This window comes from Tenrec ecaudatus, chromosome 2, assembly GCF_050624435.1.
Source record: "Tenrec ecaudatus isolate mTenEca1 chromosome 2, mTenEca1.hap1, whole genome shotgun sequence".
In the NCBI taxonomy this organism is placed as follows: domain Eukaryota; kingdom Metazoa; phylum Chordata; class Mammalia; order Afrosoricida; family Tenrecidae; genus Tenrec; species Tenrec ecaudatus.
This window is the reverse complement of record NC_134531.1, coordinates 208,712,363-208,989,168: the sequence shown is the minus strand read 5'-3', so window position 1 is coordinate 208,989,168 and position 276,806 is coordinate 208,712,363. Positions and strand designations below refer to the sequence as shown.

The window sequence follows — 276,806 nt, the reverse complement described above, 5'->3', positions numbered from 1 at the left end:
AGTTGTATGAGTCCCTAATAAAATGTAAAAAAAGAAAAGAGGAGAAAAAAATGATTAGGGCAAAGACTGTACAGATGTGCTTTATATAATTGATGTATGTATATGTATGAACTGTGATAAGAATTGTATGAGCCCCTAATAAATTGTTAAAATTTAAAAAAAACGGGGGGGGAAAGCAAGAGCAAAAAAAAGAATATATGTATGCGTATGTATATATATATGTGTGTGTGTGTATATATATATATATATATATATATATATATATATATATATACATACCATATTGAATGAAGGGAGAAGTGCAGAGTGGAGACCCAAGGCCCAAGTGTCGGCCACTAGAGACTCATAGAGGGGTTTAGGAGAGGAGATGGGTCAGTCAGGGTGCGAGGTAGTACTGATGAAGAACACAGCTTTCCCCCAGATCCTGGATGCTTCCTCCCCGCAACTACCATGATCCGAATTCTACCTTGCAGGGCTAGATAGGGCAGAGGTTGCACACTGGTACATATGAGGGCTAGAGGCACAGGGAATCCAGGGTGGATGATACCTTCAGGACCAAGGGTGTGAGGGGCGATACTGGGAGAGTATAGGGTGAGAGGGTTGGAAAGGGGGAACTGATTACAAGGATCCACATGTGACCTCCTCCCTGGGAGAGGGACAGCAGAGAAGGGGGGGAAAGGAGACTCCGGATAGGGCAAGATATGACAAAATAGCAATGTATAAATTACCAAGGGCACATGAGGAAGGGGGGAGCGGGGAGGGAGGGGAAAAAAGAGGACCTGATGCAAAGGGCTTAAGTGGAGAGCAAATGCTTTGAGAATGATTGGGGCAGGGAATGTATGGATGTGCTTTATACAATCGATGTATGTATATGTATGGATTGTGATAAGAGTTGTATGAGTCCCTAATAAAATGTAAAAAAAGAAAAGGAAAAAAAAAACAAAAGAAAATGATTAGGGCAAAGAATGTACAGATGTGTTTTATACAATTGATGTATGTATATGTATGGACTGTGATAAGAGTTGTATGAGCCCCTAATAAAATGTTTTAAAAAAAAATAGCTGTCACAGACTTGTCCTGCTCTGACAGCATCCAACATCAGTCCAAATTGGTCCCGTCACAGGTGAGCAAAGCGAACAGGCTGCTCCGTGGACTTGGTTTCGCATACACAGAAGTGGGTGCCCCTTCTAGGAGATGAACAATGTCCATCCTGCTTGAAGAAATTTTACCTACTTCTCCCAGGCCCATGTAGGCAAAGGATACTACGTTTGTGGCATATTCTGAACACCACATATGTCACTGCATCTCACCAAGCACCAGTCTCAGGCTTGTGTGGAGGTTACACTGTTGTTAGGCACCGTGGACTCGGTTCCGACTCAGTAGCCATGGGTACAACAGGATGAAACACTGGCCCACAGCCAACTTTGCATTTGGCCTGTTTGCATTCATGGCTGCACTGTTGTGTCGATCCATCTCACCAAGGGTCTTCTCTTTGGCTGACCCAAGATAGTGCCTTCCTCCAAGGATTGGTCCCTTGTGGTAGCACAGCCAGAGTACCTGAGACAACAATCTTGCCATTCTTGCTTCTAAGAGGCACGTTGCACTGAGTACAGCAGGGATCGGTTTGTCCTCTGGGAAGTCTATGGCACAGTTAATATCCTTCATCAGTGCCGCAATTCCAAGGCACCGATTCTTCTTCGGTCTTCTTTATTCATTCACGCAGCTTTAGAGGGTACACGAAGCCATTGAAAACACTATGGCTTGGGGAAGATACATTTTAGTTACCTAAGTGACATTTTTGCTTTAGCAAGCATCTACATATTGCGGATGGTTGAAGTCTTCTTCCAATCTGGACGCCACATTTTTTAGTGGGGACCATTTTCGGAAGTGGATCACCAATCAGATCCTTCTTTCTAGTCTGTCTGGGTCTGGAAGCTCCACTGACATCAGCCCACCATTGAGCTGTAGAACAAAATGTTTATGAAAGTGGGTGCTCTTACTTTAAAAAATGTACGGTGGTCAAAAATACATTTACGTATATAACGAAACACTTGCCAGCTCAATTTTTACATATACAATTCAGTGACATTGATTATGCTCACCATGTTGTATAACCATAGCCACTCTGTCTCCAAGTGATCCATCACTCTGTTGACAGAGACTTGGTGTTGCCTAAGCAATGATTCCTCTGTGCCACCAGTAGACTTTGGTCTCCACGCATGTCTCCTCGATGTTTCATACAGAAATATGGGGTCAGACAAGATGACCCTTCTGTGACTTGTTTCACTCAACATGATCTCAAGGCCCATCCATACCAGGACCTCACTTCTCCTCATGGTCCATGATTTCAAGGGTCCTCCACACCAGGACCTCTCTTCTCCTTGTGGCGGAATGCTATACCACTGGGCACGCCATATTCTGTTGGTCTATCCATGTGTTGAACACTTGGGTTCTGGTTACTTTCTGTTTACTGTATTGCTTTCATGAACATGGGACACAAATTCCTTTATTTTTTTTAAAAAACCCTTGGTCTTCTTTTTCATATTGACTTGAAAGGCCCCTTCATGTATGATTAAAGAGTCTATTTCTTCTACAATCCTCATGTGTGTGAGCAAATGCTTTCTACAGCTGGTTCACACACTTTAATTGATGGCCATTGATAAAAGCACTTAAAATTACTCCATCCTATCTACTGGTCATTTCATTTGGGGTGTGCAACGCAGAGTCACACTTTAAAAATTCTTCTCCTGCCCAAGATAATATCAACATTCACCTCTAACTTCTTCTCGTATCTTTATTTCGTTACTTCTGCTCTGTTTACATCAGCCGGAACTTTATTGGGTGTAGGGATGATGCTTGCCAAGCAGGAGCTAGTATCTCAAGCCATTGGTTGGAAACTCCTTCCATACCCCATGAATTCAGAATGCCGCCTTATCACACCCGGGAGTCTTAGGGGATCCACTGGCTTGCATGCTATGCTTTGTATTTCTTCCTTTAAAACAAGTGTTTTACACATAAGCACTGCAGCTTCCTTGTGATCTTTATTCTTAATGATCTGATGTTTGGGTTGGAATTACGAATGGCATTCCCCATTATACATTACTTCCTATTTTAGCATAAAATAAATAAATGTATAGGATTAATTCTCAGACCACTTGAAAGTGGGCGGATCAAATAGGTACTCCCCAGTCCCATCCCACCCCACCCCAGCCCAGGCCCTGGGCTCACACCTGCTAGGGATCCTTCCAGATGGAGGGATTCCTGTCTCTTCTTTTCGAAACCGGGCCTGGTGTCAGCGTTAAGAGGCTAAAGGAAGAAAAGCGGGCTGCAGTGAATGGCCCTGTAGGCATGTCATTGCCACTTGCTGTTCTCCCTGGGCAACCGAGCTAGACACCAGGCCCACGGGTACACGGCTACCTCACCTTTCTCCTGGGGCCCATCCATGTAGGTGCTTTCTAACCTCCATCTGTCAGTGGACATTTGGGGTGTTTCCCTGCGGTCACCTGCCTCCCCCACAAGCCACCCTTCCTTCCATCTCTGCACTCACAGCAGGAGGGAAGCACGTGGAGATGAGCTGCCCCTGGCGCTGCATCTAGAAGGCATTGTCCCCAGAGAACTCTGGCCTGGGGCACATTGCCCATGAACCTCAGGCTCCCAGTCCACCAGAGACACCCAGGGCTCATGAGTGCTCAGAGCAGCCCACCCACCTTGGGGTCACAGGGTGCTAAGGACTACTGGAGTAGGGGTGCTCAGGTGCTCTTTGACCTGGAGGCTGGCTGCATGTTTTCTGCAGCGTGCTCCTATGTATCATGCCCTCCAGCCCTCCTGCGCTTCTTCCCAGCCCTTCTCCCTGTGCCCACAGCAGAGGCAGGTGGCTGAGGGAGCCCGGGAAACTCAGTGGTCCATCCAGTCAGCACCTGGGCAGGACTAAAGTCTGTGGTCCAGCAGGTGGGTGGACTTATTCAAGGTCTGGACTGGAGCAGTAGACCCCTCCCAAGACCTCAGAGGGAGGCCCAAGTGAGTGTATGCTGGGAAGAGTTCAGATTCTACCATGGAGAGAAGAGAAGCCGGCCTCCAGGACAAAGGCCCAGCAGGGTTGGGGTGTAAGGTAGGGGTAGGAAGAAAGGCAGGTAGACCAAGGAGACTATGAGCTACAAGGGTGGATGCCCCTCAGAACCCCCAGCACAGGCTCCCCGTCTGTGTCATTCTTTCTATGAGGGGTGTGTGGGTCTCTAGAAACTGGCACTACCTCCGGAGCCTGGCTTGGCTGGGCCCAGGATCAGCTGTCAGACGGTCTCCTGTCCCCACTGCTTGCTTCTCACCTCAGCCCAGTGGGGGCTGGGGCAACCATTTCCCCCAGGTCTGACCCTCATTCCTGACAGCAGTGGGCCGGTCGCTCAAGCTCAAGCTCCGTTGGGTAAGGACCCTGCTCTGGTTGTCTCCTCCACTCTGTGCCAGCACCGAGCCTCTTCTGTGGGCAAGCTCCCTCGCCAGCACCCACAGGCGCCTGGCAGTGCTCTCTCCTCTTCAGCCAGTGCCCAGGCTCCCCTCTCCTTCACATTCCCAACTCTCAAGGGGCCTGCTTTCTTTGTGGATGGGTTGTAATTCCTTTGGCAATGGAATTCCCACTACAAAGCCTGGTGCTGGCCGGGCCGACGTCCAGAGGGGCCACAGCCGACTCCTGTCCCTACACGGACTCAATATGTAAAAGCGAACTTAATAAAAACCCAGGTCCAGGAACTGAGTACTGTGGCTGCTGTTACATGCAGTCACATCTCTTCTGACCCATAGCAACCAATGGCCATCCCGGGCGGCTTAGCTGCTGCCGTGGGAGCTTAAACAGGAACAGCAGGCATTCGATTGGGAAAGAAGAAATCACACTGCCTTTGCTCATAGAGGACATGATTCTCGATAGAAAATTGCAAAGAATTCACAAAATCAAACCAAACCCAGAAGACTCAAATCCAATAAGTGATTGCAAGATTGCATGACATCCGGCTAAATAGAAAAAAAAAATCAATGGATTTCCCATATAACAACAACAAACAGTTGTGTTGCCATTTAAAAGCACAGCATCATTTAACATGGACAAAAAATAGAAAGCGCTCTTCAGTATACATCTAACAAGTACAAGAGGTAAGGAAACCCAGGAGGCTCTCATGCAGGAAATGGCAAAGTTCTAAGTGAATGGAGCGATCACTGTGCTCATGGATGTGGTGAGGTCATTCGGAACCACCGCCACCCTATGCACAAGGGACCAAAGCGCCACTCGGTCCTATTCCACCCTCACAATCAATTGTTGTTCTGTTTGGGCCCATTCTGGGTGCATCTTGTCGAGAGCCGGCCGCTTTCCCTCTGCCCCTCTTTACCACACGTAATGTCCTTCTCCAGGGACTGGTCTCTCCTGACATGTCTCATGAAGTACGTGAGACCAGGTCTCGTCATTCTTGCTCCTAAGGAGCACTCTGGTTATACTTCTCCCAGCAACGATTGCTGTTTTCCTTTTGGCACACCACTTTTTCTCGGCAAAGTGTAGTGTTGGCCAAAGACAGATCAATGGGGGCTGAGTAGGGAGCCCGGACATAGATGCACCCAGGTAAGATCAACTGCACTTTGACCAAGGAGAAAGCAGTTCAGAGGAAAGAGGGTAGATTTTCAAAAAGCACGGGAATCATGGAACATGCGCATGCAAAATAGAGGAAGTCAAGCACAAACTTTACACTGTTCACAAACACTAGTGGATTAAATGGATTGTAGACCGGTTACGAAATGCAAATTATATAACTTCTAGAAGAGGACATAGGAGAAAATCCAGGTGGCCCTGGTTTGGGTGGTGAGTTTTTAGATGCAACATCAAAAGCACAAAGAACGAGCAAACAATTTAATCCTAATCCTCATACATGGATTTTTGACGTGTACAGATGAAATCCTTACGTGACTGGACATTGTTTACACAACAATGGGAGCTGGTGATCAGGCAAAACTTATAATCATATTCCCTGGCGATGTCAGACCCAGGTCTGCCAGAATAATGCCCCTCTTAATAAAGCAAGTAGGGGGCTGAAATGGTCAGTAAATGGTAGTCTGCCTGCCAGCAGTTCATTACTCTGAGTATAAGTTGTCTTCTGCCTCTTCACACGCCACGTAGTGTCAGCCTTCAGTCCTTGGGCAACAGGTGTGTATGGGGTAGAGACCAGCTCAGGAACATGCTTGGCCTTTGGAGTGTGTTGTGTGCCCCAAGGACCTAGGGTCCAATGCCCCAGTATTGCAAGGGAACGGGATGGTGAAGTGATTTCATTGATAGCAGCTTATTGTGAAGTCTTTTACACATGTTCTTGGACTTGAAAATGTATCATGATCCTTTTGAACAGTTTTTGGCAGAAACTAACCAGCTCTGTGTGGCTGGCAGTCAAACATTAATGTAAAAAAGCAAGGTTCTGGCAATGATGTCATCCTTAGCAACAGCGTGGGCAGTAATGCTAACTACCAGTAACTGTGGACATTGTCCTGATGACTCTATATGTCATACTGAGCAGATGTCATACTGAGCCAGAGAGGCCAGGCTCCCCAGCCGGCCCATGAGCCAGACACCTGGCCTGGACCTCCCTCCTCCTGGTCTCCTCAAGAAAGCAAGGTTCCTGAGTAACTGGGTGAGATGTAACACAGCATATCTATGTTTGTAAGGTGCAGCTGGAAGGGGCCCGGCATAGAAATGATAGCAGCGAATGCTCACTGCAAACAAGAGGATGAGTCTCAACTGAAGAAGGTAAACTTTCACTGAAAGAAGGGAGGTGTAAAAGAGCACAGTAAAGCCAGGGCCCGGGGAAGAAAGAGAATGCTAAAGATCAGAAAAATCACTCACCTGCTCTCAGCAAGTTCATTCAGACTCATGGAGTCAGTGTCCTAGAGTACAGGGTAGAACTGCCCTTGTGAGTCACCGAGGTTGTGAATGGTCACAGGAGTAGAAAGCCCATGTTTCTCTTGCAGTGTGGTGGTTTCGAACTGCTGACCCTGGGGTTAGCAGCCCAACGAGCAATGGACTACGCGACTCTAAGAGCAGGCACTAATTTGCAAATGGAAATGGAGTAGAGCAAATACATGAAGCAATATTACTGTATTAAGTACAGGATAACGAATACTTTGGTTTGGGTCTTCATTCTACCAGGCTTTGAGATGTTCGCCTGATTGAGTTCTGTGTCAGATGATCGGCAATACCTCACATTTACCCAACCGGAGTTGAGCTGAAAGCTCCAACAGGGAGACCTTCTGGTCTTTATTAGGAAGAGCAAGACGTAAACTTACTCCATCATAGGGAACTGATTACAAGGATCTACGAGTGACCTTCTCCCTGGACAACAGAAAAGGGGGTGAAGGGAGACGTGGGATAGGACAAGATGTCAAAATAATAATTTATAAATTATCAAGGGCTCATGAGGGAGGGGGGAGCGGGGAGGGACGGGGAAAAATGAGGACCTGATGCAAAGGGCTTACGTGGAGAGCAAAGGCTTTGAAATTGATGAGGGCAAAGAATGTACAGATGTGTTTTACACAATTGATGTATGTACGGATTGTGATCAGAGTTGTATGAGTCCCTAATAGAATGTTTTAAAAAGAAAGAAAAAATGATGAGGGCAAAGAATGTACAGATGTGCTTTACACAATTGATTTACGTATGGATTGTGATGAAAGTTGTATGAGCTGCTAATAAAATGTTTTTTAAAAAAACTTACTCCATCGCGTCAACGATCGAGGCAGGACAAGAGCAGTATCGCTGAGCCTCGTTGGTGAGTGGGACTAGTGCACACGTAAGACAACTGCTTTGCCTGTGACATGAAAAATGGCCCGGACTTTCCATTCAGACTGGTTTCATTGGATGGATACTTAATCCTGTGAGATTTGATCAGATTATCATAATATTGGTGGATTTCTTAAATATTTTTTGTCTTACTATTCCTCTTTGTGGTAGAGGCCTTGTTTTCTCTCCCATTTAAAAAAAATCATTTTCTTGGGGATTCGTACCATTCTTCTCACCATCCATCCATCCATCCATCCATCCATTGTGTCAAGCACATTTATTTGTACATTCGTTGCCAGCATCATTCTCAAAACATTTGCTTTCTACTTGAGCCCTTGGTATCAGCTCCTCATTTTTCCCCCTCCCTCCCTGCCCCCCTGTCCTCACGAACCTTTCATAATTTATAAATTATTATTTGTCATGTCTTACTCTGTCTGTCGTCTCCCTTCACCCACTTTTCTGTTGTCCATCCCCCAGGGAGGAGGTTATATGTAGATTCTTATAATCGGTTCCCCCTTTCCACCCCACCTTCTCTCCACCCTCCCAGTATCGCCACTCTCACCACTGGTCCTGAGGGGATCATCTGTCCTGGATTCCCTATGTTTCCAGCTCTGATCTGTACCAGTGTACATCCTGTGGTCTAGCCACATTTGTAAGGTAGAATTTGAATCATGGTAGTGAGGGACGGAAGCATTTAGGAACTAGAGGCAAGTTGTATTTTTCATCATTGTTACACTGCACCCTAACTGGCTCGTCTCCTCCCCAGGACCCTTCTGTGAGGGGATGTCCAGTTGCCTACAGATGGGCTTTGGGTCTCCACTCCGCACTCCCCCTCATTCACAATATGATTTTTTTCCTTTGATGCCTGATACCTAATCCCATCGACACCTCGTGCTGACACTTCTTTCCCATTTTTTTAGTTCACCAACTCTGGCTTTTTGGTTGAACTGAACTGAATCTGAAAAAAAATCCAGAGACCATGCTATGAGACAGTACTGGCCGATGGAGCTGGGAAGGATCTGCTGTACTGACAAAGCATCTCTTTGACTACTGGAAGCTTGGACTTTGAATTCTAGGATCGTCCACAGCTTTGTCTGGAAAGAATAAAATGTCATGGCCATAACCCAAAGGGTGCTGCTTAGAATTTGCATTGAAGGACGAGCAGCCAAATAACTGCCCAGGACCCTGCTGGTTGGGAAGCCTGTTTCCAATGGTGGGGTCTTTGCAGGCTTCAGTGGGCCTTCGTTTCCAAGGTCAGAATCAGTATTTCTTTCCCTTAGCCTGGCAGCTCAGAGGAGAAATCTCGAAATTGCTGCACACATTTCAGTCATTTCTTTCCCAAGAATAAGCACTCAAGGGGGAGCAAACATGGATGGAGTGACCCCTTGAGAGTCATTTCCATGACCCGTTCTCAGAATCCCGACTGAGTCCAGGCATTCTTCCTTCACCATTTCCATGTGCACTTTCACCTCATCGTAGTTTGCCCCTCCCCACCCCACCCTTTTGCAGCCAGCTCATTGCCCCTCCCCACCCTGACTTTTGCAGTGCTAAGGAGAACTCATCTAAGTGATTTCCAAACTCCCCAGGGAGCTGCCCCCAGAGCCCAGGTGCAGTGCATAGAATGAGACTAGGTTAAACATTCCTCATTGAAACCACTGGGAGGAGGCTCTTTCCTCTTGCTAGACTAAAAGTGTGCTTTGTACCCACCCCTTGTTTGTTCCATTGATCTATGAAAATAAACTTTCAAACTTGTTCGGCATTTAAATAAATTGATCACGAAAACAAGAAACAACACACTAGATGATGACTAACCTTGACAAAGGTCTAGCAAGACTGACAAAGAAAAGAGAAACACAAACTGCCAATTTCAAACATGACACGGGGAATGAATATCACTCCAGACCTAAAGAAAGCCTACAAACAACTCTGCAAACATACCCTGGGCAACTCGGGAGACAGGAACCTTGGAAAACAGACACTAATACAACCCACCCAATACAAAATATTTGAATTGCCTACAATTGCTAAGAAAACTAAATTTACAATGTAAAAGCTTCCATAAAAGAAATCTCCAGCTTGATACAATCATCGTATGGAATGTTATAAGAGCTGTAAGAGCCCCCAATAAAATGATTTTTTTAAAAAAAATCTCCAGACCCAATGGCTTCATTAGGGAATTCTACGGACATTTAAAGAGCACCACTAGCTCCCAGGAAACTCTTCCTGATTCACTTTATGACGCTAGTATTAACCTGGTACTAAAACCAAAGGCAGAACAAAAGAGAAGACTTTAGACCAAATTCTTGATAACTACAGCAATAAAAGTCCATAAGAAAATCTCTCTCCGTGATTCCTTTCTACCCAAAGTGATCAGGACAAGGGCAGAATTTCCCCTTGGCTTCTGAGACTCAAACTCCAGGACGAAAAAGTCCTATCAGGTATAGAAAGCCTCATCTTTCTCCTGACAAACCGCAGGCAGTTTCAGACTGCAGCACTAGCAGTTAGCAGCCCTGGAAGCAGAAGTCAGCAATAGGATAAGAACTACAGCATGCCCAGATAGAGCTCATGCCGGGAATGTAAGAATTGTTCAATATTTGGAAACCAAGTAATATAATCTACACTACTGACAGACTAAAGAATACCAAGTCACATAATCATAGAAATCAGGCAGAGAAAGCATTTGGCAAAATCAATTACCTGCTCATGATAAAAACTCTCAAAAAAAATAGAAAGAGGGGAATTTCCTGATTTTGACATTAACAAGAAATGAGTGACAACTATTTTCTAGAGTATGAATCTCTAATAAATGTGAAGACTGAATTACAATGAATGATTTATAATTAATGTGGAAAAATGAATCTCCTCCCAGCTCCCTACATTAAGATCAGGAGCAAAGTGAAAATGCTGTCACCAATCTTATCCAAGATAGCGGTGGTCGTCTTAGTCAGTGTAATCAATTGCGCAATAAGAAAAAATAAATTGCACATGGAATATAAAGAAGAAATAAAACTGTGCCTATTTTCAGGTGACATGATGTCTACCTAGAAAATCCTGAGGCATCTAAGGCAAAAGCAATAAAACCCTCCTCTAAAAAATGAGTTTAGCAACGTCATTGGAAACAAGATAAAAATGCTAAAACCATTAGTATTTCTACATACAAGCAATAAGGATGGAGACACAGAAATTAGAAATACAATAGTCTATAATTTATAAACACTCACAAGCAAACAGGTGTCATTCTAACAAAACACACTTATGGCCTGTATAAAAAAACTACACAACATTGATTGTGGGGGACCAGCCTCCCCACCACCAAATGGTACCAAGGGGTGGGTGTGTAATTGAGGGGTAAATTAAAGAGACATCAGCAAGATAAAGCATGCAGGGGCCTACCTCTCAGGTCAGGACTTCAGGGGCCAGGTCCAAGCAGAAAGCCCGAGTGACGTACTCTCACGAATTTATACAATTTGGGGCTCACAGGCCAAGCTAGGCACGTACGTCACAGGAAGGGGCTGTACAATAGGCGTATCCTCAACAGGAGGGTGACTAGCTAGGGGTGTACCCACCATAGGAAGGGGAGGCACTAGGGACACACACGTGACAGGAAGGCACATACATAACAAGATGGGCGGGCTCTTGAGTCAAGATGGCCACCTAACCTTGGTCATCCCTGAACTGGCTTGACCTTGGGTGTCTTTGAGCTCTTCTCCAGGAGAACAATTCAGGATCCTTATCAGAAGGGAGTGGGCCCTACTCAGGGTGGGACAGACAATAGGGTTTGATTGCCTCAGATGGTTGACAACATTCCACCAGATAACCTTCAAGCAGTTGACCTCCAAGTGGGTAGTATCATCAGTGACCATGTTTGCAAACAGCACTTTGTGTTTGGCATTATCATGGGGGGACATCGTGGGGAGTAACTTTTACGTAGGAGCATGTGAGCGGGACACATCTCCAACCCCCAATGTGAAGGTTCCCTCCACGGGAGGCTTGGAGTGCAGCGTATGAATTCATCCTTCACGTACCAACGTTGAGAGTTTGTCCTCTTACACTCTCTTCCCACAATTGACAAAAATCAAGGAAAATCTAGATAAATGGAGAGAGAAATACCATGTTCATGGATTGGAACACTAAAAATATAGGAATAGTGATTACTTCAAATTGATATATAGGCTTCATGTACTTCCTTTCAAAAATTTAACAAAGTTTTTCATAGGTATATTTAATATTATTTTAAAATGTACATAGGAAGTCCAAGGAACTAGAATAGCTAAACAATTTTTTTTGAAAAAGATCAAGTGGGACGAATCAGCCCACCTGGTTTCAATACTCATTATATATTAGCTCCGGTAATCGAGGTTGCGTTATGTTAGTATATGATAGACATTGATCAATGGACCAGAATGGAGAATCCATCATTAGGCCCACACAAATAAGCATAACTGATATTTGAGAAAGATGCAAAAACAAGCCAATGGAGAAAAAATGGCCCTCTCAACCAACGGTGCTGGACTGAAAGGCCTGAACAGAAGCATGAGCAGTGCGTCAGTCTCACATCTCATAGGAAGAGTGACTCAGACTCGGCCGCAGACTTGAATGTAAGACAAAATGATAAAATGTCTAGGAACGAGCCTGGCAGAAAATCTTCAGGATCTAAGGCTATACGATGCATTCTTAGACTTAATCTCAAAAGCACTATCTGTAAAAGGAAATATGGAACTATCAATTAGAGTTCGTCAAAATGGATTTTTTGTCTTTCTGTGTGAAAAATCCTGTGAAATTACGAAATCTGGGCTTTGGACTGAGAGACAATGCTGACAGTGACTTATCGGACAAAGGACTTGTATCCAGGTGATATAAAGCACGCTCAAAACCCCACAGAGAGAAAACTCTCAATTAGAACATGGCAAAACCCAGGAAGAGACATCTTAGTAAAGGAAATAGACAGATGGCAAATCAGCTCCCAGACGGATGCTGGAATCATCAGACACGAAAGGGACACCCCAAAAAGCAGCCCTGCTGCTGTGGAGCAGGTTCCATTTCATAGTGGTCCCAGGGGACCGCTTACAGGACGGCTCCAGGGATTTCTAGGCTGTAATCTATAGGGTTCTGTAACCTTTTCCTTTCCTCTTTACAGCACAGCGATAGACCTCTCTTCTGTGCCTTCCCAGGGTGTATTCAAACTACTGACATTCAGCTTAGTAGTTGAACTCCAATGGCGTGAGCCATCCAGAGACTTTGTTGTTTTTTAAGTGTTTTTAAGTCGAGTTGGGTCGTAGCAATCTTATCCGTGGACAACAACGTTGCTGGAAACCAATTCAACAGCGCGTACCAGGCGAGGCTTTCCATTCCCCAAAAACCTTCGAAAACCCAGGTGCAGTTCTACGCTGTCCTGTGGGGTGCTGTGAACTGGAATCAACTCCAAGGCAAGGCAGTGGGTTTGGTTTGGGTTTTATGTCCCCAGTACAAAACTCTGCCTGGCCCTGTGCCACCTCACAATCAGGCCTCTGTTGGAGCGCATTGTGGCAGCCACTGTGCCAGTCCATCTTGTTGAGGGCCTTAGAGGTATGCAAATTAAACCCTGACGAGATAACATGATGTCTCTATCAGAATGACTAAAATAAGACAGTGACACCGTCAGCGGCTGGTCAAGATGTTGAGAAACTGGGTGACTCGTGTACTTTTGTTGGTGGCGGTAGTGGGGGCGGGGGTGGAGGACGTGAAATGACGCAGCCACGCTAGAAAAGGGTTTGGATGTTTCTTTAAAAACTAAGCATGCAGCCATCACATAACCCAGCACTTCCATTCTTGGGCATTTATCCCAGCTGAGTGGCAACCTGTGTTTACATGAAAAGCCTGTGTTTACATGACTGCTAAATGTTGATAGCAGTCACACACTGGAAACAACCTAGAGGTCCTTCAGGAGGTGGAGGATAAGCAAACTGTGGCACAGCCACACGGTGGGACACTAAAGCAAAACCACAGAACTAACAGCAAATTGACGCCAACTCCTGGCCACCCCCTATGCTCCCTGTAGAACTGTGTTCCACAGGATTGTCAGTGGCACCGTTTGGGGAAGGTGATGGCCAGGCCTTTCTTCTGAGATATCTCTAAGTGGATTCAAACCCACAACCTTCCACTTAGCATGGGCACATTAACTGCTTGCATCCCTCAGGAATAAGTCAAGCCAAACTCACTGCTATGGAGTCAACGCCATTGACTCAAAGCAACTCTATAGGCGAAGACAGAACTGCCCTTGTGGGTTTCTGAGAGGGAAGCTCTTTATAGGAGTAGACAGCCTTATCTTGCTCATCAGGAGCACTTGGTGGTCTCTAACTGCTGACCTGGAGGTGAGCAGCCCAATAGCCCAATGCATAACCACTACACTCCCTTGGGATTCTCTCTCTCTCTCTCTCTCTCTCTCTCTCTCTCTCTCTCTCTCTCTCTCTCTCTCTTGTTTGCTTTGTGGCTTAACAGGTGATCTATTTATAGGAATGTTCATATGCACTAAAGAAGAATGCATATTGTATTACTATTCAATTTGCTGTAGGTCATGTCCATGAGATCACATTGGCTGATTGTGCTGTTTAATTTGCCTTCAGTGGGATTTGTTCTAGTTGTTTTAGCTTTCATTGAAAATGCTGCATTAGACCTTGAAGTCCTCTTGCCATTAGTTGGCCTGGAGCAGATTCCGATTCACAGCATCCCCCTGAGCTTCCAATGGAGCTACCACCAGATGGCTGTCAAGGCTGTGACCTTTCAGAAGCAGACCTGGGCCTCTTCTGGGGTGGGGGATGGGTTTCGCAGTGGCTAGCCACAGGTACTTCACTCTGTTCCACCACCAGCTCCTATCACTACTCAGTGATGCAAATGAGCAACCCTGTGTAGGCTGGCTGGGTTTCCAGACAAGCATGCTGAGTGAAAAAAAAACAAACAATCTCAAAAGGTTATATATGACATAACTCCGTTTATATTATATTCTGGGAATGATCTAATATAGAATGGAGAACGGACTAGTGGTTGGCAGAGGTGACAGGTTGGGGTGGGAGCGAGCGTGGCCATAAACGGGTAATGGGGTGGGGGTCAGGGACCCCGGACCTACATACTGCCAATGCCAGTATCCTGGTTGTGCTGTTGGGCTGGGTAAAGGACAGGGGGTCTCGTACACATGTATGTGAGCCTACCAGTCTCCCCAAACAAACAATTGAAGTTTTAAAAACCCAGCTCTCTCCCACCTGGCTAATGAACACAGACTTTCCTGGTAGATTAAAACCTGCCACAAGCACAGACTATGACTCATTAACTCATTAACCAGTAGAAAAAATCCTAGGCTGTCTAGCGCAGTGGTTCTCCACCTTCCTCAGGCCGCGTCCCTTTCACACAGTTCCTCATGTGTGGTAACCCCCAACCATAACATTATTTTTGTTGCTACTTCATCACTGTCATTTTGCTACTATTATGAATCAGGTGACCCCTGTAAAAGGGTCTTTCGACCCCCAGGTTGAGAACTGCTGACTTAGATGCTGCACTCTAGAATGATTTTAAATGTTCTCATCATTGCATGAAGGCGCCCTTGGTGGTCCCATGGGTTAGGCGCTGGGCTGCTAACTGCAAGTTCACAAGCTCAAATCCACAAGGCACTCCTTGGGAGAACGATGAGGCTGTCTGCTCCCATAATGATTTACAGTCTCAGACGCCCTTGACAGGGTCACTATGAGTCAGAGCTCACTCGATGGCTGTTGCGGTTGGGTATCATCGTGTCGGCTCCAACCCATAGCGACTGCGCAACCCATTTCCTTGTGTGCACAAGAGAAGGAAACACTGCCCGGTCCTGCCCCATCCTCCCATTGGTCCCCATGCGTGAGCCCATTGGTGCAGCCACTGTGTCATCCATGTTCTTGAGAGCTTCCTTCGCTTCACTGCCCCTCTGCTTTACCAAGCATGGTAGTCCTCTCCAGGGACTGGCCCCTCCCGGCAACACATCCAAAGTATCTGAGCAGGTCGCGCCATCCTTGCCTCCACAGAGCGCTCTGGCCTTTCTTCCTCCAAGACAGATCCGTTTGTCCTGTAAGCAGTCCATGGTCCTTTCAACGTTCTTGAAAACGGGTCTCCTTGTCATGCTACAGCCTGTCCTCCAGGCCTTGTCCTGCACCATAATTCAAATGCATCGATGCTTCTTCGGTCTTCTTTATTCAACTTCCAACGGTCACATGCCTGTCGGTGATTGAAAAACTCACATCTTGGGTCAGGTGTATATGAGTCTTCAAAGTAGCATCAAGGGCAGAGGTGTTGTTTACTTGTTGTTTGTTTGTCTGATTGCTTAATAGTTACATTAGAAAAGGGGGAAAGAAAGAGCTGAAAGGAATGTTTAAAATGTTTGTTTAATCCAAGTCAACATAATATCCTCTCAACATCCAATCAATATAAAACATGATCACTGTGAATGCTATTTTGTAGTCGTCTTCTTTTGTACTGTCTTTGGAATCATGAGTGAGGCCCTGAGGGGTGCCCTGTGAGCTGAGAGCTCAGACCAGGATGACCGAATGGTCCAGATTGGGGTCTAGCCACTGACTGTCACAGGACCTTGGACAGGATCCTTAATCTCTCTGTGCCTCAGTCTCCTGCTCTATGAAATGGGGACCGTCACTGTGCAGGCCTGGCAGGCAGTTCTGCAGGTGCTGTGAGAGGGGCTGCGATGGGAGGAGAACAGAGCCTGGAGCGGGCTGTATGTGGCCTGTCCAACTCGGATAGTGCTGCTCACCCAACAGGATGCTGAGGTTGAGGGCTGCAGCCTCTGGCCCGCGGGGAGCTCCTAAAGTAGGGCCAGCCAGACTACACCACTGCATGGGGGTCTCACATCGACCCAGATGGGGAAGGCAGGCAGGACCAGGCCCACCATACCTTGTATGTAGGTCCTCAGCCATTCCAGGCACCGGCTGGTGATATACGTGGTTTCCATGGAAACCCCCACAGGGTGTGGAAAGTCCAGAATTCTACAGGAGTCACTGGAATCAGGCCCCGGCCTCCTGTGGTGAGAGGACACAGTGCACCTGCAGAGACTCCAGGGCCTTTAGGAAAGGTGAAGCATAGACTTAGGTCTTGCTCTGCACTTTTTAATTCCCTTTCATTGCTGCCCGGAGGCTACCAAGTTGCTGGATAAATGCTTCACCAAATAAGGAGAAAACTCACGAGGCTGCATAGAGCAAAGGTTGATGGGAACTTTTTTCCAAGTCCTTCCTTCAGAGGGAAGCTCTTCCAGGTCTTTCTGGAGCCGTGTACTCTACTGCCCCAGCCCCCAAGTCTCCAGAAGGATCTGGCTAACAAGCCCTGACTATTCATGTCCCCTGACCATGCAAGTCCTCCTTTGTCCCTGTGGCCTGTGGTCCAGGTCCTCCTCACTGACTGAATGTCCTCTGCCAGACTGATGGGTCTCCCTGTCAGGTGGCATCCTACCCTTCAGGCCCTGCCCTGCAGCTGGCCACCGGTTGGCTCAGCCCCTCTGCCCACACAAGCTGGGCCTGGGGGTGGGGGGTGGTCCTTTTTCATCTGCTCCCCTCCAGGAAGCCTACCCACTTCTCCTGGGAAATTTCTCATCAGCCCAGCTCTGTCGCCCCATTCCCATCACCCAGGTCCACACAATGGCAGCGCCTGCATGAGGGCCAGCTGCTGTCCTTTGGACTGGTACACCAGAAGGGAGGAGGGTGAGGGCTGGGGTCTTCCAGATGAAGGTGTCAGAGGAGCAGAGAAAGGCACAGGTGGAGAGACAGGCAAGGTTCTGAATCCAGGCCACCAAGGTGGTGCCCGCTCAATGATTGCTCCAACCACTCAGGTTCCCAGACAGGTGGGAAGGCAATAATGACTCCACGAGGACAGAGGCAGCTCACCATTGGGCTGTCATGTACCCCCATGTCCCCGCCGTCTGCAGCACTAACAGTGCCCCCACCCCTCGCCAGTGCCCCTGCAGAAACCCCACACTTAGACGCACCCATCTGGTGCTCTGCATCTGAGCCTGGAGCCAGGCAGAGGGCACTGTCTTTCTGGCTCCTCCATCTGCACAGGACCCTCTGGGTGCAGAATGGTCCCTGGCTAGGGCCAAGTGAGGGGCAGGAAGAGGGTCTGCCCTCCCTTTGACCAAGATGGGGCCTGGGCCCCAGAACAGCAACCCCTGTGGGCAAGTCAGCCAGACCTGAAGCTTGGAAGGGTTGTTCACAATAGAAAGAATAGCCACAGTCAGGAAGAGGGACTTGGGGTGGGTGGAGATGGGCTCATTAACTTAGGGGAAGTGAATCTCCCCATGCCCCACCTCCAGCCACACCCCCATCCCACTGGGCCGACCTGGTTGGCTCCTGCGCGCTCAGCGGGGATGGTGGGGGTGGGGGCGCCAGCCTGGTATGGCAGGGACCCTGGCTCAGCCCTCTACTCCGGAGGTGCACACAGCCGGCTCCCCATCCCCGCCTGGACGGCTCTCGAGCAAGGGCAGCAGGAGGACAGGGTCTGTCCAGAAGTCAAGAAATTCACCACACCTGGGTGGCCGGGGACCCACTAGGTCGGAGCAAAGGACGGAAAGGAATTGGCGGGATCCCTTGGTGGCCCTGCCACGCGCTGAGTTCAGGTCTCTTCCAGCATCCTGTGACGCCTAGGAACCTGAGACCCGACTGCCTTCAGGTCCCCACACGCCACATCCGCCTGGACGCTGAGACTGGAGGGCCCAGGACGGACACATGGCCGGTGAGTCGCGGTCGGGAGGGGACACGGTGCTTCGCCGCCTTCTGAGACTGCATCGCACTGAGATCGCTGTGGCCGTGGACAGCGCCTTCCCGCTGCTGCACGCGCTGGCCGACCACGACGTGGTCCCCGAGGACAAGTTCCAGGTGGGCTCCCTGCCTTCAGCGTGCCCACAGCACCCCCCACACCCCGCTCCCCCGATCAGGGTCCTCATCCTCTAGGCCCATGCTGGGGGGACCAGGGGCCCAAGCACTCCTCTGGTCTTGCTTCAGGAGACGCTGAGTCTGAAGGACAGAGAGGGCTGTCCTCAGGCCTTCCACGCCCTCCTCTCCTGGCTCCTGACCCAGGACACGGCAGCCATCCTGGATTTCTGGAGAGTTCTCTTCAAGGACTACAACCTGGAGAGATACACCCGACTGCAGCCCATCCGAGACAGCTTCCCCAGAGGTGGGGCCAGGCCGGTGGGGTCTGGGTTGGCCTTTGAGTCCTGGCCAGCTCAACCTCCTGGGGGTTGGGGGAACCCTGGTGTCCTGTTAGACTGTGAGCTGGAAGATAGGGGTGGAATAGGAGTCTGGGATTCTTTTTAAAATTTAAAAAATCATTTTATTGGGGGCTCTTACAGCTCTTACCACAACCAATCCATTTATCCATTGTGCTCAGCACATGTGTACCTCTGTTGCCATCATCATTTCCAAAACATTTTCTTTCTACTTGAGTCCCATCCTTTTTAAAAATTTTTAATCTTTTTTAAAAAGAGGGTTTGGATTCTAAGATGCCTTGTTGGAGAGACCCAGCCCTTGAGCTAACTCCTGAGGGTTGGCCCCTGCTCTTGCCCCCACCTGCAGATGTGGACCTCAGCCAGCCCCGAAAGGGGAGGAAGCCCCCCACGGCGCCGCCCAAGGCCTCCATACTTCCACCCAAACCCCCTGCCAAGAGAAAGGTCCAGGAGGAGCCCCGGGCTACCCCGACAGCCACCCTTTCCCCGAGGGGCAGTTCCAGTCCAGGTACCTGAACATCTCCCCTGGGAGCTTGACACCCTCAGTGCTGCTGGCTTCCCTTCACCAGACTGGGCTGGAGCTGCAGAGGGCCTGCCTCCTTCTGCCTGTTTCCCCTCTGTGTAATTGGTTGGGCTCACTGGGCGAGCCTCAGGCTCCTTCCTGCGCCCCCCCCACATTCCCTTAACACCCTCACATCTCCAGCCCACTGCCTCCGCTCCCACCCCCTTCTAGCGTGGTCCCCCTTCTGGGCTGCCTCTAGCCCCCTCTTCAGGTTCCCAATCCAAGGTGAAGTCCTCCAAGAAGCAGGAGAACAGCATGGAACCGCCACATCCGTCCCTGAGCAGTGGTGAGTGAAGTCCCTGTGGAGCTGGGGCAGGGCTGTCCATTCCCTAAGGGATCTCCTGGGCACTGGATTGAGCTAATTGGGTGCCTGTGCCACACAGCCAGCCCAGTGCTTAGAGCCCCAATAGGAGCTTGTGGGTCACCATTACCCAGCTGGCCCACATCTCAGCACCTGGTTCTGACACTCTCTGCCCAATATCTCAAAGCTGGCCTCTCTCCTGGCTCCTCAGCCCACAGTCCACAGTCTTTCAGCAATTCACTCTCTCACCCTCTGCTTCCAGAACCTTCTTCTCCTTCTCCCCTCCTGTCATCCCTCCGGGTCCTGCAGTTGCCTGCCAGGGTCTTTGGTCTTCCCAGCAGCCTTCACGGTGGGGGCTGCTTGTGCTCCTGGGTGACCAAGTAAGGTCCTCACTTCACTCCCAGCCTTGAGAGCCCAGCTGGGACTGAGTCTTCTGGGCCCACCCAGACATTGGGCTGGGACCTCCAGAGTGGGCCTGAGAATCAATATATCTTATACGACTTCCTGCCTCCCTCAACCCTGTTCTGGAAACTTTACGTATGGGGTGACTGCAAGGTGCCTGCCCCCCAGACTATTGCTGCACTTTACTGGTGCAGAGTCCCAGCCTCCCAGGGGCCCCCTGCCCCTCCTGGGCCCTGCACTCCACTCCACTCCCTGTTTACCCCTACTGCTGTGGACTCTGTCCCCACCCCCAAGGTAGAAATCTCTCAGTGTGTTCCCTGTCACGGTGTCCAGTCCCTGTGTGTGAGGCCCTGCTCCCTCCTGCCCCGTGTGCCATGTCTTGGGTGCTCTGGATCGTCCCTGTGATCAACAGACCCCTACTCCACGGCCCCTTCCTTCTGCAGGAATCCAGACCATGTCTGCGTCCGTGCAGCGCGCCGTAACGATGTCCTCGGGGGAGGTCCCTGGAGCCCGTGGGGCTGTGGAGGGCATCCTCATCCAGCAGGTGTTTGAGTCCGGTACACCCAGGGTGCTGGGGGTGTGGGAGGGGAGAGGGCTGCCAGGGAGACATGCCCGCTTTGTGGCACTGCTTGCTGTGGAGCAGAGGAGCAGGCCAAGGGGACCTTCTTGGAGGCTGGTAGTGTAGGAAAGGAGCATTCGGGTTGGGAGGGAGGGGATGTGGGACCAATGTGCCTGGATTGCCTGCACCCATGCAGCAGTCCCTCCACGACCCCTGAAGTCTGCGCATAGGCCTCTGACCCTGTGTCACCCTCCACCCCACCCTTTCTCTCCCTTCACCTGCACTTCTTTCCTCACGCCTCCCCACATCACCTCCTCTTGGGTTCCCACATGAGGGGGGGGGGGGTCTGGTCCTCTCTTACCTGCCTGGCTCCTCCCCTAAGCCTCAGGAGGAGGACGACCTGCTTTCAGGGCAGGCCAGCAGCTGTCCACCAGCGTCTTCCAGGGTCACCTGCTCAGGATACTGTCGTGCCTACTGGGGTCATGGCCACTGTGAGGCCCAGTCATTCCCTTGCAGCCCCTGCCTCCAGCTTTCTGTGTAGGTCACAGACCAGAACCCTGAGGGCAGAGGGCCTAGTGGCCACCAAGGAATGTCCCTAGGGTGCCCCACCAGGGACCTCTCCTGTGCCAGGCACCTGGCTGTGGACTCAGCTGGGCCAAGAGCCAGGTGCGGGAGGAGGACAAGCAAGGTGGCAGATGTCTGTAGCAAACCCACCTGTTCTTGTCCGGGGTCAGGGCAAGGGAGGGCCAGACCCTGTCACCTCTCCCTGCCCAGGTGGCTCCAAGAAGTGCATCCAGGTGGGGGGAGAGTTTTACACTCCTAGCAAGTTCCAAGACCCTGGCGGCAGTGGCAGCAAGAACAAAGCCCGCAGTGGTGGAAGCTCGAAGCCTCTGGTCCGAGCCAAAGGAGCCCAGGCCATTGCAGTAAGCATGGCCTGTCCCTACTGGTCCCCACGAAGGCCTGCCGCTGGGAAGCCCACTCTCACAGCCGCTAGGGGCTGCCTGAAGGTGCTGCTGAGGGGTCACGTGGCCTCCTGCCCAAGCGGCTGCCCCTGCAGGTGATTCTCTTCTTCCCCCTGCAGAGTGGAGGTGACCCGCGGCTGGGGCAGCAAGGCAGAGTCCCCGCCCCTGTTGCCCTCCCGAGTGAGCCCCAGCTCCACCAGGTAACACCCCAGACCATGAGGGGGAGTCCCTATGACCCCCACCATTCCCTCAGGCGGGCTCTTCTGCAGGACATGTCCCCGTCCTGGGCACTTGGGGCCTGGAGCACTTGGGTCACAAGCAGGGCTTTGTCTTTCTCAGGCAGTGTTTATTATTCTTTTTCTGAGCACACACTCTTGTTGTGAAAACTAAGAGAAAGTGAAGTCCTTCGGCCTTGAGAGCCCTGGACAGCTCAGTGACGTGGGCCCAGGGGTCAGGAGTCCGAGGATCTGTTGAGGCATTGAGCGTGTCCTTGGGCTCTCGGCTCCCCAGTGTCACAGCGGTTACCTGTCGGCCTGATCACAGCAAGGTCAGCCGTTTAGAATCACTCCTCGGGGGAAAGAAAGACGGGCTTTCTACTCTGGTAAAGGGTTACCATCTTGGAAACTCCCATGGGCTAGTTCTAGCCTGTCAGATAAGCTCGCTGCGAGTCTAAATTGATTCAAGAGCAGTGAGTTTGGTTTTGGGGTCCTGGCACTGTTCCAGGAAGAAGTGGGACCTTCCCAACACCCCCGGAGAGCAGGACCCAGGCTGCCACAGGGCTCTCAGCTGGTGGACATGGTACAGGGAAAAGCCTGTCGTGGTAGGGGTGGGGCTGGGGCTGCTTCTGGAAGGCACCCTGAGGGGGACAGAAGGCACCAGGCCTGCCAGGAAGTTGAGAGTCCCAGGCTGAGGAACTGTGGGGGGCCAGGGCTGACACACTCAGCGGGCCAGTCTGCCTATTGCCTTTGTGAGGAAGGGTCCAGAAAAGAAATCACCCACCAAAGCCAGGCTTTCTGAAGGCAGTTTCCCATAGGGGATGGACCCTGGGGGAGCGGGGTGTGTGTGTGTGTGTGTGTGTGTGTGTTGGCGGATGGGGGGAATCTCTCACCTTAGAGAGGGCAGGCTGTAAGGGAACCCGGGGACAGGGGCTGGGGGTGGAATTTCAGGTGGCCCGAAGAGTGGGGATCAGGGTGGAGCTCTGGGTGCCTCGGAGAGTCCAGGGGTCCATGAGCTGTGATGGAGGGGCGGCTGGCCACCCCTGGAGTCTGGATGGTATCTGTGTCCTGTGTCAGAAGAACGAGGACGAGTGTGCTGTCTGCCGGGATGGCGGGGAGCTAATCTGCTGTGACGGCTGCCCCCGGGCCTTCCACCTGGCCTGCCTGTGTCCTCCGCTGCGGGAGATCCCCAGGTGAGCCTAGCACGCTGGTCACCTGCACCACTCACCAGGCCACCCCACCCTGCTTCTGAGTCGCTTGCACCGTCAGCCTACATGGGAAGCCCCCTAGAATCCCTCTAGTGCACAGGTGGGAACGGGACTTCCTGAGGTGGGGGTGGGGGTGGGGGACCAACCCTGGCTTAGGCCCCTGGGCAGTAGGCTGGGATCAGGGTTTTCCCACCAAATGTCCTCACCCAAAAGGAACCCTAGGCTGTGTGTTGAGTAACTCATAGGGAGGTCAGCAGTCCACACCTACTCACCTTGGGGGAAAGGTAAGGTTTTCTCCTCCCGTAAAAATGTACAGTCTCAGGAAGTCGCAGGGGTTCTACTCTGTCCGTAGGGTCGCTATGAGTTGGAATCGACTCGACAGCAGTGAGTTTTCCTTGGACTGTCCCCACCCACTCACACTGGCCAGTCAAAGTCCTGAGCCCAGACCCCTGTTTGTATGCCCACGGTCAGCTGGCCTCTTCCCAAGAAAAGTCCCACCCACAGTGAAGAGCATGGAGGTCCAGAGCTGTACCCTGCAAAGCTGATGATGCCTGTCCACCCATGCACAGAACTCCATCCACATCTGAGGGGCCCTGTACCCCCACATACCCAGCCCTGACCTCTACCACTTGCTCCCATAGGTCAGGGTGGACTTGGGGAAGAGCATCTGGTGGGAGTCCACAGACCCCAGCTCTCGCATTGCCCCCGCCCTAGCTTCCAGTTCCATCCCTCTGAGCCCCCACGGATCCATCTCTAAAAGGAGGGTCCGCTCTCAGCTCCTCTTTGATGCTTGTCTTTCTCCCATCCATTCTGAGCCCCGCTGGGCACTGACCCCTATGGAAACCTGGTCGGTCCTGATGATATAAATCTTCCCTGCTTACGGGCAAGGGTGTAGCTCCCGGCGATGAGCAGGGGTTGGGGGTCCTCAGGGAGACACTCACCCACCAGGGGGAAGGCCCCTCTTGCCTGGCTCTCCTGAAGGTGGCCCCTGTGGCCCTGTCATCCACATGCCTGGGCCTCAGTTCCCCCTCCGTCAACAGAGTTGCCTCCCTTATTGTGTGCTTCTCCCTTGTCCTCCCACACCTGTGACCGGCCACCACATGGGCAGCGGCACCTGGAGGTGCTCCGGCTGTCTGCAGGGGAAAGCCTTGCAGGGCACACCCGCAGCACACGCAGAGCAGCCTCGGCTTCAGGAGCCTACCGCGGATACCCCGGTACGCACAGGCCCCCTCCCAGGGGGGGCTGCCCTCTGGTCACTTTGCCTCCCTGGAGTCCTACTTCCTGGCCACTGCTGGTCCAGGTGGTCCCAGCTCTCTCAGCTCACACCCACTCAGCTTTTCTGGAGTTCAGTCCCAGGAGCGCTGACCATTGGGAAGCTGACCACACCACAGCCGGCTCCTCAGGGCTCCCAGTGGCGGGGTTGGAGGCTTGGCTTCATTGGACCACGATTAATTTCCTGAAAACCTACTTTTGAGATTTCTGTTGAAGTCCAGAGACCTAAGGGGTAGTTTCCATGTCCTGGGATCAACTGAGAATGGAGCCCCAGGGGGGAGGGGGGAGTCATGGGGATAGCCCTATTCTGGAAGCAGTGAGAGAAAGGACTTTGCTGAAGGCCACAGAGCCAAGAGGGGAACCCAGGGCCCTCCGGGTAGTCTGGCTGCCACACCAATTCCCTGGGCACTCTGGGGACCCCGCTGTCACTGGCTGCCTGGGTGGTGTTGGGCATGCCCCTGCCGGCCCCTCTGCTTCCAGGTTCTCCTGGGACTGAGGCTCACGGGGGAGGAGATGAGGGGCCTGCCCAAGGGGCCACCAGGTGGAATAGATACTGCTCTCACCTTGAAGCACCTGCTACCCCCGCCCTCCGCACCTCCCTTGCCTGTACTGGACCCCTCTGCCCTGCGCCCCTTGCTGTGTGCGAACGCTGAAGGACAGCAGGTGAGAGCCCGTGCAGGGCCCTGGGGGTCTGCCAGGGTGGGAGGGGGCAGTGGTTTGGGCATCGACAATGGAAAGCAGAAGAGAAAGAGACGAGGGCTAGAGGACCGGCGAGGTGTATGTGGAGAAGCTGGGAGTATCGGGGGGACAAATTCCATGGGAGGGGGGTGCTATGAGGAAGCAGTTAGTCTAGCCTCGGAGCAGCCTGGAAAAGAGGGGGTGCCCTTGGTGTCCAGAGAAAGCACTTAGGAGGGAAGGGTGGGAGGGGAGGCCACTCGAGGGCTGTCTTGGAGAAGGTAGCACATTCTACTTTGGCCCTGCAAACCCAGCCCTAGCTTGGGCCTGAGCTAGCCATCTCACCCCCCACTCCCTCTGCATCCCAGGTGGGACACAAGGGAGGGTGGCCCAGCATGCTGGGAGCACCCTTCCCTCAAGTTTCTGCACTGCCCTGACTCATTCTTTGCCCCTTGCTGCTGCTTCCTTGGGGGTGGCCCTATTCTGGGGACCCCTGGCCAAGGCCTGAAGAGGAGGGGTGGGGTGGGGACAGTGCAGTTTGGGTACCTGACACCAAAGGGCTGCACCCTGTCAGGTGCTGGGCACTCCCTGGACAGTCACAGTCACCAAGGGTCCCACTGCCCATATCTAACTTTCCGGGACTGGGTTCTCCACGCTGAGACCTGTGGTCCAGCCCGCGTGCGGAAGCTGCCTGGGGAGGAGCGGGCTCTGGACTGCGCCGCTCGCTGTTTCCAGGGCGCAGCGGCTGGCGCGCGGTGCAGCGTGTGCGGGGACGGCAGGGACGCCCTCAGATGCGCGCACTGCGCTGCCGCCTTTCACCTGCGCTGCCACTTCCCCTCGGGTGCGGCCCGGCCCGGGTGAGTGCAGGGGCGCGTGGGCTCGGGGCTGGAGGGACTGGGGAGCCTCTACAGGGCAATGAAGAGGGGAGGCAGGCAACGGCCCGGCGACCCCCACCCCTACCGCACCCCTAGGGCAGGTATATCAACACCCCTAATATCTACCCTATTGGCCAGCTCCGAGTTGCGGGAGGAGGTGGTGGTACTGTAGAGGCCCTGTGGTGGCTTGGTGGGGGGCAGGGGGAGGCGGGGCAAACGCAGCCCTCCCCCTTCCGTTGCAGGCCGGTCCTGCGCTGCAAATCCTGCTTTGGAGACCTGGCTCCTGTCCCAGGGGAGGGAGCGCCAGCGCCGAGCCCCGCCCGGCCAGCAGCACCGCCAGTACCAGCATCAGCACCAGCGCCTGGAACAGCCAAGGTCCGTGTGTGGGGTGGGGTTTGGGATGGGAGTTGAGCGGGGAGAGTGTTCACGTTCTGCAGGAGGGTGACGCCAGGGGCCAGTCCCATGGTCTGTAGACTATCCTCTCACTGCACCGCTCTGCTCCCAGGAAGACGTGCAGGCTCAGAAACCCACAGGGCAGATGTACTCTGCTTGCAGGTTCGCTCTGAGCCCATGCCCACTTGGCCTGGCGGCAGCTAGCTTGCTCATTCATTTGTTCTTTCTTTCGTGTGTGTTCATGGTTTTCAACATGGGGTCCTTTGGGTACCTTTTCTTTATCTCATGCTGCTGTGACAGAACACCGCATGTGGATGGCTTTAGCAAACAGACGTTTATTCTTTAGCAAACAGAAGTTTATTCTTTCCCAGTTCAGGAGTACAAATCCAAATTCAGGGCTCTTGCCCTAGGGGAAAACTTGCTTGCTCTGTGTTGTCAGCTTTCAATCTCTGGACCTGGAGCTCCTGGGGACCTGCACTTGTCTTGGCATCTCTCTTTCCCTGAGTCTAGGACAGTGGTCCTCAACCTGTGGGTCATGACCCCCTTAGGGGTCGAAAGACCCTTTCACAGGGATCACCTGATTCATAACAGTAGCAAAATTCCAGTGGTGAAGTAGCAACGAAAATAATTTTATGGTTGTGGGGGTCACCACAACATTAGGAACTGTCTTAAAAGGTCATGGCATTAGGAAGGTTGAGAACCATTGGTCTAGGAGGTTCTCAACACAGGGATCACAGGTTTAAAGGCCGGGATCTGATCTTGGCTTGTTTCTCCTGGTGGTAGTAAGGTCTCTCTCCTCTGCTTGCTTCTCTTTCAAGAGAAGTAAAAGTGTGACTTGGATTGGGGTGTGACTTGATTGGCACCCTCTTATAAGACTGGGACTCAAGACATACCCTACTTTCATCCTGCTGCGTTAACATAGGGTGGTTAGGATTGACAACACACCATAAAACAGAGGAGAATTACATCAGATCACATTGGGAATCATGACCTAGCCCAGTTGACACATAGTTTAGGATAACTTCATTTAAGCCACAACAGTAACAAATCTATTTTAAGAGGAAACTTACCATGATGCCCACTCGCTGGGCATTTCTGGCATGGTTATGAGTCTCTTTCACAAGCAGTGTGGGCCCAAGGCTCTCCAAAGTCTCCACCTGGAGCCCCTGAAGAGCTGGGAGCCTGCTCGCTGAGTGGGGTTCAGGAAGGAGGTGCCACACCCGGAAGAGTGAGCAGTCACTGCCCCTGTCTCCTTCTGAGCTCGCTTACTCCCCTCCCCCCACTCTCTCATCCTTCCACTTGTATTTCTCACCTCCCCCAGGTTTCAGTTGAGATCTGTCCAGAGGCAAAAGGTTAGCTGAGGCCCTAGACCATAGCACTTTCTGCCTTGAAAATACCACTTACCATATTGGGGGTGAGATTCAGACAGTTTTCTCTGGTGTGTGCATGGGGAAGGGGAGGGAGGCATGTTCCAGCAATAGGCTGAGATCTGATCGGCAGCAGAGTGCCCTTGAGCTGAGTGCTACATCCTCACGTCTGGTGCTGCACCGCTGGGGCACTACAGGGGACAGGAAGTGTCCTCAAGTCCCCCAGATAAGAAGGAGCCTCTTGTCATCATCCGGTGACTTCAGAAACTCTCTGGGGCCCCAGGGGTGGTTCCTCCCTAAAGTCCATCCTCACACTCCTCTGGGTGGGCACTGGGGCAAGCATGAAGCAGGGCGTGTGTGGACCTTGATGGCCTACACCTGTCTTTGCCTTGAACCCATCTGTCTCAGTGCCTCTCTCATCTTCCTACCCATCTGTGTTTGAAGCTTCCAGATCCAACTGCTTCTGTCACTGACATTGGGGTTCTTTACTCTCAACAGTAAAGACCCGTCCTTTGTGTTATAGCGCAGAGTATAAAGCAGTTTTAAAATTCATAGTCCAAGCCCTTCTTTTGCCCCCACACCCATCTCCTAACCCCCCTCTTCCAGGGCCAGTCACATCCAGCCCTCATCCCGAGGGCTCGGCCCCAGCTGCAGCAGGCAGGTGTAGTGGGCATGATCCTACTGCCCAAGCCCTGTTTCCATACAGAGGTCAGTCTGGTGGTGGGAGTTGTGTTAACCTCTCCCCTCTCCTGGGTTCCAGGCAAGGGACGACTCTGCTGGCCAGGAGGCTGTTCTGCACAGAGATGATCTGGAGTCTCTCCTCAGTGAGGTACTGCAGCCCCCACCCACTCCCTCGAGCCAGCACCAAGGTTCAGGGATTGGGCCACAGGGTTGGGGCCTGGCAGGCGGCTGCCCCTGCTTCTTTGGGGGCGTCCACACCTTCGAGGTACAGGGACACATCACCATGCACAGGGCCCGTCGTCAGCTGCTACAGCTCCTCCTCTTCTGCCCAGATGCTCTGGGTCCCTGGGGGCTCAGCACTGGCACCAGGGGTGAACTGGGCTGGCTCAAGCCTGACTCCAAGGTCACGACTTTCATGAAGGTGACTGTGGCCCCAGAACCCCTGCTCTTCCCAAGATCTCTCTGCTTCTGAGTCACATTCCACCCTGGGGAGAAACGGGGGCTTTTTGGAGTCTTCCTTTGCAGAAGGTACAGGTCCAGCCATTCCCAGGACCTAGATGTCCACAATGGGTCTACTGCAGAGTCAGACACTACTAGTCACAGTATCAGATAATATCAGGGGGAGGCTGCCCCTCTGCTGCAGGTGGTCTGGGCAGATCAGGCCCATACCAGTATCTTCAGACAAGCACCCCAGGGGTCTTGGGAGTGGGGTGGGGGCGGAGTGACCAGAGAAGCTGGCCAAAGATGCTGTAGCCCTGTAGAGGGCGTGGGTCCTGACAGAGTATGGAGAAATAGAGGTGCAGGCCACTCCTATTCAGCTGTGACATGGGGCCTTACCACATGCCCCCAGTCCTAGGAGTGGCAGGCCTCTGTGGGAAATTTGGGAGTGAGCTCGCTGACCTCACTCCAGGGAGGACACCTCCAGGTGTTGGCTTGGCTTAAACTCTGAGAATGCAAGGCAGTACCCTGGATGTAGGGTCTTCCTCCTGCCAGATGGGCACTGCCTTTGTGCCGTGCTGCCCACACGCTTGCATGCCCATGAGGCCAGGCCTGTGGGCCGTGGGCAGCACACTGCATTCCAGGGTTTCTCCGGTGGTGTTGAGCCCCTCGTCCCCATCCTGTCCTGCAGCACTCCTTCGACGGCATCCTGCAGTGGGCCATCCAGAGCATGTCCCGCCCACTGGCCGAGGCACCCACCTTCCCGTCCTGAGTCCAGTGGCGCAGGGCACTGTGGGACAGCAAGGGAGACCACACCCTCTGAAAGCCACAGACTCCACACCCCCCTGAAAGCCACAGACTCCACACACCCCTGAAAGCCACAGACTCCACACCCCCCTGAAAGCCACAGACTCCCCGACCTCCACTGGGAGGTCGGGGAACAGTAAGCCCCCATCCACTGCGCTGAGATCTTGGCAATTCTGCTCCCAGCAGACCCTGCGAACACCCTCCCATCCTCTTCTCTCCCAGAGCAATGCCCTTTAAAGACAGAATAATTGAGAAAGGGCTAGAATTGTCACTACTCGGCTTGCCTGGTATGTGTGAGGCCCGGAGCCATCATGCCTGCCGGAATGAAGTCCCTGCTGTGGACTTGGGAGCCGGGGGCCATGCATAGACTGGGACATGTGCATCTCGACCATCAGTCATGCACTCTGACCCAGTCTTCTTGGAGTTTAGAAATCAATACCTACGATGACTTGACCAAAGTGTACCCTGCCTGCACCCCTGAAAAGCAGGCCCTGCCCCTGCAGCCCTCACCTGCCTTACTTTGCTCATCACAACCTGACACCCCCTGACAGTCCTTGTCTGACACCCCGGAGGGCAGGGAGACATATGGCTGGCTCACCCAGCCCTCATAGCAGATGTTGACCAGCGCCCAGATAGGGCAGCCCCTCCTCCGTGGCAGGCAGCAGAAGCAGCATCTGTCTGCAAAGCATGCCCTCCTGCATCAGTACTGGCTGTGAAGCAGCTCACAGACCATGAAGGTGCGGCTCAGAGATGTAGCATGGTCCCCTCAGGCCGTGTCCCCAGTGAAAACAGGACAGCTGCATCCACGTGGTGTAAGAGGACCAGGACTTCACTGTCTATGTTGCCCCAGCCTTCTTGTTCCGGCCACCGTAAGATGCTGCTGGAAGAGCGCTGCTTGCTCCCATCAGACGGAATGCCGGGCATCTCAGTGGACTCCGCTGCACTGAACAAGAACTGACACCAAACAGCGACAACTCTTCCCGCCAGCTCTTGCCCAGGAAGATCAAGCTGCAGGAGCTTACTGTCTGTGTCCAGGGTTCCCTGCAAATCCATTTGTCCTAACGCCTCCACTAGCCCCCTTTCCAGAACAAGAACTCTCCTGACTGTGCAAGGGCCCCCCTTATCCAGTGGCTTTGCTTCAGACCTCCTTCAGCAGCCTCATCCTCCCAGGCCCCGCTCCTGGGAGACCTGTCTTAACGGAGACACCAGACCTTGCACATGTCCAGCCCTTGACACTCGTTTCTGAAACTCCACACGTGCCCTATGGGTGGTGCTGTCCTCCCTGCTTTGGGGTGGGGGTAACCAACAGGGTCCTTGGGGGAACTTCCAGGTGTCTGAGTGGGCAGATGCCCACTCTGTGCCATCTTCGTACAGTTGGTCCATTTGAGCCCATTGTTAGGGCTGCTGTGTTGGTCTTTCTTATGGACAGTGTCCTTGGGTCTCACTGATGTTTTCTAGTGATTGGTCCCTCGTAATGACCATGAGTGAGCCGAAGTCTCACCGCCCTTGTTTCTAAGGACATGCTGGCGATAGTCCACCAATATATTCAAACCATATCCAAATGTGCCCAAAGTCAGCGCTTCCCTCCCCCTGCAGAGCTACTCCTGCCATCAGCTTGTGCTGCTCTGAGGCGTCTCCCAGACAGACAGACAGTCCTCCTGCCTCCTGTGTGTGCACCGTGGATGCGGGGTTCCTTGCTCAGCATTCTCTGAGCGCCTCTGCACAGCACAGACAGGGCAGCTGTGCCTCGCCGCCTGTGCACCGCTGGGCAACTCTGATTGTGGATCAATACAGAGTATTTCCTATCTGCAGACAGGCATCTTTCTCCGGTGGAGGGTCCATGTTTACTTCCCACCGTGGAAGGATCCAGTTGGGAGTCCCTTCACATACCCTGTTCAATGTTCTATAAAGGCTTTCTGATTCTCCTCTGAACTTCCCAGACGTCTTACTGCTTCCTGGGTCATACAGTGAAACAACATTCTTAATATGCTCACTTCATAGCTCTAGGAGAGTCCCGGTTTCACCATGTAAACAATTAGCCTTTCACAGTGGTGAGATGCACCGTGATTCTTTGTCTTGGAGTTGTTTTTTATGATTGGTAAGCTTGGGTGTGCAATTACATACAGGCAAATACTGAATCATACATGCGGAAATAGGTGAGGTGTTATAACTTCACTATGTGTGTTTTCACCACAGTAAAATGTAGAAAGAAAGGGACAGCAAAACATTGAAAGCATCCACTGATGGTCAAAGGAGTCAGCTTGGTTTGTGGTGATGGAGGAGGAGGAGGAGGTGGCGGTGGTGGCAGTGGTGGTGGTAGTAACAGTGGGCTGGGAAGGAGATGGTGGGGATGGTGATGATATGGGTAGGGATGGTGGGGATGGTGATGATATGGGTGGTGATGGTGGGGATGGTGATGATATGGGTGGTGGGGATGGTGATGGTGTGGGGGAAACAATGAGACTGATGGTTCAGGGTGGTGGTGGGGGGACACAGCAGAGGGGAAAGGAAGTGGGTGTTAACAAACCCAGGGACAAGGGAACCACAAGTGAGCTAAATCTAAAAATCGATGGCAAGGAGGGCATAGGTTGCCTGGTAGGGCTTGATCAGGGTAATGTAGCTGAGAGGAATTACTGAAACCTGAATGAAGGCCTAACATGATAGTGGGAAAAGAGGAAAGGAAATAGAGGAAAGAACTAGGAGGCAAAGGGCATGTATTTAAAAATGGGGGGGGGGGTTATTGAGGTCTAAATACAGGTGTGTACATATATAAGTATATTGATATGTAATGATAGGGAAATAGACCTGTGTACATATGTCAAGTATCAAGGTAGCAGACAGAAATTGGGCCTCTACTCAAGCACTCCCTCAATGCAAGAACACTTTGTTCTAATAACCTGGCATTCCGTGATGCTCACCTTCCTGACAAGATCACTGAAGACAAAATGGGTACATAGCAAATGCGGTGAAGAAAGCTGATGATGTCTGGCTATCAAAAGATATAGCATCTGGGGTCTTAAAAGCTTGAAGACAAACAAGCAGCCATCTAGCTGAGAAGCAACAAAATTCACATGGAAGAAGCACACCAGCCTGTGTGATCACGAGGTGTCAGGTATCAAAGACTCAGAACAAAAAATCATATCGATGTGAAGGAGGGGGAATGAAGAGTGGAGACCCAAAACCCATCTGCAGACAATTGTACACCCTCTTACAGAAGGGTCACAAGGAAGAGACAAGTCAGTCAGGATGCAGTATAGCACCGATAAAACATACAACTTTCCTCTAGTTCTTATTTCTTATTGCTCCCCCCCCACAATCATGATGCCAATTCTACCTTACAAATTCGGCAAGACCAGACCATGTACAAGGGTATAGATAAGAGCTGGAAACACAGGGAGTCCAGGATAGATAAACCCCTCACTACCAATAATGAGAGTAGCGATACCAGGAGAGGAAGGGGAAGGGGAAGGTGGGAGGATAAAGGGGGAACTGATCACAATGATCTACATATAACCCCTGCCCTGGGAGATGGCTACAGAAAAATGGGTGAAGGGAGACATCGGTCAGTGTAAGACATGGAAAAATATTTTATAAATGATCAAGGGTTCAGGAGGGAGGGTGGAAGAGGAAGGGGGAAAAAAGAGGAGCTGATGCCAAGGGCTGAAGTAGAAAGAAAATGTTTTGAGAATGATGATGGCAACAAGTGTACAAATGTGCTTGACACAATGGATGTATGTATGGATTGTGATAAGAACTGTATGAGCCCCAATAAAATGTTTTTCTTTCAAAATAAGTTTTCCTCTAATCCCGAGGCTGTACCCTACTTCATATAGACCAGCTTCTCAGATTTTTTGCTCAGCAGACAGATTGAGTAAGTGTGGTGAGCGGATACAACTTGCCTGTTTTAAACCTGGCAGCATTCCCTTGTTCTGCTTGCCCAAGTGCCTCTTGATCAGTTTCATCGTGAGCCCAGTGAAGTGTTCTGGAATTCCCGTTCTTCTCAAGGTTACCCATGGCTTGCTATAGTCCACACAGTCAAATGCCATGGCATAGTCAATAAAACAGAAGTAAACATTTTTTCCTGGTATTGAATGTGTAGACTTCTTTGGGGTTGCGTCTCTAGAAAACCAGCCTTGGACAGTAGGAGCACCCCACTTGGCCCAGCTTGAGATCCTGCTACCACCGGTAAAACGAACGCCTTTTGGGACTAGGACAAAGAGCAGCAGCCTGCTTTCAAAAACGTGAGGGTGTTGCTTGTGCAAGGGAAAGCTCTGGGCACAGCCAGGAAGGGCTGTCCTTCAGATTAGACACCGGCAGCCCCAAGACGGCGGAGGCTGGGCTTTGTATGAAGGCCAGGATAACGGAGTCCCCCCAGGACTTGGGTCCCAGCTTTAGAGGGAGGCCGAGAATTGGTACAGTCCCACACAGAGACAACTGTTTCAGGCAGCCTGAGACACTCTCTGGCAAGTGGATCTGCTAACGGAGAGAGCTGTCTCCCTTCACACAGCTTTGCTCATGAATGGGTGGATTAAGGGCTATTTTCTAAGCTGTATCAGCCATCACCCAGACAGCTACACTGACCAAATGGCACACATGCGGGCAACACAGTGCCCTGTCTACCAGCCCATTCTCTAAAATTACAAGCTGTACTTGGCCTGCTGACATATCAAGAAGCCCCCACCCTGTCCCCCCACCTCCCTTAGCACAGGAGGTGCCTCCACTCTTTGCCAGGGGAGGGAAGGAGCTGATGCCAGCAGATGCCTGGTCTGTGATGGCACTGGTCAAGATATGCCACCACTGTGGGTGGGTGGGTGCTGTACAAGCCTCCATTGACAGCATCTGACTCAGGACAAGGGTGTTCATGAGGTGTGTGAATGCTCATCGCCCACACATGATCCCAGGCCCATACTCCTTTGTATGGCTGGTTGGGCAACAACCTGTGAGCTAACTGTGAACTGGACAATGGCATAAGGAGCAGTGGGTGTGAGAGGGCAAGGTCTTGTGGGAGATGCGCGAGAGCAGGAGCTCTGGAATCTCACTTAGCGTTTTCCATGTAACAGCCCATGCACCTCCCTCCCTGCTGGGAACCAAGCAGCAGATGCTATAGCACAAGTGAGAACAGAGCATCTAGAGGGGGAAACTGCCTACTGGACTCGAAAAGTGGGCATCCCAGTGCCCGGGCTGGTTAGGAAGCAGCCTAAGAGGCTAGCATAGCAGATAAGTATAGTGATTTGGTGGCTGCTGGACAAAGTTGCCCACGTGTTTATGGTGCCCCACGAGATCCCGGACACCTTCCTAAGGAAACACAGTCAGTGAGGGACAGGCAGGTGGGTCATTAGGTCAAGCTTCTCAGGTGGGGTGGAATAAGCTGCTACCTAACACTGATGTTGATAAATCCAGTTCCCACTGTGGGCTTTAGCCCCAGATGCCAGTCTGGGAGCCCCAGGAGACCCTCCAACCACTATAGGCGTGATATCACAGGTTTGGGGAGCGAACCTGTCCAGCGTGCTGCCAAAGCTAAGCAGCACAACCCACCAAACACCTCAGGGACCTCCTGTTGGAAAGAGTGGCCTGTCTCTCTAGAGGCAGAGGACCTGACCAGCGTAAGATCACCCAAGGGCAGTGTGCCCCCCCTCCTGCTACACAGAGGGCCTCAACAGTAGCACTCCACTAGGACAACAGCTAGAGAAGGAATGACAGATGAAGGTGGGTCTCTTTTTCTGGTGTGCAGCTAAGTGGGTGACTGACTTTGCATCCTCAAGTGACCGCCCCAGGGGAACATGGATGATCCACTCCAAAGCATAAACTCACTGCCACTGAGTCATGCCAACCCTATAGGGAGCCTATAAGACAGAGAAGAACTGCCGCTGTAGGTTTCCGGATGTAACTCTATGGAAGTAGAAAACCTCATCTTTCTCCGGAGGAGCAATGGGTGGTTTTAAGCTGCTGACCTTGTAGTAAGCAGTCTAACATGCAACCCCCTGCCACCAGGGCTCGGCAGGGGGAAAATAGCCAAGCCCAAGGCAGCTGCTGTTTGACCCCCACAAAAAGAAGCCACAAGCATGACCCTACTAGAAGAGGAAGAGTTACACCACTTGGTATGCATGAAACACCTCTTTCCAACCATAACCTCACCTCACTACCAACAAGTCCATTCCGACTCACAGGGACCCCGTGGGTTTCCAAGACTGTCCATGTTTGTGGGGGTAGAAAGCCTTATCTTGCTCCCGCAGAGTGCCTCGTGGTTTCAAACTGCTGACTTTGCAGGTAGCAGCCCAGTGAGTAGTCTACGACTCCACCAGGGCTTCAACAGCTAGGTCGAAGCCCACTGCCAACCAGCTGGGCTCTGTGGACAGCCCTCCTCTTCAGCACTGAAAGCGTGCTGTGAAATGTGGACCCTCTGGTGCCAGCTGGGCAGCCATGGGAGAGACACTGGGGGGGGGGCGCGGTGCAAGGCACAATGAATGTGGGGGAGTGGGGGTGTGCAAAATGACTAGGAGTAAGTTTTCTGAAGAAGGGAAACGAGAGGTGTTGTGTCTGGTTATGCCAGAACATGAAAGACAGTAAAAGCTAAACCCAAGGATGTGTAGGAAGTTGTACAAGGTTTGAAGTGCAGGGAGCCTCGTTTGCCTTAGTTTATATAATAGCTGCATATATTAGTTTATATAATTCGTTGATTTTTCAGAACTGTAATTTTGCTACTGTTATGAAGCGCAGTGTAAATATCTGATATGCAGGGTGTATTTTCATTGTTACGAATTGAACATAATTAAAGTGTAGTGATACATCACAAAACTGTATGTAATTATATATGGTGAAATGTTTATTTCTAATTACAAATAAACGAAATTTTGTCTTGAAGCATGGTGTAGCATGGGTAACAGTCTTCACACAGAGTACTTGTATGTGAGCATATCTGCATGTGGGCAGACCCACCTGGAGACAGATAGAGGAGCCGTGTCTGGGTTCCTAAGACCATCTGAAATATGTGTTTTCTGATGATCTTAGGTGACCCCTGTGAAAGAGTCGTTTGTCCCCCAAAAGGGTCGTGACCCACAGGTTGAGAACTGCTGCTCTAGAGGCCCCAGGGACAGCCAGCCAGGAAACTTGCAGCTATGAACTGCAGGAACTACCCCGCGGAGGACTGTGGTCCCAGAACAGAAGGCTCTACACTTTGTGACAGCCGCTTAACGGCTGTGTGCAGAAGGGCCTTTCCTCTCACCAGCCTGCCACCAGAACACCCGAGGGCTGGTCTGCCTTGGCCGCCTGGCTGTCCTTCCTTCTGCTAGCTGCTGAAGGTTTTGCTGGGGGCTGGCCTTTCCATGGGAATAGAGTTGTTTGACATGCTTACTTCTCTCGTTTCTGGAGCCTGTGCCTCCAGCTGCAGCCTGACTGCCTGCCCGTGCCTATATCTGCCTATATTGTTGTACCGCCTCCCCTTGGGGACCTCCGGGCCTTTGCAGAGGAGGAGAGCAGCGGGATGATCAGAGGCAGACTTGAGGGGTGGATTGTAGGAGAACAGCCTGCACGGTTATGTTCCTGCTTGCTGCTAGCTTACTTCTGCTTCTAAGTAACTCTGCCCCCGCTTTTCAAATTAAAAGATCATTTTATTAGGGGCTCTTACAAATCTTATAACAATCCAAACATCAATTGTATCAAGCATATTTGTACATATGTTACCAGCATTCTTTTCTAGACATTTTCTTTCTTTCTTTTTTTTTTTAGAGATTTACTTTCTATTGAGCCCTTGGTATCAATCAGCTCTCAGATTCCCCTCCCATCCCAAGCAACTCTTATGTAACACTTGCTAGGACGATGACCTTGGAGTTCCGGGGCCCTGGCAACATGCCACCCTTGTTCACCAGAACTATAAAAGTCCTGCCATCGCTCCAACTCCTTATCCCGAGTCCAGAGGCTGCGGAGTGGCCCAGATTCCTATCTGTGTTTCTTGGCTTAACCAGTGACTGGGGAGCCTCCTCTTTCCTACTTCTCCCTCTTGTACAAGAGGACAGGGATCCCTGCCCAAAGGCCCGCTTTGGTCTTCTCCTGCCGAGTGGTCCACTGTGTGCCAGACACCCAGGCCCTGTCCATGCCATAGCCCTGCCAAGAGCCTTGACTAGGATGTTTTCTAGAACTCAGGCAGCCACTGTCCACACCTTACCCCCAAGGGACTCGTGGGAGGTTCTGAGATGTGTTCATTTGTAAATTCTCTTCTCTTTCAAAGGCAGAGCTTAATTCTTCCAGCCTTAAGCTCAATCAGGCATTCATAAGAGAATTAGGATGAAAATGATGATATAGGATTATGTCATGGAAAGCCCCCCTCCCTTTCTCCATATCCTGTTCTGCCCTCCGCCCCCCTCCCTCACTCTGAGGGCTGCTCTCTGCCATGTTGTGGGGACACTCCATAGCTCTGTGGAGAGGACACATGGGGAGGAACTGAGTGACAAACAGGCTCCGGAGCACAGACAGTGAGGAACCGAGGCCTGTGTCCGCAGTCACGTGAGCGTGCCATCTTGCTGTTGGATTTTCCTGCCCCAGAGAAGCCTTCCCACGACTGGAAGCTTGCCGAGGTGTCGCGAATGGGAGCAAGGCCAATGGTGGCCCACAGCAACGCTCTTCTTGAACAAGGTTCAACTAGACACGAACCTATCACTAAAATTGTGCACGAGTCACTTTCAGTACGTGTGGAGAAGTAGGGTGGGCAGGGTGCAACACAGTACTGACTCCAGTGGGGTCAGATCTCCCTGCTCTTCCTGGCTGTGGTCTGGCTATCCTATGGCTGAATAGTTTTTCGTTATTTTTTTTTAATGTCTTAGAATATGGGGTAAAGGTTTTGTTTAATAGCACCTGGAAAGTTATGTAATGTAATTTCTGTTACATTGAGTGAGTTTAGAGACTTAATAAAGATCCACAGTCCCGCAGGCCAGGGTCATCCAAGTCCCCAACTGGGGAGTGGGGGATGCTGGCCACTGCTATTGTCAGGGTTGCTTAGACTCTTAAGTGGGTGCTGGGGGGGCCCTGGGATTCCTGGAGGGGGTGGGTGGGGAGGGACGGGATGGCCCTGTGGGCATTTCTAATGAGGGTTGTCCTTGGTCCAGCCTGCCCCCATGTGCCACCAAGCCTGAGTCCCAGAGCTACCTTCAGCTTCCCACCTGAGGCCATGGGGAGGATCCTCTAGGTCCCTCTGCTTGGAGGTGACCAGGCTATCAGCCGTAGACTTGCTACTGGGCAGCAGGGTGATCTCTGGAGTCTGTACTTGCTGTCAGGGCCCTAGCGACACCTTAGGTCAAAAGTGGCGCTTGGGGCACCAGAGGAATGCTGGGCGGGGTCGAAGAGGGAGGTGGGGCCGGCGCGGTGGCGCAGACGGCGCGGGGCGGGGCCGGCGACAAGCTGCCGAGGCGCGCGTCCTGGTAGCGGAAGACCTAACGCAGACCCTCGGTCTGGGCCGCCGCCATGGCCACCGTAGACCTGGAGAAGCTGCGAATGTCGGCGGCAGGCAAGGCCATCGGTGTGCTGACCAGCGGCGGCGACGCTCAAGGTGGGCCTGGGGCTCTGCCGCCGGAGGGGGCGGGACAGCCGATCTACCTGTCGCGGGGACCCTCGGGGTCGCCATTCCCGGGCTGGAGCCCTGGGGGCGCGGGACTGGCCCGCGCCCCGTCCCCGCGCGCCGCGCCTCCCTCCCCGGGACCCGGACTCCGCCCCGCGCGCCGGTGGCCGTGTACGTGCGGCGGGACACGGCGGGTTCCCCGCGCTCCAGCGCCTCCGCCGCCCGGGCGCCCAGCGCTCCGGCCCCAGCGACACGTGTCGGGCGCGAGCCGCGAGGCCGCGTCCTGGTCCTGCCGCCGAGAGCCCTGCCCTTCCTGGTTCTGGGGCGCCCGGGGCCCGCCTTCCCTCCGAAACCGTGGCCAGTATGGCCACCTCTGAACAGACACCCCTCGTCTCCTCCCCCTCCTGTCTCTGGGACCCTGTGTGGAGCTGGGTCAAACGGGTCCCCGCCCTGGGCTGCCCCGGGGCGTGGCGTGGAGGGAGCAGGTATGCGGTACCTGGTTTTAGGATCTCTTTAGCGAAGTCCTGCTTCTTCTCTTGGGCCTGGCAGAGCTGGATGAAAGTGGTCTGGGTCTGACCCTTGCTCTGGGGCCCTGACTTCTGGCCTCCAGTGCCTGTGCCCAGGGATGACCAGGGTGGCACCGCCTTTGAGCCTGGTTCTGGCTCTTTAAAAAAAAAAAATCATTTTATTGGGGGCTCTTACAGCACCTATCACAATCCATACATACCCGTTTCTGGCTCTTAGCATATCTTAACTTGAGGGTTAGGGGGACCCTTTCTTAACTGGCATCAGACTGGCATCAGGAGTCTGGAGTCAGGCTGCAGAGTGCCCATCGCTTGGGGCACTTTGTCAGGATCTCCTAGCTTCCCTTTTAGAAAAGGTTTCAGAAAAAAATACAGACCTGCCTCCCTGCCCTTGACTCCTACCCTGTATTTAGAAATGCAGGAGGGAGAAGGTAGGTGGCATTTTTGAGAAAGGAAGCTGAGCCACTCAGCCTAGGAAGACATCCCCCCTCAGCAGGGCCACCCACCCTCCTGCCCTGGGTAAGCCCCAGGGCCTGGGCAGTGCCGGGCAGCTGTGCAAGCCTGCACGTCCGCAGTAGCGCTGGGCAGTGGCATCTTGTGGGTGGGGAGGAGGAATTGGAAGTGGTCACTCTGAAGCGTCATCAAATGAACCCACGGGAAAGGGTGGTGGTGGCAGGCGGGCACTCAGGATTCAGCAGGCATCACAGGAGGGCCAGACCACTTGACAGGGAAGTCACAGCTCCCAGCCTTGGGCTCTAGGGCACAAGCAAGCTCAGGAGCTCTCTGCTCCAGCTGCCTTTTACTAGACAGAGACATAGCTGAGGGTGTGGCAGGGTGTGTGTAGAGACTCCCCCACGCCCTTCATAGTAGGGGGAGGTACCCAGGGAGACAGTTTGGGCTGTTGGTGGAGTGAGGCAATGGGAACGACCCCTGGTTCTGGCAAGGGTCGGTCTATCTAGCGATCTATCTATCTAGCTATCTATTATTTATTTATTTACTTACCAATCATTTTATTGGGAGCTCTTACAGATATTATAATAATCCATAATTATGTTAGATCAGGCATAACTTTACAATAGCTACCACCATCAGTTTCAAAGCAGTTTCTTTCTTAAATTCTTTGATATCAGCTCCCCTTTATCCCCTCCCTTCTTCCACCCTACCCCCAGGAACCCGTATTATATTACATATTATTATTGTTATTATTATTGCCACCATTCACCTGCCATTCTGCTATTTGTTCCCCTTGAGTGGGGTTGTGTAGTCATCACTGCTGTCAGCTCCCCCTTCCCTCTCTCCAACCCCCATCCTGTAGCCTCAGGGGATCGATACCCCCGTTACTGTTTCTGAAGGTTTATCTATCTTGGCTTTCATCCATGTGTTTATTATACAAATAAGCATGTGCAGGTGTCACGATTAATGAGGATGAGGTGAACTAAGACCATGATTGTGAGGGATGGACATATTCAAGACCTGAGGGTGGTGATGCGCTTCCTTGGTGCTAGACCGTACCCTGGACGTCATCAGCCCTTCTGCGTGGCCCTTCTGTGAGGGACTGTCCAATTATCTTACAGGTGGGTTTGGGGTCTCCACTTTGTCCACACTCATTCGCGTCTGGTGAGGGTCTTTGGAGTGTGGCGGCCCTGCTGGCTATGGGATGAGCAGTGCGTCTGGAAGCAGCGGGGAGTGTGGAGCCAGTGACTGGGCTGTCTGGCTTCTGCCTTTCCTGCAGGTGTCCTCACTGTCCCTGCTCCCGGCAGCCTGGCTCTCCCTGTGCTCTCTCACTGCACACAGTGAGAGAGCCCATACTGGATCCGCACTGGTTTTCTGCTCGGGGTTTTGAGAGAGGACGATTCAAGGGTTTCACTCTCCCTCTTTTACACACACACACACACACACACACACACACACACACACACACACACTCCACCCCACCCCACCCCCTGTCCAGGGCTGATGTGATGGAGATGCTGTAGGTGCTGACTATCCCTGGACCTGGGGGGCTTGTATTCTAGGAGACCCGGAGCCTTTGCTTGGGAAGGTGTGAAGACTGCCCTTGATGGGCCCCCCAGACTTCCCAACTGCAGGCTTGATGCTCCCTTTGCCTTTGAGTGGGGCAGGGAGGGGCGGGCCCCTCCATGTACTGGCTGCCCTCAGGGATCCCCTTGTGAAATGGAGCCCAGAAACCATGCCTGCGCCCCTGTGTCCTCAAACCCAGGATCTCTCACGGGGGGAGGTGCCTCACCCTTGTCAGTGTGTGCCCCAACCCCACCCCAGGTGGTCCCACATGCGCTTCAGGCTGACCACAGTGGGCGGGGAGGGCTCCAATGCACAGCTCCCTGAGGGTTGGACGATGCCAACCAACCAGCCTCAGGGAGCCTCAGTCCCCACCCAGCTGCTGTGTGACCTGGTCCATGGCCCTCCTCTCTAGCCCGAGTCAAAAGTGCTGAGGACGGGGCCAGACAGGCCTCTCAGGCACAGCCTGCTCCTTGTTGGCTGGTGTGAGAGTGGCGGGTGTATGGAAAGGGCTACGCTTTTTTTTTTCACGTCAACTTGACCCTGTTCTTAATCACCATGCTACAGCAGGTTTTTGTTTTTTTTAATCACTTTATTGGGGGCTCCTACAACTCTTATCACAATCCATCCATACATCCATCGTTGCTCTCATTATTCTCAAAACATTTGCACTCCACCCAAGCTCCTGGAATCAGCTCCTCATTTTTCCCCCTGTTCCTCTCCCACATGAACCCTCGATGATTTATAGATTATTATTCGGTCATATCTTACACTCTGAGATGTCGCCCGGGATATGGATTTTAGCAGAGGAATTGATACAAAGGTGTCCAGGGGGCTGATGACAACTGCCCTGATCTTTCTCAGGAGCAGTCACTTCCAAGCCTTTTCGTCTGCACCCATCTCTTCTCACCCCCACCCTGCCTCGCCCCTGAATAACCAATGCTGCCCTTGCCCGGCTAATTGGTATTTCCAGTCATTAGACCCTGCCCCACGCCAGCCATGCTAGTACAATTAAGTAAGCCGAACCAGCTAGAGGGGTGGCCTAGTGATGAGAAGTCAGCCTGCAGGTCTGTTCCCAGAGCTGGGTTCCAGTGCCGCGAATTCCTCGCGGTGGCATTGCGGCCCCTCTGGGAGCTCTGGTGTCTGAGGCACTGCCCCTTCGCCTTCCACAGCGGCCGTACCATTTTGCAACAGATAAGGGTTCCAGTTTTCCCACCTCCTCCTTATCAGCAATGATTATTTTCCACATTAAAGGCAAAAAACCAAAAGCCATCCTAGTCACCATGCAGTGGTATCTCAATGTGGTTTGGGGGCTATGCCCTTGGCTGCCAAGCCCAAGGTCAGCAGTTGGAAACCACCTGGTGCTCTGCGGGAAAAAAAAGAGGCTTTCTACTCCACACCTCCCGACAGTCTCGGGAACCCACAGCACCGTGAGGTTCTACTCGGTGTTCCAAGGCGATCCGTCTTGGATTTGTAATGGCTAATTCCTGTGAGCTTCGTCCCGTGTGTGTTGTGGCTAAATGCTGACTTTGGTGGGATCTGTGTGGTGAAGCCTCTCCGAGTCCTCTGTCTGTCCGTTTCCGGACGGGGCTCTTTGTGCTTTTGTTAAGCTGTGGGCACGTGGGAATGCCTTTGGTGTGTTACACGGTTGTGAGGACTGTCTGCTTGGCAGACGCATGGTTTCTGAAGATACTCTCCTTATCAGCAGCTCGTCTTCTCCCCTCTGGACACGAGGTCCCACTCCTAGATGCTGTCTTTGCGGTTGGTGGCTTTGGTAGGATATTCAGGGATTTAATTTTCAAAGGAGCCCCCAAGGTGGGTTTAGTAAGCGTTGGGTTGCTAATCCGAAAGTTTGGGGTGCTATTTCCTGGGGAAAGAGAAGGCAGTCTTCCGGTCAAGGTTTCCAGCCCTGTGGAGCCACGTTGCGGTGTCCTGCACAGGCTTTAGCGGCCACCATGACTCCGCACGCATAGTGGATTTGGTGTAGTGGGGAATGTATTGTGAAAGGCAGGCCCGTGCTATTTTTATTTTTTAAATAGGCATTATTCCTACTCTGTCTTCGTCAGGCCACTCCCCTGAAACCTGCCTCCCCTGAGTGACTGCTGGCATTTGAAATCCATCCGGTCCGAATCACAGCGACACACAGACCGTCACAGTGTGACACATGGACAGATGGGGGTGGGAGTCATGGGAGACCCTGTTCTCAAATTCAAGAGCATTTGACTCCTCTGTTGAGGATTGAATGCAGAGCCTGCTCTTGGCTGCTCTCTGCTCTGGGGCCAAGTAGGTTTTATTGGGCAGAGTGCCTAGAATCATCTGGAAGTCTGGGTGGGGTTCAAACACTCCTTAACCATCCTGAGGGCACTGGGACTGCCCACCTGGCTGGCAAGAGACATGGCCATGACTCCAGGGCCTGGGCCTGTGGCTTCCAGAGACCTCCAGGTTTGATAATGAGTCTGTGTTTCTGATCATTCCTCCCTCCTCTGCCTGCCCCCAGCTGCTGCCTCCCTACTTCCTGCCAGCCCAGGCCTGGACCTCAAGCCTGCCTGTGTGTGGTTCCCAGGCTTGGCACCTGCCACAGGGGCAGGGCTGGTGGCCCAGGGAGCAGGTCTCCCTGTCGGAGTGTGAAGGCTGCAGTGTGCATAGTCCTCTGTGCCCCACAACCATGGGGTGGTGAGAGAAGGGGGCTCTGCTGTTGGTTTGGCTAATCCTCCTCGAGGCAGGACCAGAGACGGCTGCCCCTCTCCGGACCGGGTGGTGTAATTTCCCTGGGTCAGGTGTTGTCACACCCAGACTCTGCCTTCTGAGCTGCAGATGGTCAGGGTCAGACTTGTGTAACCAGGCCAAAGGTCTGGGTCCTCCGTTGTGAACCCTCGGGGGACCTGGCGAAGTGTCGGCTTTCTTCCTGGAGGCCCTGTCAACAAGCACAGCCAAGCCATCCATGCCCCTCAGGGAAGACTCTAGGCTGGGGGCAGCTCACCATGCCCTGGGTTGGGGGCAGCTCACCATGGTGGGCTAGCCATGCAGCTCTGGGCTCCCAGGTGGCAGGTTGCCCCAAGTCCCAGCTGGTGTGTGAGGATGAGGTAGAGTCTGGGGCAGGTCTGGCCCCTGGTGTAGTGATCCTGGCCTGGCTTCTTTCTATCTGATGACACAGGGCCCTCACCTCTCCCTTTCTGAACTAGGTCCTTGGTGCCTTCGCGATGGGCGTTTTCCAGGGAGGACTTGGGGGGCAAACCACTGGCACCCCTCTCTCACTCCTGGGCCCACCCCACCTGGCCACTCACTGTGCCCATGGTCAGCATGCACTAGACCCACTAACATGCTGGGCATTGCACTGCCAACCAGGATGTACGGGTCCAAATCTTCCTGGCGGGTTATACAGGTCCAAATCTTCCTGGCTACTTCTGCCCTACACACACACACACACACACACACACACACACACACACACACACACGCACCCTCCAGCCTCTCAAGGATCCTGGCGGATATACAGGTCCAAATCTTCCTGGCGGATATACAGGTCCAAATCTTCCTGGCTACTGCTGCCCTACACACACACACACACACACACACACACACACACACACACACACTCCAGCCTCTCAAGGATCCCTTCTCCTGGCCGTGAGGGAGGCAGAGAGCAACCATGCTTGGTCTGCAGCACGCGTGCCTCCCCCAAAGCCACTGGGGTCTTCCTTCAGGACAGGTTTCAGGAGCACCTGTGGGTTTCACACCTGGGTACCCTGCGGTTGAGCTCAGTCCAATCATCCAACCTGGCCAGAGTGCTCCCCAGCCTCAGGGACTGCCCTCTCCCTGGTTAGGTTGTGAATTGTCTCCCCAACCCCAAATATGCTGAATCTGGTCTGGAGGAGGGCTTTCTTCAGTTCCGTTCATGAGACCATCCCAGAGCAGCATGGTTCTAAACCCAACACTTCAAAAAAACAAAACAACCAAACGTTTTATTGTGAACGAGGTGAAGGTTTCCAGAGTGGATCATAGTTTTACACTGGACAATTCACCCGCTGTCACTCCCTCTGCGGGTGGCAGCTTAGCCCGCCCCCTCCCTGCCTACCCGTTTCCATCCCGCCACCTTTTCTCTGGGCTGGGGTAAATGCTGCTGTTCGGGTCTTAGATGGTTGCTTATTGTAACTTGGGGGAAAGTTCAGTTCCAGATCTGGAGGGTGACTCTGGGCCACAGTCTGGGGGCGTACCAGCCCCTATGCGACAAGGAAGTGATCTGGAACTTTCCTTGGTGGCTGAGTAAGCGTTCCGGGCTTCTTCCAAGCTCTCCGTCCTGCTCAGAGTCACAGAGCCCAGGACTGCGTGGTCCTTGGCGTGAGGAATTCCAGGGTCTTTGCCTCACCTCGGCATACGCCTGACCTTCCTTCTCGGCAGCGCAGTGCCCTCACGGGGGCGGGGAGGGCGCGTCTAGCTTCTCTCCTTAGCACCTTGCTCCTCGGTGTTCATGGCATCTGGTGGAGGCCAAATCCCCTTGCTGAGGTCTGACAGCCAGTGTGGGCTGGGTGGGGGCTTGGCCCTGTGGCCCAGGCAGCAGCCCTTTGGTGGCAGATGAGGGCAGGCACCTGTGGGCGTGAACTGGTCCCCTCCGTCCCTTTGCAGGAATGAATGCAGCTGTCAGAGCTGTGACCCGTATGGGCATCTACGTGGGAGCCAAGGTCTTCCTTGTCTGTGAGGTAAGGTTCCCTGGGGTCTGGGCTCAGTGGGGGCTGGGAAGGGAACCAAACCTGCCGGGGCAGGGGACGGGTAGTCTGGGTGGTCTGGTTCCCAATTGGCCAGTGTATCATTAGCCCCCAGAGTGGGAAGGGGTGTTATCAGTCCAGCCAAGGTCTCTGCTGGCCCAGGGGGGAATGTGGGTGCAGGTGCAGAGGTCTATGGGCTTGTGGCCACCTGCTCTGGACACTTTTCTGCTCATCCTTGTATGGGTGGGTACTGGTGTGGCCCTGGCAGCGAGTCCTGGGCCAGTGAGAGAGAGGCTTGGGTTTTCCTGAGCCCGGGGAGGTGGCTCTCAGGGAGCTGCAGGCCTCCCTCCGTGAGAAGTTAATCTTGCCCACCTACTGCACTCCCTCAAATAACCAGATAGGAGTGCTCAGAAGATTCATAGCCCCTCAGAGAACCCCCCAGATTCCCCCTGCTTCCAGGGACCAGGGAGAGAGCACAGAAAAAGCCGAGCTGCCCTAGCAGTGTGGCTCCCCATTACAGACAGGCTCTGAGCAGAAGCCAGATACAAAGAATGTAGGCCCATGACCTGCCTCTGTCCACTTCACAGAGGGACACAGTTGCTCAGGGACATGGGAAGACAAGAACCCTCCCTTGTGGGGAGGGGCCTGGAAGGCACCAGTCTTATTCAGGTTCCCACCTGCGGAGTATGGAGACTCACCTAGCAAGATTGTTCCAACCCGTGCACCTGGTCACCTCCATGTCCCTGCTCAGGGATGAGGCTGCCAGCCTGGCAGAGGTGGGTGGGGCCCAGGGGTCCATAGGCCTGGCCACTTTCCTGGGCAGCTCTGTGACCACTGGCCGGCCTAGGCCCTCATCTCCCAAGGCCCTGGGTCTGGCGGTCAGCCAGTCCTAAAGGGCCAGCCAGGCAGCACTTGTCCGGTTGTCCCGGGCCGCCCGCCATGCTGTTGCCCCTCTGGTTTCAGGGCTATGAGGGCCTTGTGGAAGGAGGTGAGCACATCAAGCAGGCCAACTGGCTCAGTGTCTCCAACATCATCCAGCTGGTGAGTCCGCGGGGTGGCGTGGCCACGGCTCTTCCTGCTCTGTGACCACGCAGGCTGTCCATGGCGTGTGGTGGGGGTGGGCCCGGGACCTCAGCCTGCAGTCTCACTCAGTCCCAGCTACGGGACGGGCATGTGAGTGTGTATGTGTGTGCAAGTGAATCTGAATGTGTCTGGCATGTGAGTTGATCTCAGTGAGTGTATGTGTGTGTGTGAGGCCGGCTTGTCCAGAGGAACTAAGTCAGTGACGTACGTCTGTGTATGTGAAGGAAAGAGCTCTGTGGAAGTGACCATCTCATATCATAAAGGTATCCCACCCAGTCCAATGCAAGGCCATGGGTCCGAGGCTAGCTGGGCCCTCCTCAGACTCATCACTGTGGGCTGGGGGCACAGAACAGGGAGCGGGATGCAGGAAGGAAGATCCTAGAGCCGGGTGGCTCCAAAATTGGTGGAAACGTGGCAGAGACGCTGACAGCTCTCAGGGTCTGGTGACCCCTTTGGGGCTACTCCTGGAGGCAGGCACAGAGCCCCAGCAAGCAGAAAGGTGGAGGCAGAGAGGGAGGGAGACGTTCCACCCCCACAGTGGCAGCACCACACTGTGACCTACTGACAGGTTGAACTCGGCCCCTAGCCAGGAGCGTCTCATTGACAGTCTAACCACCACGGCGAGCGTGTTCCTATGGGTGAGTGACCGTGTGCTAGTGGGCGTGTGTGACTGTGACTGGGGCCGGGGCCCTGGAGGCCTCGTGGTTACCCCTTGGGCTGTGGTCTGAAAGTCCCACAGTTTGGGACCACCAGCTGCTCCAGGGGAGATGAGCTTTCTACTCCCAGACATGGGCACAGTCTCTGTAAGTTGACATAAACTCGATGGAAGTGTGTGTTGATGCCCCTCTGTGACTGTGTGGTGTGTCTGCATGTGCGTGTCTCTTTAATTGTGTCAGTGTGAGTATGTGTCCCTATGGGTGTGCATGTGTGTGTGTGTCCCTCAGCGACTATGTGTCTGTGAGTGTGTCTATGTGTGTCAGTGTGAGTGTGCCACTCTAAGTGTGTCAGAGTGCATGTGTTCCTCGGTGACTGTATGTGTCTTAGTGTGTCAGAGTGTGAGTGTGTCTCCCTATGTGTGTGTGTGGCGTGTGATTGTGTATTTTTGTCCCTCAGTGACTGTGTGTGTCTATGTGTGTTGTAGTGTGAGTGTCTAAGTGTGTCAGAGTGCATGTGCCCCTGTGTGCTTGTGTCCCTCAGTGACTGCATGTGTCTAAGTGTGTCAGAGAGTGGGTGCGTCTCCCTATGTGTTTGGGAGGGGTGTGATTGTGTATTTGTGTCTCTCAGTGACTGTGTGTTTGTGAGTGTGACTCTTTAAGTGTGTCAGTGCATGTGTGCTGTGTGCGGCACTTTGCATATGCCCAACCCTCCTCCCTCCCTCCCCTCTGCCCCTCAGCACCCTCACCTCCCTTGTGGGGGTGGAGACAGCCCTGGGCTTCTCTGATCTGCAGGGTCTGCCCAGCTTCTGCCTGCTTGGGGGCCTCCCCATCCTTTGCCACCCATGAACTGTCCCCATGCAGGGCGGCACAGTCATTGGCAGTGCACGATGCAAGGCCTTCACCACTCGGGAGGGGCGCCGGGCCGCAGCCTACAACCTGGTGCAGCGGGGCATCACCAACCTGTGTGTGATCGGCGGCGACGGCAGCCTCACCGGTGCCAACATCTTCCGCAGCGAGTGGGGGAGCCTGCTGGCCGAACTGGTGAAGGAAGGTGGGTTTGTGAATTAGCATGGCCCTGGCCCAGACCACATGCTGTGGGCCCGCATTAGGGTGTCCTTGGTCCTGGCCCCTGATGGTGGCCCTTGGTCCTCCACCTTGAGCTGGTGTCCACTCCCCGGCCCCTGTCTGCCCCTCTGGCTTCGGGAAACACTCAGGCCACTGCTGCACTTCTGGGTTTGTGTCACTCATGTTACATACTTCGTTTGCTAGAAAGACATCTGTCCAGTGTTACTGGGTGTGGAGTGAACACTGGGAAAGAACCGAGTTTGTAAAAATGTAGCAAAACTACTCTGTGATACTGGGTGTGGAGTGAGCACTCGGAAAGAACTGAGTTTGTAAAAATGTAGCAAATCTACTCCCAACGACACACTGTTAAATTAAAACACAGACAACCCTGGGAAGATGTATAGTGAGCTGAACCTGGGGATGGGAGAGTCAGCTACGCCTCACCGGGTCCCCCAAAGCAGAGGATGCCCGTGGAAGACTAACATGGGCGAGGCTGTGCCTCAATGTCCTTTCCAGGAGCCTGTGACGTAGGTCACGTCCTCTGAGACCCCACCAACTGCCTGACTAAGAGCTGAGGACCCAGGGGACAGAGTGCTAGGACATCTCTGGACCAGTCTCCCAAAGTACTGCCAGTGGTGGCTGCCAGCCACAGACATTGCCTTTCCTGGCTCTGCAGGCCGTGGCTCCAAATTCAGTTTTGACGGGCTGCCCTCTCTCCGGAGTCTCCAAGTCTCTAGGACAAGAGCCCAGGATGGGGGTGGGAGCGCTCAGAATTCTGGTAGCTATGGGTGGTCCTTGACTTGTGGATGCACCATCATGTGGCTGTCCTTCCTGTGTGTGACTGTCTCTCGGTCCCATCTCTTTGGTGAGGACCCCATTCATGGAGGGTTGGGTACCACCATGCTCCCGTGTGACTTCGTGTTAACCTAACATTCTCAAAGACCCCATTTCCCAACAAGACCACAGTCACAGGGACAGGGAGGAGGAGCCCAACATGTCTTTGTGGGGGACACATTCAACCCACAATGGCCTCCTATGCTGATGCTGACAAGACTTCTTTATTATGGCTCCAGAGAGCATTTTGCAGAAGTTAAAAAGTGACCTCTTGGGTGGACCCCTTTGGGGTAGGGCACACGGCACCGCTCCCCTGGGGTTGTCCCATCAGGGTGACTGGTCCCATCTGCCGTGGGGAAAGAGGAGGCTGAGCCTGGGGCTTTGGGCCCCTGCTGGGCTACCCACCGGGTGGGCTATGACTGAGGGCCCCAGGCGGTCCCGCGGGGCCTCTGCTCCCCCCACGTAGTGGCTGCAGGGGCTGGGCCTCAGCCATCCCTCCATGCCCCTCTTGGCCAGGTAAGATCTCTGAGAACACAGCACAGACCTACTCCCACCTCAACATTGCCGGGCTGGTGGGCTCTATCGACAACGACTTCTGTGGCACCGACATGACCATCGGCACCGACTCGGCCCTGCACCGCATCATGGAGGTCATCGACGCCATCACCACCACTGCCCAGAGGTCAGCAAGGCCACGGCCCCTCCTACCTGAGCAATGGGGCTGGCCGGCCGGGGCTGGCAGCACTGTCCTGTCATCCAGTCTAGTGGACGGACGGTTGTAGGGGGAAGGCAGAGTTTTGTGCTTTGTCCTGATCTCTGACTAGGGTTCCTTGGGGCCTTGGTCATGTGGCCCGCCCATCCCTGGTGGTGATGTGGGCCTGCATGGGACCTCCGGTTTACTGGCCAGGCTGACCAGACCCAGACCCGGGCGGGTGACGGGCTTTCCACCACCAGAATAGATGCTCGGTCCACACTGGCCTTAGGGATAGTCAGGGACTGAGGTGTATTTTAGCCCCAAGACAAGCCCCTCAGTGTAGGGGATGGGGTGTCTGTTTCAAGCCTGTACTTCATGACACCTGGAGTGTCACTCAGTCCCCATCCCATGGTCACCCCCTGATGCCTCCACTCTGTTCTGCCTTAACAGCCACCAGAGGACATTCGTACTAGAGGTGATGGGACGTCACTGCGGGTAAGGGGGATGCCCTGGTCATTGAGGGTAGGAGGGGGAGGGAGGGTGTGTCCTGCTCAGCTCAAGGCCAGGGGGAGTCGGGACATCATCCGGGAGCGGCAGCAGGGGCTGTCTATGCTGTGGCCTGCTGTCCCGCCCACGGCTCTGTCCTGCCCCACACTGTCTGCAGGCAGCAGGCGCTACCCTAGTTACGCAGAGGAGGGGTGAGGGACCTTGCAGGCAGAACTCAGGGGTGCAGAGCCCTGTGTCTGGGGCAGAGTGTAGGCAACAAGGACTAAGGGGCAGCTCAGAGGCGCCTGCTTTGCGGGGGGGTGAGGAAGGCCAGTGCCTGGGTCCTGGTGCTGGTCCAGGCCTGAAGGCCCTGCGTCCGCTGGGGCAACCTCTGGCCCAGGCGGCTGTGTGGCGGCTCAGCTTCTCTCTGCCCCCAGGTACCTGGCCCTGGTGTCTGCGCTGGCCTCCGGGGCCGACTGGCTGTTCATCCCAGAGGCGCCCCCGGAAGACGGCTGGGAGAACCTAATGTGTGAGCGCCTGGGTGTGGTGAGTGCCCGTGGGCTGGCCCCTCAGTCTGCCCACCACGTTGAGGAGCTGTGGGCGGCTTGGCTGTTCACTCGCTCACTCAAGGGCCCTGCCTTGTGGTGCCCCAGGGTGGGGAGGAAGCAGAGAGCAGCGAGGTCCCGTGACTTGGGCACCTCCAGCAGCATGGCGCCCACTGAGCTGAGGAGGTGGAAATGGCAGAGTACAGATGAGTAGACAGGGACGTGACTGGTCCCAACTTCTGAGGGCAGATAGGACAGCCAGTGTTGAGCTTGGCCCCACCTGCGGAAAGGTTTAGTGGTTAAGGCACACAGCAGCTCTGGGAGGTGGTCCAAGGCATAACACCCTTGCCGACGAGGGCTGGGCCCTGAGGACAGGTGTGGGCCCTGTGGACAGCCTCTCTAGCCTGAGGGCTGGACGAAGTGTCCACGTCAGTTAGGTCTTCCATTGGGGACATGGTGACAGGCAGGTGACAGGTCAGGAAGAGCAGAAAGGGAGTTTGCAGAGCTGCTGTGAGGACGTAGGACGAAAAGGTACTGCCAGTGCAAAGGCCCTGGGGCAGTGAGTGTGGGTACGTAGAGGCCAGGGTCACACACCGCAGGGCCAGGAGGGTAGGTTGGCTATTAAAGGGCATGCTGGAGTCTCTTCAGGATGCAGAGGGCTGTCTCTGCTCCCTCCCACAGTATCCCTCTTACAGGGTGGGGTGGGGGTGGGGTGGTGTGTGTGTGTGTGTGTGTGTGTTTTCTGAAGTCCCAGGGTCAGAGCCTGGGGCCCTTCAGTCTTCTGAGTGGAGAGTGCAGACCCCACCCAGGAGGAGCCTGGGTCCGTGGGCTGGTTCTCTGACTGACCTCAGCCTCCCTGTGACTGTGCAGCTCTGCCTAGTCGCCGGGCAGGATCATGGGCCAGCCCCGGAACCTTCCAGGGCAGTGAAGGGGCAGGGTGGAGAAGGGGCCCAGTGGGTGAGGCCCACCACAGGCTGTTCTCTCTTGGCCACTATCTGGGCGGGGCCCTGTCACAGCGGGCCCACAGGGTGTGGTTTTCCCTGTTGGGTTGGGTTCTGGTGGTCAGGGCCCCCTGAGTAACTGAGACCATCTGGGACGCTGCCCTTGGCGTCCTCTCTATGGAAATTGGACGGGGCCTTCCAGGCACAGAGGGCCTTCTGCAGGGCCTGGACCTGGGCCAGCGCCCTGGGCTGTGCCCAGCGCGGTGTAGGGCACCCAGCCCAGGACCCTGCGGGGGGTGGGGGTCTGGGAGTGGGTGCCATGGTGGAGCATCTGTCGGCATGATGGGGGCAGGGTGCTGAGCCCTGGGCCTATGTCTTTGGCGTAGACGCGGAGCCGGGGGTCCCGGCTGAACATCATCATCATCGCGGAGGGCGCCATCGACCGCCACGGGAAGCCCATCACGTCCAAATACGTGAAGGATGTGAGCGCGCTGGGTGGGGCGAGGGGGCTGGCGCGCGTGGTGGGGGAGGGGTGCGGGGCCCTGGGCTGGAGGTGGCGCTCTTGGTCCCCCACCTGCTCCGCCTCCTGCACCCCACGGAGAGGTGCTTTGCCAGGGCAGATTCAGAGGTCAGCCCTGCGGGGGGGCTGGGACACAGCACCGTGTGCCCTCCCCTTAATAAATCAGCACTTGCTGGGCCTGGGCTCCCTGGCCCTGTGGGGACCCTCCCTCAGGACACGCCCCTGCAGGGCAGCCCCACCCCCACCCAAAGCAGTCAAACCAACCGTCTGCTGGGTCCAGCCTGACTCTCTCTGTCTTTGGCCACCCAGCCCTGAGTCTGTCCCCAGCCAGGAACCTCCCCCCTTGTGGCTTTCTATGTGCGCTGTGACCGAGAGCCACGGTCTGATGGCGCTTGACCCCACGCTCACAGCCTATGGGCACGGGCCTCAGGCCAGCTCAGGGAAGACCTTTAGTCCTGGTGGTGGGTGGGGCTGTGGGGGCCAGTTGGAGGCCCAGGAGCGCTGACCTTCCTTTCCTGTGAGAAGCTGGTGGTCCAGCGACTGGGCTTTGACACCCGCGTGACGGTGCTGGGCCACGTGCAGAGGGGAGGAACCCCTTCGGCGTTTGACCGCGTCTTGGTAGGTGGGCTGTTGTTCCAGGTGGGGTGGCAGGTGTGCTGGGGTTGGGTTGGGGGCTGAATTCCTGGTGTCCACCCACCCTCTTCTCTCTCACAGAGCAGCAAGATGGGCGTGGAGGCGGTGATGGCCCTGCTGGAAGCCACGCCTGACACACCGGCCTGCGTGGTCAGCCTCTCTGGGAACCAGTCCGTGCGTCTGCCCCTCATGGAGTGTGTGCAGATGGTGAGCACTGGGTCCCCACCGCCCCATCCCCGCTGCGCCCCCACCGGTCTGCCTGCCCTGCCCTCTCTCCCACCCACCACTCTTTCTCACTCTGCCTATGTTGCTGGCTTGCTGTCAGACCAATAATCCTTGCAAGGCCAACCGATACCACCTTCCTGTGACTGGGTGGGTGGCTTCTTCCTGGCTGTCCCTTTCCAGGACCCTGGTGTTCGGCAGTGTGAGTCCCTGTGGGTGGGTGGACACTAGGCCTCTTGCTTGTATTGTGGCTGTAGGTGCCTGATGCCTCCTGCCCCACCCTGTGCCCTGCAGGACAAAGGCTTACATCCTGGGTGCATCCAGTTGGTCGGATGGTGGGGCACAGGGCAAGCCCTTAGATTCTGTAACTGCAGGAGCCAGGGGAGAGCTGGGGCATGGGGTGTCACCAGGGGAACCCAGGGTGATCTGAGAGGTACCGGAGGTCCCTGACAAGCCAAGGTGCTGTGGGGCACTGCTGAGTTCCAAGGGGCCTGGAGGAAGCCAAGGAGTGCTGGGTGAGCTGAGAGGTGCTGTAGGGTGACGGGTGCTGAGGGAGAGCCAGCAAGTCCTACTCAGAAGGCCACCCTCCTGAGAGCTGGGTGTGCACTGGCCAGCAGGCCTGGGGCTGTCCTCCTCGGCAGGGGTGGCAGTGAGTGCCAGGCCTGGCCCCAGCAGTCTGCTCTTTCTCTACTCTAAGACCAAGGAGGTACAGAAGGCCATGGATGAGAAGCGCTTTGAGGAGGCCATCCAGCTGCGGGGCAGGTGAGGCTCCCCCTGAAACTCTCTCCAGAGTTCTGCTGTGCAGCCCAGTGTGGACGGGGCCAAGGAGGCAGTGGGAAGCTGCTTCTTGTGGGAGGGAGAGGCAGGGACAGACCAAGGGGCCGGAAGGGGCTGGCTGGACACCACAGAAGGGTGTGGGTGTACATGGGTGGACCAGGGAGCTGTTGTGGGCTTGTATGCCCTGGGGGTCTTATACCTTTTACCTGAGGCAAGAGTGGGACTCCATTGTTCCAGCTCCTTCATGGTGGGCTGTGTGGGTCTTGGGCCATGTGACCACAGGCAGCGTGACTGGTTTCTTCAGAGACCGAGGTGCAGGCCCAGTGACCCTACTGCCTTGTGCTATGCGGCTTCGTGCTGCATTACTGTCTGTCCTGCATTACCCGCTCAGCTGTAGACTGTGTACCAGGAGGCCGTGTGCTATTGTCAGCTGTGGGTCGTGTACCATGGGACCGTGTGCTGGTGTCAGCTGTGGCCGTGTGTGGAGAGACTGTGCTGTGTGCTGGGTCCTCTGACCGTGTTGTGGCATGTGCTGAGCTGCAGCATGGCTGGCTTCCTTTCTAGGAGCTTCGAGAACAACTGGAACATTTACAAGCTCCTTGCACATCAGAAGGTCTCCAAGGAGAAGGTAGGGTGTGTGCAGCCTCCCCTTGGGTCCTGCTGCCTGTCTTCCCTGAGCCCAGCCAGACGATGGCAGCTTTAGGGTACCTGGGAGAAAGCTGGTGTCCCGCGCTGAGCAAGGGGCCTTCTTGCCATGATCTCACCTGTGTGCCCAGCCCTGTCCACTGCAGCTCCCGAACTGCTCACCCGTGGGTCCCCATGGTCCATGTTCAGAGAGGCGGGGGCACTGAGACATTGTTGCTTGGGGACATCTAGATCAGGTTAAGAGCTGGGGGCTCAGGGGTAAGAGCTCCATTTATGAAACTTCCCATTGCCACTGAGTCAGTGCCAACCCATAGCAACCCCATAGGACAGGGTAGAACTTCCCCCGTGAGTTTCTAAGACTAACGCTATACAGGAGCAGAAAGCCCGTCTTTCTCCCCGGAGCTGCTGGTGGTTTCAAACTGCTGACGCTGCAGTTAGCAGCCCAATACATAACCACTGTCACCAGAACTCAATCTCCCTACTCCCATCTCCCCAAACCAAACCAACCAACCAAACACCCTGGGGAGGAAATGGGTGTTCTTCCTGAAGGCTCATAGAAGACTCACGTTTCAGTGACTGTGGACAAAGAAAGGGTATTATCAGTGTGTGGGGATGGCAGGTGGAGGCTGCAGAAGCCAGGCCACCCAGAGGAGGGGTCTGGGGGGTAGGGTGGGTATGTGGGAGGGGAGCTGAGCACCGGAGGCCATGAGTGTGCCAGGGAGCTGCTCCTCATTCAGTTGACTGGGTGACTTGCCCTCATGGCCAGAACGTGGTCCTTTGCCCCAGCTCTGGTACCCTTTGAGACCGGCCCTTCCCTGGCCAGGGCTTGTTCCTGGGCCTGCACACTCACTCCCACTGCCTCCCTGGGCTGTCCTGCTGCCCACGTGGTGAAGCGGCTGCCCAAGCAGAGGGCTGGCTCTTGGTGCTCAGCGCCTGTGTTGGCGGAGGGAATTTGCTTCCTTCAGCAGTGAGTCCGGGCAGGCATAGTGGCCACTGTGAGGGTTAGTGTCTGCCATAGATTAGCTGAGCACCCTGCGTTGCCCTGTGAGAGCTCCTTCCCAAGTGTCCTGTTTTCTCAGCCTCTTTTCTCCCAAATGCTGTCAGCACCAGAGTGCAGGGGAGGCGGAGGGGTCTCATCTCCATCCCAGGATGGTCCTGGGGCAGGATTGCCTCAGGTGCAGTGAGGCAGGCAGGCTTCTGTTTGGGGCGTCCTGGGGCCCCCTGCCCCACACAGAGCTATCTATACCTGTAGATGCCACAGAGCACTTGAAATGCCGCTGGTCCGAGCGAAATGTACTCGCCTGCGTCGCTCTAAAGATGCAGGGTGGTGGGGTGGTTGCCTGTTGGGTAGCTAACGGCAAGGTCAGCAGTTCGAAACCACCAGGCTCTCCTCGAAAGACAGGCTTTTTACTCTTGTAAGCAGTTACCATCTTGGGCCCCACGGGGGCACTTCTCCCCTGGCTTGACGTCAGTACCTGAGTTGGTATTTGCTCCATGGCAGTGAGTTTGGCTTGGGTGGTGAGTGTATGCACCCCCATCAGTGGCTTAGCATGACTGATCTCAGGTCACGCAGGTCAGAGGTGCCCTGTTTTGGATGTAGTGGGTGAAATGCATGATGGAATGCATATTCAACACACACGCACATTTTGGGACTCTTGGGTGGTGCCAACAGTGAGATGCTCAGCTGCTCACCCAAAGGTTGGAGGTTTGCGGCCACTCCGAGGTGCCTCAGAAGCAAGGCCGGGTGATCTGTTTCCACAAACTCAGCCACTGCACACTGACAGGGCGGGCTTCTGCTCTCACCTCCAGGGGGTTGCCGGGAACCAGAGTCGGCTCTGAAGCAGACTGTTTGAATTTTGGTGCTTTTTGAGTTTCTTCTGGGGGTGGGCTCCCCAATAAGCAGGAGCAGCACAGGCGCCCTGTGCTTGCTTACCCGTCTGCAGTGGACCATTCCGCACGTGCTCTCTGGCCGCTCCGTTCTGTCAGGGATTGTAGGAAGGGGCTGTGGGATTGGGGAGAGAGTACGCAGTGCCGGCCATGCCTGGAAGCAGTCTCTGGCAGGAGTGAAGAACTACCCCCCTCCCCCGTGCTTATTGTGTGCACCCACACACGCTGTAGCTGCTGGCACATTTACAGCAGCCGGGCTGGCCACCTCTGGGGAAGGGTTCTGGGGCTGCCTGCCCCGAGGGCCAAGGCTGGTATAGGTTTCAGGAGGCCCCATAGCCTGGCCATCGTGGTGACAGCTAGACTGGCCACCCTGTGCTCAGCGGGGCATGTACAGCGCTTCCCCTGGCCATGACAAGAATCTGCCAACGGTGGAAACCACCCAGGGGATTCCGGCTCATGGAAGCCCTGTTCAGGGTTCCCGAGACTGGCGAGCTTGACAGGGCAGAGAGCCTTGTCTTTCTCGCTTGGAGAGGCTGTTAGGTTTGAACCATCACACTTGTAGTTAACACAAGGCCTAACCCACAGCTCCACCCGGGCTGCTTGCTCAGACGAGCAGGCCAGGTATATCTGTTCCAGGGTGGGGAGTTTGCCTTACAATGTCTGTGGGGATACCTGGACCCCCTTCCCCTGACGTGGGGCAGGTGCCTCCCCCGCCCATGGTGCCTCATGCTCTTCTCCCCGCCCTCTGCTCTCCCAAGACCAGCTTCTCCCTGGCCATCCTGAATGTGGGCGCCCCGGCAGCTGGCATGAATGCGGCTGTGCGCTCGGCTGTGCGCTGCGGCATCTGCCAGGGCCACACGGTCTACGTCGTGCACGACGGCTTTGAGGGCCTGGCCAAGGGACAGGTAGGTGGTGGCCAGGGTCCGAGGGCTAAGGCTGCTTCCTTGTGGGGGCTGGAGCTGGAGGTGGTGGTCGTGTGGCTTGTGGGCTCGCTTATACGATGAAGCCACATGTAACAGCCCGGAATGAAATGAGATGAATGATGCCATGCAGAGACTCGTGTGTGTGTGTCTGTCTGTCTCGGGGGGGGTAACATCCGGGTGGTGCAGGTGGGGGTGCTGGTGGCCATTCCACCTATGCCCATCCCAGGCATCCAGGGTCCCGGACTATGTCTGCAGCCCTGGTTTCCAGTGCAGCGAGCCTCCCTAACCCGAGTCTCTCTGACAGGTACAGGAGGTGGGCTGGCACGATGTGGCTGGCTGGCTGGGGCGTGGTGGCTCCATGCTGGGGACCAAGAGGTGAGGCCCAGGCTCTCTGGCTGTGTGGCATGGCGGGTGGGCGGGGGATCCCAGCATGGTTTCCAGGTATGTGGCTGCCAGGGGAAGGCAGCCTGAGGCCTTGGGGAAGGAGGGCCCCCCTCCCCCCCTTTCTGGGGAGCAGGTGTTCTGTCCTCGTATGGGGCAACCTTCCTGAGGGGAGCTCACCTGACTAGGGGTCCTGGGGGGGGGTGCTGCTCAGGGAACCCCAGGCCTACAGTGTCACTGGGCCTACTCCCCTGGGGACAGGAGGGAGTGGAGTGTCCACGCATGTCATTGCAGGGCCCGGTGGGCTCTGTCGTCCAGCTCGGGGATGGTGGGGTGCAGGCAGCCATGTGGCCTGAGAACCACTCTGCAGTGAACCAGGCAGACACTGTTGGCCTGTGCAGCTCTGGAGCTGGCTGCCTCCCGCCCCTCCATCTGATTGACTAGAAAGGCTGAGGAGGCATCCCACCCCCACCCCCCCACCCCCCTTCGAACTCCACGGAGAAGCCAAGACCTCAGAAACAAGAGCGGCAGCTTCAGTGGCTGACCCAGATTCTGGGCCCCTGAGCACAAAGCCTGGCATGGCAGGGGGAGCAGGGAGGTCCTGACTGCCCTTTCCACCCAGCCTAGGAGGGACCTGGGGGTTATACTCCACCCCCTGCCCCGCCCAGGGGCTGAGCCTCCAGCTTTTCTCTGAAGTGGCCATCGCTGCACCCTGGGGTTCCTGAGAATTCCCGGTGTTGGCATGCCAGGCACGGTCTGTGCTGCGCTTGTGGGGAATGTGAGGTGCATCCTTCCAGCCTGGGCTCACAGCTGGGACCTGGGTCCCTGAGTGCTCACTCTGTGAGTGTGCCTGCCTGCAGGACCCTTCCCAAGTCCTACTTGGAGAAGATTGTCGAGAACATCCGCACCTACAACATCCACGCCCTGTTGGTCATCGGCGGCTTTGAGGTGAGCCGGCTGCCCCAGGGAAGAGTGGCGGGACCAGGAGACCCCAGGAGCAGCCCCCTCCCTCTGCCTGGGGCCCCTGAGGTGGTCCTTCCAGAACACCTGTGTGTGGGGAGTGTTTCCCGAGTCTGCAGGGCCGAGTAGGGGCCCCGCAAAGTAGCAGGGGGCGGGGTGCAAAGTCTCACCTTCTCAGAAGGGTTATCAAGTCCCGATGAGTACTGGCAGCTGGCGCTGGGGAGGGAGGCCCAGGGAAAGGAGCAGGAGCACCTGCTTCTCAGTTCTGAGCCTGCTTCTGTTGTGGATTGTGGCATGGGCGACAGCCCGGGGCAGGAGAGGCCAGAGCATCTGAGCCCAGCCTGTGTCTGTACAATTTAGGATGGTCCAGGTGCTGGCTGGGTCGGGTTGGCAAGCCCCTGAAAACCACGAGTAACCCATGGCTCTTAGCTCTTCCCTGCCAAGCCCATTGAGACCGTGGGAGTAAGGCTAAGGGAGAGGAGCCCTGTCCAGTGTCCTGGGCAGGAAGGAGTCCACAGAGTACCCCACCCTAGGGGAGGGAGGCTGCCGAGTTCCCTGAGTTCCTGAGTGTGATGCCTGCTGCCCGCCCAGCCCAGGGTCAGGGTGATAGGCCTGGGGCCCCGTCTGAGCCTGTGCCCCCTTGGGTGCCCTCCCAGGCCTACGAGGGCGTGCTACAGCTGGTGGAGGCGCGTGGGCACTACGAAGAGCTTTGCATTGTCATGTGCGTCATCCCGGCCACCATCAGCAACAACGTGCCTGGCACCGACTTCAGCCTGGGCTCCGACACGGCTGTCAACGCCGCCATGGAGGTTCGGTGCAGGGCACCCACTCGCTGTTGCCCCATATACACACCCCCCACTGCCACCCTGGAGCCCCCTCCCCGCAGGCTTTGCCTGCCTGCACCCTGCTATTGAGTCCATCACACCTTGATTGCTGGGACACCCTCACATGGCCACCTTGGGGACATTCAGAGCCAACTCATAAAGTCTGAGCCTTACACCCCCCCCTGGAATGCCCTAAGGGGATGTTTGTACCCCAACCTCCCTTGCTCGTGCTTCCGGGCATGGTGCTCCCCCTTTGTGGGACCCCCTACTGATGGGCACAGCTCCAATAACTAGAACATTCCTCCCGGTCCTAAACCTCCTGCAGAGAGAATGGTTCTTCTCACGGCCCGCGGCCCTGCCTTCTCCAGCCCTGCCTGCCTCCTCTCCAGCTCAGGGGGCTGCATTACTACATGGGGAGACTGGGCCCCCGCCATCTCTTGTTGGAGGGGGGTGACGAGGGTCGCTGACGGCCCTGTGGTCCCTCAGAGCTGTGACCGCATCAAGCAGTCAGCGTCAGGGACCAAGCGCCGTGTGTTCGTGGTGGAGACCATGGGAGGCTACTGCGGCTACCTGGCCACCGTGACGGGCATTGCTGTGGGTGCCGACGCAGCTTACGTCTTCGAGGACCCATTCAATATTCAAGACCTAAAGGTGCCCCCGGCCCCCAGCCCATGCAGAACACCTCCATGGCCCACCCCACTGGCTAGACCTTAAGGAATGCTCAGGTCTGCCTTCACTGGGCCGGGCATGGTCCCTCTGTCAAAGCCTCCCTCTGCAGAGACCCCAGGCTGCCCCCGCCCCCCGCCTCTCCACTGTGGCCCTGCCCACCCTGCATGGCCTCATGTCCAGTCACCACCCTCAGCTGAGCAGACTCTTCCCAAAGTGCCGGTGCTCAAGCCCTGTAAACACACTCCCCCCACCCCGCCCCACCCCTCATGCTCCCATGCTCATTGCCTCTCCCCAGGTGCCCCTGTGCCACACTGCTGCCCTGTCCATTTGTCTATACCTCCTCCCCAGACAGCTCTGTCCCTTCCTGACCCCAGGCCCTCCTCCCGTGTGGCCCCTCCTTTCCTTCAGGCCAACGTGGAACACATGACGGAGAAGATGAAGACTGAGATCCAGAGGGGCCTGGTGCTTCGGTGCGGCTGCTGGTGCTGGGGGGCTGGGGGGACAAGCTTTCTAGACCCAGGGGGCTGTGTGGGGGGCAGCAGGGTAGAAGGAGGACTATGGCAGGGGTCCGGGTCTGACGTTCCCCAAAGCAGCCTGCCGTCAGGTCTGGCAGGGGTGCTTCTTTAGGGACAAGCCCCGCCCCCAGCTCGGCTGCACTTAGCCCCGCCCGCCGCTTCCTCCTGCAGAAACGAGAAGTGCCATGACTACTACACCACGGAGTTTCTGTATAACCTCTACTCCTCAGAAGGAAAGGGTGTCTTCGACTGCAGGACGAATGTCCTGGGCCACCTGCAGCAGGTACGGAAGGGGGCCTGGGGCCTGAAAGGGGTCGAGGGACCCTGCTCCCAGCCAGGGCTTTCCATGTGTCCTGTCTCCTTCCTGTGCTTGAGGCCGCAGGCGGCCAGCAGGGCATCTGTTTATAGGCATGGAGACAGAGGCCTCAAGAGGTAGTGGGGGGACCCCGCTCCCTGCTCCCAGCCCTTTGCTAGTGTATCCGAAGTCTCAGTGTCTTCCTCTGGACAGGCCGCCCTCCCCCCACCCCAGTCACCTGACTGTCTAAGCCATAGCTTCCTACCAACCCCCTTTCAGAACAAAACAAAAACACACTCCCCTGGAAATTGAAACCATTTGCTGTATAGCCCACAATGCAGGACAAAGGTTGGTGTCCATCTTTGTGGCCCCCAGTGGCCCCCAGGGGGTGGTATTGCCCATGTTGGAAGCACTAAGCCGGAGCCTGGTGTTTGGCTCACTTCAGTGCCTGCAGGATCCCAGGGAAGCGTGACGTGAGGCCCGGAGTTGTGGGTGACTGATGGGAGCCTTGGCCTGGGGTGGAGAAATGGAGGCAGCCCTCTTCCTTCCTGGCAGGGGCCGCACGGGGACGCCCGTGGGAAGCTTCCTGGGAGGTCATGATGTGGCCTCCTGGAACACGACCTCACCCCCTCTCCTTGCAGGGTGGCGCACCCACCCCCTTTGACCGTAACTATGGTACCAAGCTGGGGATGAAGGCTCTGCTGTGGATGTCAGAGAAGCTGCAGACGGTCTACCGCAAGGGTGCGTGTGTGGGGCGGGGCCAGTGGTCAAGACCCCCCCACCTGCCCGGTGCTGGGCCTGGCCCCTCACAGATGCCTGTGTCCGCAGGGCGGGTGTTCGCCAATACCCCTGACTCGGCCTGTGTGATTGGCCTGAAGAAGAAGGCAGTGGCCTTCAGCCCTGTCACTGAGCTCAAGAAGGACACCGATTTTGAGTAAGCCCCACTCAGGCTCTGTCCCCAGCCCCAGGCTCTAGCCTGGAGCCCAGCCTTAGCTCTCCCTGCAGACCCTGGCCACTCGCAGCCTTTGAAGGGCATATGGGGGTGGGGAGGGTGCCAGAGGGAGGCCTGGGATGGGTGTGGCCACCCTCCTCACCTATCCCGTGCTCAGCCTACAGGGCTATGAGCTTGTTGCGTATAGGGGGAGGAGCTTGTGCTAAGGGGTGGGGTGTGCAGGGAGTAGTGTGCGGGTCTGAGGGGGTATGGCAGGCCAGGGGCGTGGGCACTGGGCCCCTGTGGGGAGCCTGTCCTGAGCCACTGCCTGCCCACAGGCACCGCATGCCACGGGAGCAGTGGTGGCTGAACCTTCGGCTCATGCTGAAGATGCTGGCACACTACCGTATCAGCATGGCCGACTATGTGTCTGGGGAGCTGGAGCACGTCACCCGCAGCACCCTGAGCATCGAAACGGGCTTCTGAGCTGTGTCTGGCCCCCCTCCTCGACCTATGCAGTGCCAAGCTTGGAGGTGGAAGGGCCTGGAGGCTGGGGGCCAGCTGGCGGGGGCTGGCAGGTGCCTGCTTCTGCCCTGCTGCAGCCAGCCTTCCTTGGCAGGCAGGTCTGACACCAGCCCTGGCCTCCCTCTTCTCCTGCGCACGGACAAAACGCCTCGGCCCAGCCCTCCCTCCCTGGTCTGCTCACAAGCCTGACATGAACCTGCCACTTCTGAGAGGGGCTGTTACTTGTGGACCTCAGTGTGACCTTGCTATAGCCACTCCGGATGAGCAGTCCTTGCCACCTTTTCTATAAATAAAATCATCTCCACTATGGATGGTCTGGTTTTTAGACCCTTCTAGGGCAAGCAGGTAGAACTACATGTGGCCGCCCTGGTAGACAGTAGCATTCTCCCCACCCTATCCCCAGCCCCGCCTTTGCCCACTTGGGGCAGTAGGCCCTTCCTTTGTTCTACCAGGGTCTCCAAGGGCCAGCAGCCCTGCCTGAGTCCTTTGGGGGTGATCTGAGTTCCCCCAGTGCTTGCCTTGGTCTGGAGTGTATGATCTGAGGGGCAGAGGGACTTCAGCCTCCTGGTCCCCTGGCACTGCTCTGTCTTAGGAGTTTCTGAGCCTGGCCCCAGCCCCTGAAAGGCCCCAGTCTCAGCAGTAGACCATGCACAAGGCCCCTGGGCTCGTTTAAACTGAAACCATGACATTGGGGGCGCGGGTGAGAGGAGGGAAAGGTCAGCTGGTCAGCTGAAACCTGGGTCCCTGTTGGATAAATTTTGGACAGTGGTGGTACACGCTCAGTCCGAGGCATGGCTCAGGGTCAACAGCAGAGCCCCTGGACTGGGTTGGGAAAATGAAGCCCCTGTCTGTTGACATGGGGTCTGAGTGTGGAGGGCCCCATTCACATTCAAGCTGAAGTTCAAGGTGCTCCACCTGCAGAGTGGGGACTTGTAGAAGTCTGAGGCCCTGCAGGTTTCTCAGTGGCGGCCCTGGTTGAGTCCCAGTAGGGACTAAGGGCCCCAGGAATGAGTGACCTTCCCTCTGCAAACCTGGGCAGGTGTGGTCACCAGGCACTGTCCCTGACAGGAGCCCACCTTCCTCGCCCAGCAGCCATCCAATGCCAGCAGCTCCCTCAGTCTTGAGTTCAGCAGCACGGAGCTGTAAACTTGACCCTCCCTGCTCTTGGCCCCCATGGCTGAGTGGAGGAGTGGGGGGCTGTCCTCTGTGGTTCCCTTTCCCGTGACAAGCTGTGGGGTTCTGGTGCTGTCTGACCAGCGCAATGACTAGGGGCCAGCACTTCCTGAGGCAGTGGGCCAAGTTTCTGGCTGTGTGGATGGCAGTCTGGAGGTCTGGGGCACCCAGAGCAGGGCAAAGCAGGGCAGGGCTGTGGGTGGCTTCCTGCCCGAGGGACTGAACTCTCATGGTTGGCACGGCAGTCACTTGCTCCCTTACCTCATCCTCATGAGCTGCTGAGGTGGGACTGCTCCCTGCTGCCCAGCTGCAGGGGGAAGGGCTGGGAGGGGAACCATCTTAGCCAAGGTTGCCCCGCCTGCAGGCGAGGCTGGGCCCAGCTTTACCCTGAGGCCCAGGAGGAAGAAAGGGTGTGAATAAGGCCCTGACAGACCCCAGGTCCCACCAGCATGGAGGGAAGCCGGAGAGGCTCAGCAGGGGTACACTAGGCCCCAAAGGAGGGTGAGTGGAGCTGAAAGAGGAGGGGTCAGGGTGGGTAGGGAGCTGTAGGCAGTGCCTACCTGCCCATCCTGCGAAGGCTAAAGGAAACTTCCCTGGAGAAAGATGGTGCTCCTCTAACAAAGCAGCTTCTTAGCACCCACTTGGACCAGCCACCCTACCCTCCCCCTGCCCAGCACCCGCCAGCTCGTGTCTGCAGCCGCCCCTGCCCTCTTGGATCTGTGACCTCACCCTGCAGGCCCGCAGGCAACCACAGTGAGTGTTCAAGCCATGGAAACTGGCAAATGCACCTGAGCCCCTTCCTCCCAGCAGGCAGGTAAAACTGCCCAGCACCCGCTGATGGGGGTGGGGGGGTAGAGTAGACCCCACTTCATCCTCCCCAGCCAAGGGTGCCAACTGAGCCCAGAGCGGGTGGACTTGGTGGGAGGGGGTGTGTGTGGAGAAGTTGAGGGGAGCCGGTGATGGGTGGGGGCTGAGATCTGATGGGCCCAAACAACAGCCCCAATAAGTTGTGCCTGAGGGGCAGGGGTCAGCAGAGAAGGCTGTGTGCTGCCCCCCTTGGGCCGTGGCTGGCAGTTCAGGCAGGGTGAGTTGGGCGGGAAAGTGGTCTTCCTACTATGTCACACCATTGACTCCCTCAGATCAAGTGCTTGATGGAGAGCACCCATCAGTCACAAGAAGACCCAGACGCAGGCCTGTGACAGCCTGCCTCCATGTCCACAGAAAGCCACGCGCCTCCTTCACACAGCTCAGACCAAGCCAGGGTCGCTGCAGGTACACAGGCAGTGCACACAGAGACACTGCCAGGTGGCTCACTGGCGTGACCTCCCCATGAGGCCTGGGCCTTGTGCTGATCTGTAGTTCTGCCTCCCTCAGGCTAGCTATCCTGTCCGTATAACCCGTGCCCTCCATTTGCCTGACCCTGAGACGGCTGAGGGAGGGCTGGAGCCCAGCCCAGTAGGAAGGAAGGGCAGAGGGCAGCCTGCTCTCTCCCCCCTGGCCTAGTGACTTGCCACCACGAGTTGATCATTCTTGGTCATGGCTCAGACACGCTTACAACCTCACTTCCTGGGGTGTCCCCTGGGCTTTTTTTGCTGGGCCCTAGATTCTGGCTGTGCTGCCCAGCTGCAGGGCATCAAGACCAGTTCTGCCTGCCCCTCTTCACCAGGGAAACATCTTAGACCAGTGGTTCTCAACCTTCCTAATGCCGCGACCCTTTAATACAGTCCCTCGTGTTGTGGTGACTCCAACCATAAAATTATTTTCGTTCATAACTATAATTTTGCTACTGTGGTGAATTGGGAGGCCCTTGTGAAAGGTCTTTTGACCCCCCCCACACAAAGGGGTTGTGACCCACAGGTTGAGAACCCCTCCTCTCCCACAGTTGCACTGGGGGCTTCCACCTGGCTGAGCCAGCAAACACCTCACACAGCAGCAGAGGGAGGGCAAGGACGGACTGCACTCCTCCTCCAGGAAGACATGTCCTTCCTTTCATGGAGGCAGATGCGCGTGGCAGGCCCAGGCGGCCAGCATGCTGGAAGATTCCCTTGGCCGACCAGTCAGAAGATAAAGTGGGCTGAACTTCCAGCAGCGTCTCCCCCATGCAGCTAAGTGAAGTGACCTGGGCAGGGCCTGTTTTTGGGCATGTCTACATACAGATGGGATTTTGGAAAAATACTTTATTGGGGAAATCGCCTTCCGATCCTTCCACTGTAGGATGTGCCCAGTCCAGCCGGGACCCTCACAGGCTCAGGGAAATAGGCTCAGGCCTGGCAGCGGTTTGGCCAGGAAGGCACCAGAGTCTGCTGGCCTGGCCAGTCCTCACTGGCCCAGCTGTCCCCAGGAGCAGTCAGTGCAGAAGGCTCAGGTCCGCCCCATGGTTGCACTTGTCTCCTGCCAGAGAGGCTGTCTGGAGCCTTTTCAGGGCGGGGAGCTGGGAGACTGGTGAGGAGGTTCCCACAGACACGGATCTGGTGCTGGCTCCTGGCCTGAAGCAACCTCCTAGCTTGGGGCAGGCAGAGGCTGTGGGCAGTAGCAGTGCTGGGGACACACTGGGACTTCCGGTGGGGAGGTGATGGTGTCGCATAGTCCAGCAGTCTGGTGGGCTCACTCCACGTCCTCCTGCAGCTCCCCCCGCCGGTGCAGGGCCTGGAGACGGCTGCCCACTGTCTGGCGGACCACCTCCAGGCCCTCAGCATCCAGCTCCCGCAGCAGCAGCAGGATGGCAGTCAGCACATTGTTCTGGGGACAGAAGTGCCCCTGAGTGCCCGACGCGGGCCACTCCCACTCTCTGGATGCAGCCATACCCATGTCACAGGGAGCAGGGGACCCGGGGGCTGGGGAGGAGTGACCGGCCAAATGTAGGCACACAGACATCAATGCAGCCATCACTTCCACGGGGCACACACCTGCCTGCTGGAACGCCACGTGTACACCTACCGTAGGGCCCTCACAGCCACCCACTTCCACAGACAAGGAGACTGGACAGGGAGGGGGCGGGGATGGGCCAACCAGCTGCAGGGTAGCTCTCTGACACACACACACGTGCATGCTTGCTCTGTGTGCATCAGGTATGTGTGCTGCCGGACACATGTTCCTGGCGTCTACACATGCACTTCGTTTGCTGGAGGCACCGGGGAGAATGCAGGTTTCACTCTCAGAGCCTCCCCCCCCCCCCCATTTGGGAGCTCCATGGGGCCTCAGGGATGGGGAGAAAGGAGACAGGCAGGGAAGGAGGGGGTTCTGGGCACCCCAAACTGCAGAGAAGCAGCCTTCCTGGAGACTGCATAAGTTAGAAAACTGCCCTTTTAAGTCACGAGGGAGGCTCAACCCTGTCACCGCATTAAACAGGGAGGTGACTGGAGGGAGGGGCTCTGGACCCTGTGGCTGGCTGGGTGCTCCCACCATCCTCAAGGCAGCGCAGGCCGAGAGAATACATGTCAGCCTAATGGCTGCCTCCTCTCTCTGCTGCCCACCTGGGTGGCCACCTTGCAGAGCCACGCTCCCTATGAGCTTAGAGCCAGGCAGGGGCCCCAGGACCCATTTCCCATCCTCAGGGCCTGGGCTTGGTGTGGATTCCTGGAGGGTCTCAACGCCTCCCCACCCACAGTACCACAGTCAGGGCGCAGGGGTCAGGGGCTGGCAGGGCACTCACCCTGCTCTTGAGGCTGCTGGTGGCCTCTCGAGGTGGGCAGGAGGAAGACTGGTCCCGGGATGGTGGTCTCAGGCCCAGATGCTCCTGGATGCAGCTGGGGAAGACAGGTAGCGTGGGCCTCAGCAGAATCGAGGGGACAGGTCCCCATGCCCAGGAGCATAGTGCAGTCTCTCCTTTGTGAAGAGACACCCCTTCCATTACCCCATCCCACTTCCCCCAGCAAAACAGGCAGACAAAACAAAGCCAGAGTGAGGTGGGACCAGGGCTCTAGGCTAGGAGGCATGATGGCAAAGACTGGCACAGCCGGGACTTCTCTTTGCTCTTCCCCCATGCAAGGGAAGCCCCCGGCTCCCCAGCTGTAATTTCTCCCATGCAGACAGTGTCCGGGGTACTAAACACACACACAGCCCTCTGTGGGCCCTGGCTCCTGCACGGGGCAGGTTGTACAGTATACTCCCATCCCAGCTGGACCAAACCCACCTCTGTCCTGGCATTCGGTCCCCTCCCAGTGTCCTCAGGGACTCAGAGGCCGTGTGTGTGTGTGTGTGTGTGTGTGTGTCTGAGCACCTCATGCTGTTTGATGAACATGGCACACACATGGTTGGCAATACAAAGACTACAAGCAAGGGCAAGCAGCGTGACAGAGAAAGCCCCTTCCCTTCCCTCCCCTGCATAGTGGGCTGGGCAGCCCTCCTCTCTTGAGAGCCGCACCTCGCCCCGTCAGCACTGAAGCCCAGCGTGTCCGCCTCGGTCTCGGCAGAAGTGTCTATGGAGCTCAGGGTGTCGGGCAGCCCAGGCTGCTCGCTGTCCATGTCCTCTGTGGTCGGAGCGGCCATGATCTCGTGCCCCTCCATCAGTGCTCGAGACAGCTCTTCTTCGGTCACAGCTGTGGGGTGAAGGGGCCAGAGCTGGAGGTGGGTCCCCGGCACGGAGCCCCTCACCAGGGCTGCTCATCCCTGTGGCCCTCAGCCCTCGTCGGAAGGGGTTTGTGTGTGTCGCCCCATGGGTATCACTTAGAGGGTGGCATCTCTGGTGTCCGAAGGCTGTGCCCTTCCGTGTCCCCAGTCCAGGCACTCACTAGACATGTGACTAGCTGCGGGCTCGGATGTCTGCACCTGCGGGAAGCCCCTAGGCAAGGCACAGCTTAACCAGAGATGGCCATGTTTACTCCACTCGCATGGTTCAATCCCCTGATGACTGTTTACATGGAAGCTGCCTGCCTGGAAGCAAACACCTGTCACACGTAGGGCTGGCAGTGCTGGCAAACTGCCTTCCCGGGTGGGCCAGTGGGCGACCAAGGGAAAGCACAAGAGAGACGCACGGCGCATCTCCCGGGAACAGGGCGCTCCGGATAGAAATCTGGTGAGGTGCCCTCCTCCTGCCGAGCACAAAGTGCAGATGGTGCAGGTGCTGGCGCGTGAGGGGACAGCCCAACGGCCCCACCACCTGCATGCCCAGCCATCACCCCTTCAAAGCCAGCACGTGGCTCCATGGGGATGGGGCTGAGGGTTTATGGCAGGATGGGAAACCCGTGCGGGTCAGTGGGCATGTGGGAGCTCTCTGTGGACTTTGTTCAACCTTCTCCAAACCCCAAACAGCCCTCAAATATCAAGTCTGGGGGGAAAAAGGCAAAGCCCCCCCATCCCCTGCCAGGTCCATCGTGTCCTCCTGGGGATCCTCACGCTTGTACCCTAACAGGGGTGGTCAGATGATCAGAACCAACATTCTTAGAAGCAGCCAGCACCTTGGGAGGGGCCCTTTGAGGAGTGTCTTGAAAGACAGGGCCTGGGTAGAGAAGGGAACGAGGGAGGGGGCCGGGCAGCTTCCCTCCCTCCCTGCTGTGGGTCTCAGGGATTTCCTAGGCCTCCTAGGTCCCGGAGCTGCACATAGCAGGGGGCCAGCGCAATACCCACCCTGGTTGTCCAGCTTCTGGAGGCTGGGCAGGTTGCGCAGCACGGTCATGCGGTAGAGGTGGGGGTCAGGCTCGCAGCACGGGTTCTCGGCCAGCCACAGCACCCGCAGGCGCGGCAAGCCCTTCAGGTAGAAGAGCTCCGCCAGGCTTGGGATGCGGTTCTTGCGCAGGTAGAGCTCGCTCAGGTGACAGCAGTGCCGCATGGGCTCCAGGGTTGAGACACCATTGACGCTGTGGGGACAGTGTGGTTAGCGCCAGGCACAGCACCTGGGGCGGCCTGGCACCTCCGGTCTCACTGCAAACTGAGGCCAGGGAGCAGCACTAGGGAAGGGGGTCAGGGTGTGTGGGGGGGTGCTATCTGTGTCAGAGTCCAGGGGCCTTGAGCCGAGGAGGGCCTGGAGGAGAGGAAGGCAGGAGGCTCTCTCTGCACCCGGGCTCTGGGACATCTGCCTTTGGGCATCCCCGGGGCTTCACTCAGGGGGGACACTCGCCCTACAGGGGCAGGCACACCGCTACACCTCAGATGGGCCAGAAACCTACTCGTCCAATCATGTCAGGGAGAGCTCTGGGGTAAAGAGGCCTGCGCACTGAGCTTCAGAAAGCCCAGTGTCAATGGGACTCACAGAATCCGTGCAAAAGTCAAAGGACCAGAAACACACAAGGCAAGGTCAGCCCTGACACCAGTAGGTGGGGGAGTGGGAGCAGCTCCATGTCCACATGCCAAGGACCCAGAGCTGGAGCCCTGCAGGCCCGGGTCTCCCGGGGCGGTGTGTTCTTTGTGGGCCAGGCTGGACCACCCCATCCTGGGGAGTACTGCCTAAAGGCCTCACCTGCTAGGTCCCCGCTTCCTCCTCAGGGGGTGCTGCTGCTTCCCCACCCCCACCCGAGAGGTAGAAAGCAAGGTGCGAGTTATGTGACAGACATGGACTAGGGCCCCGTCTTTCCAGAAAAGGCTTTCTTGGGGGTCGCTTTTGGGTTTGTTGTGCAGGTGAGAGGCTTCGGCCCTCCCTCCAGGAGGCCTCCATCAAATGACCACGCCCCTCTGAAGTAGTTCCTGGGCGAGAGGAGGGGAGGGGTGGAGTGTGACTACCCGGGCTCGGGTTGTCCAGCATCAGGTTTGAGGCGGGTGAAGCCCTGCTACGTTTCCGCCGACCTGGGGTCCTCCCGACTCCGCCCAACAGGCCTGTGACCTCCCTACAGCTCTGTGAGTATGAAGAGGGCCCGGCCTGCATCAGATCTGTGGGCTTGATTGGACTGAGCGGGGCACCTGCTTGATGTACAGCTCTTGCTTGATATTAACTTCTTTCTTGTACACAGATGTGGCTCTAGACACCCAGCCTAACCCACCCTGAAAAGGGCCCTGGAGGAGGTGACTGCCCTCAGTGGCAGACGACAGGATGGAGCAAAGCTGGCAGAGCTCCTCCATCTGGCCCTGTGGAACTCAGAGGGTAGGGACGGCCGCTGGCATGCCCCTGCAGGCAGCCCCAGCTGCTGTGAGGACCATGGCAGACCTAAGCCGTGGGGAGGCCTCCAGATAGGGGCGCTGGTGCCATGTGGAGCTGCAGGAGCAGCTGTACGGCTCCCTGCAGGCAGCACCCTCCAGGACGTTTATCCCGGTTCACTGTCCACTTTCACACCACAGGCTTCGGTGAGATGGGCATTGACTACCTGAGGGTGATCACTTCCAGGCTGGGCATCTCGCGGCATATGGAGATCTAAGGCAGAAAAGGGAGACAGTGACTGTGTGCTTGGCCAGCATCCCCCATGCCCACATTGACAGCATTTCCTTCCATCAGCCCCATACAGGAAGCTGGACATGCCCGCCTGCAGCCCACTCTTCTTTGGGGGCATACGGGGCCTCCCACAAAATAGCCCTTACTCATTAGGCTCTGCATTACTCTGGCTGAAGCAGAAACGGTGGGTGCCGCCTATGGGAATCCCACTGCCATCAGTTAGTGTTGGCTGGGCTGAGAAAGCATTCGGAATACAAAGAATGTTTCTTTTGCTGCCCAGAGGCCCATGGAAAGGGATGAGGTCCTCCGTGCTGACACAGCCAGCCCAAGTAGCAGGCCGGCTTCACTCTCAGAACATGCTGGTAATGGTAACTGCAGCAAAGGCAGCCAGGTTCTTGGCTGGGTCCACAGGACCCACATCACCAGGAGAGTCGTTGACAGCCGTTTACCAAACATCTGAGCACCTGTCATGCACCAAGTGCCGGGAGGTGGGCAGGGTCCTGACCTCCAGCTCATGGTCTGGTTAAAGTACTTCCCACCTGCAGACTTCTTTCCGATGATTGTGGTACTCATCTGTGCCTCTGTTTTCTCTAAGTAGGGTGTATTTTGGAGCCCTGGTGGTACTGTGATTTAAGCATTTGGCTGTTAACCACCAAGTTGGTAGTTCAAACCCACCAGCTGCTCTGAAGTTGAAAGATGAGGCTGTCTGCTTTCACAAAGATTAATAGTCAGAAACCCTAAAGAGCAGTTCTACTCTGCCGTCCAGGGTTGCTATGGGCAGTGGGGAGCCCTGGTGGCATAGTGGTTAGGAACTGGGCTCCTAATTGCAACATCAGCAGTTCAAATCCATCCGCTGTTGTGTGGGAGGAAGATGGGGCTTTCTACTCCCACAGCGAGGTACAGTCTCGGAAACTCAACAGGGGCAGCTCTACCCTACTCTACAAGGTAGCCAGGAGCCAGCATCAACTCAATGGCAGTGAGTCATGTGGCTTTTCTCTTAGGGGGATTTCAGTGACAGCAGAGCGTGCAGCAGGTCTTTCTGGACCAACCAGTGCTCCAGCGTTTTTCAGTTCCCAAGCAAAAATGTCGATGGAGAAACCAATGATTGACACACCTCTCTATGTGAGCTGTAGCACTCATTCTAGGACAGTGACATTTATCCGTACACATTTCATTGACAGGACTTCTAGACTCGTGTGGGCTTTGGCATTACAAACCACCTCGCGAACACAGGGCCAACTTGGGGCTGAGGCCTGGCCTGCGCCTTGGTCTGAGTGTGCTTGGGGAAGAGCCCAGTGGGAGACCGACCGTGTAATACTTACATCTGTGAGGTTGCTGCCCCTGGGGGAAGAAAAGAGACATGCACTTTAATTGTGGTGAACATGAACATAATGAAAAGTACCCCAACTCCCCAAGTGAATGAAAAGTGCCCATGAGCCGTAGGAGTCTTAGGATTTTTGAGAAGTAGCTAAAGAAAGAAAACAGAGACAACAGCGATGTGTTGCTCTGGGCCGATCTGCAAGCTACTTGTTGAACAAAGCGCTCCTTCAAATCAAAGCTGCAGGGGCGTGTGATGATGCCCTGGTAGCTTAGCAGTTTGAACTGACCGGCTGCGCCATGGGAGCAAGATGAGCCTCCTCTCCTGTGGAGACGTACAGCCTTGGAAAGCCCCTCTGTCCTCTAGGGTCACTGAGTGGAAATAACTTGATGGCAGTCAGTTGGGCTGTGTGCATGTGTGGAGGCCTTTGGTATGATTTCTAGAACTTTCCCTGTGGATGTTGAAATCTAAAATGCTGTCCCATTAGATCCGGCTATTCCATGCCTGTTTATCATGAGCATAAGAAGTTGGTGGCTTTTTAAAAGAGACCAGGTTATGGTAGAGTTCACCAACCATTGTTACACCTTACCTCAAAGTTTATACTACATGAAACACTCAATTTTATTTCTTTTTGGTGAAGAAAAGTTTGGGGAGAGAAACCTATTAATGGAGACGACCTTGAGGCCCTGAGTTTCTTTCCCCGTCTCCCTCCGCACGCTGTGAAGGCAGGGCTCCTAGTAATCTCCTCTTACAGATGTACAACAGTGCAGCTGCAGGCCTAAGGACTTTGCTCAAGGCAACACACCTCATCAGCGGTAGAACCAAGATTTGGGATTAGATCTGTCTCATACCAAAAGTCTGTTCTTCGATCAGCCCTGGTAGCATAGTTGTTATGCACTGGGCTGCTGACTACACGGTTAGCAATTCAAAACGACCAGCGCTGTGGGAGGAAGATGAGGCTTTCTACTCCAAAAGTCTGTTCATTGCCATTTACCACGGATACAGTTCAGTCTCTGAACATCAAGGCAATGCTCGTGGTGAGCCGAGTCTGACTCACGGCAACCCTGCGCGGCAGAACGGGGAAGGCCGCGGGGTTCCCACGGTGCCGTCTTCACAGAAGCAGACTGCCACCGCTTTCTCCTGCGGAGCGGTCAGCAGGTTCAAACTGCCAGCCTTTCAGTTAGCAGCCAAACACTTAGCCAGCGGGGCTCCTTCTCCAGGAAGACAATGAAGAGTGGCGAGGGTAGTTTTACATGCGACGATTTCTGTGGCTGAGGGGCAATGGTGCCAGGAGGGGTGGGATAAAGGAATAGGATAGATATGCTGCTGTTCTGGGGTGGGGGGTTGTTCCTATCCTCCTTTCTCATCCTTTGCTGATTCAGGGAAGGTTGGATGAAAGCTTGGCCCTTTACCTGATTGCTTAAAACACACACACACACACACACACACACACACACACAGAGGCCTGGTAGCACTGTGGGTTAGGTATTGAACTGCTAACCATCAGATTGGTGGTTCAAACCCACCAGTTGCTCCAAGGGAGAGAGATGAGGCTCCTGCTCCTGTAAAGATTTCCTCTTCGAAACCCTCCACATGGAGTCACTATGAGTTAGAATCAACTCCATGGCAGAAGGTGTTGATTAGACATACGTCCACACATAAGGGACCCTTGGTAATGCAGTGTGTTAAGCATTGCTCTGGTAAGCATAAGTAAGGCTGTGGTTCAACCTCTTGGCTGCTCCTTCGGAGAAAAGGGAAGCTTTCTGTTCCTAATAGAACATAGCGTCTCAGAAACTCCATGGAGCACTTCTACACTGCTCTCTATAGGGCCACTAGGAGTTGATTCAATGGCAGTGGGTTTGTTTTCCTTTTCATACACACATACACGCACACAAAGTATGCATAAAGGAGATAACATGGGTCGACTGTATTTCTCCCACCTTAAGGAGACAACATTGGAGCCCCTGGGGGCATAGATGGTGGCTAATTCCTAGCTGAAAGGTTGGCAGTTGGCATCCAGCTGGAGGTGACTGCAAATAGAAAGGCCTGGGATGAAGCGGAAAGCAACAAACAAGCACCACCCCCCAGATGACTGGCAACCCTCGACGCTGAGGGGCCCCAAATCGCTTCTTCTACAAAACTTGGTTGCTAGAGGCCTGGAGGTACTTTTCAGACCAAGGGGCACGATTGGTGGCTCTTCTTTGGAGACAGGTGACATTTACTAATTCTCCGAGTGCCCACAGGACAGAAGGCTGGTTTCTTCTCTGATGGAAAACAAAGGAATCTTTTTGCGAGGCCACGGTCAAAGGCCAAACATGGGACATATGAAAGAAGCCTTGGGAAGCCTGAAACAAGGATCCTGTTTCTCCCTGCTCAGAGAGAGACTAGAAATCGGACTTGAATGCTTCCGGAACAAAGCAATGCATTATTGAATGCAAATGGCAGAAAGAACCAATTGGGCAAGACAGCAGCTATGCCAGGGATCACAGAAAGGCCCTCTAACAGAATACACACTGATGCTCAGGACGCTGACCGCTTGCTTCTTCCCTGGAGGCAGTGTGAGGAAGGGCCTCTCTCTGCCGGAGCTGGCGGTCCAGCTTAGCTTAGCTGCACACACTGAGCGGGGCTGTGTCCCCTGAGCCTTCACCTCCAGGTGACCTCTTCTGCTAAATGCTTCTGGCCCTCAGCTTCCACGGAACTGGTCTGTGCTGCCTTCATTTTACCCCCAAACACACAGTTAAGTACTCCCCCAAGCATTTAACCGTACGCCTACATGCTTCTTGTTATTATTGCCAAGTGCTGCGAGTCAGCTTTCTCCTGCGTAACAGAACTCATCATGATCATTTCTGAGTAGCGGTTCTCTCTTTCCTCCTAGGAATGGTTAATCCGCTTAAAACGCTCCAACCTTATTACTGCCAGCGACTGTTGGCAATTCCATCTATCAGACCCACCCAGAGGGAAGCATCAGTCTCCAGTAAAGCCATGTAAAGGTCGGGCAACGAGTCTTAGGGGAAACCCTAGCAGTTCTTAGGAAAAGCAGCGTCTCTCGGTCTGAGTCCCAAACACCACCTCTCAGGAGGGACGCCCTTTGCCAACGGCCACCTGGGGACGACTGAGCAGAACCTTCCGGAGGCCCTGGGCAGGCCGACCGCCGGGGCACTCCAGGGCGGCGGCTCTGAGGCGCTGCCAGAGCTGCCCGGACCCAGGATGCGCCGAACCCTTCGCGCTCCGGCTCCGCTGGCCACAACCTGCGGCCCCGGCGGAGATGCCGGTGGGAGGACCGCAGGGCGGCCACAGGCCCTCACCAGCAGTTGAGTTTTCGCACACTGTCCAGCTCCGAGGCTTTGGCCCGGGACAGCACCATCTTCTGTGTCAGCTTCATGGCGGCCGCACGAGCGAGCAGGACGCCAGGCTGCGCTAGCCAGGTCCCGCCTGGCTCCTCCGCTCGCTCGCTGCACCTCGGGTTCCCGCCTAGCGACGCGCGTTTCCAGGGGCGGGGCGCGTCGTCAGGGGCGGGCCCTGCGAGCCCATTGGCTGCCAGGCGCAGGGGCGGGGTGGTGCGAAGGGACGCGGAAGAGCCCCGCTCTTAGCCCCACCCCTTCCGTTCCCGTCCCTAGTTCTGCGCCTGCGCGGAGTCTGCCTTCCGCGTTCGGGCCAGAAGAGGGTGAAGGCTAGTTGGCCCTTCGCTGCCACCTGCAGGTGTTGCGTTATCCTTGCCGCTCGGGCTTGTAATTGGGGCCGCTGTTGGCTGGGTTTTTACTTACAGGGGCTTCCTGTACAACAGAAGGAAGCACTACTCGGTCCTTCACCTTTCTGACAACTGTTGTTAAGCTAGAGCCCATTGTTGCAGCCACTGTGTCAATCCAGTTCCTCAGTTTTCGCTGACTAAGAATGATGCCCTTCTCCAGGGACAGGTCCCTCCGGATGACATGTCTCAAAACAAAACAAGAAATCACTGCCATCGAGTTGAACCCGACTCAGAGCCATCTCATAGGAAAGGGCAGAACTTCTACGACTTTAAACCTTTACAGAAGTCGACAGCCTTAGCTTTCTCCCACGGAGCCCCTGATGGACTCTTTGTGGTTCATAGCTCTGTGCACAGCCTACTTCGTAACCCATTTCGCCACCAGAGCTGGAAGACAAAGTCTTACCAAGCTCTTTGCTAAGAAGCATTCTGACTGTACTTATTTCCAGATAGAGTTGTGAGTTCTCCGGGCAGTCGTGGTGTATTTAATATTCTTTGCCACCGCCATCATTAAAGTGCACAGTTCTTTGGTGTTCCTTATTCATGGTCCAGCTTCACATTCCAGGCAATTATTACTCCCCAAAGTGGCATCTTTGCTTTTCAATACGTGCAAGAGTTCCTTTGCAGCAGATTTACCCACGGCAGTCAGTTGTTTGGTATCTTAAATGCTGCTGCCTTTGTTGCCCAGTGTGTATCCAAATAAAACGAAATCATTATGATGTTGCTTATTGGCCCAGTGGTGATGATTTTTGCTTTCTTTATTTTGGTGATCATAACACATTATAGATGATATTGCGAAGAATGGAGGTCCAGAAAAGGTAACTGTGCTCTTGCACAGCCTGTACACAGACAAAGAGAGAGTGATTTAAAAAGAACAGGGGTTACTGTGTGGTTTAAAACAGCCAAACTGAGCATCAGGTCTGTATTTCTTCACCAGACTTGCTCAGTCCGCACACTGAGCAAAATACATGCAGACTGTGGCATCAGGATTGTAGGAAGATTTGACCACAACCTGCAACATGCTTGCTGTGTTAGGCTGTGCTTTTTAGAGAAGCAAAACTAATGATGTGTATGTGTGTATGTATACAGAAAGAGATGTATGTAAAGAAATGGTCTACGTAGTTGTAGCCCATGCATATTGCTGAGCTCGTGTACACACACACACACACACACACACACACACACACACACACACACATCATTGGTTTTGCTCCTCTAGAGAGTACAGCCTAACACAGGAAGCAATGTTGAGTCATCTGTATATTGCAGGCTATAATTAAGTCTTCTTCCAAGCCTGATGCCACATTCTTCATATATTTGCTTGGCCTCCAGATTGACTGAATATAGTGAAAGAATACAACCCAGCTGTGTTGGCCTGAGTTCTCTAGGGAAGCAAAACCAGGTGTGCGTGCATGCACGCGCGCGTGCTCACACACACGACAAATAGTTCATGCAGTTGTAGAAGAGGGAAAGTCCAATTTGGCTCAAATCTTCATGTCAGATATTAGGCGGGAGGCTTTTCCTGAATTGTGTGCCTGTCTGGGTCTGGGTTGCCAGGAAGCTGGAAGATTACAGGCCAGTGGAAGCAGAACCAAATTAGCAAATCAAATGTGATAGAAGACTTCTGAAATCTTCCTAGATTGGCAGACATTGGGGGGGGGGGTGGGCGCATTGTATGGCCCGAATTCAATGAACCAGAGGTGGGTGTGACAGGCACAGGACCCACACCAGCTAGAAGAGAGTTCTTTGTTGAGTCTCATCTTATGACTATTAAATAGATCACACCTCTGAGGAGATGTTATCAGCCTGTGACCTGAGCACGAAGTTGGGTTCCACCCATAGCTTTTTACTGGGGCACCCAAATTTGACACGAAACCTATCACAGCTCACTCCTCGTCAGTTTGGCACCTGTACACATCTCTTTAACCATATGCTCACCAAACAAAGATCATACCAACATCACACTTGTGTCTAACATGGTACATCTAACACATGTACAAACAAAAATCTTTTATCTGGTAAATATAAGATCGTGTAGACAAAGAGGAGACACTGATTACAATTATAGACCTCTTCTCTGCAACTGATCCCATGGCCCACACTGGCATTTAGAAGTTTCTTTTTCCACCACCTTTTCAGTATTCTCCCTGTCCTCAGCAAGCACCTGAACTGGTCAGTGTTTTTTACCTGGTGGAGTGATCAAAACCTTCATTCCTGAAGGTTCTGGGTCACCAGCGGTCATGTCAGAATTGGTTCATTACAGTCTACCATTTATTTTAATCACAAGACGTGGTGGTACTAAGAGACCACACAAGGAATTCCCTGGGCTCTAGATGTAATTTTCTTTACCTCCATTGTATAACACCAATGCAATTTCCCCTTGGTAATCAGGATCAACCTCACCACTCAATACAGTGACATCCTTGTTTGCCTGTTGATCCGGAGGTATGAGGAGGGAGACCCAAACGTCCAGGAAGCATTCTTCACTACCAGTTCAGTGGAATCAGTGCTGTATCTCCAAGTGGGACAAACTTCTCTTTGGAACTGGAAGTTCCAGATTTAAAGAGCATAGGGCCACAAAGACAGGAAGGGAAACTGTGGTGAGTGGGTCACCCTTTGGTTCTCAGACTTACGAATCCTGGGTATTGGAGAAATAGCACTCTATATTGACAGCTGGTTCGCAGAATACACAGCCTCCTGGAGAACATTGCCCTAACCCTGCAAAGTATTGCCATCTAGGTGGCACATGTTGCTGGCTGTTAGGTGCCATCCACTTGCTTTAGACTCCCAGTGACCCTGTGCACAACAGAACCAAACATCCCCTGCCCCCCTGCACACCTATTCTTATATTTGAGCCCATTGTTGTAGTTACCATATCTCTTCATCTTGATGAGGGTTTTCCTCTTTTTGTTGCCCCCCCACCCCCACCCCACTGCTTTACCAAGCATGAGGTCTGTCTCCAGGGACTGCTCTCTCCTGACAACATGTCCAAACTGTGTAAGATGAAGTCTGGCCATCCTTGCCCCTCAGGAGCATTCTGGTTGTACTTCTGCCCAAACAGACCCTGTTCTTTTGGCAGTTCACAGTACTTTCAATATTCCTTGCCAACACACTGCTCATTCAAAATGCATTGACGTTTTGCTAATCTTCCTTATTCAATGCCCAACTTTCACACGCATATGTAGCAACGGAAAATACCACGGCTTGGGTCAGGCACACCTACATCCTCAAAGCAACAGCCTTACTTCTCAATACTTTAGAAAGATCCTTAAAGATTTACCCAATGTCTTTTGCTGTCGTGACTGCTACTTCCATGAGCACTGGTTGTGGATCCAAGCAACTTCAATGATCTGTTTATCATGTTGTTACTGATTGGTTCAGCTGTGAGGATTTATGTCTTCTTTACATTGGATTGTAATCCTTACTGAAGGCTTCCATCCTTCATCTTCATCAGCGAGTGCTTCAAGTGCCCACTTTCAGCAGTTGTGTCACCTGTGTTAATAAGTCTTCCTCCAAGTCTGATGCTGAATTATTATTCATCATATAATCCAGATTCTCTGATGATTTGCTCAGCATACAGATTGATTAAGTCTAGTGAGAGGATACACTTTCCTGATTTTAAACCATGCAGTGTTCACTTGTTTTTTCACCCAACAACCTCTTCTGTAAGGTACAGGTTCTGCATGAGCACAATTAAGTTTTCTGGAATTTCCATCCTTCTCAAGACTATCCAGAGTTTGTAACGATCCACACGGTCAAATACCTTTGCCTAGTTAATGAATCACAGGAAAACATCTTCCTGGTATTCTCTGCTTTCAGCAAAGATTCATCTGGTGTCAGCAATGATATCCCTTGGTCCATGGCTTCTGAATCCAACCTGAACCTCTGGCACTATACAAGACTTTACAAGGCCATTCCATTGTCCTATCAATTCAGCTACTTCGGGATTCTGGAGGACATGGTAAGACAAGTGGATTCCATGAGCATTTATGTACGTCAGACTGAGAATTGAGTTTCTTGATCCGAAGTGATACTGTGTGGAATACTATGATGTTAGATAAGGCATTCAGTAAATTTTCAAATGCTAGTTTTGGCAGAAGCATTGTGGGCAGCAAAGGCAAATCCATATCCAGATTAGGTATCTACTCCAGTAAAAACAACATGCTGTCCGTTCTTCTTTTTTTTAAGAATAATTTTATTGGGGGCTCATACAGCTCTTATCATAATCCATATATCCATCTATTGTGTCAAGCACATTTGTACATACGTTGCCATCATCATTTTCAAAACATTTTCTTTCTATTTGAACCCTTGGTTTCAGCTCCTTGTTTTTTTTTCTCCCTTCCCTACCCTCCTTCCCTCATGCGCCCTTGATAATTTATAAATTATTATTATTTTTTCATGTCTTCCACCAATCAATGTCTCCCTTCAACTTTTCTGTTGCCCATCCCCCTGGGAGGGGGTTATATGTAGATCATTGTGATCAGTTCCCCCTATTTCCCCCCACCTTCCCAGGATCTGTTCTGGATTCCCTGTGTTTCCAGCTCTTATCTGTACCCATGTCCATGCTCTGGTCTAGCCAGATTTGTAAGGTAGAATTGGGGTCAGGAAAGTGCGGGGCAGGGAGGAAGGAAGCACTAAAGAACTAGAGGAAGATCGTGTGTTTCATTGGGGCTACACTGTACCCTGACTGGCTCTTCTCTTCCTTGTGGCCGTTCTGACAGGGGGTGTCCAATTGACTGCTGATGGGCTTTGGGTCTCCACTCTGACCTCACCCTCATTCCCATTGATATGCTTTTTGTTTGTTTAGTTTTGGGTCTTTGATGCATGATACCTTATCTCATTGACACCTCACGATCACACAGGCTGGTGTGCTTCTTCCATGTGAGCTTTGTTGTGTCTCAGCTTGATGGTCACTTGTTTATCTTCAAGTCTTTAAGACCCCAGACACTATATTTTTTGATAGCCGGCCATCATCAGCTTTCTTTCATGTTGTCCTTTCTATGAAGGAAATCATCCTATGTAATCAACCTACCACCAAGTTGCTGATTGATCTCCCTGAGAAATGGTCCCATATTTTGGACTCAGTGCTGGCAGGTTGGGCACTCAGGAGGGGTTGTAGCAAAGTTGATTTTGGTGAGTGCATTCCTATATTTCTGAGTCCATGCACAACCTCCATTCCTGCCAGTATGGTCTCTTTGCTTATGCAGCCATTGGGCAATGACAGGAGTGGCTGGGAAAAGAGGTAACGACGAGTCATTCAATCCACTTGATTGTTAAACTCCTCCTCTACAGAGGTAACTGTTTGGTGAGCGTTCACATGAGACACAAATATATTCAGTTTTTGGCCCAGAGAGGTCTATGCACATAGTTCTTCTTCACACCTTCTTTTCACAATTTCCCATTTATGCTCCATTCAGGTCCCTGACTATCAGCCAAACCAGTGGCCATAGCCCACGAATCCACGTACATTCTCACACCTAACCATTTCTCTTTCTAAGCAAAATGAACAACCACATGATCTAAGTCCTGCCCATTGAGAGGATTTTCCTTCACCACTGACCTTCAGGGAGGTCCCGGAAAAGGGCAGTAGCCCTGCTGCTGTCCATTCTCAAGAAGTTCCTACCTAGTGTTAAACCAAGCACATGTCTTCTCTATCTCAGTCAACTGATAGAGAGGAACTCCCCATGATGGCATAGGTACAGACGGGGAGAGGGATGATACTGTAATAAGAATTGACCATAGGCATTTGAGCCACTTCTTCATGCAGCTTACTTGTATCTTCAGGTCCAATTTGAGCCCTGTCTAGTATATACCACTTCTTTTAAAAAAAATGTATACATATAGATATCAAAGTTTACTAGTGGTTACTAGGGTCAGTATACAGAAAGTGGGGGGGTGGAGGGTAGCGGTGATGGAAGACGTACATGGATCATGGAATGGTATGTTTGCAAACAGATTCTTGTAACTGTTACCAAGAAGGCTTACACCTGTAAATAACTGAACAGACAAGTTGTGTGATAGATACACAGGGGGCTTCAAAAAGTTTGTGGGAAATTTCCATTATTTTCAATTGTATTTGCAGTCATCACTGGGGCTATTTCTTGCTGCTGGTTTCTTTGCTGGCCTGCCCTTCCACCTGCATGACCAGAACCTGGGCCTTCATGAAAGCTTGCAGGACTGAGAGATAATTGGGAAACATGGCTATGGTGGGTTCTTCTTTCTCAATTTTTTCCAGGAGGTAGTCTGACTGCTTAAGTCAGGTTGGCCCTTGCTTTGAGCTGAAGACTTTCAAGGAGTCTGGGGAGAAGGCACCGCTGGGCACACCAACTACACATTGCTCAGGCTGCTGGCGATTCTCTATACCACTTCTCTTTAATGACTGTTGCTGTGCACGTCCGTCTTCAGGAGCCTGTGCATCAGACGACACAACATTCAGCTCGTGATGGGCAACCCAGGGCGGCCCAAGGTGAGGCATTCAGTCCTTACTAAGGCCCAGGAACAGGCCAAAAGCTTTATCAAAAGGAGAGTGGTGGTCTGTAGGGAGAGATGGGGGGATGGTGGGGAAATACGTGGATAGACCTCTCAGCATGGGCCCCAAAGGTGAAGGCATTTGTGTCTCATGTGAACGCTCATCAACATGTTACCTCTGTAGAGGAGGATTTTAACAATCAAGTGGATAAGATGACACATTCCTTCCTCTCTCTACAGCTACTCGGGTCATATAGCCCAATAGATTCTTGGCCATGGCGGTGGGGATGGATGCTATGTGTGGGTTCAGCAACATAGAATTCCACTCACCAAGGCTAACTTGGCTACAGCCCTGGCTGAGTGCCCAGCAGGGACTGTGTGAGAATGGAGGTCAGTGATTTTTCATGCAGAATTTAGTAGTGGAAGAGGGCAGGCTCAGCAAATAGGCTCTCCACTCTCCTTTGCTGGCTGATGTGCCAAGAGGGACCAGGAGAGAGGGCCACAAACACTGCACATCTCCACCTTACACCGTGAATCAGTGCTAGTGGAGGCGAAGAGCAGCTTGCATTTATTCTTTTCCCCCGCCAATATTCTCAGAGATCTTTCAAGCCTTGAGCTTCTTCCCAGGTTTGCTAATATCATTGTCATTATGGAAAGTGCTAAGACTTAAGAGAATTCTGGGCAAATGCCTGGGCATTAAAGAGCCTAGTGGCATTGTGCTTACATCCTGGGTAGCTAACTGTAAGGTTAGCAGTTTGAAACCACAAGCCGCTCCTTGGGAGAGAGATAGAGCTTTTTATTTCCATAGAGTAACGGTCTTGAAAACCCACAAGGGCAGTTCTACTGGGTTAGTTCCAGTAGACTAAAGAAACAAATCTACAGACACTCATATATGTATAAGAAAGAGCTTTCCCCTCACTGACCCATAGCCCTACAGAGGACAACACTGGAGACACAGTGTGAGAATTGCTCCTGATCTGACCCCAGTATACCGAGGCAAAACACTAAGGGCATGCAAGAGAATAGCAAGGGGAGCAGAGCAATGAAGTCCTGAGGGAGTACCAAAAATAGACTTTGGGGCCAGGGCATGGCACCCCATCAGACTCGACCAGAAAATACTCTTACAGGTTAACAAACAGACCTTGAACTATCTATAGGTTTTTCTTTATTTTGGGGGGTCATTTTTTGTTGTTGTTTTCTTTTCTTTTGTTGCTTTGTTTGGCTCTGTCTTGCTTTTTTGGTGCATATTATTATCTCTGCAGGTCTATCTAGATAAGATAGGTGGGATAAGCAATCTGGAGGAGAAAACAACGGGACTGATGGTTCTGGAGGGTAGGGGGGGACATGGGAGAGGTGGGGGTGGGGAAAAGGAAGTGGTGTTAACCAACCTAGGGACAAGGGAACAACAAGTGATCCAAAATCAGTGGCAAGGAGAGTGTAAGAGGCCTGGTAGGGATTGATCAAGGGCAATGTAACTGTGAGGAATTACTGAAATCCAAATGAATGTTGAGCATGATAGTGGGACAAGAGGAAAGTAAAAGGAAATAGAGGAAAGAAATAGGAGGCAAAGGGCATTTATAGAGTTCTAAATACAGGTACGTACATATGTAAATATATTTTTATATAATGATGGGGTAATAAATCTATGTGCATATATTTATAGGTTTAGTATTACGGTAGCAGATGGACACTGGGCCTCCACTTAAGTATTCCCTCAATGCAAGAACACTATGTTCTATTAAATTGGCATTCCATGATGCTCACCTTCCCAACACAAGCTGAAGACAAATGGGTGCATAAGCAAAGGTGGTGAAGAAAGCTGATGGTGTCCAGCTGTCAAAAGAGATAGTGTCTGGGGTCTTAAAGGCCTGAAGGTAAACAAGCAGCCATCTAGCTCAGAAGCAACAAAACCCACATGGAAGAAGCACACTAGCCTGTGTGAGCATGAGGTGCCGGAGGGATCATGTATCAGGTATCAAAGAACAAGAAGAAAATAACATCATTGTGAATCAGGGAGAGTGCTAACTGGGAATCCAAAACCCATCTGTAGGCAACTGGACATCCCCTTATGGAAGGGTGGCGGGGAGGAGACGAGGCAGTCGGGGGTGTAGTGTAGCAACGATGAAACATACAACTTTCCTCTAGTTCTTAATTGCTTCCTGCCCCCCCCCCACTATCATGATCCCAATTTTACCTTACAAATCTGACTAGACCAGAGCATGTACACTGGTACAGATAGGAACCATAAGCACAGGGAATCCAGGACAGATGATCCCTTCAGGACCAGTGCTGATAGTGGTGATACTGGGAAGGTGGAGGAAAGGTGGGGTAGAAAGGGGGAACCAATCACAAGGATCTACATATAACCTCCTCCCTGGGGGATGGACAACAGAAAAGTGGGTGAAGGTAGACATCAGACAGTGTGAGATAAGACAAAATAATAATAACTTATAAATTATCAATGGTTTATGAGGGAGGGGAAAAACGAGGAGCTGATACCAAGGGCTCAAGTAGAAAGCAAATGTTTTGAGAATGAGGAGGGCAACAAATGTACAAATGTGCCTGACACACAATGGATGTATGTATGGATTGTGATAAGAGTTGTATAAGCCCCCAATAAAATGATTTAAAAGAAAAAAGGAAAGAGCTTTATATAAAGTAGCAGTTGTTGTACATTAAGAAAACATCCCAGCCCAGTCCAGATCTAGTCTTTAAGTCTGATGTTAGCCTATAGGTCTGATACCAGTCTATAAATTCCTCTTCAGATGCATGCAGCCACGCAATTATGCTGAATGCAGGAAGATCACAGGCCAGTGGGTGGAAAGTCTTGTGGGTCCAGTGGCAGTGGAAGCATCTCAGTGCTGGTCTGGTTCTCCACATGGCTCCCCCAGCTCCAGGGCTCTGGCTCTATCAGCATAGCTCCATGTATCTTGTCAACAGGAATGTCTCACAGGGAGTGCATGTGTATCTGGCATCCATTGAACTATTTATCTCTATTTGCGCCTCCCAAATGAGGTCATCAAGCTGCAACCTGATTGTCAGGCTAGACTCCATCCCTCCACAAGTTGACAGGAGATTATGTAACTGCCACGTCTACCCTGTAGAGTTACTATGAGCTAGCATCAACTCAGTGGCGATGAGTTTTGAAGGTTTATTTTTGGCCTAGTGAGTAAGGCATCCATAATAGTAACACTATTCCCCACCTTAATAGTTTTGTGTGAAACTCACTGCGACCACTTTATTTTTAAATCCTAAGTAAGAGCCGTCCTTGTTGACGAGTTACCTCTGGAATGCAGATGGTACGTTGACTCCAGGAGAGATAAAGGAAAGAAAAGATGCTCCCCTGGCGTGACGCCTACTTCTCATGCAGTCAGCAGCCCCACCAGAGGCCATGAAATTATGGATTGAAGGCCAAATCTGGCCTCCCATGTTTGTAAATAAATTTATTTGCGATGCAACTAAGCTCATTTGTGTACCTGTTATTTGGGGCTGTTGCGTGCCGCACAGATCACCTACCCCGTGAGGTCTAAAATCCCCACACAAACTCACTGCCATCAAGCTGACTCTGACTCGTGTCGCCCCTCTCGTCACGGTGGCACTGCCCCTGTGGGTTTCTGAGACTGTAACTCTACGAGAGTAGAAAGCCCTGCCTTTCTTCCTCGGTGCAACTGGTGGTTTCGACGGCCGGCCTTGTAGATGGCAGCCTCACGTGTCCCCACCACAGCACCAGCGCGCAGCTGTTTATTAAGCCAGTGGCTGTTGCGCTAAGTTCAACTCAGGGTAACCCCAAGCGTTTCAGAATAAACTGTGGGTTTTAATGACTGATTTTTTCAGAAGTAGATTTTCAGGCATTTCTCCTTAGGGATTTCTGGGTGGGCTTAAATTGCCAACGTTTTGGTTAGGAGCCAAACATTTAACTGCTTGAATCATTCAAGGACTCCAGAATTTTGCCTATTTGCTGTAATGGCCAATGTTAGGCGACAACTTGGCTGGGCTGATTCCCAGTGGCTTGGCAGACACTGGTCTGGGTGCTCTTCCGTAATGTAATCTAACTCTCTTCTGTCATGCGGCCTGATGTAATCAGTCGAGAGGGGAGTTTTCTGGGGGCGTGGGCTGTCTCTAGTGTATAAGTGGGTGCTTTGGCAAAGTGTACTCTCTTTCCCTCTCAACCCTGTAATTTTCCTATCCCTTCACCTCTAGATCTTGGAACATAAGTCTCTCAAACAGCAGTTCTCAACCTGTGGGTTGTAACCCCTTTGGGGGTCGAACGACTCTTTCACAGGGGTCGCCTGATTCATCACAGTAGCAAAATTGCAGTGATGAAGTAGCAATGAAAATAATTTTATGCTTGGGGGTCACCACTACATGAGGAACTGCATGAAAGGGTCATGGCATTAGGAAGGTTGAGAACCTCTGCTCTAGAAGTCTCTGACCTTCCTGTTGACCTGCAGATTTTCAAATTTTAGATTCATCAGCCCCAGAAACTATGGGCCAGTCTGCTGTGTGACCTATGGATTCGGGTCTTGGCTCACATAGTTGTAATGACAGGCAAGTCCAAGTCCAGGCAGGCTCCAAGTCTGTGGATCAGATGTTAGGCTGGAGGCATCTCCTGACTTGAGTAGCTGTGGGGGCTGAAGAACCTAAGATGAACAGATTGGTGGCTGCAGAGGCAAATGAATCCAGGACCATCAGTTTAGATGGCAGGCCACTGATGGTTCCCACATTGGCAGGAAATATGGCATGCCATTGGTTCAGATTCAAAGAACTGGAGGTCAATGGGTCAGATGCAGGATCCAGACCTAGAAAAAAGCAAGCAATTGCTAGTGTTCACTTATATCAAGAAAGGCCAGTCCCTGGGAAAATGGACATCATGCTTGGTAGAGGGACAATAAAAAAAGAGGCAGACCCTCAAGGGGGTGAATTGACACCGTGGCTGCCACAGTGGCTCAAGCAATGATTGGGAAGATGGCGTAGGACTGGATCATATTTCGGTTTGTGGTACATAAACTCACTGCCCTTGATTCATCGCGACCCTGATGGGCTTCCTAGACTGTCACTGCTTATGGGAGTCGAAAGCCCAGTCTTTCTCCTCTGTGGCACATCGGGTCGCACTATAAGCTGACAAACTCAATGGCACCTAACAGCAACAAAGAAAACTCAGATGAAGACATTGGCCCTTTGTAGAAACAATTTGCCAGCTCCAGTTTAGAGTCTACTATCGCTGACTTCTGGCCCCACAGCTCCCTCCTCCCTGTCCTCTCGCATCTCTGAGGGTCCCGCAGCATTAGTCCTTTGCTCTGTATATGATTCATGACCAGAGAGTGCAATGCCAAGCAGTTAGAGTCCTACCCTTCCTCCCATCATGGTTTTTCCCCCTTGCTGCCAGAGCAGGGAGATTTTGATCCCGGACATAGTGTCCAGGCGCAAGTCCTCCTGCTTAGTGCTTTCCTTTGCTAAACTTGAAACCACTCCCCACCACAGTCAGTACTGGTTATGTTCATGCTTTATGGCTAGGCACCTCTTGGTTTTTATGGGGAGGACGTTTTGTAATGGAAATTGCGATCGTGCCCAGCAGACAGGACATGGCCTTCTTGAGAAACGTGCCTTACTCCTCTGGAAAGGAAGGGGCCACCATGGGGCCATGCGGGGGCAGAGTTTTCATCAGCGACATCGAGCTAAAGCCTGCTCATCCATGGTTTCACCTGAAATGATGTTCCCTAGGCGGCCTTGGGCTGCTTCAGTTAAAAGCCTAGTCCATTTGTGCCTCTGGCTGGATCACTCCTCCGCTGTTATCACTGGGAATGAAATCCAAAGGGGACTTCAGAAAGTTCATGGAAGTTTTTCCTTACCTTTCAATTCTGTTTTCCCAAGAACTTTTTGAAGCCCCCTGTTACTAATTGGCCTGCACATGTTTTCAGTCAAGGAGAGGGTTTGGGGACTGGAGGGATCCCCTGATAAGCGACACTGGACATGGGGGTTGGACATAGTCCATGATGACCAGTTCTCAATGTGAGTGGCCCTCCATCCTCCAGGCCCGTTAAGTAGGGCTTAAGCTGCCTCTGTGGACTTGCAGGTTGTAGTATCCAAGGTGACCCACAGCACACACTCAGAGCGCTTGCAGTCACCAGGCAGTGAGGTGCAGCAGTGGGTAGGGTGGCCAGTCTGTGGCCCCATGGAGTCTGCAGCCTTGCAGGGAGAGAGCCACTGCACAACAGTCACTGGCTGCTTCCACGACAACCACATGCACGTGGACTTCTTCAAATCCTCAGAGGAGAGGATGCTCAGCTCTATTCATGTGCACAGACGCACTGGAAGATGACCTCGTCTACAGGTACCAGGGCTCTGAGGGGTTTTCAGGCCCTTCCCACAGCTGCTTGGAAGGTGAAATAGGGTGCACCCAGTAGCTTGCAACACCCCCAGCACTGCCTGCTGGTTCCTTGGGAGGGAGGGAGGGAGATTGAGAGAGAGAGAGAGAGAGAGAGAGAGAGAGAGAGAGAGAGAGAGAGAGAGAGAGAGAGGAGAGAGAGAGAGAGAGAGAGAGAGAGAGAGAGAGATCAAAAGCGAGAGAAGAGAGGAGAGATGGGCAAAGGAGAAGGTGGTCTAGCAGCAGCCCTTGGCTAGGAGTCTGGATCACAGGTCAGGGTGCCAGGGCAGAGTTGCTCCCCAAAGTTGGTGGGGTGGTGGTCAGCCAAGGGCCAGCTCGGAGGCCGGGAGAGGCAGCAGAAACTCCCTGGAGGACTCTGACTCTTCTCCGTGGGTGATAACGGTGTGGGGTTGTTTGGGCAGTCTTCTGTGGGGACAGAGTTCTTGCACGCTGGGCCAGCAGGGTCGGGTTCAGGCCTTCGCATGGGGTCCAGTGGGGCCAAGGTGGGTTGGGTCTTCCTGACTCCTCCTGGTTCCTCCCCAGTGGGGGAAGATCCGGAGTCTGTTCTGCAGGCAGTCTTGGGTCCTGTCCCCTTGGGTCCCACGTGGTCAGGGTGGGGAGGCTGGGCTGAGGGCTGCAGCCTGGGGGGCGGGGGGAAGGAGGGTCCTGAATCGAAGGGAGTGGCTTGTCCAGATCCCTGGTCTCCCCAGGTCTCCCAGCCAGTCCCTGCCTGTGCACCGAAGGAATCCCACCCAACAACTGAGACTAGTAAATGCACCAAGTCATTGTCACGTAAGCCCTTCTGGACTGGGGTCCTTGGCTGTTTGCTTTCGCAGCGCAGTGCCCGAGCAGGACGCCGCGCTGGCTGCGCTCCCTCGGGCGGGGTGACGCAGCGCGTGGGTTCGCGGGGCGCCGGGCGAGGGCTGCGGCAGAAGGACCGCCGCTGGCTCGGACGCTGGCGGGCCCCGCGGGCCAGGACAGCCCGTCTGCTCTGCGCGGCCCGAGCGGCGGGCGCGCCGGGGGCTGCGGGCAGGTACGCGCCAGCGCGGCACGGGGCGCAGCGGGCTCAGTCTGGGCTCCAGGAGCGCGGGCAGAGGGCGGGCTGGAGGCGGGGCACGGGAAGCGGGCAGACCCAGAGGAGAGGTGCACCCCGCAGCTGTGCGGGGCAGGCCGGGGCGCAGAGCAGTCAGCAGTCAGGGGGGCCCTCGCTTCGTGAGACTGTCCAGGCGGAGGGTGGGAGGGAGAGGCGGCTCTCTGGACCCTCCGAGTGCAGACACAGGGTCCACGTCTGTGACTGCATCTCTGTGCACCCCTCACCCGCTAAAGCTCTTAATAGCCCCCCAGAGCGCACGCTCACTTCAGTGTTTGGAGGTCGTTGGGCCACCTTGGGGAGGAATGAGCCTGGGAACGGGAGCAGAGGGCACCCAGTCTCCCAGTCACCTGCCTCCTGTGTATCTTGGGGGAAACTTTAGGGCTGGGGGTGGTGGGGAGGTGGCTTGCAGTTAGGACCCCTGGAACTGTGCCTAGGGGCTCCCTTTGTGAGCCTTTGGATGTAGTGCTCAGAGCTTCCTTCTACTTGACCTTGGTTTCTCTTCTTGTGTGTGGGAGGGTGTGGGGGTGGGTAGTGTCTTTCCACCTGCCATCTCCTGATGGAGGGCACTCTGGGGGCTGAGCTCTGCTCTGTGCTACCCTGAGGGCAGAGATGTCTTTCCTCCCTTCACCTGGGCTCCCCTTACAGGCAACCCAGCAGCACCCTCTCCTCTCCAGACTCAGCCAGCTTCCATTTGGACACTCCACATGAGGCCTTCCCCCCACCCACCCCCCGCCCCCTCTGTCGCACCCAGCAGGTACCCCGTGCCAAATTCTCCTCATGGACATGCATTTCCTGTAACTGGGTATCCAGGGTGGGTGCTGTCAGATTCCCTCTGTCACGATCATCTACCCACCCTCTCTCAAGCATCAAGCATCACTTCCAGAACTTTCTTACCACACACCAATCTGCCAGTCTCTTACTGAGAATTGTAGCTATCAACCCAGAAGGCCAAAGCTTGCTCTCAGGTGGGGTGTGAATGGAGCATCGGACTGACCATATGACCCCCTGAGAAGGCTGGATGGAGGAATTGGGGGCTCTGTCAGCCTGGGTTTCAGGGGTCTCTGGGCTCTACAGAGGAGGCAGAGGGCTGAGCCAGCCCTGCTCCCCATGCAGTGGGATTTACAGTGTTTCCAACCAGGCTTTTGGCTAGGTCCCGCAACATCTGACTCAGTTGGGGTGAGTGGGCCGTGTTCCTGAATATTCTCTCTTAGAGTGAAATCTCTTTGCAACTGGAGTTTGAAAACATCCCCTAAGCCCACTAAAGGGAGTGTTGAGCAGGGGGAGAGCCCTCTTCAGTTGCTTGTGGTGAGGTAGTTGGGTGTGTCTTTGTGCCGTCCCATGTTGGATGTTCTAGTCTGGTATAAAGGCAGGCTCTGGCCAGAGGGCTTGCATCTGTTCTGTTGGGAGCTGATGTTGGGAGCACATGGTTCCGTGGAGGTCCCACCTGCGATGTTAGCGCCGGCACTGGCCCCTCCATATGAGGGATCTGAGAAACCCCCCCCCCCCCAGCAGCGTGAGGTGGTCTGGGAGTGGTGAATGTGACTGGAAGCGAGGTGCTGAGCAGTGAGGGGTCGGGTGGGGGTGGGGGCACTTTCCTGAGCCATGAGTTTGGCTGGATTGCTCTGCCCCAACCCCGAGCTGAGCGGCCGTGGGAGGGCTGGCTATGGAGGCACGGTAAGGGCAGGGCCATGACGGTTCTCTGGCCTTGCCCACTGGCCCTCACCAGTAGGCATGGGTGCCCAGTGACTGTGTCTACAGAAGAACGATGAGTGGACCTGGCCATCCTGGTGTGACATGGGTACTGGAGGGGGACTCACAGGGAGGGAGGGAAGTGATACTTGGGGATCGGTTCTCCATGCTGCCATGCAAACAGTCACCCATGTTACAGTCTGTATGGGTTGGCTAGCGCTGCCCTAACAAGATACTGCAAGCTGCAGGCTTGGAACAGCGCACATTTCTTGCCGTATGGACTCTCAGTTCTAAAGCCGGCAGTCCGTATTCAGGGTGTCGGGCTCAGCAGAAGCACACTCTCTTCAAAGATTCAATGAAAATGTACGTCCTTGCCTCTTCCGGCTTCTGGTGGGCGCAGGTGCACTTGGATCATGGCTGCAAAACTCCACCCTCTGCCTCTGCCTCCATGAGTCCGTTTTCTCTGGTCTCCATCTAACTAAGGCCACTGCCATCGGGTCGATTCTAACTCACAGTGACCCTATAGGACAGAGGAGACCAGTCCCCTGGGGTTTCTGAGACCAGAGGTCTGTACGGGAGCAGAACGTCTCATCTTTCTCCCAAGGACAGACTGGTGGGTTCAGAACCCGCTTCCCCACCAGGGCTCCTATAACCAACCCGTAAGGCTTAGGGGCCACTCTGCTCCATTCAGCGTGGCCTCATGTGAATCCAGTGAATTGCATTCACAAACGATCCATTTCCAAACAAGGCCACATTCACATGGAGGTTGCACAGATTGTCTCGGGGGGGGGGGGCGGGGAGGGCACAGTTCCCCATCATACTGGCCTTCAGTAGGGGAGCAAGAGGATGCAGCCTCCAGGGAGAAAAGTGGGGTATTGGGCTCCAGGCAGGGCTTGTGGGCTGGTCAATGCTTGTCTTTCCCATGGGTAAAATGAGGAAAATCATGCCTCTTTTCAAATCCCGCTATCTGCACTGTGACCTCGGCAGTGAAAACCGCATTGGAGCCAGGGGAATGTCTTTGGGAATGTAGATCTGCTCCATTTAGCAGGCTCCTCGTCTCCAGGAGCGGGCGCTGGTGTAATGCTGGCTGAAACCCACTTTGTGGGCCGTGGGAGCACTCTGTTCTTATCTCTGTGAATCTGGAGCAGTGAGCCAGTGTGGGGAGTCATGGAGGCAGTGGCTGTGGCTTGAATACCAGAAGCAGGTGAAGCGATTTGCCTTTCCTGCTGGGCTTGGGGGAGTGGGGGTCCAGGGGGTGGGTGGGGCTTCCTGGCATGTAGCTAGAGATGCAGGGGAGACTGGAGCGCTTTTGGAATTCCCTACAGTTGTGACTTTGTAAAGGGAATTGGGGTCCTTGACTCCAGATCCGTGCTTTCCCACATGGGGAATTCTTCTGACCACTTACAGGGGCCTGAGGTTGCCCTCCTTGTTGACGCACGCTGGGCTTGCCGTGTGTGGGTCTAGTCCATGGGGCAGGAGGAAGGCAGGGCAGAGCCTGAGCATTGAGTTAGAGGTGGAGACCAACCAGCGCAGAGAAGAGGGGCTCTGTGTGGGGTGGGCACGGGGTATGGACGCCTGTCTTATTGGAAAAGCTGCGATTCTCTCAATGGTCACTGAGAGTCAGTCAGTGGTCTCAGTGGCCCCAGGTTGATCAGACAAGGCTTTTTGAGAGAACTTAGGCACAGAAGTCTGTACCAAGCTTCTCATAGCAGCAAGTGTCATCACGTACGGGCCCCCACAGGGCAGTGCAGGGATGGGGCTTATACACGCAGTGCTGTGGGCACAGATCTGGATAAGCGCCCGAGGAAAAGGCACGTCTCATCATAACATGTGCGGTTGTTTCTGGACCTGTGAATGGGTTCTGACTGATATTACCCAAGTCCGGTGTTTGGTGTTTTCCCATGGCCTAGACACTGTCCTATAAGGCATTCTTGTTCTCTCCCAGAGTCCTTTGCAGGGAAATCCCAACGTGTATTGTTCACAGCACCCAGGACGCCAGGGCAGACCATAGGAGAAGCTGCAGGTTGGGACAGCCTCTCCCTCCCCTTGTGTTGGGGGACTGCGTGCACGCAGATCAGGGCCTGCTTCTGGGTCAGAGAGTTCTGAGGTGAGGCCAGCCGAGAGGGACTGGTGGAACATTTGAATGGTGGCTGGCTTAGAGAGGAGGGAAGGGCACAGGAAACCAGCCCTACAGCTGCCACTCCGCAGGAGAAGGGGAAGGCCCGCTGCCACAGCAGGGAGGGGGTGGCTTTGCCACTCCTTGACTCTGTGCCCTCCCCTCCCTGGGAAGGCAGGAAAAGGAAGCGGAGCAAGAGTGAGCCCCCTTCCGAGGTGCCGCTTCACACCACAGTCCAGCCCGGGTTGGGGGAGGGCACGGTGCTGCATTAGAGGGGTGACATTAGCTGGACAGGCAGGCCCTCAGAGAAGATGTGTAGCAGGATGGTTCTCATAGTGTGGGGTGCCAAGAAGCTTTGGCCACGGTTGCCCTTTGGGGCAGTGCTCAGTGACCCTGTGTGCCCCCATGTGTCTTGGTAAATCAGGGACCCCTCAGCTGTGGGGTGCAGACCCCCCTGAGATGGGTGTACTCCACTAACTCAGGGACCGCCTGCTGCAGGTCTGTTCCCTCTTTGTGAATTGGATGGTCATCTGTCCTTCCTGTCTCATGCCCTCACTGCCTGGCAGCATGAAGTGCCTATGGGGTTGGCATGGTGCTGGCAATGCAGGTGCAGGGCATAGTGCTCCACCGAACTGACTTGTGCCCTAGTCAGTGTGTGATGAATCGGTCACAACTTGACCCCTGAGTCCTCCCCACGCCGTGTGCTGGGACTACCCGAGGCTGGGTGGGCAGCATCTGTTTGGCCTGGGACTCCCAGGACAGCCTGCCAGAGGTAGTAGGCTCCAAGCAATGCAGGGACCTACCTCAACCCCCTCAGCCCCCCTTACTTTCCTATCACCAGGAAGAGCAAGTGTGGTTACAAATGGGAGACAACAAAAAAAATGGGCTATGGCCAAGGTTACTGTCCTTACCTGTCTTCTGCTCAATTCCAGCCACCCCATCATGCCGTGTTTCTGGGACCTTGCGCTCAGCCAGCTAGAGGACAGACTGTTCTGATGGTGGAGGCAGCGGCCTGGCAGGAGCTGGGGCAGCCATAATGGAACCTTCAGCCATGAGGAAGCTGGGCTCTGGGCAGGAGGAAGGTTTTGGGGTGCAGCCTAGAAGGACGGCCGACCTGGGACTGGGCCCCAACCTCCGGCGCAGCCATGGCAGTCTCAAGAGCCGGAGGCCGCAGGCTGCCTTTGGTACCGGTGAAAAGGTAGGTCTCCAGTTGGCTGGCCAGCTGTGTCTACCTACAGGCATAGCAGAGGTCAAGGTCAGCCAGAGCCTCTCTGGGACCATCATGGACCACTCAGAGGACAGGGGTCACATCTGGGCTGAGTCTGCTGAGCCAGAGGGCCCAGTCCAGCCATGCCATTCAGGAACAGTGAGTTACAGAGAATCGTGGCTGATAGACCTGTTCCCTGGTGGGGTTTACGCCGGCCTCACACAGCCTCTGGTTGATTAGGAACGCACTGGCCAAACACCGAGACCTTGGGCTGGCCTCAAGGAGTCATTGCCCCCTCCCCGATGGCATCACTATTTTGTGACTTGGCCTGGGACAGTGCTGGGGAACAGGACACCGAAGTACCAGGCCCATCTAAAAATGGATCATGGGAGCTCACTGCATCTCAGGTGCCTGCTAAGGCAGGTAGTCGGGCCCAATCAAACTAGTTGGCCTTGGGTGAACCCCCAGCCCACAGTGACCCCATGGATGTCTCAGTAGCCCTGTGCTGCCTAGAGCTTACAATGGCTGGTTTATAAACAAACAGATTGCCAGCCCTTTCTTTGGAGGTCCCTCGGGTTAGATAGGGTTAGCAGCTGACCCTGTCACCCAGTAGGGTGTCGCACCTTATGCTTGACGGCTAGGGAAACTTCCACCTGCTGTCCCACCAGGAGGAAAGGCAGGTATCCCAACCCCTAGGCCACCATGCTATTCCTGAGGGCTGTGATATCGACAGGCACCTTGTCAATGGCAGTCCACATTCAGATTGGGCCTGAGGGAAAAGTGATTGCCTACTGCACCCCTGAGAGCCCCTTTGGGGGTTAGGGTGGTCTTAATCTTCAGTGTGGGTCCAAGCACCTAGATCTCACTTCGCCACTTGGAAACCTGGTTCCCGTGTGTCAGGGGGCCGGCGCTCAGCAAGGCGAGTCTTGTGCTTTGGAATACACATGGTTTCGAAGTGTGATGGTCTCTGAGTGCCCTTTCAACCCCCAGCAAGGAAATCTCAGCTCATGGATTCTGGCAAATATCAAGAAGAAAGAATGCATGTATTTCGTCGAAAGCTGCAAGGTGTCAGATACCGGGTAAGTGGAATGCTCCGGTTTTTCAAGGCCAACTCTCTCCTCGCACTTGGTCTTCATCCGTCCAGCCCTCAGGGAGGGGTGCTCTGCTTAGATGCGGGGCTGATCGGGCCCTGCTGCAGGGTTCTTACTCCTGTTGCTGTCAGCCGCTGTGAAAAAAAACCTGCCTAGCAGACCGGTGGGGGGTGGTCTTGCCTGCATTGGGCAGCATTGAAGTTGGGCTTCCTAGTGGAAGGTGAGAATTCTACCATTGACCCACCCAGGCCCACTAACGACCCCCTTCTGTCTGCTGAAGGTCGAAGGTCGAGTCCTTGAAGCATTTCCACCCCTTCCCTTGAGGCCCCTGTGGGCGTGTGTTCCACCCCAGTCTGCTTCCAGAGGAGTACCCCCAGGGGCTTCAAGCTTCAATGACTCCTCTGTGGCTACCTGGGGAGCCCACACGAGGTTGCTTGGACTTGAACCCAGTGGCTTGGGTTCTGGAGAAGGCTGCTTCTCGGGAGTGGCATGTTGGGATGGTGTCTCTGGAGGGAATCCCAGGCAAGTCCACAGTCCTTATATTTCATGGGATGTCGCGGTCCAGAGAGGGCCTCCTGACTTCCTTCAAAGTTCACCCACACCTCTGCCTCTGCCTGCTCCCTGAGCCTATGGTGTGGGGCTGCTAATCCAGGCCCCCTCCCAAGGGCAACCAATGCTGGCTGGGCTGTCTCTCAGGTCTCTGACACCGCCACCCAGGGCTGGTGGCTCTCTACAGGGCTGCTCATGTGTGTGTGGGTTCACATGGTTCACCTTAGATGGGCACAGACAACACCACCAGGGAGCTTGGCACAGCAGTGCACCCACCAGCCACCTTTAAGGTCCGACTTCAACTGCCTCCATTGCAGGCTTTGCATACCTCCTTCCCCCCTCACCGCCTCCCACCCCGTGTCTGGTCCTCCACATAGATATCCTCTATTCTGGGTGTCTCCACAAGTGTGCCATGTTCTTTCTTGGCCCCTCTGTGCCTTCTTCAAGCCCTGGTGAGCTCCTGTTTGCCCTCCAAGACCTTTTGCAGATGTTGCCTCTACTGTGAAGCCCTCCTTGATTACAACCCTCTAGCAGGAAATCACCTTTTCTTGTGTAATGATGTATCTACTCGCTACCGGTTGGTTGTCAATGGCAAGTGTAGTCTTGTGTTTCTCTTTCTTGGGAGCGGCTGGGACCAAGGCGTGCTTATTTATACGGCGTGTGCTGGACACAGCATTGGCATTTGATGGCTGCCTGCTGAAGAAGGGAGGAACACACCCATCGAGGAACAGCCTTGGGTGTCAAAGAGAAGGGGGCTGTGGTACGCAATGCGGTGTGGATGATGAGAAGTGAGGGTGTCATTCCCTGAACTCGCGAGTTCTAGTCCTGCGTCCTGGGATATGGCCAGGGTGTTCGTGCTGAAAACCAACCTCCTTTCACCCCAATAACCTGGCTTCTTTTCAGACACGCATCTCACTTGATCACTGGGCTATGCCTGGAATAGCCCCCTGAGCGAATGTAAATCGCCACTGTGCACCAGGGCACAACGTCACCGCTAGTCACCTCTAATGGACGTGGTCCATGATCAGAGTGCCCAGTTCAGAACAGTCTATTCTGACAACCTGCCAGGAAGTACTTTGCACTGAGGTCTCCAGCTCGGACTGTGGGAACTTGGGATACTCAGGCTCTCAGTGATAGATGTGCTTGGGCTCATAAATGTGTTGAGGGGTGGATTAAGGTCATCTGGTTTCAGGCTTATTGGGGGTTGAAGGCACAACTTAATGGCTCCCCTTCTCCCTGAATCCTGGACCAGTAGACTTGCATTGGTAGAACACAGGGGCATTTGAGGCCAACATGGGGCTTCCTACTGCTCTACTGCTTTCTCCCACTTTGAAGAAACAGGGTTCCGAATGCGTTTAGTTCAGAAAGTTCCAGAAGTACCTTTATTAGTATCAGGCTTCAAGCAAGAGGTTGCTGTAGGGAGACTGCGGAGGAAGTAGCATTTCCATTCAGATGTTCATCTGAGTATGTGAGCATGTGTATGGGGTGTGTGTGTGTGTGTGTGCACGTGCACGCGCGCACTTGCGTGTGTGTAGGATTAGGGAACATAACACCCAACAGAGTTTGGAAAACTAGGTAGAAACATTAGAGACAGTTCATCGTGAGTTCATCACAATGAACTGCTACGGTGATCTTATCATAGGCTGGGGTCTCCAGAGGAACGAAACCAGTGGGATGTGTGTATTTATTTATTATTTTAAAGATCATTTTGTTGGGGGGACCCACAGCTCTTACAACAATCCACACATCAATGGTCTCTGGCATACTTGTACATAGCTTGCCACCATTGTTTTCTGAATGTTTACATTCTATGTGAGCCCTTGGTATCAGCTCCTCCTTTTACCCTCCCTCCCCTGCTCGTGACCCCTTGAGAAATTATAAATTATTATGATTTTCATATCTTACACTGATCATTGTTTCCCTTTACTCGAGGTTTCTATCCCCTCCTTTCCCCAGCTTCCCCTTATCCTCCTGCTATCACTACTCCCATATCTATTCCTGAGGGGTTTATCTGACCTGATTCCATGTGTCCTGAGCTCTTATCTGTACTAGTGTACATGTTCCCGTCTAGACCGCAGTGAAAGGCAGGATTGGGGTCATGATAGTGAGGGGTGAGGAAGCCTCAAGGAACCAGACGAGTACTAGGTGTTTCATCAGTGTTATTCTTCACCTGATTGACTCATTTTTTCTTGAAATCCTTCTGTAAGGGGAGAACCCACTCTCTATAGTTGGGTTTTAGGTATCTTTGCTGAACCATCTTGTTCTCAAAAATAGTTTTTTTGGTTAGATGTGCATATTTAAAACACACTGTCATCAAGTTGATGTTGACTCATAGCAACTCTACAGACAAGGTCAAACTGCTCCTGTGGGTTTCCAAGATGGCAACTTTCTGGGAGTAGAAAGCCCTGTTTTCCTCCTGAGGAGCCCCTGGTGGGTGAGGACTGCTGACCTTATGGTTAGCAGCCCAATGCATCTCCACTACGCCACCAGGGTTATCTGTCTTATCTATCTATCTATCTATCTATCTATCTATCTATCTATCTATCTATCTATCTATCTATCTATCATCTATCTCTCCATCCATCCATCCATCCATCCATCCATGTCACCAGGGATATCTATCTATCTAGATAATTATTCCAAGGAAATTGCTCAGGCATTATCGAGGCTGACAAGCTCCAGATCTTTGGGTGAGGTGTCAAACTGAAGGATTCTTGGGATTCGCATGGTATTGGGGACTGATGAACCCAGATCACATAGCAGGCTGCTGGGTTGCATCCCCAGGACCAGAGGACAGGAGGAAGAGTCAGCCGCAGAATCAAGAAATACTGGGTTATGCCCAACCATTCATAAATATTGAATGCAGGCCATACCCTAGGGAAATTCTCATCCAACCAATTGGCTTCTTACATCTGATTGCAATCAGGGGATGGCTACCTAATACCTGCTAAATTGCGGAGAGTCAGCATGGCTTAGCCAAGTCGACACATGGCCACAGCCATCACACACCATTCAGGAATCATCTTATTTCCTGATTGCTATTGTTAGCTGCTGATGAGCCAGCCTGGACTCACACAGACCCCATGCGCAGCCCTGCCCAGTCCTGCCTCATTCCTGTAATCAATTTAGGATCTGGCCCTTATGCTGTGCAGAGTTTACATGAGCTGATTTTGGGAAACATATCACCAGGCCTTTCCTCACTAGTCTATCTTATGCTGGAAATTCTGCAGAAACCTGCGCAGCAGCCAGGCTACAGGCAAGCCTCCACTGCTACACAGAAGTGGCAGCGAAGCACGAGGTGCCTTGCCTGGGAAGTGAACTTGGGTCTTTCATAGGGAGGGCAACAATTCTACCTGGGCATAATCAATGTCTCGCAATCCCAATCCAGGGATCTAGAAGGAGAGCTGCGTTGAGCATGCTTTGAGCAGGTCATGGCTGTGAGCAATTGTGCTTAGAACTCTCAGAGCAGGGCTCTGAGGACAGGGGAGATTTCCTGAATGCTGGAAGCAGGGTGAGAACAACTGCTGGCGGGGGTGGGTGGTGGTGGTGGTGCAAAGGGTTCCTGATGGAATGGGGGTCTCTTTAGAATGGTTGGATATTTTGCACTTAAAAAAAAAGTTTTATTAGCACTTTATCCACTTGTCATATACAATTCAACAATACAGTCAGATCAAGAAGAGTTTTACAATGATCACCATTTAATTCTAGAACATTTTTTCTTCCTTGTACTCATTGTTATTCATGTATTTTTTATTCTAATGGTGGCAAAAATATACACCTTGTCCAATTCCACAACTTTACACGTATAATTCAGTGCCTCTTCATGTTGTACCACCATTATTGATTTCCTTTTCCAAATGATTCCACCACCATTAACCTAAACCCAGTGCCTCCTAAGCAACACATCTCCCCTCTTCACCCATGCTTACCACGGGTCCAGTTAAGTTACTTTTTTTCCCTCAGTACTTTTCTAGATATAGTATTCACATATAATACACTTCCATAGTTAAATCACTTTAAAAAAGAGTTGTATATGCCTCTTCACAGTCAGTTCTAGTACTCCACCCACACCGATACACAAATATAATTTTACAAATTATTTCCTACTTAGAATCTCATTTAACTCTCCTAAATTTTTGCAGGATGTGAGTCAAGGGAATGTATTATTTCCTCCTCTTGAATGATTGGGAACCTGAAAGTCAGAAGAGTCCAAGTTCACATAGCTAACAGATGCCAGAGAGACTCAGATCGTTTTCTTACTTATATCACTGGCCCAGGTATCATTTGGTTTTAGAGCTTTGTTTTTCTTATCTGTATTTAGTTTTCTAGGTCATGTGTCTAGAGAGAAAAAAAAGGAATCTAAAAATACTCATGAATTTGCAGTGAGGTGCAAAGAATACAAAGGAAGAGAGAGGGCAACAGTGAAGAGGTGATGTGGGGTGTGTTTGTGGCAGAGGACAATCAGCAAGCAGAGAGAGAATGCCTGGCATGTGGATTCTTCCCTGTATAAAACCAAGGGTGCCAGCTGATACCAAGGGCTCAAATAGAAGGCAAATGTTCAGAAAAGAATGATGGCAACATACGATTTATGTATGGATTGTTATAAGAGCTATGAGATCCCCCCCCCAAAATAATATTTAAAATCAAAACAAAACCCCCAAGGGTGCCCAGCTGTGCTGGTGGGATGGTGAATGTTTGGGGGAGCTGGTGCTCACGCTAGCCCCAGCTCTGAATGCTTCTACTAGAGTTATACAAACTATATCTGTGACCTCCCTCTGCTATCTTTGCAACTTCCTGTCAATCCATAGTTACTTCAAAATAAAAGTCAAAAAACAAACACCACAGCACATAGGCTCAATGTGTGTATATGAGTCTATATCTTTAAACCTGTTTTTAAAACATTATTTTATAGGGGGCTCGCACAAATCTTATCACAATCCATCCATACATCCATTGTGACAAGCACATTTGTTCATTTGTTGCCATCATCATTCTCAAAACATTTTCTTTCTACATGAGCCCTTGGTATCAGCTCCTCTTTTTCCCCTCCCTTCTTCCCACACCCGTCCACTCACAAATCCTTGATAATTTATAAGTTATTATTATTTTGTCATGTCTTACACTGTCCCGATGTCTCCTTTCACCGACTTTTCAGTTGTCCGTCCCCGAGGGAAGGGGGGCAAACCTGTTTATTGTGGTAAAATACAGATAACAAAACATTGGCCATTTTATGCATGTAATTCAGCCACATTGATTATATCTACAATATTGTACATTCATCACCACTATCAGTCAAAAAGTATTGCTACCAGGGTTTAGCTATGTTTATTCCTGGCTTATTCCATATAAAACGTGCTTAAACATGTCTCTATGATCAGAAGCTGCCGGTGAGCAAGTTTTAGGAGTAATACAATAGGATGCCGTTCAAAAAGGATACTTTGTGTGCCATGGGGGCAGGAGGAGATCTAGTTTAAGATCAGGGTTAATGTACAGTTTTTTTCCTTGATAAGTATTATTTATAGCCTCTCTTTTTTTAATCTCAACTTTTCAACAAAACTCAACATCTTCCCAAATCATTGAAACTTTGCAACAAGTTTATGGGCATAGTGCCCAACACGAAACAACAGCTTGTAAGTGTTTTCGCTATTTTGAAGGAGGCCCAGAAGACCTCCAACATGAGCCGAGAGAGGGAAAGCAAACTGTCATCTCAATGAATGGAGAGACTGGTAGACAAAGACAGTAGGATGGCCGTGGAAGTGAGGGCTGCTGTACTTGGGACCTCACGTGGTTTGGCAATTTTCATTTAAAAAGTTATTTTATTAGGGGCTCATATATGCCTTATTAAAATCCATACATACATCGATTGTGTAAAGCACATTTGTACATTCATTGCCCTCATCATTCTCAAAACATTTGCATTCCTCTTAAGCCCCTGGCATCAGTTCCTCACTTTTTCTCCCTCCTTAACCCCCGCTCCCCCTCCCTCATGAACCCTTGATAATTTATAAATTGTCATTTTATCATATTTTACACTGCCAGACGTCTCCCTTCACCCACTTTTATGTTGTCCATCCCCCAGAGAGAAGGTTATATGTAGATCCCTGTAATCAGTTCCCTCTTTCTAGCCCCTTTCCCTCCTCCCTTCTGGTATCACCACTCTCAGCACTGGTCCTGAAGGGATCATATGCCCTGGATTCCCTGTGTTTCAGTTCCTATCTATACCAGTGTACATCCTCTGGTCTAGTCAGATTTGTAAGGTAAAATTGGGATCATGATAGTGGGGAGAGGAAGTATTTAAGAACTAGAGGAAAGTTGTGTGCTTCATTGATGCACTACCCTTCTTCAAGGGATGTCCAGTTGTCTACAGATGGCCAGTGGGTCTCCATCCTGCACTCCCCCTCATTCAAGATTATATGATTTTTTTTTTGTTGTTCTTTGGTGCTTGATACCTGGTCCCTTCGATCCCTCATGATCACACAGGCTGGTGTGCTTCTTCCATGTGGGCTTTGTTGCTTTGGGCTAGATGGCTGCTTGATTACCTTCAAGGCTTTAAGACGCCATACGCTAATTTCTCGATAGCCGGGCACCATCAGCCTTCTTCACCACACTTACTTATGCACACATTTGTCTTTAGCGTTTATATGGGGAAGGTGAGCACACAATGATGGTTTTTGTTCTTTGGTGTCTGCTACCTGATCCCTTCAGTACCTCATGATCACACAGGCTGGTGTGCTTCTTCCATGTGGGCTTTGTTGCTTCTGAGCTAGATGGCCGCTTGTTTACATGGCCTTTTTCAATTTTAAGTGAACATCTTTGGCCTCAGGAAACTTTCATCTTTCCTGGGCATCAACACTATTGCAATAAAGATCGGCAAGCTCAAAGACTGCTTTTATTCCACCCCTCTTTTAAGTAAGATCTAAGCTAATGAGAGTGATTTATGGAACAGATTGTAACCAGGGATGAATCTCAGATTTACCAAGATGACCCAGAGAACAACGTCCAATCCAGACAGCAGAGCTGCAGAGGGCATTTCTAGAAGCTGGCTGAATTCAAAGTAGCAAGTCATCTAAGAAGGCTGTAGCAAGTCATGTAAGAAGGCTGTAGCAAGTAGTTTTCTGGAATCCTAAGGCGTAATTGTGAGAGATTTTCTAGAGGTCACAGAAAATAACTGGCACTTACCGTGAAGCAGTTTGAAGAAAAGGGACAGTTGCTTTGGTGAGATAAAAGCAAGGAAATCTGCGCGGAGGAAATTTCTCCATCATGACAATGCAATGCTCATTTCTCAGGGGAAGAAAGACAGTTCTTCTTTATTAAAAATCATTTTACGGAGAGCTTTTACAATGCGTATTACAATCCATACATCACTTGTATCAGGCATATTTGTACATATGTTGTCATCATTCTTTTCTAGACAGTTACTTTCTGTTGAGCCCTTGGTATCAGCTCCTGTTTTTTACCCTCCTCCCCCTACCTCGTGACCCCTTGATAGATTATAAATTATTATTATTTCCATGTCTCACACTGACCACTGTCTCCCTTCTCCCACGATTTCCGTTGTTCTTTCCCCTGCAGGGGACTGCGGTTGTGTGTCCATCAGCTTCGCCTTCTTCCCCTCCCCACCCTTCACCCTTCCCATCTGGTATCTCTCTTCCCATTCCTGCTGCTGGGTTGGGTGTGTCCCGAGCTCTTATCTCTTATCTACAGCTGTGTACAGGCTCCAGTCTAGTCCAAAGTGAGAGGGAGGCATCACTGGGGTCCGGTGAGGTAGCCTCAAGGAACCAGAGGAATATTGTGTGTTTCATCAGTGCTTTGCTGCACCCTGGTTGACGCATCCCTTCCCTGTGACCCCCCTGTGGGGGATGTTCCATTGTCTACAGATGGGCTTTGGGTGTCTGCTCCGACCCCCCTTGTTCTTAACCATATGATTTTGTTTGTTTGATTGTTAAGGGTCTTCTGATTCCCGTTACCTGGTCCCAATGACACCTCATGATCTCACAGACTGGTGAGCTTCTTCCATGTGGGCTTGCTGTTTCTCTCCTGGATGGCCACTTGTTTCACTTCAAGCCTTTAAGACCCCAAATGTTATATCTTTTAATAGCCGGGCACCATCTGCCTTCTTCACCACATTTACTTATGCACCCATTTTGCCTTCAGCGATTGTGTCGGGAGGGTGAGCATCCCAGACTCCCAATTTGTTAGAACAATGTGTTCTTGTATTGAGGGAGGGTATGAGCAGAGGCCCAAAGTCCATCCACTACCTCAGTGTATTGCCATGTAAATATATGTACATAGACCCATACTTGCATTTTTATGGATTGATGAAATTACATATGGGCACCCCTATTGTCTATCTAAAGACAGTTCTATGAGAATTTGGTTGGGAAGTTTGAGCCCATTCATCCTATAGCTTTGATTTTGCCCCTTCAGACTTCTGTTTGTTCTCAAAACTCAAAGAACATTTTAAAAGAGCATGATTTGAGTCCCCAGAAGATGCCCAAACTGAGGTGTCTGACTTGGTGTAGCTGTGGGAGCACAGACTTCCTCAGGGAAAGGCTAGAGGGGACCCCACCTTCCGAAGCATATGGACATGATGGTGGGTGTGTTGAGAACAAGTACTTCACTCACATTTTGATATATTTGATTACTAAATATAGCTGTGATTTAATAGCAATACTTTTTAAACAAAATCATTTTACTGGGGGTCTTACAGTTCTTACCACAATCCATACAGACATCCATGGAGTCAAGCACATTTGTACATATGTTGCCATCATTATGTTCAAACATTTTCTTTCTACTTGATCCCTTGGTATCAGGTCTTCATTTTTCTCCCTCCCTCCCCACTCCCCTCCCTCCCAGGAACCCTTGATAATTTATAAATTATTATTATTTTGTCATGTCTTACACTGTACAATGTCTCCCTTCACCCACTTTTCTGTTGTCTGTCCCCCAGGGAGGTTATATGTAGATCCTTATAATTGGTTCCCCTTTTCTACCCCGCCTTCCCTCCACCTTCCTGGTACTGCCACTCTAAGCACTGGTCCTGAAGGAATCATCTGTCCTGGATTTCCTGTGTTTCTGGCTCCCATCTGTACCAGTGTACATCCTCTGGTCTAGCCAAATTTGTAAGGTAGAATTGGGATCATGATAGTGGATGGGGGTGGAGTGGGGGGAGGGAGGGAGAGGAAGCATTTAAGAATTAGAGGAAAGTTGTATATTTCATTGTTGCTACACTATACCCTGACTGACTCATCTCCTCTCTGAGACCCTTCTTGAAGGGGTGTCCCATTACCTACAGATGGGCTTTGGGTCTCCACTCTGCACTCCTCCGAATTTGCAATTATATGATTTTTTTTATTCTTTGATGCCTGATACCTGATCCCTACGACACCTCATGATCACACAGGCTGGTGTGCTTCTTCTATGTGAGCTTTGTTGCTTCTGAGCTAGACGGCTGCTTGTTTACTTTCAAGCCTTTAAGACCCCAGATGCTATATCTTTTGATAGTCAAGCACCATCAACTTTCTTCACCACATTTGCTTATGCACCCATTTGTCTTCAGCGATCATATCAGGAAGGTAGGCACACAATGATATGATATATATTTTTTGATACCTAATCCCTTCTGGGTCTTTAATTGCCTGATACCTGATCCCATTGACACCTCATGATCACACAGGCTGGTGTACTTCTTCCATGTGAACTTTGTTGCTTCTCAGTAAGATGAATGCTTGTTTATCTTCAAGCCTTTAAGGCCCCACATGCTATATCTTTTGAAAGTCAAGCACCATCAGCTTTCTTCACCATATTTGCTTATGTGTCTGCTTTGGTTTCAGTGATCGTGTTGGGAAGGTGAGCATCATGGAATGCTGGATTATTAAATCAAAGATTTCTTGAGTTGAGGGAGTACTTGAATAGAGGTCCAATGTACACCTGTGACCTTAATATAAAACTATAAATATATGCACATAGATTTATTTCCCTATTGTTATATGTAAATATATTTACATATGTACATGCCTGTATTTAGACTTTTTTAAAATTTAGACTTCTATAAATGTCTTTTGCCTCCTAGTGCTTTCCTCTATTTCCTTTTACTTTCCTCCTTGTCCACTATCATGTTTAGCCTTTGTTCAGATTTCATTCCTCTTGGCTACATTGCCCTTGATCAAGCCCTGCCAGGCATCCTATGCCCTCCTCACCATCGATTTTAGATCACTGTTGTTCCCTGGTCCCTGGGTTTGTTGGCTGCCCTCTTCCTTTCCCCCCTCCCCCTCTCGTGGACCCCAGGAACTGTTGGTCCCATTGTTTTCTCCTAATAGCAATGTTTTTTGACTTGGCCTCTTATTTCTGAAAGTGTTTCATCACCCCAATGCCTCTTAAAGCCATAACTTGACATTTCTTCCCCTACCCTGATAAACATTAATGCATTTTCAAAATCATTATTGGCATATAATTCACATATCATATAAATCAGTGGTTCAAATGCATCAAAATGAGTTTGGCAATCATTGCCACAATCCATTCTGGGGCATTTTCTTCATTCTTGGGTCTGTTGTGATTAGCATCCCCTGTCCCTCCAGCCTCCCCTTGTTGTAACTCTAAGGGACTCTAGGTGCTGTCTGTGTAGGTGCACCTTGCCTGGATCTCAAATAAAGGAAATCATACAATAAGAAGAAAATATAAACAGCAATAAAATAAAATAAAGGAACCTATCGCTCTAAAAGAAAGTAGAAAGTAATGAAAACTGGGGCACGTTAAAAATGGGTCAAAGGGAAAACTAGTGCTCCGATGTAAAATTGAAACCAAGCGGCATGTGTAGTAACCCACTCTCCAATTCACTCTGTAAACAAGACTGGCCACACGCCTGCTCAGCGGTCTGGGGGATTAAATGAGGTTTAATCCAAGTGCGGACTCTGCCAACGGATTTGGGGTTTTCATTGCCATCCTTAGCATTCTGCAAACCCAGTATCCAGAATTTAAGCTCTAATACCATTTCCTCTTCTGATTTTGGGTTTTCCCATTTGAAATCCTTGGATCACACAGGCTGGTGTACTTCTTCCATGTGGACTTAGCTGCCACCTCACTTAGAGAGCTGCTTGTTGAAGACACTATTCTTTTTGATAGCTGGGCACCATCTGCCTTTTCCACCACACTTTGCTTCAGTACCCATATCTTCACTGAGCACTTCATGAAGATAGGTGTCCAGCAGGGTCACATCAGGAGAATGAACTGTTCTGGCCCACTTTTCCTTGCTTCTCCTCCCCTGGCTATGGCCCGCAGGGCCTCCGCAGGAAACCAGGACCATGTTTCAACACAAGCCGACAACCTTCTATGACCACAAACTTGTCGGCTTCAACTGCAAAGTGGAAACAGAAATTGGAAACTTTATTGTTGGCTTGAAGACCAGATAAGCAGACAGTTCCAGTCTGAAGATAGAGGGAGTTTAAGAAATAATCTCAGCAGCAATCGGTCCAAGTTCTTTGAAAAGTATCTCACTGTCTTTGAAGATTCAAGAGCCACAAGAAACAATTGACTGGCTTCTAGGCTTAACTGTTAGACTTGAATACAGAGATAATGCTGGAAAGTACAAGGACACAGTTCCTGATAACACACACACACACACACACACACACACACACACAAATTGCTGATAATGCAACTGAAAATACAGAACCACCGATCAACTTGGCTATAATGACGCCGATTTCAAGGCTGGCGTAATGCTTTGGTTAACCTTCTTCAGATCCAGCACTGTGCTGGTTACCTGGTCATGCTAAAGACATTTCACATTTTGGGTCAGGAGCGCCTGACTCAGGAGGCTGTCACTAAAGCTCATCAAACCGAAGAGGGCCGGCCTGTTGTTTTAGACAAGCACAGTCTTGGCTTTGACACCGGAGGTGCAACTCTTTGTTTTAAATCACTTTGTTGGGGCTCGTACAGCTCTTATCACTATCCATACATGCATCCATCGTGTCAAGCACATTTGTGCATATGTTGCCATCACCATTTTCAAAGCATTTTCTATTCGCGCCCTTGGTATCAGCTCATTTCCTCCTTCCCTCCCTCATGCACCCTTGCTAATTTTTTTTTCATGTTTTGCAACTAGGGCTGTTTCCCTTCACCCACTTTTCTGTTGTCTGTCTCGCTGGGAGGGGGTTGTATGTAGATCCTTGCGATCAGTTCCCCCTTGGAAGCTGCCCAATCCTCTGACAGCGGCATGTAGAAGAACTCAGAGCTGCAGACCCAGATCAGTGAAGCCACAGTCGCCGCTGTTCAGTCAAGTATTGCCCGGCCAAAGACAGACCACAGAATGGGCAAAGATAGGAGAAGAATCCTTTGGGACTTCAGCTTCTCATCTATTTAGTACAATCAGGACTGTGTACACTTCTGGTATGTGTTTGGGAACCAAAAGTCACATTTTCTAGGGAAGAATCCCAGAAAATAGACTATGTTTTAGAGATTTACCATCATTGCTTTTTGTTATTTATTTAATAAAGTTTTGGCAAGTGGGGGGGGGGGAGAATACATTATTCTTAGATTAGGGCTTATGACTAAGTATGGGCTCAAAATCTATTCATGTTTCTAACGTTTATATATATCCCATGTCTACGTTTGAAGCTGCATTATCAGGTTCTTAAAAAGAATATGATCAGCACATAGAAAGCACTTGGTAATTCTATTATTAGTATTCTTAATCAAGCCAATGGTATGGAATTTAAAATACTAGTGCGAAAATGATTATGTGCATGTATAGAAAAGCTTATTAGACTAACACACATGGAGAATTTATTTATACAGGCTGAAAACTTAAATGATTGAACACTGCTTAAGAAAACAGTAGGGGACCATAGTGAATGGGGGGGGGAGTGCAGAGTGGAGACCCAAAGCCCATTTGTCGGCCACTGGAGATCCCCTTGCAGAGAGGTCTAGGGGAGGAGATGAGCCAGTCAAGGTGCGATGTAGCACCGATGAAAAATACAGCTTTCCTCTAGTTCCTAAATGCTTCCCCGCTAACTATCATGATCCGAATTCTGCCTTGCAAGTCTGGGTAGACCAGAGGATGTACACTGGTACAGAAAGGAACTGGAAACACAGGGAATCCAGGGTGAATGATCCATTCAGGACCAGCGGTGTGAGTGGTGATGCTGGGAGGGTAGAGGGAGAGTGGGTTGGAAAGAGGGAACCAATTACAAAGATCTACATGTGACCTCCTCCCTGGGGGGTGGACAACAAAAAGGGGACGAAGGGAGACATCGGACAGGGAAAGATATGACAAAATAATAATTTATAAATTATCAAGGGTTCATGAGGGAGGGGGTGTGGGGAGGGAGGGGAAAAACGAGGATCTGATGCCAAGGGCTTAAGTGGAGAGCAAATGTTTTGAGAATGATGAGGGCAATCAATGTACAGATGTGCTTTACACAATTGATGTATGTATGGATTGTGATAAGAGCCCCCAATAAAACGATTAATAAATAAATAAAGAAAAGAAAAACAAACAAAAAAGAAAACAGTAGGGGTTAGACACAAGGGCAGAAAAAATATTGATAACATTCATTCACCAAGGCAAAGCTATGGACATTCATACATTAAAAAAATGTTTTTACATTCATATATTTTTGTCTCTGCATTTTCTGACTTTTAAAAATTTTACTCGATTGTGAATTGGGTGAAGGTTTACAGAGCCAATCGGTTTTCCATCCAACAACGGATACACCTTTTATTTCATCTCCTTGATTGCAATCCGCACAATGTAACATCCCTTATCTCACTTCCTCCCTGCGTTCCTGTCTCTGGCCTTCTTCTTTCCTCACCTTTCTGAACATTGTCCTTGGGTAACTGCTGCCAGTGGGGCCTCAAATGGTTGCTTATTCTAAGATGCACATCCCTCACCAGTGTTGATTTCTCTCTTCTATATCTGTCTATGGCTTAGCTGAAAACTGAGTCATGGGGGTAAATTCATTTACGTACCAGCTTCTATCCAAACACCATGCCCGGCCTTTTTGTGATTTTGAGTTTTGTTTCATGTTTTGTCCTACTCTGTCCAGGACCATCTAACGTGATTTCTTTGTGAACCGTCGGTCTTAGTAGCCACGTACCTTATGGTCTCAACGATTATGGAGACTGGTGTTTGAGTGGTCTATCGAACTAATTGTTTTCACGCGTCTCCAATTTTCACCACTCTTTTGGACAGGAAAAGGCCAATAGTTGCATATAGATAGCTGCTTATGAACTTTTAAGACTCCAGTCACCACTACCAAAGGTGGATGTTTAACCTTGTCTTTGTGAAGGGTGTTCTTGGCATCCTCTGAGACTCTGAGCCTCCTGAGTCGTCAGGCCCAGCAACGCATTCCGTCAAGGTGTTTGGTCATGTTCTGACTGCTTCCATCCATCATGTCTTTATGCTCATTCATGTAGTAGCACATACCATCATTTCATTCATTTTTATGGCTAGATAGGATCCCACTGTATGGATAAACCACAGTTTATTTAGTCAGTTATCTGTTCATGAGCATTTGACTTATTTCCACCCTTGGCGATTGTGAAACTGCTGCTGCAATTAACACGGGCATACAAGTGTGGTACAGGGAATCAATAGCTATGATTATTAATCATCGTTTTTATAACTGCCAGCGCATAAGTAGGTGGGATGATGCAAACAAGGTACATGGACTCTAATGAGAGGACTTCTCAGTTTTACCTCCTGTTAGGTTTCAAATGAGCCATCTCAAAAACAGAAGTGGGGTAATGTCGCTACTATCAAGAACAAGACCCAGGAGTGGAGCATGTCCTCTGAGATTCCTGCTTGCTGGACATCCTCACTCCAGGAGACAGAGTTGTGACACCAAAGTCTTGCCAGAGGAGTGGCCACTGCAGGAGCAGCAGAGCCCAGAGTCAGAGCACGCATAGACGGGCAGGCTTCCCAGCCGGTAAGACAAGTGAAACTAAGGCAGGAAGCTTGCTTGCACAGTGGGTTGCCTCTTGGCACCTAATTGGGGGAGTTAGGTTTATCAACTCACAGAGCTAATCTGAACGCTTTTGCACTTATGCTTCTGACAAAGTGGCGTGTCTTTTGAGTATTTATCAGCAGGACTAGAGGAACTTTATAATATTTACCTGCGGTTGGCAGAGGGCAAGAGGCCATGTAGCTGGGAGGCCAGGGATAAGAAGAGGCACTCCTGACCAGAAGAACTGTATTCAGCATTTGTGATCTGCGATTTTCACCTGTTAACCTCACTAATAAACACAGCCTGGTGAGTACTGTGTGGCCCTTGCAATGAATTTCCAAACCCAGTAGAGAAGCAGAGAGTGTCTTGGGAAGGACGATTGGTACCAAAATCGGTGAAGAAGCTTGGAAAGTGGAGGCGTACCTGACCTCCACGTCATATGAATTAGCCTTGGAGTGCTGTAGAGTTCAGTTCTCCTTCCTCGTTGTGAGACCAGATGTCAGACAAGTATCTGCATCCCTGATTGAAAACTTGGGCGGTATCTATACGTAAGAGTGAAATTGCTGAGTCCTATGGTAATTCTGTTGGTCCTTCTGAGACGCTGCCACAAGGTTTCCCACAGTGGCTGCCACATTGTCTATTTTTACCAGCAACGCATGAGTGTTCAAATCTCGTCACAGTCTTGTTACAAGAGGATAAGGGATACTGCATGGTTTAAAATCAGGGAAGTGTGCATCAGGGTTGCATCCACTCACCTACCTAGTTCATCTGTACGTTGAGCAAATAAACTGATAAAATGGACTACATGCAGAAGAGCCTGGCATTAGGATGGGAGACAGGCTCGTTCACAACCTGTGATATGCGAATGGCGCAGCCTTGGTGCTGAAAATGAAGAGGATTTGAAATACCGATGAAGATCAAAGTCTTCATATGGATTGCACTTCAACATAAAGAAAACAAAAAATCCTCACGAAGCATCCAATAAATCATTTTGTGATAAGCAGGGCAAAGATGGAATTGCCAAGGATTCCATTTTATTTGGATTCACAGCAACATCTAGGGAAGCAGAGGTCAGATTAAGCCACGCACAACATTGGGCAAGACTTCTGCACAGGTCCTCTGTAGAATATTACAAAGCAAACACACCACTCTGAAGACTAAGGTGCGCTCGTCTCAGACCTTGGTATTTGCAGTCGTCTCCTATGCGGGCAAGAGACGGGTGATGAATAAGGAAGACCCAAGAAGAATCGGTGCCTTTGAATTATGGTGCCGACAAAGACTCTGACACCTAGCCTTGTGTTCCAGAAGAAGCACATCTGTGTTGGGGAAAGGACAGCCAACATACTCCTTCGCTAACAAAATCCTTTCATCTTATGGACCAGTCCCCAGCGAAGGACATCATGCTGGGTAACCCGGAGAGCTATCAAAAAGAAAAAGACCCTCCGTGGGATGGTTGAGACCGTGACTGCAGGAAAGACAGGGTGACTGCAGGAAAGACAGGGTGACGCCGACCCGGGCAGCGTTTCACGCGGCTGACCTGGAGTCTGTATGTAGACTGATGACATGAGACATCCACAGTAACCATGGGCGTTGAGTGTCTTTTCATATACTCTTTGTGCATGTAGACAGATTCTTTGAAGAAATTTCTATTCATCGAAATCCTTTGCCTATTTTTAAAAATGGATTTTCCTTTTTTTGCTGTTGAATCATAGACGTTCTTAATCAATCCTGGATATTAAGACCTATTAGATCTATGGTTCCAAATATGTTCCTCCCATTTTATAGGCCATCTCTTTACTTTCTTAATAAAATCCTTTCTGTCACAAATATTTTTAAATGGTGATAAAATCTATTTTTCTTTACTCCTGTTGTTTTTGCTTTTGGTGCCATATCTAAGAATCTTTAGCAAAAAAAGCAAGCTCTGGAGATTGATCCCTTTGTTTTCTTCTAAGAGTTTCACGGCTTTAGTTCTTCCTGTGTCATTTTATCACTTGTGTAGATTTGGCTTTCCTTTTATTTATTTATCTATCTATCTATTTATTTATTTATTTATTTTTCGCTTGTGTAGATTTGAGCACTGCCATGACTGACCAGCAATCAGTACATGAAACTGCTCCATCACTCAGAGATTTACCTGTGTTTCCACTTTGTGGACAAACTCATCCCTTTTCCTCAATATCTTTGGTGTTTGTCACCCCTAATTTGTTATTTATATAACCATATTTGAAGTGAGCTTTTTTTTTTGAAGTGAGCTTTTTATAGACAAGAAATAATTGAGCCATGTTTTAGACTACTTTGCTAATACTTGTTATTAATGGTATATTTTGGCCACTTTATGCCTAGTGTACTTATTCACATTAAGGCTTGTCTGCTTTTTAAATGTATTTTTTCTTTCTTTCTTTTTTAACATTTTATTAGGGGCTCATACAACTCTGATCGCAATCCATACATATACATACATCAATTGTATAAAGCACATCCGTACATTCTTTGCCCTAATCATTTTCAAGCATTTGCTCTCCATTTAAGCCCTTTGCATGAAGTCCTCTTTTTCCCCCCTCCATCCCCGCTCCCCCCTTTCTTTCTGTTTTTATCTTTCCTGCCTTCTTGTGGATGGTTAGAACGTTCTTAGAACCGCATTTTGATTTATCTGTCGTGTTTTGCATGTATCTCTGTATAGTTTCTTTCAGGAGTTGCTGTGAGCATTGCATTTAATATACACAACTTATAGTCATCTACCGGTGTCAGTGGGTGTGAGGACCAGTATAAAGGATTAAGGCATGCCTGACTCAGACTTGGTCTTTCCAGTCACTTCATATGTGTGTGGAAGGTGGACAGTGATTAAGGAAGGCTGAGGAAGAGTTGTTGCATTTGGACTATGATGTCGGCAAAGAATATCGAAAGTACCATGGACTTCCAGAAGAGCAACCAAGTATTTTTTGGGAGAATTACAACCAGAATGCATGTGAGAATTGAGGATGGTGAGACTTCAATTCACTTACTTTGGACATTTGTTCATGAGGAGTCAGTCCTTGGAGAAGGACTTAGTGAAAATAGAGGATGAATGACAAAGAGAAAGACTCTCAAGAAGATGAATTGACACAGTGGCTGCAACTCTGAGCTCAAACATAGGAATTATTCTGAGGCTGTCAAGAGAACCAGAATTATTCTGAGGCCATCACAGAACCAAGCAGCGTTTCCTTGCATTGTACATAATTCGGAACGGACTCAACAGTACATAACAACAACGACTGGTATGTATGGTTTACCAGTTTAGTGAAGTGTAGAAAATTTATCTCTGTTTATATTCATTTACTCTTATTACATTACAATGGCCTCAGTATTTCCTCTACATACACTGAGAACCCCATCAGGCAAGGTTATAACATTTGCTTCAACCATCATTTAGAAAACTCAAGGAAAACTTGTTAAATTTACCCTCTTATTTTTACTCTTTCTATTGTTATTCCTTCTTGGTGTTCCCAAATTCCCTCTTTTATCATTTGTTTTCTGCTTGTATTGTTGTGGTTGAATTTGATTATGATTCGTTATGTTCCAAGACCAATGATTTGTTCATAGAAAATACATTTTTTTTCAACAAGGTCAGGCACCACACAAGTACACAAGGATTTCCTCAAGTGGAGTACCCAGAAATCCAATTGATTACATCTTTTGAAACAGACACGGGAGAAGAGCCATATCAGCAGCTAAAACCGGGCCAGGGGCTGACTGTGGAACAGACCATCAATTGCTCATGTGTACAGTCAGGTTAAAGACAAAGAAAATGAGACCAAGTCCTCAAGAGGGAACATACAGCCTTAAGTCTATCCCGCCTGGATTTTGAGAACATCTCCAGAACAGATTTGATGAATTGAATACTAATGACAGAAGACCTGATGTGCTGTGGGATGATATCAAGATAATCATACATCCCAAAAGCACAAAAGGTCATTAAAAAGACAAGAAAGTATCAAAGTGGATGCCAGAAGAGACTCTGAAACTTGTTCTCAGTCACAAGGTAGCTAAAGGAAACTTCAAAGGGCAGCTCAAGAAGAGAAAGTAAAATATTATAATGAAATGGGCAAAGATCTAGAGTTAGAAAACCAAAGTGGCAGGACATGCTTAGCGTATCTTAAATCGAAAGAACTCAAGGAAAAATCCAAGCCCCGAGTTGAAATGCTGAGATTCCAAGGGCAAAATATTGAATCACGAAGGAAACATCAAAATAAGATGGAAAGAGTACACAGAGTCACTGTACCAAAAAGAACTCATCAACATCCCACCGTTTCAGGAGGTAGCATATGAGCAAGTGCAAATCATACTGAAGGAAGAAATTCAAGCTGCACAGAAAGCATTAGCTAAAAAGAAGGTTCTAGGAATTGATGGAAGACAAATTGAAATGCTTCAAACAAGCTGATGAAACACTGTCTATGCAGAGGAAATTTGGAAGACAGTTACTTGGCCAACTGACTGGAAGAGCTCTATATTTGTATCCATTCCAAAGAAAGGTGACCTGACAGAATGTTCCAACTATAGAACAACTTCATTGATATCACGGACCAGTAAAATTTTTCTGAAGATCCTCCAACAACAGTTGCAGCAGTACATTAACAGGGAGCCTCCAGAGGTTCATCCTGGACATGTTGTCAGGAGAGACCAGTCCCTAGAAAAGGTCATCATGCTTGGTAAAGTGGAGGGGCAGCAAAAAAGAGGAAGGTCCTAGAGGGCATGGGTTGACACAGTGGCTGCAACAATAGACTCAAGCGTAAGAATTATTGTGAGGATGGTGCAGGGCCAGGCAGTGTTTCATTCGGCTGTGCACAGGGTCTCTGTGGGTCAGCCCCGACTCGATGGAGCCTAACTAATGTTCCCTGTGACAGAGTAGACAGAGTAGAACTCTCCCACACGTTTTCCTCTGCTGTCATCTTTATGAAAACAGAGCTCATCTTTTTTCTTCCTCGGAACTTCAGGGTCTGTCTGCATCACAACAGTTTTGGTTAGCGGTGGGGTGCCTCATTGTGTGTGCCATCAACGTTCCTCTCATGGTTGTCTAGAGAATTTCCATTCAACATTCTCCTAGGGTAGATCAGCTGGGGTCAGATTGCATAGTTTGCCCTCATCGGAGAAGGTCATGATTTCTTCTTTATTCCTGAAGGATATAAAATTCTGGGTAGGTTGTTTTTTCTTTCGGCATTTGAAAAGTATTGTGCCTTTTCTTTCTGGCCACACGTCTCCTGGTGAGAAACCTGCTGTTTTTCAAACTGCTTTAACCTTTTCACTGAAGTGCCATTTCTTTTTTTTTATGTTAAAGTGATTATATTTATCTCAAACATATTAAACTTCAAGGAAAATCATTCTACCAGAGATTAAAAACACACTGTATTAAAATGAAAGGGTTAATGTAAAGAGAAAATACAATAATCCTAAATGTATATACAATTATAAAATGAATTCAAATCGAAAGGGCAAATAGACAAATTTAATACTCCATTCTCAGTAGTGATAGAACTAGATAGGAACTGCATAAAGATTTTATCTAGTTGACATTAATTAGATCAACAAAATATACATTTTCCCCCAAGAAAATACAAGGTATTCAATAAGATAGTCCATACATTTAGATTTTTGACATGTAAAAGAACATGAATTTCATAGCATATATTCCATATATTGGCCTTAACTTAAGAGCAAATAAATTAATTAATTAAGTATAAGTAACAAAAAATATAAGGGAAACTTCCAAATATCTATACATCAAACCTTATAATTCTGAAAAGGACAGGGGTCAAAGAAGATGTGAGAAAATAATATTTCAGCTGCCACCACTGGCAGAACCCTTAAAATACAGGAATCTACCAAGAATCCGTTTCAGTCCATTTAGGAGTCCCCTCTCATGCTCCTCAGACAATTCCCCAGCTTCCGCCCAGGCCAGTGTCAATTGCAAATCCATGGGCACATTCCTTGGCATAGTACACAGCAGCGCCACACGTCCAAGGACTACGAGGTGTCTCAATCATCTGCCTGTACAACATTGCCATAACAGCAGCTTAAAACGACTTACCTTTATTGTCTCCGATTTCTATGGGATTGGAGTCTGGACATGTTTTAGTTGGCTCCAGGTGCCGTACAAAGCAGATTGCCATGCTTGAGTTGCAAGTGTCACCCGGGGCTCTGATATCATTTGTAACCCAACTGTGAAAGGCTCCACTTCCAAGTTTAGTCAGGTGGTGATAGAATGCCCTTCCTTGTTTGTGTAGGAGAGAGGACATCAATTTCTTGCTGGCTCTTGGCAGGAGACAGCTCTTAGCTCTTAGAGGCCAGTTACACTTCCTTGCCAAATGAGGTTCCCAAATTAGTCATTTGATTGTTTTCTTCTTTCTAATAACGATAGAAATACCTCAGTGGTTGTGATGCCGAAGTACCTCCGTACCTCTTCTGCCAGGTCTGGATCTTGCATCTGGTTCACGGACATCCTGCCCTACTTCCTCAGCCCTTTTTTGGTGGTCCACGTGGGGATGCGGGAGGCGAGGAGGGCAGGAGAGAGCACGATTTATTTCTAACCAAGGCTTATATGAAAGTGTCATTTATTTTTCATTGCTTTTGAGATTTTCCCCCTTTACCTTTAGTTTTCAAAAGCGTTGCTGTGGTTTGCTCAGCATGCATTTCTTTGGGTTTGTCATATTTGCTGTTCCATCAGAGTTTGAATCTGTAGGCTTATGCCTTTTTTCAAATTTGAGAACATTCCATCATTATTTTTTAATCCTTTTTTTTTTTGCCTCCTTCTGGGCCTTTGATGATGGACATGCATGTTTTTGTCCCATCAGCCTTTTAGTGCCAGCAGTTGGATTTTTAAAACTATATCCCTGTATTGGTTTGGTAAAACTTAAAATTCTTTTTTAAAGGGCACATCCCTCTTCTCGAGTGAGAAGATGAAATATAAAACTGCCACTAATCTGCCTCTTCACCCTTCATTTGTACTTCGTGTTGGGTGGGCTACTCTTTCCTCGGGATTTACTTTTCAGAGGCACTGGGCTCTCAGCTGCTGTTAGCCTGAGAGCTTCTTGAGCACAGGCACGGAACTGCCTTGATGCCCTTTCTAACATTTTAGCTTTTTAATTGAGTTAGGCTGGAGTGTACAGATCAGATCAGTCCATCATTGTTACATTCAACCACTTGAACAACTTATCAAAACTTCCAAATGGCTTGCCCTCCCTCCCCCACATCCCTGTCCCCTCCGCCCCAGACTTCAAAAACAAATCTCAGCAGAATATAGTTGTTGCATCAGTTGATGGAAGAGGGCATTATTTCATGACCCCAGCATCCACTCAGCAAAAACACCTGATGCTGTCCTGCACATCTGCATTGTAGAGATGCAGCTCCCAGTGTGTCCCTTGCAGGGAATGTTTCATGTTGGGAAGGCAGTGCCAGGCAGTGGGCAGTGGTTTGAGTCCAGGCCGATCCAGAGGTAACAGACTTGCAGAGTTGTGAGACATGGGCAGTTATTGACCTCTGTTAGGCTTAGTCGCCTGGTTGCTAAGTGAAGGAGGCAGTGGTACCTACATGCTTGAGATTACATGTGGTCAACAGTGAGACCAACATAGTACGCACCATACATGCCCCTTGCTCCTCCTGCATAAGGGAGTTGAACTTATATTGAGTATTTTTCTTATTCAAGATGCCTGGTAACCATTGGTCTTAATGGTGGACGTGTTTGCTGGAAGATGCTTGTACAGCTCCTAGGGAGGGAATGCAGCAAGGATTCTGGGTCCAGGATTTTGCCTAGGAATCCCAGAAACTCTTCTCTGTGTTTTCTGATGACCTTGGGCAAAGTAGAGAACAGCTCTGTGCCGTGGTTTCCTCCACTGTAAGACGGCTAATAATAACAAAGCCTGCTTCAGAGGGTTGGCGGGAGGCCTCAGTGGTAAGGCAGGGAAATGTCTGAAGCACAGTTCCTGGCTCACAGTGGGAACTGTAGACAATGCATTTGTGTTATCTTGTAACCTGTGCCTTGTGACTGAAAGGATGGGCTTTGAAGGGTTGAAAAGACTTTTACCGTAGAAGTCTTATTCTCTAACCCCGCTCCGAAATTAGAGATGAGGAAATTAAGGCCCAGAAAAGGGAAATGGACACGTTCCAAGACAAAACTCAGTGGAAGCACTTCCTTTCATGGAAACATTGCACTCTTTCTAGATCTTTCTATGCTAGCTAAGCGGCCTCAGTGGAGCTTGCATTTCATGCCTGCCTGTGTCATCGTTTACCCAGTGGAAGTTACCCAAAATAGGTGGGAGCTGTAGACAGTTAAAGTTGGAGCAGCCCACTTACCTGTTTACCTTGGTGTAAGTTTTCATCTGGGAATAGCAACGTGACTCTAAGACATCTCCCATCTGTCCCAACTGGAGGGCTATGGAAGGTACAGGGGCTCTCCAACTTGGGGTTTCTATCTCTTGGGCTCTAGCCCTCAGTCTGGGCCCTGCAGGTAGGTAGGTAGGTGAGCTGACCTGTGCAGTATCTTCACAGGAAGGTGGTGTGTGCGTGTGGCTACACCCGGGAGCAGCACTTGGAGGAGGCCACCAAACCCCACATGTTCCAGGGCAAGGAGTGGGACCCCAAAAAGCATGTCCAGGAGATGCCGACGGATGCCTTTGGGGACATCGTCTTCACATGCTTGGGCCAGAAAGTGGGAAAGGTGGGTCTCCCTTGCCCTGGTGCTCTTCATTATGGGCTTGAGCCCAGCCCTGGTGGCCCTGGCGTTGGGTCCCATGGCAGCCCAGGATGGTGAGGGCAGCCTCACGAAGTTCTGCACCATGGCAGGCTGGGATGGGAAGGGTGGGGAAGGAAGGTTGGGGTGGGCAGCCTGGGGTGGGCTGTGAGTCGTTAGACACGTGTTGACTGTGCACGGCTGTTGCCTGCTGATACAGGGTCTCCTCCCATCCTCCTTTCTCTGCAGTATGTCCGAGTCTCCCAGGACACACCCTCCAGCGTCATCTATCATCTCATGACCCAGCACTGGGGCCTGGATGTTCCCAACCTCTTAATCTCAGTGACAGGTGGGGCCAAGAACTTCAAATTGAAGCTGAGGTTAAAGAACATCTTCCGAAGAGGCCTGGTCAAGGTGGCCCAGACCACAGGTGAGAGTGTGGGATGGATATGAGGCCATCTGCGCCGCCTCCTGTTTGAGGGGTGGCTGGAAAGCAAGGCGTGGGTTGGGGTGAGCAAAAAGCTCTAGGTGAGAGCACACCTCCAAGACCCCAGTGACGGCCATCGGCTCAGAAAGGCCGTGTGAATGTCCTGTGCTGTTATCAACCCTGGCGGTCAGTGGGGTGACAGATGTTGGTCGCAGCCAGATCGCCCTCACATCCTCAGGGGCTTACAACAACAGATATTTATTCTCTCACAGTTCTTGACGCCATAGGTCTGAACTCAGGGCGTTGGAATTTTCCTTGCCTCTACTAACTTCTGGTGCACCAGGTGTTTCTTGAATTCCAGCATCTGCTCCGTCATCACATGGCTGCCTTCTCTCTGTGTGTATGTCTGCATTTCTTCTCTTATAACGTTTGGAACCCACCCTGCATTAGCACGACCTCATGTTAACTAATTATATCCGCAAGGACCTTATCTCCAAACCACGTCACATCCCCAGACATCAGGGCTAAGACTAGGACCGATAGTTTTGGGGACATAATCCGACTCCTAATACCCAACTGCTGCAGATCGTGATACTCTGCCTGGGCTGAGAAGAACTGGGTCAGACCCACCCAATGCTCAGATTTTCCCATGACATCCTGCTGCTGCCTCCTGGTTCATTCATGGGTCAGAAATGGCTCCGTGAATTACCTGAAGGGACAAGTTTATGGGCTGGTGTGGGCCAAGGCGTTCCAAGAGGGACAGAGTAGGTTGGGTTCGAATGAGAATTTCTGAGAACCAAACTCTTACCTTTCTTTCCTATCACCTGTCAACTTTTCTGTCAGCTTCAGAGAAGTGGGTATATTAATTCCATCTTTACATCACCTCATTGACTAATTTCTCAATGTCACACTACTAGGAAGACCACATGGAGGCGGAGAATTCTACTTCCTGCTTTTTAGAACCCAGAACGGTTACAGGGCACTACATGACCTTGGACACCTGAGGTCCTCTTAAAATGATGGTCTTGAGACTTGTTTGGAGGTTCTAGCAGGGAGCACAGCTACTCATATACCCTTGACCGAAGGACGGTCCTCCTATCGGGGAAGGTCGTCCTCTTCAACCAGGCATGCAGCTTCGGGAGAGACGCACATGGAGCGGTGAGGGAGGAAGGAGACACCCGCCTAGCCAGCCAGATCAGCCGAATCAACCCTGGCGGTCAGCGGGGTGACAGATGTTGGTCGCAGCCAGATCGCCCTCACATCCTCAGAATGATGATCTTAGTCATACAAAGAATGTCCATGTATCTGTGGTGGGTCACACCAAGATCAGTCATATTTTGAGTCCAGGTGAAAGAAGAGTCATAAAGCATACCTAAGGGGTTGGTTTTCACCGAAACGGTGAAGCCCACCTTTGACTCGGCCTTTGCTCTAAACCAGTTGCCATTGCTTCAACCCCAACTCATGGGGATCCCATGTGTGTAAGGAGAACTGTGTTCCACAGGGTTTTCCATTGTTTTTTCCCTTTTCTTTTTTATGGGATGCCTCTTGGTGAACTCAAACTGCCAACCTTTCCATTAGCAACCCTACACGTCCCCAGTAGGGGATTCCTAGGTCTTTGCCCCAAATCAGTCTCAATCTTAGCCTTCATTGGCCTTTCTCAGCTTTATCATTTCCCAATGGACAAGGAGCAGCGAGGGTGCTTTCCACAGTGGAAGCCAGAATTTCTGCTTATCCCTTTTCCTCCATCCCAGCGTGTAAACCTCAGAGTGTTTCCCCAGCCTGCTTAGGTCAGACTTGGTCAAAGGCAGCTCATCATAACGCAAGTACAGTAGGGTCCATTTTTAAAAAACATTTTATTAGGGGCTCATACACTCTTATCACAATCCATACATATACATACATCAATTGTACAAAGCACATCCGTACATTCTTTGCCCTAATCATTTTCAAAGCATTTGCTCTCCACTTAAGCCCTTTGCATCAGGTTCTCTTTTTTTCCCCTTTCCCTCCCCACTCCCCCCTCCCTCATGAGCCCTTGATAATTTATAGATTGTTATTTTGCAATAGGGTCCATTAAGTGCTCACCACCTCCCAGGTAATCAAGGTGCCAGCGTCACCAAATGGCTTGTCATGATGATATCATTTTGGCTTTCACTGTCTATGTCCTTATGCCCACTGCCTGGTGCAAAGCTAGTGCCATGTGTTTTAGATTTGGAAAATCCATGCCAGTGCCACAGCCATGCTTGTAGGTGCAATTGTGTGTCCTATTGGTCAGTATTGTAACTGTGGTAACCCACAGTCCAAAGTGACAGCAAGCATTTCTTTGTGCTCATGGCGCAAGATAATGACTGTGGGTCAGGGTTGCAGCTCCATCCCTCAGTCATGGACACAGGTCATAGGAACAAATATTACTTAATCCCTGCTGTTCCTGTGGCAGAGGGAGTGGAGAAGAACATGCCAATGTGAACTCACTATGTTATGCTGTGGTGGTAGTTCTACTCACCTGACTGGTGCTGGCCAGAGCATGCACCCTGCTCAAACCCAACAGTGGGATGGCAGGGATACATCCATCACACAAGAGTCTTAAGAGCTGGGAAGAAGAAGAGAAAATTCTCTAAGAAGAATCAGTTCAAGTGGAAGAAGTAGAATAAGGGTGGAAATAGACAAAGTCAAGGCAGAAATAAAATAAGTCAATGTAGAAGTAGGAGTAGATTAGAAGACATAGATGTGGCAGAAGTAGAAACAGAAACAGAAGGAGAAGAAATAGAAGTAGAAGCAGAAAAGAAGAATAAAAATAAAAGTAGATATATGTATGGATGGTGATAAGAGTTGTATGAGTCCCTAATAAAATGTAAAAAAAAAAAATAAACAAAAGTAGAAGTAGAAGTGAAAAGGTAGAAGTAGAAGAAGTTGAGAAGTAGAAGTAAAATAAGTAGATGTGGAAGTTGAAAAATAAACTAGGAGCAGAAACAGCATAGAACTAGAAAGAGAACGAGGTAGAAGCAGAAGATGTAAACATAGAATTGGAAGTAGAAATAGAAGTGGAAAGAGTAGAAGAAGATGAAGAAGTTGAAGTAGATGTAGACACAGAGTAGAAATAAAGTAGACACAAATAAATAAAAAGAGAAGAAATAGAAGTAGAAGTAGAAAAATACAAGTTGTAGAAGGCATAGAAATAGAAGTAGAGTTGAAATAGAAGTATGGGTTAGACCGGGTAGACTAGAGAAACAAATTCATTGATACTCATATATGTGTAAGAGAGAGTTTTATATCAAAGAGTATTTGTATATTAAGAAAACATCCCAGCCCAATCCAGATCAAGTCCATAAGTACGGTATTCACCCATATGTCCAGTCCCAGTCTATAAAGTCCTCTTCAGATTCACACAACACATGCAATGACACTGAATGCAGGAAGATCACAGGTCAGAGGGTGGAAAGTCTTGTAGATCCAGTGGCAGTGGAAGGATCTCAGCGCTGGCATGGGTACCCTTTGTGGCTTCTCCAACTCCAGGCACCATCAGTGTGTCTCCATGTGGCTTGTTAACAGCAATGTTTCACAGGAAGATGAAGCAGAGAGAGAGTGTCTGTCCTCCAGTGAGCTATTTATTTATCGTGCCTCTAAATGAGTCATCAATCTGTTTCCTGACAGGCTAGACTCCACCCCTTCATTCTTAATAGTCTCAAGTTGACACCAGATCATGTAACTACTACAAAAGAGAAGCAATAGAAGTAAAAATAGAAGAAGCGGAAGAAGTAGAAGTAGTAGATGTGGAAGTAGAAGAAGTAGAGAAATAAAATTAGAAGACATAAATAAGTGGAATCAGAAGTATAAAAATAAGTAGAAGTACTCGAATAAGTAGACGCAGAGGAATACAAGTAGAAAAAGCATAAGTTGAAGTGTTTGTCAGAGAAGGTCCCCCACGATTGAGACAGAGAGGAGGTAGCAAGCAGGCGAGAGGAGGTCATGAGGCCTGGTCAGAAGATGGGTCCCTGTCCTCTCTCTTCCCACCTAAGCCACATGGAAGGCCATTTGCCCATAGCGTGCTGATCGGCAGCATACATAAAGCCAATGCTCTTCACATCTTCCTCTTTAACCCCGGGAATCGCACTTACTAATGTGTTTGAGACCTCCTTGAATGAAGACTGCCAACATCCAGGAGCATGTATCATTAACCATAGGCGGGTCTGGGGTCGGGTTCTGCACGATGCCCAGCAGCTGCCTCTGTGCATCTGCAAGCCCCCCTGACTCCACTGTTGCTTTTCTCCAGGGGCCTGGATCATTACTGGGGGAACCCATGCTGGGGTGATGAAGCAGGTGGGTGAAGCAGTAAGAGACTTCAGCCTAAGCAGCAGCTACAAGGAAGGCGATGTCATCACCATCGGAGTTGCCACATGGGGAACTATTCATAACCGGGAGAGTCTGGTCCACCCCTTGGTGAGCAGGGCTGCCTTCCCTGGGGATGGTGTAGTTGGGGTGGGAGAGGAGAAGGACGGAGAGGGTATGAGGGCTACACTCATGCAATATTGAGTGTAGATATCTGTGTTAGTCTGGGTACTTTAGAGAAACAAATCTACAGAAACTCATATGTATAAGAGAGAGTTTTATATAAAGGTGAAGTGCACATCAATAAAACATCCCAACCCAGTGCTGCCCAAGGCCACAAGTCCAACATTAACCCATATGTCCAACACCAATCCACAAAGTCCTCCTCCATCTCACAAAACACACACTAGGATGCCGACTGCAGGAGGAAAGCCGAGTCAGTGAGCATATAAGCATCTCAGCGCTGGCAGGGGTCTCCACACAGGTGCTCCAGCACCCAGGGCTGCATCAGGGTAGGTCCATGTGGCTTTTCCTCAGGGATGTCTTACAGGAAGTGAGCCTTGGCAGCTAAAGCAGGAAACTGGCTAAGGCAGCTGCACCCTGGTCCGACCATCAGAAAGCAAGAGACCCAAGAATCGGAAAGCCGAGGCTCACTGAGCCATTTATCTCTCCACCCTCCAATTAACTCTACATGTGTTTATCGGCCAGGTTGGCACAGTAGACTTTTAACTAACTCAATATCCAGTGAATAAACTGGCATCTGGTCACCAGATGGAGCGTCTCAGTGTGACCACGTGGTCACGGTTTGAGGGCCATCCCCATGGCGCCACAGCATGTTCCCATGTCAGCCTGACTCTTCTCTGGTCATCCAGGGTGGCTTCCCTGCCGAGTACTTCCTGGACAAGGAAGGCCAGGGGAGCCTCACCTGTCTGGACAGCAACCATTCCCACTTCATCCTGGTGGATGATGGGACCCACGGCCAGTATGGGGTGGAGATTCCCCTGAGGACGAGGCTGGAGAAGTTCATTTCGGAGCAGACGAAGGAAAGGGGAGGTGAGTGGCGTGGACTGCTGGGCACTCGGCGGGAGCCATGGAGGCAGGGTGTGAGTGTCCTGCTGTCTTGCTACACAGGGGCGGGCAAGGGCGACCTTATCATGAAAGGATTTCTCTGTGGGGAGAGAAAGGGAGGAAGGCAGAATGGCAGTGATGGGATTCAACTAATTTAACCACCAGTTCGCTGTCCCAATGAGTGAGCTAAATATATTAAAAAAAGATATCCCGAGAGGTAGTTTATTATTTCATACAGTTAATGCATAACTAAGGACAATAAAAGAGGTACACAGAACTGCGTTATAAGAAAGAGTCTAAAATATTAATGAAAACCTGTTATTTAGGTATTTCCACATGTTCCTTGGTCCACACTTTGACCTGCAACATCCCTTTCTTTTGTTCTGAGCATCCTCGGCTGTGTGACTTCTCCATAGCCATCTTTTAACTGTAGGGGCAGGATCCCATTCCTCTAGAGGTGGATCCACTAGACAATAGTCATAGGTTGCTAGGTTAGAAACAGGCCACTTCTCTTCTCAGCAGCCTGTGTTCTCCGTGGAAACCCCCTTTCCATTTCTGCTGAACTTCCTACAAGTGCTCTGACCATACTTTTAGCTCGTTGAACACTCTCAGGACTTGCGTAATCCACTCCTAAGCTCTCAGGGGAATTTGAGGCGTGACACAAAGGTGAAATGAATGACAGCGTGTCACCCTCTGGTCGTTTAAGATGTTTCCTCTTGGTGGTCTTTGTTTGTCTACGGAAGTACTAAATGCAAGGAATAAACATGTAGTGTTTCCCTGGAAATATGGTGAGTTTTATTAAATGAATAAATAAATACTACAAACCTAGTTCTGTCTAATTTTTAATAACTATGGTTGGAATGAACATCATTACAGGCACGTAGAATATGCTGCTGGGCAGATGAATGTTTTAAAATAAGAGTAAGGAATGTCTATTTGTGATTTCCACACTGAGTGCCTGCCCAGACTGCCCAGTTTAGAGATAATCCTGATTACAAATGTTACCATTTTAACAACCACCTCACTGAACCCAACGGAAAATTGGGTATGGCTTTTGCCACACTGATGTGAACTGGCTGAATCCCACCACTGCCTCTGCCCTTTGATCAGTGGGAGGGAAGTCAGGGCGGGCTGCTGGGCTGACACCTAGCTGGAGGGACTTGGGGAGCAGTGTCCCCTATAACTCCTAACTTGGGGTGCTATGCTTTGTCCTAGGGGTGGCCATTAAGATCCCCATTGTCTGCGTGGTGCTGGAGGGTGGTCCTGGCACACTGAATGTGAGTAATGGCTGAACTGGGTGGGGACTGCTTGTGTTGGGTCCTGGGGCAGACGGCTGATGGGAACCCAGGATGAACCTGCTCACCTGCTCACTGAAAGTTTGGGCAGGAGGTGGCAATAAGCTGTCTATCCTGTGATGGAGGAAGTGAGGTCCTGCCATGTGATAAAGGGGCCATTTCTTGTTGGGGTGAGCAGAGAACTTGCTGGATGCCACCGGGATTGGGAGGGGTGAACTTGGTTCTGGGGAATTGCCTGGGACAGATGTTAGAGGTGTGCTCTGGATGGGTCCCACAGGGCACTGGAGCAAGTATGGAGTGGGTGGCTCTTGGCTTCCAGGTCCCTCTGGGGCAGCCAGTGTGACTATTTCTACAAGTCCACTCTCCAGAGTCCCTCAGGAATGTTTTCAAAGTGCAGCTCCTTGGGGCTCCTTCCCCACCCTGCCACCCGATCTGTGGACCTAGCTTATGTACTTAAATTCCTCTAGGGACACGCTACGAATGGACTGTCTTGGTTTTCGAGTCCTGCTGTAACAGAAATACCATGAGTGGGGGGCTTTGAGAAATCCCTACCCACACACACAGAGTTCAGGCAGCTAGACATCTGAACTGAGGACACAGCCGTTGGAAAAGGCTCCCACTCTGTTGGTTCTGGGGGAAGAACCTTGTTTCAAGCACCCCTCGGTCCCTGGGAGGCCTTCCGGTGGCCTCTATATTCTGTTTGCATCTTGTCCCTGTTCCTGTGCTACCTCCCACAACTCAGCACTAATTAGGTTGACAACATACCCTATACCTACAGCGACGTCGTAGCATGATAAAGAAACTCCCATTCCCCACCAGGATTAAACAGGTATGTGCATTCTGACTGACAGTGGCCCTTATGGGATAGTATAGAACCGATGACATAATGGGTTCTGTGTTGGGCTGCTAATTACTGGGTCAGCAGTTCAAACCTACCAGCTGCTGCACAGGAGATTGATAGGGCTTTCTGCTCCCCTAAATATTTAAATCCACAGGGACCGTTTTACTCTGTCCTGTCTGGGCACCATGGTCAACATCTACCGTGGTGGTGAATTTTTGTTTTGTTGCATGTTAAGAAGCAGACCCTCCAGTCTTTGCTGAGGAGCTGCTGGTGGGTTTGAACTGCCGGCTTTTTGGTTGACAGCTGAGTGCTGAGCCAGTATGCCACCAGGGCGCCTTTACACTGGGATGGGGGTTAAGTACTGGTATTGGGGCTAGTGCACGAACACATGCTTGGGGAGAAACAATTCAACCCACAACATAAACCTTTATTTGCAAACCACCCTGTGATGTAACGCCATACAACTGGACCGAGAAATAGCCAGACGCTGAACGGAGACGAGATGGATGCTGCGAGGAATTCCATTTCCCCGGGGTTCACAGTTGGCACTCCCGAGAGCACCAGTCAGGAGACGGAAGCACATATTCCATTGGGGGGAAGCGCTGTAGAAGACCTTGTGAACGTGTGAAAGAGGACGGGGGTGTGCCTGCCCCGAGCCGTGGCATGCTCTATGTCCAAGTGACAGCTAGTTATGGAATAAGAACCACGGGAGAAGAAGCGATGCAGTTGAACGATGATGTCAGTGAAGGATACTGCAAGTCCCGTGATCTGCCAAATCTGTCTTGGGAGAAGTTCATCCAGAACGCTCTCTAGAAACGAGGGTGGCTGGACTTCATCCTATACACTTTGGCCACGTCATCAGGAAGGACAGTTCCTGGGAAAGTCCTGTTTGGGAAAGCAGAGGATTGGTGAAAAGAGGAAGGCCTTCAAGGAGCTGGATGGACGCAGCAGCGGCAAGGAGGTACCAATGGAGAGGAAGGCATGGCTGCGCACGGCTTTATTCTGCTCTATGAAGTATCGCTATGAGTTAGAGCCAACTCAAGGGCAACAACTGCAACAGCAGCAGCGATGACGACGACAACCCTCCACCGGCTTATCTCTGTGGCACGTTCCTCTGTAAGGTGATAGGACAGCCGGGGGCTTCGGGGCAAGTGTAGCACAGTAAAACATGTCTCTCTATGTGGTTGGTCATATCAGAGCCCTGGGCAATTCTGGCTGGGTCGAAATTCAGCTGATCCGTTATTCACAGAGTCTGCATTTGGAATTTGCCTGCTTGATAAAATCTCTATTTATCACTCTGGAACCAATGCACGGGGCACTTTCTGGTGGTCCGTGCACATGCGCAGATGCCCAGAACGGTAGCCCATTTGGGTTGCCTGACACTCACGTTCTCGGCTAAGATGGAACAAGGGAGCGCCGTGCTGTCTTGTCGTGAAACAGGTGTTCCATTTGGGGTCAGTTTAGTGCCATGCTTTGTTTTTTTAAAAATTATTTTATTAGGGGCTCATACAACTCTTATCACAATCTATCCATCCATCCACTGTGTCAAGCACAGTTGTACATTCGTTGCCCTCATCATTCTCAAAATATTTGCTCTCCACTTAAGCCCCTGGCATCAACTCCTCATTCCGCCCCCGCCCCCGCTCCTCTCTCCCTCATGAACCCTTGATAATTTATAAATTATTATTTTGTCATATCTTGCACTGTCTGATGTCTGCCTTCACCCACTTTTCTGTTGTCCGTCCCCCAGGGAGGAGGTTATATGTAGATCCCTGTAATCGGTTCCCTGTTTTGTGTTTTTTTCCCCTTTCATTTTTGTTCTTTTTACTGGTGATTTTGTTGTCTGAAAGGCCTCCGCAGGCACTGCTGAAGCGCTGCCCGGCATTGGGAAAGTGGTGTGTGAGATAAGCTTCACTCAGGCCTATGTGATGGAGGTGTTGGCCACGAGTTCCATGCTCATGAGTCAGGCGTGTATGTTAATGCGTCATTACACAGACGCACGTGTAAAACAAGGTTAGAGACTCACTGGGAAATTAAAATGCTGTGACCAGAAGCTCACCGGGACCTAACCTCTATGTCCCCTCGGCCAGTGATTCTGTGCTTGCGATGACATCATTCACGAAGACTCTATAGGACACAACTACAATGAATAATGAGAAGTGGCTGTTATTCACAGCCTCCTACCCCCATCCCAATGCATGCTGGTCTTTCTGACGGCGGTGCCTGGCCTAGGCTAACTCCCTCAGTATGGTCACGTACTGCTGTGAGAAGCGTCCTTTGTGAGCAGCCACTTCCTCAAGCTATGCACCTACGGCTTTCCCTTGGGCCTGGGAGGTGAGCGGGACTCCTCATCCACTGGGCAGGCGGGGGTGTGTGTGGGACGAGGGTGCGCATGCGCACGCAGTGGTGGCTGGGGCGATCATGGAACCGTTCATCTCGGTGGTGTTGGCGATTGGCCTGAGACACTCTGGTCCATCGCATAAGGGTCAGCCATGCTGCCCTGCGGTGCTCCCACTCTGAGCAGTAAATACATCTGCTTTGATTCCCCTGGGGCAAGGCGCCCTGAAGTGAAACACTGCCCAGTGTTTTTTAATGTCAAGACGTCTCCATTTCAAACAAGCATCAGAGACCAGCAAGGATTGTGGTCCCTGGGGGTCAAGGAAGCAGTGGTTCAGTGAAACCAGGGTGATGTGGCCAGCTGCCGCTCTCAGGACCGCAACCATGGGAACCACATGGAGCCATTCTGCTAGGTCCTGTGAGCCAGGGTCAACTTCATAGCAATGCATTTTCTGACTCACCACCTTGGAAAAGGCAAATGATTTTGGATCGTTTGCAAGCCTTCAAGTAGCAGCTTTGTGATCATGTGGTTTATATTGGTTTCATGGGGCTCCTGCAACAAAGTGCCACAAACCAGGGGCCTTTACACAGCAGAGGTGTATTCCCTTACTGCCCCAGAGGCCCGGCATTCACAATCTGAGTGCCAGCAGGGCCAAGTCCGGGCTGAAGTAGCTAGGCCAAGATCACCCCTCATCTCTCCTGGCTTCTAGGAGCCCAGAAGTACCCCTGGCTTGTGGATGCACCATCTCAACGGCCACCTTCCTTCTGTATCTGTGTCTCTTCCCTTTCAGTGGGTTACACGTTGTGTTAGTCTGGGTAGACTAGAGAAACAAATTCATAGAGACACTCATATGTGTATAAGAAAAAGCTTTATGTACAAGAGCAATTGAATATTGAGAAAACATCCCAGCCCAGTCCTGATCAAGTCCATAAGTCCGATATTAACCCATATGTTCAATACCAATCTATAATGTCCTCTTCAGTCTCACAAACCACAAGCAATGCCACTGAATGCAAGAAGATCACAGCCCAGTGGGTGGAAGGTCTTGTGGATCAGCGGTGGTAGAGGCAGGGGGTTCCATGTGGCTCCTCCTGCTCATGTGTCTTGTCTATGGAACTGTCTCACAGGGAGTCAGCATGTGTCCCGCCTCCAGCGAGCTCTTTATCTCCTTAGTGCCTCCAAATGAGGTCATCAAGCTGAGACCTGACTGACAGGCTAAATTCCACCCCTTCACTCAAATCGACAACAGATTATGTAACTACCACACACGTTTTGCTGCTAATCACAAGGTCAGCACTTCAAACCCACTGGCCACTCCCTGGGAGAAAAATGAGCTTTCTGTTTCCCTGCAGATTGACAACCTTGGAAACCACAAGGGCACTTCTGCTCTGTAGGGTCCCTAAGAGTCTTGTTTTTGGTTTTCAGTCATGTAGGGTTAGAACCCACCCAAGTCTGTAGGACCTCATCTTATCCGAGAACACCTTCAAAGGCCCTGTTTCCCAACAAGGCCAGGTGGACAGGTGCTAAGGGTTAGGAGTCCCACATATCATTGATTGGGGGATGGGGTTCACAAGTCAACCCACAACACTATTCCTGGCACATGCTCTTATATTTCAAATAGCCACATATTTCCAAGACAATTTTGTGAGTCTCGGGCATCTCTGGTATCGTTTACCATTTCCAGAGGGTTATGCTTAAATCATGCACACTCTAATTCAGATTGAGAACATACTGGGAGGCAGCCTGTTTCTAAGTCTATGGTGCTATCCTTTTACAATCAATCTCGCACATGGATTTAAGAACGCATGCTAACACGTAAAGAGCCCAGGTGGCATAGTGGGTTATGCATTGGGCTGCTGTTTGAGTCCATCAGTGGCTCGGCTTTCCACTCTTGTAAAGACTTACAGCCTGGGAAACCCAACGGGGGTGGCTCTCCTCTGTCCCACGGAGTTTTGATGAGTCAGAACGGACACATGGATGGCGGCGAGTTTGGAGTTTTAAATTCTAATTCTTAACAACAACCATAAAAATAGCAAGATGGCCCACGTGCTCTTCCTCCCCATGCTACAGACCATCTACAACGCTATCGCCAACAGCACGCCCTGCGTGATTGTGGCGGGCTCGGGCCGCGTGGCAGATGTCATTGCCCAGGTGGCCAACCTGCCCATCTCCGAGATCACCATCTCCCTGATCCAGAAGAAACTGAGCATGTTCTTCCAGGAAATGGAGACCTTCACAGACAGCAGGATCGTGGAGTGGACCAAAAAGGTAAGACAGACGGAATGCCAGTCACCAGATGTGTGGTGAACAGCACCGGACCATGCCGCCCCAGGGGCCCAAGTGTCCCCAGTGGGGTTGGTGTGACATGGGTACGATGTGCAGGGAGTGGGAGGTGTGAGGAGCTGGTTCACTGGGCTCAGGAGCCCGGTGTGCCTTTCAGGGTAAGTCTTTGGAGCAGCGTGAGTTCGGCCTGGCTTCGTTTGAGCTTGTGGCTTGTGGGCTCTGTGTCCATGTGCAGAACAGCAGCTGTAGGTGAGCCAGCTGGAGTTAGGGTGCACTCCTTGAAGCAGGGAGACTACCCAACCTCAGGGTGTGATGAGGCAGGTGTTGAGAAGAGCCTGGTGTAGGCTGGAGGCTTTGCTTCAGTGACAGACAGAGAGTGTCAGGGAGCAAGGTTTGTGGTGGTCGGTTTCTGGGGCACAGTGACCATGTGGTCAATCTGGGTCTTGTCAAGGCCTCTGAGTGACCGTATGAGGCACAGATGTTCTCTGAGCTGCTTGTGTCCAACAGGAGAGCAGGATGCCCTGTGCGTGATCACTGGCTCGGTTTGTAAACACACTGAGGTCCAGCCCCAGGGCCAGCTCAGCTTTGGGGGCCAGGGCGTCGGCTCTTTGTTGAAACCATTGGGAATGAGTGTGGGTAGCCCTTTTTTGTTTTTAAACCTGACAATAAAACATATGCTTTAAAGAGCCTAGAAATAGTGCTTCCTGTCTGTCTGGTGCCTTATAAGGGATTGTCACCAAGCACTGTTGTTACTGTTTCGTGGGAGGGGCTCTGACTGTGCAGGCATTACCAATCGATTCAGTCAGCAGCCCTTCTTAGAGCCTGGGGCCCCATTCCTCAGGGCCAGGGATGAGCCAGAAAGGTCTGTTGTGTTTGCATGGTGACTTTGGCAGACTGACATTGGCCCTGAATGGTCTCATGGCTGGAGCTCACAACCAACACTCTGGAGCCATGTGGCCCTGGGGGAGAGTTGCCAGTCTCTTCAAGCTCTGCTTTTCTTATCTCTAAGCTATCAGCACTTAGAGTCAAAGGCCATTGTGTGAACACTTAATACGGAGTCTGGGAGCTGCGGGCTACTTTAGTTACCATGGAGCTGTGGTGGCGCAAGGTTAGTTTGAAATCACTGGCTGCCCTGCAGGAGAAAGATGGGCTTTCTACTTCCATAAAGAGTTATGGTCTCAGAAACCCACAGGGGAAGAGCGCTGTCCTATAGGGCCGGGATTCGTTGAAATTGACTCCATGGCAGTACGTTTGGTTTGGAGTTTAGTCATCGTGTAAGACAAGTGCTGGGTCAACTCAGGAGGTAGGGTGGGGTGGTGAACTAGGTAAAGGTGGTGGGAGAGGAGTAGCGGCTGGGGCGGAGTTTGGGAAGTACTTTGGAAATGCTGAGAGGAGAGTCCTTGAAGGACTGGAGTAGAGGTCAGCTGTGTGAGGGAGTCCTCTAGGTTTGGGGCCTGGTCTGCAGGGACGTGGGCAGGAAGGTTCTGCAGAAAGGAGGGACCAGTGTGTGTGTACAGGGCTGGGGAGATGAGGCTGGAGAACCAGGGTGAGGAGTCAGGTGTTATTTGGGAAGTGGTGGTCAGGGGTCCCCCAGGCCTTTTTTAGGAGGGGAATGTGTGATGCAGTGTCTTTGTGGCATGCCAACCGTGACACCCCACAGAAGGAGGGCGTTTCAAGGAGGAATGGCAAGCAGAGCAGCGAGGAGACGTCGAGACAGCTAGACGATAGGCAATGGACAGACGGACTGACGGATTGGGTAGTTAGGTAGTGGACAGATGGATGGCCACTTGATGACAAAGGGAAGTGGGTGAATAGTAAACAGATTGATAGATAAGGGCAGGTCGATGGGGATGACGGATGGGTAGATACTTTAGACTATTCTGACTCACAGTGACTCTGCAGGACCCTACAGAATTGCCCCTTTGGGTTTCCGAGGCTGGAACTCTTTCAGGGCGTCAACAACCTCATCTTTCTCCCAGGGAGCAGCTGGTGGTTTTGAACTGTTGAGCTAGTGGTTAGCAGCTCAACAAGTAACCTATTACACCACCAGGCTCCTCCACCTTTCCCTCGATTCTCACTCCAATTCGGATCAGTCAGAGGTAGACCCCAGTTGCTGGGAGAGGGGGCTCTGGAGGGTAGGTAGGCAGGTAGGTGAGTAGGTCAGTAGGTAGAAGGAGAGAGGCAGGTAAAGCCTGGCGTTGGGTAGGCATAGAGGTCGGTTAGGGAGGGAGGTAGACAAGCATGTGAGTGAGAAGCAGTCTGGGCCGAGAGAGGCCCAAGAGGTGCCATCTGGGCGTTCTGTGCTGAATTGCCACCAAGGGAAGATTCCAATGACAAGCCACTCAGACACTGGGGGCTCAACACTTACTTACCTCCCTCTTCCCCATCTCGGTTCGGGAGGTAGGGGTGGACCTCTGTGTGGAGCAGACAGAGCACCAGCTTCATGCTCCCTGCCCGGGGTCCTCTGTGTCCCTCCCGGGAGGAAGCAGGGTGCTCACTGCAGTCACACATCTCACGTGGCCATGTTTGATTCCAGATCCAAGACATTGTCCGGAGGAGGCAGCTGCTGACCATCTTCCGGGAGGGCAAGGATGGCCAGCAGGATGTGGACGTGGCCATCCTACAAGCTCTGTTGAAGGGTAGGCATAGGAAAAGGGGGGGAGGGGCCGATCACGGGGAAGAGCCCAGGCCCTCCTCTAGGAGGAAGGTGGAAGAGGGGCAGGTGGGGAAGGGGCAGCGGCTCAGGCCTAGTCCGGAGGCAATGGACAACTTTGGGAGGACAAAACAGGCCCTTCAGTCTTTCCACTCCTAACAAAGGAAGAGGCTAGGGCCCATCTCCCCTCCTAGTGGGCAGTGGGTGCCCCCTTCCTGATGTTAGGGGAACACAGCCCTGTTTCAGCATATTGTCTTGACTAAAATAATTGCTTGTTGTTGCTAGCGCCAAGCACCGTGGAACAAAACACCGCCCAGTCCCATGCCACTGCCCTGACCTTGGCAGCTCATAGGAGCTCTGTGAGGCATAGAACTTTCTTTGGCTGGGTTTTTGGAAGTGGGTCTCCAGACCTTTCTTCCTAGTGTGTCTTAGAGTGGAAGCTCCTCGAAACCTGTTGAGCATCACAGCAACGAACAAGCCTCTAATGACAGACAGGTAGCTTAGCCCGAGGCACCTTAGCTGGGAATGAAGGCTGGCTTCCTGCGTGGGAGACCCGAACCCCACTCTTGGAACACCAGGGTCTCTGCACCTTTGTATTTCCTGACAGGAGCATCTGTGAGGAGCATCTGTTTTTAATTTTAATGAATTCGTTTTTCTTCTTCTCTGGCTCCTATTTCTTAAGTCCTAGCTAAGAAATTGTTGCTGACTTCAAGGTTGCAAATGTTTTCTTCTGTGTTTTATTGTAACAGTTTATAGAAACAGCATTTGCATTTAGATATATCGTTTCCAAAAGTTCATGGAAAAATGGAATGAAAAGAAATGAGATTCCCTCCCCACCCCCATATCTCCTTTAAATTTTTGTGTGGGGTGAGGTTGGGGTGGGCATTCTTCTTCTTTTTCTCTTTCTCCTTCTCCCCCCCCCATTCTCAATAAAAGCCCACACTTTAAAATGTTAAGCCAGACAGAGGGAGCAGGAACTATGTGTGAAGGGTATTGTGCTGAGACCCTGGGTGAGGTGTGATGGAGGCTTCCTGGCAATTAAAGTCAGAGAGGAAGCGGACATCATTCTAATTTTTGAATGTCAGTGGAAAAACGCCTTCCCAAATGTTCAGAATCTACTGAAATGCAGGCTCTCCTCCCAAGCGGTCGGTCCCTTAGGGTCGGTGGGCACTGCTGGGAGGCAGGGGCCAGGGAAGGATCAGGGATGAGCTGAAGGGATCCTGAAACCCCCCAAAGTCTCTCATTATGGTTTCACACGGTCATGGAAAGTCTTTTTAAAAAACTCATGCAAAAGGGAGGATATTATATATATATATATATATATATATATATATACACATTGCAACCGAAAACTGCTTTTCTCCCCTTGAAATTATTGGGAGGATGATGCTGGTGGCAGCTGCCTAGCTCTCTGGTTCTGGAAGGAGCAGGTGCCGAAGGAAATACCTCTGAGATCCCTGCTTTTGTCTGCAGCCTCTCGGAGCCATGACCACTTTGGCCACGAGAACTGGGACCACCAGCTGAAGCTGGCGGTTGCGTGGAACCGCGTGGACATTGCACGGAGTGAGATCTTTGCTGATCAGTGTCAGTGGAAGGTAAGGCTCACAGGGTGGCCTGAGGGGCACCCCCACCTGTAGGTGCCATACTCTCTCCTATCCCGGGTGACCTGGCCAAGCGTCACATCCGCGGTAAAACGGACTTCCCTGTCACCTCCACTCCCCACCCTCTCCTGGGTCTTTGAGGGAGCAGGGACTTCAATGGGTACATGCAGCTCCTCCCGTGGTGCCCTCTTTCAGCCCTCCGATCTGCACCCCATGATGAGCGCCGCCCTCATCTCCAACAAGCCCGACTTCGTGAAGCTCTTCCTGGAGAACGGGCTGCGGCTCAAGGAGTTTGTCACCTGGGACACCCTGCTGTACCTGTACAAGAACCTGGCGCCCTCCAGCCTGTTCCACTGCAAGCTCCTGAAGGTGCTGGCCGAGGAGCCCGAGGGCGTGGCCCGCGCCCCTGCCACAGCCTGCCTGCAGATGCACCACGTGGCGCAGGTGCTTCGGGAGCTGCTGGGAGACTTCACGCAGCCGCTCTACCCTCGGGCTGGGCCCGGGCGGCCCTCCTCCAAGCTCAACGTGCGTGCTGGTGACCTGCGCAGTGTGCGCTCTGTTTAGCACTTCCACCAATCGCGTATCCTGGCGCCCTCTGTCCCATCCATCCGCGTACCCACCCACCTATCCCTTTGTGGATTTGACTCACCTTTCAGAGCACTGTGGTTGTTGTTAGCTGCTACTGAGTTTGCCCCTGACTCATGCCACACACACCCCTCTCCCCCCCCCATGCACAGTGGAAAGATGGAGGAAGGGCTGGCTGGTTCCTGCCCCTCCTGGTGATTGATTGGTTGCAACTTGGACTTCTGTAATCCACAGGGGGTTCAGTGACTGAATTTTGGGAGCAGATAGGCAGGGATCTCACCCTAGTCTTCCTTCTTCTGAAAACTCTGCGGAAACCTGTGGAGCAACATAGCCACAGGAGCTTCCACTGACAGGCAAGGGCTGTCCTGCAGCACGCTGGCTGGTACTGACCCCAGCTCTCCTAGGTGGAAGGCAAGCATTCTCCCACAGAACCACCGCTGCCTCCTGAGTCGGTTGAGGTTCTATGAAAAAAAAAAAAAACAAACAGGCAGGAAGTACCGAGAACTCCCATATTCTGGCCCCCAAACCCTGCCCAGTTGTTCCTGTTCTAATAGTGTGCATTTCATGGTAAGTTGGTTACAAATAAGGAGCCAGTATTGAGCCGTCATTAGAACTAAAGTCCGCAGTTCACACGAGGGCCCGCTCTTTGACTTGTCTGCCCTACACTGGGCACATGCACGGTGTTGTGTCCACCTCTCCAGTCACACAGAACAGTATCACTGCCTTAAAAATGCCCTGGGTTCCACCAAGCTTTTATTTAATTAAAAAATATACTTCCTATACTAAAACAAATTGAAAGCAACAAAAGCTTTGCTGTACCTTACGCCCTCCAGTCCTGCTCACTGTTGTTATTCACTCTGTGGAAGAAGATCAGGGTCAGCTTTTCGCAGCCACCAGCCGCTCTGCACGGGACAGACAAGGCTTTCTACTCCCATAAAGGGTGACAGGCTGGAAAACCTACCAGGGCAGTTCTACTCTGGCCTAGAGGGAGCGCTGTGAGTTGGAATCCACCCAATGGCGGTGGATTTTGAGAGTACAGGCAGGGTCATCCCCTAACGCCCAGATTAGGCAATAGGAGGAGAGTGGACATTCAGTTCTGCATCCTTATTGAATGGAACCCTGCCGGTGTCTGCTTCTCTGTTGACATATGATGCTAGGTTGGGTACATGTATTTACATTCGAGAAGTATCCATCTTTTTCTAATTCGTTAGGGTTCCCATCTCATTCCATGGATACTCTTTTGCAGCTATAATTGACATACCATACAGTGCACCCACTGAAAGCCTGTGATCCCCTGGCTCCAGTGTTTGCAGTACTCTATTCCCAGGGGGTAAGGGCAGCCATCTTCACCGTCAGTCTTAGGACAGTTTCATCACCTCAACAGAAGCCCTTGGGAATGTATCAATGGTGAGACTGCCGTGGCAGGTGGGTGGGCCCTCAACATGTTAGACCCAGGACCACCAAAGGGTCCAGCAAGTCTGCTCCTCGGTATAGACCCAGGAGACTTGAAAGCAAGGACTCAAACAGAGGCATGGTTTTCGCTATTTTGTTCAGAGTAGTCCAAAGGTGGAAACAACCCGGGTCTTCATCAACAGATGAGGGATAAGCAGTGTGGCCATCTGTGCCTGCCGCTGTGAAGAGAATGGCGTTCTGATGCGGCAACACGGATGGACCTTGGAAGCCTTAGGCTGAGTGAAGTCAGTCAGGTGCCAAAGGACAAACACGGTGTGAGCTCATGCCTATGAATGATCTCAGCTAATCAACTGCACAGAGTTTGTGTAGGGAATTGGAAGTGGATAGTGACAACATTAGCCCAACACCGCAGGTGTGATTAATGTCACTAAATTGTACACTGAATAATGGTCAAACATAATATATCATAGGACCACCAAAGGGTCTAGCAATTCTGTATGTATATATACATATGTTATATATATATATTTAACCATTATTCGGTGTACAATGTATATATAACATATACAAACATTATATACACACACACATATATACATATATGAAAGCTCAACCCCCATCAAAAAAAGAAGAAAAACTCTGTACCCTCTAGCTCTCCCCTATACTTGCCCTAAGCCCCAAACTACTACTAATGGACTTGCTGTCTCTGTAGATTTCTGTGTTCTGGGAATTTTAATCACTAGGTTCTATGAAATGCAGTGTCAGGGCTGGGTTCTGCCACAGGACTTTTGAGAACATGGATGGTTTCTTTCTTTGATCTAAGGATTTGGTGAATTCTTTTAAAATAGGTACCCTGAGAGTGAAACATGTTTTCATTCCTGCTAAGAATCTCAGTCTGATTGCTGTGTAATAGCTGCTCACATGAGCTCAGATTCTGAGGACCATATTTTCAGGGTTTTAGCATTGGCATGCTCTCCCGCGGTTGTGATTTTCTTTGGGGAGCGATGTTGGTGAGGGGTTAGTGTCGTGAAACCCACTGGGAAGACATTCTTTCTCTACTGTAGAACGTTGTCGTGTGTCGCCGAGCTGATTTTTGACTCACAGAGACCCTGTGTGACAGAGGAGAACATCCCCCATAGGTTTTTCTTAAATATAATCTTTACAGAAGTCGACTCTCAGTTTCTTCTCCTGTGGGGTGGCTGCAAGGGCTCAAACTACCAACCTTTCTGTTAGCAGCCAAGTGCTTCCTTGTTGTGCCACCTGGGCTCCTGAAAATCACTCAACCTCTAGCTGATTCTAACGCAGGGGGACCCAACGTGTTTCAGTGCAGAACTAGGGCTTGTAGAGCTCTCAATGGCAGCAATCTCGCAGAAGCAAACGGCCAGCTCTTTCTCCTGAGCTGCCTTTGGACGCGTTTGAATCACTGATTTCCCAGTTAGTTGCTGAGCACTTAACTGTCTGTTACCCAGGGACTCCATCATGATTTAAGTGCCTGGAATTTATTTCTTATAAGCTCCTTAGATTCCCCTATGAATCCCTCAGGGCCTGGTGCTCTTTGTTGTTGTTAGTAGCTCAGATAATGTTCTCCATTGATTTCCTGATGATTTCTCGGTAAAGATTTTCGATGCCTTCTAAACTAAGATTTTTGTTCTGTTTTCCTGCTGGGTAATCACTGATTTCAGCTTCAAATGTGTTCCACGGTGAGCTACCCACTGGCTGCCTTGGTCCCTAGCCCCTAAAGGAGACATGCATTTGTACGTCAGGTGCATACGCTTGTAGTCCTGCATCACCTGATGTCACCGTGCTTTCCTGACACCCAGTCAGAATACGCCAAAGCTCACACTTAGCCTTATCTATGTAACTTAAGAAGGTCAGCGACTTTTTTTTAAAAGATAAACCTTCAAGAATCTTATAAAATTGCTTTAGAAAAACATGAGTATGGGGATGACATGGGAAATACATTCATGACCTAAGGCATCATGCCAGAATGTCTGAGCTCACATTCACTCCCCGATCAGGCAGGAACTGGCTTCTCAGGCTGTGACACAAACGGTGAACCGTACATACTTGGCTGCTTATCGGACGATTGATAGTTGAGTCCACCTTGAAAGGGAGGGCTGGCATGTATGTCGGAAACACTATCCACCGAAATCCCGATGGTGCCGATTTCGGCTCTGACACATATGGGGCTCTGACACATATAAGTCACACTGAGCCATAGGCACTTTTTAATAAGAGGTGTATGGAATTATCTTGGGGTGCTTCTAACAGGTTGGTCTTAGGGCTAGACCACAGGAGCAGGGATTCTAGAAATCTATGGGGCTTCACGGGAGATCTGGCTCCCAGCAAACCCTGGGGGCTCTGCTGTGAGTGGCCCAGGTGAGATTCTGACGTCAACTATTCACCAGGTGCAGGGAATAAGTCTCCAGTCTCTCTACAAGCGATCCCCAGGGCATGCCACCTTCACCATAGACCCTGTCCGTGACCTGCTCATTTGGGCCACCATCCAGAACCGCCGAGAGCTGGCAGAAATCATCTGGACTCAGGTACCATGCACACACGGCTCTGAGGGGGCTGGTGCTGGGAGGTGGGTCAGAGTGACCCCTGGTCTGGGATGAGTGCACTGGCTGTCCTTGGACCCCAGGAGGGTCCCACCTGCCAGGGAGCTTAGGTTCTAGGTAGGAAAATACAGACTCTCCTCCTGCGGTGGAGTTTGGGCACGGCTTGCTTGGTAGGTGTGGGTCATGGCAAGTCCCCTCCCGCCCTTCATCCTTCCAATGGGCCAGTCTGTGCTGTGGATTCCTGCCTGTTCCACTCAGCGGGACAGCAAACCCGCCTCCAGAGAGATCACGCTCGACAGAGACAGAGACAGCTGAGATGGAGAGCCGGTCCTGCTGGAACGCTCTCTTCCTAGAGGCCCTGCGGGTGCCGTTCACACAGCCTGTGGCCAATGCAGCTCCTCTGGCCACCAGGCTCGTGTGCGGCATCAGTGTCTGCAGTCACCCCCCAAACCAAACTCACTGCCATCAAGTTGATGGGGACTCACAGCGATCCGGTGGGACAGGGTAGACATGCCTCTGAGTTCCTGAGATTGTAACTTTTTGCGGGTGTAGCAAGCCCTGCCTTTCTCCAGAAGAGCTGCGGATGGTTTTGAACTGACGATGCTGTGGTTAGCAGCCCAATGCGTAACCACGACACCCCTGGGCTCCATCTGTAGGTAGGAGAGACTTCTGGAGAGGCTCCTGGAGAAGCAAAGTGCAGTCAATCCTCACCATCACAGACTGAAAATTCTCCTGCTGGCTAAAATCTACTTGTGACCCCCCCCCCCCGCTGTGAATATTCACATGCAATCACCCTCTCCATGGGCATGCAGAGAGCACCCCCCCCCCCAAACACAAACAAACCAAAGCTCCACCGCTCAATGCGCATGACCCCAGCTGAGGTGGAACCAGGAGATGTGCTGCAGTTTGCTTCTGCTTCCGTGCTACCCTCAGAGCTGTCCACGCGTGTCACAGGTGTGTCGAGGGCTGCAGTTTTTGCAACCTGCTGGTGATGGGTCTCTAAGCTCAGTGCTGAAGTGCCGTCTGGCGTTCCTCAGTGCTAGAAGGTGACGATGTGTCTAGCAGGGGAAACAGGCATGCCACAAACATCCGCTTCGTTCAGACACGGGTACTGGTGCTGTTGGCTGTGCGTTCAGGGTTAAAGAGTCTGTGATACCGGCTACATAAGGCAGCTTTAAACAGAAGCAGGCAGGGAAGAAAGCTCCGGACGAAAGGACTCATGGAAATGCTGTGACCAGAGGCTTGCAGGGGACGTATTTCCCCCGGAGCAGAGAGCGTTGGTGGCATAGTGGTTACACATCGGGCTGCAGTTCAAAACCCCCAGCATCTCCGGGGGAGAAAGATGAGGCTTTCTGCTATCACAGAGAGTGGCCCTCCCGGAAACCCACCGGGCACTTGCGGCCTGACCTGTGGGGGTGTGAAGAGGGCTGTTGAGGTTCTGGCTGCCCTAATGCAGGGGCCTAGGTGACAGAATGAGACCCACTGTACTTATCGGCCAAGGTCATTGCCTCCGTGGTTGTTCTTGAGTTGCAACAGATTCTCCTTGGAGAGCGACACTGACATTGCATGCCGCTCTCTCATGTACAGGCGTTCGCCCTTATTTCCTGTGCTTGTGTTTCCAAGTCACACTCAGGGGTCACGCTACTCCCCAGGGTCACCTCAGGGAGGCAGGGTTGGCAGGGTCGCCCTGGTCTGCGGTCCTACAGGCTTGGGAACTCACCCAGGTTGATGGAGCTGACTCTGGCTCCGCCTGAGGTTTGCTCCCATGTGCTCACCCCGTGTGGGTGCCCCGGCTGGGACATAACTCTTGTGCCCTGGGCCAGTCTCACTCCCAGACTCTGACCAGTGGGGCTCCCCACAAAGCCACTCACCTTAGGACCCTGGGGTCTGGGGAGCCCTTTGGGGCCTGGGACTTGCTGGGACCCGCAGTGATATTGAGGTAGGGATCCTGAGCCCACCCTGGGGCGTGTGGTACCGAGTCTCTGCTTTGTCCTTTAGGATACTTTGACCCTGTCCTATGCTGGAGGTGGGCCAGCTGCCATAGAGCACTGGGACTAGAGCCTGCTGGGTCCGCTCCAGGTGGGCAGCCGAGAGAGTGAGCCCCTCCTGCTGGACAGCCCGGAAGTCGGAACCACCTACCATAAGGCCTGGGCACGCTTGGGTTGTGTACATAGCCAAAACTGTCCCATCCCGCGGGACATCAACAATGTGGATACCTGAAAGAGGGACTGGGAATGAAGATGGGCAAGGGCGCGGAGAGATGGAGGCAAGACAGGAATCTGATCAAGCCTCGTTTATTGAGCTGAGAGCAGAGGCTTAAATAGCCAGCGAAGGGCAGGCACCATTAAGTCACATGTAAAAAAGGTACAGCTGAGGTAGCCAATAGTCGTGCATCTCCCAAATAAGGAAGAAATGGCGGGCAACTGATCAAACAGGTAAGTATGCTAATGAAGCATACCAGGCGCCTGGGGGGAAATGCCACCAGTCATGTATTGACCAATGAACATAGCAGCTGCTAGTGAACGAGCACCAATCCCAGCAAGGGTCAAGACAGCCACCATCTGGCGGGAATGAAACAAAGGCAGTAAAACTGCAGGGCACAGTTTGTATGGCAGGAAACAGAGTAAATTCATAAAGGTCATACATGGCTTAAATCCAGGGTGGGGGGACATGCAGTTCCCTACACAAAGCCACACGGAGAACCTTTTCAGCAGTTGGTACCACCCAGGCCTCGACTGGGGTGGGGGGTCTCTCCAGGGTTCTGACTGTGGCCCCTGGTCCCCAGAGTCAGGACTGCATCGCAGCGGCATTGGCCTGCAGCAAGCTCCTGAAGGAGCTGTCCAAGGAGGAGGAGGACACGGACTGCTCAGAGGAGATGCTGGCCCTGGCGGATGAGTATGAGCTCAGAGCCATCGGTGAGTCCCCCGAGCCTCCCTGGGCCACGAGGCCATCAGGTCTTCCTCTCTGGAGGGAAGGTCACAGTGTTACAGATCACAATGTCAGTGCCCCCTGAGCCCCCTACGCACGCGCGCGCACACACACACACACACACACACACACACACACACACACACACCCTGGGCCTGGGAGCTGTGGAGCCTAAGGCTCATCCTTCCCAGTGGGAGTCCGGCCCACTCACCCCTGGGCAGAGGTGCCATCTGGAGGCATCCCTCATAAGCACTGTCCTGAGACTTGGGGTTGGGGGGATGGGAGTGCCCTGATGTGCATCCTCCTGCTCCCACCAGGGGTCTTCACCGAGTGCTACCGGAAGGACGAGGAGCGGGCCCAGAAGCTGCTCATACGCGTGTCTGAGGCCTGGGGGAAGACCACCTGCCTGCAGCTTGCTCTCGAAGCCAAGGACATGAAGTTTGTGTCTCACGGAGGTGTCCAGGTAGCCAAGGGGGCTAATTCCCAAGACAGGCCCCCGGGCGCTTTGGAGGGACACAGCCCCTCAGCCACAGGCAGTGCCCTTCTCAGATCTGTGACTTGGGGTTGGCCCCATGGGCCACCTGAATCAGGCCTGGAAGAGCCTTCCCTAGGTAACCCAGCAAAACCAGGTGGCTGATGGGACATGAAGGGTGATGTTCCCACTCAAAGCACCAGGTAGATCTCCCTGAGGATCTCAGGGACCCAGGTGGCCACTCCCCTCTTGTATTTGATGTATGTCTAACTCTCACTCTACCTGAAGAGCCTCAGATGTGACCCGTGGTGAGAAGAGGGGGCAGGGCATGCCCAGAGCAGCGGGGGGCAGGGAACTTCTGGAGGTGGCTGCTCTAGTGTTGCCCAAGCAACCATGGTAGGGCCTGGCACATAGCAAGTGCCACCCGTGGAAGAGATGCTTCTGGAAAACATGGCTTCCTGTCATGCCCATGTCCACGTGAACCAGGCTGGGTGCTGGGAGCATCCCTGCCACTGCTCTGCAGAGCTCAGCGAGGGAAGTCACGAGGGCTCTCAGAGTCCTTCGATCTGGGCCGTGAGCCTCGGGAGACGGCCTTCTGCAGGTGGAGGCAGGAGAGAGAGAATCCGGGCCAGCCCAGCCTCTCCCACTCACTGTGGGAGATCTGTCTAATCCTAGCTGATTAGAACCCATCCCCTAGCAGGTGTCCGGGGCCGGGCACCTGACCTGGTGGGGTGGGGTGCGGTGGGGCTCAGGGAGCACTGTGACTGAGGACTGCAGCTGGGTGAGTGTCCCATGCATAGAGTACACACGTCTTCCCACCTGGGGTTGATACTGCAAATCCTTGAGGCAAAGCAGGCCTCGCTTCTGCCTGGCCAGGGGCTGTCCCTACCACTCTGGAGGCAGGGTGTCTAGTGTGGGTGTGCTGGGTGGGGGTGTCCCAGGGAGGAAAGGGCTCTCCTGATGCTGCTTCTGTCTGTCTGCAGGCCTTCCTGACCAAGGTGTGGTGGGGTCAGCTCTCTGTGGACAACGGGCTGTGGCGGGTGATGCTGTGCATGGTGGTGTTCCCACTACTGCTCACTGGCCTCATCTCCTTCAGGTGCTTGCTGGACTCTGGGGCTGTGGGGGCTCTGGAGGGCTGGGGCCCTGGGGCCCTGGCTGGGAACAGGTAGCTGGTCTTGATCCACAGGCACTGACAGTGATCTGTCTGATCACAGTGATCCACAGCACTGCAGACACATGGAGTCTGGACCCAGGAGGGAGGGAGCTCACACTTAGGATGCATCCTCTGCATGCTGAGCACTGAGCTTTCACTGTACACCTACTGGGCACTTAGCATCTGTGATACACCCAGCAACCATTGCACAAGCACCCACCAGGCACCAAGCCCCCACTGTGCACGTGCTCCCACTGTGCACAAGCCCCCACTGTGCACAAGCACCCACTGTGCACAAGCAACATGCCTGCTATTTTGTGAGTGGATTCTTCTTTTTTTCACATTAAACATTTAATAGATCATTTTATTGGGGTCTTTTACAGTCTTATAACAACCCATACACCAATTGTATCAAGCACATTTGTACATATGTTGCCACCATCATTTTCTTTTTAAATGATTTTTAAAGGGGGCTCGTACAGCTCTTATCACAATCCATCATCCATGATGTCAAGCACATTTGTACATACCTACATTGTCATCATAATTTTCAAAATATTTCTGCTTGAAGGCCAATGTTATCCTTCCATCCCATGCAGGCAACGAAGGTGGAGAGGAAAGTGGCTGCTGGTGATGCTCTGGTGCCATGTCCACAAGGTGGCTGACACAGTCACTAGCCCATGAGCCCAGGGGCCAATGGGAAACTGAGTCAAGGGGCTAGAGGGGAGCCAGTCCCCAGCCCCCCTGTGGCCACTCTTGTTACTGGTACTGCAACTTCCTCTTGAAGGAGACTTCTTTCTGACCACTGACCCCCACCAGGTGTGGGTCTGGGCTTCCAGAGCCCAGTTTTCCTGTCTCTGGGTGGGAGAACACCCTGATGCAGGCAGGGGGCAGTCTTGGGGTTGGGGTCAAGGCCACAGTGGTGATGGAGTCTGGTGCAGAGGCTGGTTTCCTATGAAGTGGCAGCCCAGTGTCTGGGCTGGTGTCTGCTAAAGGTGACAGGGCTGGGCTCGGCATGCCGGCCAGGGAGCATAGATCTGGCTCATGCGTTGGGGGCAGGTTCTCTCGAGTGCATGCTCTGACCAGCCTGTGCTGTGCTGAGGCTGGGTGAGTGCCCTTCCCTGTGGGGACCCCAGTGTGGGGTCTGTGGAGAGTACTTGGTGACAACACCAGCAGTGAGCAGGGGCAGATGGCACCATAGAGGGCGGAACCAGCAAAAGGCTCCCAGGGTGCTGGCTCAATGCTCCATGTCCCCTGCCTGCCCCTCCCTGATCTTCCCTGAGATGTGACTTCCCAAGGACCCCTTGCATTCCGGACTGGCCAGTGCCCACCCCCAATACCTGGACTGCACAGCTAGTTTGCACTAACTCTGACCCCATAACCTGTGTCAGAGGGCCGTCTCTGGGGGTCCCCATGAGGACATTTTCCATGCCTTGTTGGGCTCAGTCGTCCCCTGACCCGTACCCCCCTCAGCTGCTGCGCACGGAGAGACAGTCACCGGCCTGTGTCCTGGCCCCTCCACCTAACTGCCCTGTGACTTTGGGCAGTGGTGACCCACACTCCCTTCTCAGTGGTGCCCCAGGGTGTGGCATAGCTCCTGGCCGCGCAGGGCTGGGGTCCTCCTTCTCCCCATCAAGAGTCCCCAAAGCACCACACCCTTCCTCCCCTCGCTCTGGCCCACAGGACAAAGAGGCTGCAGGCCGAGAAGGGCTTGGCCCGCGTCTGCGCCTTCTTCAGTGCGCCCGTGGTCATCTTCCACCTCAACATCTTCTCCTACTTCGCCTTCCTCTGGCTCTTCGCCTACGTGCTCATGGTGGACTTCCAGGCCTCGCCGTCCTGGCGCGAGTGTGTCATCTACTGCTGGCTCTTCTCGCTGGTGTGCGAGGAAATGCGCCAGGTGCGGCCCTACTCTGTCCATCTCCCTGGCACCCTGCATCCAGCAGAGCCCACACAGTCACTGGGATGTGGGGGAGCCCACCCCTGTCTCTCTAAGTCTCTAAGTCTCCCCACCTAACCCTCACCCAGGAAGCACCTGCCTGGACCCTATGGGACTTGGGGATGGGCGGGGACATCTGACTATACCTGACATCTGACACCTGACTGGGGACCCTTGGGGATGGGCGGGGAGGGAGTGGCTGCTGGTCATCCTGAACATCAAACATCAGGCTGCCCCGTACCTGCCCATGCTCCCTGTAGCTCTTCTGCGACCCCGAGGGCTACGGGCTGCTGAAGATGGCCTCCTTGTACTTCAGTGACTTCTGGAACAAGCTGGACGTCGGAGCCATCCTGCTCTTTATAGCAGGCCTGACCTGCAGGTGAGCAGCCTCGAGCCATCCTGCCTGCCCCCACGGCCCTCTTGGACCTCCTCGGCCAGGCGGCAGGCTTGAAGCGGGGGCAGGCCTAGCCTGCCCGTGGGTGCCTGGCCCCTCTCTGATCCCTGCTGATGGAATGTCTGGGGGGTGGGCAGAGAGGGGCACTTCCCTGCCCACTCCTGCACTGCTGGGAGGAGCAAGGACAGAGATGTTCAGTGGCCCCTGGGAACCACAGGCAGCTGCCCGACATCAACCACAGGGTGGGCTCTGCACCTGGAGGCTTCATGGCTCCTTTGCTTCCCTCCCGCTGGTGCTGGGGGCCACTCCACTGTCCCGTAAGCCACCAGCACCTGAGACCCCCATGGCCCCTTCTCCAGGGCTGAATGTGAAGCGGGCAGGAGCAGGCCAAGCCGCCATGTTCCCCTATCTAAGGCCAAGCCTCCTGAAGAAAAGTGCACGACACGACCCTTGGAGCTTTTGTCCCCACTACCCCACCCCACCCCTGCCATCTCACACAGAGTTTACAACACTGTGGTCCAGCACATGCCATTTTGATATTGGACAGGTGATGGGGAGGCCAGGGCTCAGGGTGCCTACAGGCTCTAGAATCTGCTGCCAGTGACCTGGGGTGCAGCGACTGAGGGCATGTCTCTGCTCATGCCCCGGGCCACCAGGCTCATTCCCGCCACACTGTACGCCGGGCGGGTCATCCTCTCCCTGGACTTCATCATGTTCTGCCTCCGGCTGATGCACATCTTCACCATCAGTAAGACGCTGGGGCCCAAGATTATCATCGTGAAGCGGATGGTAAGGGGGCCCTGGGGAATGCCAGGGGAGTGGACAAAGCTGAGGCACACCCCTCGGGCTTCCCTGGTCCTGGCTTCCCTGCTGGGCTTCCCACTAGGAATGCCCTCCTTGTGTGTCCCCTCCTCCAGGAAGCCTGCTCTGATTTTCTCCTCAGACGGTCTACAGCCCATGTCCCTACCTCTGTGACAGCTCCCTTGCTTAGGCCAGGGACACGTCTAGCCCCTCCTACACCTGTGGAATGCTCTGCCCAGAGAGGGTGTCAGAGACACCTCCTGTGGTCTGGAGGGTCACCTCCATCTGCTTCCGGTGACAATGGCTTCCCCATCATAACTGAGCCCCGCGTTGGACAGGGAGCATATCTGTGTGTGGGCGTGTGTGCATAGGGGGTTGTGTGCAGGGGACCCCGGGTGCTCAGGCAACCCACAGTGCCGCCCGTCTCTGCAGATGAAGGACGTCTTCTTCTTCCTCTTCCTGTTGGCGGTTTGGGTCATGTCCTTCGGGGTGGCCAAGCAGGCCATCCTCATCCACAACGAGAGCCGAGTGGACTGGATCTTCCGAGGGGTCGTCTACCACTCCTACCTCACCATCTTTGGGCAGATCCCAGCCTACATCGATGGTAGGATCCTGGGATCCTGAAAGTAGAGGAGCCAGGGACTGAGAGCTCTGGCTGTGTTGGGAGGGACCAGAGGAAGCGTGGGGGTGGAGGTAGGGGAGAAAGGAGCGATTCGAGAGCACAGCTAGGAAGCCAGGCCAGACTGCAGTGCGGGCTCCTGGAAGCTCAGGATGGCAGGAGGAGGGCGCAGGGTGGCTCTGCCGTGGCCTATTGAGGGGTGTGAGCGTACAGTCCCTATTGTGGCAGAAGGGGAGAGGCATCCTCTACCCGCGTGAGGTGGGAGGGTGTCAGCATGAGCCCAGCTGTCACTGTTCCCTCTGGCTGGGTCTAATGAGATGTGTCCCGGGGCACCTGCTCCCCTGTCTGAAGGGGCCCCTTACTCCCCTCACCCTTTCACCCCAGTAAGAAACAATGCCCTCCTTCCCTGGAGGGAAAGAATACTTTTCCTATAGTGAGTTAGGTCTTTTTATTTTTTTAAAGCAGTGTTGGTGAGATCGGGCTTGTCTGTCTTAAAGCTGGCTCACATGGCTTATATAACTCGAGTGTAGGCTTGTAGTCCATTGGCAAAGCCGTGCGACATTGCCACCCTCTGCCTCCAACTTGAGCACACGGTCTTCATTCCAAAGAGAAATCTGCACCCTGAGATGCCACCCTCCGTCTCCCCCAAACTTGTGCCCTCCACCCACCTGCCAGCCCTAGGCAACCTCTAATCTGCTTTCTGTCTCTATAAATTGTGCCCTTTCTGGACATTTCATATTTAAAAAGGCTGATGTGGGATATAGTTTTGTTTTTTCTTTTAAAAAAAAAGTTATTATTTAAAAAAATTATTTTATTGGGGGCTTGTACAACTCTTATCACAATCCATACATCCATCCAGTGTGTGAAGCATATTTGTATATTTGTTGCCCTCATCATTCTCAACACATTTGCTTTATACTTGAGCCTTTGGTATCAGTTCCTCATTTTATCCCCTCCCTCTCTGCCCATCCCCCCTCATGAACCCTTGACAATTTATAAATTATTATTATTTCGTCATGTCTTACACTCTCCGATGTCTCCCTTCACCCACTTTTCTGTTGTCCATCCCCCAGGGAGGAGGTTATATGTAGATCATTGTGATCGGTTCCCCCTTTCTACTCCACCTTCCCTCCACCCTCCCGGTATCACCACTCTCACCACTGGTCCTGAAGGGATCATCTGTCCTGTATTCCCTGTGTTTCCAGTTCCTATCTGTACCAGTGCACATCCTCTGGTCTAGATGGATTTGTAAGGTAGAATCGGGATCATGATAGCGGGGATGGGGTGGAGAGGAAGCATTTAGGAACTAGAGGAAAGTTGTATGTTTCATCATTGCTACCCTGCACTCTGACTGGCTTGTCTCCTCCCCTTGACCCTTCTGTAAGGGCATGTCCAGTGGCCTACAGATGGGCTTTGGGTCCCCACTCCACACTTGTCTTCATTCACAATGTGCATCTGGCTTCTTTCTTGAAAGTATGTGCACGATGCTTTCGAGTTTGTCCGTGTTGTGGCCAGAATGAGCACTTCCTTCGTTTGCAGTGGAGTACCTTTCCAGTGTGTGGCTAGACCTTGTTTGACACCACTTGTCAGGTGATGGACACCTGGAAGGTTCCCACTTCGGGGGCATTAGGTATAATAACAAGATGGATGGACATAGGGACTGCAGCAGCAGGCTTGGATGTAGTGACGGTGGTGAGGGTGGCACAGGGGTGGGCAGTGTTGCCTTCTGCTGCTCACAGGGTCTCTGTGAGTCAGAGGTGACGGGACTGCACCTGACAGCAGCATGCAGAAGGCCGGTAGGAACATCTTGTACAAGTTTTTGCGTGAGCGTTATCTTTTCAAATTTCCTTCGGTATTTATCTGGGAGTAGAATTGCTGACTCACCTGAGAACTCTGTTTATCACTTTGAGGAACAATTGAATTGGTGATGTGATGTCTTTGTTAGGTGCCATTGAATGCGTGGTGACTCATGGTGGCCCTGTGTACAACAGGATGAAGGAAACACCCCCAGATCCTGCATCGTCCTTGTTGCTATCTTTGAGTGAGGTCACTGTTGTAGCTACTGTGCCGATCCATGTCATTGTTTACTGACCTTTTACTCTTCCTGCTCCAGGGACTGGCTTCTCCTGACGACATGGCCAGAGTATGAGAGATAAGTCTTTTTTTGAGAGAGAGAAGTCTTATAGAGCATTCTGGCTATACTGCTTCCAAGACCGAGTTTTGTTTGTTTGTTTATCCTGGCAGTTCATGATCTAGTAAACATTCTTTCCCATCGTCACAATGCAAAGGCATCAGTCTCTCCCTGGTCTTTGTGCTCATTACCCAGCTTTCACATACGTGTGGAGCGATTAAAGGGCCATGGCTCGGGTCAAGGACACCCTCCCTACTTCCCAAAGTGCCATCTTTGCTTTTAACACATAGACAGGTTTTTGCAGCACATTTTCCCAGAGCAATATGTTGTTTGACTTCTTAACCGCTCCCATGGGCATTGAGTGTGGCTCCAAGTCCAATGAAATCCTTGCCAACTGCAGCCATTGGCCATGATGTGTCTATCAGTCCTAGTTATTTGCCATCGAAATGGGCTGGGATCAGGCGTTGTCAAGAAGCAAGTGGTAGATGCATGATGTGAGAGCACCAGCTATGTTCGGTATGAGAAATATTGGTAAAACACGAGTCGCCAGGACTCAAGGAACCACAATTGCATCTGATGGCCTCAAGGGTTGAGTTTTTGAAGTGAGCTTTGTTGATCTGTGGACCAATGAAATTGCATTTAGAAAATTCAAGCTAATTACTGAACATGTTCAGGGCAAAAACTTCCTGACCAACTGCCATGCCTTGGATCTTACTCATGACAAAACGTGCCCCACGGTCAGACAATGGTGGCATGTGATTGAAGCTCATGTTGATGTCAAGACAACCAATAGCGATCAGCTTCATCTGTTCTGTGTTGATTTTCTTAAAAACACAACAACCAGATTCGGAAGACCTCCTATGCTCAGCATCAACAAATCTGCCAAATCTGAAAGAAAACAATGGAAATCATGACCCGAGAGGTGCAGACAAGACTTGAAAGAACTGGTCACTAAATGGATGGCAGGCAGCACTTGGAAAGACATAGAAAAGGCTTGCCAATCTATTTATCCTCTCCATGCTGTGTTTGTTAGAAAAATGAAAATGCTGAAGAAACCCAAGTTTGAATTGGGAAAATGCATGGAGCTTTGCGGGGAAGGTGGGAGTTCTGAGAGAGCTACTGGAGATGAGGCAGGTGTTAAAGCGGCATGAGCTGATGGTTATGAGCCACCCATTAAAGAAGCTGTTTAGAATTCAAACTTTTAAAGGTGACAAATAAGACTGTGTGTGTGTGTGTGTGTGTGTAGGCGGTTAGAAACCAAATGACACATTGTATTGGGCAAATCTACTATGTAAAATGTCTTTAAAGTGTTAAAAGCAAAGCTATCACTTTGAGAAGCAAGATATGCCAGATGTAGACCATGGGATTTTCCATGTCCTCACCTGCATGTGAATGTACTAAGAAGACAGAGGAAGAATTGATGCGTTTGGATGATGGTGTTGGCAATGGCTACTGGAACTCCTAGTAGAACAAACAAATCGTCTTGGAGGAAGTATGGCCAGAAGACTTCTTGGAAGCAAGGATGGCAGCATCTAGTCTCACGTGTTCCAGGAATGGTAACAGGAGAGGCCAGTGCCTGGAAAAGGGCACCGTTCTTTGTAAAACAGAGAGTCCGTGGAAGAGAGGAAGAGCCTGGACAAAATGGATTGATGCAGTAGCCGCAGCAACACCAACTATGCCTGGAGCTAGGTCTGGTGGGTCAGTGGTTAAGCACTTGGCTTCTAATGGAAAGGTTACCAGTTCAAACCTAACAGCCAGCTGGCTCCATGGGAGAAAGATGTAGCAGTTTACACCCATCAAGGTTTATAGTCTTAGAAACCCTAGGGAGCAGGCCAGGATGAGTTGGACTAGAATCGCTAGCAGTGGGATTTGTAGTGCCTGCTGTGTCGATCTTCCAGTGTTCTTTCATTGTGTTGTCATCATCTGCGCTGCTCCCATCTCTGCAGCACTTGATATTGCCTTTCCGTGTGGACCACCTGTGATCTTTTCATGACGGTTGCGATTGTATTTCTCTAATGAATCACGCTGAGTATCTTTTTCTATGCATTAGCCACGTGTCTGTGCACACGCATACTTATCCCCGGAGCTGAGGTGGCACAGTGGGTTAAGCACTGGTCTACTAATGGCAAGGTCAGCAGTTCAAACTCACCAACTGCTCCAGCGAAGGAAGATGAGATTTTATGCTCAAGGAAAGGTTTCGTTTCAAACACCTGAAGGGGCAGTTTCACACTGTCCTAAAGATTCACTATGAGCTGAAGTCAATCCAATGTCAGTGGGTTTGGGTTTGATTATATATATTATTCATCTATCTATCTATCTATATGAAAGAAGGATGAAATGTCTATTCAATGCCTTTGTCTATTTTTTCAATTGGGTTACTTGTCTTTTTTTTATCAATGGGTTGTACATATTCTACATTTTGAAAACAAGCTCTTTATTAGATATGGATTTAAAAATATTTTACCCCATTATGTGGCTTGTCTTTTCACTTTTTTGGAGGATATCCTGTGCAGCACAGAGGTTTTAATTTTGATGAAATACAACTTATCAATCTTCTTATTGAGTGTACTTTTGTTGCTGGATCTAAGAAATGTTCATTTCTTACTCACAGTCTTAGAGGAAACACTTCCAATTTTCGTCTTTTAGGAAGATGCCTGCTGTGTGTATTTTGGTAGCTATCCCTTACCAGGTTAAGAAAATCCCCTTCGCTTAAGTGGAGAGCAAATGCCTTGAGAATGATTGGGGCAGGGAATGTATGGATGTGCTTTATACAATTGATGTATGTATATGTATGGATTGTGGTAAGAGTTGTATGAGTCCCTAATAAAATGTAAAAGAAGAAAAGAGAAAAAAATGATTAGGGCAAAGACTGTACAGATGTGCTTTATACAATTGATGTATGTATATGTATGAACTGTGAAAAGAATTGTATGAGCCCCAATAAATTGTTAAAATTAAAAAAAAAAGAAGAAAATCCCCTTCTATTCCCAGTGTGTCGATTTGTTTTATTATGAAATTGTGTTCATTTGCCCCTCAATTCTTTTTCTACATCTATTGAAATGATTCTCAGTTTGTGCCTCCTTCCCTTCTGAACAATGTATGACGTTGACTGATTTTCATAAGTCTGATCACCTTGCTTTCTGGTGGTCCTTTCAGGGGCGCTTCCAGTTGGGTCCACCAACATGGACTTGATGCACCACAGAACACTGTCCAGGAGGCCCGGGGGGATCATCTTGTAGTTGCTTCTGGGTTTGGTTTGCTAGGATTTTCTTAAGACATTTTCACCTCTCTCCCCACAGGCTAGTGGTCTGTAGTTTTCTTAATAATGGCTTTTCTAGTTTTGCTCTTAGGGCCACACTGGCCTCAGCGAATGAGTTGGGAAATGGTGCCTTCTCACTATTTCTTGGAAGAGTTTTTGGAGGATTTGTATGAATTAAAAAAATATTTTATTAGGGGCTCATACAACTCTTATCACAATCCATACATATACATACATCAATTGTATAAAGCACATCTGTACATTCTTTGCCCTAATCATTTTCTTTTTTTTCTTCCTCTTTTCTTTTTTTACATTTTATTAGAGACTCATACAACTCTTATCACAATCCATACATAGACATACATCAATTGTATAAAGCACATCTACACATTCCCTGCCCTAATCGTTCTCAAAGCATTTGCTCTCCACTTAAGTTGTATGACTTTTTCCTGGGGTTTTCTTTCTGCGAAGTTGTAAGTCACTCATTCCATCTTTTGTTATATGTCTATTCGGAGTTTTGCTTTCTTCCTAAGTCAGTTTTGATCAATTGCGTCTTTCCCGTTCCTTGCATGTATCTGTTTGGTTGGCACACTGTTAGTCCCCTTATCATCCTTTTCACGGCAGTCCTGCCGTGTGACATCACTCCTTCCACTTCCTCCCATTGTTTTCTGTTTTGATTCTCCCTCTTTCCTCGCCCTTCTGCACTTTGTGGTGCTGTTCTCTGAATCATCCACTCGTCTTACCAATAGGTGGGCCTCTGTTTCCCCTATTTATGGGCCCTTTCTTTAAAAAAAAATCCTGGTATTGAACTTCTGAATGGAACTTCTTGGTGTTGGGACCTTTTGTTGTACTGATAGTCACAGGCCCAGTCTCAGCCTGGTGGCTTCCTTGGTTGGAGCCCAGGAAGTGCCCGGTATCAGGCTGCCTGGAGCCTGGGAAGGGATGTGCTAGCCTGGAGTACCATCTGGATCCCGAGGCTCTCCTGCCAGCCACCTTCATGTGTAAAGGGGATGCTTGGGCATAGAGTTAGACCTCTCTTTAGCCTCTCTCTGAGCCCTACCCTGACCTCTGAGGTCACTCAGGTGTCCAGGCCCGTGGACATCCTCAGCAGGGGACAAGACAGTGTTAGGGATTCCTTTCAGCTGGGACACTCATAAGAGTCCAGAGACCTTGACCTTGGGTCATGTGTGACTGTGTTGCTTTCTTTATCCTCCCATCTTGCTGCCAATGGCAGGAGTGAACTTCAACCCCGAGCATTGCAGCCCCAATGGCACAGACCCCTACAAGCCCAAGTGCCCAGAGAGCGATTGGACCCGGCACGAGCCTGCCTTCCCTGAGTGGCTGACGGTCATCCTGCTCTGCCTGTACCTGCTCTTCACCAACATCCTGCTGCTCAACCTCCTCATCGCCATGTTCAAGTGAGTCCTGCTGCCCCCGTAGCTGGGGCTGGCGCACGTGAGTGGGGTGGGAGGGCTGTGCCAGCCCTGCTGTGCTCTCCCACAGTCCCCCTGTGTGTCTCAGATGGTGGTCCCTGAGCCAGGAACTCTCCTGAGCAGCTCCCTGACACCCAGGCTGGACGGTGCAGAGCCATCGAGGCAGCCTGCTTGGCCTGTCCGCTCACTGGGGGAGTGGGTCCCATTGATGCCCCCACGTGTGCTGCTGTGGGCAGCAGGAATGTGCGGATGGATTTGCACCCCCTCCTTCCTATTCAGGCTTTGTGTTTCCTGATTACAGGATGCCCAGCCTGGGAGGTGATCAACACATCATGGACATAAGGCACCCCTCTTGCCTGGATAGGCAGGATTCTGTATTGGAGGGGCTTAAGGCTCAGCCCCACCAGCGAGGAGCAATTTGGATTGGACTCGGAGTCTTGGGAAAGACTCTTAGCTTCCCGCTAGGCTTCTCCTCTGTTCTCTGTGAAATGAAGAGAATACTGGTTGACCGGTTGGTGTGAAGCTAGGTCAGAGTTTGCATGTGAAAGTCCTGCCATGCTGCCTCTACATTTTGTAGCTATGGAGACCAGGGGCCGAACCTAGCAAAGCGACCTGGTCACTTCCCAAACTCCTACTCCTCGTGTGACTCTCTGAGGTGGGACCGAACTGCCCCTGTGGGTTTCCAAGACTCGTTCTTTACTGGAGTAGAAAGTCTCATCTTTCTTTCGAGGAGTGGCTGATGGTTTCGAACGCCTTGCAGTTAGCAGCCCAACACATAACCACGCTTGTGTTTATTAACTAGGCTTCTCTTGCTCTGTAAGGCCGATCTGTCTGCAGCCCAGGTGTAAAACACTCAGTGTGCTAGCAGCACGGTGCTCCGCAGGCCTCCTGCCTGGCTGCGGGCTCTCGAAGCCCCTTCCTGGGGGATGTGCAGCACTTATGGTGGTGTAATGGGTTACACATGGGACTGTGACCCAAATGTCAGCAGTTTGAACTCACCAGCACTTCCGAGGGAGAAAGATGAGGCTTCCCTGTGAAGATCGATGGTCTCAGAAACCCACAAGAACAGTGTCAGTCTGTCGAGGGTCTCTGTGAGTCAGAATCGCCTCCATGGTGGTGAGTTTGGTTTTGGCACTGTATGACTGTCCACCCAACTATCCCCAACCTGGGAAACAATGAGCAGCAACCGTGCCTTATTTCTCTGAAGTCTGTGGGCCACCTGGATGGTTCTGCTGATCTGGCCTGAGCTTCATTAGTGACGGCTGGGCTCCCACTTGCATCGGCAGGCATGCGGAGTGGCCTGGCAACTGTCTGGTCTAGGACGGCCCCAGCAGGGACAACTCAGGTCTCCTCTGCATGGTCTTATCCTCCAGCCGGTGGACCAGGCTTGCTCTCCCTGTGATGGCAGGGCTCCGAAGGGACCAGAAGTGGAGGCACGCAATGTTTGCAAGGCTCCACTGGGGTTAAGTCTGCTAATTGCTGAAAGGCAGAACATGGCCATGCTGAACCAGGTGGGAGCCCCCTGCCGTGGAATACCAGTGGCTCTCAATCGATGCCGACTCCTGGGGGCCCACGTGTGTCAGAGGAGAACGGTGCTCCATAAAGTTTTCCATGGCTTTTCCCCAAGAACTAGATCACCAGGCCTGTCTTCTGAGCTGCCGCTAGGTCGATTCAAACCCTCAATGTTTGGCAAGTAGCTGAATGCTTATCCATTGGTGTCACCCATGGACTTCTCCCAAGGGACGCAGGGAAGTATAAAGAGTGGAACCAGGTTTACAATCAGTTGGCCACACCTGGTTTATCGGTCACGCCTCCTGCTCTCTGTCCCTCTCCCTACTGGACAATTTGCTTTACAGTGAGTGTTTGTAAAGGCATGCTGTGCCTCCCCGCAGGACCTGGGGGTGGCGGCCAGGTGCTCAGGTTCGCAGTGGGTGTAAAGCAAGTTACTTAACTTCACGGTGGCCCCGAATCCTCATTTCAGTAACAGGGCAGACAGCAGTGCCTTCGCCTCAAGGACGTTTAGATGATGGGGTGCATGTCATCCAAGAAAAGACTGTCATCTATCCCACTCTTCTCTAAGGGCACCACGTGGTGCTCTTTGTCAGGATAGAGCTTTATGCCTTCGCAAACTAACTGCTTGATCCCAGAGGATGTGCCCAGCCATGGCCTGCCTTCTCTCCGACCCCCAATACACTTGTGACCCTCATTTCTCAGAGGGCCCTACTCATGTCCCTTTGCCCTGAACCCTGAGCCTGCTTCTGCTGCCCTGCGGTCCAGCTCTGACCTTGTTCTGAGCTGCTGCCATCCTGGGTGTTTACCTCAGCACTCTGTGCCTCTGAGCAGATGGCTCCCCAGATGGGTTGCCCACACCTGTCTTCCCCATTGTTATCACTCTCTGGGTTTGTATGCATGTGCCCCACCCACCACCCCACTCTTTTGCCCAGTGAGTTCTATGTGTGACCTGCTCCTTAACAGGGAGCTGGGTCAGCAGGATAATGACCTCCGGAGATGTCTATAACCTGAGCCCCAAAACAGGTGACCATGTTACCTTACCCGGCCATAGGACTTTGCAGGTGGGATTGTGTTACGGATCCCAAGAGGGGGGCTTGCTCAGATGAAGGAAAGAGGGAAGGAAGGAGGCAGGAAGGTCGGAGTCAGAGGAGATGCCTGGGCAGAAGCAGAGGTTGGAGTTAGCCCAGTGAGACCCATCTGTGGCTTCTGACTTCCAGGGAAATGATAAGCAGTAAAGCGTGTACTAACAGGGTCCCCAGGTGGTCAGCTTGCCTTCTGTCTGAAAGATTGGAGGCTCGAGCCCACCCAGAGGAAGGAAGAAAGGCCTTCAGGTCTATTTCGGAAGGCCCTCTGGGCACCCTTGCCAGGGTGGGGTTGCCAAGAGTCTGAATCCACTCAATAGCAATGGCTGTCTGAACATTGGGTGGCCATTCATGTGGGCAAGAGAAATGAGGCTGGCAAGACCAACAGGGGCCTAGGGGCAGGGCCTCTTCCCGTAAAGAGTGGCACAGGGCAGTCCCACTGGCCCACCTCCCCTGGGAGGCCTTCCCTCTGCCGGGGTTCCCCTGTAGGACATCCCATGAGACAGTGTCTCTGCACCAAGCCTCTCTGAGATGTTGCCAGTTCGGTCTGCCCTCAACCAGAGCCAGCTGACAAGTCATTCTAGACTTTGGTGCCAGGATGGTGCTCACTCCGGGGACACACCCACTCTGTGTTCCCCCCAGTCAGCAAGACGCTTGCCGTCTCTCTGCTCTGTCTTCTCCTCTCCCTGTGGCTCCCCGGAAGCTCACCAAGCCTCCCATCCCTGGTAGAATGTTCTTCTTAGATTCTTGCGTGTCTACACAATCGTTAAGTATCTGAGGGCTGAGGGTGCTCATGGGCCTCCCCACGTAACTGGTGCCCCCCGCCCCTCCCCAGCTACACATTCCAGCAGGTCCAGGAGCACACAGACCAGATCTGGAAGTTCCAGCGCCATGACCTGATTGAGGAGTACTATGACCGGCCCCCTGCCCCACCACCCTTCATCCTCCTCAACCACCTGCACCTCCTGATCAAGAGGGTCACCCTCAAGAACCCAGCCAAGAGGCACAAGCAGCTCAGTAAGTGGCTTTCTCGTGGCACCCATGCACTCGCCCTAATCACCTTAGAACGTAGGTGGGGTCCAGGGTGGGCACCATGGTGCATGCAGGGTCCTGGGTGCACCCAGGCTATACAGAACACATGGGCCACCCTTCCACAACGAGCTCCCACCATCTGTCAGCAGGCATGAGATGGGAGGAGCTCTGCTAGCATACACTCTGGGCTGCTTACCACAAGGTCAGCAGTTCAACTTCACCGGCCGCTCTGTGGGACAAAGATGCGGCTTTCTGCTCCTGTAAAGAGTGACAGCCTCAGCAACTCACAGGGGCCAGTTCTACTCTGTCCCCTAGGGTGACTGTGACTTGATGGCAGTGAACTTTTGAGTTGGAGACCGTGTTCGCAGCCTCCTCTGGTGGGTGGCAGGCAGACATCCCCTCCAGCCTAGAAAAGTGGGTGCTTGGTGCACCCACTGCCACCCACATGAGGTCTCAGGTAAGGGTGGTCAGCACCTTACCTGTCCCTCCCCCATCCAGCCCAGGCCCTTCAGGTCAGAGCGTCACCTGTCCTCCCCACCCAGGGTCAGCTCTCCTCTGTCTGGTCTACCCAACAGAAAACAAACTTGAGAAGAACGAGGAGGCAGTACTCCTGTCCTGGGAGAGCTACCTGAAAGAGAACTACCTACAGAACCAGCAGTGCCAGCGGGAGCAGAGGCCTGAGCAGAGGATCCAAGACATGGGCGATAAGTAGGTGTCCCGCTGGCTCAGGGTAAGCCATGAGTTTGGGCTCCGACTGGAAGGAGAGAAATCCCAGTAGCTGGGCCCGGGCCTGCCCTCTGCCTACCACCTCTGGGGTCCTAAGAAGACTGGGCACAGACGGCAGGATGGACATGAGTGTGAAAGGCCACCTGAGTCCACATCCGGGAGCTTACACCTGCCTAGGAGGTGGGGCTGACCCTTCTGACTTCCTGTTAGAAGCCCAGAGGGGAGGAAGGGAGGGGAGTCTCAGGTGGGCTGGAGGAGGAGCAGGTCTGGGAGGTTTGGGAAGGTTTGTCCCTGGACTTCCAGATCATACTGAGGAGAGGTCCTCCACCTGCCAGCTTCCTGGAGGCAGGTTTTGCTGTAGCTGTGCTGGGCCTTGGTGCTCGGGACCACTCAGCATCCTCCTCCCCACTCCCTGACTCTCCTACAGGGTCAAGGACATGAGCTCTGTTTCCAGCCAGACACCACCCTCCCCAACTCCCCCCCCCCCACCCCTGAGTCCCTCAGCCCCAGTAAGACCAGCAGGGCTATGACTTTGCAGCAGAATGCCAGAGAGTAAGCCTGGCCCCGTGCACCTGACCATGGACTCCTAAAGACGGGACCGTGCAGCCATCCAGTGGTGGGCAGATCTGGCCCCTGGTATGGACTGGTTTCCCACTGTGCTGGGAATGGGTGTCCCAGACCTGTGGCAGGGAGTGGCTGGGAGCAGGGGTGCTGAATCAGGAGAGCTGCCCCTCTCCTTGGAGAGGTCCCCATGCCTCTGTGACATGGAGACAGTGGTTGTGAGGGCACCACTGGGCCGGGGACATTGTCAGGGCTCTGCAGTGGGTTTGAGGGATTGGGGACCCGTCCAAGGAAAGCGAGATGACCATGGGAAAGCAGGTGGGTATTAGGAGTGTGGTTTTAGTAGCAGCTACATGCTGGTGGTGGAGTGGTCGTACATTGGGCTGCTAACCATAAGGTCAGCAGTTCAAAACCACCAGCTCCTCTGGAGAAAGATGGGACTTTCTATTCCTGGAAAGAGTTGCAGTCTCAAAACCTCACAGGGGCAATGCTATCCTGTCCTACAGTGATGGCAGTGAGTTTGGGTTTGGGGTTTTTTTTGCTGGGGGGGTTGCATGCAGTGGTAATCCCTCACAGCAGAGACCTTCCAAAGACAAGCGGCAGGAAGGGAAGTGGGCAAAGAAACTCCAAGGGGCTGGGGGAAAGCAGAGGGGCCACCCCACATGGAAGCGGGTTGGAACTCTGGGATCAGAAGATGTTGGGGTGCAGGTTCATGGGGCACTTGAGGTTCTAAGTGTCTAGCATTCTACTTATTTAGGCTATTTAAAAAATAGTTGGATATGTAAAAATCTGAGATTGGCACTGTGGCCTTTTGTGTGTGTGTGCTTGCTTGCTATGGAAAAATAAACCATCTGGGGCAACACACAGGCACTTTCTTCAGCTTCTTTCTTCCTTTTTAAAAATCATTTTATTGGGGGCTCATACAGCTCTTATCACAATTTATCCATCCATCCATGCATCCATTGTGTCAAGCACATTTGTACATTTGTTGGCATCATCATTTTCAAAACATTTCCTTTCTACTTCAGCCCTTCGTATAAACACCCTCATTTCCTCCACTCCCTCACCTACCCTCTTTCCCTCATGAACCCTGGTAATGTATATATTTTTTTCAGGTAATACACTGACCGCTGTCTCCCTTCACCCACTTTTCTGTCGTCTGTCCCTCTGGGAGGGGGTTATATGTAGACCATTGTGATCAGTTCCCTCTTTCTCCCCCCACTTTTCCCTTCCCCTCCTGGTATCTCCACTCTCCTTATTGGTCCTGAGGTTTACCTGTCCTGGACTCCCTGTGTTTCCAGCTCTGATCTGTACCCGGGCACATTCTTCTGCTTATTTCTATAGCGCACTCGGTGAGCATGAGTTGCTGTCGGGGCCATTTTTATGGTTGCTTTTGCATCTTGAGGAGCTTGCTGCTGCTGCTGCTGCTGAGGTCAGCGGGGACGAGCTAGCCGCTGGGGATCCAGCAGGGGTAGGCATTCTGCTTCACTCTGGACACATTCCTCTCCAGTTGAGTCCAGGCGCTCCCTCTATTGCGCTTTGCAGAGAACCTCAAGTCCTGCTGGGCGAGGGCCTGGGGGTGGAAGGGCAGGGAGATCTCTTGTCTGAATCTGGCACTCTAGGCAGAGCAAGGCAGGTGAGCAGAGAGTGGGGAGAATGAGGTTTGGGCAGGCCTTCTGCCAGGTTGATCCACTTTGTTCAGATGTCCCCCATTGGGCGGTGTGTGTGTGTGTGTGTGTGTGTGTGTGTGTGTGTCTGTGCCTTTCGGCTATTCTTCCTTTGAAAAATTCTTAGCACTCCCAGGCCTGGCGTTGGTTGGTGGATTGATTGGTTGGTTGGTTGGCCTTGCTTCGCATCAGTTGACTTTGATCAGTGACTGTGCTAGAGGAGGGGTGCGCTCAGGTGTCTCAGAAAGGTGGTCTCAGGCTTGTGTGCAGGGGAATTTGCATGTCAGGGCACTCGTCTGCAGAGACCAGGACTATTAGGATGACTGCGACAGCAGGAGCCAGGGACACCTTCCCCGCATCCTCTCACTCGCCTCTTCTACACCCTTGGAAGGTAGGGATTGCCAATTCCATGTGACTAGTGAAGACATGGGGGCCTGGAAGCGTTGGAAATTTGAGAGTCCAGTGGCCCCTGTCGGCAATGTCATCTGGATTTGAACCCAGGCTCTGGTGACTCTGCAGCGTCCTGCCTTAAGGATGCTAGCCCAAGTCTCAAAGAACCACGATGTCAACAGGTGGTAGTTGACAGCGAGTCAGCTCTGATCCACGCACAACAGGACAACCCTTGCTTGGCCCCGTGACGTCTTCCTGGTGGTGGGTGTGTCTGAACATGCTGCTGCAGCCGCTGTGCACTTTACAGGCCGCCAGGCCCAGGCTCATCGCCCAGCAGGGTAGCGCCCAATGCTCTGCTGAGATCCAGAGGGCTTTCATGGGCTAATTGTCAAAAGTCACTCGCCAGGCTTTCCTTCCTAGTGTGTCTTAGTGTGGAAGCTCCACAGGCACCTGCCCACCAGGGGGAGTCCTGCTAATGTATTCAGCATGGTGGCACAGGTACCAGCATCACAGTGAAGAATGGACAGAGCAGTGTGGCTTTACAACGATGGCGAATTGTTATTATTTTTCATGTCTTACACTGACCGATGTCTCTCTTCACCCACTTTCCTGTTGTCCACCCCCCTGGGAGGGGGTTATATGTAGATCACTGTGGTATGCACACCCCCTTTCTCCCCCACCTTCCCTTTCCCCTCCTGGTACTGCTACTCTCATTATTGGTCCTGAGGGGTTTATCTGTCCTGGATTCCCTGTGTTTCCAGCTCTTATCTGTACCCCTGTACATGCTCCGGTCTAGCCAGATGTGTAAGGTAGAATTAGGATCATGATAGTGGTGGGAAGGAAGCATTAAAGAACTAGAAAAAAGTTGTATATTTCATCAGTGCTGTACTGCACCCTGACTGGCTTGTCTCTTTCTTGTGACTCTTCTGTAAGGGGATGCCCAATTGTCTACAGATGGACTTTGGGTCTCCACTATGCACTCCCCCTCATTCACATCGATATGATTTTTTGTTCTGGGTCTTTGATGCTTGATACCTGATCCCATCAACAATTCATGATCACACAGGCAGGTGTGCTTCTTCCATGTGGACTTTGTTGTTTCTCAGCTAGATGGCCACTTGTTTATCTTCAAGTCTTTAAGACCCCAGACACTATGTCTTTTGATAGCTGGGCACCATCAGCTTTCTTCACCACATTTGCTTATGCACCCATTTTGTCTTCAGCAATCATGTTGGGGAGGTGGGGGAGGGAGGGAAAAAGAACAAGCTGATACTAAGAGCTCAAGTAGAAAGAAAATGCTTTGAAAATGATGATGGCAACAAATGGATAAATGTGCTTGACACAATGGATGTATGTATGGATTGTGATAAGAGCTGTATGAGCCCCCAATAAAACGATTAAACATAAAAAAACAAACAAAAAAAACCCTTATGGTGGATAGCAGAATCTACTGCAATTACCCACGAAAACAAGCAAACACATAAACAAAAATTAACAAACTCACTGCCAACTCAGTCATTTCTAACTCATAGTGACCCCGTGGGACAACCGGGTAGAACTGCCTCTGTGAGTTTCTAAGACTGTAACTCTTTGTGGGAGTAGAAAGCCTGTTCTTTCCCCTCAGAGTGGCTGGTGGTTTTGAACCCTTAGCCTTGTGGATACACAATCCACTGCTTCACCAGGGTTCCTGTTATACATGAAAAGGCCTGGCTAATGCCCTCACTCAGGGATCTTCCCATTGGGAGCATGAGGCCATGTTCATCCTGTAGCTGAAACATGTACTATAAGCCAGCAGTTCTCAGCCTTCCTCAGCCTGCGGCCCTTTCATACAGTGCCTCATGTGGTGGTGACCCCAACCATAACATTATTTTCATTGCTACTTCATCAATGTCATTTTGCTACTGTTATGAATCATCATGTAAATATCTGATAGGCAGGGTGTATTTTCACTGTTACAAATTGAACATCATTAAAGCATAGTGATGAATCACAAAAAATATGTAATTCTATATTGTGAAATCTTTATTTCTAATTAGAAATAAATGAAAATTTGTCTTGAAGCATGGTGTAGCGTGGGTAACAGTCTTCATGCTGGGTACTCGTAGGTGGGTGTAACTGCTTGTGGGCAGACCCACCTGGAGACGGATATAGGAGTGGTATCTCAGTTCCTGAGCCCATTGGAAATGCATGCTTTCTGATGGTCTTAGACAACCCCTGTGAAAGGCTCGTTTGACCCCCACAGGGGTCTGGACCCACAGGTTGGGAACCACTGCTCTAAACGGTTTTCCAATGAAGAAGACTGGAATTCAAGGCAGCACAGAGCCTGGGTTCGTGTTCCTTACATCTTTGGGCTCCTGGCTTGCCCTCAGTGGGCTCTGCTGTGCCATCTTCCAGGGTGGACACCATGCTGGAGCTGCTGGACGTGGGCTGGATGAAGCGCTCGAACTCCTTGGAACAGAGGCTGGCCTCCCTGGAGGAGCAGGTGGGTCCAAGGGGGACTCCACTTACGGGCCTGGGGCAGTGTGACATGCATACAGTGGGGATGGGGGATGCTGGACATCAGGGCAACATTTCCCAAAGGGAAGCGGCACCATCTCTGACCTGTAGATAATCTCCACTCAACGTCTCCTGATCTGAGCCATGGCCCTTTGGAAATAGGTGTTCCTAGCTGGTTCTGGAGCAGTCCCTGGAAGGTGCAAATGGCCCATGCACTCAGCAACCAGGTGCCTCAGAAGAAAGGCCTGGGGACCTTACTCCCTGAAACCCAGCCATAGGAAAGCACATGTTCTGCTGTGGCGCATGCTGCAGGGCCACCAGCCAGAGCTGACTTGATGGCATCGGTTTATCTGAATCTGAGAGGGCACGCCATTCACCCCAGCCCCTCCTCCTGCCCTCCTGGGAAGCAAGGGTCTGAGATGGGACTGCAGTAGGATCTGATTCCACTCGTTGAGCCAGCCAGGCAGAGGGAATGGAACAATGTCAACAGTAGCCCCTATGCACTTTCTTGGGGAAGGGGGAGTGAGTGCCACAGGGACGAAGCCATGTTGCCTTTGACCTTCTGAGTGGGTGGGACTGGAGGGTGGCATCAGGCAGGACATGTGCCACATGGTTGGCACAGGGGGTCACCGTGGAGCCTGGGGGTGAAGGAACTTGTTACACAAGAGGAGGTGCCAAGGACCATCCTCCATGGATCGTGGTGAGGGTCATGGGCCAGGTTGGCCTGTGGTCTGTGAGTAAAGAGAGGTGGGTGTGAGCAGACCAGGAGGTCTGGAGGTGGAGGGGCTGGCCAGGGGGGACCTCAGAGAGAGGAGGCAGAGTTAGTGAGGGGCTCTGGGGGCTGAGGACTGCCTCTGCCCGTGGGGCTCCTGCTGGGCACTGCTGTTGTCTCACTGCGTCTTGGTGCAGCTGATGGAGGCCCGAAGGGCCCACAGCAGGACTGACCCCCAAGGGCTCTTGTCTTTTCTCTGTGTTACCACGAGCCCACCCCCATCTGTTGTCCTTCTTGGCACTGGTCTTGACACCAGGGCGACTCCCGCTGCATATCCTCCATTAGTGACTTTTGGGCATGTAGCCTGCCAGCCGGCCCACGACCTAGCTGTCACTGCTTGTGCTGAGACAGGCAGCCTCTTACAAGGTGCAGTTCAGAATCCTCTCCTCTCTGCTGGCCAGGGCCCAGGGGCTTTAGTCTGGTCACAAACAAGAGTTTCCTCCCTCGTCCACATTTCCTGCACACCTCCCCCATGCCAGGTCCAGGGCTGGCCTCTGAATGCCACGTGAAGATGGCATTGTCACGTCCTGGTCAGCGTGGGCCGGGGTGCAGACATAAACCCCCATGTCACTGCGCTGGGAGGTCTGGGGGCTTCCAGGGTAGTTGCTGGCGGGGGAGCATGGAACAGTCAGTCAACACTCGCCAGGCCTGTCCAGTCCCGGCAGTCACTTGTACCTCCGGCAGTGTGATGGCCAGCAGCCAACCCCCTTGGGGAGGCAGGTTGGCTTTCCTTGGGGTGGTGCTAGGAGCTTGGAGAGGGAGGGGTGGGTGTGCTGTGGGGATGGGCCCACAGCTGGCATTCACTGGGTCTTTGGGGCATGCCTTTCAGATGGCCCAGACCACTCATGCGCTTCATTGGATCGTGAGGGCGTTGAGGGATGGCGGCTTCGGCTCAGAAGCAGATGTCCCTGCTCCAGGTGCGTCGGGGGCGGTTGGAGGGTGGACTAGCCCACAGTGGGCCTCCCCGCTGGCTGGAGTCTGTTTGGAGAGAGGTGTACACTGGCCCCTGTTCCTCCTGGAGCATATCGGTTTCTGGAGCCTCACAGACCTGCCCTGATGGGACCCTGGACACGAGTGACACCCACCCCCACCCCCAGTGGCACCAGGCCCAGAAGCACCAGTTCAGCCTCATTAACAACCTGTGAGCTCCTGAGTCTCGCTGATGACAGGGCCCTTTGCTCATGGTTGCCACATACAAGGCTGAGAGAAGATGTCCAGCAGCTGAAGGACAGCGCGCAGAGAGAACTCCAAGGCTGCGGTGGGGAGGGCATGGGGGCACTCGGCAGCCTGTGCTGGACACAGCTTGGCTGCCAGGGCCCAGGGAAGAGGAGGAGTCCAATACTGTGGGAAGTGGCCACAGGGGACAGCCCTGACCTTCCGGTGGGGGCCCTGACTTTCCAGTGGGGCCCTGCTTCAGACTCTGTGACTGTTTCCAGCACCCCAGAAAGCCCCCAAGGAGCAGAGTGGAGCGCTGGGTGGCAGGCAGAAGGCAGATGACGGGGACAACCTCTACCATGTGAACGCCCGCCACCTCCTCTACCCCAGCTGCCCAGTCACACGATTCCCCGTGCCCGACGAGAAGGTGCCCTGGGAGGTGAGTTCTGGCCTGGGGGAGGGGCTGGGGGCCACCCACACACAACAGCCATGGGTGGGCTTAATGACTAGGGCCAAGTCACAGCCTAACCACCGGACCTGGGCAGTCCTGTGTGACCGACGAGGACAGCAAGGCCCAGAGTCCAATGACATGGGCTACACAGGAGAGGCAGAAGAGCTGGGGTTAGCCAGCCTTCTCAATGGTCTCTCTATGGCTGCAGGCCCTCCAGCAGCAGTCCCATTCTTGGGCTCCAGTTACCTTATCCCCAGCACACCCCCCCCCCACCCCAGTGGAATCCTTTCTGATCTGTGCATTCAGATCCGCTCCGACCCACAGTTCTGGTGGCAAACTCAGCTCCTTCCCCAAGGTGGTCCCCAAAGGTCCTCTTTGGCCCCACCTCTCTGCAGAGCTAGTGGCATGTGCTGTGGGGTTGATCTGGGCTGGGGTGAGGGTGGGGAAGCCCAGTCCAGGTTGTGGAGAAGTGTTCACCCACTGAGCCGCCAGGTGCCAGTCCAGAGCAATGCATGTGGGGTCAAAGGTTGAAGGAAAACCTCCCCCTTGTTCTGCTGCAGACGGAGTTTGGGATCTATGAGCCCCCTTTCTACACGGCTGAGAGGAAGGACAAGGCAGTTGTGGACCCCATGGGGAGGTGAGCGTGGATAGCCTTCTCTGCCTGCATCCCCCAGCCCTGATTCATGGTGGCGGGGGGCAGGGGTGGGGGACAGGATGGGAGTACTCCACAGAACTGTCCACTGTGGAGATGTACCCGGGCCAGCATAGCACTCCTGCTCTGCTTGAGGAGTGTCCCCTGTCCCCTGGCTGGGACACCATCCTTCCCAGGGACCCTGAGAAAGCCTGCGTGGATCTGCTGAGAAGCCGGTGGCTAAGAGGGCAGCAGGCCACTCTGGATGTAGGCTGTGCTCCTCAGGCTCCTGTCTGAGCCCCGGGCCCAGGGGCACACATGCAGACCACCTGAGAAGAGGCCCCTTGGCTGGGCCCCTCCACATGTCCTTGGGATCTGCTGGTCAGAGACCGGGCCTGCTGTCTGTTTCCAGCTCCCTGGATCTCCTGTCCAAGATCAACTACAACACCATGGACGGACTGGTGGACCGCCGGAGCTTCCACGGCCCCTATGCTGTCTGCGAAGGCCTCCCCCTGTGAGTGCAGCAGCCCGGAGGGCAGTCCTCCCTGCGCCTCCCCAGCTCAGCCATCAGGGGGCTTTGGCTTTGCTGTTCTGCTCCCAGAGTTAGGTTCCCCAGCCACAGCCACCTGGAACATTCGATATGCCATCTCCCATCCTCTCCCCAGCAGACAGAGAGGAGATGGCGAGAGCAGCTGGGCCAGCGCTCGATCCTGATGAGCCTCCCCGAGCAGTAACGTGTGGCGGGCCAGGTCCACTGCCTCACCAGTTCCATGGAAAGGAACAATTTGCATTACATGGAAACGCTCCGTAGCATGAAAGGTGACCCCAGCGGAGGGCCAGTGAGGACTGTGGTCAAGCGATGGCCACAATTCCCCACCATCACGTTACCCAGGCGGAGGAGCAGTGCGCTCCCTTTACAAGAGAGGAGAGTCAAGTCAAAGGGGTCAGTGGTTTGTAGATGTCTCCCCCACTGGACATCTGTTGGCCTCAATGCAGGGGGCTCAGGGTTGTAAAGGACCTTTCCCTGCCTGGAGCTGGCCTGTGGGGGCATCGGGGTTTGGAGGAGGAGAGGAGTGTTGGGTATGGTGGTCTGAGGAGCACCCTGGAACCCCTGAGGGGCTGGGGTGGAGGTGAGAGCTTTGGGGAAATGTTCTGGAACCAGGAGCCGTCGTGGGTGCAGAGATGATGGGGATGGGTAGAGTGGCCAGACCAGGAGGGGATTCTGTCCCAGGCCTTGAACTCCGGGAGCAGAGTGGTGTTTAGGAAGCTGAATCTGGTTGTGACCTGAAGCGTGATGAGCAGAGAGACCTGCAGGTGCCAGGGTTGGAGTCACGAGGTCACGACCAGCTTCTGTGTTCGATGGTATCTGAGATATGCAAGGCAGGAAGAAGGACCGATTGGATTTTAACATTTCTGTAGAGTTTATGTGTGAATTGTATTTCGATGATGTTGTTCCTAAGACATAGTTTTCTACTCTAAAATAATCAAGACACACCTTTCTGTTTTCTGTTACTAGATTTTAAAATTAGGTTTTCTCGTTTATGTCCTTAAAAACATCTGGAAGTTGCTTGTGTAAGATGTATTCTGTCTCCAAATGAAAAGTGAATTTTTCCAACACTGCCCTGCTCCCCTTCTGGGCACACCACAGCTTTGACTGTATTTGCATCTGTCTTGTGCTCACTGGTCTGTCCCACTCACCTCTGCACAGGACCCGCATTGCTTGTCACAGTTTGACTGTGAGTCCTGACTCCTGTTCAGCCATGTCCTCAATCTAGGCCCTGAGTTTGCCTATGAGTTAACCATCCATTTGTCTAGTTCTATGGAAAATTATTTGGGGCTCTAAACAGGACTTTTGCTAAATTTGTAGGAACATTTGGGGGACAACTGACCCTTTCATAATAATGAGTCTTCTATGAATATATTTATCACCACTTATTTGGATCCTGGCTTAATACTTTCTTAATGTTTGATAATTTTCTTCATAAAATTTTTTCTTTTTAGAAGAAAAAAATGCTCCTAGGCACCTTATTATTACTGTGAATAGTGTAACTTTTCTATTATCTTTTTTAAAAGAAATGTAAGATGATTACTGATTTTGTATGCTGATTTTTTAATCCATCAACTTTGGTATTAAAATTTTTTTGGGGGGGGTAAACTTTTTATGAGCTACATAAGTCTGTAGATTTCTTCTATGATTGTGTAGTCTGCAGATAACAATTATGTCTTTCTCTTTGAACTATTATGCCTCATTCTTTTTTCTAGCTTATTTTGTTGGGTAAAATATTTAGTGTAGTGTTGATTTTGACTTAACGGAAATGCTTCCAATGTTTCGTCATTAGATATGATGTCTGCCAAAGATTTTTAAAAATCCTTTTTACCAGGATAGGAATATCTTCTGTTTCCAGTTTTCTGGGAGTTTTTATCTTGCACATTTGCCAAATGTTACTTCCCCACCGTTCCCCCACCCCACAAGATAATTACGTACGTCTTTCTCTAACCTACTCAATGTCTTTTCTGGAGATATAATGCAATCCATACAATATGTGAATATATTTATAGGTTCTCAAATGCTGAGCCATCCTTGTATTCCTAGGAGAAACCCTTTGCTACATTTAATATACTCATCCTCTTGGAATTGATTTACTCTTCTACTTGGGAATCTTGTATCTGTGTTCCAATGTTACAATTTGTGTTTCCACCCTTCTGCTATAAGCTGGGGACCTTCTCTGTTGGGAACTTCTAGAGTGGGGCTGAGAGCACTCTCCCCTTACAGTTGGTGACACCTATACAACATCGGAGTCTAGCAGCCTTTCGGTGGAGGTTTTTCAGCTACCTCATACTGTGTAATTGCTTGTGGAATCAGATTTTCTGTTTCTTTGTAGGTCCCTTTCAGCGACTGTAATTTTTTCTTGGAAATTATCCATTTCATCTAGCTTCTCCAATTGTGTTGTAGGTATTCATGTTTTAAAAATCCGAATCTCGAATCTGACGATCCTGTAGCCTTCCTCTTTTGCACACTGAGATCGATTATGTGTGTCTGTGATCTTCCTTCACTATTGCCAGAGGCTACTTTTTATTTATTTATTTTTCTTTCTTTCTTTTTTAACCATTTTATTGGGGGCTCGTACAACTCTTATCACAATCCATCCATCCATCCACCCACTGTGTCAAGCACATTTGTACATGTGTTGCCCTCATTATCCTCAAGACATTTGCTTTCTACTTGAGTCCTTGGTATGAGCTCACTTTCTCCTCCCCCCACGAACTCTTGATAATTTATAAATTATTATTATTTGTCATATCTTACACCATCCGACGTCTCCCTTCACCCACTTTTCTGTTGCCTGTCCCCGAGAGGTTATATGTAGATCCTTAGGGGGAACCGATTACAGAGGCTACTTTTATGATCTTTTCAAAGAACTGGGGTTTGGTTTTGTTGAATGGTCTTAATTTTGTTTGTTTTCCTTTTTCCCTTTATGGTCTTCCTTCCTCCTTTCCTCTTGCTCTCTTCTCTTTTGAGGTTTCTCCTGATTTGAATGATGTAGGAGACTTAGCTTCAATATTTCACCTTTTCTAAAAAAGGCATCTGAAACTGTCAACTTCTCTCTAAGTTCTGATAGCTTGAAATTGCTCAAGTTGTAGGACTCCTAATTTTTTCAGTTTATAAACTTGTACTTTTTAGCTGTTGCATAACTTTAAAAAATATTTTAAAATGTTTAAATCATTTTATTACCGTTGCCTTCTTGTTTTATTGCACTAGGTCAGTGTGATCTGCATCCTACTGATTCTTGAAATTGACCAAAAAGTTCTTGGTGACCTGAGCGCCTTCGTTTCTCCGCTGGCCTGCAGAAGCAGCCCCTCCCTGCTTTCTCTGCCAACGTGATTCTTCTCACACAGGCGCTGTGATGACTTTTCTGCTGGGAGAGGGACCAGTCACTCTCCCAAGGCCAGCCCGTCCACTTTCTTCTAGATCTCACACTTTGGGTCTTGCCCCCTTCTACCTTCTCAAGGACTTTGCCCCACACGCGGTGCCCCCTCCCCCTGCATTGCCAGGTTTCCTCCTCTCTTGATCCCATCAGCACCATGTGTCATAATCGTCCCATAGCTCCTCCCCCCATCATGGCCCCACTTCTCTGCACCATTAGAGGGAAGTTCCTAGAAAAAGTAGTTTTGCTCCAGTTTCCCCCCTCTCCCATTCTCCTTTTTCATAAGTTATTTAAATTGTGGTTAAGTATATACAACACAAAATTTGCCTTTCTACTGTACAATCCAATGACATCAATCATGTTCATGATTCAGTGCCACCATCACCCCTGCTGTTTCCAGACATTTATCACGCCAAACAGAAACTCTGCTCTCCGGACACGCCCCTCTACCCGCGAGCCCACGGCAACTCCCAAGCGAGGTCTCTGTGCATTGGTCCCTTCTAGACACTTCACGTAAAGGGGATCATTCATTGTTTGTCTTTGTGTGTCTGGCTTATTTCCCCAGGATGAGGTTTCCAAGGTTCACCCATGTTGTCATCTGTATCAGAGTTTCATTCGTCTTTATGGGGAAGGTCCATTCCCCGGGGCGTTTACTCGCCCATCTGGGTGCACTGTGTCCACTCTTTGGCTGTTGTGGACAATGCTGCCATGAGCATTGGTGTCTACGTAACCGAGTCCCTGATGCCCACTCTCTGGGCGCATGCCCAGGAATAGTCATTGAAGGACAAGGTCATTTTAGATGTGACGTTTTGAGGAGCTGTACCATTTGACATTTCCATCGGTGATGGACAACGCGCTTCTGTCCACGCATGCTCACCACGTGCCCCTTTTCCTTTCTCTGCTCCTAGCCTTCGTGGTGGGTGTGAAGGGGCAACTCATGATCACTTTGCTATATTAAGTGCTCAGCTACTAATAGAAACGTCGCAAGTTCAAGCCTGCTAGTTGCTCCTTCAGAGAAAGATCTGGTAGTCTGCCTTCATAAAGATTATTCTTGGAAACTCTTTGGGGGCAGTTCTATGGGGTCCTACACGGTCACTGTGGCTCAGAATCAACCTCCACGGCTGTGGGTTTTGTGTTTTTTTAAGACTAATGTTGCTAAGCATCTTGTGCTGTGCTGATTGGCCGTTGGTCTATATCTTCTTTGGAGAAATGTCTACTGTAGTCTCGTTTACAGTGTTTTTGGGCTGGGTTGTCTGTCTTATTGTTCTTGAGTTGTCCATGCTCTTTGCCTGTTTTGGATGTCCAACCTTTATCAGTTAAGTGCTTTTCAAATATTGTTACCATTCTGAAGGTTATCATCTTACTCTTAAAAATTAAGTCCTTTGACCCATAAAAATATTTCTGCTGCTACTGTCATTTACACTTTGGGTGTGAGAGTTAAGAACCAATTCCCCTAGGAGAGACTTCCACCTATGCTGGCCTCTAAGAGTTTGACAGTTTTGTTCTTAGTGGCAGGTCACTGATCCACTCTGAGTTCATTTCATAGATGAGGTTGGTCCAACTTCATTCTTCTTCAAGGGGAAATCCAGGTGCCCCAGCACCATGTTTAAACGGATTAGCCTTTCCCGATCAATTGGGCATGTCGGCTCTTGTCAAAAATCAATCAGACTTAGAGAGTTCTGGACTCTATTGTACGGGTTCCTATATAGTACCACCGTGTACTTTAATTATTGTACATTTTGAAAGTGGGACGTATGAGTCCTTCCAATTTGTTCTTTTCCAAGATAATCTTGGCTGTTCAGGGCCCTTTGAAGTTCCACGTGGAACTGAGGGATTGGCTTTTCCATGTCTACGTGAAGAGCTCTGGTGGGTGTCACTGACTTCTCCCACTGGTTGCTTTGTTTGACTGGGCTTGCGGGGCTGGCTTTGCTCTTCAACCACCCACCGGGAGCTGAGCTCCTTTGCGGCCGATCCCAGGGATGGGTGTGCCGGACTGCAAGTGCTCGCTGGAGATCATGGTGGGACCATGGAGCTGAGGCCATGAGGAAGGGTACCATGAGTGGGTGGGGTCACTAGGCTGGTGGGGAGGAGTGGTCAGCAGGAGACAGGAGGGGCTGGGAAGGGGGACCGAGAACAGACTGGTGCTTAGGATGGTCGTCTCAAAGGGGTTAGCATCACTGATGCGTTTTTAACCCTTGCCTTCACATGGGTGTTGGCTTCTCACAAGCTCTGTCCAGAAGGTGGTGCTTTGAAAAAGACCTGGTGATATGAAAGGGAGGTCGAGACCAACCCCAGCTTCATTGACAGAAATGCCTGGGCTCTCCTCTATCCATTAACAGGGTCAGTGGGGGTACAGACAAGAATGTGCTGATGCCCGGCCCTCCCACATGGCCTGTGAGCCCAGGGATCACTGTTGTGCCCCCAAGCCAGGTGGGGTCCCTCTGGGAATTAGGCCTCTGACCCCACCCAGCCTCTCACTAGACTTTCAGAGCGACATAACTCACAGTGCACCTGAGGTGTTTGTGGGAAGCTTCGTGGGAAGAGATGGCCATTGCCACCCCTCACAGAGATCCCTGCCTTTTCTACTAACCTGGTAGGCCCAGGGGCCTAGGCACTGAGATCAGGGTGGTGGCACAGGATGGCGACCAAGCACCGGTGGTCTTGTTTCATTGGGAGGCAGTTGCTGTGTTCTGAGAATTGGAGAACCTCCCACCCCACCACCTTCAGTCACAGTCCCAGAGCCCATTGTTCCTATTCCCCCATCCCCACCCCTGCCAGCCCTCCTGTTCGCCCCTCGGTGGAGGGGAGTTGACCCAACCTTCTTCCCGTAGGAACCCCATGGGCCGCACGGGGCTACGTGGGTGCGGGAGCCTCAGCTGCTTCGGGCCCAACCATGCGCTGCACCCGGTCATTACCCGGTGAGTCCCTGCCAGCCGCACCAGGTGCCACTCCTGCCTTAATCAGGCTCTCCTTGGGTGCAGAGAGGGTGCCCCTGTAGCAAGCACATATCTCAGCATGTATCTGTGGGCTGGGCCCATGGGTGGACAGAGACAAGCCTCGGCACATAGGTGGGAACGGCCTGGGAGAAAGGCTAGGCCAGACCTGTGACCTTTGTTAGTGTATCCTGCTGGGACCATGGCACAGGACGCGAGACCAAGGGCAAAATGACAGCAATAACCACCAGATTCAAGGAGAAAATTAGAACATTGTACGAGGTACACACACATTCACACCCACCAATGCACATACATTCTAAGCCAGTCACACTTCGACTGCACATTCACCTATGCAAGTACACACGTGCCCACATACGTATATCCACATCTGCATCCTTCTATGCACCTCTGCATGCACACCTCCATACGTGTGAACACACGTTCATACACACATATGTTGTTGCTGTTAAGTGTCATTGAGTTTGTTCTGACCCATAGCAACCTTCTATGCCCAACACTGCTCGGTCCTGAGCCAGCCTCACAATTGTCCCCTTGCTCGAGTCCATTGTAACACGGCATCCACTCAGCTCCCGGAGGGCCTTCCTCTTTCCCACCGTCCCTCTACCTTGGCCAACATAATGCCCTGCTCCAGAAACCGGTGTCCCCTGACCATATGTCCAAATGATGTAAGATGGAGTCTCGCCGTCTTTGCCTCTAAGGAGCACTCCGGCCTTGCTTCTTCCAACACAGACCTGTCTGCCCTTGCAGCAGAGCGCGGGGCTTGCAGTGTTCTTTTCCAGCGCCACCATTCAAGTGCAATGCAAACACACACGCATTTCATCTAGCGTCCATGCCCATGCATATCCACACATCTACACACACACACACACACACACACACACACACACACACACACACACACACACCATCCACCTCCACACACACCATCACTTCTTATTGCCACAGCCCATCCCTCCCAGGCCTCAGGCAGCCTCCTCTGCTGGGTGTAGACGCATGCCCATCCTTGAGGGATGGCCCAGCCAGGCTGCCCGAGGCTGTGGGCCCACTCCGGCATCCTGACAAAGTCATACAAGTATGTAGTGAGTTCCAGGGCATGTGCTCCTTGAAAGACTTGGTTTTTAAAATTCTCCAAAAGAAGCTGGGCCACCTTGCAGTCCACTGGTACCGTAGGGGAGTGGGCCCCGCTTTATTTCAGCCCATTCCAGGGTTGGGGTCCTGATACGAGAGAGCAGGGTTGAGCTAGTGGTGAGTGGCTGTTTAACGCGCAGGGGAGAGTGGGTGCAGGGGTGAGAGCGGGTGCAGGGGTGAGAGAGGGTGCAGGGGTGGGCAGGGGTGCCCCCCAGATCCCGTGGAGAAAGGGATGAGCCTTTCTGGCCTGCAGGTGGCAGCGGAGCCAGGATGGGACCATCTGCAGGAAGAGCATCAAGAAGGTGCTGGAGGTGCTGGTGGTGAAGCACGTGCTATGGGAGCACTGGGCGCTGCCAGGGGTGAGTCTCCGCCAGCTCGGGTGCTGGACAGCCCCGGTCAGCTTGCTCGGTCTCTCGTCCTCTCTCCAGCCTGCCAAGGGCCCCCTCCAGCCTGCCCTGCTCATAGTGGGGAGGCTGAGACACATGTGACCCCTCCTAGACTCTGAATCTCAGCCCATGCTGGGATGGCCCCCGGGGTTCCCTTCTCATTCTACATTTGCGAAGGCTGAGGAGGCCCTGCTGTTCTTGGACGAACAAGCCCCAGCTGAGCATGTGCTAGGGGGACCCTGGTGGTGCAGTGGTTAAGCTGCCAGCCGAGAGGAGGGAGGTCAGGTGCCATCAGCCCTGGTGGAGGATGCTGAGGCAGTCTGCTTCCTCAAAGGTGAGAGCCGTGGGAGCCTGCCAGGCGGTCTGCTCTGTCCTGGAGAGCTGCTGTGAGTGGGGTTGTTTAAAGCCCCTGCTGCACAACCAGCCCCTGTGTGGGCGGCTCCAGGCACACACCTTCCCTCCCTCCACTGATGGGACCTGGGCCGAGCCCTAGAGACAGGAGGGAGATGCTAGGCTGGGTGGGGAGGGCCTGGGAAGGCAGGCCAGAGTGGGGACTGCAGAGGCCTTGTGGAGATGACAGAATCAGGCTATGGACAGTTCTGGGCTGTTCTTGTTGGAAAACCCTAAATACAACCCACTGCCATCCAGGGGATCCCAACTCATAGTGACCCACACGGAGTTGCCAAGATGAAATTTGTTGGGAGCAGACAGTTCCAGGAGCAGCTTGGGGCTCTTTGTTCCTGTGGGAAATGACTCCAAACTGCAGGTTCTCTGAGCCCAGGTCAGCTCCTGAAGAGTCAAGACAGGCTCTCGGAGGTCTTGGGGCCCAGGCAGCCCAGAACTCCGCAGCCCCGCCCCCCCACACACACCAAAGCTGGAACACAACCCTGCTGACTGGTGTCTCCATTGAGCCTGTTCCGAGAAGTGGGGCCTCACCACAGTCCTGCAGGAACCAGGTGGTCACGTGTCAGCAGGCCTCCAGATGGGCTGAGACACATCAGCAGGGTGGGCACGGGCGAGAGGAGATTCAGGTGAGGTCCAGGTGCTGTTCACCTGCCCCTTCTACCTCGAGTAGTACCTGGTCAGATGCTACCATCCCAGCCAAGGAGGCAGCCCAAGGGGCGCCCTCCTCCAGTGCTTCCCTCTTGCACTAGGCCACATGGGCATGCCCTCTCCTGCTCCTGGATTCAGACATGTCTGCCAGCCTCAGTCCGGCTCCTGTCCCTTCTGGATCAGGCAACAGGCTCTCCCCAACACACATGGCCAGGCCTCCTGCGAATGCACACTGCGGGGAGAGGCTGGGGGAGGCCCAGAGCACAAGTCTCAGGAGGCCCAGGCAGCCTGAGCTGTGACAGGACTGCAGGGCCCTCGAGAAACTCAGGAGCTCAGCAGGGGCTCAGAAGGACACGAGGGCCCTGGGGATGTGCGGCGAAGGGCCCAGCAGGCACGGAGGGTGAGAGTGGAAGCTGGCAGTCTACCAGGTGGAGGTGGGTTGGGGAGGAAGCATCCAAGAGTAGGCCCTTGCAGGGGGCCTGCTTCACTGTCCCTGCACACCCTCCCTGGCCTCCTGCTGTCAGGTCACGGCGGGGTCTTTCAGTGCCGACCTGGATACAGTCACGTGGTCTGAGCAATCTGCTTTGGGTGCTTGGAGGTAGTGCGGTGGAGGCGGTCCTAAGGCCATGGCAGCAGGTTGGGGTGGGTGTGGGCTAGGACAGGTGCACTGGGGCAGGGCTGAGCCCAGCTGACTTGCCTCTGTCCCTCTGCTCAGGGCTCCAGGGAACCAGGAGAGACGCTGCCCCGGAAGCTGAAACGGATCCTGCGGCCGGAGTTCTGGCCTTCCTTTGAAAGCCTGCTGAAGCAGGGTGGGGAGGTAGGGTACTCCTGTTCTCTGCTCTTGGCTCCTGACCCACACTCTGCATCCTGGGACTCCCTAGGGCTGGAAAGAACAGGGACCAGGGTGCTAGGTTTGGTGGTTTGTCCTCCCTCTCCATTGGTCGGACATTCCTGGTTTCAGCTGCTCTGGGATGGACCCTGAGACCCCGTGGGGGTGAGAATCCTGCATGTTCCAGCCCACCCTGGGGGGCGGGGTATAGTGCAGACAGCCCTTCCTCCAGCTCCCACTCTCGCTCAGCACACTGACTCAGCTTCTGCATGACAAGGTCCCGATGGGGTCTGCAGCTGGTCCACCTTCCTCTCCTCTGGGCTGGAAGGGGCTGCACAGCTTGGGCCCTGGGACAGCCAGGTGTTCTCGATGCACCTGAACTTCTACGAAGGCCTTTTTCTGGTTCTTGTTGTTGTTGTCTTTTCTTTAAATGCTATGAATTTTCTTATGAAGAGAGTCAGAGAGCTATTCAACAACACTGACGCAAACTTTTACAGTAAAATTCCAGCAAGGACACATCACTCCTCTAGTTCCTGAATGCTTCCTCCCCACACTACCATGACCCAGTTCTACCTTACAGATCTGGCTACACTGGAGAACACACATTGGTACAGATCAGATCTCTCCTGCACCATCAGGAACAGTAGTGGGAGTAGCGATATCACGAGGGTAGGAACATGGTAGCTGGTGGATGTAGGGGGGGCTAAGGAAGGGGGGGACCCATCACAAGGTTGGGTATGTAACCCACCCCCCAGAGGGATGAATAACAGAAATGTGGGTGAACGGATACAATGGACAGTATAAGATACAAAATAATAACGATAGTATATAATTGATCAAGGATTCATGAGGGTGGGAGGGCGGGGGATGGAGGAGGGGGAAAAAAGGAGCTGATACCTAGGGCTCAAGTAGAAAGAAAATGTTTTGGAAGTGTTGATGGCAACATATGTACAAGAGTGCGTGATACAAATGAATGATGGATTGTTATAAGATTTGTAAGAGCTCCTCCCAATAAGATGATTAATAATAATTTTTTTAATCCAGCAAGATACTCTAGCCAGGTTTAAACAAAAGGAGAGCTTCAGAATTAGCCTCGGAAGTTAGTAATATGCTTTGGGTGGGCCTGGTCATTTAAAACCTGAACACACAGACACAGATGCACACACACAACCAAGATACTGCCACTTCATGAAGCCAGCCAACAGGAACCCCACCACCAAACAAGCACATCTGGAGCGAGGCCTTCAACCCAGCCCCTCCAGTGGCCGTAGCCCCAAGCGCTGTGGGAGGAAGGGTGCTAAAGAGACCGGAATGCTGCCACTTCCTGGTAGTGGACGGACCGGTTCTGTCTGGAGGGTTGTCAGGGACTCGTCCACGGCAGACCATCGAGGCTCTCTTCCTGGTCCGTTTGTCTGTCCTGAAGCTCTGCTGAGCCTTCTCAGCGTCAGAGTAACACGCACACCTCTGGGGGGGCCACACAGGCTGGGCAGCGCGCCCAGGCCTCCTGCACGGGAGGGAGTGCTCTGTGACCGTGCCACCGCCGCCCCTGTGGCTGCCTCGTACCACAGCCACGGTCTGTCCTCCCGTCGCCTCGCTCGCTAAATCTATGAACCCAGGATGTTGTAGTTGGTGGCCTCGGGGGACAGAGTAGAATGGTCCCACAGGGTATTCTCTCAGAGCTACCGATGGGCAAACTGTGAAGTGTGCCCAGCCGGGAACACCCTGCACTGCTCCGCGGAGCTCTCCCCACCATAGGCCTGCACACACTCTTCACCAACACGGATGGCCCTGTGCACATTGACCCGTCACGTGCTTTCTCGTCCAACTTCAGGAGGGTCTGCATGGACAACTAGATGGCGTTTGGAGCACGGCTGTGCCACGATTCAACCTCCTACCATCCTTTGGTGGACATTTCAGTGGTCGAATATCAGGCAAAGGGGTGGCCTTGCTGATATTTGACACGTTTGATCTACAGACCCAGTAATTGTGTGTAGTTTAGGTTGGGCGGTCTCTTGGGGACACCTCCGTCACTCTGGTACCACTCAGAGGGCCCTGGGGGTACTTTAAGGACAGCCATGTGAGGGCTTAGTCTCCCAGGGCCTCAGGCACCAGCGGAAGCTGGGATGGGAGTCCTTGCGCCATGAAGCCCACAAGAGGCTCCGAGGGGCAGCCTGGGCAGGCTGGGCCTGGCGATGAAACAGGCATGGAGCTGGGCTGGGCGTGGGGCTGCGTCCTGGGAGCGGGATGCTGTGGGGGAACCTCTGGCTCCTTGTAGTGGGGCCGCGTGGGTTTGGGGAGGACTGCCTCATGCCTGGTCCACTTTCCAGGTGTACAAGGGTTACGTGGATGACCCAAGGAACACAGACAATGCCTGGATTGAGACGGTGGCCATCAGCATCCACTTCTGGGACCAGAATGATGTGGAGCTAAAGAGGCTGAACTCTGTAAGGGGCTGAGGATGGGGACCCGGGGGGTGGGGGCCATGGGACATGGGGTCCTAGCTTGCTCCTCAGATGCCTTGGGGCTGCCAGGGGTGGGGTCTGGTTGGGCCAGGACCAGTGGGCAGGAGAGGGTGGCTACAGGAGGTCAGAGTCCTGCTGGAGGAGGGAGGCCAGGGAGTGGCCGGCAAGTCGCAGGAGGTGGCTGGAGCTGCGCCAGGGTTGGGAGATAGGCTCCTCTGCAGTTCTACGATCCCAGGTCCTTCTGGGATGGTCTCAGGGGTCATGTCTGAGGGCGTTGTCAAGGCCTCTCCCCTCTTGGTCTGTAAGCATCTTTAAGGAGCTAGTTGTCCCAATTTTCCATACTCCTGACCTAACCCAGAGCTGGCATGGAAAAGGCCCAGGACAAAACCCACACTCTGTGGGCAGGGCCAAGCCGCGCACCCAGAAGGACAGCCGCAGCTGCCTCTCTGTCCTCCTGTGAGGGTGCTCAGCTCCCCCTGCAGGTGTTGGCTGATTGACACCTGCCATAACTGTCCTCATTCTTGTCTCCAAGAACAAACCGCATTCACTCGTGTGTAAGCCGAGTTTTTTCAGCACACTTTTAATGCCGTTTTTGTGGTACAATTAGGTGCCTTGGCTGATATTCTGGTTGGCTTATACTCGAGTATGTACGGTAAGTTCCAAAATTTATTAGGTCACTGCCCTCTTTTCAGAAAAGAAAACAATTCCTTAGCACCCCACTCCCCAGCCATTGAAAATGTATGTATCATATAGCCTATAATCCAAGAGGAAGTGCAGGTACCTGCTTTTCCAAAGAGCCCTGGTGTCAGAGTGGTTATGTGTTAGGCTGAGATCTACAGGGTCAGCAGTTTGAAACCACCAGCTGCTCCGAGGGAGAAAGAGACAGGGTTTTCTACAAGTGTAAAGAGTTACAGTCTGGGAAACTCACAGGGGGCAGTTCGGCCGATGTGAATCAGCATCAATGCCAGGGCAGGGCCCTCTCCCAGGAGCTGGTCTTGCCCACTTTGGGAAACACTACTCTGGAAGAACACAATGAGCCTTCCCTAGCCCTGGTGGTGCAGGGGTGACAAGTTGGGCTGTGATTTGCAAGGTCAGCAGTTCAAATCTACCAGCCACTTCTTGGGAAGAAGAGACAGGCGTTTCTATTCCTGTGAACAGAGCAGTGGCTCTCAACCTTCCTAATGCTACGACCCTTTAATGCAATTCCTCATGTTGCGGTGACCCCCCCCCCAACCATAAATTTTCATAACTGTAATTTTGCCACTGTTATCAATAGGGTGACCCCTGTGAAAGGGTCATTCGACCCTCAAAGGGGTTGCGACCCACAGGTTGCAGTTCTTCCCTGTCCTATCGGGTTGCTTTGAGTGACCATTGGCTCGATGGCCGTGCCTTTGTTTTTTTTGTTTGGGGGTGGTGGGCACAGGATGGCACTGTGGGTGGGCAGTGGGTCAGACTCACTTGTCTTTCCAGCACCTTCATGCCTGCGACCCTGAGGTGTCCTTCCGCTGGCAGGTGGTGGACAGATGCATCCCGCTCTACGCCAACAACAAGACCATCCTCCAGAAGGTGGCTGCTCTCTTTGGAGCTAATTACTGACCGAGACCATGGCAGCGGCCGTTGGCAGGGAGGCCAGCCCAGTGATGGTCCGTGGGCTCTCTGCTGTCTGGATGCCGGGCCCACCCCTTGATCTCCGCCCTGAGTGGATGGCTCCTGGGGCTGGTGGACAGCTTGTGAACTGAGGAGGGCCCAACTGCAAGGGAACAACAACAGTCCCCAGAGTTGAGGGGCACCAGAGCCCAGGCAGCCAGTTTGGTGCTGGGCCTGGAGCCAATTCATGTCCTGGTCACATCATCTCCAGCAGCTCCTCCACCAAGGCCCAGGCTGGGTTTCTTCCTCTGCCACCTGACCTTGGAGGGTTGGAGGCAGGGCCAAACCCAGCCTGTTACAAAGTCTGCCCCAGAGTCTCTACCGTGTCCCTCTACCTGCGGCACCTGTGCTCTGGGCGGTGCTGACACAGCCGAGTGACAACCTTGATGCCGCAGGCCCTTCCGCCCTGTTACCTCCCACAGGGCCACATGTCAGCATAACCGCCAGGTGCCACCAGGACGCAGAGTGTCCAAGGGATCCAACATTAAATTTGCTCTCTCCTGCCAGCCTGCACTTCCCAAAGGTCCTGATTACTGACGCCTGTGACAGGGAGGGCCTTAGAGCATAGGGCTGGGGCCCAAGGGCTGCTGTCTCTGGGTCCCCAAACTTCTCTCTCATCAAAGGTTGAGTTTCTGTGGCCGGTGGGTGCCTCCCCCCGGGCAGTCCCTGTGGACACACTGTGATATAACTCATGATTTCTGCTCTGCTGTTCCCTCTGCCTCAGTTTCCCCAACCTGACATCCAGCATCACCCATGGCCCACCGACAGGGTCTTGGACATCCTCATGCCCCCCTTCCCCAGCTCCCTGACTCAGAGAGGCTGACACTTCCCCTGTAGGTGCTAAGGTCTCTAAACTGAACTACAGCTGTGTCTGCCCACCACCAGCTGCCCAGATACTCCACTGGTCACTTAGCTTCCCTCCCCTCCTCTCCCCCTCACCACCCTTTTGAACAAGAGCTGAAAGGAGATGGTTCTGACTCAGGGGTCTAGGAGTGGTCTGGGGCTGGCACCTCTTGGAAGCACCCTGTAGCACCCTGGGAAACCCTGGGGCAGTGGTTTGATGGCTCTCACACTGCTCAATGAGGACCCATCCAAGCTGGTGTGGGCCAGGAGGCACCTGCAACCTCAAGCCCTGGGTTACATTCAGAGTCACATGGAATTGGGGCGAGGGGTGGGGGCCATGCGTTTCAGATTACCCTCTGGGCTGAGCCCTTGCCTCTAGGCCCCGGTCTCCAGAATCCCACAGGCTCTCTGGAAAGGTCTGCTGGAGAAGGCACTGATGAGAGGCTGGGGCTGTGCTAGGGAAGTCAGGGAGGCCACTTGGCTCACACCCAAGGAAGAAGCTCTTTCTCCAGTCAGGGCTCCTGAAAGCTGGATCCGGGCCCTGGGGTGGGACCCTGGGGTGGGGTGGTAGGTCAGGATGTTGTGTCTGAACACAGGGTCAGGGTGGCAGGTCAGCTAACGAGTTGGGCCAGAGACCTGTATCAGGTATGTCAGATGGGTGTGCCAGTTCAGGCTTCTGGGCCAGAGGGTGGATCTAGGTGCTGGGTCAGGGCACCAGCTCGTAGGGGACTGTATCCAGGTACTGTGTTGGAACATTGAGTTGGGGCAGAGCTCCAGGTTGGGGTGACAGCTCAGAGCACCAGGTGGTGGGCTGGGCCTGCTCTGGAGCATCCTAGATGGGCCCAGGACTGAACCTGTCTGAGGGTTGCTTGTTCTGGTCTCAGTTCCAGATAGCATGGTCACCACCCTGTAGATAAGGGAACTGGGGCTAAGCGACAGCTTAGGCCCCTTGGCAGGAATGTGGGAGGGCCGGGATCTGAGAAGGCTCCTGACCACTGTGCTGTGCTGTGGGTGCTGTGGCAGCCTGGGGACTTGGGCATAGGAAATAAATGATCTGCTGCTTGTTTTTTGAGACAGCCAGGTAGGGTGCCTCTGCTCATGGATTCCTTCAGTATCACCTGGCCGCTCAGCACTGTCTAGCTATGGGTTAAAGTTTGTGGGGCACAATGATGAGTACCCACTCCCTGCCCCTGAAGGCCTCAGAATCTGGGTAGCGATGAGTGACCAGCTGAGAACCTCCACCAGGATCAGCAGTAGAAGAGGAGAGGGAGTATCTTAGCAGGGGAATCCGGGGAGACTTCTTGGATGAGGGGGCACAGAAGCTGGGCCTCGAAGGGCAGAATGTAGAGGAAGTGGGGACTGTTCCAGGCTTTCCCTGTGTCCTCACCTTGTTACCCAGTACCTAGAACAACAGCTGTTATAGAAAAGCTTCTCCCTGCAAGAAGACCATATCAGAACGATAGGAGAACACTGCCGCCATGAAGTTCAATGACAACTACAACACAATTCTAGCTCTCCCGCCATAGAATTCCCCAATAACAAAGGTTGAGGGACAATCTTTAAAACCAGCATAATTAAACACAACAACAAAACAAGTTCCCTGCCAAGAAAGAAAAAAACAAATAGACTCTGGGCTTCCCCGGAGGAGAGAAAAAGACATCTCTGAAGTTACTTGGTTTGTTTCTGGCGTCCTATACCCAACCAAACTAGCACCCAGTGGCAGCGCTCAGTAAAGCATTTTAGGAACACAACGCAGGACATGTGCTACCTGTAAGTCTTCTTTGAAGAAATGTTTCCAAACAAAACATAGATAGACATGTATACAAATTCTAAAAACCACTTTTCTGTGGTCAGCAAGGACACCATTAACATGCTTGCTGCTTCTCACAGAATTGTTGAGGCTCTCTGTAGAGCAGGGACTCCGACACACCAGCAATCGTGACTAGGGTGCAGGACCAGGCACGTTTCCTCGGTGAGTCAGAGTCCACTCAATGGTCATGAATGACAATGCCATGAAACAAATCTTAATATCATCCTAGAGTTTAAGCACCTGGGGGACTTCTGAAGGCAGAGCTTCAGGAAATTCCCACCTTGCTTGGGAAGAAGAATCAGGTGCCAGTCAGCCATAGAGGCTGAGCACCCAGGTGGGCACACAGTATGGGCAGTGAAGCTGCAGGCTGACAACTAGAAGGGAAGGCACAGAGGAAAATCTTGAAACTGTAGACGAAGAAAGTGGAGCAACAAAACCAAAGGGGAAATGTCAAGCAAGAATGTCTAATGGGAGAGGCAAAGATACACATCGTCAAACTAGACCGGCAATTCCCTCCTGTCAGTCGTCATCCGGTTAGCTCAGGCTCACGGCAAGCTCGTGGTAGGACAGAGTGAAGTGTTGCCTGATCCTGCACCCTCCCTGTTTGAGTCCGTGGTGGGGGCTGGGGTGTCACTCCATGCCGCGGAGGGTGCCTCCGAGAGTGTCCTCATTCCAGCCGAGCCTCTACTTTACCAAACGCCATGTCTTGGTCTAGCCATTGGTCTTTGCTGGTGACATGTCCAAGGGCTCCCCATCCTTTCTTCTAAGGAGCACATGGACGGTATTTCTTCTTAAATGAAGTTGTTTGTCTCTCTGGAAGTTCACAGTATAATACAAGGGTAAGTCAAAAATACTGCTGTTAAAAATACTGCTCCTGGTTTCCAGTTCTCTCTCTCTCTCTCTCTGTCTTTCTCGTGTGCGCGCGCGCGCACACACACACACACACACACAGGTTTATTTCAAAGAAAATATGTTTAAACACATCTCTAGAGAAGTGGATGACGGCAGGCACATTCTCTCCATAACACACTGTCTTGATCTCATGGGGTGCCTTCCAAAATATGGCCAATGGAAAGAGTGGCTTCTAAGGGGATCCACGGGGCCAGTTCAATGCAGAGCAGAGAGGTCAGCTCAGAAAGTTACGGAGACCGTCCTGAGACTCACACGGGGTTCATCTTGATAGATTTTCTCCAGGACATGGAATGACCACAGGGGCTTGCTATTGTTAAGTTTTAAGAAAATTGAGACCAGCATTTGTGAGAAACAGGCCAGGAAGGTTGCACCAAGTGAGATGCTTCCTCCTCATCACAACAAGGCATTTCTGGGGAAGGGTCAGGGAGATTTGAAACCCCTGCTTCACAAGTGTATTGGCCCAGAGGGAGGCCGTGTCCAGAAACAAGAGCTACACACCGTGGAGTCAGGGTAGCCAGCCCCTAACAACTCATCATGGGTCTAGTAGGCGCAACTGTACAGCTGTAATATATAAAGATTATAGCAAAGTTATAGAGAGTAAGAGAAATAGGAGATGGAATACAATGAAGTAGTCAGGCACATTTCATAGTAGCATGCTCACCTCAGCCCTGCTTGGTGGTCCACAGGGGAATGCAGAAGGTGGGAAGGGCAGGACAGAGAGTGGGGAAGGAGGGGAGCCCGGAGGCGAGGGTACTGGAGGAGAGGGGACCGGGGACCAGAGGAGAGAGAATTATTTCTAACCAAGACTTATATATCTTTGGGGCATGCAAGCCCCCAATTACAGGTAAAGACATACGCCACAGGAAGGGGTTGTACTGTAGGTAATACAGTAATGGGAGGGGGATGATCTAGGGGTATACACACTATAGGAAGAGGAGGGATACATGTGTGACAAGACAGGCAGATCCTGGATTCAGGAAGGCGGCCTAACTTTGGCTGCCACTGAGCAGGTTTGACCTGCTCTAAGCTCTCCAGGGAAATAATCACTATCCTATCAATAGGATGTGAGCCCCACCTGCAGTGGACCAGACAGGAGTCTGATTGCTCTGGATGGCTGAATCATTTACCATTATTTGCAAGCAGTGTGCTAGTTCTGACATGTATTTGGGGGAGATGGGCTGGGGAACAGCCTTTTTATGTCCCACACCTTCGTCTTTTTATCTCATCGAGGTTCCTAGGATTCTGTAGCGATCCCTTTAGAGTCACCCTTGGAAGCCCCCAGAGTTCATTGCCAGCACCACAGTTCAGGTGCATCGATTCATCCTCTGTCTTCTGGTTTGCATTGAACAACTGCCATACGCATTAACAAGATGGAAAAGATCACAGTGCGGACACGGTGCACCTCACACATCCAAGTGACCCCTTTGCTTCCTGAAAGCTGTAAAGGCACCTTTTGCAGCTAATTTGCCTCAGGTAGCCTGTCGTTACAACCATATACACAGAGATCCTCATATTGATATATACAAATAACAACAGATCTCGACCATTTTCCATATACAAAGGACTCGCCCAAAGCAAACATAACACATGCAAGCTGAAAACACAGGAGCGAGGAAGTGTGTACGAGGCCAACACCCTTGGGGAATAAAAAGTGTGGAGATATTTGTAGCTGTCCAATAAAATTCATGACTAAAAGCAAGCTGACCTTTTAAAGAACGAAGAGGAATGTATGGCTGCATCAGAGTATATATACATTCATGAAGAGGATAAGCTGTCAGGGCCTATGATCGACCCAACACCATCACAGATAGAAATTCAATGACAATTCAAGGAGTGATAGTCCAGGTCTTTCCAGACTTTTCTCAGAAATCAAAGTGCCAAAAGACAAAGAAAACGAGGTAGAATTTGAGTAAGGCCACCCAAAAGACTGGGGTCATTCTGCACATATGTCTTTGTATGCATTTCAATATCAATATGAACATGCCTGCATAAACATGCACAGCACACCTCTATGGATAGACACTCCCACCCATCTGCCAGTCTGTGGTGGATTTTGTGTTGCTGTAAAGCCAGAAGCTATGCCACCAGTATTAAAAATACTGGCAGGGCCACCCATGGTGGACAGATATCAGTAGAGCTTTCAGACTGGCACAGATTAGCATGAAAGGCCTGGTGAGTTACTGTTGAAAAACAGCCACTGAAAACTCTAAGGGTCATAATGGAGTGTTTTTACACTGCTAAACAGGGTCAATGACCAGGAAAGTACATTGAGGATCAGGTGAGCTAGAGTGGCACAGTAGCTACAGGGAGAGACTTAAGCACACGGGCAATCATGAGGATGGCAAAGCTTTGCTTTGTTGGGTATGAAGCATCAATGAGAGCTGACTCGACAGCCATCCAACCATCCATCCATCCATCCATCTAAAAACATGCTATGTGCCTATGTGATTTTGTTTTCACCCCAGCAACAACAAATGATATGTCAACAGAGGAGACATAGCATTTAAGACACACAAGGGACACTGTGATAGTTAAGATTCTGTGCTAACCAGGCTGGGTCGGCATTCTTTGTGGATGGGCATGTAGGATGAGATCTCCTTGAAGATGTGGCCTGCTTCCAATATAAGTGGATGCTGTGGAAAAGCTTGCTGTTTTTAAAAAATCCTATGGATCCTGCATCTGGCTCATTGGCCTCTTTATTTGAACTTGAGCCAAAGGCCTGCCATCTTGTCTGCTGACCTTGAATTCTGTTGCCTCTGCATCCAGAAGCCTGTTGTCTGTCCTGCCAACTTGGGGTTCATCAGCCCTTGTAGGGACACAAGTCAGAAGAAGCCTGACATCCAACTCACAGACTTAGAATGTGCCCACCTCTACAATGGTTTCGTCCGTTTACACATAGAAACTTTATTGGCTTTGTGTCTCTAGAGAACTCGGTCTAAGACAGGCCCAAGGAATTGATTAGGCATCATGGCATGGAGAGCTCTCACCAATTCTTCAAGGTGGGAGCACATCGCTGACACAGGGCAGTACCATCAGAACATGCAAGCAAGAAGGTAGGAAGGATGCTTAGTCACCCCAGGTGCCTGCTTCACCCTGGCATGCCTTGGCTGTTGGTGATGGTCCTCTGACCAGAAGTGGTATAAGACATACAGATGAGGCAATTGTGCAGGGCAGGACAGCTAATTAGCAATGCAACCCTCCTTCCTCTCTGGGAGTGGAGGGGAGTGGGAGAGGCTTCTGTCCTGAGGACTGGGGTCATCTCTATGTGAGGTATTCCATCTGGCTGGTTCCCAATCAGGGCGACTGATGGGCCGGGCAGGGCCTCTAAGGAGAGAGCAGGCCCTGTCCAGTGACTCTCGGCCTACATCTTATAGGCCCCCACCAGCTGCAGTCCCAGCTGCAGGAGATCTAGGGGAAGCAAGGCCCCAGAGCAGGCACACTGTTGTCCTGAGCAACATTAGGATTCTCCACAGAAAAGTGACGGGGAGGCAGAACCTGCCTCCAAACGCATCCTCCCAGGCACTTCCAGCTAAAGCCAACAGTCATGTTTCGTGAGGAGGTGAGGAGCAAGCTAGTTAGACGGAGAAGGCACAGGGTCATATCACACAACCTGTTGGACATAACTAGCGGATTGTAAGAGGAATGTTTATAAGCTTAAGTACGTTTATTTGGAAATAAATAGTCTAAGTTCATACTTAAGAAACCCCAAACCCACTGCAATCAAGGCAATTCTGACTCAGAGCGACCCCATAGGGTTTCTGAAGCTGTCGGTCTTCCCAAGAGCAGATCACCTCATCTTTCTCTCATAGAGTGAGTCACTGGTTTGAACTGCCAACCTTGAAGTTAGCAATCCTGTTTACCCAGTGGTGCCACTGAGGCTCCTGTATACTCAAGGAGCTCAAAAAATATCTACACAATAATTAACAGGGACTGAGTGCAGGGGGAAATCAGAATGCAATGACGTAGAAGAAATAATGGACGGTGTTATTAAACTGTGCCGTCCCCCCCACCAAAATATGTTGAGCTCTTGACCCATACATGTGTGGGTGTGATCTTATTGGAAACGGAGTCCTTTTTGCTGTTTTAGATTAACCCTACCTACACCTAGTCCCTGTGAGCCACAAGGAGAGAGGAACCGACACAGAGACACACAGAGCAGGGGATGGGCAGAACTGTTGACATGTCCCCTCAGGAGATGCTGGGAAGGTCTGTCTGCTTCCAGGGACAAGTTCCAGGCAGCCAGGAGAGGGAAGGCCCCCGGGGTGGAATCTTCTGCAAGGGTGTTAAAGGGTGTTTTTGAGAAAGACCCTGAGGGGCTGGCCCCCAATGAGAGAACTGGTCACTCAGGACCTCCATGGGGGCAAGGTGGGAAAGCATTGGTGGCTGGCTTTGTTGGTTTTCAGAGCTCCGCCACAGATGCAGGGAGCAAGCTGCGTTCTGGCGTGCAAGGGGAGGCCCAGTCTGGCCTGAACAACGGAGAACAGCTTTGCTGAAAAGGCAGAGCTAACAAGGGGTCGACGCTCTTTGGAGGATCTGGATATCCCTCTGGTCCTGACTTTGCCGGTTTCCATGCCGGTGCCAAAAAACTGGTTTCCCTCATGTCCACTCCACCTCCTGGCGACTCCACGGGGTCAGAATAACACAGGGCTCCGTTGGGGTTTCCATGGCGTTTGGGGAGGGGGAAGGACAATGCTAGGTGATTCTTCTGAGGCACCTCTGGATGGACTTCTCCACCCTTGGGAGAGGCCGTCAAGTGCGTCAACTGGAAGCTAACACTTCCTGCTAATTCCTGTCTTCTTGATAACATGCTCTGGAGGCACTGAAGAATAAGCCTTGGGCTGCAACCTGAAAGACGGGCAGTTCAAACCCATCCTCCACTTCACACAAAGATGAGGCTATCCTCTCCCATAAGAGTGACAGTCTTCGAAGCCCATGCAGGGTTGATTGGAGTTGGAGTCCATCTGCTGGTAGTGGGTTTGGGTTTGGGTCTTGTCTTCTCCATGTCCCACACAGTCTTGCCTGCCTCTGCCTGGGAGATGTTCGGGCCAGGGTGCTAGGCTTGCATCTGGGTGAGGGGCAGGGCCCAGCGCTGGGGCGGCAGCAGCAGCAGCAGCAGCAGCAGCAGCAGCAGTGCAGGGACACTCCAGGAAGCCAAGGAGAGTGGAGGGTGAGGGCTTGTGGCTCTGAGGAAAGGGCTGACCTCACAGGCTACCCAGTGGTTGTGTGGTGAAGTGTGGGCAGGGCAGGGTGTAGCTTTCCCAGTAGGACTTGTTCATTCCCCTGATTTCATGCCAGTCTCTGTGGATGCTGAAAGCCCTACCCTCGCCATGCCCATCCCCAGAGAGATGCATCAGCTTTTCCTCCACAAAACAGCCTTCCTGAAGGCGGAGCAATTAACCCATGAGAGCTGCGATGTTTTATCCCGGAGGCCATACATCCTGGACTGAGGGATGAATTGCAGGCATCATGAGCCCAGAGCCCAATTCTAGGCATAACGGTGACTCCAGAGGTTAGACCACAGGGCCTGGGTATTAAAATCGTACAGGTACTGAGTTCATTCTGACTCAGAGTGAACCTGCAAGACTGCTCCCCGGGTATCCAAGACTGGACAGCTTTATGGAAGCAAAGAGCTCCAGCTCTCTCCCCCAGAGTGGTGGGTGGGTTTGAACCACCGACCTTGCAGTTAGCAGTCTGTGTTTGGTCCAGAGCTCCACAGCTAGCAGAGTTCCACAGTTAGCAGTCTGCACTGGTCCAGAGCCCCACCAGGGCTCCTTCGGGGCGACGTTAGAAAGTGCTTTTGTTTCTCTTGGCTGTTACTTTGTTTGGAGAGCAGTTTCCTAGTTCAGAGTGGACAATTATGTGAGCCTCCCCCCAGGACCCTTCGGCCAGTGCCTTCCACACAGCCCTCCAAAGTCGTCACCAATTGAGGCAGCCAAAGCACATAGGACCTGAAAGGTCAAAGGAAAGCACCCCTCCACACACACACAGGAAGGCAGCACCCCCATGCTACTAAGCACATACATAAATGTGTGTATAAATAATAGATTAACTCATTACCCTCACCATCCATCCATCCGTCCGTTTGTCATGCTGTGGTGAGTTGTGATCCTGAAAGCTGGGCCCCAGAATTTCAAATAGCAGCCGCCAACCTACTGTGGCAAGCAGAGTTAGCAGAGCTTCCAGACTATGACGGACGAGGAAAGGGGGCCTGGATATAGACTTGCAAACATCAGCTCATGAAAATTCCAAGGATTGTGACGGAATGTTGTGTGCCAACGTGCCAGAGGATGGGCATCCGGGGTTGGAAGGAGGACTTGAGTACACCAGTGATGTCAAGATGGCACAGGGTTGGGCAACATTTCCCTCTGTCCTGCGTAGTCAGGCTTGTCAACAACTAACAGCAACAGCAGCGACTGCTGTCCTGTTGCGTAGTGTTTCCTTGTAGCGTGGCCTCACACACCAGCACTAATCTGGAAGGTGAGTGTCTCCGTGCCCTTTGTATTTCTACTCACCCCATGAAGCCAGCACCCAGGGCAAGAGACAGGATGCTTCTGGCCCCAAGAAGCTCTCTCCTGTTCCATCCCAATCCCTGTCCCCAAAGAGGTGCCTTCCCTTCTGGCCACTCCGGCCATGGAGGGCTGTGCGCTGCTTTCTCATAAAGAGTGCAACCTGCCTGTCTGTGAGGCTCATCCATTTCTCAGTGCATTTTTTGATGGGAATGGTGTCAAGTGGTTGAATTTAAATATTAAAATTATTCCTTACTGTTTGTAGTTGGTTTTAGACAGCTTTTCAAGTTTTAGCATCCCAAGAGCCTCACAACTCAAAAAAAAATTTTTTTTTAACTTTTTCAAAGATAACTGTTTAAACAGCCAGAGGGGTCAGAGTTGCACGTTGACTGTGCACATGGAAGTAAGACATGATGAAAACATTGGGATCAGCAGGGGAGAGGAGAAGCAGACGGATGAGATCTCCCCAACTTTTCTTAAAAACGTTTGCTACATCTAAAAACTTGTTGCTCGGAGAGTTCACCTAAAGGCATTGGGACAACATCATGGAAAGCTTGTAAACAAAGACATCTGCATGTGCAGTGGAGGGGGAGGGGGGGTGTTGACATCTCGGGTCCTTCTTCCAGTGCAGAGTTCTGCATTCTTTAACTGACACCAGCTCAAAACTGAAGCGTCAGCATCCTCAAGGGGCCCCAATCATGTTCGTTTAAATGTTCTTTGAGCTTGGGGGACAGCAAGAATGCTGAAGAGCTGATATCGGAGGTTGTAGGGTAAATGGGGACAGTGTTCCCAATGTAGTTCTTGCAGGCCAGCCCTTGCTACTCTGAAACAATGAGCCATTCGTTATCTTGAGGGCGAAAAATGTCCCCCTTGGCTCCACTTTCCTGGTCCTTTTATTCTCACCAATGTAGTTTTCAATTTTCTAAAAACTTCTCCAGAAGAAGCCCCCATGACCACCTGTGTCCTTCAAGAAAATCTGTCAAAATCACCTCCTTGGAGATCTTCAAAACAGTTTCCATAATCTTCTAAGCTGACCTCTGTGCTTGTATGGAACTTGTCTAGTCTCAGAACCTCGCAGGGGCAGTTCTACCCGATGCCAGAGGGTTGCTATGAGTCAACCTCAAATTGAGGGCATTGAGTTTGGTGTGGGCTCAAGCAGATCCCGTCAGAAGCCCTTGTTTTGATAGGACCTTGCTCTCTGGGTCGTACAGGTAATTCCAAGACTTGTCCCCAGTTCCGAATTGTTCCATAAAATCATCTTCATTCCCTTTGATTTCACTTCAAAGAGTGATGGAAAGAGCAGCGTGTTAAGCTAACTGACCTTCACACACACATCTGGCACTCACTGAGCCAAAAGCTTGCTGAGGTCAAGATAGTCCGTTAACACTACTCTTCTTACACTATTTTATGTACTTGAGTGACAGTTTTTTCATTTGTTAAGATTGGTGGTCTTCTTTCTCTGTATTCAGCTCTGAGATCTCCCCAACTTTTCTTAAAAACGTTTGCTACATCAAAAAATTGTTTCGCGCGAGGCAGCATTCCTGTAACTTGTTGTAAAGCTTCAGTGGCTTGGGAAGATGTCCACTTGAGTGTTGCTGAAAACATGACATTAGCCCTGACATTGTCCCCACAGCATAAGAAGTATCATTTTAAGACACCTAACAAGGCTAAAACCAATGTTTTGCTAAGATGGCTTGACTGCCCCATCCACTGATCATAGGGACATGCTTTATCATGTTTTTAACAATATAAATCCATGTGTGTTTGCCCTGGTACGGTAGTAACATCACTTTTGTCCTCAGTCTCATATACATGGAATACCATCGCTTGAAGATAGAGTGTGAAGTTATAGATGGATGCTATAAACCACAGGGGGCATTGTCGGAATTCTCACCTTCCACGAGGGACACCAGCTTCCAACCCTGCACATGCACCTCATGTATACCCACTTCCCACCTGTCAAGGGAGGCTTACATATTGCTGTCATGCTGAAAGTTCCAGCTGGGCTTCCAGACTAACAGTAGGAAGAAAGGCCTGGTAATCTCTTTCTGAAAAATTAGTCTGTGAAAACCCTATGGACCACAACAATTTGATCAGGGGAATGGCACAGGGTTCCATTCCATTGTGCACGGAGCAATCGTCAGTCTGCAGGCAACTGGGTGGCGATTAAAAACAACCTGCCCTCATGTACCTGTCCGTTTGTCGTACTGCGGTAGCTTGAGCCTTGCTGTGATGATGGAAACGATGTCACTGGTATTTCAAAGAACAGCAGGGTCCGTCCCCCCCACCCCAAGAGAACAGGTTTCAGTAGCACTTCAAGGCTAAGAACTGACTAGGAAGAAGGAATAGGCTGTCGACTTCTGAGGACTCAGTCACTGAGAACCTTATGAAGAACATAGCAGTGCAATGCTGTCCAATATGGGAAACCTCACGAAGAGCAGGGGGACATTGTCCAAGAGGGGACCAGAAGATGAAGGCCTCCCGTCAGAAGGCCCTCAACAGATGACTAAGGAAGAGCTGCCTTCTCAAAGCAGTGGAAGGTTCCAGGGGTCAAACACTTAATGGGGCAAGAAGCATTGAACTTAGAGAAAAGGAATACACAGAATCAATGCATTCAAAGGAATTGGTCAACATTCAGCCATTTAAAGTGACAGGATATGATTGAGAACTGATGGTATTGAAGAACGAAGCCCAAGCCTCTTAAAGGTATTAACCAGAAACAAGGCTTCAAGAATTTGTGGAACACCACTTGAAACATTTCAAAACACTAAGGCATGCTGGAAACACCCACTACTCCATGTGTGATAGTTACATCATCTGGTGTCAATTTGGGACTTGAGAGGATTAAGAGTGAAGGGGTGGAGTCTAGCCTGTCAATGGAGTCATAGTCAATGAGGCCTCTGTGTGGGCATGGCCTTCTCCTGAGAATTCTGGGAATGCCTGTATTTCCTTCTTGGAGGTGGGAGACAGACTCTCTGTCTCTTTGTCTCTCTGTCTCTCCCTCTCTCTCTCTGGGCTCACTCCTTCGGAGACTCTTTATTGACAAGGCTGACTCCCTGCAAGACATCCCTGAGGAGAAACCACATGGACCTCCCCTGATGCAGCCCTGGGTGCTGGAGAAGCCACATGGAGTCCTCTGCCAGCACTGAGATGCTTACAACACCACTGGATCCACAGGACCTCCCATCCACTGGCTTGTGATCTTCCTGTATTCAGTGTCATTGAATGTGTTTTGTGAGTCTGAAGAGGACTTTATGGATTGGTATCAGACACATGGGCTAATATCGGACTTATGGACTTGATCTGGACTGGGCTGGGATGTTTTCTCAATGTTCAGTTGCTCTTGTATATAAATTTCTTCCTAATCACACATGTGTCTATGAATTTGTTTCTCTAGAATACCCAGACTAACATACTATGCCAAGAAATTTGGGAGACATGGAGACAAGATTGAAGCTGTCAAGGATTTCATTTTACTTAAAGAACCACAATCACCACTCAAGGAAGCTCACTCACTCACTGCCAGCTAGTCCTTTCTGATCCACGATGGCCCTGGAGGACAGAGTAGAAGTGCTCTTGTGGGTGGTCCTAAAGGAGTAGAAAGCCTCATCTTTCTCCCTCGGAGAGGCTGGTGACTCAAGGAAGCAGCAGTCAAGAAATCCAATGGAGTCTTATTGCATTCAGCAAATGCGTTGCACAAGACCTCTGTACTGTGTTCAAGAGCGAAGATGTTGCTTTGAGGGCTCAGGCATGCCTGACCCATGTGTTTTCAATGGCCTCCTCTGCAGGTGAAAGTTGAACTCTGTCTAGGGAAGACTGGAGAAGAGTGGATGCAGTTGAATTCTGGTGTCGGGGAGGAAGATTCCAAGTACCAGGGACTACCCAACAAGCATCATCAATAACACACATCTGCCGTGGAGGAAATATAACCAAAACAGTCCTTAGAAGCAAGAATGATGAGATGGGCTCACATAGTTTGGACATGTTTCCTGGATAAATTATTCCCAGGAAAACGACATCCTGCTTGGTAAAGCAGAGAGTCCGCAACAAGGGGCTCAAACAGAGTAACACTTCTGAGTCTGCTGCAGGCCTGTTCTTCAAAGGGTCACTGTGAGTCAGACCGACTCAACAGCAGCTTGCAACGTCAGTCAAACCACTAACTTCAATCAGACGTCACCAGTTTGGTTTCATTAATGGACTCTGTCCCTTCCTGGATCCCACATTGTATTTAACTATTTCTCCTTTGGTGCCTTCCAATCTGTTAGTTACTCAGTCTTCCTCTTTTTCACGACCTCTCTACTTCATCAAGCACGTTGTCCTTTTCCAGGGACTGGCTTCTCCTGACAACATGTCCCAAGTACATGAGACAAAGTCTCCCATCCTTGCTTCTAAGGAGCAAGCCTGGCTGTACTTCTTCCAAGTAGAATTGGCTTGTGTTTTGGCGGTCCATGGTACTTTCAAAACTCTTCACCAGCATCACAATTCAAATGCATTGATTCCTCTTCTTCCTGCTTCAATGTCCAACTTTCACATGCGTATGAGGTGATCGAAAATACCACGGCTTGGGTCAGGAGCAGCTCAGTCCTCAAAGTGACATCCTTGCTCTTCAACACTTTAAAGAAGTCTTGTGCAGCAGATTACCCAATTCAAGGCAAAATGTCCAAAATTAAAAAGACTAACTGTACTGTACCATGACTGGCACTGTCAAACCTCATGTAACTTCAGGGGAAAGAGAGTCAAGATCAGCATCAGCCCCACGTTGATTCCTATGAAGTAGATGTCAGACATACCAGCACTCTCCAAACTTTTAACAATTCTGATCCCAGTCAGTGCTCCTGTGGGCATTCTCTGCCTTTCTGCTAAGTTTGGTAATTTGTTGCAATGGCCACACAGAACTCAGGAACTAATTTCATGATTATGGTGGTTTTTTTGGGGGGTGGGGGGTGGGAACGAAGAGGTTCCAAGTTAGGATTGAGATCCTCTTGAGAGTAAGAGGAACAACTCATTCTGTGGGTCTTTGACCTGAGCAGCTTCTCAGCAGTGCTTGCTAGTGGGCCTCTGCTGGAGAGCCTCGCCAAGGCCGGCTCTGCCCAGATGTGGCAAGGGTTACAGCACCTTAGCTCAAGAGGCACTGAGTCTGCCAGGAAGGCTCCTGCCCAAAGGTGCCCAGTCCTTTTTATCCGTGGGTCAGCATATCCAGTGCACTCACCTCAGGGCAGGGGCTGGAAAGCCCACACCACCTTTCATTCTGATTTTCTGGGACTGTTGTCACCATTCTCTGCCACCAGAACCTTTCACACTTCCCAACACCCTGCCATCTCACACCTTCTCCAATCTCTTTCTGTCTCTTCCGCCGAGGAGGATCTTGGCACAGGACACTAGGTCCAAAGGACATTTTCTACTCCTGGCTCTTCCTAGTGGTAGTAAGATCCCATCTTAACCTCTGGGCTCCTTATAAGCCTAGCAGGATAACAAAACTGATCAGTCCCTCAGGTGGCATGCTACTTGCATATTTCAGCCAATCCCCAAGTTTAACATATCTTTTTGCATAGTCCCACTCAATAATTCTGTGGGAGTTACAAGGTCTTGGCTAGAAAGACCATTTAAAAGCAATTCGCTGCACCACACATACCAAGTGTTGGTAAGGAAGTGGGGCCCACACTGTTGGTGAGAAGCTAAACTCAAGCAGCTAAACATGTAGTTACCATATGAGTCAGCCATCCCACGCCTAGATATTTTTTCCAAGAGAAATAAACCCACATCCATACAAAGACTTGTACACAAACATTCATAGTAGCTTTATTTGTGATGGTTAAAAATTGGAAACACCCCAAATATCCATCAACAGGTAAATGAATAGATAAACAGCAGTATTTCCATACAATGGAATACTACCCAGCAGTAAAAGAACTGAACTATTGATAAACACAGCAATATGGGCAGGTCTCAAAATAATTACACCGAGTGAAAGAAACCAGACAAAACCGTAAATGCTATGAGTCCATGTAAATACAACCACAGGAAATGCAAAGTACTCTATTGTAACACAGAGCAAAAGGGGGGGATTACCATTAGGCAACTATTGGGGAGAAGCATGCTTATTACCTTGGTTATACTGATGGTTTCAGGGTTGTATGCACATACCAATTTATATCAAATTTTACACAATAATATAGTTTATTGTATCTCAATTATATCTCAATAGCCCCAAACCGAACTCACTAACATTGAGTCATTTCCGACTCACCTCAAAACTCAAACTCAAAGGACTGAGTAGAACTGCCCCTATGGATTTCTGAGATTCTAAGTCTTTACGTGAGCAGAAATCCTCATCTTTCTCCTGCGGGGTGGCTGGCAATCTCGAACTGCTGACTTTGTGGCTAGCAGCCTAATGGTAATCCATCACACCACCAGGGCTCCTATTACTTCAATAGGACTCACTCAAAACTGCCACCAGGTTGAGTGTGATCACAGTGACCCTGTAGGGCAGAGTAGAATAGAAGTACCCCTGGGAGTTTCTGAGACTATAACTCTTCACTGGAGTAGACAGCCCTACCTTTCTCCTGCAGAGTGGCTGGTGGTTTTAGAACTGCTGACCTTGCTGTCAGCATCCCAATACTTAAACCATTACCCTACCAGGCTTCCTTATTAAAGGGGTCTTAAAGAGACACCAGGAAGCTCAGATACAGCTCAGATACCCTACCCCCAACGTTCCCTATCCTTCTCAGGGTGCCCCCTGTAAGGGCCCTAGCATACAAATGGGGCAGTAGATGCCATGGGGCAGGAGAGGACACAAAGGGACAGAGACCTACCTCCCAACGTTGGGACTCGGTGTCAGGCCTGGTTTCACGCTCACCGGAGGGCCTCCAGGTCTGGAGCTTCCCCCAGCGAGGCAGAGGAGGGGGTTCGCTCCTAAGCACTAGTCCACTGGGACAGGAGTCTCACAGTCACGCCTCCTACCCTGGCCCCTCCCACAGCCCCTGACGCCACACAGACTCCACCCTAGTTCCTAGAAGTGCCATTCCCAGGCCCGGATCCCTTTCCCACAGCCCGGCTCACCTTGGGTCCAGGAAGCCCTCCACCCGGAGCTCCTGCAGGCCCCGCCCTCGGGCCGCGCCTCATCCCGGCCAAATCCCAGGACTCTGCCTCATCCCCCGCCCCGCCGCAGGCCCCGCCCCTGAACCTTCGTCCCAGGACCTAGGCCCCGCCCAACCAGAGGCCCCACCCAAGCGTCTAACCCCTTGGTCTCAGGCTCCTCATGCGACCCTCTGTATCTGGCCTCCCTCACAGAACCGCCCAGGTGTCCCCAGACTCAGACGCCTCTTGCCCAGGCCCCACCCTCCTCCCGAGCCCCACCCCCTTAAGCCCCGCCCCTGTGGGGGTCTGCTCCGCCCATGGGTCCCGCCCAGAGGCGCGCGAGTCCGACCGCAGCGCGGAGCAGCGCTCAGGGTCCGCGGGCAGCGCACCGGGCGTGGCGCGGGGCCTGGCAGGCTTGCGGCGGAGCAGACTCCCAGCCGGATGCGATCCAGGTAAAGCCTCCGACCCCTGACCCCCGACCCCTGACCCGGGTCTGAGCCGCCCCCCGTCGCCCTGGCCTCGGCGCGGCCCCGCCAGGCGCGCTCGGCTTTGCGCCCCCTCCCCCCAGCGTCCGTGCGGTAAGCTGGCGAGGTGCCAGTTCGAGCTGGATCGCGGGCCCGCGGAGAGGGGACGCGCTATCATCCTTCGGTCCAAGGTGGTACCAATGAACCGGGAGTCAAGCTTTTGACAAGGTAAGCCTCCGCCGTGGGGCTGCACGCGCCCGGGGCTCGGGCTCGCTGAGCCATTCGGTCTGACCCGGCATTCGGGGGAGGGCCGGCAGCTAGGCTTTCTCGGGGAGTTGGGCCCGGGGGCAGGGGCGCGAACTGCGGTCAGTCTCCCCCACCCGCCGTGCTCCCGCAGCCGCGTCTCCTCCAGCGGGGCGGTGGGTGCGCCCAGCCACGCCAGGGAGTGCGTCCCCCTTTGTTACAAGCCGCCCGGGGTCCCTTACGGGAGCCTCAGGGTGAGTTGCAGGGCGGGTCTCCTTCCAGAAGGGGTAGCCCGCGGGGCAGCCGCTTCCAGGGCAGGTTTCAGGGCTGGCCCGCGTGGCGCGTGGATGGCGCCCACCTCGCTCCTTCTTCCCCGTCTCTTGCAGAATCTGGAGAGTGCTCTGGCCGGCTAGGCACCCGCGGGGAAGAGCGTGTATGTCTTCGAGGAACGCGCTTTCCCGGCCGCACGGGGAGTGGCCAGGAGCTTAGATGGCCGCACTGGCCCCTGGCAGGATGGCCCTCCTGGGCAGACCCAGCGCCTCCTCTCCTCAGGTTCCCAGGGGAGGACCGTGCCTCCTGCTGCTGCTCTGCCTGCCTCTGGGCGCCACGTGCCCTCAGGGCTGCCAGTGTCCCGGGCATGCAGGGGCGGTGACTGTGCGCTGCAGCGCCAGCGGCCTGCGGGAGGTCCCCAAGGACATCCCTGCCGACGCCGTGCTCCTGAAGCTCGATGCCAACGAGATCGCTCACATCCCTGATGGCGCCTTCCAGCACCTGAGCCGGCTAAAGGAACTGGACTTGTCTGGGAATGCCATCGAGGCAATTGGGCCGGCGACGTTCACTGGCTTGGCAGGGGCCCTGCGGCTGCTGGACCTGTCTCACAATCGCATCCGCAGGATCCCCAAGGACGCCTTGGACAAGCTCAGCGCTCAAGTCCGCCTGTCCCACAACCCCCTGCACTGCGAATGTGCGCTGCAGGAAGCCCTGTGGGGCCTGCAGCTGGACCCCGACTCTGCAGACGCTATTGCGTGTCACACCTCTGTGCGGGAGGAGTTCGTGGGGAAGCCGCTGATCCAGGCGCTGGATGCCGGCGTCAGCTTCTGCAGCGCCCACCACCGGACCACCGACGTGGCCATGCTGGTCACCATGTTTGGCTGGTTCGCCATGGTGATCGCCTATGTCGTGTATTATGTGAGGCAGAACCAGGAGGATGCCAGGAGGCATTTGGAATACTTGAAGTCCCTGCCCAGCACCCCCATCTCCAAGGACCCCATCAACCCAGCTCCCTAGTACCTGCCTGCACCCTAGGACCACCTCCCAAGTCTTCAGGCAATTCCACATCCCACCCGACTTCACACTTTCACTTGGTAGCAGGTTGTGATGTGAGTTTTTCCTCCTGCCCCCCGGAGGTGGTTGAGATGGCTCCCTATCATGTTACATTCATTCATACATTCTCTTTGCAGGCAGGGAACTTACTGCCCAACCCACTTGATGGTGGAGAAACAGAGACACTGAGGGACTTCCCCATGGTAACACAAGGCAGGCCTGGTTGGGGCTTAGAGCCAGGTCATCTGCCGTGGAGTGTGTTCTTTCCACTCTGCAAGCCTCACGTGGGCCCTGGCATATACGCTCAAAGGGTCGGGTCGTACACACTCAGAAAAGAAAGAGACTCCCCACAGAGGGTTGTTAAGGGCTTGTCTGGTCAAGACACCGATAAGTCCTGCAGGGAAGACCTGGCTAGTCTTTGCTTACCTGCTATTTTCTAAATATCCTTGTCCCCAGAACTTCTCAGAGCAAGGAGATCGTTTAGGTAAAGCTCTGCCAGCCCAGGGTTTCCTAGAGAAGTGAGGGGTTTGTGTCACCCAGACTAACTTGTCTACAGCTGTGTCGATCCTCAGAGTGATGCTTGTGCCAAGTTGATGAGAGGGAAACAGAAGCCTGGAGAAATCCCAGGGAAACACCCGGTGTAGATCATCCAGGGGTTGCTGCCGGCAGCCAGACGCATAGCATCCTGCCCTGCCATTTGCCATTCGCAGCAAGTGCCTGCCAGCAGCAGCAGCAGCAAGGTCCTCACGTTACTACCGTGCCTTGTTTTCTATTCTCCGATGTCTACAACGGCTCTTTACTGAGGACCGGAGCACTGCCGAGGGCTGTTCCAAGGCCGGTCCACGAGCCGAGTCGTTTCTGCAGCAACAAGAACCCTCTCTCGTCACCTCTGCTGCCGGGAATCTCCAAGCTAATTTGATCCTCGGTTTTCTTACCTCTCTTGCTTCACGTTCAGGATAGACATGACCTCCACTTGCCTGACTCATCTGTCTCTTTTCTCATTTTATTTTGTACCGTGACTTTGTAGGAGTGTTCATATTTTAAACTACTTTCAATATTGTGTTGCGTGGGTGGGGCGGGCGGAGAGTGCGTGTGAGTGGCTTGGGGAGTGTGTAAAGGAGGGATATTGAAAAGCACTAGCGCTGTCCAGTGACTTCTGTTTGAAAGCGGGGGCAGGAGACTGGGTCTGTGCGCCCACGGTGATTGGTGCTGAGTCAGGAAACCAGAGCCTGGCTGGGCTCATCTGAAGAGTCTGTGATTCTTCAGTTACGACGAACGAAAAGAGACGACCCAAGATTTACCATTCCCTTCACACCACGTGGCCCATGGCCTGCTGCCGGGGGACTTCTAGAACCCAGGGACAGGGGTGGGGGCTTCCCTCTGACCCTCTAAGAATGTTCCTTGGGACCGCACATCCTGGAGCCCCCAGGCTCCCTCCTGGTGGTAGTGCTTCCCACCGTAGTGCCTGCGGCTTGCTTCCCTTGGGCTTTTCCTTGGTCCCGCCTTGTCCTTGGCCACCGAAGTCAGCGTGATGGGACGCAGCAGTCTCCTTGGGGTGATGCCCGCTACACATTCCAGGCTGCCCTTCTGAGAGTGTATGTGTGTACATGTGGGTGAGCACTCTCCCGGGATCCAAGGGCCACCCAACTGGCTAAGCCCCGAGTGCCCTGCCGGATGAGCCCTGGGCCCTGGATTGCTTGAGCCGAGATCAGAACCTGCTAGCTCAAGTCCTAGAGCCGGGCGCGACCTCCTGCTAGGCTTATTTCAGACTCACTGTCCCTTTAGGACGGTCCCAGGCCCACCTCGCTCCCAACGCTGCTTGAGGCCAAGCTAGTAGGACCTTGTGCCTCCCTCAGGTCCATCCATAAGCTGTTTCCCCCCACCAGGCAGGCAGCTCCCCAGGCACTCTGCCCTCAAGGCCAGGTGCGGCAGACTAGGGGACTCTGCCCCATGCCCCACACCCCAGATTCCAGCTACCCCCCAGGACATGGTTTCAACTGCTGGGCCTGGCCTTGCACACCCAGGAGAGCAGCCCTTCACTCCCAGGGCCCATTCCACTTCCAATGGGCCTCCACCCCAGGGGGCTAGACCGAATAGGGTCAGAACCACCTGGCCAGTGGATTTGAATGCAGATTCCCAGGGCTATCCTCAAAACAGTCTGATGCTGCAGGTAGCAGGTGGGGCTCTGGACTCGTATTTTAGGCAGTGTTGTGTAAGTTGCTGTGGAGCCCTGGTGGTGTGGCAATAAAGCGTGGGTCTGCTGATGGGAAGAGCCATTTGAACCAAGAAGTTGCGCTGCGGGGGAAAGATGAGGCTCCTTGCTCGCATCCACATGCATGGCCTCAGCGGCTCCGTGGGGCAATCCTGCACTGCCCTGTGGGCCTGCTATGACCCAGAATCGACTCGCCCTGCAGTAGGTTTTTAGGTTGGTGGGGATTGCGGTGTCTCCTTGAGAAAATGCCTGTCCTGTCAGTCCAGAGTCTCCTGCAGGACCTCGGGAACTCCAGGTAGTTGGCACAGGGCCTCTAGGATCAGGCAGCCCCAACCCAGGTGGCTCAAGGCCACCCATGGGGAGTGGGCCCAGGGTGTCCTTGCCCCTCAGGGTCCATAGCCCACTTCTTTCACTTGCATCCGTGACCCTCAGCTCCAGGCTGCCCCCAGGGCCCCAGTCCTCTCCTCCCACCTGCTCTGGCAATCTGTTCTCACCCTCCAGCTGCCCCGTCGTGTGTCCTCACTGACAGGTTGGTCACCCTCATGCGCTGTCCCCTGGCAGTCCCTTCTCCATCCTGATTCCTGAACCCACTCTGCTCTCAGTCCCCCCAGTTTCTCCCTACCACCTGCAGCATCACCAGGCCCTGCCAGTTCCGAAGAGTCCTGCCATAGCCTAGTGCGTCAGCTGTCTGGATAGAGCGAAACCTGTTTGTGCCTGTTCTCTCTCAGGCCTGGAACTTTCCCCTTGGAGAGCCTGGCCTGGGGAGAGTCATCCAAACACAGGAAGGCATCTGTCAGTGTCCAGTCGAGGGGTAGCCAAGTGTGGGAGGCCCAGCAGAACCCACACCCAGCCCTGCCTGCTGCAGCCAGAGGTGCTCTGCATCTGTCACCATAGTAACAGTGCTGTCCACGGAAAGTGCCACACCCAGTGACAGCCAGGCGTGATGACCAGGCTGGGTGTTCCTAGCTCAGAGGACCCTACATGGTCATATAAACTTTTATTTCCCCTCGGTTTCGCCCTGAATCAGGGGTGGCTGCCACCACGGCCTTTGAAATCCGTGTCCTTCACTTGATGTTCCTGAGCCATCTGCAATCACGACTCTCCATTCTGTCCCTGGAGTCGGTAGCCCCTTCTTTGAGTGCCCCCATCTCACAGGCTCCCAGAGGAAGGTGGGCCTAATGGACTAGGCTCCCAGGATGCCCTTCTCCTGCATCTCTTTCACGGAACTCCCGGGAGGAGGACAGGCAGCTCTGCGCTGAGCCTCACAATGGACAGTCAGAGAGCTGTCGCTGCTGAAATTCTCAGAGACAATAGATCCAGTGAGACTTCATGGAACTCTGCTAGCACCCTCCTCTTCCTTACATGCACAGACTTCTGGAAGGTTCTGGGCTGCCTGAGCACATACTCACTGGACTCCCAAAGGGTCATGGTCCTTACTGCATGTTCAGAGTCTGTGCTAGCACCATGGGCATCTTAAGCAAGGCTGGACCCATACCCAGGACCAGTTTCATCCTGGCACGGCTCGTGGTGCCCTTGGCCTGAGTGAGTGGAGAGGCTGCCCTTGTAGACGCATACATCCACTCCCCAGAGCTTCCCCTATGTCATACTCAGTGGACAGGAGGTGGCAGGGAAGCTGCCACAGCCCCACCTCTCCTCCCTGGGACAGCCCACCTGAGGGTATCAGCCACTGAGCCCAGCCCACACAGCAGGGTCCTGGCCATCTTCCCACAGGCGGTTCCTGCCTGGGGTTAGGGACAGCTGTGGCGATTGCTGTTCTTCAGCAGCCTCGCCCGCATGCTTATCAGCCGGACTCTGGTGGCTCTGCAGCTGTGATCACATCAACCCCTTCCTGCAACGAATACCCAGAGCTCTCGACCTTGCCCCTGAAGTCAGCCACGCGTGCTTCAGACCCTGTCAGTGTGGAAGCCACAGTGATCAGGCCAGGGAGTGGCTCTGGAGTGGCATTGCTATCTGCAGAGAGGAAAGGTCTCCCTTAGTTGCCAAGCTTCCAGTTTTGAGCAACCTCCGAGACCCTTTTACATTTCCAAAGATCAAGATGACACGTAGGTGAGTCGGGGTACCGGTCCCAAGCCACGCTCTTGTCAATCACCTCACAGACACGTGGAAGGAAGAAGAACGGAGGCGTCCGAATGGCAAATCAGTCCTGGGAAGGGGCGAGGCTTTGGCTTGCTTACTTGGGAATCATCAGGAAAGAAAAGACTCCCCCCAACCCCCCATGTTTGGTAGAGGGTGAGTGAGAATGCGGGCTCCTTCAATGACCTGGATCAACACCGTTGCAGCAACCCGGGGCCCAAGTGTGTCAGAGATGGCGAAGATGGTGGGGGAGCAGGCAGTGCTTCCTGATTAGCACGGTGGGAGGCGTTGGAGCCACGTGGATGGTAACAAACAGTAACGAGAAGCAGGTCCAGGGGTGCCTGCTGAGCTGACACTGCTGTCATCCCTGAGATCACTGCTGGGTGTAACCTTAAGAACGTTAAATCGATTTGGGGGCCCTAAAAAAATTAACGATATTTGTCTTGGTTGTGAATTGTCTGTTCATGTTCTTTGCATTCTTCCCTATGAGCATCTCCTTATACTTACATGTTTGCAAGAACTCTTTCATATCTCAAATGTTGGCCTATTGTTATCAACCTATTCCATCCAAACTACTTATATTTCCCAAATATGATAGCATATACATTTATTTTCCTTTTTGGTTTGTTTACTTCCCTTGATTTTATATTTAGGAAGTTTACTCTCAATGGCAAATATTGCAGAATATTTTTATTTTCATATGTGTAACTCTTCCAGATGATGATGCCGATATCAGCATGATTTATTTGTTACACATTTTAGTATACGTTAATACCTGGAAGGGCAAGTTGTCCTAATTTTTCACAAGTATCTTGTCTATTCTTTGTGACATTCTTATGAATTGCCTTGTTAATAAAAAAGAAGAATGTTGAGATTTTTATTAGACTTGCCTAAAAGTTGAATATTAACTCGGGACTTTTAACAATATTATGCTAGCGTGAAGATTTGTGTTTGTCCTGTGTCATGGCTTTTCTTAGAAGTGCGCATGGTTTTTCAAGCATGAGGGCGCGTTGCTCATGCAAATGCAGCCATCCTGTTGGATGAACTAGTCGGGGACACAATTAAAACAAATTTCTGTCCTCCCCTACTCTCTACAGCTTTCCCTGTCCCCTGGCGAAGACCCTGACTCAGACAGCTGCCACCCAGAATTGTGAAACAGTGCATTCCTGTTCTCTGGAGCCTTCCACTTGTGGTGTTTGCATCACACCGCACTAGAGACAGACAGCGAGTGAAGGTGCGTGTGTGAGTATGTACACGTGAAAGTGAATGTGTGTACAGGTTTGAGCATGTGCACATGCAGCCGAATGTATCTATGTGTGGGCATAGTGGGGTATGTGTGTGTGAGTGCACATATATGCATGTGTCTGTGTGTGAGTATGCACGTGCATACGTGTGCATATAGGCCTGATTATGTGAGCATGTGTGTTAGTGGGAATGTGGATATGCCCATGTCTGTGTGGGGGCATGTTCACACGTGTTAGTGGGAGCATGAACTGGTGTGAACGTGCGTGCGTGTGTTTGCACACCTGTGTGTGTGCAGGTGGTGGAGGTGGAGGGTGTGTCATCGGGGATGAGATGAGCCAAGGCCCGCAGGACAAGGCCAGCAATGGGAACACCAGGATCAAACAAGAGAGGTGGGCTTCCACGGGTGAAGACTCCTCCGGACATGTTCGGGGTTTCAGGAGACCTTACAGGTAAGAGTGGCTCAGAAATGACTTTGGCTCATTCTCAGAAGCAGCCCCCTCAGGAGCATGCCCAGAGAAGACACTGCCGTCTGCCCAAAGATGATCATAACGTGTTGTTCACACTCGTCAGACACTTGGAAGGATTCCTGTTGTGTGGCGGCAGAGACGCGGAGCTCACGTGGGAGAGCGCCAGGAGCAAGGCCAGTGCAAGTATGTGGCCACGTCAGCGCTGATGTAAATCCACACTGAGCGGCCCGGCGCTTTGTAAATGGCTGTCAGCGGGGACAAAAACCAGAAAGGCTGGCTTGAAAGGTGTAAACATTTTAATATTCTTTACATTTTTCCCGTCCTTGCTTGCATTGTCAAGAACAGGGGAATAACTCTGGATCTACAGTGGTTCTTCGTTTTTGATTCACACTGCTTCATGTTGTTCTTTTTCTATCCAACGGGACACCAAATAAATGTTTTTGCCAAAGAGGCGGTGGCGGTGCCCTTTGACCATAAACAGGGTCTGAGCTGGGCCTTGTATCTGCCCGCTGTGTTGGCATGCGTCTGCTTGTCTCTGCACGGCTCAGCGCTCTGACCTTCAGTCTGGCCAGGCATCCTGTGCAGAGAGGAGCTGTCCAGAACCCAAGAGCTTGCTGCAGGAGCGTGGCGCAGAGCAGGACTTTGAAGAGCACCTGTCTTGCTGCATAAACTGAGGCTTGGCGCCTGGAAGTGGTAACCCAGGGGGAATGAGGTGGAGGGTGTGCAAGAGAGGTTGTATATACTCAAGTTTGTGAGGGGGTCTTGGCCTGTCTGGGTATGGAGGTTGGAGGTCTTGGGGGGTTCTCATTCGTGTTTCCAGCTGGATAAACTCCTCTTCTGTACTCACCCCAATTTGAGAGACACCTTGTGGGATTTCTATATCCTGAGATGACACCACCTATCCTCACGGGCCTACCAAGGGTTCGTGATAGTCTGCTTTTTCTCCTTCGGCCTCAAGGTGCAGTTAGGATCAGTACTCCCCAGACACAGTCTAAGTGGTATGGCCTGTCTCCTGAATGCCGCCACCAAGGCAAGGAGAGCAGAGTTAGCGAATAAATGAGAGGGTGCCAGGTTCAGTCTGAAGGTCAGATGCACAATGATACTCCAAATACCAGCAGGGTCATCCATGGCAGACAGGTTTCAGCAGAGTCCCCATATGAAGATAGACTAGGAAGACAGGTCTGGAGACCTACCTCTAAAATTTAGCGGGGAAAGCACAACCGAAAATCAGCCGCTCGTGTTATTTCTGCTGAAGTCGCACTAGATAGCTCAGGCAGGAAGCTGCCCATCATTTTCTGCTATGAAGAGTTTACCAATCAAGAGAACTATTTGTTTTTTGAAAAAAATATGTCTAAACAATCATTTGAGTATTCATTCACTTTTTGGAAGTAACTATTTATTTTGATTTTTCTCTTCTTCCCTTCATTGTGATCTGTTTGGGCTTTTTACTTCATCTTGGGTCAATTTTTGTCATTGATAGTTCCTTTCTGATTGCTGAAACTCCTGGCACCAGTTGTACTTCCTCATATATGCTCACTCTCAAGGCTGGGATTACGTCGACTTTTTTACTTTCCATCTGAGTAAACTCCTTGGTAAGCTACCCAGAGGGGTGTGAGCTACTTGTTATGTACTGAACTGTGTCCTCAACTATGTGTTGTCAATCCTTGCTTACATGCCGTGGTTATAATCCCTTTGGGGAATGGTGGCCTTTGTTCAATTGATGAAGGAGGAGGAGTATAGGGTGCGTTTCCACTCTATATTTTTGAGCACTAAAACCGATTCGACAAGCAAGCAAGAGCAGCAGAGGAAGAGGAAGACGGGTGTTCTGCGAAAGGGACCAGGGACACTGTGAAGGGACAAGACCTGGCCCTAAAGCCTGCCCTTACAGCGGGTGCTCCGAACGGTGAGAAAAACGGATTTCTGCCCATTACAGCTATCATATGGGGTATTTCTAATAAAGACCTAGATAACAAAGACACTCATCTAACCATTTAACATTTTATTAAATTGAGGTTTCGCTTAAGATTTTTTTAAACTACGAGCTCCATCACACATGTAACGAATGTAAGTGTTTAAAGGATAATGAGTAAATGAGCACGTATGGACTCCCCAGGCAGCCTCAGAGGTAGACCCCACCATCAGTGAGCGCCTTAGAAGGCTGGTTCACTGCCATTCGGAATTCGGTGCTGGGAGCGATATGCCCTTTGCACTGGTACATGCATGTGTGTCTGATCGAGGGCCGCTCTAGCAGAAATACCCCAAGTGTGACTTGAACAAACAGACTTATTTTTCACGGTTTCGGAGGCCGACGTTCTCACTCAAGGAAGACTTTCTCCCCCTGCTGACTGTGTGCGAAAGCAGGTGCTTGTCTCTTTTCAGCTTCCCAGTCTGGCCTCCTTGGAGAGCTCAGCTGGCCTGGCGTCTGCCCTCCCTCCCCTCTACCTGCTTGCTCGGCTGCCCTTTTATTGTGCCCAAAGAGATCAATGTGTGGCCCAACTTAAACAAATCCTGTCTCGTCACACAACTAAGAAAGCCTGCTCCCCAAGGAGAGGAGAACCATTCCTAAGGGTTGGGATTCATAACACACGCTCAGGGGGACGCAGTTCCGTCTCTGGCCACGTGTGTACCTGCGGTGAGAGTACCCCTTCATTCTGCATGTCTCCTGGAGGAATCAAAGAGCTTGTAGTCTTCAGTGACTTGCGTTTTTCGCCTAGCACGTATTGTTGAGATTCATCTGCATGGTGTCATTTTGTTATATTTATTCCAGTATATTTTCCATGGAATGAATATGCCAGACTTTCATATTCATTATCTGGATAGACATTCTTCACCCTCATTTTTGACCGTCCAATAAACCATGTAGCAATGTTTCCCTAATGTGTCTTCTGGATGGATCTATCTCTGGGATTGAACTGACTGGGCCCCAGGGAATATTCCAGAAGTCCTGGTGGTACAGTGGTTATGCACTTGGCTGCTAACAGAAGGGTTGGTAGTTCTGATCTACCAGCGGCTCCATGGAAGAAAGGTGTGGCAACCTGCCTGGAGACCCTGTAGGGCAGTTTGACTCTGTCTGGTAGGGGTTGCTAGGCCTCAAAATGGACTCACAGCAGCAGGGGACCCGTTAGATAAGGAATGCAGACGGAGTCCTTGGATCCAGCAAATGGTTAAGGGCTGCATGGTGGTTCACACACACATAGAATCACCTCCGTAGTAAGGCTTGGCAATCTGTTTCCAAAGGGGAACAGTCTGGAGAATCCTTGTTGTTGTTTTCAGTTCTGACCCATAGCAGCCCTGTGCACAGCAACATGAAACGTTGCCCGGCCCAGTGCCGTCCTCACAGTGGCTCCCATGTCTCCAAGTCCATTGCTCTAACCACTGCGTCAGTTCATCTCATCCAAGGCTTCATCTCTCTCACCATCCCTCTGCTTTACCAAGCTTGATAGCCTTCTCCAGGGACAACAGGTCCAAAGTACACGAGAGAACGTCTCATGATCCTTGCCTCCAAGGAGCACCCTGGCCTTACTTTTCCCAAGAAAGACCTGTCTGTCCTTTTCGCAGCCCATGGTACTTTCAGTATTCTTCTCCAGGACCACAGTTCAAATACATTCATTTTCTACTGTGCTCCTTAGTCAACGTTCAAGCTTCACATGCACACGAGGCAGTGAAAATGCCATGGTGTGGGTCAGGCGCACCCTAGTCTGCAAAGTGACACCCCTGCTTTTCAATACTCTCCGGAGATCTTCTGCAGCAGAGTTACACGATGCAACGCAGTTTGATTTCTTGACTGCTGCTGACATGAGGATGGATTATAGATCTAAGCAAGGTGAAATCCTCGACAGCGTCAATCTTTTCCAAATGTATCATGAAGGTACTGTTGGGCTAGTTGTGAAGAATTGTGGTCTTTGTTATATTGAATTGTCATCCACACTGAGAGGTATACTCCTTGATTTTTTTTCCAGCAGGGGCTTCAAGTCCTCACTTTCAGTAAGAAAGCCCGTGCCATCTGTGTACCCTAGTTTGTTCATCAGCCTTCCTCCAATCCCGAGTCCACATTCTTCTTCATCTAATCCAACTTCTCTGATGATTTGCTCAGCATATAGACCGAGGAAGTATGGTGAAAGGACACAGCCCTGTCACACCCCTTTCCTGATTTTATAGTCTTCCCTTGCTCTGTTTGCACAACAGCCTCTTCTTGAAGCAGGTACCAGTTCCACAGGAGCACAATCTAGTGCTCCACAGCCCCATTCCCCTCAGGCCTGTCCGTAGTTTGTTACAATCCACACCATCAAATGCCTGGCCATAGTCAGTCCAGCACAAGTAAACGTCTTCTTGGTAGTCTCTGCTTTCAGGCAACATCGTCTGACATCAGCAATGATATCATTTGTTCCACAGCCTCTTCCGAATCCAGCCTGACCCCCTCTGGCAGCTCCCTGGAAAGGTCCCGCTGCAAGTGTTGTTGGATGATGTTTAGAACAGCTTCCACTTATGGGCAAGGTCAGTGATACTCTTCCAACATTCGAGCTTTCTGTCAGGTCACCTTTCTTTGGAATGGGGCTAAATCTGAATCTGCTCCAGTCGGTTGGCCACGTAGCTGTCTTCCAAATTTCTTAGCATCATGAGTGAGTGCTCCCAGGGCTTCATTCTCTTACTGAAACAGTTCCGTTGGGAGCAGCCGTCAAGAGTTCAAACAGTGCAGGACAATATGTAAGCCTTCCATACAAGACTTCTTTAAAGTAATGAAAAGCAAGGATGTTACATTGAGGACTAAGGTGCTTCTGACCCCAGCGGTAATATTTTCAGTCATCTCATACGCATGCGAAAGGTGGGCAATGAATAAGGAAGACCGAAGACAAGTCAATGCCTTTGAACTGTGGTGTTGGCAAAGAATATTGGAAGTACCATGGACCGCCAAAAGAACCCACAGATGTGTCTCAGAAGAAATATGGCCAGCGTGCTCCTGAGAAGCAAAGATAGGGAGCCCACTTCTCCCATACTTTGGGCATTGTATCAAGTGAGACCAGGCCCTGGAGAAGGACATCACACTTGGTAAAGTGGAGGGGCAGCAAAAAAGAGGAGGGCCCTCGGTGAGATGGACAGCAATGATGTTCTGAGACATAGGAACAATGTGAGGATGGAGCAGACTGAGTGGCATTCGTTCGGCTGTACACTGGGCCTCTGAGTCAGAGCCTGCTTCATGGGACTTCACGTCAGCGTTGACGTGCTTTCTTGTACATGTTTGTGTTTAAGTGGTTTCGTTTCTCTAGACAGCCCAGCCCAACACAGGAACCTCCTAAGACCAGCAGAAGACGGATGCCAAGGTACATTAAGGAATGCTGGGCCCACAGGTGTTGAAAGGAGACAGGAACTTTTAGCTAGACCTGGTGTCCTGTATTTGAGCTTCTGTCTGCCTACACTGTGAGCGAATACATTTCCATTGGTGAAATCCATCTACCTATGGTGCAGCCATCTACCTGTGGTGCAACATGGGAAAGCCCTGACTGTGGACACCATCATCTTCGCTTAGGTCAATACTCCCACAGGTATCTCTCAGACCAGGAGGCCCGTGTCATGTATGGACCCCAGAGGAAAGCAGATGCCCCAGGCTCTTGCTTTAAAAAATAATAAAATCATGAAGACTTCTGAGGTTGCACTAAGCTTAGGCTCTCCTGAGTGTGAAGACCTTCTGACCACAGGGCCTCCTGTACCTATGGCCAGTGTGACTGTGCAGGCTGCCCGCCCGTATAATTTGCTCCAGTTCCCTCTCCACACCATCCTCCAGTTTCCGGGCATCTGTACTCTCTCTTAGCCCAGACAAGTCACAGACACGTGGAACAGGCTCTCCTTATGTGGGGCAACCCCCCGCCCATGCAGATTTCTCCTTTTCCAGACATGGAGGGGTGAAGGGCCACTGACCCATGATTTCGTGGCTGTCCTGGGCTCCATGGTCATTTCTTTGTAGCATGAAGGCCTGCTGAAGGTGGGGGGACTCCTCCAGTCATGTTCCCAGTTTTCGGCTAATGCCTCCTCAGACTGCAGCCCCATCCAACCCCGAGTGGGAGGAGGCCTCTCTGAGAGCATTGGAAGCAGCAGCTGTAGGTTGAGGGCAAGGAGCAGAGTGAACACTTGTCACCATCCGGCATCCGAGAGTCCGATGAAGTGAACAGGCCAGGCCTCCAGGGCATAGCTTGGGAGTGGAATGCATGGTCCCCGTGGCCCAGTGAGACTTCCCCAGGTGGGTCATGGCATTGCCTTGGAGCTCCCGACCTGCCCCTGATACATTCATGGGTCAACCAAAGCCAGAGAAATGAAGACCCCATTAGAGAGTAGCACAGCCTTTGGGGTTTAAGGTAAACTTTGTCGAGAGAATTTGGTCATTGTCCTAGGTCCTGAGACCCAACCTCTAAACCCTTGAAATTTCCCAAGTGACTGAAGTGTCTTTGATGAGGCTGCTAGCCCAGATAATGCTAATGAGGTGCCTCTGGAGTGTGGCAGGCTGGCCAGAAACACCTAATGTGTCTTATTAATGTGTCCTGGTGAGGGGTGCTGGTTTAACAATGGTGCAGACCTAACAAGGCCTCAATAACAGGACATGGATTTCATGGTTGGTGGAAGGTATGGGTGGAAGTGTAAGGGCAGCGTATCACTTTTGGGGACACGGAAGCTTTGCATTGAGAAACCTTTCTGATCCTGCTCTGCGAGTCTCTTTATTTGTATCCTTTTGCTATAATAAAACTCTATTTGCAAATACAACGGGGACTTCAAAAAGATCATGAAAAAAATGGAGTTAAAAGATAATGGAATGTTCCCACAAACGTTTTGAAGCCCCCACATACATAATGCTTTCCTGCGTTCTGTGAGTCACTCCAGTGACTTGCAGAGGAATGAGTAAGTAGAGGGAGCCAGCAGTCCAGTAGTGAGGGAGTTGAGAGCAGCTCGCATGCTGAGGGGGGAGGAGCCGTGTCCACATTAATACTCAGCAGCATGGAAACGAGTGTAGAAATCCTCCACCCTCATTTCCTCTGGATATCTACTAGGATATCGGTAGGAATGACCAAGCGGTGGCCGGTGCCTGGGGTCCTGGACCTGCATGGAAGTCTGGAGGACATGCTTTTTCAGGTGTGGTCTCGGATCTAAGTTGGGGTGGTGAGGGTCACAGGATGGAAGCGCTGCAGGGGCAGTGGAATTGGAATCTGGCAGAATTGATCATAGATTGCAAGTCATCCTGGGAAGAAGAGGAACAAGAGCATGTTGGTCTGAGAAGTGGGGTTCCGTTTTCTCCTCACGCTGTCTGACTGCCCTGGTGAATGAGACCAAGCAAGCTTCCCCATCAGGGAGGACCCCCCAAGAAACACAGAGATGCGACTGGAGTTTGAGCGACAGTGTTATAAATAGGCTTCCATATAGATAGGGCACAATAAATAGTTGGTACTCAATCTACAAAACCAAGCAACAAAATCTGTGTCAGCATCTGGTTGGGGGGGGGATGGGGAAGGGCCATTGTGTGACCTGTCGCATGGTTCTTTGAGGTACGATTTTGATATTAGCTTCTTTTTAAGGCACGGTGACTGGTGGGAGTGTGTGTGTTCTCAGCCGGGGCCACCAGCAAGCCACCCAGCAGCCTCCCTGGGCTTTGTGCTCCAGCACTGGGGGCGCCCTTGCTGGGGAGACGAGCACAACATAAGGTCATGGGCAGGGCCACCAAGGTGGGCGGTCCAACTAGACAGAGGCTGGGTCTGGGACATGCCGGGACCTCCAGTCCAGAGGAGGGCCTCCCATGGACCATCCACCCCGGCTAGCACCATCTTCTGCTCCCACCCAGAGGTCCCAGAATCTTTGGGGGGATTTGGTTAGGGAATAGGGATGTATTGGTGCACTAGGCAGGGTCCTGCCCTGTCCTTCTTGCTTCCAGCCCCTTCTCTGGCCACGAACTTTCACTCCATCCTCAGCCTCAGGACCTTGGACAGGGGCTCCTTGGCGCTGGAGTACATGAGGTAGGAGCCGGCCGTGGTGTTGAAGGCCTCCCAGTCTCTGCAGCCAAAGGTTGGGAGGCTGTGCACGGCCACAAAGCCTTCATAGCCCTGCCACCTGCGGAGAGAGACAGTCAGTGGGGAGCCGGTTCCATCCAGCCCCCCCCACACCCCGCTTCCATCCCGTGACCCCAGCTCATCACAGCGGCCATTCCAAGACACCGTTCCTTCTTCCAAGAAACACTGGCTTCTCCCCTGAGCCTGGGGTGGATGCGTAACGTATTGCTTAGGTTGCAGAAACGGGGGAAGAAGATATAGCCTCACGCAAAGGAAAAGAAGGTCATTTGAAAGACAGGGAAGGAAGACGGAAATGAACGTCAGAGGAGACTGAACCTAACTCTTGCCTATGGAGTGGCTGAAGCGAATGGAAGAAATGATGGAACGGGAGAGCTGGACAGAGAATTTCAATGGATAGCTCGGGAAGACAAAACAAAACATAACAATCAAATGTACAAAGACCGGAGGTCAAAAACCAAGACGAAGGAACCGAGCAAAAGATGTAAGCCCCGCGGTACCATCTTGAAGACCTCTATAGGAAAGATATTTAACAATGCAGAAAGCACCCAGAGAAGATGGAAGTAATATGCGCGTCACTTCACCAGAAAGAACGCTCAGCCCTTTCAGGAGGTAGCACTGGTGACACAGGAGGAAATCTAAGCTTCGCTGAAGGCCCTGGAGAAAAAACAAGGCTCTAGGAATTAATGGCATATTAATTGAGATGTTTCAGCAAGCGAATGCAGTGCTAGCTAATAGTGCATACTCATCTGTGAAATCTGGAAGACAGGTAGGGGCCAACCAACCGGCAGGGATCTGTAGTTGTGCCCATTCCACAGAAAGGTGACCCGATAGAAGCCATCAACCATCACCGTTAATATCACATGCAAGTAAAATTTTACCAAAAACAATTTAAAAATGCTCTCAGCAGCGCATTCATATGGAGTTGGCAGAAATTCAAGGTGGATTCAGAAGAGGCCATGGGATGAGGATACCATTACTGAGGTCAGCTGGGTCTTGGCTGAACGCGAGATCAGAATGAGGTGTGCCTGTGTGTCTTAGCAGTGCAAAGGCGCTATTACTGTGCATATCAAATTATTGGTAGCATTAAAAAGAATGGGAATCCCAGGACACTGAATCATGCTCATGCAGAACCTGTACACAGACCGAGAGACAGTTGTTGGAGCAGAACAAGAATGTGGTTGAAAGTCAAGGGAAATGAGTCTCCCTGGGGGCCTGTTGCCTTCACCACACTTAGCCATTCTGTATGCTGAGTCAATAACTCAAGACGCTGAGCCATATGAAGAAAACTGAGGAATTAGAATTAACAGAAGGCTAATTAAGAGCCTGCAATACACAGATACCACGACTTGGCTTGCTTTGTGAGGCAAACTTTAGGCACCGGCTGGTAAATACCACAGATTGCAGCCTTCTGTGTGGCTCACACCTCCACACAAAGAAAACAAAAATCCTCACAATTGATCAATCAGTTGCATCATGAAACATGGAGAAAAGTTGCCCATTTGTCAAGGTTTCATTTTACGTGAATCCCCAGTCAACGCTCACAGTCAAGAAATCAAATGATATATCGCACTGGGAAGATCGGCTGCAAAAGACGTGCTATAAAGACAAGAGGTCACGTTGAAGATTAAGGCACGCCTCACCAAGCCACGGTACTGGGGACTTTCAATGACCTGCATGTGTGTGGAACCGGAAAAGCCAAAAGGAAGACCAAAGACGCGCTGCCTCTGACGATGGTGTCGATGAAGAGTATGGAAAGTCCCATGGATTATCAGAAGGACAAACAGATCTATTCTCTAAAGACATACAGCCAGAATGTTCCTCACGGCGTCTGGACAGGTTATCAGGAGGAACCATTCCCTGCAGCAAAACGTGATGCGTGGTAAAGGACTGAATCTGAGAGCTAGAGGTCTACGCTGAAGGAGATGGATGGACCCAATGAAATCTGTGCAGCTGGTCCAGGACCAGGTCTCCTTTCTTTCCATAGTACATGGGGTTGGAACCAACTGTACAGTACTAGCGATCACCACCATTTCTTTTTCAGCTCATAGTTTGGAGGTTTAATATTTTACTTTTTGATGTTTAAACCATATAAAATGTATATTTGCATTTGACATGAAGTGAGGGCCTAGCTTTGTTTTCTTCCAGCTGGATAGTAAAGGACAGGGAACACCTTCCTGCTTTCATTGTGTTGAAATGTAACCTTGATCACCTTGAACGGTCCTCAGCGGCTGGCTCTACTCGGGGCTGGCTCTGTCCCAGGCCACCCAGGCACTCGCTAACTTTTACTTTAAACAATTTGCTTTCAGGACCTTCTTGGCCATCTTTGAGATTTTATTGTTCCACAGAACATTTAACATTACTTTGTCATATTGGAAACTCTATAGCACTAAATGTCTAAAATATAGATGACTAAGAATAAACCCACAGTCATAGGAGAAACTGAAAACATTACTAAAAATACGCAGTCAAGCAGGCCACCCAGCCCCATTGGTTCTATAAATGAATTTAACCAAAGAAAGCAGCTAAATTAAAGCCATTTGATCGATCTCACAGGCAAAGCTGGAAAACTGTGATATCTCTTTATTAAGTTAACATTCACTCACCTCAAACTGGATAAAGTCTCCAAGACAAAGCCAGGGAACAATTTCATTTCACGTTACTGACGCAAAATCCCAATAAACAATTGGAATTCGGTGGCATACTAAATAATTATATACCATCATCGAATGACATCCATCCCAGGAACCTCTGTTATTATGCATCTGCATATCGACAGATTGAGGGAGATCCACACTATCTACTTGCAAATGCCCAAGGTCACCACTTCTCTGTGACGCAGCCATCATGTTCATTAACAACTGAGGGCAGCATTGCCTTCAAGGGTGTCAGAATTAACCTGTGTCATTAAAATCAGAGCAGGCGGATCTGATGGTCACTACAGCTTCTACTCAGGACCGTTGTAGAGTTTCCAGCTAAGCAACCTGACTAAGCAGGGAAAAGATTAGAGAGAAAAGGGGCAAAATTGCCTTTTTGCATAGCTGTAATTATATTCATAGGAATCCCTGTTTAAATTGATAAGATAACTTGGTAGGCGGAGAGATCCAAGAATAGAGCATGGTCCACAAAAGTAGCTGGAAATGGAAAATTCTGAAAACCTCATTCATTATCATCAACTTCATTATAATCAAAAGGCTCCTGGGAAATGAATTTAAACAAGGCTGACATCGTGTTTCTAAGAGGAGAGCGGCATGATAGCTAGGGTGACATGGCATTATCCTGGATGGGGCATCTGGTAGGGGAAATGGCCACAGCTTACAGACTGATGCGTCTCTGTGCTGCGCTTCCAGGTAGAACCTGGAGCTCCACAAGTCAGCGTGATCAGCGAGCCACCTGGATAACTGCAGAGCAATGACCCAGGCTCTCCCCCTACTCAGGTGGTAGGCTGGATGAAGCTGGGCACATAAGACCTAGGCCAATGGCCTGTGGATCACTCTGAGTGGCCGATTCTCTGCAAGTCCAACTGAGACTATCTAAAGGTGAACCAAGGTGGTAGGAAGGCCCCTGCCGCTGGGCAGCTCTTTACCTGTAAATAATACTGTTTACCGAGAAAGTATTTCCATCGAAGGAGTTAGCAACCACCAGGAAATAATCTTCTCCCACAGAGAAGAACTCCCAGTCCAGGGCACTGCAGAGACAAGGGAGCAGACAGGAGGGCTGTTATTCGCAGATGGCCCAGAAGAAGGCCAGGAGGTGTGAGGGAGGTGGGGGACGGAGGAAGGGTGTGACTTGAAGCAACTCCTCTCATCTCGGACAAGGTGCCAAGGCCCACGAGTGCTCTCCCCAAGGAAGCAGAGTGAGTTGGTCGATTCAACAACACCAACAAACTCAAACCATTGAACTGGTTGAGCTGATGCCAACTCATGGTGGCCCTGTGTGTGTCAGGGTAGGACTCAGCACTCCCCCTTCCCCACCTCCACCCCACTCTCCAGGGTGTCCTGCGGCTGATTTCCAGAAGTGGATCACCAGGGCCTTTCTTCGGACAAACTTCTGGGTGGATTCAAATCAACCTGAGGCCTTTTGGAATAGCAGTCCAATACGGGAATGATTTGTCCCGCCCAAGGACTCTGTCTATTCTAGGGTGGCAGGAAGGAGTAGTAAATCCGTGGTTCCCTTTTAAGAAGGCCCAGAGTCATCAGATGGAGAGCCCTCGCTTGTGTCCAGCCCACATGAGCTGGAGCCCCTCTGGAGGCAGCAGCTGGAGGACAAGGGCTGTGACATTGCCCAGCTGAGACTTGCCTCCTTCCGCCAACAGCTGTTCGGGCCCCCTGAGCGACTGAGGACATAAAAGCCTTCCTGACACTGGGGAATTGCTTCTAGTTACATTCTGTCTTAGGCACTAGGCTCGCCTGGCTCTGCTAAGGGCAGAGACCTGAGGGGATGAGAAAGGGGCCTGCTGGAAGCACTCGCCCACACCCTGTCATCCTGAGTAGGCCCCAGACCTTGACTCTGCCGCACACCTCACTGATGACCACAAGTTCTGCTCTCACTTTACAGATAAGGAAACCGAGGCCCCACCACACAGCAAGTAAGTGGCAGGCTGGTGCCACAGTCCAGGCTGCTGCCTGAGGTGCCCGGTAGGTCTCTAAGCTGAGGGATCCTGTCTTCTTGTGGAGACTTCGCTCCAGGTTACTAGGGAATCAGGAGGCCAGCTGAGAGCAGGAGCTGAGGTCGGATGCCGGGGAGTGTGAGGGTCCTGGGGGATATCCAAGGACACGCAGGGCTAGGGAAGAGAGGCCCCTTCTTGCTCCTACCCTAAGCAAGATCAGATCTGGGGACGAGTCCAAAGCCACTGTGTTAATTGGCTCCCAAGTGGTGACCAGGACCCTATCTAGTGAGAAGGGTACACTGAGGCCCCTCAACCATCACCCCATCACCATCAGCCCCATGTTCCAGGCAGTGAGATTTGCCATGGCCCCAGGCCAGCTGTGGGATGCTACATGTGTGGCTTCTTCAATGACAACCGAGTGGAAGCATTGTACTGTGTAGACAGTGTCCGTGACTGTTTATTGCACCCTGGCTCGTAGAAGTTTAACTCGATTGAAAGTTGAAATGGGTTTAATGCAATAGAACGTATGAGAATTAGCGGTGACTCCCTGTTCTGTCTGCAGAGCAATGGTGAATACAGTGATTTGATGCTGCTGATGTGGAAACCCGTTATGCTTCTGAAGCACACCATCTGGAGGCAATCGGGGCAGAGATTATGAACATACGACACGAAGTCACTTGCCACTATGCTGAACTCCAAACTAGCTTCGCCCTTCTAACCAAAGAGCAGCCTTCAGGGGTACCTGCAAGTGGGGATATCTTGGAACTTGACGAACGTCTGTGCAGTGACATTCAGCTCATAGATGACCGAGTTGATGATGTAGGAGTCGTTTTGCACTTGCATTTCAACATCGTAGCTGTGGCTGTTGGCGACGGCGAGAAAGATCCTCTCCCCAATGTGGAACACCTCCCAGTCGGCAGCACCGAACGTCTAGGGCAAAAGCCAAGATGACAGATGAGTGAAGGGATGGACGGTAGGACACATCAGGGGCTGCTGCCTTGGCTGCCCACGTGTGGCTGGAGCATCCGGGCGCTCCCACACCCTGCGTGGTGTCAGACACACGACACACCTCCATCCGTCTTTGCTCAGTTTCCCAGCCTTTGGGGCCCCTGCATGAATCTTAATGCCAGACGCACACACATCAGAAGAGATGGCCTTGGCAGAGCGGGGAGTGCCTGGAAACACACAGAAACAGTTGCCATCACCACCCTGAGCTGAGCTGTCTGCCTTGAATGGAACTGGACCAGCAGATCTCCCCAGAAGCCAGCGCTTGGACTGTTCCTTTTTTTTTTTTTAAACCAAGGCTCTGTAACAAAACCAAGACAAGTGTAGCACTGAGAGAACCTGTTTGTAGCCAGCCGCTGACCACAGAGATGCGTAACCACATTTTATGTGTAACAAGCCTATGCGTGGAAGGAGGAGCCCCAGTAGCAATGCTTTTGATTCATCCTTACAGACATCTGAGTAGGGTCTTGGACACCAGGTTGGTTTAAAGTTCAAGACAAATCAACATGGATGGGGGGGGGGATTATACAATCATCTCAATGGATAAAGAAAAGTAGTATTTAATTATACTCACATGGAACCTAGACATAGAGGCAGTCATTGGACCCAAACAAGTGGGTACCGCATGCTTTACAATCAAGGAAGGTGTGCATCAGGATTGTATTCTTTCACCAGACTTATTTAATCTGTGTGCTGAGGAAATAATTTCAAAAACTGGAATATATGCAGAAGGACCAGGCATTAGGGTCAGAGGAAGGTCCATGGACAACCATCTGTATGCAGATGACTTAATCATGCTTGCTGAAATGGACGCACTTGCTGATGAAGATCAAGGACTCTAGCCTTCCGTACGGATTACAACTCAGTGTCAAGAATACCAGCATCCTCACCACTGGACCAAGAAACAACACCATGACAGAGAAAAGGGAAACGTCACTAAGGATTTCATTTTATTTGGATTCGCAATCAGTGCTCATGGAAGCAGTAGTCAAGAAAACAAAGGACAGTGTAAGATATGACAAAATAATAATTGATAAATTATCAAGGGTTCATGGGCGAGGGGGGAGGTAGCCAGAAGGGAAGGGGCAAATTGAAGAGCTGATGCCAAGGGCTTAAGTGGAGAGCAAATGTTTTGAGATTGATGAGGGCAACATGTACAAATGTGCTTTACACAATTGATGTATGTATGGATTGTGATAAGAGTTGTATGATCCTCCAATAAAGTTGTTTAAAAAAAAAGAAAGAAAACAAAGGACATATTGCAGTGGGAAAATCTGCTGTCCTAAACCCAACCCAACTCACTACCCTCGAGAGAGACAGTTCCAGCTCAGCGACCCTAGAGGGCAGAAGAGAACCGCCTCTTGGCTTTCTGAGACTCAAACTCTTTCCTGGAGCAGCCAGACTCATCTTTCTCCTTCAGAGTGCCAAGTGGGTTCCAACCACTGACCTTGTGCTAAACAGTTCAATGTGTAATCCACTACTTCACCGGGGCTCCTGCCTAAGACGTCTTTAATGTGCTATAGAGCAAAGACGTCCCCCTGAGGACGACGCGCTCCTAGTGGAAGCCAGGGTCTTTTCAATCACCTCATCTGCGTGTGAAAGCTGGACCCTGAAGGAGGAGGGCTGCAGAAGAGTGCGTTTGAATTTTGGCATTGGGCGCAGAGGTTGAAAGTGCCAAGGAGGATCTGAAGAACAAGCCAATCTATCTTGGAAGAAGCCAACCGGCTCCTTAGAAGTTAAAGTACATTGGCACATATGCCAACATCATCATTTTCAAAGCATTCTCTTCCCACTTGAGCCCCTGATATCAGCTCCCCATTTCTTCGCCCACCCTCCCCGCCTGCCCTCCCTCATGAACCCCAGAGAAGTTATAAATTATTATTTTCATATCTTACATCGTCCTCCATTGCCCCCTCCCCACTTTTCCATTTTCCCCCTGGGAGGGGGTTATAGATTGATCCTTGTGACCGATTCCCCCTTTCTCTTCTCACCATCCCCTAATCCTTATCTCTACTCGCCTTGTTGGCCCTTGAATGGTTTATCTATCCTGGATTCCCTGCATTGCGGGTTCTTATCTGTAGCAGTGTGCATGCTCTAGTCTAATCCGATCTGACACACTGAATGAGTGTATGGATTGTGATAAGTGATGTAAGAGCCTCCAATAAAAGTAAGAAAACAACTAGAAAAATGAATACAACAAACAATATCATTCAACTGTACAGGCAAAGATTGTTAAAATGGCAAATACTTTTGTACATACATATGTACCAAATTAAAATAATGAATATTTTATTGTAAAAAAATACAACCAAAAAACTCTTAAAAATAAAGGTAATGTAATGAAGCTTTGTTTCACATGCTTTGGATTAAGAGAGAAGGGATCCTGAAAGGCAGAGGGCCAGAGAAAGAGAAAAGTCCTCAATAAGGTGGATTGACAGGGCACTTATAACAACAGGCTCACACCTAACTACCGCTGTGAGCATGGGCGGGAGACCGCAGACCAGGCAGTGACAGCCAATTCAATTGGATCTAAGAACAAACAGCATGTCAACAGTGTACGGCGCATACTATATGCTTCTGTTTATGTCAAGTGCCAGGATAGGAAGCGCCAAGATACGGTCATAGGACGTAAAGAACAGATTTGGGCCACTGGACACTACTGACAGCAGACCTGCGGGCGGACATTCATGAAGAAAGCAAAAGGTCATTAAAAAGCCAAGAAGGAAAGAAAAGGTCAGCGTGGCCCCTTGCTGGCTAGCACAGGGGCTGTTCAATCACAACACAGCATTCTGAGCTAAACATAAAACCTGGTTTCCGCGCAGTAGCCAGCAGAGAGCGCCTTTGCCTGCCTTGCTCCCAGCACCCAGCAGCGGCAGCCAGACCCGGTTGTAGAGGCGCCCAGAATGTAAACGCTGGGCTCTGGGACATAAAGGAGGGCATAAATCTCCCTGTGCCAGCAGGGCGACCAGGGCGATCGGAGGGGCGGACGCCTCCGCAGACAGGGGCTGAGCAGAGTGGAGATGGGGAGAGGGGGCAGCAGAGAGGCCTGGCGCGGCCTCCTCGGTCTTAATCTTAGAGAGAGGGGCTTCAAGGAGATTCTCAGACAGCAGGAGCGCGGGGCATGGAAAGGATGCACGCCCCTGGCCAGCAGGGTCCACGAGCAGCTGCGTGGGGTCCCAGTTCGATGCGCTTTCGTGCGCGCGCGTATTTGTGTGCGCATGTGCGCCTGTACCAGGACTCCATGAGTCACGGCCCAGCGGGCCAGCTGGCTTCCCGGGACCTGGACGGCCCGCTGGTCATGCCCATGGATCAAGCAGTCTGGGGTGTGTGTGTGTGTGTGTGTGTGTGTGTGTGTGTGTGTGTGTGTGTGTGTTGGGGGGGTAGGGGTGGGAGGGGGGTGAGGAGGAGGCCAGGGGGCAGGCGGGGCAGCGGGCCTGCGCAGCCCCTTGAGCTTCACTTCGAGGCGGCTCTGTGCCTCATCCCCTCGGTGTGTCCAGCCAGGGTCAGGCAACGGACTTGAAGGAGACAGGGGACACCCCCGTTCCTGGCATTTCAGGCAGACAAGCAAATGCTTGTTTAGCCTGTGGGCACGCTGGGCCATATTTGATACATCCTTTTACTTAAAAGCAATCCTTTTATGAAATGAAGCAATTCTTTGTTTTGCCTTTTTGGCACCAATGACCACGCTCGGCCGTTGACTAAAAGGTTGGTGGTTTGAGTGGACCCAGAAGCACCTGGGAAGAAAGGCCTGGTGATCTACTTCTGAAAAACCCGCCCTGAAAACCCTGTGGAGCCCAGTTCTACTGCGACACACAGGCTACCAGGAGCCAGCGTTCACCCCCCTGTACGTGGTGTTTGGCGCTGATCTGTATTTTCCTGGCCAGGTGCTGGCAGATGCCCAGCCTTGCAGTCTGAGGTTGCAGGTGCCCGTCCTCCACACACCTGGAAGAGCCTTCCCCTGCCCTCCCATGAGGTCCCTCAGCTTCTCTGACGGGAACGGAGAAGCTGGTAGTCCCTGACCAGGGCTGCACCCCCTGGACAGCCTCTCTGGCGTCACAGCTCCTGCAGGAACCACATGATGTGGGGCTAAGTCCCCACATCACAAAGCTCTGTGAGTCTCATTCATGCAGTATGAGACCCTGAGAGTAGATGCAGCCAGGCTGGGCAGCCTCCTCTGCCTCCCCTCCCTCGTGGAATCCCCCGACCAGAATGGTCCAGCAGCTCAGAGGCCTCTCACCAAGGCAGGGTGAGCCTGAGACCTGGCGGGAGCAGCTGGAGGGCAGAGGTTCCCAGTGCTCTGAGGAGGAGCCTCTGGGCAGAGCTCTGCCAGGACTTGATCCTCAGTGGAGGGAGGAGGCTGAGCTGGCAGGTCAAAGGGGTGTGGACAGAGCATCTCCTGGCTGACTGGGTTCCACCTCTGCCTGGCCAGCTCACAGAGTTTCTCTTTGTTCTCTCCCCACCCTCAGCAGACCCCACTTCTCCCTGCCCCCGTCCCCCAGGCTGCCAAAGCCACTTCACAGAGAAAACAGAAGCCTCCCAAAAAAACGGCCTCATGAGTGAGGGAACGGCTGCCGCCCTTCACGAAGATCCTGCTGGGCCGGGCTCGGGTGGCCTCAGGCTGACCCAGAACCTTCCTTCTGCTGCTGCCGTCAGCCTCCTGTCTGTCCATCCTGGCCTCTGAGCTGCATCTCGGTGCTTCCTCCCCTGCCACTGTGGTGTGTGTGTTCATACGTGTGTGTGCACGTGTGCATATGCATGGGGTGCCTGGGTGGCTGTGTATCAGTGTGTGTGTGTGTGTGTGTGTGTGTGTGTGTAGCAACGGGGATCGTTAGGGATTTGTTCTACAGTCATGACATGGGCCATAGGGTGACCAACAGTCCCTGCTGAGGCTTGGTTGCTGCGGTCATTGTCACAACCAACAATCCTCCATTCGCAATTCCCAAATCCCTAAGCTTGGAAAGCTGGAAGCTTTGCCTAAGTCTGTAGCAAACTCGCTTAGAAGCACCATTCCTCTCTCCACAGCGGAGTCTTTTTATAGCCTCTATTTATCCTAGTGGTCACGTGCAGGCTGCAGAGACGGTCATGCTTTCCATTACAGGCAGGCAGTCTGGGGCTCACAGGGAGCCCTTGGGCTGCACATAGGCAAGCAGGCCACTGTGAGCTGATGTGTGCCCGCGAGGGTAGGCCTTGCTGCATGTGCTGCATACACATGTGTGTCCAGGTGTGTGCGCATGTGAACATATGTATGTTTCCAGTCCTTCTCAGGGATTGGGGGCCAGTCCCTATTTAGCCCAGGATCTTAATCCAATTTTCCTAGTGCTTTTATTTCACTCCCCGTCCCCCATATCTACATTCTCAGTTGAAACTGAGTTTTCAGCAAGCACACAGCGTCACTGCCACAGCTCCTGGTAGTGCCGGCAGCCCCACCCCCACCCCTCTCCTAGTCCCTGACTCAGGAGTCCCCTAAGGGCTTAGTGACATCCTACCAGGTATCTCAAGGGCATTTTACACGCGGTCATCTCTCCCTGGTGAAAATCTCCCTCTGCATTTCACCCTCATTTTCACCCCAGCACATGCACCAGCCAGGCCACCAGGCAATAAGCCCCATCTCGCTCTTTGTGCCCACCCTCCTGTCTCGCCTTCCTGGGGTCGACAGCTTATAGATGTGACACAAGGCCCACACCCCCTCTGCTCAGGGTGCAGGAGCTTGGTCTTTTGGGGGTGGGATCCTTTGTTTCAGAAGATGCCCACTCATTAAAGCCTTGGTCCCTGGCACCTGGCAGGGAGCTCAGAGGGCAGGGCATAAGGCATGCACCTGCCTGGCCTGCTACCAGTGTTCTTCAGGGTCGGCTGTAGGACCCCAGGGCACACATGTCCCCTTTCTTTCGATCTCATGCCTCTGCAGTGGGAGGCTGCCGCCCGAAGAAGGCGCCCTGAGCCCAGGGACCGTGTGCCCCACGCGTCATACTCAGGTCAGCTCGCGGCTGGGAGCACCTACTTTCAAAGCTCCTCACGTCAACGGCTTCAAAGTATGCTCTCTTTGAGATGCTGCAACGCCCCAGAGCGAACAGCAACAAATGAAATCTCCCCAACCCAAGCGGATTTGAGTACAATACAGAAAATGTTGGCAAAGCATGAAAGTGGAGCTTTGTGGGTTTCACAGAATTCTTGCCTTGTGGAGAAACGTGTCTTGGAAGGAAGCCACCTCCTAGGCAGGGTTTGTGCTAACGGGTCTCAGCACCCTCACGATCCCTCCCACAGGCACTTGCAGTGTCCCAAACTGCCTGTCCCAGCTCCTGACAGTTCTGCCCGACATGGGGCTGGGACAAGACCTGTTACGTCCACTAGACCCTGCTACTGTCTCCGTCCCTTTCCTCCTGTTTTTAAACCTTGCTTAGTTTTTCATTTCTAGTAGACATTCTCCAGCCCTTCAGATCTGCTCCCCTCCGTTACGGAGCCTGAACCCTCAGCCTGGGCTCTGGGGGCTCCACGTCTGCCTCTTGGTCCTCCCTGCGAAGGACACCTCTTGTGTTCAGGCCCTGCCTGTGTGTTGGTTATGAACTGGCGCTGCCTCTGAGGTGTGGCCTGAACATGCTGAGTGCGCCCCTCCCCCTGACCTCCTCTGCCAGCACCCTGGAACCAAAGTCATTGTGTGCCGCAAGTGCGTTCTACACACACAAGTGCATGCCTGCAGGAGTGGCATGCGTTCCTGAGTATGTCTGTAAAGCGAGCCTGGCCCCTGAATGAGGCGCAGTTTGTTTGTCAAAGGGATAAGCCAACCGTTAGGGGACCCAAGACAAGGAGCAGATCATCCTGGGTGACCGGGGCACCAAAGTCAGACTCCATCTCAGTCAAGGATGCAAAGTGGATTATGATTTGTAGGTGGTATCGAGTTGGTTCTGACCCATAGCGACCTTATGTACAGAACAAACTGTGAGTCCCTGGCTGGTCCCCTCCCTTCTGAGCCTCCGTTTCCCCCCTCAGCCAATAGAGCACAGGCAGGCGCAGACCTCCTCCCATCCTCCCCTAAGCAGCCACTAGGCTTGCTCCCAGAAGGCGGCAGGCTCCCTGCAGTGGGAGCTGTTGGGAGCAGGGGCCCAGAGTGCACATGCTTCAATACTGGTCCTGAAAGTCAGAACTGGTACTCTCCCTGCCTCTCTCGTGCCCTGTGCGGCCCACCTGGGGGTGAGTGTTCCACAACCCTAGAGGGAGGGGTGCCACTGCGGGACTTGTCAATGGCAGTTTGCTCCGCTGAGTTGGGGCATCTGTCGGGGGGCCTTCATGATGCTCCGTGATGCTGGTAACGGCCCTTTTCATATGGTATCGTCCTGTTCAACTGTAGGAGGTTTCTGATGGCTGTGCGAGTAGACATGGGATTGGAATCGCTGAAAGGCTCCTGCCTCACTTCCAGAGTCCTCTCTCGTGTCATCCCATCCTGTGGTTTGGGGCACAGCCCCCAGGAAGCAGCTCTGCATGGTTTGGCAGCTATGTTGGAAGACTCTGCGTGGTTGACCAGTCTCTTGCTGTGTGGCTCCACCCCGGAACTTAGGCTCTGCTCTCAAGATCTTCCACGTCTGCTCCCTTCCTCCAGCGGATCCATGACAACCTTGGCAATAGTCGCCCAGTTGTCTTCTTTCCAAACCTTTGTGGTTCCCCAGAAGCTGGGCCCAAACCCCTCTCAGATTCTAGTCTGTCTCTTGGGACACGCTTCTTTGTCAGCAATTCAGATGCCTGAGCCCGGAGGCTGCAGGCTTGGAAAGCCCCCCTGGCTGGCCACGTCTGGTGGCCACATCTAGTTGGGGGCAGCCACATATGTGGGCACCCATGTTGCCTGGAGACACGTGTGGTTGATGTCACCCCCAAACCTCCGTGACCAGCGCCTGTGCTGAAACTGTGCTCAGCATAGCCACTTCCCATTTCAGCCACTGTCCTGCTTGTCCACCTCTCTTGAAGCATCCATGTTATCACCCTTGGCTACCCCTGGCTCCCTGCCCCGGCCCGCAGTTGCTTCCACATCTCCATTAGGCATTTTGCAGTATGCATTTTCTCAGAGTTAGTGCACCCAGTGGCATCCCCTGTGAAGGTTCTCTCTGGTCACAGTGACTTTTGGTAAAAGCAGTTTTACTCAAGTCGTGGTTGTTGTTGTTTTTTTGTGATGGCTGATTTAAGAGAACAGTGTGAGGCTGTGACATTTTATTTCCTGCTCAGAACAAATGACACAGAAACTGTTGTGATGTTGAGCACAGCTTGCAAGGACAGCGCTGTGGGAAACACTCAAGTGTGTGGTGTTTTTCTCATTTCAAAAAAGGTGAAATGACGATGGGTTAAAAAAATCAAAAACCCTCATTCTGGATGTTCTTCAACTTCCCAAACAGAGGAAAATGTCAACTCGTAACGGTTAACCATGTTTTCTATTTAGAGGTTCTGGAAAGATTGCATAACAGTGTGAGACAAAAAAAGGGCCTGATTTATGCCAGAAGGGAGACTGGTTTTGCCACCATGACAATGCCCTTGCTCCTGCAGCCATCTCAGTACACCAGTTTTTTTTTGGAGAAAAACCAACATGCCTCTCTTGCCCCCACACACCTTATTCACTTGACCTCACGCCATGTGGCTTCTTTTTGTTTCCATGAATGCAGAAGGACATGAAAGGACAGCGATGTGATGACATAGAAGGGATGATGGGAAAAAACGAGGAAGGTGCTATCAGCCATCCAAACAGATGAGTTGGGAAAATGTTTCCAAGAATGGAATCACAGATTTGATAAATATATTAAGTATAATGGAGAGTACTTCGAAGGTGATAAGGTTTTGTAAAAATGTTGAAATACATAGCTTTGAAAAAAATCCTGGTGTATTTTTTCAGGGGTATCCCCTTTGTGTGTGTGTGTATGCACACACACATATAAGCACACCATGAGTGAGAATTGATTCAATGGCTCATAGAAACCTTAGAACCAACATGTGTATAGCAGGGACTCTTTCTGGAGATGACACTATTTGAGATTCCTGGAGAACAAACTGGTATGTGAAGCGAGGAGCAGGTCTTGGGCTGCGTCCCACGCTTGGCACTGGCCCTTCTCTGGCTGGGTGTCTGGAGGTGTGGCACACTGGTGATGGATATGAAGTCAGCAGATTGACTGCATCCTCTGGCCGGTGACTGTAGAGGCTGTTGGCAAATCATTTCCCAGGTCTGCTCCGGGACACAGGCTCAGGCACTGAATGTCTGTGGTAGCTGTCCCTGCGAGGCCCTCTAGAGTTGAGGACATCCCAAGGGAGGGGAAGTTGGCATCACAGGGATAAGAACGAGAAGGTGACCCCTGTGAGACACGGTGCCTTGGGACACAGAGCACCCTCAAAGCATGTTTGCTGGACAAACAAGGGAGCAAATAGTGAGCAAGTGATTCTGAAGAACAGGGAGGGAGGGGTTTCTGAGTGATGTCCTCTCAATCACAGTGACATGCTGGGCAGCAAGTAACATAGAAGACCTCCCAGACACCACCAGGAGACAGGCTGGCTACAGCCCAGAGCTGTTCCTTCTGAAGAATTCATTGTGTGTACATATGGGGCAGCTGGCTCTACCCTCTGAGCCTCAGTGGGGAGCTGAGTGGCCCGTCAGTTATTTGGCTTCCCCTTCACACCTGGCCCAGGTTCCTCCAACCCCCTCTCCCCGCCCCCCCAGGCCTTGTTCTCCACCGTACCCATGAGTCTGACATAAGTTGTAACACAGACATGCAGACAGACAGATGGTGTCCTTCTCAGGGCAAGTTCAATTGGCAATATCTGTATCTCCCCATCCTTCTAAAACTCTGTATGCAGCACACTCTTTCATGCTTACATTCCCTTTGCTGATGTATGACTTCTGCTCACACACCCTGCCATCTTATCTCCCTTGGTAGGAACCAACCCACTCATCAGATCCCTTTTTTTTTTTTTTTTTTTGTCACAAGAGAAAAGCTTGTAGTTAGTTCAGGGATCATTTGCTGGCCCTTAGGAGCGTTTTCCAGTCCAGTCTGTTGGGGTACCACGCCCTGGCCCCAAAGTCCACTTTCAGCATTCCCTGGGGACCTTGCCACTCCATTCCCTTGCTGTTCCGCTGCACTCCCCCAGTGATTTGCCTCGGTGTGGTGGGATCAGGTCAGGTGCAATTCCCACACTGTGTCTCCGGTGCTGTCCCCTGTATCGCCCTTAGTCACTGAGTGGCATCAGATCCCTTCTTGAGGTGGCCTCTGAGGTGACACAGGAGAGGCTTGATAGCATGCTTTGCTTCTCCTGGGCTCATTTGAGTGGTCTTCAGCTTCTACTTGAACTTACAATCAATGATGGTCCATTTTGCACTCAGCCCCTGATCTTGTTCTCCCTGATGATGTGCAACCCCACCATGACCCTTCTTAACAGACAGATATCTGTGCCTTCCAACTGGTGAGGTCCACGGGTTTAGCTACTATTTATCATGTTGAAGAAAGGCGCTTGCAATGAAAGAGCCATCTGTCTCGCAAAATTCTATCATGCAATCTCCGGCTTCACTTCTATCACCAAGGTTATATTTCTTAACTACCGATGCTTCCCCTTGGTTTCCAACTGTGCCTTTCTAATCTCCAGTAGTGATCCACGCAGCTTGGTTGCACGTGTGACCCGCTTCCGATGGCAGACATTGGCAGAATTCCTCAGTTTCTTCATGACTGGCTTTGGTGACGCACGCAGGCATTTGAGTATTAGTTACATTGCCTGGTTTTCCTTATAGGCGTCTGACCATTATCCCATCACTGAAAGTGCTGTCCTGCAGGACACATCTGAAAGGGTTCTTTTTGATGATGAACAAGATGATGTTACCTTCACTCTGTCATTCCCAGCACAGCAGATCCCATGATTTGCTGATTCAAAAACCACCAAATTCAGTTCATTTGAGCTCACCGATGTCTAGGATGTCTATCTCCGAGGGTTCTGTTTCATGCCCGACAACTTTCAACTGTCCTAGATTTACACTCCGTCATTTCATGTTCTGGTTATTAAGGGTGTTTGTGCCTGTTGCTTCCCGTTTTGAGTCGTGCCTCATTGGCAAACGAAGGTTCTGAGAGCTTTTCTCCATCCACGTCTCGAAGGTCAATGTTACTTTATCTCCAGAGTTCAGTGTGTTCAACCTGAGGAGCTTGTCTTCTGGCACTAATCAGACAGTGATCTGATATGATTCATAAGGTTTTCATTGGCTTTTTGAAATATTAACAGATCACAAGTCCTTCTTCCTAGTGTGTTTTACTCTGGAAATCCCACTGAAACCTGTCCACTCTGGGGGACCCTACTAGTATTTGAAATATTGATGGCATAGCTTCCAACATCACAGCAACACGATGCACCACAGATGACTGGCATGTGTGTGTGTGTGTGTGCATACTATAAGTGAGAATTGATTCAATGGCTTAGAACCAACATGTATCTATCACAGGTTTTATTTCTGGAGACGACACTGTTTGAGATTCCTGGAGAAGGAACTGGTATCTGAAGTGAGGAGCAGATCATGGGCTGAGGTCCAAATGTGGTACTTGGCCCTGGCTCTCACTGGAACTCTGAAGGCACCCCTCCAGATAGTGGTGACATTGAAGATATGGGATATTGGTGATAGACAGGAAGGAAGTAGTGATGGTTTCTTACCAAAAAAGACTGGAAGAGCTGGAAGGTACCGACAAGCCAGATGTACAGGTGGGAATACACCTTAGTGGAGGTGCCATTGAAGGTGTTGGCCACGGCCAGGAAGGAGTAGGGTCCCACAGTGAAGAACTCCCAGTCATAGGCACCGGAGGTGGCGATGGTCTGGTTGGCTTCAAAGAGCTGGGTCCTTGGGTTCCACTTGTAGATAACACTGTCGATGTTGTGGTTGTCACCTGGAAGCAAGGTGCTGCAGTTAGCGGCAGGGTGGGACTCCTATGGAGTCCACAATGGCTTCACGCTAATCCTCTCAGAGTCTCCTCCTTCCCATCCACCTGTGTGATGCCTCTGCCATGAGGCTGCTGGGGAGGGGGTCCCTGACTCATCCCTTCAGTGTCCCACACTCCCAGGTGCTATTCCTGGTCCTCCAACCCTTCCCCCCAAATGCTGACCCCCTTCCCAGGATTCTACCTGATGCCTCCGAGCCTCTGCAGGTATGTTGCCTGATAAAAACCCTTAGGGGATCCACTACCTTCAAAGAGTCTAGTTTCTCCCATGGTTTTCCAGGTCTGAGAGATGGAGCTAGGTCTACATCTTACCCCTGGCCCCCTATGGCCTGGAATCTACTTTTCCTCCATCTCCCCTTTGCAGGCCAATCTCTGCACATATTCATCCTTTGCCTGGAAGGCTTTTCGACACATGAATGTCCCGGAAACTCCATCCTGAGCCTAGCCCTGTGGGAGCACTCACCCTGTGGAAAATACTGCTTGGTGGTCTCTGGACCACCACCCTTGCCTCTGAGTGGGACAACTGAGGCCTGGCAGGTAAATGCCCAGCCATGAAGACACATTGGGATGGGCCAGAGGCATCCCTCCACCCTCACCCCCATCAGGGTCCCAGGTGGGAAACAAGGGGCAGGAGTGGGGAGGAGCTGCGTGGTCAGGGGTGGGGGGCAGTGCCCTCCTAGAAATCAGGCTTCCCGGTACCTCCCAGGCCTTGCTTTCTGCTGCCCCCAAGGGCATAGCACAGTTTGTGTCTAAATGCTTGTAGAGTGGGCACCGTGGGCAGAGGGACCAGGACCTCTTCAAGAAAACCAGGTCAGTTGGCAATGTCCACATCTCCTCACTCCTCCACAGCTGTGCATCCAGCATGCCCTTCCACTCTGCCGAGCCCGAGCCTGCTGCTCAATCACCTGGCCTTCTTCTCACCTACAGGCAGCAGGCTCCACAGAAGGATGGTCGTGAGTTCTGAGTGAGAAGGGCCGCCAGTGGGCAGCCCGTCCTGGGCGTTCCTAAAGGCACGAGCTGTACAGCACTTTGCATTTTTCTCCCTGGTTATACAGGTAACCAGGGAGACCGACCTACACTTACCCATGTTCCCACTTAAACCCAACTGACAGGTAGTCCAAGTTGAGCCTGAAGAAGCAGGCTGGGGGTGGGGGTGGGGAATGACTAGTTTTTAAAGAGAGAAAACTATCCTGTGGTCCTGTCGCACCCAGTTCCCAGATTGGTTCCCTTCCAGGTCAAAGGCCATGCTGCCCGCATACCTTCCCGGTGGTTGGCCACAGCCAGGAAGTGCTCCCCGTTCACCTGGAAAGCCTCCCAGTCACGCGCGCTGTGGGTGGCGATCCTCTGGTATAGGGTGAACTTCAGCTTCCGAGGACTCCATTTATAAATAACGGAGAACTCCTGGCCCTTCTCATTTGGTTCGAAATTAGCCACGGCCAAAAAGATCTGAAAGAAATCCAAACGCAACACTAGGTCCTTCTGATCTGCGGGAGGCCACGGGCACAACCGTCTTCCTCAGTAGCAGTATGTCCATCCAGCGTGGGGGTGGGGGACGCCTGCTCCAAGAAACTGCCTGTCCGAGGCCCGAGAAATCACCTGACATCACCTCCTAATCAAAGAGAAGCCGTCCAAGCCATCACATTGGGGACGAGTGAATTAAACGTTTAACAAGGCTAACTTCTCCCCACTAATTTTCAGACAGTTATTATCCCCCTTTTTTTTGGTCTAGGGATCCTGGATTTTATTTATGTATTATTTATTCATTTTAAGGCAGTTTAATGGGCATATAATTCACAAATCATATGACCCGATAGTTCAATCGTATTAGGAAGAGTTGTACAATCCTTATCGCACTCAGTGTTAGAACCATTTCTTGGTTCTGGTACAGCAGGCTGATTTTTAAGTTGATAGCTTTATGTGGCCTGGGAATGCGGTTATAAATATCCAAATAGCCCCTGGCAGGAAAGAAAAAAAAAAGTTCCTCACCCCTGATCCAGTGAGATGGAGGCAAAATTACCTGTAGACCCGACATGAAAAGCCCAAACCTTGGCCTGCTGGGGTTTTCCCAAATGACAAAGAATGGAGAATGCGAACTTGCCCTTTTCCCGATGGTGAAATGCCTCCAGGACTGTGCCTGGTGTGTGCGGATGGTCTGATAGGACACGAACTTCCCGTCGGTCCACTTGTAGATGGCGGAAGTGGTTTTCCGATTGGCTGTTGCCACAAAGAGCCCCACCTCCGGGACGATGAAGGCCTCAAGGCCCAGGGTCTCGGAGTTCGTGAACAGGTTCTGGTGCTGTTCCACATAGTCCAGCTTTCTCTTGCCTTGCGAGAGAAAAAACCCAAAACCACACCATGGCTTCGTTAACATTTCCCCCAAAGCCCAAGCAATCCATCCTTTGGGGGTCACAATCTCCAGGGCCCTACTCATGACACTGGAGCATGAGCGTTGGGGCTGGGGTCTGTTTATAAAGGGCCACTGGCCCTGCTGCTTCCTTTCCCGCTTATGAATCCGTTGTCATTGAGTTGACCCCAATGCTTGGCATTCCCACGGGCAACGACGCAGAAACATGCCCCCTGGCAGTTTCAGTGGCTCGTTTTTAGAGGGAGATTGCCAGGTCTTTCTTCCAAGGCACCTCTAGGTGCGCTCAGACCGGCAAGCTTTGGGTTAGCAGCCGAGCACCTTTACCTTTCGTTTCACGGAAGGGCCTCTGGAATGAACGCAATGGCAACTGCTCTTTTGCCCTTGTAGACGAGGTCAAAGGGCAACGGCTTGGTGCTACCACGGTTTACGAAGAAGCCTTGTAGAGACTAATGGGATGGCATTTTTCCCTCACACCCTTAGTGGGGACTTTCCAAAGCTTGTGGCTCTTATGGAAGACTGTCTTAGATAAACGGAAAGAAAGCAGAGAGCCTCCCAGTGGGGACCGTTCCCATTCCCTGTGGACAGCCCTTTGGGAACACTGACTGAGATGTGTGCTCTCCTTCCCCACAAGCAGGAATAGAACATTTAAACATCTCACTGCAAAAAGGATAGTCTTCGGTCCCTTGCCTCTTTGCACCTTCTCAATGACTGTGGATGGGGAGGTTTGAAGAGCAGACTACCGGGTCACCCCCACCCCCTAGGGAAGCGCTCTCAGCTTTCTGCTGTCACCATTTGGAAGTGGTTCCGAGAGACTAGAAGTCGCTCTAATCTATGAATCATGCTGGGGGTGGGAGTGGGAGTGGGGGGCAAATGTTTCTAAATTAAATGCATAGGCCCATCCACTGCTCCCAACATGGGCCATCATCCTCTACCTTTAAGAGGGGGGTATGCTGGCTAATGGACATCCTGCCTTAGGGATCCCACATGTCCTGGCTCGCCTGGGATGGCCCTAGTTGATGCTTGCTTTCCAGGTATAATGATAAACAGTGTCCCCATTCACTCCCCAAAGCATCCCACCCTGGAAGACCCACCATGTGGTCCAGGGCTGCCTATGTCTCAGTAGCCCACCTACCCCACTATGCGGTGCCAGAGCTGTGGCATAACATGGAAACTCTGGGTAGAGATGCTATGGGGGTGTCAGAGCCCTAAACCTCGGGGGTTCCACGAGTCACAACCACCCTTACCAAGCCCACCTCACCTCCTAGCACGGAGATCCATTCACTGCCAATGCACAGGTACAGCCCCTTCCGACCGGCATCAAACCAGAACTGGGCATCTTCCGCTTGCGTACAGCGGGGCTGTGACCCCAATGTCACCTTTACATCCGTTTCTGAGTGGGAGACCAGGGAGGATGAGTGCCCAGTAGATACATGCTCCTTGGGACAAGACCGAGTTGGGCTAGGGGCCACATGGACATAAGTGCGTCCATCTTGTCTTTGCTCTTGTCAGAACTGGGAAGGCCCAACACTTTCGTGTCAGAGTGTACAGCCATGTGCCCAGGGCCCTTGTACACAGGAAACCACTACCCATTGTCACCAGGGCCAACCATAGCTAGTCTAGACCAGGCCCAGGGACCTTACTTACCTGGAGGCTGCATCATTCCAAAGCACAGCCAAGAGCCCCACCCCAATGACAAAGATTGGGAAGGATGAGTGGCCCAGTCAGTCTTTTCACAGCTGGGAGAGGTCCCAGAACCTCCCACTCCCCGACCCCCTAACTTCTTTCAGCTTCTTACAAAAGGATACAACTATCTCTCTCCAAAGACCCCGAGGGGTGCAGTGGCCAAGCACTCAGCTGCTAACCAGAGGTTGTCATTTTAACCCACCCAGTCACTTGGCAGGAGAAACATCTGGCAGCCTTGATGACAGCCCAGAGCCCCCTGGGAAGTTAGACTCCGTCACACCGCGTGCGGACTGAGTCAGCCTCTCTCAACAGCAGCAGCATCTTTCTCAAGTTGAAGGGCTTCGTGTCTCCTCTTTGGAGGCCTGGCTTCCTTGCTCCGGCAACGTGATTTGCTCCCAGAGAGGATGTCTGTCAACATTGTTATCACTGGACTCCAGCATCAGTCCCTTAGCAGCCTTCTCAACGGCCGGCTTGTCCATCCCTCACAGGAGTCACACCCCGACCCTTCCAGCTGCAGTGCACCTCTCTGGTGAACGTGGGCGGTCATTCCAATGTGCCCTCAAAACCCAAACCGCATCATCTCAATGCGGGAGAGTCCACCCAAACTTCCGTTTGATCGAGCTCTGTGGCATGTTCGCTCTGCTTCCGTCCGGGATCCAGCACAGCATTCTAATTCTATCACTGCACAAGGTGGCAAGAGGGCTGGGCCCCCGCCTAGGTCTTCCCAAAGCTCCCAAAAGAGAAGGGAGCTGAACTATATGCCCCTCACCCCACCCCACCCCAACCTGGGCTTCTTTCAGGTCACCGGCCAGCACTGCCGCTGAATAACACGCTACACTGAGAGGCCGCGAGCCCTCCGAGGGTTTGAGATGTCCTCCCAGGATTGGAATACAGGGTGGGGCATGCTCCGTGCGGGGAGGGGGAGGCTTCGGGTGGTAGTGGTCCTGAAATGGGGGTGGGGTGGGTTGGGGCTGCTTTCTCACCTCATATGGAGGTACAGTGAGGTAGGGAGGGGAGTCATACTGCAGGGAGGAGTTCAAACTCTCCATGACAGGGACTGTAGGTTAAATCGTGGTCCCCCAAAGACATGCTTACCTGAAACCTCAGAGTATGACTTGATTTGGACTAAGTGTCTGCCTGCAACCTTTTTTTGGGGTGTGTGTGCGCGGGGGGTGGGAGACTCTGAGCTTCCAGAACAGTCAGAGAAGAAATCTGTTGTTTCCTTAAGTCCCTGGCTTTGTGGTTATTTACCATGGCAGCCCCACGATACGAACATAAAGAGCATGAGTTAAATGAACGCCATCACTATTGTAACTTGGTATTCAGAAAACACACACAGGCGGGAAAGAAAGGAAAGGTTGCAGAACACGGTGGGCTGCTGGCTATCTGTGGGAGACTGCCGTCGCTCAGGAGGATGGGGGTCTCCACCCTGGGGATGGGGGCTGAGGTATGGATGTCTCCAGAGAGGGGTTGGGCTAGAAATGGTCACCAAAGGCTGCTCTGGGGTCAAAAGAGGGCCGCAGGTGGGGATTCAGAGGAGAACTTTCTAGGATTCACACTATGCACAGCCCGGGTTGTCAGGAAAGGCAGTATTCATCGGTGGCTCTGTCCAAGCAGGGCCTGGGTGGCTGCCACTGGGACCAGCCAGAAGGAACAGAGACCAACCTAATGCTCCTGAACATGCCCCATCTGCCTTCATGGGGTGGGGCAAGCTCTTGGTCAAGTCCAGCAACTCTGCTCCTCTCGTGGCCATCAGGAGGGAGGGGTGTGGGAGAGGTGGGCCTCTGCTTGTGTTCCTGCACAGGCCAAGGGGAAACCCCGCCAGTGCAGGGAGAAGGATATCAGCCTACTAACCATAGGGATATTTGAGCACCTCGTTATCTTCTGGTTTCCCTGTGAGACCCTGCAGGATCGGGGGGATGGACAACACAGCCAGCTCAGCGTTCCTGCTGGGGCACAGCTGGGAGGTGGCATCAGAGCCAGGTAGCAGGACCAGCTGCCGGATCAGACCCTAGAGAGAGATAAGGGCAGCTGACTCAGACCCAGGGCGGCCGGAGAGGAGCCCGGGATCACTGAAGTGAGGCCCATTTGAACCTGGGAGAAAGAGGCGGGGTAGGGATGGGGAGCCTAACAATCTTTAGCCCTAGGGGCGAGACTTAGCTATCCCTTCCTCCACCTACCTATCCATCATCCACATGTCTACCCACCCATCCATTCTTCTAACTACAGGCATACCATCGGCGAATATTCAGAAAGTGCCTACTATGCACTGGGCACAGTTCTAGACACCATGATGGAAAAGGCAGTAAGATATATCCTCCGGAGGCTTGCACATTAGGGAGAGGCAGGCTAGATGCAAGCACAGAGAAGACCTAGCTTGTCAAGAGGTGCTCAGTGCTTCAGAGAAAAAACCAGACAAGGGGAGGCAGCTGAGAGGGCTGGGGTGGGAGGTGCCCTTTGATCAGAGCCGCAGGGGGTGACCTCTGTGATAAGGGACAGAGTTATGGCAATTGTAGAGACGTGGGTTCTAGGCGGTGGAAACAGCACTCGCAAAGGGCCTGTGGTGGGCACCCACTTAGGGTGTTTCTAGACTGACCTTGGACCCCACTTCCCCCCCATTGCTTTTGGCACATGCAACGAGCAGTCACAGTAAAACCCTGAGACAGCAGGCCGGGGGTGGACATGTCCTCGGGTGTGGCAAGCAGCCTCCTCCCCACTCACCGTGAACAGGCCTTTCGTCCTTCTCCGGCTGCCGATGAAGAACCGGGCGCCCTGCATGGAGAGTGTGGCCGGGAAGGGCACATCAGCAGTTCTGAAAACAGAGGCAGGTGGTTTCAGGGCCATCGTGGGGCCGGACTGCATCCTGTCTGCTGACAAGGAGAGGGAGGGAAAGATGCCCAGCAGAGGACACTTGGTAAGCCTGCAGCCACTGCCCGCGGGGCCAGCCACACCATCGGCACAGGCTGCTCCAGCTGCCCGCTCTTCACCTAGGGTCAGTTTGTCCCCTGGGAAAGGGCGACTGGGAGAGTGTCACAAGCAGCAGCTCAAGTGCAAGTGGACACTGCCCTCTGGAGGTCAGGTGGGTGGGGGGCGGCAGCACTCTGCTGGGGGAATGGCTTGGTCCAAGTCTTGGAGGACATGCAAGTTGGGCCACAGGGCTCTCTCCTCGCCCGAGGCCTCCACACTGCCATCCTCTGGTCGTAGCGGTCAGCCCTTCCTGTCCTTGGCCAAGTGGCAGCACCTGGCCATGGTATGGTCAGCTGCTGGCCTGCTGGTACAGGATGCACACCTTCTGCTCACAGCGGTGCCTCTTGGGGCCCAGACCACTTAGACACCCAAGTCCTGCCCCCCACCCCCAGGGCTCTGTGAGGCCCGTGGGGGTGGTGGGGCCCTGTTGGCGGAGTGGTCTTGCCCCTGCCGACTCAGGCGCCAGCTGTGCCCTATGGGGGCTGGAGTCGGAATCAAGCCCAGAGCAGCGGGCTCTGTGGCTGTTGTCTAAAGCTCAGAGAACCATTTTAAAAACAGCTACGTCCTGTAGTGTGTGGGCTCTGAGCCCTCAGTGACACCGTTCCCTGACCCACCAGCCTGGGGTCTACATTTCAGCCCAAACTCAGGGTCCAGCCGAAGTCAGCAATCCCCTCCGCCTGATGGTCTGGCCTCTGGAAAGTCTCCTTCAGCCCTTGTGCAGTGCGCTCCTCAGCTCTGGTCCTTGGCCACCTCCATGCCTCTCACTTACGGCGGTCTTCCAGAGGGCAGAGATGGCATCTGACCGTGCCGGTGATCTCTCGGTCTCTGGCACAGCCCTGCTCCAACTACGAGGTTCTGTAAACCTGACCTGCTTGAGGCTTAAAAACTTCCTTGGGGTGGGGGTGGGGGGTTTCATGGTTTGCACTGGGCTATTCACTGAGAGGTGGCCCTTTGGAATCTACCTCGAGGTGCCTCCGAGGCTGCTTCAGAAACCTCAGTCACGGGGCACCCCATGAAGAGCACAGTTCTCATCCGTACCATTTGGGCACTGTGGGTAGAATTAACTTTATGGCAATGTGTTTTTTTGGGGGGAGGGGGGCGGTTTGGGGAGGGATAGGGAAGGAGCGGAGGAAGTTCAATGAGGACTTTGCCCAATGCTAGGTAGGCCCAGGGCAGCGTCTGGGTCAGGCTGGCATGGACAGAGAGCCAAGACACAAGGGGCCCGCCTGCCACTGCTGGGCAGTATCGCACAACCCACACCACCCTCCGGCATCCCGAGTGCCTACATGTCTATGGGGAGCCCACAGTCCACGGTGAGGGAGAAGGATCCTTCAGACACTGCCAAGACCAGCGTGTGCCACCGGTTGTCCGTCAGTGCCATGTTCCGGAAGGACACGCGGGTCTGCCAGGCCCCAGAGGCGTCCTCGCTGAGGAACAGAAAGTGGAGCTTGCTGGCCGAGTAGCTCAGCCCCAGCAGCAGCGGGCCTCGCTCTTCCGCCAGCACCGTGAGCAGAAACTCGTTCTTCTGCAAGAAAGGACCGGGGAGGGAGGCGTGAGGAGAGGGCCACAGGGTCTGACCAGCAAGGAACAGTGACATAAAGGCACCTCCACTCCAACCATGGCCCCTGCCCCCCACAGCAACACACCCCACTGGTCTGCAAAGCAGTCTTGTTATGCACTGACCTGTGTCCCCCGGCCCCCACGGTATGTGGAAGTCAGCCCGGTACATGCATGGGTGACCCGGTGTGGAAATAGGGCTTTCTGTGGTTTTGTGTTAGTGAGGAGTTAGCACAGCAAGGTGGGCTCTACACCTAATCCCTCACAAAATGGAAAGGACTCTGAGAAAGACACGCAGGGGGAAGACCGACACCATGGGGGGGGAGGGTCTGCCGGGGGAGGAACCTGCAGCAGGGAACTGACCCCCGAGGGTCGAACTCTTAGCCTCCAGGGCTGCGGGACAATCATCTCCTGTGTTTTAGCCACCATGTGTGGTGTGAATTCACCTCAGGAGACTGAGGGCAGAGGACTTCCTCTTTGATCACCGACTGACCAGCTCACTGCTGTCAAGTTCCCTCGGGACCCTGTGGGACACAGTTGGACTTTCCCTGTGAGTTTCCAAGACTGTAATCCTTTATGAGTAGAAAGCCTCGTCTTTCTCTTTCAGAGCAGCTGGTGGTTTTGAACCACAAAACTTGGAGCTAGCAGCGCAATACCTAACCACTGCTTCCCCAGGGCTCCTAAAACCCTCCCAGGACCTTCATCTTGCATTGAATACACAAGTCAACAATGGCTCCCTTGGGTACCCCTGCCCCTGGCTTTCCTGGGAGCTGAGGGGAGGCAAGAGGTAGCCCCCTGGATCTCACCTTGAGGGAGAAGACAAACCCCCAAAGAGATCTAGGTGGGAATGCCAGAAACCAGGTGAGGGACATGGAGCGGCAAACAGAGCTGTGCAGGTGAGACCCTAACAGTGAGGACCTGGAGCCGGGATGTCCCCACAGGGCAGGCAAGGGAGCTGGGGAGGACCCCGACTGCACTCAGGAGGATCATGGCATGGGGCTTCTCCACATCCCGCCATGTTCACATTCGAGGTGATCCTTCCGGACCAGTGGAGTCCTGGGCACCCTCCCAGAGGAGAGAGACCTGCCTGTGCCTCTGAGGGAAATCAGACATTCTGAGAACACTCGTAGCAGGGACACCGATGTCTGCTCAAAACCGTGTGTTCCCCCGTGAATTGATGACAGGAAACTGAATTAGCTGATCCAGAGGTGTTTATTCAGGTGCCAATGTTGTGCTTACAAGCTGGAAGTCAAGGTCATGTGTCATGAAGCCCAGAACCAGGAGGAGAGAAAGGGGACCCCAGTAGGCAGGTGGAGATGGGAAGAGAAAGCTTGGGTTTCCCAGGAGGGCAAAAGGCAGCAGTCACTTTGGGACTGTGGAGACACAGGGGTGCCCCATCCTCAGGTGTGGGGAGCCACCTAACAAGGTCATGACCTGAGTGAAACTGGATATGAGGAACCAACCATCAAGGGCCTGGAGCCCAGCTGGCCCAAGGGAGTGCATGGTCAGCAGTAGGTCCCCTGGCAGGATGAGGTGCCACAGCAGGCTGGGCGGGGACACGCGGGGCGGCAGAGCAGGGACATGGAGGAGGAGGCAGGGGCACAGCAGGCAGGCTTGCACACAGGTTGGCAGATGAGGGACATGCAGGAGGAGGGTTTGCAACAGGAGGGGGCACAGGGCTGGCAGCAAGAGGAGGATGAGCAGGGGACTGTCCCACGGCAGATGGGCCTGCAGCAGACAGGCACACAGCAGGGAGCAGTTGTGCAGCAGACAGGCACACAACAGGGGGAGGATGAGCAGCACACTGGCTGGCAGCAGGAGAGCCCACAGGAGCTGGTGCAGCCTGATTGGCAGGGGCTGGACCCACAGCTCACAGGGCTGCAGATGAGGGTCAGGCAGGAGGCTGGGGCACAGCAGGAGGACTGGCAGCAGGAGGGCCCACAGGAGCTGGTGCAGCCTGATTGGCAGGGACTGGACCCACAGCTCACAGGGCTGCAGATGAGGGTCAGGCAGGAGGCTGGGGCACAGCAGGAGGACTGGCAGCAGGAGGGGGCACAGCAGGTGGAAGCACAGCAGGAGGAGGACTGGCAGCAGGAGGAGGCGCAGCAGGGTGGCTCACAGTAGCTCTCCGGGCAGTCGTCCACCTCCCAGGAGGGACCAGTACAAGCACTGGGCATGCAGACCCGGCTGCCATAGCTCCTGTCGCTGGAGCAGATGGACCTGGTGGACCCAGCTGGAACACAGGTCCTGGAGTAGCAGGTGTCAGCCATGGTAGGAGTGTGGACTGGAGGAGGTGGTGGGATGAGGAAGGGAGGAAGGCAGTGAGTGAGGTGCTTGCTCCGGGAGGTCCGGGCTTTTATATCCCCCTTTGGCCTGTGCTGTTGCAACAAGAAGCTCGGTAAGCCACCCCTTCCTTGTTGTTGTTAGAACCCCAGCTGGAAGCCCTCATTAGTGTTGCTTTATTGGTACAAAAGGGGTTACTCAGCCTTGAAGACTCCACGTTGTCAGGCTCAGTAAGCAAACACCACAAAGAAGGCAGGTGCTCCTGGAGCCCTTGCCTGCCTGGGGCCTGCTCTGTCCGTCTCTCTGAGAGGCATCGTGAAGCCATCGTTCTCTGCCATGTTGCAGGAGAGGAGAGCGCAAACCCAACATCTCCTTGACAACATCTTGGAGCTGCAAGTTCAGGCAGAGAAGGGCCCCTTGCTGCTCATGAGCAGAAGGTAGGCTGAGTCTAGAGGAGATCAGCCAACGAGAGAAGTCGTCAATGGAGAGACTCACAAGTCTCTGGAACCCAACACAGGACAGTGATGGAACACATGAAAGATACACAGAGGATGTTTCCAGAAGGGCCAACATGCACAATGTAGGATCCAGAAAGCAATGCCAGGGACTAGACCAGAGGATGCACACTGGTACAGATAGGAACTGGAAACACAGGGAAGCTGGGACCGAAAAAACCCTGAGGCCCAATAATGAGGGTAGCTATACTAGGAACAGAAAAGTGGATGTAGGGAGATGTCAGGCAGTGTAAGACTTGACAAGATAAAAATTATTTATAAATTATCAAGGCTTCGTTAGGGAGTGGGGGCAGGGAAGGAGGGGAAAATGAGAAGCTGACACCAAGTGTTGAGTAGAAAGCAAATGTTTTGAGAATGATGATGGCGACAAATGTACAAATGTGCTTGACACAATGGGTAGATTGTGATAAGAGTTGTACGGGCCCCCAATAAAATGATTTGAAAAAGAGAGAGAGATGTCTGGGAAAGGGAGAAATAAAAGTCCCCAGAGATAGGGGAAGCATGGGTCCTTGGATTTGAAATTCTGAGCAACTATGTATCTGATACATGGAAACCATGTCTGTCTAAACACCCTGGTAAGCATTCTGACAGCTAAGACAAAGCCCTAAAAGTGTCCCAAGAGATTTGCGGCCCTGGTGGCATCGTGGGTACAAGTTGGGCTGCTCACTGCAGGGTCAGCACTTTGAAACCGCCAGGCCCTCAGAGGGAGACAGAAGAGGCTCTCTGCTCCCTAAACAGGTGTCGTCTCTGAACCCACAGGGGCCCTTCTGCTCTGTCCTGTAGGGCACTGTGAGTCGGAATCCACTTGATGGCAGTGGCTTCAACTCCGTTGCTCTCCGTCCTACAGGCAACGGAGCGGAATCTTCAGTGCCCAGGGAATGGCCGACCCGTGAGGTGGAACTCCACTTACTGGGCTGTGTCAGGAGAGTGGAAGCATTTCGAACGGACAGCTGCACTGAAAGTTCGCCCCCAGAACTGATCAATGAGAACAGCACGGCACGCAAGGCAAATGCAAAAGGGTGGGAGGGGTGTGTGTGAAATGTAAGCAACAGTGTGGAAAATCAGCCCCAAGCAGTTGAAGGTTCTTCACTTTTTCAGGGAAAGGAAATACACTTGCTGGACTTGACCAAGGTGAGATATGCAGGTAGATAGCATCAAGGATATCGAAGTGAAGGAAGGTCATGAAGAAGGCAGGACAGAAAGACAGACTCAAGTGCATGTCAGAAGGGACTGGAGCGTGCTCTGGAAGGTGGAGTGATAACCAAGGTAAATGGGAGCCGCTGTGAAGTGCAGGAGCGGAACAGGACTTTCAAAAGGCAGCTTGAGAAGACAAAGTAAAGCATCATCATGGGCCGGGCAACGACCTGGAGTGAGAACATTAACAAGTGAGGAATATGTTCAGCATATCTCAAACTGAAAGAACTTAAGGAAAAAAAATCAACCCAGCCTTGGGTGACAATTCTGAAGGACTCTTTAGGCAAAATGTTGAATGATACCAGAAGCGGCAAAAGAAGATAAAGAAATACAGTCACTGTATAGATACAAAAACTTGGTTGACATTCAGTCATTTCGAGAGGTAGCATATCATCTAGAAATGATGGTATTGAAGGAAGAAATCCAAGTTGCGTAAAGGCATTAGCACAAAACAAGGCTCCAGACCTTAATGTAACATTAATTAATATGTTTTTAAAAACATTTTTTGATTAATGAAGCAGTCACTAGTGTAGACCAAGAAATTTAGAAGACAGCCACCAGGCCAGCCGATTTGAGGAGATCTGTATCTATGTTCATTCCAAGAAAGGCGCCCTAGCAGAATGTGGAAATGATCACTCAATATCATTAACATCATGTGTAAGTAAAATTTTGAGGATTCTGGGAGCTTCCTTTCTTTCGCCCTGGAGGCTGGCCACACTCTCGCTCAGCCTGACCTTCCTGTTGGCAAGTCAGGTGGAGCCAAGCTGAGACCTAAGCAAACCACGTGGCAGAGGCCCACACCAGCCCCGTGATGCTTCCACTGATACTCAGTCCACGAGACTGGTCACCCATCGGCCTGTGATCTTACTGTATTCGGCATCATCGCATGGTCTGCGTGAGTCTGAAGAGGAATTTAGAATGAGTATCAGACATATAGGCTACTGTAGGACTTATGGACTTGATCCGGACTAGGCTGGGATATTTTCTCAATGTACAATTGCTCTTTGATATAAAGCTCTTACACACGAGTGTCTCCGGATTTGTTTCTCTTGTCAACCTGGCCTAACACAAATAGGAATCCCAGAACACTTAATGTTGCTCCTGTGGAAACTGTACATGAACGAAGAGGCAATCTGACCCAGCTTAAAAGCAGGAAAGGTGGGCACCAGACGTGTGTCCTTTCCCCACACTGTTCACTCTGTGTGCTGAGCAAGGCACCTGAGACACTGGGCCTACGTGAACAAGAGCGTGGCATTAGGGTTGGAGGAAGGTCATTAACCTGTAATATACATATGACACAACCTTGTTGGCTGGAAGGAAGAGGATTTGAAGCACTTGCTGAGGAAGATCAAGGATCGAAGCCTTCAGTATGGTCATAACTCGATGGAAAGAAAAGAAAGTCCTCCCCACCAGGTCAGCAGACAGCATCATCATACCTGGAGAAAAGACTAGAATGATCAAGAATTTCATTGTACCTGGGTTCACAATCAACGTGCATGGGAGCAGCAGGCAAGGAATCAAATGATGCGTTGCGTTGAGGACATCTGCTGCACGAGACTTGTTGACCATCTTAAAAAGCACAGGGGCCCTTTGAGGACTAAGGTGCGCCTGACAAAAGTCAGGGTGTTTTCAACCACCTCAGATGCACGTGAAGGCTGGACAGTGAGTGAGGAAGAATGGAAAATTGATGCATTTAAATTCGGTTATTGGCAAAGAACATTATATCACACACTACCAGAAGAACAAACGATCTGTCCTTGGGAATGGTGAGACTTTGTCTCATGCACCTTGGATATGTCATTGGGAGGGACCCGTCCTGGGAAAGAATGTCATGCTTGATTAAATAGGAGGGCCAGTGAGAACGAGGAAGCCCCTCACTGGAGGTGGATTGACAAGGTGACTGTAACAATGTACTTAACACCGGAGCCTACAGAACCAACCATGTTCTTATTTGATTCTTTGTGATGTACAATTGTAACAGTTTTGACCAATGAAGTTTCCTATAACCACACAATGCTACACAGAAGAATCTCATCACCCTACCCCCACCAACATCCTTTGTGCTTCCCCATTGTGACAGCTCCCCCTCGCTACCACTGGCTCTCTCTTGGCTTTTCTGGGATTTCATGTTAGTGGAATCATACCGCCTGTTGAGTCTGCGTGTTTTGTTTTTTACTTAGAGAAATACATTTGAAGTTCATCCTGTGTCTTGTTAGGGACATCGATGGTTTTTGTTTGTTTTTCTATTGCTGAATCATTTCCCAGGCTATGAACTCGCCACAGCTTGTCTAGTCAGTGGACGGATGCTGTGTCCTGTGTTTTAATGACTACCCAGCTACGGTAGACGTTGTGTGCAGGTTTGTGTATGACAAGGAAGCTCTCCTGTTACTTGAGCAAAGCCTACAAGAGGGGTTGCTGGGCCACTTGGTAATCACATGTCTGACTTAATAAAGAACCGCCAAACTATTTTCCAAAATGATGGTATCAGGCTGCATTTTCATGAGCAATGTACCAAGTTTTAGTTGCTACACGTCCTTGCCAGTGCTTTATGTTGTGGGGTTTTTTGCGTGTGTTTTTCACTTTAGCCGTTCTAATAGGTATCTTCAAGAGCCCTGGTTGGGCTGCTAACCATAATTTTAACAGCTCAAACCAACCACCAGGGACTCCTCGGGAGAAAGATGAGGTTTCCTGCTCCCATAAAGATGTACAGTCCTAGAAATCCACAGGGAAGTTCTACTCTGCCCTGTAGGTTTGCTAGAAATCAGCATCGACTCCATGACAGTGCATTTTGAATAGGTCCCTTGTTATAATTTTAATTTGTATTTATGACTCGATCCATATTGATTATCTGGACATGCCTTTATTGGTCAGACTGTTTTCCACAGTGATTGCACATTTTTACATGGCTACCAATGGCCCATGTGAGTTCGCTTCCTCCACCTTCTCGTCAACCCCTGGCGTTGTCCATCTTTTCAATTGTAGCCATTAGAATAAGCGTGGGGTATCACATGGTTTGTGTTTCTTAGTCAGTGGTGAAGTGTCTCCCTGCTAACTGAAAGGTCGGGGGAGAATCGCCAAGGATGTACAGGCCTCTCTGACCTGCTCTCATAAAGATCACAGCTGGAGAGACCCGCTGAGAACGTTCTCCTGTCACCTAGGGTCGCTGAGTCAGAGCCACCTCGACAACATGCAACAATGACGCATGGTGGCCCGCTTTGCGCTTACCTGTTATCTCCAAGATTGGCAGTTTGAACCCACTAGGCCCTCTGCCTCCATTAAGATTGTGTGGGGAAGAAAGCTGATGGTGCCTGGCTATTAAAACATATAGCATCCAGGGCCTTAAAGATTTGAAGATAAGCAAGCAGTCATGTAGCTGGGAAGCAACAAAGTCCACATGAAGCACACCAGCCCGTGTGATCATGAGGCATTGACATGATCAGGTACCAGGCATCAGAAGACACAAAACAAATAATTTTTTCAGTGCAAACAAGGAGGGGTGGAGTGAAGATCCAAATCCCATCTGTAGAAAATTGGACATCCCCTCACAGAAGGGCCACAAGGAAGAGATGAGCCAGCCAAGGCGCAGTATAGCACCGATGAAACATACAACATTCCTCTAGTTCTTTAATGCTTCCTTCCCCCACTACCCATTATCATGACGCAAATTCTACCTTACAAATCCAGCTATACCAGAGCACGTGCATGGATCCAGGAAAGAGCTCTCGACACACGGAATCCAGGTTAGATAAACCCTTCAGGACCAATATTGGGAATACCGATACCATGAGGGTGGGGAGAGAAAGGGGGAACTGATCACAATGATTGATGTATAACACCTCCCCTCAGGGTGATGAACAACAGAAACACGGATAAAGGGAGACGGCAGAATACATAAGATAAAATAATACTAATAATTTATAATTTATCAAGTGTTCATGAGGGTGGGTGGTTGGGGGAGGGAGGGGAAAATGAGGAGCTGATACCAAGGGCTCAAGTAGAAAGAAAATGTTTTGTAAAAGATGATGGCAACATATACACAAATATGCTTGACACAATGGATGCATGGATTGTTAAGTAGCTGGAAGAGCCCCCAATAAAATGATTTATTAAAAATTTAAAAAAAGATCACAGCCAAGAAAACCCTACGGAGTAGCTGCACTCTGAAGCACACGGGATTGCTGTGAAATGGGATCACGGGCAGCCAACGGCGAGCAACGGTGGGAGTCTATTTGTGTGGCTTATTTACCATCGTTAGTAAAATGTCTCTTCACATTTTCCAGCCCTCTCACTCTCTTCTTTTAGATTTTCTTGCTATTGGTTTTTCTTTCTTCTAGTTGGGATTTAACTCACGTATCATATCATTCCATATTTCAATCTCACCTAGTGGATTTGTACAATTGCTACCACCGTCAGTTTCCAAACAGTTTTTTTCTCCACAGACTCCTTGGCATCATCTCCCGTTTACAACACAGCCCCCCACTACCACCACTATACCCCTCCCCACAGACCCCCTAATGCTACATGCTGTCTCATCAATTCTGGGTTTCACATACCAAAAAATGGAAACTCATATAACCCAGCTTCAAGAGGGTGACCTTTAATGACTGATACCTCTGTATTGGTTCTGTTTTTTTTTAAAAAGAATTTTCAGTTATATTTTGGACACAGGTACATTCAGCATATGTGGGATTTATTGATATATTCTGCCAGTCTGTGACTTGTCTTTAGCCTTCTCTTTACAGAGTAAGTTTAACAGTGATAAGGTACAATTTGCCTCTATTTCTCTTCATGGATCAGGCTTTTGGATTAAATCTAAGAACTGTTTACCTAACGTTTGATCACAATGATTTTCTCCTCCCCCCCCCACCCCCAGAATTTAAAATTTTCTACATGTTATATTTAGATCCAAGGTCCGTTTTTACATATCATGTAAGGGAGGGATCAAGGCTTATTCTACTTTATTTTGATTCCTATCACTTTACAGTGAGTCTTAAAACCATCATTGTTCTCCAGTTTCATTCTTATTCTTCAACATTGTCTTGGCTATTCTAATTCCTTTGTAATTACAAATAGACGTCAAAATCAATGCATCCATATCTATAAACTATTGCTGGTATTTTTATTGGCATGTTTTGAGTCTATAGCTCCATTGGTGTACAGTTGACATCACAACAATATCAAACGCTCCAACCTTAAATGTGACGTGTGGGTCCGTTTATTTTGGTCTTCTTGGATACTGTTCATCAATGTTGTTTATTTTTCTAATCTTTAAGTCTTGTATTTCTTTTTCCTGCCTCATGGTACTGGATCAATGCTTGCATATGATGTGAAACTGAAGCCACGAAAGAGACATTTGTGTTTTGTTCCCAGTCTAGGACAAAATATTCCATCTTTTACCAGGGAGTGTGGTGTTGGATACAAGTTTTGTTTTTTTTGGATACAAGTTTTTGTAGATGCCTTTTATCAGGTTAAACATCTGCTGTTTTATTTCTAGTTCACTGATTCGCTTGGTTTTAAAAAAATCATCATCAGTGCTGAATTTTATCAGTTTGCTCCTGTTTCTATTGAATTATCATGTAATTTTTCTTCTGTAACCTTTTTAATATGGTGAATTATATTGATTGATGTTTTAATGTTGATTCATCCCAGCCTTACATTCCTGGGATGAATCCAATTTGGTTGAGATGTATTACCCTATTTGCATATTGTGAGATTTATTTTGTTAATATTCTGTTGAGGGTTGTCTATGTTTATGGGAGATATATCTGTAGTTTTACTTTCATGCAGTCTTACACATTTAAATACAAATAATTTCATAGAAAATGGGCTAAAACTATAAACAGGTCATTTTAGAAAGAACTAAGGCAATTGGTTTATGAATTTTTAAAAAATCATTTTATTAGGGGCTTATACAACTCTTATCACAATCCATACATACATCAATTGTGTAAAGCACATTTGTACATTCATTACCCTCATCATTCTCAAAACATTTTCTCTCCACCTAAGCCCCTGGCATCATATCCTCATTTTTATCCCTCCTTCCCCACTCTCCCCTCCCTCATGAACCCTTGATAATTTATAAATTATTATTTTGTCATATCTTGCTCAGACGTCCCGCTTGTGGCGGGACAGTCCTGATTTTTAACAATTTGTCCCGTGTCCTGTAGCGTTTTTTAAAAGTCCCGAATTTTGGAAAGAATGCACGACAAGCTAGGGTATATGGTTTTCGGCTGCCATGTGGCTATTTCGCCAGGATATGAGTTTTATCAATGGTGTCCCGCTTTATCGATGTTAAAATCTGGTCACCCTTCACCCACTTTTCTGTTGTCTGTTCCCCAGGGAGGAGGTCACATGTAGATCCTTGAAATCGGTTCCCCCTTTCCAACACACCCTCCATGTGCCCTCCCAGTATCGCCACTCACACCACTGGTCCTGAGGGGATCATCTGCCCTGGATTCTCATTGTTGCCAGTTCCCATCTGTACCAGTGTACATCCTCTGGTCTACCCAGACTTGCAAGGTAGAATTCAGATCATGACAGTGGGGAAAGTTGTATTTTTCATCGTTGCTACATTGCACCCTGACTGGTTCATCTCCTCCCCAAGACCCTTCTGTAAGGGGATGTTCAGTGGCCTACAAATGGGCTTTGGGTCTCCACTCCGCACTCCACCCCTCATTCACTATGGTAAGATTTTTTGTTTTGATGATGTCTTATACCTGATTCCTTCGACACCTTGTGATCGCACAGGCTGGTGTGCTTCTTCCATGTGGGCTTTGTTGCTTCTGAGCTAGATGGCAGCTTGTTTACCTTCAAGCCTTTAAGATCCCAGACACTATATCATTTGATAGCCGGGCACCATCAGCTTTCTTTGCCACATTTGCTTATGCACTCATTTGTCTTCAGCGGTCGTATCAAGGAGGTGAGCACACAATGATATGATTTTTTTTTGTTCTTTGATGCCTGATAACTGATCCCTTTGGCTTATGAATTTATCACCAAATGAGTAACCCAGGGCTATCAGGTGGTACTGCTGGTGAATATGTCCCCCAATCTGAATGGAGAGCAAGAGCTGGGAAAGTCAGGCACAGGGTGGAAGTGATGGGTCCCTCGTTGGCTTAAAACACCTCCAGGGACAGCAACGGCACAAAGTTTAAGCCTCAACCAGATTTCATTTTCTGTGGCCATTTTTGATGCCAGATGTTCCCTCAGCCATGGCAAAACCCAAAGTCATCAGTCTGTCTGCCTAACCCATCCTAGGAAGTCCTGCATGCCGTAGTTTGCATCCCATAGCTGGCTTCCTTCAGAGGCTGTGGAAGAGCTTTATCTCTGTGGTTGGGTCCAGGAAAGGTGGTCTTCGAGTTGAAAGAGCCACAAGCCAGCTGGTGATCATGCCCTGCCAGCTCTCGCAGCCGTCCATTACGATGGACTTTCGTATTGTGATTGGAGTTCAATAGGTTTCGTATCAAGGTAGCAGAAGGACCTTGGGCCTCTACTCAAGCACTCCTTCAATGCATGAATACTTTCTTTTATTAAATTGGCACTCTATGATGCTCACTCTCCCGACACAACTGCTGAAGCCAAAGTCGGTGAACAAGTAAATGTGGTGAAGAAAGCTGATGGTGCCCAGCTATCAAAAGAGATAGTGACTGGGGTCTTAAAGACTTGAAGATAAACAAGCGGCCATCTAGTTCAGAAGCAACAAAGCCCACATGGAAGAACACACCAACCTATGTGATCGCGTGGTCCCAAAGGGATCAGTTATCAGGCATCAAAGAACAAAAAATCATATCATTGGCTGCACACCTTCATGATACGATCGTCGAAGACAAACGGCTGCATAAGCAAATGTGGCGAAGAAAGCTGATGGTGCCCGGCTATCGAAAGAGATAGTGTCTGGGGTCTTAAAGGCTTGAAGGTGAACAAGCGGCCATCTAGCTCAGAAGCAATAAAGCCCACATGGAAGAAGCACACCAGCTGGTGCGATCACGAGGTGCCAAAGGGACCAGGTATAAGGCATCATGAAAAAAAAAAGAATATATATATGTGTGTATATTTATGTATATATATGTATATATATATATATATATATATATATATATATATATATATATATATATATATATATACCATAGTGAATGAAGGGGGAAGTGCAGAGTGGAGACCCGAGGCCCAAGTGTCGACCACTGGAGATCCCCTCATAGAGGGATTTAGGAGAGGAGATGGGTCAGTCAGGGTGCGAGGTAGTACCGATGAAGAACACAGCTTTCCCCCAGATCCTGGATGCTTCCTCACCCCCAACTACCATGATCCGAATTCTACCTTGCAGGACTGGATAGGACAGAGGTTGTACACTGGTGCATATGGGAGCTGGAAGCACAGGGAATCCAGGGTGGATGATACCTTCAGGACCAGGGTTGTGAGGGGCGATGTTGGGAGAGTGGAGGGTGAGTGGGTTGAAAAGGGGGAACTGGTCCTCTTTTTTTTTTCTTCCCCTCCCTCCCCTTTCCCCCCTCCCTCATGTGCCCTTGGTAATTTATACCTCGTTATTTTGTCATATCTTGCCCTATCCGGAGTCTCCCTTCCCCCCTTCTCTGCTGTCCCTCTCCCAGGGAAGAGGTCACATGTGGATCCTTGTAATCAGTTCCCCCTTTCCAACCCACTCACCCTCCACTCTCCCAGCATGGTGCCTCACACCAAAAAAAAGAGGACCTGATGCAAAGGGCTTAAGTGGAGAGCAAATGCCTTGAGAATGATTGGGGCAGGGAATGTATGGATGTGCTTTATACAATTGATGTATGTATATGTATGAACTGTGATAAGAATTGTATGAGCCCCTAATAAATTGTTAAAATTAAATTTTTAAAAAAAAGAAAGAAAAGGGGGAACTGATTACAAGGATCCACATGTGACCTCCTCCCTGGGAGATGGACGGCAGAGAAGGGGAGGAAGGGAGACTCCAGATAGGGCAAGATATGACAAAATAACAATCTGTGGATTATCAAGGGCTCATGAGGGAGGGGGGAGCGGGAGGGAGGGGAAAAAAAAAGAGGACCTGATGCAGAGGGCTTAAGTGGAGAGCAAATGCTCTGAGAGTGATTAGGGCAAAGAATGTACGGATGTGCTTTATACAATTGATGTATGTATATGTATGGATTGTGATAAGAGTTGTATGAGCCCCTAATAAAATGTTTTTAAAAAAAAGCCTTGGTCCATCGGGCCTGATCACAGTATGAGCTGTCTCTTTACTGAGCAAAGACACTTGGTCATGAGGTTGGAACCATGGGGAGGTGTCCCTTTCAGACTCTAGAGAAACTATATTTCCCAGAATGGAATCCTCGGAGCGAGGTGCTGGCTGGGCAGAAGCTTGGCTATGCCTTTATTGTGCTTGATTCCAAATGAAGTCATTTTAACTCCTGTGACCTGGAGTCAGGCTCCTCTCTCATTAACATAATGTTTTTGGTAGCTGGATAGGGCCCCTGGGTGGTCACACAGCCAAATAGGGTGTTCGATATGGATCTGACAGGGTCAGTTGTCCTGGTTGGATAGTGGTGGAAAGGGGCTCCTCAGGGGCCTGGAGAACACCCTGGACCACAGAGAGACTGTGGATGACCATCCTTGGGTGAGGCCTGGACAGGGAGTCAGGGCAGAACCCGAGCCTTCCTGGACAGGGCCTCAGTTCCAGGGACCCACCCTTGTTATTGTCAGTCTCACGGAATGTCTGTCTGATGGAGCCCAACCTTGTTCAAGACCGTCTTCCCACCACAAGGATCAGATGACAGGAAAGCAGACTGGTGACTAAGGTGGCTTTATTCAGGTGCCCAATGAGGTGTTGATGGATTGAAGTTGAAGCCAAGTTACATGGAACCCAGAAACAGAGGAGAAAAGGGGGAGCCCAGCAGGCAGGTGGAGGCAGAGACTTGGGGGTGGGGGACAAGGCTGGGGGATTTCTTGGAGGACAAGGGGCAAAGGTCACATCAGGACTGTGGAAGATGCAGCGATATCCTGGGTTCAGTTAGAGGAAGTTGGCTAATAGGCTCAGAACCAGGACTGAGAAAGTCTATGAGGTGATCGGCCACAGTAGACCCTGGCACCCAGCTCGCCCTGGAGCAGTGACTGGTAAGCAGCAGGACTTCTGGCTGGAAGAGGAAGTGACAGCAGGTGGAAGAGCAGGGCAGGGGGCAGTGGGGTAGGAGCACTGTAGGAGGCAGTGGAGAGACAGTAGGCAGCTTTGCACATAAGAGGCACCCAGGAGGGGAATTTATATCAGGAGGAAGTACAGGCAGGGGGCTGGCAGCATGAGATAGGTGGGCAGAGGACGGTCCTACAGCACACAGGCATGCAGCTGATGGGCACACACTGGCCCTGCTGGCAGGAGATATACCTGCAGCACAAGAACTGGCAGCTAGAAAGCTGGCTCATTGAGCACCACAGGGAATCTACGTGAGGACCTGCAGACCCAGTATCGTCAGCTGGAGGGTATGGTGACTCTGAGGCAGGAGAGACCCCAGACTGTGCTCCAACTCCAAAGATACCATGAGAACACCAGGATATCTCTCAGACGCCGGTGCCCACTCAGCGGCAGGGCTTTTGGCAGGACGAGGTGCCACAGCAGGCTGGGTGGGGACAGGCAGGGCAGCAGAGCAGGGACATGGAGGAGGAGGCAGGGACACAGCAGGCAGGTTTGCACACAGGTTGGCAGATGAGGGACATGCAGGAGGAGGGTTTGCAGCAGGAAGGGCCACAGGGAGAGGGATGGCAGCAGGAGGAGGATGAGCAGGGGCTGTCCCCACAGCAGACGGGCACACAGCAGGCGGGCTTGCAGCAGACAGGTATACAGCAGACAGATGTGTAGCAGACAGGCTTGTAGCAGACAGGTGTACAGCAGACAGGTGTACAGCAGATGGATGTGCAGCACATGGTCTTGCAGCGCACAGGCACACAGCAGGGGGAGGATGAGCAGCACACAGGCTGGCAGCAGGAGGGCCCACAGGAGCTGGTGCAGACTGATTGGCAGGGGCTGGACCCACAGCTCACAGGGCTGCAGATGAGAGTCAGGCAGGAGGCTGAGGCACAGCAGGAGGACTGGCAGCAGGAGGGGACACAGCAGGTGGGAGCACAGCAGGAAGACTGACAGCAGGAGGGCTCGCAGCAGCTCTTGGGGCAGTAGTCTGCCTCCCAGGAGGAGCCAGTGCAAGACTCAGTGGAACTGGGCAAGCAGACACGGCTACCATAGCTCTGGTCACTGGAGCAGCTGGAAATAGTGAATGCAGCCATTGTGAGGGGACCAGGGAAGATGGTGCAAGGAGTGTGTGTGTGTGTGAGAGAGAGAGAGAGAGAGAGAGAGAGAGAGAGAGAGAGAGAGAGAGAGAGAGAGAGAGAGAGAGAGAGAGAGAGAATGAATGAGGCGCTCTGGGTTGGTGGGCTTTTATATCCCTTGTCCTGTGTGTTGTCTCAACAGAAGCTGCAGAAGAGCCCCTTCCTGGTGGGTGTCAGTGCTGCTTCCAGGGTCCCATCAGGGATGTTTGTTTGCTGTGGATGTTGTCAAGCTTGTCAATAATCTCAAGTGTTCTGGGTCACAGTAACACATTCCTGCCTGTGGTCCCCAAAGAGCAGGAGGCAGAAGGCACGGTCCCAGTTTGGGTCAAGGGGCCCGTGAGGGGAGGGGGTGTTGGGGAGCAGGAGTGCCCTGGTCCTCCTTCACGTATTGGGGTCGCTGGTGAACAACATTTGCACGCCATGCACCGCTGTTCTCTGCAAAGGTTTCTGTCACTTTCTGAAGAAAGAACACCGAGAGAGAAGAAAATAATAATGTACAACCTGTCGGGAGGTTTCGGGGGGAGGGGGTGGGAAAAAAGAGCTGGTACCAAGGGCCCAATAGAAAGTACATGTCTAGAAAAGAATGAGGGTACCGTACGTACAAACATGCCTGATTCAGTTGATGTGTGGATTGTGATGAGAGTTGTACAAGCCCCCAATAAATGATGTTAAAAAATCAGGGGAAAAAAAAAAAGAAAGAACACTGAGTCCAAAGGTGTTGACCGGTCTACCCAGAGTCACAGCTTATGATAGACAGGCTGTGACTAAACCCTGACCTCTCGGCCTGGTGCTCTCAACCCTTTCTTGTGGGAAAAATGCCTCTCTCTCTTTGCTGGATTGGTGCGTCCACTTCCCATGTGTTCCTTCTGCTTGGATCCTAACCCAAGATCGGGGTCGCCAAGGCTCGGCTCCTCTCTGGGATGAGGAGAAGGTGGCTTCTTGGGCCTTCTGTTTATAATTCGTGCCCAAGTCACCCTGGAATGCAAACAGGTTACCAATTCTCAGCGCCCTCTGGGCAGCCGCTCCCATTGGCATCTTCCTGCTTCATGCCCAGAGCATCTATCTACAACCTTTGTAATAGCCCTTCCCAAAGGGTCCATTGAAATTGGACTAACTTGAAAAATAAAAACTATTTGACCGGTCTTAGGGAGGTCCCCATACTTTTGTGAATTGTATACCATATTGACTTTTGTAAATTGCCCCACCATATTCTCAGGGGAAATATTTGAGAAACATCCCCATAAAGTTCTATCAGGAGAAGGGGAAAGGTAACTATTTAAAAGTACCATTAGAGTCTCTGCTGTCTCTAACAAGGCCTGCATTCAAGAAAAGCTATTTTTCCTAAAAGCTAAACAGTCTTGGTTTTATCAGAACCTAGCAAACATGGGAGAAGGTGAATACACAATTCTAGTCCAGTCTATTCTTCTTGGATGACATAGGTGTTTTAAAAAAAAAAGCTGAGATGCATTTGTGAAGTTTTCACACCAGAGGCACAGAATCATTAGACACTTGGGACTAGATCACAGAATTATATAGTGATTCCCCTCTGCATATCTTATGTTCACACAATAGGAATCCTGTATAAAAACAGGGGGTTACAGCTAAAAGAACTGCAAACCTTACATTCCATTTGAAAAGGAATCTCTAAAGAAACACAAAACAACAAAGGAAACAAGAACACCAGAGGAAACTCAGTCTTAGTCAGCAATAGGCATTAAGTACAGGTTAGTTCTTGGTCAGGCAAACATAAACTTTCATACAAAAACATATCTAGTTTTTTTAACCTTATATATATATATATATATATATATATATATATATATATATATACATTTCAATACAAAATGATGAGGAATACTAGAGACAAAAAAACCAAACAACAAACCACAAAGCCACAGTCTGAAGAGACAGAGAAAGCATCAGAACAAAATTTCTATATGGCATTGACTTTGAAATGATCAGATAGGGAATTAAAATTAACTATGCCTAATACAGTAAGGATTATTTTAAAAAAATCATTTTGTTGGGGGCTCGTACAACTCTTATCACAGTCCATCCATTCATCCATTGTGTTAAGCACATTTGTACATTTGTTGCCCTCATCATTCTCAAAACATTTGCTTTCTACTTGAGCCCTTGGTATCAGCTTCTCATTTTTCCCCTCCTTCCCCACCACCCCGTCCCTCATAAACCCTTGATAATTTATAAATTATTATTATTTTGTCATATCTTACATACAGTAAAGATTCAAATGGAAAAAGTGGACAATATGCAAGAACAGATTATTAAAGCAGACACTCTAAGAAGAAATTTAAAAGTATTAAAACTTAAGAATACTGTAACTGAAATAAAAAATTCCTAAAGGCTAGTTAGTGAACTAAAGGAAAGAGTAGACAGAAGGAAAGAATCCACGAATTCCAACATAGGTTAATGCAAACTCTCACAAAATTCAAAGTATGGAGGGGAAGCAGAACATCCAAGAAGTGTAACCAGTTACAGAAGGTGCAATGCACACATAATGGGAATATCAGAGAGAGAAACCCAAGAAATAGCTGAAGGGACAAAGGTTGTGAATTTTAAAAACCATAGAAGACAAAACCCACAACATCAAGGAATCTCAGAAAAACAATTGCGATAAATATGAAAAATCGACATCTAGATACAACATATGCAAATTCCAGAAATCCCACTATAGAGAAAAATCATGAACTAATCAGAGGAAAATAAATAATTCACGTTAGAGAACAAGGGGGAAAGAAACTACATTGAACTTCTCTTCAGAAAGAATACTAGCCTGAAAAGAATGCGTAAAATATTGTGGGAAAGTAAAACACAATAATACCAAAGCACCCCGACCACTACCTTGAGTACCATTGATTCTTGATCGTAGGCTAGCTCTCGAAATGACCGTATGTTAATCGATTCTTTCGAGTGCGGTGAGCGCACCTGCCTGCCATCTTCTTTTGATGTTTCCTGCATCACTCAATACTTTGGCCATAGAATTCTTCGATAATGTAATTCAAGATTTATAAGACTTTTACACATTGTTGAGTTTGATGTATTAATTTGGGGGGTGGTGGTGGAGATTTGCATGTGGCATATCATTCTGTAATTTTCTTCCTAGTGATGTCTTTGGTTTTGACGTTAAGATAAACTCTTTGAAGACAAAGGTGTACCTGACCCAAACCATGGTATTTTCAATAGTCTCGTATGCACGAGAGCTGGAACGTGAATAACGAAAATTGCTTAATAGTAGATGTATTTGAATAATGGTGTTGGAAAGAATATTGAATAAACCTTCCAGAAGAATGAACAAATCTATCCTGGAAGAGGTATGCCCAGAGTGCTCCTTAGAAGTGAGGGTAGAGAGACGTTGTCTCACATACCTTGGGCATATTATCAGGGGAGACCAGTGCCTATAAAAGGACATCATGCTTGAATTGACACAATGGCTGCATCAATTGGCTCAAACATGACAATGTTTGCGAGGATGGTGCAGGACAGACCAGTGCTTTGTTCTGTTGTGCACAGAGCCACTCAGAGTCACAACCAACACAACACCTATCAAAAATACAGGTTATGCTATCAAAAGCATAACCGATGATACATATTTGTATGTCAAGAAAACGGCTCACATAGTCATAGAAGCAGGTAAGTCTAGTCCACTTCAAGTCTGTGAGGCAGATGTTAAGCTGGGGCTTTTCTCAACCCATGCAGCTGTCAGGCTGATGAGCCAGGAGGCAGGAATACCACAGGCTGGTGGAGGCAAAAATGGGTGAATCCAAGGTGAGCAGGTCAGGCTTGTGGCTGTAGAGTAATATGAATCCGAGGTCAGCACACAGTATGATAAGCCACTCATATCTCCCATAGTCAGCAGGAAATATGTGAGCTATTGGCTCACGTCCCAAGAACAGAAGTCTGATACCACAGATGCAGGATCCATGCCAAGGAAAAGAGGTGGGCTGTTCCACCGAGTCTGCTTAAATAGGAATAGGCCACATCCCTGAGGCCACTCCCTTTCGATTGTACTCTAATTCACTCTAATCTCCCCACAACTGCTTGGCTGCTTTCACACCTCCCCTTTGCAAGGCACTTTCTTCTTCAATAAACCTCCTTGCTTGTGTGATAAGCTTGACTACTTGCTTCATTATTAAAAAATTTTTTCCCATTATTCTTACTAAGCAGGGAAGGCGTGATTCAATTGGAGAGACTGTCTGGTAACATTTTCCAGGTTACTTCAAGTAAGCTTTGTTGTAAAGGTCCTAGGAATTCCCAAAGGCCATGGGAATTCCAGTTTGGGGCAGTGCCAGACTGCATGAGATAGGTGAGCGGCTGCCAAGAGAAATTCTCTCCACCACCTCTGAGCAGTAAGAGACCACTGCCTCCCAACTCATAGGATGGTCTCTGTGCGTTTCCAAGACTATAGCTCTTTATGGGAGAAAAAAGCTTCCTCTTTTTTCCATCTCATAGAATCTTTGAATATAGCAACCCAACGCTTGATTTTGTTCTTCACTCCGCTCAGATTCATATATACTGAGCATGCTCTTCCTCTTTGGCCTTCTAATTTCAGGTCTTTGATTATTTCATTATACTTCAATTTTTTTCTTCTTATACTTCCTTTTGAAGTTTCCTGCTCAACTTTGTTACTTCATCATTTCTTCCATTTGCTTTAGATACTCTATGTCCAAGAGCAAGTTTTGGAGTCTCTCCGAACATTGCCTGAGTCTTTTCTTTCTTTCTTTCTTTCTTTCTTTCTTTCTTTCTTTCTTTCTTTCTTTCTTTCTTTCTTTCTTCTTTCATGACCTTTTGCTTTCTTCACGTGTGACATGCTTGATGTCATCACACGTGTCATGTGTTCTTCAGTCCTGAGTGTTCAATACATCAAATACATTCTTGAGATAGTCTCTAAATTCAGATGGGAAATCCTCAAGGTCATATTTTGTCTTTTGTGGGCTTGTTTTCGTTTTCTTATCAAGTTGAACTTACATATGGGAACTTGATAGTCCATTCAACAGTCAGCCCTGGCATTGTTACAGCTGATGAGGCTAAACTTCTCCATCATTTTGTCCTGCAACTGTCGTCAATTGGACTCCTGGCTACTCCACTGGCTGAAGCCCATGTGTACACTCATCCATTTATGTTTTTGAAAAAAAGGTACTTGCAATGAAGAAGTCCTTTGTTTTGAAAAATTCTATCAGGCAATACTGAGCTTTGTTTCTATCACCATGAGCAATTTTCCAACTGCTGATCCGTTCATGTTGGTATTCCAATAAACCAGTAATTATCAATGTATCTTGATTGCGTGTTTGATCAATTTAAGATGGAAGCAGTTGGTATTCTTCAATTTTTCATCACTGGCATTAGTGGTTGGGGTATAAATTTGAATAAAAGTACATTAACTGGTCTTTCCTGTAGGTGTGTAGCTATTACACTATCACCAACAGCATTGCACTTGAAGATAGATTTTGAAAGGTTCTTTTTAATGGTGAATGCAATGCCATTCCTCTTGAGTTTGTCATGCCTGATATAGTAAACTATATGAATTTCTAATTCAAAATGGCCTATACCAGTCTATTTCAGCCCACTAAATTCCTTTTGACAAATTCCAACTTTCCTAGAGTCACACTTTGCATGTTCCGTGTTCCAGTTACTAATGAATGTTTGTAATTATTTCTTCTCATCGTAAGTTGGACCTCATCAGCAGAAAGTAACAAAAGTGTTGCCCCATCCAGGTCATAGAGTTTGACTCTACTCTGAGGATGTAGCTCGGGCTCTTCTTCCAGCACAATATCTGATCATGTTGCATTGCTGTTCCGAAAACTTACAGCAGCTAATCACCCAGAAGAGTACCAGCGAACTCTAGGCTGTGTTAGTCGGCAAGTGCCAAGGACTCCTGTTCACCATGGCACTAGGGGTGACCCTGTGGTATTTTAAATACTGGTAGCATACCTCCAGCCCCACACCCATGAGCAAGCCGCCACAGGACAACTAACTGACAGAGGAGTGGGGCTTTAAGGACCGTGAAAGAAGTAACAAGCCAATAGAAGAAACTGTTTGAAATAATGACAGAATATTTTCCCCACTCTAATGAAGAACACGAGTCTAAAAATGCATTATTTACGAAGAACCACAGCAGGATCACCCAGTGATATCTGTGTTAAGATACATCATAATGATACTCTCAAAATGTCATGATAAAGAGAGACCCCGAAAGCAGACTAAAAAGAAGGAAACTTTCATTCACAAAGGATGCAAAATGAGTCTGATTATATTTCTCTTCTTAGCAAACATTATAGGATAGAAGGCAGTAGAAGGAAATATTTACGGTGTTAAAAGGGGCTGGGGGGGAGAGGAAGGTGCACCTTAGTTCTCAAAGTAACATCTTTTCATGTCAACACTTTAAAAAAGTCTTGTGCAGCAGATTTATCCAATACAATATGACATTTGATCTCTTGGCTACTGCTTCCATGAACATTGATTGCTGATCCAAGCAAGATGAAATCCTTGGCAACTTCAATCTTTCTCCATTTGTCATGATGTTACCCAAACAGGGCAAAAATCCTACAGGAATAGAGAGCTACAGACCAATATCTCTAATGAACACAGATGCAAAAATTCTTAACAAAATATTGGCCAACAAAACACAAAAGTATATAAAACATATCATCCATCATGATCAGGTGGGATTCATTAGAGGGATTCAGGGATGGTTTAACACCTGAAAGTCCGTCAATATTATTCACCACATTGATAAGAAAAAGGATATGAATTGCATGATAATATTGATAAATGCAGAAAAAGCATTTGACAACATCCAATACCCATTCCTAATTAAGATACTCAAGAAGATAGGAATGAAGGGGGAGTTCCTCAAGTTAATACAAGCTATTTATGAAAAGCAGACAGCCAACATGGTAGTCAATGGAGAAAAGATGAAAACAATCCCACTGAAACAGGGGACCAGACAAGGAAGCCCCTTGTCCCCACTTCTATTCAGCATCATGCTGGAGGTCCTAGTTAACAACATAAGGCACCCAATGCACAAGAACAAACTCAAGGTGGATCACAGACCTAGGTGTAAAACCCTAAACTATCAGGACCATCAATGAAGGGGACAAACCTAAGAACCTTGGTGCAGGGAATACATAGGCTAATTGTAATCGGGAAGGGTACACAAATAGATGAAGTTGAAATAGACAAATGGGATCTATTAAGGATAAAACACTTGTGTGAGTCAAAAGACTTCCCCAAGAGAGTAACAAGAGAACACACAGACTAGATGACTTTTAGCAATGACACAACAAAGGGCTTATTACTAAAGTCTACAATACTCTCCTAGCCTGCAAAAAGAACAAAACAACCCCTGAGGAAGTGGGCAAAAGACCTGAACAGAAGTTTCACTAGGGAGGAGAGCCAAATGGCCAATAAACATATGAGAAAATGCTCCCAATCTTTAGCCATCAGAGAAATGCAAATTAAAACAAGTATGAGACACCACCTAACACCCAAATCAGGAAATCAGAGAGCAACACATGTTGGAGTGGGTGTGGTGGGACAGGACCTCTCCTCCAATGCTGGTGGTCATATAGATTATATATCCACTGTGGAAAGCCATCTGTTGATATCTAAAGCAAATGGAAATTGAGTTACAACCCAACAATCTCTCTATTGGGCTGTGCATATACCCAGAAGCGGCAAGAAATAGACCAAGACCAGTAGTCTGTGCTCCAATGTTTATTGCAGCACAATTCACAATCACAAAGAAATGGAAACAAACTAAGTTTGCATCCATAGGCGAGTGGATTAGAAAACTCTGGCACATAATTTCTTGGGAAGAGTTGGAGGAAATAATGCTAAGTGAAGTTAGCCAATCACCAAAGGACAAGCACAACATGAGTCCACTGAGTCAAGTATAATCAGCACAGTAGGTATAGAAGAAAAGTCATGTATTTCACACTTTATGGGCTGAGGTACAGGCAGTCGGGTGAGAGACAGACCAAACCCAAGGATGTACATGTCATTCCAACATAAAGAAGGGGAAGGGGTTGAGGGGGAGGGGGGAGAAAATGGACTTGGAAAGAGGGAGATGATGGCACTGGGGGAGTAGGGCACTAATCCACCCAGGAGAGGGTATTGATTATGTCTCCACGGAAATGGGAGTGAGCATGCAGACCCTACCACGGCTCGCCAAATCTCAAGGGCAATGTAACCACATGGAGTAACTCATGAACAAAGAAGTGTACAGGGCCAGCCCCAATCAGAGTCAAACTGACCTCCGTCCCCAGAAGTATGTACTATGGAGGACAACACTAAACCTGCAGGTTGGGGAGAGGGGCCAGCCTGCCACACCCATACAGAAGCAAACCAAGAAGGAAAATGAGAGAGCAAGGGACTAGACCCCATAGTGACACCCCGATCCCTGAGGTTAAAGGCCCTGCATGGAGCTGGTAAGGCAGAGAGAGGACTGCAGGGCTGATAACAGCTCAAGACAGGATGCCCCTCGCTGGAGCACACCAAGACAGAGGACAATACTGGGGACACATGGCGGGAGTGAGTCCAGTCTGACCACCCCCACAATAGGGTGAAGCAAGAAGGGAACATAACAGATCAGCAATGGGAGCCAAGCCAAGCCACGGAAGGTCTGTGGAGCCCCCCAAATCGACTTCAGGTTAGCAGGGGGCAGTTCCTGGAAACCCCCGGGATCATTTGGGGAGATAAAGGTCATAAAGGTCAGTGGACAGACCTGGAATTTGTATGCTTTTGGGGGTTTTTTTTGGCTAGTTTTTAATTTTTTTCTCTTTTTATTCAACCTGCTTTCTTTTTATTTTGCCCCTGTTATTGTTGTTTTGCCTATCAATGTAAGAGAGGCATGGGAAGCAATGGGATCAATGGTTCTGGAGGGACCTGAGGGGAGGAGGAAGTGGGGGGAGGGGGAAGGAGAGGTGAGCAAACAATGCTATTGACAGGGGAACAACTAGGGAATTAAAGTAACAAGGAAGAGAATATAGAGATCCTGGTGGTGTTGGAGCAACAGCAATCTAGCTGAGAGGAATTACTAAGAGGCAGACGAAGGGTGAGTGTGATGGTGGAGCAGGAGGAAGGTAAAAGGAACAGAGGAAAGATCTAGGAAGCAAAGCTATTGATAGAGGTATAAACAAAGGTGTGCACTTATGTAACGATATTAATTCATTAATATTGAGGCATTGGCCTATGTGCATATATTTATATGGCAATATATTGAGGTAGTGGATGGACTTTGGGGCCTCTGCTCAAGCCCTCCCTCAACACAAAAACATTTGGTCTAACAACCTTGCATTCTGTGATACTCACCTTCCCGACACAATTGCTGAAGACAAAATGGGTGCATAAGCAAATGTGGTGAAGAAAGCTGATGGTGCCTGGCTATCAAAAGACATAGCATCTAGGTTCTTAAAAGACTTGAAGGTAAACAAGAGGCCATCTAGCTCAAAAGCAACAAAGCCTACATGGAAGAAGCACACCAGCCTGTGTGATCATGAGATGTCGAAGGGATCAGGTAGCAGGCATCAAAGAACAAAATAGTATATCAGTGTGAATGAGGGGGAGTGCAGAGGCGGGGACTCAAAACCCATCTGTAGGCAACTGGACATCCCCTTACAGAAGGGTTGCAGGGAGGAAACGACCCAGTCAGGGTGCAGTGTAGCAACGATGAAACATACAACTTTCCCCTAGTTCTTAAATGCTTTCTCCTCCCACACTATCATGATCCCAATTCTACCTTACAAATCCGGCTAGACCAGAGGATGTACACTGGTGCATATAGGAACTGGAAACACAGGGAATCCAAGATGGATGATCCCTTCAGGACCACTGGTGAGAGTGGCTATACAGGGAGCGTGGAGGGAAGGTGGGGTAGAAAGGGGGAATCGATTACAAGGATCTACTTATAACCCTCTCCCTGGGCCAAACAACAGAAAAGTGGGTGAAGGGAGATGCCAGACAGTGTAAGACATGGCAAATTAATAATAATTCATTAATTATCAAGGGTTCGTGAGGGAGGAGGGCGGAGAGAGGGGGAAATGAGAAGTTGATACCAAGGGCTCAAGTAGAAAGCAAATGTTTTGAGAATGATGATGGCAATGAATGTACAAATGTGCTTGACACAATGGATGGATATATGGATTGTGATAAGAGTTGTATGAGCTTCCAATAAAATGATTAAAACAACAAAAAAAAGAAAATGTGCACTTAATTAGAAAGAAAAAGGAAATCAGCAAAGAAAAGTGTCATTGGGAGTGTGGGAGGTTGCATGTCAGGAGGGAGCTTTCAGGGGCTGCTGGGAGGTGGGGTGGGTGGCTGAGCTGGGAGATAGGTGGATGGCTGAGCTGGGACTGGGTGGATGGCTGAGCTGGGAGGTGGGTGGATGGCTTAGCTGGGAGGTGGGTGGATAGCTGAGCTGGGACTGGGTGGATGGCTGAGTTGAGAGGTAGGTGGATGGCTGAGCTGGGAGGTGGGTGGATGGCTGAGCTGGGACTGGGTGGATGGCTGAGTTGAGAGGTAGGTGGATGGCTGAGCTGGGAGGTGGGTGGATGGCTGAACTGGGACGGGGTGGATGGCTGAGCTGGGAGGTGGGTGGATGGCTGAGTTGAGAGGTGGGTGGATGGCTGAGCTGGGACTGGATGGCTGAGCTGGGGAGGTGGGTGGCAGGCAGGAGGGATGTTCAGAGAGATTGTAGTGCCTTGGGGTGGGGTGGGGGAAAGCTGGAGGACAATGGAGAGAGGACAGGAAACTGCACAAGGGTTGCATGAATGGCTTTCTCCCCCAGAAACAGCAGGTCCATGACAGACACCCAAGAAGGAGGGCCTACCCAGGGCCTGGTGGAGAGGGGCGCCAGGGGGCAACAAAAGGTGACGTGGAGGCTAGGCAGAGGGCTGAGCATTCAAGAAAAGCCTTGATGTGCATCACAGGTGTGCTGTGGGTTTTCACGGGGTGCATGCTTTTGCGAGCCCTTGCCTAGCTGCAGTGCAGAGGACTGAGCACTGAGAAAAGGAGGAGGCAGGGCCAAGGACAGAAGTGGGAGCTGGTTGGGGCATTTGAAGCTGGTGGGGCTGTGAGATAGGGCAAGGGCTCAAGTCTGGGCTGGGAGGTGTGGGCATGCATGCACCCAGAAGGACAGGCCATTCCTGAGTCTGGGGGAGGGGCAGGACACCGTGAGCCCCAGGCAAAGAGGGTGCTCTGCTGGGATCCCCTGGTGGCCAGGGGTGGTAACCTCCATCCCAGAGATCTGAGCAGCACCAGAGCTCAGGGAGCCCCCTCCAAGGAACGGGGTTCTTCCTGGTCTGGACATCATCACATCATACCTGGCTGAGCAGTTTTTCTGAGATGTGGCTGGAGGGCATTTGAGGCTCTCCAGCTCCTACCCCTGGCAGGAAGGTCCCCGAGGACCATCCCATACTGTCTGTCCCTGCCTCCCCCTCAGTGTGAAGTGCTCCCCCAAAACTGCCCAAGGAGGTAAGCTTGGCAGAGTGGGAGAGACCCAGTCTCCCTGGACAAAGCTTAGACCAGGGTTCCCAAACAGCTCCAGTCCCAAGGCCACATCCAACTCTGGGTCCCAGTTTTCCCAAATATGCCAAAGAAGCCTTCTAAGGGGCAGGGACAGTAACTTTATTTACTGGCACACAGATCACTCATATGGGCCAAGATTGAAAGGAGGGCAAGAGATGAGACCCAGGGGTAGAAGACGTTCACCCAAGGACTTGCAGGCCCCGCACAGCCAATTGGAGGGTGGTGGACTCTGGGGCAGGCTACTAGGAGAAAGTCAGGCTGTTTTGGGGGTGAAGAGGGGTTGGTGTCCACTCAGCAGCAAGTGTCCTTGCAGGATGAGGTGCCACAGCAGGCGGGGCGAGGGCATGCAGGGCGGCAGAGCAGGGACATGGAGGAGGAGGCAGGGGCACAGCAGGCAGGCTTGCACACAGGTTGGCAGATGAGGGACATGCAGGAGGAGGGTTTGCAGCAGGAAGGGGTGCAGGGAGAGGGCTGGCAGCAGGAGGATGAGCAGGGGCCTGCCCCACAGCAGACGGGCACACAGCAGGCGGGCTTGCAGTAGACGGGCGTACAGCAGACAGGTGTGCAGCAGACGGGTGTGCAGCACATGGGCTTGCAGCACACAGGCACACAGCAGGGGGAGGATGAGCAGCGCACAGGCTGGCAGCAGGAGGGCCCACAGGAGCTGGTGCAGCCTGATTGGCAGGGACTGGACTCATAGCACACGGGGCTGCAGAGAAGCGTCAGGCAGGAGGCTGGGGTACAGCAGGAGGACTGGCAGCAGGAGGGGACACAGCAGGTGGGGGCACAGCAGGAGGGGACACAGCAGGTGGGAGCACAGCAGGAGGAGGTGCAGCAGCAGGGCTCACAGTAGCTCTCAGGGCAGTCGTCCACCTCCCAGGAGGAGCCGGTGCAAGACTCAGGGGAACCAGGCAGGCAGACTCGGCTGCCATAGCTCAGGTCACTGGAGCAGACGGACATGGTAGGTGGGTGGGTGGGAGAAGGCGAGGTGGTAGAAGAGGAGGGGGAGGAGGAGCAGGAGGAGGGGTGAGTAAGTGAGTGGATGAGTGAGTGAGGGTGTGAGTGTGAGTGTGTGTGTGAGGAGCTCTGGGCCTTTTATATCCCTCTGAGTTGTGTGTTGTCCCAACAAAGGGCCCTCCCAAAGCCTCCCTTCCTGGTTGGTGCCAGCGCTGTTTCCATGGTGCAAGTTCCTTATTTTGACCCTGCTGGCCTTGAGGGCCCTGCGGGGGAGGGAGGGAGGGAGAATGGGATCATCCTGCTGTGTCTGTTGCTGGAGGAATCCAGCGGGAATGCCTACAGGGCAGCAAAGTCCCTGTAAGACAAGAGCTTCTAGTGCAGAGCTGGTCTCTGCTGTTTCCCCACAGGCTTGGCCGCCATGGGGCCTCATTCTCTTCCAGCGCGGAGTACAGGGGTGGGAGGTGCTTTGTCCAGCCACAGGCACCTGACCACCCTCCCTTGGCCTTGGGTGAGGCCTGCTCTGGGGGTGATGGTGCTGGTTGTCCCAGGAGCTGGAGGGCCCTGTCTGCCAGGAGAGCCGGGGCAGGAGCGGAGGAACCGTGTCCTCCGAGGGCAGAGGTACCGTGTCCTCCGAGGGCAGAGATCTGGGAGGATGTGAGCAGGGATGCCGGCTGACAACCTAGGGAGGCTGCTGAGTGGAAACTCCACCTGCTGCCTCTGCGCCCGCCGCAGGCCATGCCTGGTGGGCTGCAACTGTTCCTAGAGACAGCATGCAGGAAAGGCAGCACACCTCTTCTGTTCTCGCAGCTCAGGCAACACCTGTGATGGCCCCGTGTGCCCAGTCTCGTCTCTCGGTGCCCTGCCCTTCTCGCCCGCCGGCTGGAACAGCCTCCGGAGGTGGCGGCCCTGCGCGCAGCCCTCTGGGTCCGCATCTAGAGCTGTCGCCATCAACGCACAAGTCACCGCAGGTCTGAGTGCCCGGGGCTCTGCGAAAGGCCCCTCGTGCCTTATCCCCTGAACACCTGCAGCAAACAACAAATCTCACTCCCATTGGGTCCTTTACGATTTATGGTGACCCTCCAGGCCAGGGCAGAACGTTTCCCAGTGGGTTTCTGAGACTGTAACTCTTTACAGGAATAGAAAACCTCATCTTTCTCCCGAGGGCCAAATGGTGGGTTTGCACTGCTGATCTTGTGGCTGATAGCCTGTGGGAGTTACATAATCTGTTGTCAATTTGAGAGCATTAAGAGTGAAGGGGTGGAGCTTAGCCTGTCAACCAGGTCGCAGCTTGATGACATCATCTAGAGGTGCTAAGGAGATAAATAACTCACTGGAGGCTGTATGCAAACTCTGTCCCTGGGAGACATTGCAGCTGACAAGACACATGGGGCTACACTAGAGCCCTGAGCTGGAGGAGGCACTTGGAGACCTAAGCCAGTACTGAGATGACTGCACTGCCACTGGATCCACAAGACTTCCCACCCACTGGCCTGTGATCGACCGGTATTTGGCATCATTGAAGTGTTTCGTGAGTCTGAAGAGGACTTTATAGATTGGTATTGGACATAAGGGCGAATATCAGACTTATGGACTTGATATGGACTGTGCTGGGATGTTTTCTTAATGTACAATTACTTTTTATATAAAGCTCTTTCTTATACACATGAGTGTCTCTGGATTTGTTTCTCTGGTCTACCTGGACTAACCTACAGTCCAGTGCTCCAGGGGTCCTGGATAAAATGACGCTTACCTCGTGTTGGGACTATACCACCATCAGGGCCCAGCACCCGGTCATGGGTCCCTCATCCTTTGCAGCCGGTATTCTCAGCTGGGGCTGCACCCTCCAGCCGTGGCTCTGTAAGCCGGCCCAGGGCTCCCTGAGGGTAGGCCTGGGGTGAGGGTGCGGCCTCACTGTGCTCTGGTGAGGCAGGGCAGGACTGGGCGCACAACAGAGGCAGCTTTTGTAACCTCATCTCTCCTGGTAGGGAGAAAAGCCAGGCTGTGGAGCTGTCCCCACAGGAACTGGGCAGGCTCTCAGATTTCCAAGCCGACCATGGTGTTCACCTGGCAGCAGAGTGAGGAGGACATTGCAGTAGTCCTGTGTAGAATCCTCTGCCACCCTGTGTCACCACCCCACCCCCACCTGCCCCAAGCCTGGGCACCCCCGCCAGTCCTCTGGGTGCATACTACAAATAGCCTGAGATTCGTCTTCTCTAGTAGGCCACCCGCCTCAGCCCACATCCTGCCATCTCCATCCTCTGCCTCTCATGAGCACCCTCCCTGCAGCCCCCATGGCCACTCTTGCTCTCCAGCTGTGGGAACAAGAACACCCAAGGCAGGGGCTCAGCTGCACCCACCTTGAAGTCCCTTGCCAGTACATAGGGTGCTCAGCACTGATGTGCCAAATGCACAAAGCTCAGATGAAGGGAGATTTTTCTGTGCACCCCCAGAAAGTCTATCTGTGGCAGTGGGGCTCTGGAAAATGAGGGGCACGCAGGAGGAGGGTTTGCAGCAGGAGGGGCCACAGGGAGAAGGCTGGCAGCATGAGGAGGATAAGCAGGGACCTGCCCCACAGCAGACGGGCACACAGCAGGTGGGCTTGCAGCAGATAGGAGTACAGCAGATGGGTGTACAGCAGACAGGCTTACAGCACACAGGTGTGCAGCACACAGGTGTGCAGCAGACAGGCTTACAGCAGAGGGGTGTGCAGCACAGAGGCTGGCCGCAGGAGGGCCCACAGGAGGCTGACACACAGCAGGCAGGCACACGGCAGGTGGGCTTGCAGCAGAAGGGCATACAGCAGATGGGCACACAGCAGGGAGCAGGTGTGCAGATGACGAGCATAGAGCAGACACAGCTACTGCTGTGGGGCTCAGGCTGCTGTCCTCAGAACTGGTTCAGAGACAGGTGATAGAGTGGCCCGTCCTTAGGTCTGAGTATAACCTTGTAAATGTGGTGAGAGTCCAGGGTCATGTTTCTCATTCTAGAATCAAGAGAAAAGGCATCCCTGGGTCTTCGGCTCTGAGTCACTATGTGAGAATCATAGAATTTGGTGCTTCAAGAAAAAAAAATATCTGAAGTCCCAAGTAGGAAAAAGAATAAATCATATGGGGGGACCCATTCCGAGCAATTGTGCAAACCCTCAGAAATGCCCACGTCACAGTGGTAAGGAGACAACTGTTGCTGTTGGTGGCTTTGAGTGGGGCCTGACCCATCACGGCCGCATGCACAACAGAGCAAAGCACTTCCTGGGTCTTGGCTGCCTCACTACCCTTCCTATGTCTGAACCCGCGGTGGCAGCCACGGTGTCCATGAACTTGAACGAGGTCATTGTCATCTTCCCCACTGACTCTACTTTGCGGAACACTGATGGCCTTCTCCTGATGCTGGGTTCTCCTGAGAAAATGTCCAAAGTCAGAAGGCTCGCCATCTTCACTTCTAAGAAGCATTCTGCACGCGCTTCTTCACAAGACAGGTTTGTTCACAGATAAGAGTGGGGAATAGACAGGATCCGAGACACTCTGTGTGAGACAGATCTACCAGCAACATAACGGAACTGACTGCATACGAGTGAACACAGAGTTAGCGGTGTGTGTGTGTGTGTGTGTGTGTGTATGTGTGTGGTGTCTCTCAGTAGAAACACTAGATGACGGAGACAGAGTTTAGAGCGATGTAGCCACCGTCATCACTGGAAGCACCAGACATGGAAAGGGCAGTCATAGATCCTCCCCACTGCGTGGACTTGACCAACACCTTGAATGGTGTAGTGGTTACACATGGGGTCTCTAAGAGCAAGGTCAGCCATTTGAAACCACTAGCCACTCCTTGGGAGAAGGGTGAGGCTTTCTACTCCTCTAAGGAGTTACAGTCTTGGAACTCCACAGGGGCAGGTCCACCCTGTCCTGGAGGGTTATTGACTAGGGGCAGTGAGGGGTTCTGTTTGAGCTTCAGGACTAAGAGAGGCCACACGTCTGCTGTCTTAAGGCATGCCATTTGTGAAACGCTGTGGTGGCCGCCCTAGAAACTCACACATATCCTGTGCACTGTCCTGGGAACCCTGGGGAAGAAGAGGGAACTAGGGATAATTGTCATTGATCTTCACCTTCAAAGAAGTTTCCAAGCTAGCTCCGAGGAGGAGCAGGGGGCGATGGGAAATGCCAACTAGATTTAGGGTTGACGGGAGTGGCAGTCACAGGAAAGCAGCCACTCAGGAGGACTGTAGTCATTGACCCTTTTAGTGCTTACAGTCTCTCCCAAACTCGAGAAAAAATATCAGAAGGGACCAGTTCAGAGCCTTAGCAGGGGGTCACACCGACCCTTCCTGCTCACTCTCAGGGATGGAGACCTCATTGCCCAGCAAGAAATTAGTTCTTGATTCCAACGTCATCCTACGAGATCCTGTCCAACATCTCACCACAGCCCCCGTCAGCTAGCCAAGCCCTTGGCAGGCTCTGGTCCTGGGGACACCCGAGAGGAAGAGGGGCCGCTCTGACATGGAAGACGGAAAACATCACTGACCTTGGGTGGAAGATTGGGAACTTTCAAGGTTACCACGATGGAAAATTCTTCGGGGAAGAGGTCACACCTGATGAAAATCCGCGAAGCAGGGAAGCTCATGGCCTGGGGGGCGGCAGCTGAGAGCTGGAAACCTCGGGCGCCCTGTGTCTGCATCACCCTGACCCCACTCTGGGCTCCACCAGGGGGAACTGCTTCTGCCAGGATGTCCAGGGGGCGCAGATCTGTGTTGGAGAAATGACAGATGAGTCAGGGCCATCCGCCAGCATAGACATCTTCCCTGCACTGTGGTTAAGTCACACCTGTCTCATTGCCGCACCCGTTCCTTCACCACTGCCCCTGTGAGCCAGGTGTGGAAATGATCCCCAATTTACAAGAGGGTGCCAGACACCAAGGGTTAAAGATGCTTCAGGTCCCAGATCTCTATGCCTGGTTCCCATGTCAGCCAG

General features: G+C 51.5%; 9 protein-coding genes, 1 non-coding gene and 1 pseudogene across 12 annotated transcripts; 6 read left to right on the top strand and 5 right to left on the bottom strand.

The window, feature by feature from the left end:
* Window positions 1-18,516: 18,516 nt before the first annotated feature.
* Window positions 18,517-29,698, top strand: AIRE (autoimmune regulator). The gene is made up of 14 exons (XM_075542900.1): window positions 18,517-18,666; window positions 18,793-18,967; window positions 19,366-19,524; window positions 19,790-19,864; window positions 20,725-20,838; window positions 21,615-21,763; window positions 21,922-22,002; window positions 23,095-23,210; window positions 24,334-24,439; window positions 24,978-25,160; window positions 25,908-26,029; window positions 26,290-26,386; window positions 28,568-28,636; window positions 29,618-29,698. Exons 1-14 carry the CDS (start codon window positions 18,517-18,519, stop codon window positions 29,696-29,698), a joined length of 1,677 nt encoding a protein of 558 aa, XP_075399015.1.
* Window positions 29,699-39,095: 9,397 nt separating this feature from the next.
* Window positions 39,096-63,841, top strand: PFKL (phosphofructokinase, liver type). The gene is made up of 22 exons (XM_075542227.1): window positions 39,096-39,271; window positions 46,444-46,517; window positions 47,487-47,564; window positions 49,124-49,313; window positions 50,678-50,843; window positions 51,306-51,350; window positions 51,779-51,887; window positions 53,214-53,309; window positions 53,873-53,965; window positions 54,062-54,187; window positions 54,900-54,964; window positions 55,544-55,607; window positions 58,270-58,416; window positions 58,739-58,809; window positions 59,676-59,763; window positions 60,432-60,584; window positions 61,086-61,250; window positions 61,677-61,738; window positions 61,955-62,066; window positions 62,720-62,819; window positions 62,907-63,012; window positions 63,348-63,841. Exons 1-22 carry the CDS (start codon window positions 39,187-39,189, stop codon window positions 63,493-63,495), a joined length of 2,343 nt encoding a protein of 780 aa, XP_075398342.1. The 5' UTR covers window positions 39,096-39,186; the 3' UTR covers window positions 63,496-63,841.
* Window positions 63,842-66,872: 3,031 nt separating this feature from the next.
* Window positions 66,873-76,807, bottom strand: CFAP410 (cilia and flagella associated protein 410). The gene is made up of 7 exons (XM_075542226.1): window positions 76,628-76,807; window positions 73,327-73,345; window positions 71,940-71,986; window positions 70,273-70,502; window positions 69,071-69,245; window positions 68,360-68,453; window positions 66,873-67,446 (listed from the first exon to the last, which is right to left on the bottom strand). The coding sequence occupies exons 1-7, from the start codon at window positions 76,702-76,704 to the stop codon at window positions 67,312-67,314; spliced, it is 777 nt and encodes a 258-aa protein (XP_075398341.1). The 5' UTR covers window positions 76,705-76,807; the 3' UTR covers window positions 66,873-67,311.
* A 19,029-nt stretch (window positions 76,808-95,836) lies between these two features.
* Window positions 95,837-184,625, top strand: TRPM2 (transient receptor potential cation channel subfamily M member 2). 3 transcript variants are annotated; one of them, XM_075543342.1, is made up of 32 exons: window positions 95,837-95,998; window positions 96,998-97,086; window positions 121,116-121,284; window positions 121,546-121,726; window positions 125,994-126,160; window positions 126,922-127,102; window positions 128,333-128,394; window positions 133,662-133,859; window positions 136,411-136,513; window positions 138,001-138,122; window positions 138,324-138,483; window positions 138,544-138,653; window positions 142,535-142,672; window positions 145,473-145,602; window positions 145,933-146,078; window positions 147,071-147,183; window positions 148,924-149,137; window positions 149,437-149,555; window positions 150,227-150,359; window positions 150,804-150,975; window positions 157,615-157,798; window positions 161,243-161,424; window positions 162,015-162,147; window positions 167,178-167,265; window positions 168,881-168,968; window positions 169,488-169,645; window positions 170,218-170,294; window positions 177,046-177,132; window positions 178,553-178,658; window positions 180,454-180,555; window positions 182,895-183,011; window positions 184,500-184,625. In XM_075543342.1, the coding sequence occupies exons 1-32, from the start codon at window positions 95,837-95,839 to the stop codon at window positions 184,623-184,625; spliced, it is 4,317 nt and encodes a 1,438-aa protein (XP_075399457.1). The 3 variants fall into 3 exon arrangements, with proteins under 3 accessions (XP_075399457.1, XP_075399455.1, XP_075399456.1); XM_075543340.1 differs by adding an exon at window positions 170,701-170,802 and having other exon boundaries at window positions 138,324-138,653; XM_075543341.1 differs by having other exon boundaries at window positions 138,324-138,653.
* LOC142438957 (RNA transcription, translation and transport factor protein pseudogene) lies at window positions 108,954-112,372 on the top strand (annotated as a pseudogene).
* LOC142442104 (Z6 small nucleolar RNA) lies at window positions 180,425-180,497 on the top strand. The gene has a single exon (XR_012783352.1). It is a non-coding gene; the product is annotated as a Z6 small nucleolar RNA (small nucleolar RNA).
* An 18,395-nt stretch (window positions 184,626-203,020) lies between the features above and the next one.
* LRRC3 (leucine rich repeat containing 3) lies at window positions 203,021-204,874 on the top strand. The gene has a single exon (XM_075543339.1). The coding sequence runs from the start codon at window positions 203,021-203,023 to the stop codon at window positions 203,816-203,818; it is 798 nt and encodes a 265-aa protein (XP_075399454.1). The 3' UTR covers window positions 203,819-204,874.
* A 12,929-nt stretch (window positions 204,875-217,803) lies between these two features.
* Window positions 217,804-276,579, bottom strand: TSPEAR (thrombospondin type laminin G domain and EAR repeats). Its single transcript, XM_075542899.1, has 11 exons — window positions 276,361-276,579; window positions 243,760-243,998; window positions 242,228-242,318; window positions 241,361-241,517; window positions 239,082-239,213; window positions 237,557-237,783; window positions 236,718-236,904; window positions 235,178-235,407; window positions 223,266-223,453; window positions 221,501-221,602; window positions 217,804-217,957 (listed from the first exon to the last, which is right to left on the bottom strand). The coding sequence occupies exons 1-11, from the start codon at window positions 276,511-276,513 to the stop codon at window positions 217,804-217,806; spliced, it is 1,860 nt and encodes a 619-aa protein (XP_075399014.1). The 5' UTR covers window positions 276,514-276,579.
* LOC142441307 (uncharacterized) lies at window positions 245,536-246,300 on the bottom strand. Its single transcript, XM_075543338.1, has one exon. It carries the CDS (start codon window positions 246,298-246,300, stop codon window positions 245,536-245,538), a length of 765 nt encoding a protein of 254 aa, XP_075399453.1.
* Window positions 258,598-259,299, bottom strand: LOC142438949 (uncharacterized). The gene has a single exon (XM_075540998.1). It carries the CDS (start codon window positions 259,297-259,299, stop codon window positions 258,598-258,600), a length of 702 nt encoding a protein of 233 aa, XP_075397113.1.
* LOC142441306 (uncharacterized) lies at window positions 271,177-271,845 on the bottom strand. The gene has a single exon (XM_075543336.1). The coding sequence runs from the start codon at window positions 271,843-271,845 to the stop codon at window positions 271,177-271,179; it is 669 nt and encodes a 222-aa protein (XP_075399451.1).
* Window positions 276,580-276,806: the final 227 nt, after the last annotated feature.

What these genes read in the sequence shown, in the direction of transcription:
- AIRE (XM_075542900.1), top strand. Translation starts at nt 18,517, where the DNA reads ATGGCCGGTGAGTCGCGGTCGGGAGGGGACACGGTGCTTCGCCGCCTT. An exon ending in TCCCCGAGGACAAGTTCCAG is followed by an intron (nt 18,667 to 18,792) that starts GTGGGCTCCCTG and finishes GTCTTGCTTCAG; the next exon opens with GAGACGCTGAGTCTGAAGGA. An exon ending in TCGGGTGCGGCCCGGCCCGG is followed by an intron (nt 26,030 to 26,289) that starts GTGAGTGCAGGG and finishes CTTCCGTTGCAG; the next exon opens with GCCGGTCCTGCGCTGCAAAT.
- PFKL (XM_075542227.1), top strand. Translation starts at nt 39,187, where the DNA reads ATGGCCACCGTAGACCTGGAGAAGCTGCGAATGTCGGCGGCAGGCAAG. An exon ending in CAGCGGCGGCGACGCTCAAG is followed by an intron (nt 39,272 to 46,443) that starts GTGGGCCTGGGG and finishes GTCCCTTTGCAG; the next exon opens with GAATGAATGCAGCTGTCAGA. An exon ending in GCAGACGGTCTACCGCAAGG is followed by an intron (nt 62,820 to 62,906) that starts GTGCGTGTGTGG and finishes CTGTGTCCGCAG; the next exon opens with GGCGGGTGTTCGCCAATACC.
- CFAP410 (XM_075542226.1), bottom strand. Translation starts at nt 76,704, where the DNA reads ATGAAGCTGACACAGAAGATGGTGCTGTCCCGGGCCAAAGCCTCGGAG. An exon ending in CCAGAAGCTGGACAACCAGG is followed by an intron (nt 69,246 to 70,272) that starts GTGGGTATTGCG and finishes TTCACCCCACAG; the next exon opens with CTGTGACCGAAGAAGAGCTG. An exon ending in TTCAGTGCTGACGGGGCGAG is followed by an intron (nt 68,454 to 69,070) that starts GTGCGGCTCTCA and finishes TGTCTTCCCCAG; the next exon opens with CTGCATCCAGGAGCATCTGG.
- TRPM2 (XM_075543340.1), top strand. Translation starts at nt 95,837, where the DNA reads ATGGAACCTTCAGCCATGAGGAAGCTGGGCTCTGGGCAGGAGGAAGGT. An exon ending in GTGGTCCTGGCACACTGAAT is followed by an intron (nt 128,395 to 133,661) that starts GTGAGTAATGGC and finishes CCCATGCTACAG; the next exon opens with ACCATCTACAACGCTATCGC. An exon ending in TGTGCGAGGAAATGCGCCAG is followed by an intron (nt 149,138 to 149,436) that starts GTGCGGCCCTAC and finishes TGCTCCCTGTAG; the next exon opens with CTCTTCTGCGACCCCGAGGG.
- LRRC3 (XM_075543339.1), top strand. Translation starts at nt 203,021, where the DNA reads ATGGCCGCACTGGCCCCTGGCAGGATGGCCCTCCTGGGCAGACCCAGC.
- LOC142441307 (XM_075543338.1), bottom strand. Translation starts at nt 246,300, where the DNA reads ATGGCTGACACCTGCTACTCCAGGACCTGTGTTCCAGCTGGGTCCACC.
- LOC142438949 (XM_075540998.1), bottom strand. Translation starts at nt 259,299, where the DNA reads ATGGCTGCATTCACTATTTCCAGCTGCTCCAGTGACCAGAGCTATGGT.
- LOC142441306 (XM_075543336.1), bottom strand. Translation starts at nt 271,845, where the DNA reads ATGTCCGTCTGCTCCAGTGACCTGAGCTATGGCAGCCGAGTCTGCCTG.
- TSPEAR (XM_075542899.1), bottom strand. Translation starts at nt 276,513, where the DNA reads ATGCAGACACAGGGCGCCCGAGGTTTCCAGCTCTCAGCTGCCGCCCCC. An exon ending in TTCCCAATCTTCCACCCAAG is followed by an intron (nt 243,999 to 276,360) that starts GTCAGTGATGTT and finishes CCTTTCTTGCAG; the next exon opens with AAGAACGAGTTTCTGCTCAC. An exon ending in CAAGATATCCCCACTTGCAG is followed by an intron (nt 221,603 to 223,265) that starts GTACCCCTGAAG and finishes TTGTCTCTGCAG; the next exon opens with TGCCCTGGACTGGGAGTTCT.